Below are 288,358 nucleotides of genomic sequence, written 5' to 3' on the forward strand. Positions count from 1 at the left end.
TATTAAACAAAGAGACGAAATTTCTTAATATGCATATATATTTTTGAAAACAAATAATAATGTCTATATCTTTAATCATATCAATAATCGTATAAACCCGTCACTGTTCCATAGATGTAATTCTTAAGCCTACAAAAACGGTTTGTTTGTGATCACAAATATGTGCATGCATAAGTCTATTTGCATACATATGTTTATAATATTTAATTAAATTAAAGTTAAATGCTTTAAAATTTCTATAGCAATAGTAACTGAGCACCGAGCAACGGACTGAGCACACTGCCTCCGCCATCCATCCAGTGGCACCAAAGGTGCAAGGCACTTCTCCTGGCGCAACTCCATCAACACTATAAAAATCCACATTCACACACTGTTCAATCATATCAGCGAATGTGGAACAATATGAGACACTTTAAAATGTGTAAATGCACGACTTGGTGGACCAATTTAATATGATTTGCAAAATATTTAACATTTTTCCCACCAAAATGAAATTTCTCGCTTTATTTACATTTTTAATTTCCAATTTTTTCTTCTTCTTCTCCTTTCAGCACTCAAATATATGTCCCGCTATTGCAGTGTTGCCTATCTTTGGATATAAAAACGAACTAAAATGCCCATTTAAAGAAAATAAAATACCAAATTTTTATTTAATTACTTAAAAAACTTTGTATGTGTGACAAATTTTCTTTAAATGTGCGTTTTGTTTTAAATAAATGTGTTATGGAAATGTGCAATTTAATTTATGAGTTTTTTTGTTAAAAGAAACTTTTTTGTTAAGGGAACGATTTGTTTCAGGTTATGTAACAAAATAAAGTATTCCTTTTGTAAAACTGTCGTTATGGTTTTTTCAGTATTTTCTGGTATTTTGTTGCTTATTTTTACTGTGAATGCACCTCTTGATGCCCTATGTCCCTCTAAGGATTGAGGCCCGGTCGAAACGATTACATCTCTATGGTTCTAATTCGAAATCAGTAAATTCAAACGCTGTTAAAAAGGTTTTCAGGGTTAAAAAGAGTTGAGAGAAAAAATTTAATATTCTTACTTAACCTCAAAAGGAACAAAAAATTAAATTTTCACTTTCAAAATACTAAATTGTATAAAAATCAACAAATTTTCATTAGCACTAAAATCTTCTCAGAGTGACCTTTTTTGACCTTCCTTTCTTTAATAATACAGTTTTTTTCTAACTTATAGTTTCGGTAGCTTTAAATTAAAAACATAAAGAAACAAACACCAAACTTAAATATTGTAGCATTTTGGGTATACAAGAGCACTACATTTATTGTGAAGAGCAAATGGTTGGCAATACTGCACTACTTGGCAAACGTGACGTCACGCACTCTCTGATGGGCGCAATCTTCTTTCTATCATTCTTGTCGAAATAGGTCATGAATAAATGTTAAATTTGTGACATTTAATTTAATTATTTCCCTATGAAAATATACTAAAATGGAGTTCTATTAACTTTAAACCTACCAAAATTTTCAGCAAAAACCCGACGTGGTCAAAGTCTGTCTATCCGTTCGATAATCGTGCTGTCGATAAATTGTCCAAGGCTCAAATTGGATGGCACCGAAAAAAGTCCCAAACGGATTGTAACTATTCCACCTTCCATATGGCGACATTTTTTTAAACTTTAAATACAGCGATGTTGCAATGATTAAAAAAGTAAGTCAATTAAATTTTTCGCAAGAGATTAAGTTAAAACAAAAAATTGGAAATTTGCCTGCCTCCGTAGGCGAGCTTTTCAAACTCTATCAAAGTTGATACATACATCCATGCATAGGCTGCAATTAGCATTACGTATTAGGAATTTCCAATGAAATAAAATCCACTAGCGACGACGCGCACCTACCATATGAAAAAACTCTACTTCTCTAATAGTATTTTTTTTTTTTTTTTTTATTGACAATTGTATTTATAGTTAACTATAAAATACAAAAAAGCTTATAGCTATGGCTACTGTGGCCTTAAGCTAAACTCTAATAGTATATTTGTCTATGTAACGAATAACTCTTATAAAGATTTTAATGCTCCAATGAAACTTGTCGATTCCGCATGAACTTTAACATTTTTTAGCTTGTTTGTCAAACTATTATTTTTTAAATAAATTCAAAATAGCGTCTGTCTACTGCTAATGCCCTAATTTTAAAGCAAAGTAAATTAGAGCAAATTTTGGGCAAATTTTATTGAGTCGGTTGAGCCATAAGTTGGTTGCAGTACGAAGCACCCGTTGAATACATTAAAATGCTCTGAGTAAGTAACAAACTCGTATACAAAAGCAGAAAAATGGAGAAGAGCACGAAGTGTACAAGGACGCGGGCAACAATGAAAGCCACAATGACCACAAAAGCAATGGGGTAAACGAAAAGGGGAAATGAAGAAGAACGGACCGTAGAACAAAATGAACGAAAAAATATTGACGCAGTCAAAGCACCAAACCGTAAAACCAAAGGCAAAAATAGCAACAGCATTACAGTAAAAGCAGCACAACTCTGCAGTAAAAATACACAAAGTAAAAGTGTGAAACTCCACCCCAAATATTATATTGTGAACGACCATTTTAACCAACACTGACCGACTGACCACCAAACATAAAGTTGCATTTTGCGCTTTCCTATAACAGGTGAGCATTCATGCAGCCTAGAAAAAGCATTTCCCTCTTTCTAAGCTTCACTCAGCCCTATAGGACAGAAACTCGTACATGCATGTCTGTCTCCTGAGTGCCTCGCCATCACTCCAAGTCATATGCAAATTTAATTCAACCTTTTGTGCATCCTTTTATGCTTTATGCACGTACATGTGACCTTTTTTCGTACCGCCTGAGTTAGAACGCTGAGCCACATGCACATACAGATAAACGCAGCCAAACAGATTTACGCGAATGGGAGCGCGCGTGCTATGCAAGCCACAAATGTCACCGGTTCAAAAATGTATATGTGCGCCCTTCTATGTGCATATGTAAATGCATATGTATATGTGTATGTATACAAACGTGAGCGCAAATTCACTGCAAATGTGACTGCTTGCCTTTTCGATGTGTTTGTGGTTTTATGCATGTCGCTTTTGTTAGATATACGAGAATACGTGGTGAAATCCATGTGGGTGTGTGTGAGTGTGTACATATTGGCTGCCCCTTATCCTTTTGTTATATTTACTGCCGCTAATGCATTCCGAATGCATCCAATTACATTAGCTGGACGGTTAAATAGAGTTAGAAAGCTGGGTAGGCAAAGCGGGGGCTACAAGGAAATGCATGTCCCAAGAAACAAAATTCATGTGAGGGATAGAGGAAAATACTAAAATTTTTTAACTTAACAGGGACAAAAGCCTTTTAAATTAAAAAAAAGAAAATTAACTAAACTGTCCTTTGCATGACTGAAGATTTTTCGAATAAAAATATTCAAAGCTTATTAAATTTTTGAAACTAGGAAGTTCAGCTAAGCGGTATGATTACTTGTATAACTATACTGAAATAAACAATTTTAAGTAGTTTTTGGAGTTCACTCCTTAAGAAACGATATATAATATAAGGCCCACGGTATGAAAAAAATATGTGTAGTAAAATCGTGTGAATCACTGGCGTACGCTGACGGAAGTGTACGCTGACGGAAGTGACGCATTGCCCTTTCTCTATGCCCCTTCCCTACTCATCTTATTTCCTGAGTTTTTCCTTCTGGTTCCTAATTTCCAATGAGAAATGGCACTGCCTACCATGTAGCGCTTGGTTGTTGGTGCAAACTTGTAGGAAATATATATTTCCTTGTGGTTGCTAATTTCTAGTCAGAAATAACACTGCCCACATTTTGGTACTTATTTCCGTTTCCTATCTAGTGCTTGTGCGTTCGTTGAGAACCTACATATACCAGTGATATCGTCTGAATCTTTGGAGGAGATTGTCTTCAAAAACCTTTACAATGGTTCGTCTGCCAATTACACGCCAATGAACTACCGCTTAGACATTTGTTTGAATACATTGATTACTCTACGTCTGAAAGCTTTAACGGTGAAATAGAGAAAAAATTGAAGGATTGTGAGAAGCTTTCTTTCGTCAATTATAAACCAATTATATTCACACTACCAGATATATCCAGTGAAAAAGACTTAAGTACGGATCAAAAATACCTATTTGATATTTGTAGTGCTATTATAAGTGGACATTGCAACGACAGCTTAAAAAAGAAAAACCCCAAAAAAAAATTGTTCATTTATTTGTATATTTAAATTTATTTTTTTCCAGTAATATAGAAAAGGTCTTCATTTACTCCTTTTGCATATTAAATATATTTTTAAATATCACAGTAATCGTTCTTAAGGAGTAAACTCCAGTCGCGTGTCGGAGCTGACACACACACCTCTTTTTTTTTGCCTAAGAGACACATTAATTGTCATATAACAAGCCAATAAGAAAATTAGATTTTAATGAAACATATAGCCCTGCTATAAGCATGCCCGATTCGCAAAGTGCCTACGGTCTAAAACCACCCCCACCACTCTTTCCTGTCAGTTCCTCGCGGGATCCACATTGAAGGCTTTCCTTCGCAGGGCAGTTACATTAACTTCTTGCAACGTCATTGGCTCGTGCAGCTTGATCAACCTTGCCGCAGTCTTATCATTACTGATTTTATGTAATTGCTTCTAGTGTCCCACTTTTCAGCTGAAGACAGCATTTGTCGCAGCACAGCCAGTCTCCGCGGTTCCGTGAAACTCACGTATTCTAACTTTGCGTGTTCAGGTCCTTCCACTTAATCAATACAGAATTGTTGGTATGTATCGCCGAAATGTTTAAATTGGTGCAGCTAATCTCTGAAACACCCATGACCAGAAAAGAAATGAGACACATAGATATACAGTTTCCTATGTTTCCGTTTCCTCCAAATTGGCAAGTCTGGAATTATAGAGTGTGCCGATCTTCCCACTCACGTTGCTCTGCATCAATGTATGTACCTTCAAATGAGCCCAACTCTGGTTCAGTTTTGTTCTCCGCTAGTTTAAGTTCGTTGTCTTAAAGCCATGTCTTCACCGTCGCAGTATTTGTGCTTCTGGTTTTGACCACCCCAATTATGGCCATGTCATCGGCATATTCTTCTATATGCACCCCTTTTCGCTTATTTAATCGGAACCTTACGTTTCTCAAAATTTGACCCAACAGGGAAGCCCTGAGGAACCCCTTCTATGATATTGTAGGTAACTAGTCCCTAAGTCTATATTGTTGACTAAGCTTCTGTCTGCGAAGTAGGACGCTATCAGTTTTACATGTAATTCGGTATATGCATATCATTGTGTTTATTAAACAACTGGGCTGTCACTTTTTCGCTTCGCCACTCGTTCGTCGTCGTCATAAAATCCTCTAATCCAAGTCCTGTATTTTGTCTCGTTCCTCCCCCTCTTCTGATCTCCTCCCCTTCCCAAGTATGGCATCTTCTTCTTAATTGACGCGATAACCTCTTACGCGATTTTGGCCTAGTTTGACAAAGCGCCCCAGTCGTTTCTTTCTCGTGCTAACCGGCGCCAATTGGACACACCAAGTGAAGCCAAGTCCTTCTCCACCTAATCTTTCCAAAGTAGAGGAGGCTTTCCGTTTCCTCTGCTACCACCAGCTAGTACCGCATCGAATACCTTCAAAGCCGGAGCGTTTGTCTCCATTCGAACGACATGACCCAGCCAACGTAGCCGCTGGATCTTTATTCGCTGCGCTATGTCTATGTCGTCGTAAAGCTCATACAGCTCATCGTTCTATCGCCTGCGATATTCGCCGTTGCCAACGTGCAAAGGTCCAAAATTCTTGAGGAGAATCTTTCTTTCAAACACTCCAAACGTCGCTTTATCGGATGTTGTCATCGTCCACGCTTCTGCGCCATACGTTAGGACGGACATGATGAGAGTCTTGAAGAGTGCTCGTTTTGTTCATCGAGAGAGGACTTTACTACTCAATTGCCTACTTAGTCCAAAGTAACACATGTTGGCAAGAGATATTCTACGTTAGATATGCGCGATACGCGAGTGCGCCGACTGTTTGTTTGAAGACAGGAGGTACTTCGTTTTGTCCTCTTTCACCACCAGACCCATTCGCTTTGCCTCTTTATCCAGTTTGGAGAAGGCAGAACTAACAGCGCGGTTGTTAAGGCCGATGATGTCAATATCATCGGCATACGCCAACAATTGTACGCTCTTATAAAATATTGTGCCTGAGCGATTAAGTTCTGCGGCTCGTACGATGCTCTCCAACATCAGGTTAAAGAAGTCACACGACAGCGAGTCACCCTGTCTGAAACCTCGTTTGGTATCAAACGGCTCGGAGAGGTCCTTTCCATTTCTGACGGCGCTGCTGATGTTGAGCAACGTCATCTTGCATAGCCGTATTAGTTTTGTGGGGATACCAAATTCAGACATCGCGGCATACAAGTAACTCCTTTCCGTACTGTCGAATGCAGCTTTGAAATCGACGAAAAGATGGTGTGTTTCGATTCTCCTTTCGTGGGTCTTTTCCAAGATTTGGCGTATTGTGAATATTTGGTCGATGGTAGACTTTCCAGGTCTAAAGCCACACTGATAAGGTCCAATCAGTTGGTTGACGGTGAGTTTCAGCCTTTCACATAATACGCTCGCTAGAACCTTATAAGCGATATTTAGAAGACTAATCCCGCGGTAATTGGCACTGATTGCAGGATCGCCCTTCTTATGAATTGGGCAGAGCACACTTAAATTTCAATCAGGCATGCTTTCATCCGACCATATTTTGCATAGGAGCTGATGCATAGACCTTACCAGCTTGTCGCCGCCATGTTTGAATAGCTCAGCCGGCAGTCCGTCAGTCGGGTAGCGGAACGACAATTCCGTCGTCGTCGATTGGAGTATCGGGATCTTCCCATTCTCTGTGACATGCGCATCTAACACTGTTTAACAGGTTCGAGAAGTGTTCCCTCCATAATTTAAGATTGCTCTGGATGTCAGTTCGCCGTCTTTGTTCTTACAGGAAAACGCCCCGTTCTTAAAACCTTCTGTAAGCCGCTGAACTTTCTGATAGAATTTTCGGGCGTTGTTCCTGTTGGCCAGCATCTCAAGCTCCTCGCACTCACTTATTTCGACCTCTAGTTTCTTCTTTCGGATAATACGTCTCTCTTCGTTTTTTAGCTCTCTGTAGCGATCTCACATGGCTCGCGTGAACCATATGCAGAAGAATCGTCCTGGCCACTCCCAAGTGAATGGCGATCAGTAACTTTCCCCACTTGCGTGGACTTCTACACATGGGACCATCCTCTATATTCCTTATTTCGTTTGCAGGGGTCGTCAGCAAGGTTGGAAGTTCTCATCCGAGACTTAGTTGCTGTTTTCATTGGGGGGGCTTATTAAGGGCATTATACTATCTTCACGATTTAAACCTCCTTAAGAGAGTTTGTTTCTGACGTAGTAGCTTGAGGAGAGTCAGGATTAAGAGCGAAATTTGAAGAATTTTTTGGAAGAGAAGAAAGACAAGAGGTGAACTCGTGTGGAATAGAAATCATTTGGGCGAGAAAGTTATCGATTAGCACTCTTTGTTGTGTTTGATTATCATCTGACTTCATTTCAAGTGAGTTGTTGCCTGAAACGATAGTGCTTGGGCTATTTGTTGATATTTTGTTGTGGGAGCATTTAAATTATTTGTTGGATTTTCGTTATTGCTATTGTTAATTTGATCTGATTTTGAGAAATTAGTTTGGTTTGAAATAAAGTTTTGTTGTTGGTTGGTTGCGGATTGCTTTATTATATTGGAGAAAGGAGTCGAGTTATCATTTAATTGAGGTGGAATTTGTTGTTTGTGTAGAGCTATGTGCATTTTTTATCAGTTTTAATTGAGATGATTTGCTTCATTTGGATGAATTTTGGGCAATCTCTGCTTGAGGATGAGTGAGCACCCGAGCAGTTAGCACAAAAAGTGCGGGAGCATGACAAATCGCCGTGAGGGGGAAGTGAGCAGTTTACACATACAGGTGTTTTTATGCATCGTTTGAGTGTATGGCCAAATAGTTGACAACTCTTCCACCGCATGGAATTAGGATAGAACTGACTTACTTTTGTTGTATACCAGGACACTTCAATTTTCTCAGGCAAGTGGTAGAGATCAAAGGTTAATAGAATGACTCCAGAAGGCGCGGATTTGCCGTCAACGAATTTTAGAAACTTGTATACAGAAGTAACTCCTTGATCCTTTAAATGGTCAACTATCTCACTTTCAGAGGCGTTATTTAAACAGGGTGCCAATATAGTGCCTTTAACAACCTTAACTCTACGATTGTTATGAAGTTCAAACTTAACTGGGCAGATGCCAAAAAGGGCTTTAATTTGCAAAAATTTGTTTGCTATATTCATATTTTTAACAAACAGAAATAAATTTCTAAGGGATGGAATTTTTTTTATAATGTCGGTGCTAACATTTTTAAGTGCCTTGTGAACAGCAAAGGAAGAATATTTGCTAAGGGGTTAGGATGTATCATGTGCAACTTGCAATTAAGTGTTGGGGGTTTTCTTTTATAACTGCCGGGAGTGCTGGAAACAACTCCTTACTAATTGTTTGTGCTTTCTTTCTTTTGCGTTGAGGTATTGCCGAAAGCAAGGCAAACCGGTTATCCCCGAGAGAGGGATGCATTATTTCTTACCGAATCCCGCAAGGTGACAAGCAATATACGGTCGTAAACAAAAAAACAAACCGGTGCACGAAAAGAGATGAATAATTAGAAAAAGAAAAAAATAAAAACACTGCGATGAACTCAGATTGTAATCACTAGACGCCAAGAGTGCTAGTTTCTTTATTTGCACAATTTGCTTAACAACATAAAGATTTATGAATTGTGTAAATATTGTTTCTAAATCAACTTACGCAGAATGAAAAGTTTAGGGAAATTGAAATATTATTTTCTTCCAATTTTCTCAAAATAGTTTTTGTCATTTTTAAATGCTCTACGACTTTCGCTTTTAATACACATACATAGATTCGCAAACATACATGCACACATTTGCGAACATTTGGGTCCACAAAGCCAACCAAAAATGGCGACTAAACTAGATTAAAATGTCAGTGCAGTTGTCGTCAGAGAAAACAACGCATCCACAGTGAGAAAAATGCGTAAAAAGAACGATAAACCAAACCTACAAAAATAAACTGAAAAAACGAAATTGGTACGCGAGTCGTGACTGGCATGCGTTGGCAACTTAGCGCCACGCATTGACATAGGTATAGATAACTACATACTTGCCCTGCAGGAAAAGCAACTCATTCTGAAAGAAGCGCATTCCAGTGAATTCAAATTTTCTGTTTTATACACGCCTTCGGCGACCACCGGTGGCGAATAGGTGACTACCATTCGGAATTCGAAGAACGTAGGTTCAAATCTCCGTGAAAAACCAATATGAAAACAGTTGTTTCTAATAGCGGCCGCCTCTCGGCAGGCAATGGCAAACCTCCGAGTATATCTCTGCCATGAAAAAGCTCCTCATAAAAAGCCCTCCATTTGTGACGCACGCCACAAATAGGACGCTGAGCTCGGCCAAACACCCAAAGTGAATTTAAGCGTCAAATATATATATATACCAGGTATATACCTATGAAGTGAGACAGCTGTTAGTCCATAAATATCGCTAGGAGTATTTTTAAACCTTCCCAAATGTCTTGTTTTTTTCGTTTGTCATCTGTCAACAATTTTCAGTTCATTGTTTGTTACGTTTCATACAACAATGCATTTTTGTCGCTCTTAAAAATGTTGAAATTCGTGCCTTCAAACTACGATTTGCTGGCATCGTTGATGTTCTGTTATCAATTCAAGAAAAACGCTTCTCCCGGTTCAAAAGGAAGTCTTTTTTGCATCGAATTGTTACGGGTGATGAAAACTGGGTGTATTTCTAGAATCACAAGCGTAAACGATCGTATGGTCCGCCCGGCCACAAGTCAAAAACAACGGCCAAACCAAATAGCTTCGTCCGCAAGGCAATGCTGTGTGTTTTCTGGGATCAGCGTGGTATGATTTGGGACGAGCTATGAAAACCAGGTGAAACAGTTGACGGTGCACGCTACCAACGACAATAGGCCGATTTGAACAGCGCTATATAGTACACCGAAACCGCCCAGAATATGCCGATCGGCGTCACAAAGTAATTTTTCTTGCTGACAATGCACCGCCGCGACGTACGATTGGGAACCGCTGGTGCATGCGGCTTACTCACCAGACTTGGCGTCTTCCGATTATCATTTGTTTGCATCGATGGGCCACGCAGTTTCCGAGCAGCGCTTCAATTCTCACGAAGAAGCCAAAAAATGGCTCGATGATTGGTTTGCGGCCAAAGACGGCCAATTTTTAAGTCGCGGCATCCACAAATTGCCTGAGAGATGGGAAAAATGTGTGCTTCTACACATTGGGGATTTTGTTTTCGTATCATATCTGTCACTTTTGGTTTTTGTGCCGAATAATCGTCATTTGTGGGAAGTATTGACTTTCCTCTTTCATTCGAAAAAAACGGCAGCTGAAGCGCTTCGAGAGCTACAAAAAGTGGAGATGCTGCTTTAAGTGAAACAACGTGCCGAGATTGGTTCCGTCGCTTCAAAGACGGTAATTTTAATGTTGACGACGGCAATCCAAAGAAAAGAAAGTCATGGGGACTGCACGGTCACGCTTCTACGTCGTCGCCTCAGCCGAATATTCAGGTTATGCTATGTATTTGGTGGTACCAAGTTGGTGTTATTTGTTATGAACTGTTAAAATCAATCGAAACCATCACTGGACATTGGTATCGACTTCAGTTGATGCGACTGAGCCGAGCACCGCGCGAGAAGCGACCGGAATACGCGGAGTGGCGTCACGTTGCCAAACCCGTTAAAACCTAACTGGAAACACTGAAATGGGAGACCCTATCCACCCCGCCATATTCTCCAGGTATTGCGCTGTCCGATTATCACCTGTTCCGATCGATGGCACATGGTCTAGCTGACCAGCAGTACCATTCATATGAAGACATCAAAAAATGGCTTGATCCGTGGATAGCCTCAAAAGAGGAACAGTTTTACCCCGACGGTATACGAGATCTACCAGAAATATGGGAAAAAGTAATAGCCAGCGATGGGCAATACTTTTAATGATTCACTTGTAACCAAAAAACAGCGAGAATTTAGTTGCGCACCTAATAGTTTTTTGTGAGGAGCTTATCCATGGCAGAAATGCACTCGGAATACACACACAATTAAGAAAATAAATTATAATATAAAGTAATAGCTTTTACAAGAAACTACCGAAAAAACTAACCTCTATAGCCTATCATAATTTGTATTATTCTTGTCTCCTTTCAACTAGTGGTAATTTAGGTACTACCAAACTGGTTCACAATGTCCGAAATGAAATTTATTCTGAGCTCCAAATGCATATTTCTCATTGATTCATATTTTTCCTACCTAGTACGCACAAGGTGGATATGATAACCCAATTCTCCCTCATACATATCCATAAATAAAATCGTCATACTTTTGACCCATGCGTCACCACAAAAATAGTAGGTATTTGGGGAACGTAAAGAGCAAAAGTGTTTTTTCACCAAAAGTGAAATTCATGCAACTGGATGAGTTTGTTGGTACGGTGACAAGGTCCCAAACCAGAGCAAACCGAAATGTATGAACAAACAAAGGCACATAAGCGCAATGGATCAAGCGAGTGGATGGGTCGCAACTACATACCATAAAATAACACACAACTGTTGGTGAGACACAGCCACGGGAAATTGTTGGTCAAGCGGGGAAAAGGAAATGTGTAAAAGTTTGTGTTTTACAGCAATGCGTCGTACTCTGACATGTCTGAGTATGAATATACATATTAAGGTAGTACTTATGTATGAGACATTATAGACTTTTCTTGCATATAAAATGGGGTGTACATACATATGTCTCAGAATTTCTCCCATATGTAAGTAGTTATGAAAGTAATGGAAATTGAAAACCTACTGCTGGCACGGCTTCGTGGGAAAAATCAACTTGCCGCATACTCCTGCGTTTTCAAGCTACTCCTACGAGCTACAACTGTGCTGGTGAATTTTCATTTGCATGGCACTCAGATAAGAAAACTTTTGTTAGCTGCTGCCTTTGAACTGTCTATAGATTTCTAATTTAGATACTAAAATCCAAAGTGCTTATTTTTATAATAAACTTTGGAAATTGAACAAAATGAAAAGCAGGGTCCCGACTGAACTATTTAAATCACATATTTTACTATTGTAATAAACACAAATACATCACTATGAAGACATTTTATTATTAACTCGAAGTGAAAACCCAAAGATGCCCCAATGTACAATATATATGTGTACAAACATACATCTATATATATAAAAGAAAGGCATGTTAGTTACACTATTTATAACTCGAGAACAGCTGAACCAATTTGGCTGAAAATTGATGGAGAGGTAGCTTAGAACCAGGAGACGGACATAAGATACTTTGTATCCCATTCGAACGCGTTTCCGTGAAGTCACTATAAAATGTGGTACAACAAAACGCAAATGACAGCTCAACTTTATTTTGTCTATGGTTAAGTAGAAAATTTGATAATATAAATTTTGTCAGAAATACATAATCAGAGTAATTTGTCTTTGAATCTTCATTATAAATGCCGCGACCAAGACGATCGAATTTTTCCCGACAAAGCCGTAATGCAAGAATGATACGAAACATTGCGGATTTGCGTTCTATTAATGCTCTTGGTCGTATGTATACAGTTCATCCAAAGAATGATGAATACTTCTATTTGCCGTTGTTGCTGGTAAATGTGCGTGGGCCAACGCACTCAAATAAGTCACTCCGGACTGTTAATGGTACAATATTCCCAATATTCCCATCCCAACATATCGTGCTGCATGTGAAAAACTCAATTTACTAGAAAACGATACCCATTGGGATACGACAATCGTTGAAGCCATTATCTCTGCATCTCCAAGTCAGATACGCACATTATTTCGACATGCTTTCCATCGAACCCATCGAACCTATGGCATAACTACAAGGAAAATATGTTAGAAGATATTTTACATCAAATTCGTGTCAGTTCCAGAAATCCGGATCTTGAGATGAATGAGGAGATACATAACCGGGCTTTACTCTTGATCGAAGACATGTGTTACCTTATGTGCGGTAGTTTCTTAGTCAGGTTAGGAATGTCAGCGTAAAATCGTGAAATGAACGACGCATTTAATCGAGAGTTGGAACGGGAACGTGAATGTGATCACCAGGAATTATATTTAATATTTCAAACGAATGTACCACTGTTGAATCGCCAACAAAAAGAAGTTTATGATACATTAATGAAGGCAATTGATGATGGGAATGGTAGTTTATATTTCCTTGATGCCCCTGGCGGAACTGGTAAGACATTCCTCATGTCAGTAATTTTAGTCACTGTTCGTGCGAGATCGAACATTGCGCTTGGAGGTGCTTCTTCTGGAATAGCAGCCACATTATTATAAGGATGCCGTACGGCTCATTCAGCATTAAAATTGCCGTTAAATCTTCAAAAAATTGAAGAACCAACATGTAATACTTCAAAAAACTCAGCAATGGCCAAAGTTTTATCAGCATCGAAAATCATCATCTGGGTCGAACGCACAATGGCGGATAAACGTGCATTAGAAGCACTTAACCGAACATTGAAAGATATACGCAATGACTCGAGATGTTTCGGAGGCGCAATGATTTTACTGTCTGGCGACTTCCGCCAAACACTGCCAGTAATTCCAAGATCAACGGCTCCTGGCGAAATAAAAGCTTGCCTCAAATCATCGAATCTATGGCGCTATGTGAAGAAACTTCAGCTGACAACAAACATGAGAGTTGCATTACTTAATGATACATTTACTGAAGATTTCTCTTAGCAATTACTCGTACTGACTATCGGTAATGGTCGAGTACCTGTCGACGAATCGAGCGGATTGATTTCATTTCCTCAGAATTTCTTTAACTTTGTCTCATCGAAAGACGAACTTATCAATAAAGTATTCCCAAACATCATTAATAACTACAAAAATAATGAATGGTTGAGTGAGCGAGCAATTTTAGCGGCTAAGAATGAAGATGTAGATGATGTAAACTAAATAATTCAAAATGATATCATTGGAACAATGCAAATCCATAGACTGTGTAACAAATGAAGATGAAGCCACCAACTATCCAATTGAATTTTTTTTTCTCATTCGGAGGATCCCGATGATCCCAACCGATCTTCCGCTTGAGTTTAAAAGACTTCAATTTCCGATCCGTCCTGCATTCCCCATGACCATTAACAAATCACAAAGGCAATTCTTGAAAGTTTGTGGTCTGAAACTAGAAAATCAATGTTTCTCCTATGGTCAACTATCTTGGCGTTAGTCTTGACAAAACGCTTACGTGGAATTCCCATATTGAGAGAGTTACTTCAAAAGCCACAAGGGCATTCGTTGCCTGTACAAGGCTTTTTGGTAAGACATGGGGACTATACCCTAGAATGACCTTCTGGACATTCACCACAGTTGTAAAACCCATAGTCACTTATGCATCCTTAGCATGGTGGTCCAAGGTCAAGCAAAGAAAGGCGGCAAACGAATTAAGCAAACTGCATCGCCTGGTATGTGTTGGTATTACAGGGGCTATGAAAACATGTCCCACGGATGCATTGGGTGTGCTCCTGAACATACCACCGCTTCCAATTCTAATTGAAAGGGAAGCTCGCTCGAGTGCCTTAAGACTAAAAGGTATATCTGAACTTAAAAGTGGGGATATGAAAGGACATTTAAAGATCTTAGAAGACTTCCTACATAGTCCCATTCTTCATAGGGATGATATACTATCACCCAAACCAATACTCTTCAGGAACTTCCAAGTCATAATCAATGAACGAACAGACTGGAGAACTAACTCTATCACTTTCAAACCTGGCTCCCAGCTATGGTTTACTGATGGGTCCAAATTGGAAAATGGTAGAACAGGGGCAGGAATCAATGGGCCCAAATTCAAAAAATCGATTCCGATGGGATCCTACCCAACAATATTCCAGGCAGAAATACATGCTATTGAAATATGTGTGAGAGAATGCCTTAGAAGGAAAATGAGAGGTACTCGCATCTACATACTGTCAGATAGCCAAGCGGCTCTAAAAGCCCTTCTATCAACAACTATTACCTCTAAATTGGTAAATGATTGCCTAAACCTCCTAAACACGTTAGGAAACCTCAACATAGTAACACTATGTTGGATTCCGGGACATGAAGGACATGAGGGAAATGAAATGGCTGACGACCTTGCAAAACAAGGAGCAAATATGCAACTTACTGGTCCTGAGCCTTTCTGTGGACTCACAAAAGGCCACATTAATGAATTCCTTAGGAAATGGGAAGAAAGAAAACTTGCCACACTCTGGCTAAACTGTGCCGGTCAGCGTCAAGCCAAACTATTCCTAAGTCCCAACAAAGGAATATCTGACAAACTTCTCTCACTAAACAGAGTAGATCTGCGTCTTTTAACCGGATACCTTACCCCCCAAATTGGGGGACATCAGAATTCGTTTTAGAGGTATGGTTCCTTCGGCAAAGTTTCTTATTTTGATCACTAGAATACGATTTTCACAGAGCAATGAGCGATTTTTAAATCGACCCGCCCTAGTAAGCAGTGAGGGTCCCTGTAGCAGGATCTAACTGTGACCGACCAATCTTGTTGTCCAGCTTCGTAGAGTAGTCGTGGTGAGCATTTGGTGGATATAGTATTTCGTACATAAATACTAAAAAAGGATGATGAAATAAAAAAAGTGTCAAAAATTTTTTTGTATTTCATTTATGATCGAAAATCTGCGGTTTTATTGAACCACCTTGTATTTTTGTGTTATTTCCAGGTGCTTCACTCCTATGCTCTGTTTAGTTGCTTTTGCAAAATCGCTTTGCTATTTAGTATTCATTGATGATCCCAAAGTTTGAACCATTTCTGGTTTTTTATATTTTTTTTATTTTTTATTTTTTTCAACCCAGTTCCATTGGAACCACCAGAAAATAGCAGTCAATATTTGTTCCTGTCTTAAAATCTTAGTTTTGCCCTTGAAAAACTTATTAAGCAAATCCCAAATAGCTTTTTTGATATTAAATACTTACCTGCATATATGCGAGCAAGAATTTGTGACAGTATTACCCATAAGTAACCTTGAATCTTGCTATGCAAATCGATTTAAATCCACAGAGTTAATAATTCAGTGGGCAGCAAAACTCAGCCATAGTGTAGCATTTTGAACAATTGAATAATCAATTTTGCAGCAGCAAAGACAATATGTGTGCATGGGAGTATTTATTCACATCTACATATCATACTCGTAGATGCATATGCTTCTATAGACATGTATGTGAACTTACAAGGCAGTGCAATTAAAACGTGAGAACGATAATGCTCGCACATACAAACGCTCGTACATACTTTTGATACAATACATAACATAATGTAGCAGAAGTAAGTAAGTTTTTGCAGGTAATAAACCAATATGATAAATTCCTACACATATTTTATGCATTTCACTCACATAACACAGTATGGGCCCGAGGCAAAAGTGGAAACTGTATTTCATTTTGTGTGGAATCATGAATAAGTATTTATATGTACACTTGTAACGGGTGCTTTTGAAGGCATGGAACTCTTTCCAAATGAATCACAAAACAAACAAAAAATTATTGTATTTTCCTGGAATGCTCATTGTTGGAGTTTACGTTGACCATATATGGGCATTTCCACAGAAATGTCAACCGAAGCCAAAAAATTCAAAGTCTATAAAATTATGTTGTTTTAACATATTTTTATAGGGAATCTATTAAATGTAACTAATGTAAACAAATTTTACATTTGTAACATTTCTGTCGCATGTTTTGTTTTGATTAATGTTCTTGATGAGATATATTATGCTGTGACATTTGCTTTTTTAAATCTCGGTTTATATGTAAAGAATGTAAGAAAAATGTAAAAGGAACGATGCGATTGCCAATTACGGTAAATTTTTTCTTTGATTTACCGTATAACTCGATGTCGCGTGCGACATTGAAGAAGAACATTTGTTATCAGTGAGTCGAAGGTATTTGTACAATTTGCATCAAATATTAGTAGCAAATAGATATTTTTATTACTAATTAAATAAACAAAACTTTGCTGGAAAATAATCAGCGCTTTGCTCTTTTTACTTATTTAAAGCTTGTAGCGTGCGACATCTTAAGTGTAAAATGTACAGATTCAAAATAAATTTTCGTTCGAAAATATCTTTATTAGTATATGTAAATACAATACAAAATATAAAATTTTTGAATGTAGATGAGTAAAAACTGTAAACGGTGGAGAGAAAGGTTAAAGGATGATGAAACAAAATTACAAAACTATAAATTAAGAAACAAGGAAAGAATGCGGAAAGCTAGATAGACGTGGAGAGCACTGGCTGAAGGCAAAGAAGATATAATTCAAGAAAAACGGAAATATAATCGCATACGACAACGAGAGAGGCGCCAAAAACTCTTAGAAAATGGAATGTCATATGCACGTCAAAGCCGAAACTCATCTTACGAATGTAGACAAACCTTGGCGAAAGCTGTTAAAAAAGTGGAGAAAGCGATGCCAAAAGACATGCACAGAAGGCTAAAAGTTCTTGAAGACCTGGTAAAAAAATATAAGCAGTTTGAAGAAAAGAAAAACGTTAACCAATCCAGCAGAACCGTACCAGAAAGCCTAATTAATGCCATCCAGTGTTGCCAATTTAGCGACTTTCTCGCTAGAACTGGCGACTTTTGCTTGAGTCTTGGCGACAAAAAAAAAATTTTGACGACAAAAATGATTTAGCGACTTATCTGGCGACTTTTGGAGAGCAAATCAAAACCGTTTTAGGCAATAGATACTTTCCTGTCAATTTGATTATCCGTGAATGCTCTTTACCTTCCATACTCTAGAGTAACAATTTACTGACTATAGATAAAATAACGCACTACCTATTGGTTAAGAATTTTGATTTTCAATCCGTCGCCATTTTTTTCAAATGAAAATTTTCGAAATTCCGTACGTACAACGATAACTACATTTATACAAATTAACAAACAATTTCAATTTTTAATTCCAGATGATCCGTTTTTGAGTAATGAATGCGACCATGGAGGAGGAAATGCTCCACGAGATTTATAACCTTTTTTTTAATTAATATTTTTCTATAAAAATTTAGGATGACAGTCTTTAATGGACACTTAATAAAATAAAAAAAAAATCCGATCCACAAATTCCTTCATTTTCCCCCTAAAAAAATCACTTATTTCTTTGGCTGTCACAGTGGTGACAGCGTAGCTTTTATATGCCACTTTTTCTTTACTATGCTTAAATATATTTTATAAATCCATTTCAAGACTTTAATTAATAATAATATAGTAAATTGTTGTATGATTTGCCTGGTTTTATTATAAAAGCGTAATAGTTAATATTATTAATTTTATAAATTTTCAAATTTCCATTTGAATCCAGTACTGGATCAACTTCGTAAATAACTTCTTCAACATTTCTTGAATTACTCGTGCTTTCCAATGATATTTTAAAGACACAAATTAACAAAGCGTTAGAAAATTTAGTTGATTTATCGAATCATAATAAATAAACCAGTATTGGAGAGAGATTGAAACTAACTTTCCTTGAACTCAAATTTCAGTAGAGTTGGTATTACTGGTTTAATTATCTAAAAATTTATTTTAATTTATTTTAATTAATTTTTTTTATTTTAATTTATTTATCTAAAAATTTTAAGTCCGTAGCTGGCCTCTTGTGCACCTCTCAAAATGAAATTTAGGATCCGCCCCTGATGGAGTTAGCGACTTTCTAGCGACCTTTGATATTGGCCCTAGCGACTCAGATTTATTGGCGTTGGCAACAGTGATGCCATCAATGCTTTTTATCAGAATGATAATATTAGTGTGCAAGCTTCGGGAAAGAAAGACGCCATTATAATTGAAGGCAAATTAGTAGCTAAGCGCTTTATGTTAATGACTAGTAATGCCAGTTCTCACGTTGATGGAGTTGGAGCCGTCATTAAAAGAAAAGTGTGGCAAATAACAAAATCTAAAAACGTTGTTTTACCAGATGCACTATCGTTTTATCAATGTGCACAAAACAACACAAATGGAATTAAAATGTATTTTATGCCTTCTGCTCAAATTGAAAATTTGTCTCTTCATTATAAGTTGGACGAAAAATGGAAGGAAGTGACGAATAGTCCAGGTATATCCCAGTTGCATTCGTTTTGTTGCGATGGCCAACAGTTGGAAGCAGCTAGGACTGCATATTCCATTAAAAGAACTTTATTTGACATTAGTAATACTAGTAACACCAAGTGAAACCAAGTCCTTCTCCACTTGATATTTCCAACGTAGAGGAGGCTTTCCGTATCCTCTGCTACCTGGATGAGTGCGAGAAAACATCTGCACCGATCCCCGTAAGTGAAGGGAGTGAGACAGAAATATCCAGATCGGTAAAGATTTTCCCCTCGTTCCAATCCGGCTTACTTGGAAAGATGGTCGTGGCTCGATCCCCAAGCTCAGGTTTTCGGATAGAGAGATCTGTACGAAGTTCAGAGAAATGCGGTGTTAACTGCCTGAAAATGCTACCATATACCTTGCGAGATTGTTTGCAGAAGCCAATCTCCTTTAACCTGTTTGCACTTTGAGCAGCGATGGAAGTAAAGGGAAAGGGGATGGGAAGTAAGTGCAAAACGGCATTAAGAGCAACACTGGGACAAGTTCACATGCGTCGGTGATGCCAATACAAGCAATCCAAACCCTCCCGGTTTAGTGATATTAAAGCTCTTCCGAAGAGCTTTTCCCCAAACCAGGCATCCTTCATCACCACCCTTATTTGACTTAGTCAGAACTTCGTCAATAGGAACTAGCCAAAGGAGAGGTGAAAGAACACCACCCTGCGGAATCTTCCTGTGCACAAATCGAGTGACTTGAACCCCTCCTACCACCGCATAAGCTTCCCTACAACCAAGCAAGGACGAGCGACAGATAGGTCTTTCCACCTCAGGCCTATCTAATGCAGTGGCAATTCACTCCGTCCCTACCTCATTAAAAGCACCCTCAATATCTACAATTTAAAGGCCACTAAAGTGCATTGTTTGCCTTCTAGAGATATTTTCGTAATCCCTACCACCTCATGTAAGACTGTTTCCGGGGATTTCCCCTTCAGGTAAGCATGCTTAGGTGGAGATAACTTGGATTCAATGTGTTAATCGATCAGTCTTTCTAACACCTTTAGGATAAATCAGGTAAGACTTGTCGGCCTGAAATCCTTGACCGAGCCCTGATCCCTCCTACATTACAGGGTACGTAAGTTGAGGTAATTCATGTTCATAAAACGTCAGCTCCGCTTCATGAATGGTAGGCATCCAAGGAAAAATCCTATTACTAAAAAGCGCTCAAAATTGCTCAACCCTTACTTAATTACTATTTTTATATTAGTGCCAACGCTACACCAAAATAAGTATGGATCAAAAAATTCTCAAACAGCTTTCATTTGATAGCAATATTGTAGTACCTATTTATTTTTTAACTATCGTATTCAGCTAGTTCTAATTTTTTAGATAGGTGGCAGTCCTACTTAAAATATTTCTGTTTCAGATTGCACTTAAATAGCAAAATATATTCCACATCAAGGGCATACCCACAAAATGGTGTAAGAGTCAATTAGTTTTTTATTTTATTATCCATTTTGTAACATTTTTATTAATTTAGTTCATCTTGAATTTCTAGATAGGTGTTCGCCCTATTCAAAATTTATCATTATAGTTGTTGAATAATCGTTTTTTATATTTGCTAAGAGTTGATAGCCGCAAGAGAATCCGGGATTATTATGAAGTTTTTATTTTCGTTCTTTACTGTGTTTGTAGTAGAACCAGAGAACGTAAATTCATAGAGAAGGCGCAGGAACGAATGGACAGGTTAAATGTCAAAACACATCAAAACGAGGGTAGGAAATTAACATAAGAGAGTTAACATAGCGGAGCGTAGTCAACAGAAATAAATATAGCGTTTGCATTGAAATGTAAAATGCCATGATTTGATGTTAGGGAAAAGAAAATAACAGCAGACTTGTACATTTTTCTTTCATGCTTATTTACCGTCGGCATTTTGCATGCGCAAATGGATTATTCCTTGTGAGATGAATAAATTAATTCTAAGTAACGCAATAGCACCGTAGGCCTAAGCAGCTAGTGTGCTCTATCAATTAGTGTTATATTTCATATTTCTCTAATAAATAATAATAACTCTAAGTATATGCATGCATGAATATGAAATTTTAAGTATCTAACTGACTAAATTGTATTGAATTTAGGTCTATTATCAAAATTATTCAAATATCATAACACAAAAAATAACTTTGTAAGCCATTCATTTACATCAAGGTTTATTATTCAGCAAAATGTTGAATTAATATAACATCTACCATCCATATTCATGTGGGCAGAAAAAAACATGACTTGCCTCAAAACCCAGCTCATACACCTCTCATACACATCTGCATATAAAGAATTCAAAGCAAATAGACAAACGCATGCAAACATATTTCTTATATACATATGTATGCAAAAATCACATTTCTTTTTCATCCTTATTTCCCGTAGGCATTTCGCATGCGCAAATGGATTATTTCTTGTGAGATGAATAAATTAATTCTAAGTGTATGCATGCATGAGTGTGAAATTTTAAGTATGTAATTAACTAAATTGTATTGATATTAAGTGCATTATCAAAATAATTTCAAAATATCCACATAAAAAATTGGCTTTGTAAACCATTCATTTGCATCAACGGTTATTATTCAACAATATGTGTCCTTTTTAAATTTTTATATCCATATGTATGTATATTCATATACTAAATAGATATAACATCTACCATACATATTCAAAACACAGCTCATATGTATCTACATATAAAAAATTGAAAGCAAATAGACAAACGTATGCAAACATATTCCTAACATATGCAAAAAAACTCATCTAAACGATATTCGCGTACATATACATATGTATGTATATATGCATATACATATGAATACATATGTTGGGACAATGTACATATGTACGTAAAAGTTTCTATTCTAAGCAAAATAATGAATATTCGTATATACCTACATACATATAACCGCACATACTTACTTTATGCCTCTACATGTGTATGCTTCCAAAACTAAAATTCTAAGCCTAGCGACTACAAGAACAAAATACATTCCTAGGCGTAGCTGTTGCGGTCATGATTATTTACCCGCGACGGCGCTGAACAGTTTCAAATATTAAAAAGCACAACAAAAACAAATTCATTGATAAGTTCGAGCTCATATTTCTACGAGCAAAGTACTTTCATTCATAAAACGAGCCGCCCATATGCCAATTTTCTCGACAATTCGAAAATAGTCAATATTGGAATATTTCGCGTTGAATTATTTGCCAATATTTGATAAATCTTGAATTTTTGTCAAGTCGAGTGGCCGCGGCTTCGTACATATGTATGCATCAATATATGTATGTAAATATGTGTGCTCGATTCTCGACAGCAATAGCAAATCGAAATATTTTTTCTGTCGCAAGTGCGCGCAGCCTCACATGCATGTATGTGTATGGAAGTTTGTAGGCATGTATTTATGTATATGCGTGTTTGCTTTTGCACGTCCATATGAACGATTTTTCATATGCAGATATTCATTTGATTTAGCTGAACGAATATATTGATTTTGTAAGGAAATCCTGTCGAATTAAATTATTGGTATATGTTCATTTAAGTTCTTCTTAATTTTAATTTTTTATTTTTATTCACAAGTAATTTAAGTACTCTTATATGTATATGTATATATATTACAATACTATAAATAATAGGTATTTACATTTCCTGAAATGAAAAAAAATATACATATATAAAATTGTGAAAGCACGAATTACGAAATTGTTCTCATACTATAACAATTTCTCACACGACTTCGATATTGACATCGATTAAGTCATTGCGATTTACCTGATTTTTAAAACACTACTCTCAATCCATCGTGATTAAGTGAAAATTGCAGTGGTTTAAAAATCTAGGCTTAGGTGCTACCTGAAAAAGAAGATAAAAGGAAAACCTGAAAGATGGAGAAAACCCTGAAAAATAAAAAAATCTGGAAAATAGGAAAAATAAATCCTATCATCCCGCTTCAGGGGAGACCTTAATGGATTTGTTGACTGGAAATGCTTTGCATCGAGTTCATGAAAAAGATCGTTCATTTCTTTAACAAATATCTGCGTGGGCTTGGCAAAATTTATCAAGTTTTCGTCATTACCAAATAAATTTTGACTACACATCATGTCAATACCTGACGCTACCGAATTGCTCAATACTTGTGTTGCGCGTGAAACGCTCATTTTTTCGAAAATGCTTGGATAAATATGAGCCTCCGTCAATTTTGGGCAAATTTTAAAATTGGAATTCTTTTGATCAATATCAAATAACTTCCTAATGACCTTAAAGCTTGCAGTGACATGGGCGGTTGGAATATCATATTTCATAAATACATTACGGATGGACTTTATGAGATGGCAATAGTCAAACATACAAAAAATTTTATTGTTTTCGTGCATGAAAAAAGTGTTAATTTCGGAAATCTTCAATTGATTAAATAAAGTTATATTCGCGGGCCCTTGATCGCAAATCATAAACATAAACAACATTTGTTCCCTATTCTGCTTTGACGTTGGCCTTCCCCATGGTCCACAAACCCATCAATTATATCCCTACTTTTATTATAAGTAAGATCATAAGAGCTTTTCAATATTTGGCGCAATTTTCATATATGTACATATACATATACATTTATCCAATCAAAATCAAATCTAATGCAATCATACATTTTTTCCAATATTTGGTGCAATTTTCATATATGTAAAGCTAATATACATATGTCCTTTGCTAATATATGTATATAAACATGCATACATAAAATTTCGCGCAATTTTCATAACTTAATTACATACATATGTCCTATGCTAATATATGTATATAAACAATCATACATACAATTACGCGCAATTTTCATAAAAAAACCAAAAAGAACAAATCTATAAACATGCATACAAATCATATGGACATATCAAATGAACAAATCTGTTCTGTACGCAAGCAAATGTAAGCTAATGTAAACTACATTTTTTTACATTTGCGTATCACTCTCTCCCTCTCATTTCTCTCCGGCAGCCATATTAATTAATTTCCTACTGTTAACGTGTGCTGATTTCATTTTCCTACCCGTATTTTGTTAGGAGGAACGGGCCGGGACTGCGCCTTCTCTATGAATTTACGTTCTCTGGTAGAACTGCAGGTACCGGGTATCGAACCGTACGACTAGCTCGATATTCGCTCGAAACTCATTAATTGCTCAACCGCTCGAGTGTTTTTTTTCGAGCTTTTGAACAATTTTAGCACTTAAACTTCTATTTACGACCATAAATTTTTCAAAGGTGCACTAGTATAATAACTATATATAATTTATAAAACTGAAATAAAAGACTGATGAAAAATGTAAAGTAATCAATAGTATTACTTGGATTACTTTAAAGATCGATGTACCCGAATTCACGCTTCAAATTTTTCGATTAATGAGCACCCTCAAGGTGGTGCCCTCTCCCCTCTCCTCTGGATTTTGGCGGTAAACTCGCTATTGCTGACCCTGGAGAGAGGAGGTTGCCACGTCACTGTATACGCAGATGTCCTAGCAATTGCTGTTAAAGGACATTCTGCGCTCTAACTTGGCCACGCTTAGGAGGTGGACTGAGAGTAGGGGACTCGCTATAAATCCCGCAAAAATTGAAATAATTCTCTTCACAAGGAAACATAAGCGTCCTATAATCTCCCCGCTGGTCTTCAATGGTGTGGAGATTCCTTTAAGAGAGAATGTTAAGTACTTAGGACTCATATTAGATAGGAAACTCACATGGAAACCTAATATTGAGGAAAGAGTAAAAAAGGTCAACGTTGCATTATATACTTGCAAAAGAGCGGTCGGTATTAAATGGGGGCTAACACCTCGCGTTACTGACTGGCTATATACTTCGGTAGTTAGACCAATCTTAATATATGGAATACTTGTATGATGGTCATCTACTCTAAAGGCGAGTTACGCTAAAATCATGAGTAAGGTCCAAAGAACAGCTCTTTTATGCATCTCTAGTGCTTTAAGAACTACCTCAAACAAAGCGCTGGAAGTGCTACTGAATTTGCCTGCACTAAATCTCGTAGGGAAAAACGTGGCCGCCGCCTCGGCGCTTAGACTCAAAAGTATGGCGCTATGGAAAGAACGGCGGTACGGCCACGCCTGTATTTTGCACACTCTGAACAGTCACAAACAAGAAATGGACTATTCTACTCCTGGACTTACCTTCGACAAGCTCTTCAAGACAAGTATACCGTCAAGAAGGGAGTGGCAAACACCAAGGCCATGGAGAAGGGGGCAATTAAATTTTTATGCAGATGGCTCCAAGCTAGACGATAAAGTTGGCTATGGAGTATTTTCGAAAGAATTAGAACTGGAACTATCCGTTCGACTACCAGACTACTGCAGCGTCTATCAGGCAGAGGTTCTAACTATAAAATAAGTGGCTACATACCTTAATTTGCATGCCGTAACAAAAACGACTATAAACATATTCTCGGATAGTCAAGCGGCTATTAAATCAATGAATGCGGCTATACTAAGATCAAAGGTTGCACAGGAATGCCGAGCAGCCCTAAATGATATTAGCGTCGTATTCAAGGTCAGCCTTATTTGGGTTCCGTGACACAGAGCTATTGAGGGAAACTGTAAAGCTGACGAGCTAGCCAGAAAAGGTACTGCTCTTCAACTGCTCAGTGATAAAAGTACCATTGGAATACCTTTGGCCACGAGCAAATTAATATTGTAGTAAAAAACAATATTATCCAAGAGGCCAATTGGTCATGTGAAGAAGAAGATACATGCGTAACAGCTAGGCTACTATGGCCGCAAATGAACAAGAAAAGAACAAAGGAATTGCTTAGCCTCTCAAGAGAAGATATCTCGAAGGTCGTGGCTTTTGTCACCGGCCACTGGTTATTTGGAAGGCATTCCTTGAGACTAGGAGTATTCTCCCATGCATATTGTAGAAGCTGCATAGATGAGGAAGAGGAAGAAACAGTAGAGCACTTCCTTTGCACTTTCCCTGCAAATCACAGCAGGTTGTCTAGGTAAACACTTTTTCAATTCTCTTACGGAACTATCTGGCGCGGGGATTAGACCAATCCTGCGCTTCATAAGAGCCTCAAAATGGTTTCACGAAAGTAAATAAACAAGGTTCCCGTGTCGCACAATGGTATCACAACGGACCTGTGAGGTCTAAGTGAGTTGGTCATACGGACCGACTGCCACCACAACCTAACCTAACCTAGCACCAAACAGGTACTCGTTGCTCATTCGCCCGAGATGCTCCAAAATGTGCGAACAAGATCGAGAACTTCAATTTATAGTTTCGAATATGGCTATAATTTCTGCGAAGTATATTGATATCGTATATTTCGCAAAGTTTGAAAATTTTATAATTTCATTAAATGTTTTATTATTGTCAACATTGAATCCATCTGTCTACATCTGCGGTTTATTATTTCGCTTTAGTTTTGAAAAACTTTGATTGAAATTTTATTGGGTTGTTGTTGTTCTTACTTAAATTATTTAATGTACTATTTATTGCCTTAGAATTAAATATCCAGGCAGTTGAGTTTTGGGTGTTGTGTGTTGGATGTTCCGCTGGGATATTGTTTTCTGAGTAGAAGTTTCATAATTCATCTACGACTGCTCTAGTTTGGGTATATATTTTATTTTCTTATAGTTTTAACCGATACTATGGAGGGAGTTGCCTTATTCGCTGAAAGTCTTTTAAATAATCATGCCGTGATTAAGTCTCTTTGGCTTGGAAGTGTATGGGCTGCCAAATGTATTTAATGGAAATGCAAACGAATGTGTTTACTTGAGCAGCTGGCTTAGCAGATATTCCTATCAAAATTCTATATGTATGATATTAATAAAAAAACACCCGTTAAATGAATATCTATTATAACTACAGTTACTACACAAAATTTTGTCAACAACTTGTTCTTATTATTGGAAATGAATTCAAGCAATCAGAATCTATTATTCAACACATAACAACAAAAAGAAAAACTTAAACAACACATAAGAGCACGTGTGTTCACACATGTAGAGCACAAAAAAGCAGCAAGTGGCAGGAATGCGGCGGCCACAGAGCACACGTGGCACCAAAGTATCATGCAATCAGTGAATGATTCTGAAATACTGCAAATAATGTGTAGCAGGAAGGAAAAACGGAAGGATATGAATATTTAATTGATTCAGTGGATTATTTTATATTTCTATTAATTTTTAATTTATTCATTACAGAGGAATAATAATTTAGATGTTTTGATTGCAACAGAAAAGCGATCGTATAAGCATGCCACAATGCTTTTTTTTAAGGTTGGTCAGAATTTGGAAATTTTTTCTCATAGTGTGAGGTCTTCATACGTCTCTCGATCGCCGTTGAGCAACCTTACGACATTGCATAACAGAAGAATACACACATTTATCCCTTTGCTTGATGCTTTATATTAAAAATAAATTTAATTATATAATGAACTAATAACAGTTGACAGTTATGATTTCGAGGTTGTAAAGGACTTCGTTTACTTAGGAACCAGCAATTAACACCGATAACAATGTCAGCCTTGAAATCCAACGTAGAATCTCTCTTGCCAACAAGTGCTACTTTGGACTAAGTAGGCAATTGAGTAGTAAAGTCCTCTCTCGACGAACAAAACTAGCACTCTACAAGACTCTCATCATGCCCGTCCTAACGTATGGCGCAGAAGCGTGGACGATGACAACATCCGATGAAGCGACGCTTCGAGTGTTTGAGAGAAAGATTCTGCGTAAGATTTTTGGACCTTTGCACGTTGGCAACGGCGAATATCGCAGACGATGGAACGACGAGCTGTATGAGCTTTACGACGACATAGACATAGCGCAGCGAATAAAGATCCAGCGGCTACATTGGCTGGGTTATGTCGTCCAAATAGATACAAACGCTCCGGCTCTGGAAGTATTCGATGCGGTACCAGCTGGTGGTAGTAAAGGAAGAGGAATGCCTCCTCTGCGTGGAAAGATCACTTGGTGTGTCCAATTGGCGGCGGTTAGCACGAGAAAGAAATGACTGGCGCGCTTTGTTAAACTCGGTCAAAATCGCGTAAGCGGTTATCGCGCCAATTAAGAAGAACAGAATGAACAAGAAAAATTAGCCGGTATACTTATTGAGCATTGACCATTGTAGCGCTCTTGAATTATTGTTAAACACGAACGTGTCTTTTGGAAATAAGCATTATGACCGCATTTAGAAGGGAACGTCCATCAAGCCTCGGCACAAGGCCATTTGACTTTTTAGACAGATACAGCTGAGTTCGAATGTCATTATTTGGTCTGTTTTTTATTCCAAAATTTTGTTTCATCCCTTATGTTCCGAATGACGAAATTAAGGTAAAATACCACTTGTTTTCGTAAAATTTGAAAAAAAAACTTCTAAACGTCTGGCAAGTTTGTTTTGACTAATTGAGGCAATCACTTCTAGTATTTCTTCATATTTCATCATAAAATAGCTGCAGCTATTTACAAATCGATTTTCTCACATCACTGATATTCATATATTTATGAGCCTACATAAAATGTATTGAACTGAAGCCTGAGAGCAATGTGTATTGACGACAGTTATTACAACAAAATTAAATATTCATTTCACATTTAGGTACAGTGTTCAATTTTGGTCATAAAAAATGCATTTTAAAATTTGCAAAGTAGTGTGAACGTTCAATATCTACTCTTAGGTGATTTACAACCGCACGACTAGTAGGGAACACGCTAGCTCAACCGAAAATGGAAGAAGAAATCCCTTTGAATGGTATTCATACATACATGCATACACATGTACATACTGTGGGCAAAAAGTAAGGTGAATTTGGTTGTAAAATGAAAAATCTTTATTTATTCTTGTAAATCAATTTCATCCCCTTCAAAATAATCCCCTTTCGATGAAATACACTTATGCCAACGATTTTTCCAATCCCCGAAACATGTCAAATATTCCAAATATTCCGATATTTACGTTGACATCTCCCCTGAGAATCAATGGAATTTTGTCTTCACCTCTTCCAAGTGTAATTGCACCTGCGTGGCTGTAAACCAGTAGTGAGCGGAGAATGAAATATATTATGTCATCAAGATTTTGGTTCGGTGAGATATAGATGGCGGCTATGACAATAGTTTTTCCATTCAGCGTTTGACATTCTGCAATGCAAACATCGCCAACTGGTGTGACACTGTTGATGAATATGACTGAGACTGCCTTGCAGTCATTTCCATGTTTGGTGTGACGATATTTACGCTATCATCTTGATTGTGGTAGATTGCCACACCGCCAGCTCTAACATTTAGTCGCTTATATTTGATGACGCAATTGAAATTTGGTATACCAATATCCTCGTTATCGTTTAACCAAGTTTCGGACAAAAGTACTATACTCGATTTGCGGATGACAGAGTATGTTAAATCTGCGGAATGTGCTCGTAGACTCTGACAATTAAGAGTACAGGGTTGGCCATATTAAACTGACCCATTGAGTAACCCTATAACTTTTTACTGTAATTTCAGATCAGCTAATGACATACCGCGTTGGAAGCGTCAGTCGAAGGAGATTTATACCATGAAACAGTACACCCCAATAGAACGCGCTGAAATTGTTCAGCTGTACATTCAAAATTCCTTCTCGATTGTAAAAACGCAACGTCATCAAATCATTACGAGTGATGAGGCCCATTTCTCCTTGAACGGAACCGTAAATAAGCAAAATTGCCGTTTCTACGCCACTGAAAACCCTCAAATTATTGAAGAGGTACCTCTCCACGACCAAAAAGTTACAGTCTGGTGTGGCATTTGCGCTGATATGGTCATTGGGCCGTTCTTCTTTGAAAATGGTCAACACCAACCATTGACCGTCAATCAAGAGCGTTATCGGGCCATGATAACCGATTTTGTGATGCCGATTGTTCGTGAAAATGGTATGGAGCACTTCTGGTTTCAGCAAGATGGCGCACCACCACACACAGCACGAGCCACCGTCAACTTATTGAAGACTTTGTTCCCTGGCCGCTTGATATCAAAAAGCGGCGATTTTGACTGGCCGCCACGATCACCGGATTTGACGCCACCGGACTTTTTTCTTTGGGGCTATTTGAAATCTAAGGTTTACGTCAACAAGCCAAAGACACTAGGCGCACTTAAGGCCAATATCCGACGGGAAATAGCCGCCATATCGGCCGAGACGCTGGCCAAAACTATGGAAAACGCCGAAAAACGGGCACATTACGCTATACGAGCTAAGGGCGACCACTTGCGCGATATCATATTCAAAAAGTGATGCAAACGAATCTCCTTGAACTAAATTAAATGTTTTTCACAATGAAACACAAAAAAAATGTTTCTTTTTCCATATTTTTTTAATAATCACATGGGTCAGTTTAATATGGCCAACCCTGTATATACAGATAGCCCTCTTCTCTGAGTCATGAAATCGATTATTTGTTTATCAACAGTTTCCAGTCTATTTAACGATAGTCTCCGGAATTCATCTTGTAAATGAGACATACTGACTGATGCTCGTCGACCATGGTAGAATCTAAAATCATTTCCGTTCGTTATAATCCACAAGCCTTCAATACGAGTGACTCGTGATAAAGCAACGTAAACTAATGATTGCGAATGTTTTTTATCATATTCGTAAACAACTTCAGAATACGTGCTTCCCTGAGACTTGTGAATGGTCACCGCACAAGCACAAACTAATGGTAAATGTGATCGTTTAGCGGTAATCGTTTTGCTGTTGTTAAGCGGGATTGTTGATGTGCATCGTCCGATTGGTACCGCTGTTTTACTGATATTATGCGCTGCAACATGCGCTGTATAGCTCTCCTTCTCTTTCTCTCTATGTTATATATCTGTACACTCTGTCTTACAACGAAGCCTGTCTTTTAGGTATAGAAAATGTATAGCTCTCTTTCTCCTTCTCTCTACGTTGTATCTTTTTTTCTCTCTCGCGTAACGAACTCTCTAAACGTTAAATTTTTTTCCAATTCACTCTCCATTCTCGCTCAAATATCAGACCGCCGCTAAAGAAGTTTCACTTCAATAATAGTATATTTAATTTTCAATATTGCTATAGAATTTTAATTTGCAACTTAAGAAATACCATAAAGTGCTCTCTTAAAATACATATTTTATGACTTAAATACATTTCTGTTAAGTATAAATAAAAAAATAAATACAAATGCAACTAAAATTTTCTTACCCAGCAAATCACCGCCAGCTAACACTGTGCCATGGCAAATAAGGCATGCAACATTGATACATTTAAAAAATAAATTATGCAGCATTATTTTCCGGTATTTTATATGGATCTTTTTTTGCGTATTCAGTTATAAATTACAACCATTTTCTGTTAAGATTTCAGCAGCTGTTATTTATTTCGTTTTTTGCTGCTGTTGCCGTTACCGCTTCTGGCGCTAGTGATTTATCCGAGTTTTATGACGCGTCAGCTGCGTCGACATGGGCATGCATGAAATGCAACAAAATTCAGTTTCAATAAATTCAATAAATGCAAAAGCATTTGCGACAAGTGAACAAAAAATTGACGTACGCAACGTTGACAGCAGCAATCATAAGGAACATCAGCGACAATAAACTGTAAATCGAGGCAAATAAAAAATTGCAATAGGCCATACGAAAAATACAGTTTTGCAAAAACATAACAATATGCGTAACAACTACAACAACAATAACAATATATTTCAGAGTCACTAATTGCAACAACTATAACAGCAAATTACTTCATTGTATGCACGCATTCGCATTTTTCGCTTGCGAGGACTCGTCGATCGCACAAATTTTCTTCTTCACAATAACAGAAAATAGCAACAAAAGCATTATGGGAAAATGATAAACTTAAAATGAAATAATAATACAATGACAATAATTTCCCATTGAGCACAAAAAATGCAATATCCACTACAGCAGCAGTAAGCACTGCCGTACAGCAAGCAATAAAAACATTGAATTATGAAAAATTCAAAAGCCTGCGAAATGTGCGAAATAAGTATGAGACAATTCGCAGCGTATTATTACAAGATCTTTATATGATAATAACAGTGATGCAACATTTCATATGCATAAATAATGCGAGAACCCTCCTCCGCTTTCGCCTGCCACCTCAGAAACGGCAGAAACTGGTATATGGTGTTTTATTGGGTAGGCTGAAGAGTTCGTGTTATAAATTTGAGTGGAGTAAAAATATTTAAAAAAAATCTATTATTGAAGCATCTATGTTTCAGTATAGAAGCTCTGAAATTTCTAAGCTCAAATGCATTTCGCGCGCATCTTTTTAACTCTGCAATAGTCTGAGAGTGCAAAGTCAGCACTAACTGATGGATGCACTAAAGGCTTGCAATAAAACGCTCTCAGTGTCATGCATGACCGTGCAAGGCACTCTATTGACCAACTATATCCGTCTTGACTTGTTTCTTTAATATCATAAACTTTTCAGAGTAAGGGATTAGAAGCAAACTTTTGCTTAGCCGATGTGTATTCATAATACACTCATTCTTTCTCATTGGAAGTTTGCCTTGACGCCAGCCCTGGTTTGCTTTGACCAGAGCAAAATACACCACAACCTGTACATGAGGATGCCAACTTCCTCTTGTATAACGACCGAACAATTTCATCGAATGCAACGAGAGACCATATTAGGTCAGACATATTTCTGATTGATAAATCAAATAAGATTGCTTATATAATTGATGTTGCGGTTCCCCTTAACAAGAACATATGTAGAGAAGATATGAAAATATTCTGAAGTAGGCATCGATGCCAAACGCCAGTAGAAGCTAAAGAAGGGGTACATACTACCAATTATCATCTCAGCCCACGGACTCGTGCATAACAATTTAGCAGGCAACGTTAAAACTCTTCAACTCCCAGAATTATTCATAATAATGAATTTCTTTAATTTTTAGCAGGGTTTCGCACTCAGTCGGTAGACCATTGTACTACACCCGAATAGAAATCACTAGAAAGAATAGAGAAAGGAAAGATAGAAGGTGGATGGTAAAAACGGATAGAATAGTTTGAAGTCACTCTTCCACAAATCTCTTGGATTCATTGATGAATTTTAAGAGATCCGGAAGAGGAAGAGTATGAACTTTGTCCATACTCAGTGTATAGCAACCCAATATCCTAAGTCTGATTCTGGCAAATGCAGGACAGCTACAGAGAAAATGTTCTGCAGTGTCGTTATTCTCAAGACAGGATAGGCATATCGGGCTGTCCACGACCCCCATGGAAGCCATATGCTGACCAGAGACGTTGTGTCCTGTGATTACACCCATCTGTACTCTCAGGTCCTTCCTGCTGAGTTTTAGGAGGAAGGTCGCTGTTCTCCTGTTTGGTTGCACTTGGCTACTCTGCACGAGTTCAACTCAGACCAACGACCTCTGTGAGTAGACCTCATGAAGTCGTCAATCCATAGTTGAACCGATGCGGAATTGACACCTAGAAAGGGTTCAGGGCCTAGTGGCATACTTGCAGAGCCTTCATTTGCCAATTTATCAGCCAACTCGTTCCCTGCAATACCACAATATCCAGGCACTCAAATAAGACTAACTTTGTTGTGTTTTGCAACACTGTTCAGTTTTGTCTTACATTCACAGACCAACTTCGAAGAGCAGCATGGGTTAGCAAGGGCTCTCAGTGCAGCTTGACTGTCACTATAAATTCCAATACTGTTGCCCCGCCACTTTTTCTCAATTAGCCAGCACGCCACATTCAAGATGGCATAGACTTCCGTAAGGAATACCGTGGCCATCTGTCCTGTGGCATAGGAGTACTTAGTGTCTGCGTCTAAGTACCATCCAGATCCGCTTCCACCGCTGGTTTTGGATCCGTCGGTGTAGAAAGTGTGCTGGTATCCTGTTAATAGGTTCTCTGGACTTAACCATTGATCTCTATCTGGAATCAAAACATCGCACTTCCTACCGAAGCTAACGACAGTCACCCGATTGTCCACCGGCATCGAGAACAGTGTGCACCGCTCCGACAACTGGTTGTATATCTGACAGTGACCAGTGCTTACTTCATTTCCCCAGACTCCGTTTAACTTGAGCCTGTACGCCGCCTTAATTGCTTCGAATTTGAAGATCTAGAGGTTGCAAGTTCAGATTGGCATTAAGGGCATCACCAGATGTTGTGCTCATGGCACCTGTGATACCCAAGCACACACTTCTCTGTAGCCTCTTTAGGGGTTTTACTCTGGAATTAACCATTGTGGCTTTCCACCATACTACAGAGGCGTACGTAATAATGGGTCTAATCAGGATGATGTACAGCCAGTGTACTATCGCCGGTCTTAGACCCCATGTCTGGCCAAAGGTTATCTTACACTGCCAGAAGACTTTTAGTGTTCGAGAGACCTTCTGCTCGACGTGCTTCTTCCAGATAAGTTTACTATCTAGGATTACTCCTAGATATTTAACCTCAGAAGACAGTTGCAGTGTTACCCCTTTCAATGTTGGCAGTAACAGGCCTTCCATATTGCGTTTCTTAGTGAAAAGCTCTAAGGTACTTAGTGAGGACATAGATATAGCGCAGCGAATAAAGATCCAGCGGCTACGTTAGCTGGGTCATGTCATCCGAATGGATACAAGCACTCCGGCTCTGAAAGTATTCGTTGCGGTACCAACTGGTCTTTAGTTCTATTGGTGTTTTCAATTGGGCAAAATCGCGTAATCGGTTATCGCGCCAATCAGGAAGAAGAAGAATGGAGCATATTAGTTATAGCTCTTTTCGTAGTGTTTCTGAAAAACATATTTCCTATAATCGAAAGGGATATTACACCATTAATACAATGATCGTAAATAATTTTATATAAAAAAAATGGTTCCTAGATGTTTAAACGTCCATATTTCAATTATATGATAGTAATCAAATTCTTAGATATGTATCGGCGTAATATCCTGGAAGCAGTCATGACCCCCATATATGGGAAGTTAAGTTCCGAAATTGAAGAAATGCTTTGCGTTAAGTAATTTAACATTGAGGCTGATAAAGAATTAAATTAAAGTTCACTTTTTTCCAGGCGATAAGAGATATTCATTACAGCCTTGGCTCTCAACAACATTCGGGGAACCAATAGCTTCTGAGTCGAAAGGAAAGCTTAATGCTGCTCATTCAAAGGGTCGAATCTTCGTTAAGAAAATTATTGGAGTACTAAAAGGGATACTTAGTACTTGGTCTAAACTCAACTAGGTTGCCACTAAAGTTGACAAAATAATAAATATAAGCTACGCTCTTCACAATATTCGTCTTCATTACAAAGTTACAAATAAAGAGTCATTGCTACCGTAATATGAAGAAGACGAAGATGTCAACATTATCTAACATGAGGACGAAATTACGATAATGAAGCAAAGAAAATATGATATTCTTCAATATTTCTAATTGATTGCTTTGTATTTTTATCACATTTGAATTTTTAGAAGTAATTGATTTCGCCATTTCGTCATTACGTCTTGTTCGCTCCTGCTCTTCAAGAATTTTTGTCTGCTTCTCTTCTCGTAGCATAATTTTAAACAAACATAGATAATCACTCAGCAACATCTTGGCATCCTGAAAAGTAATCTTCGAACTCGATTTACAGACCTGGCCGGGCTTCACGTATAATTTCTTGCATATCTGCGGCTCTAAACATAATGGATTTGGTCTCCAGTTTCTACTGAGTTCATAAGTGACTTTCTGGCGAAGTACAAGAAGCATTTGGGACATATAAAGTCGCCTTCGAACATTGCGAGACTTAAATTCGATTTATGAGGTATAAAGTATCCTTTTTTGTACTTATGCCTTCTAGCAACGATTTTGCAAACTCCAGTTCCTCATCTTCGAAGGACACACTGATATATTTTTACTTTTTTCGAATTGAATAAGAATAAAGTAAACTTTGTGGGACATGCTGCCTTTTGTCGCGCAATTCAGCATATTTAGATTAAAATAGGTTGCGGTGGTTGTACACTATCTAATATCTTCATGGAGAACTTGCCGCTTATGCCGCATGGAGAACTTGCATCAAAGTTTTCTGAAAACAGTACGAACTGGTCACAAGCTTTAAGAAATCATTGGCTTCTACAGATCCAAGATCTTCCAACGCGCTGAAGAACTTTCTACCTGGAATGGCGAATCTTTGTCTATCCAGGGATGCTGTGCATTTAACATGAACAGTCGATCACAATCCTCGGGCGATTCTGCAGTTGGGCTTATCAATCCGTCTTTCGTTTGCTATTCTTACAAATTTCTCTAACAGTGTCCATGCAATCGTTGGGAACGTTGATGTCAAGCCTTGATATTTCATCTGACTTGCAGTTCCTGCCGATGTCCTTGGAACCCATGTAATATTTCTACGAAAAATAACTCAGTCATCTCAATAAGATTTGCGTTGCATTTCCTAGCCACCGTAGATGTTATCTGCTTTGTGAGGAATTTATGGTCCCTAGCTGTCAATAAAAAAGTGGATGTTGCCTCCTGGTACCGCACTATACCTGTTCCGCGGCCCCCTAATTGTTGTCATCAGTCCACCTCCGACCACCTTGTCCCCGGGTTTTGGGCCATTCGTGTATATTTAAATGAGCTCGCGCTATTTCTCTTTCCATTCTTCCCTTGAGGGTAGGAGGATCGTAAACATTATGGGGGTAGTTGGAAGCCTACGTTATTGGTAGCATGTCCGGTGACCTCCTCATCGGTTATGCCGGAGATATAATCCCAACCCTTCGTAACGTCAGAGAACTTGTAGTTCTGGTGTAGTAGATGTCGATTTCGTTCTGGTGTAGTAGATGTCGAAGATGCACTCCATACTGGTAGGCCAATCGTCGTAGAGACTGATAAAATCGTTGAAATTATCCAAAGAGACCGGCATGTGAGCATTCGCTCGATTAGTCAGGAACTAGGTGTAGACCACAAAACCGTTTGGAACCATTTGCAGAAGATTAGATTCCAAAAAAAGCGGGATGTTTGGGTGGCACACGTGTTGGCGCAAAAAAATCTCTTGGACCGAATCAACGCTTGCGATTCTCTGCTAAACCGGAACGAACTTGACCCATTTTTGAAGCGGATGGTGACTGGCGATGAAAAGTGGATCACGTACGCCAACAACAGGCGAAAAAGATCTTGGTCGAGAAGCGGCGAGCCAGCCCAAATCATCGCCAAGCTCGGATTGACCGCAAGGAAGGTTTTGCTGTGTGTTTGGTTGGATTGGAAGGGAATTATCCACTATGAGCAGCTCAACTATGGCCAGACCCTTAATTCGGTCCTCTACTGTGAGCAACTTGACCGTTTGAAGCAGGCGATTGACCAGAAACGGCCAGAATCGGTCAAGAGTAATGGTGTTGTGTTCCACCAGGACAACGCTCGTCCTCAAACATCTTTGATGACCCGCCAGAAGCTACGGGAGCACGGATGGGATAACCTATCGTACCCACCATATAGTCCGGACCTGGCACCAAGTGACTATCATCTCTTCCGGTCAATGCAAAACGCCCTTGGTGATACCAAGTTGGCCTCAAAAGAGGCTTGCGAAAGCTGGTTGTCTGAGTTTTTTGCAAATAAGGAGGGTGGTTTTATAAAGGGGGAATAAAGAAGTCGCTTTCTAAATGGCAATAAGTTTGCGAACAAAACGGGGTATATTTGACTTGAATCGGATAATTCTAAGTACGTTAAATAAAGCGTCAAATTTCGATCACAAATACGACATTATCCCAACCCAATATTAAAAATCGAATACTCGAATAAAGCATTGCTGTAAGAGTATTTACAGTACTTAGAACAACTTAGGATATCTCCCGTAAATACCTCATTTTTATATTCAACTTTTAATGAATTGAACAACAAAAGTGTTTATAGCTTCATATAATTTGTTTCGTGCCTCGCGCTTATGTTGGCCACAAATGTCTATTAAGGTATATTTTATTATTTTAAATAGTATTTGTGCGCATACACGAATATGTTCAAGTATGAGACTGCCTGTGAATAAAATACGCAGGAAGAACAATAAAATGCAATTACGCGAAGTACTTTCCACAAACAACATAAGTGTCTTGGTCTCCTTAAATCACTTGCGTGCGTGAACGCTTCTCTCCATATAAAATGTACAAATATACACTTATACTTATGCCAGTATATAAAGTATATATAGTTTCATAAAATTAATTAAAACACCGCACAACTATTCAGCGTTGCTAGAAGAGCAAAGCAATTTGCATTGAGCCAAAGCCAAAATGTCGTGGAGGATTTGTCAGGTTGACTAACTATGCTTATGATAAAAAATATGCACAACTCATGTTTTCAACTGGGGGCGCACATTCCTTGCTGCGTATTTGGCCGAACTTCTACTGCAATTTGGGGCCTTTATATAGATATTTGCCTACAAATTACGAGATTTATAATTTTGTGGTACCTCCAGACGATAGGTGGTTTAAAAGAGAAGCTCATTTCTTTGTAGTAAAAAGCACTAGTAAGTTCGACAAGCCTGGCAAAGGTGACAGCTTAGAATTAACTCTATAATTTTGTGTTTTATATCCAGAGTGAGCAACGAACCCGAAACCAAGCATGGCAGTCATGCACAAACGTTTACGTCTACGCGGACCCATGGAAAAAATTATGAAGAATGTGGCTTTCGGAGGCAGTAACTGACACTTTAGGCTCAAGGCCAACACAAGTGGTCGTAACAGCAGTAGCAGCATAAAATCTCATGGCGGACTCATAAAAGCATTTACTGACGCATATATATCAATACACATACATATACATATATGAATATGAGCTAAATTTTTCGTGTCATGGCTTACTAAGCATTTATTGTTGTTAGCAGCACACATATCACCAAGCAATGTCTAGCAGTGACCAACCCACTAAGCCATGGCAGGCCGGCAGACCATTAGTCGGACCGGCAGCCAGGCAGCCACATCCGCTCATGAGAACTGCCAGCGGAAATGCAATAAAATTGTAATTAAAGCGTGACTAGAGCTCAAAAATATACTTCGCACACACACACACATATATAGTGTATGTGGCATACACACATACATGAAAAATGAAATGTAAGTGCGCAGCCAAGTATGTGAGTGCACGCACATTGCATTGTTGGTGTGCCTTCACACTCTTCACGCTGCCCGCCACTACACATTTACAACATTGTTTTCGTAATGCGGTCGAGCACTCCAGACGCTGAACTTGCGCCTTGATCTGGATGTGTGATGCCGAAGCGCATTTGGGCGAATGCAAAGCTGGAATTAACTTTACCACTGACTTAATGCACTTGGTAATGCATAACTTCATTTTCAATAAGCAGCATTTATAATGGTCCAATGGAAGTGAGAGTAATGCTTTTAAGTTAAGTACATGCACTGGGCAGATACAATTTGGGCATTATATGATTCAACAACAGCAAAAGCGGCTGAATGCGGACGTCTGGCTATGAACAAACGGTTCCTATTTATATATATTTGTTAATATGAAAATCTTATATACAAAAACTTCCAAAGAAAAGGCCAAAGTGTGCGGCGTACGCATCACTCCTGCAAATTATTTATGGAAATGCATCAGGAACAGCCTCTATAGGAGGTGCTACGGGCGGGGAATGTGTGCATGAAGTATGTCTCACGCAACATTTTAAACAGCCAGCAGCGTGCAGAGGATGGGTGCCGATATGATACTCGCATGTTTATTTTCTCCCTTTTTTGGACCAACACTTCTTTATCTACGTATGTTGTTGTTTTCAATATGCTTCATAATATACCAGAGAGTCAAAGTGTTGGAAGATTGCACTCATATAAAAAAGTCAAGGCTACAAAAATTTGGAAGTTTGAAGAAATGGCCAAAAATAAGTTTCACCGAGAAAAATAAAGAAAATAATTATGCACACATCCAAGAAAAAATCAAAATCAAAAACCGCTTACGTAAACGCTGGCAAATACCAAGGCTGCCACTTGACAAAAGGAAGCTAAACGCAGCTACAAAGGAAATCAAGCAAATGCTATTCGACCATAAAAATATGAAACTGAAGAGACGCATCGAAAAACTTGGACCTGGTATAACGACAAACTATTCACTATGGAAAGCTACAAACAAAATCGAAAATAGAATTTTATACAAACCACCTATCAGAAAATTTTATGGCAGCTGGACTAGAACAAATCTTGACAAGGCTGAAGTTCTCTCAAAACACTTCAAAAGAACAATACGCCTAATGTAAATCTTTTCCCGACCCACGCAAAAAAAGATCCATGCAAACCAAAAAATGTTACATTAGAAGAAATAAAACAATGCATATGTAAGAGAACTGATTCTAAGAAGACGCCGGGATACTAATTACTAATAACTGGAACAATTTTAAGAGAACTCCCAGAGAAGGGGCTTATCTATATAAGGAACTTGTTCAATCAAATCTTGAACTTGAAATATTTCCCAAAAGTATGGAAAATTGCTCAAATTATCGCAATACCAAAACCATGCAAAGATCCTACGCAAGTAACTTCGTACAGACCTATAAGCCTACTACCAGTATTATCAAAAATTTTTGAAAAGTTAATTTTTGACAGAATCGATCCCATTATACAAAAGGACAAAATAATACCTTGCCACCAATTCGGCACGCAGGACTTTTACAAATATAACTGGAAGACAATTTTATGTAAAATTCGAAGATAAGTATTCTGATATACTAACAATGGAAGCAGGTGTACCGCAAGGTAGTGTCCTTGGGCCTCTTTACCTTCTTTGCACAGCTGATATCCCTACACTACTAAGGGGCAACTAAGAATTCTCTAATAGCAACATTTGCAGACGACACTGTCTTGTTAGCATCAGACAAAGATCCAAGAACGGCTGCTTATAAACTTCAGGAATTACTTGACAACACCACTCAATGGTTCGAGAAATGGGGAATCAAAATAAACGAAGATAAAATCGCCCACGTCACATACACTAACAAGAGAAAAAAACAATACAATCAAATATTCATAAAGAATAACCAAATCCACCACGACACAAGGGCAAAATACTTGGGTATGATTATAGACAATAAACTTAACTGGAAGTTACACATTGGACAAAAACGACGCGAAATCAAGACTAGGTTTAAATAACTTCATTGGCTTTTGGGAAAAACTTCAACGCTCTCACTAGAAAATAAGATACTAATATACAAAGTAATTATAACACCAATATTAAAATATGGCTCAGAGCTTTGGGGAACTGCGAGCAGTACAAATATAAAAATTATACAACAAACGCAAAATAAGATACTCCGTATAATATCAAAAGCAGAGTGGTATATACTAAATGATAATATCCATCGAGAACTTAAAGTAAAAACAGTCCATGAAGAAATACGCAACAACAGCTTGAGACACACAAACCGACTACTAGAACATTCTAACAGGGAAATTCGGCAACTTCCATTAAAAGAGGAAACCGAGACGAGGAGGAGGTCTTAAGCGCAAACGACCAACTGACCTGCAGATGTAAATGGTGTCACAATTTTATGAATATATTTATTCATTAAATAATTAAATTAATTAAATAACTAGTTAATTTTTTTTTTTCTTAGATAAATGTATATAGTGGTATTGGCTTCTAAATACTGTTGAAACCCAAAAAGAAAGAAAAATTGTAAATATTTTAAGTTGAAATAGAAACAGTAATAAAGGGAAAAAAAAAAAAAGTTTTTGTCATTTATAAGGGAAATTGTTTATTGATGCCCATTACTTCATTTCGTCTCATTTATTTCTAGTCTAAAACATTTTTTACGAACCTCTTGAACTCAAAGTAATAAAGAAAATTAAAGAAAGTAAAAAACAGTGTTTAAAAGTGCATAAAAACTCTGCTTCACTGCATCAGCGATCGTACCACTCGTCACTGATAAATGCACATTTTGTTCTATGACATATGTGAACAAGTGCTAAACGCACTCCTCTCATTCGAACACCGTCAACTGCCCGTAAACTATCGAATTTAACCAAAGATGTAAATTGTAAAAATATAATACATTTTTGAAGTGAAACTTCTTTAGCGGCGGTCTGATATTTGAGCGAGAATATAGAGTGAATTGGAAAAAATGTTACGCTTAGAGATTTCGTTACGCGAGAGAGAAAAAAAGATACAACGTAGAGAGAAGGAGAAAGAGAGCTATACATTTTCTATACCCAAGACATAGGCTTCGTTGTAAGACAGAGTATACAGATATATAACATAGAGAGAAAGAGAAGGAGAATTATACATCATAATGTTACGCGACAGAGAAAAAAAGATATAACGTAGAGAGAAAGAGCGCTACACATTTTCTATGCCCAAAATACAGGCTTTGTTGTAAGACAGAGTATACAGATATATCATGTTGCAGCGCATAATATCAGTAAAACAGCGGTACCAATCGGACGACGCACATCAACAATCCCGCTTAACAACAACAAAACGATTAACGCTAAACGATCACATTTACCATTAGTTTGTGCTTGTGCGACGGCCATTCACAGTCAAGTCTCAGGGAAGCACGTATTCTGAAGTTGTTTACGAATATGATAAAAAACATTCGCAATCATTAGTTTACGTTGCTTAATCACGAGTCACTTGTATTGAAGGCTTGTGGACTATAACGAACGGAAATGATTTTAGATTCTACCATGGTCGACGAGCATCAGTCAGTATGTCTCATTTACAAGATGAATTCCGGAGACTATCGTTAAATAGACTGTGAAACTGTGTGATAAACAAATAATCGATTTCATGACTCAGAGAAGAGGGCTATCTGTATATACTCTTAATTGTCAGAGCCTACGAGCACATTCCGCAGATTTAACAGACTCTGTCATCCGCAAATCGAGTATAGTACGTTTGTCCGAAACTTGGTTAAACGATAAAGAGGATATTAGTATACCAAATTTCAATTGCGTCATCAAATATAAGCGACTAAATGTTAGAGCTGGCGGTGTGGCAATCTACCACAATCAAGATGATAGCGCAAATATCGTCACACCAAACATGGAAATGACTGCAAGGCAGTCTCAGTCATATTCATCAACAGTCACACCAGTTGGCGATGTTTGCATTGCAGAATGTCAAACGCTGAATGGAAAAACTATTGTCATAGCCGCCATCTATATCTCACCGAACCAAAAATATTTCATTCACCGCTCACTACTGGTTTACAGCCACGCAGGTGCAAATGCACTTGGAAGAGGCGAAGATAAAATTCCATTGATTCTCGTGGGAGATTTCAACGTAAATTTCGGATCCAATGATTCTTTGCCGTCGATTCAATTTCTTCGAGAAACATTCGGTTTGCAGATAAACAATAACCCTAAGGAATCAACAACAAAATCCGGAACTACACTAGATGCAATTTTCACACGTTATCTAGAAAATATTGAATCACGTACATATATTTCATATTTCACATATCACAAATCAATTATATCAGTATTACCAATTGAACCACCAACAGATGATAGCATAATGCATATACCTATAGTTAATAAAATCGAATTTTGGTTACACAAATTTTATACTGTTGTATTTCTTTTGAAATTATCCCTGTCTCCTTCTCTTTCTCTCTCGCTCTTTCTCTCTCTCTTTCTCTATCTCTCTTATTCACACTCATTCACACACAGAAGTTTCACTTCTACCACGTGTACGATGCTGCACATGATTTTTTTTTGTAATACATTTATAATAGAACGAATTTTAATAAACTCAAGCCCACCCAAAGAGATGCAATTTTGAATTTTACTTTTAAGTATTTTTATTTCATAAGTATTTATGACTGATGAATGAATTTTCATAATTATTATCTTTTCATTTCACCTTAAGTATGGTGCAAAGGCTTTCCATTTCACTTTAACATTGAAGTAAAATTATTAGCAATACTATAAGATGATTAAACAAATTTTGTGATTTAAATAAAGTATCACGAACAAACGAGCGCATCAGGTTTTTCTAATGGCAAGCAATGGCAAACCTCCGAGTGAATTTCTGCCATGAAAAAACTCCTCATGAAAATATCTGCCGTTCGGAGTCGGCTTGAAACTGTAGGTCACTCCATTTGCGGAACAACATCAAGACGAACGCCACAAATAGGAGGAGGAACACGGCCAATCACTCAATAAAGGGTGTAAGAGCCAACGCGTGGGCAAAAAGTAAGGTGAATTTATTTGTCAAACTTCGCGGGATTAAAATTTCGCTCTAGTTATTTTTTCGTGAGTTGGCAACACTATTAATAACATCTGGGCCAACTTTCATGTGAATGTCATTATCAGTAATATATTTACGCTTGTGTTTACCAAACGACCAAGAGTGCATTTTTCGATTTTTACAATGTCTGATTTGATTGAGCAGAGAAGTGCCATCAAATTTTGTTTGCGGAATGAAATTTCGGCTGCGGAAACGTTTGGCAAGTTGCAGAAGCCATTTGGTGATTCGACCATGTCGCAGAAAAATGTTTATAAGTGGTACAAAGACTTCAAAGAGGGTCGAGGTGTTGATGACTTGGAGCGCTCCGGACGATCATCGACGTCAACAGATGACCAACACGTCTCACAAAGTGAAGGAGTTAGTGCTCAAAAATCGTCGGTTGACTGTTAAAGACCTTACTGATATGATCGGAATATCAGAAGGATCTGTGAAAACCATTTTGAAATACCATTTGGGCCTACGAAAAGTCAAATCTCGTTTGGTACCGAAAACTCTCAATTTCTTGGAAAAAAGTCACCGCGTTGATGTGTGTGAAACAATGCTTTCAGACTATCAGGACAAGCTCAAATGCACATTACGGGAGATGAGACTTGGATTTATACTTACGACCCTGAAACAACCGACCAATCAAGCGAATATCGTGCTAAAGGCGAGGCCAGACCGAAAAGAGCACGCCAAAGTCGTTCAAAAATAAAGATCATGATGACAGTTTTTTTCGATTTTTGTGGTGTGGTACACTATGAATTCCTTCCACCTGGCCAAACTGTTAATAGGGAATATTATTTGAGCGTTATGCGTCGTTTACGTGAAGCAATTCGTCTAAAAAGATCAGAGTTATGGGCCAACAACTCTTGGTTTTTGCATCACGATAATGCACCGTCTCACACTGCACTCGTTCTTCGTGACCATTTCGCCAAAAATTCCACGCATATTGTTCCGCAACCACCGTATTCGCCTGATTTGGCTCCATGTGACTTCAGGCTATTCCCAAAACTCAAGAGACCACTCCGGGGAAGGCGTTTCGAGTCGATTGAGGAGATAAAAGCTGAATCCAAGAAGGTGCTGATGGCTATACCGGAAATGCACTATGTGCATCGAGAAGGGATTATTTCGAAGGGGATGAAATTGATTTACAAGAATAAATAAAGATTTTTCATTTTACAACCAAATTCACCTTACTTTTTGCTCACAGTAGTATTCAGCTCTATTTATTTTTCGCCAGCTTAAATATAATGTTCTTTGAAAAATGTGTCCTTAAATATCTTTGAAGCTACATATATACATTTCTTGTATCCATATTTACATGTACTTTGTTTTTCTTGCTGTTTTATAAAAACTAAAAAAAAAGTGTTTAACTTCCCTGCTATGAAACTAAGTGTTCGCAATATTTGTCACTGTTTAGGTTTTCCCCTTTGATATTTTAAAGATAGTTAAAAAATTAAATTGACGAGAAAATGAATAACTGAGTATGCATCGACATATGAATCAATTTGAAACTTTTTCTGTATGAATTTTACTGTCCCTTGCTAAAACTAATATATCTTGAAAACAACAGGTGCAATCTTTTTAATTAAAAAACATTTAATACTGCTTCAAAATTTTTTTCATAACATTGAAATGTTAATTACTTCAGAAATGTTGAATTTTCCCAGAATTTTTTATTAAATTTGTAAGTAAATCGACCGCTTTTGTTTAAACATTAAATATTTCATTTTGAAATACCGAAATACCGAATAAAGTGGTAAGCTAAAAGTGTGACTTCACTTGCCAACTTCCGCTTGCGACGATTCCAATTTAAAAAGTCTCCCAGACTAACTAAGTGCAGCAATAAAGCAAAGATTGCGCTATCGAAAGGAGAAAGACCATGGCATGCGATACTTTGTCGAAGATTTTAAGAAAGTTTACAACTAATGTTTATGGTGTTTTTGTTGCACATTACTCCTGCTGCTCAAACAGCTTACGTGCAAAGGTGTCCAGCCTTCTTTTTGTGTGGCCAGGTTTACTCTGCTGCTGAGCTAACTAACTTTCTTTGGCAACGAAAGCCGAAGCGGTGTTGGTTGTTTGTGTTAGCTTTATTGCTGTCGCATAAACTTGCAGTGAATCGACAACAATACCTATAGCAACATCATTATATGTATTTATTGTGTGTCATTACTTCCTCTTCACTGTCGGTACTTTTTCTTTTTGTTCGGTGCTCGTTCACTTTCTGCTCGACAACTTTTCACTTGAGTGCAAATGCTCGAATAGACCTGTGTAGCACCATCGAAGAATGACTTCAATGGCACCCTAAATCTACCAAGCTTCTGTGCATAGAGAATAATGAAGAAAAAATTGTCGCAAGTTTTCCCATCGTCTGCGGAGAGACGCTTTTAGGGAAGGCACTTAAAGGAAGTTTTGCTTCTATTTTCTTCCACTTTCACCCCATACAAAACTTCCCATACTGCAGCATTTACAAACACAAATGCATACATTTATGTATTTCCATATGAGCGTAAAATTTCAACCACTTCGGTTTGGTCGAATAGCTTCAGTTAACAAGATACGAGTATGCCAGTCCTCAAAGGTCCAAGAGTGCATGAGTATGCTTAGATGTGCGTATTTATAAATACATATATATGCACTTATATATTCATAAATTCTTCTTTAAAAGCGCAATATAGCTCTGTACGTTTTCGGAAAAATACAGCGCGATGAGATGCATTCGAAAGGAGTGGCTGAATGAGCAAACGCAAAAGTATAGTAGAAAAGTGGGTTGGTGAGTGCTTGCTGCACAAACATACGTACACACAGGCACAACTCTTCGCATGCTCTTGTGAGTGACAAAATAAAAGTCCCATGATACTTTACATGCGAGGAAAAACAAACCTCTCGATGATGGACAGAATGATGGTCCTTTGGCTTCCTTTTTGCGTAACTTAAAGTGTCCCTAGTTTTGGACTTTAAATGAGCTAAATAAATTTCCTAAAGAACCAGTTGATACTCGTATTAATTTATGAACAGAAAATAGAAAAAATATCACTTTCATTTGCTGAAATAGATATGGGTGGGTGTGAGCAATTCATTTGCAAACAACGATAACGGAGTAAAACGTAATTACTTTTTGACAAAAAAAAAATACTTTATGGAGTCATTATACTCATCTTTCTCCTCGGATAATAATTTTTCCGCTTTTTGACAGTTTTCAATACGTTCTTTATGGTTCTGTAAGCGAAAACCAAAATATAAAACTTTCTCACAAATATAACATGTGAAGAATTTATCAACATTTATGAACGCAAAATAGTATAAATGTGTATAAATTAATACTTGAAAGGACAATTTTGGTCTTTTGAACAATACACTACAAAAATATGCGTTCAATTTTATGTCAAACTCAAAGTATCCCAATGTTTCGAAATTTCTACTTTACAGCACTCTGTTGTAGGTGGTTACGGGCCTTGCCCCTCCGGCATCTATACACTGTTGTGCACGATCTAAAAGCTTTTCAAAAGAGTGTTTCAGGTCATTGACCGAAATGTCCTTCAGGATGTCGGTACAATCCTTTTGGATGGCATTTACGGACGCAAAACGTTTTCCTTTCATGGTCAAAGCAATTTTACGAATAGGTAGAAGTCACAGGGAACCATATCAGGCGAATACGGTGAGTGATTGATGGTTAAAATGCGATTTCTAGTCAAAAAATCAGTCACAAGAGTGGATCGGTGAGATGGATCATTATCATGCAATAAGCGCAAGCTTCCTCTTTCGCGGTATTCAGGGCGAATTCGTCAAATGTGAAAATTAGATTGTCGCTTTGGCCCGTTGGCACGAACTCCTTGTGGACAATTCCCTTGAAATCGTAAGAACAAATGAGCATCGACTTGATTTTTGACTTTTCCAAAATGTGGTTTTTTGGGTGGAGGCTCGTTTGGGGCCTTCCATTCGGCACTTTGACGCTTTGTTTCAGAGTCATGTTCTTGAGGTCTTTCGAATGTTGAATTCTGAGCAATTTTTGGTCCTCGTCCTCAGTTAACTTGTACCGAATGAAATGTGCACAGATCTTTTGTAAACCCATATAATCAGTTAGAATGCGATAAATCGATGTTTTGGAGATATTCAACTCCAATTCCATGAATTTCAACGATGATTTCAGTTCATTTTTGATAAATTTACGAACAATTTCGATGGAGTTTTCGGTAATTTACTAATTTTAGGCGGCCCGTATGTTTATTGACATATATGTCCTCACAACCGTCTCGGAAACGTGAAAACCACTCATAAACTCTGGCACGAGATAGACAATCATCGCCATCAACTTTTTTTCTCAATTCAAATGTTTCGGTTAGCGTTTTACCGATTTCAAAACAAAATTCGATATTAGCTCTTGGTTTGAAACTCATTTTTGTGGCGATAACACAAACATACTGACATCTTAGACACAATAACTTCGCTTCCACTGAACCCAATGTCACCAAGCTTTCACTGGAAATCAGCTAGGGATGTAACTTCCAACGCACTAACTCATCAAAAAGATGGCGCCATCAAAAACATAATTAGGACGCCAGTCTTGTTTATTTTGGACTTCCCCTTGTAGAAAGAACCGGACGTTTCATAAAACGGTTTTGTAAAGAACACTCAGAAAATATGTTTAGAATTCAATTCCTGACGACCTTTATCAGCTAGTCTAAAAATTTTCAACGGTATCTTAAACATCAAAGCAGAAATCAGTAATAAAAGTGGAATACAGTAAAATATTAAAGTTCTAAAATGGCTTGGCAAGCTAAAATCAAGCTACCCCTATAACTTCAACCGGTATTCATCATCAATCTAGTCGCCTTTAGTTTTTAACAGCTGACTTTTTTGACAGCGTGAACTCTTCAGGGCAGTGTTTGATGTTCGGCGCGCCATTGGTAGAGTAGCATAGACACAGGCTGGCAATACTTTTAAGAACACCAATGTGAGTATATGACTGCAACTTTATACCGTATGGTTTAATTTTCGTTTATTTTAAATTTCACTTACCAAGATGCACACATAAATCAAATGAAAAAGCACAACATTCATAAGAAAACTTTTGAAGTGAATTACAGTGAATCGGCACATAAAATTTATAACAACAAAAGTAACCTTGCAATGTTTTTTGGCTGTAATTTAAAAAAAAAATGAAAAACTTTGATTCTTCTTGTGGATTATTTTTATTTGGTCTTTTAATTTTTTTTACATCAAGTCGAGAATACGCCGCCACAGTTGATTGCCATTTGAGCCCTTTTTATGGCATTTTCCATTACTTTGGCCAAAACTTCCGGCGATAGGTCCTCACTTTCTTGACGGATATTGTCTTTAAGAACTGCAAGAGTCTGAGGCTTGTTGACATAAACCCATGACTTCAAAAAGCCCCACAAACAGAAGTCTGGAGCGGTCAAATCAGGCGATCTTGCTGGCCAGTGCAAATCGCTAAAACGGGAGATTAGGCGCCCGGGAAATGCATCCTTCAGCATATCGGTTGTGGCACGTGCAGTGTGGGCCGTTGCACCGTCCTGTTGGAACCACATATTTTCCAATCCCAATTCATCAAGTTGCGGCAAAAAGAACTCGTTGATCATTGCTCTGTAGCGCTCACCATTCACAGTAACCGTTTGGCCCGCGACGTCTTCAAAGAAAAAAGGTCCGATGACTCCTCCAGCGAAAACAGCACACCATACAGTGACTTTGAGCAGGTGCAATGGCTCTTCGTGGGTTACACGCGAATTTTCAGTGCCCCAGAAGCGTAAATTTTGCTTATTTACCTACGTACCCGCTAAGATGGAAATGGGCCTCATCACTCATGATTATTTTTGATGAAAAATCATCTTCCTCTTGGTGGTGATTAAGGATGGCTTGAGCGTATGTTAGACGCGATTGGCGGTTAGCAGCTAACAGCTGATGCACCGTCTGGACTTTGGCCGGAAACATCTTCAAATATTGTACCAAAATTCGCTGTAAAGACCATCGACTGATACCCATTTGCGTGGCACGTCGTCTGGTCGATGTCGACGGCGCTTCCATGACATCCTCGACTACAGCAACAATATTCTCTGCAGAACGGCTACTCCGGGGTCTGCCACGCCTGGCAGCATCTCGTCTTGTGCCAGTCTCTTCGAGGCGAGCAGCTAAACGTCGCAGTGTTTCACCAGTAGGCGTTGGACGACGAGGAAATCTGCTACGAAATTCACGCTGTGCCAAAGTCAGCGACCGATTATTGGTCTAATAAATAGTCAGCAATATTTCGCGTTCTGGAGCAGTGTAGCGTAACATTTTTTATTAACGTGTATTTCGCATGTGTTTACTACACAAATGTCAAAACAGAACTGACATTAGGGCATTTTCTGATAGGAGGATTACTTTAGCGCCACCTGTTATATATATTATTGGCGCGTACACCCTTCTCGATGTTGTTCCACAAATTGAATTTAATTTACTTTTAATAAAAAAACTTCTTCAGGTACATGCGAGGAGGGTTTAATAAGTAGCCGGGTTAGAAATGAAGAATGGTCTCTTCAAAAAAAAACTTTTTTTTCAACATAGTCTCCTTTTGGAAAGTTAAACTTCTCCCAACGCTCCGACCATTTTTTAACCCCTCTAAAAAATAGGATTTGTCGAACTCTCCAAAATGCGTATCTGTCTCGCCGATGACTTGCTCGTTTGAGCTACATTTTTTCCCCGCGAGCCATTTCTTCATGTTAGGGAACAAAAGAAAAAAGTTGCAGGGAGTCAGATCGAGTGAATACGGTGGATGCGGCAGCAATTCTTAACGTAATTCATGCACTTTGGCGGCGACAACTCCGGACGAATGTGTTGGTTCGTTATTGTGGTGAATCAGCACCTTCTTTTTCGCTAAATGCGGCCATGTCTCCTTCAATTTTTTGTGGAAACTCACTTTGTTTTTGTTTTTTTGTATCCCCTTTATTTATTACAGTCTGTTATATATTAGCAATATGTAATTTTTGTATACTTTGGATCTATTATATTCTTTTACCAATGTAAGCAGAATCTGTTATTATTATTATTATTTTGTTTTTGTAATTACACTGTAAATCTTATAGTTAGGTCAGTCGGTGTGAGCCGCTTTAATCTTCATTTGATATTTTCTGCCGGTACTATTTTACGCATTTGTTCGTTTTGGTGGACTGACAGTCGCTGGATATGCTTAGTGCTACATTTTGTGATTGTTTCTTGGATTGTGTCTACGCTTAAATCACGATGTATGTCTTCACTGGAAATAAACCAACCAGCATTTGCTATATTTCGTAAAATTTTGGATTGTGCTCGCTCTATGAGCTAAAGATTTGTGTTTTTAGCCGTTCCCCATATTTCTATTCCGTATTTCCAAATAGGAATAATAATTGTCTTGTATATAGTCACCTTATTATAGAGTGATAGTTTTGATGCTCGTCCGATTAACCAACTTAATTGCCGGTACTTATTCTTAATTTGATTTCTTTTGTTAAATGCTGTTTTTTCGTCAATAGTTATTCCAAGATATTTTGCTGTTGGGCAGATTTTTATTTTGTTGTTTTTCAAAGTAAGATTATATTTTGATGTCTTTTTGTTTGTATATATAACTTGTATAGTTTTGTCTTTATTAACTTCTATACCCATTCCTCAAACCAGTTTACTGTATTGTTTATTAATTTTTGAAGTGTAAAGGTCGCCAGTTTTTTGTCATTGTTTGATGTCATTAATACAGTATCATCCGCGAACGTTGCTATCTTTTTTTTTTTTTTTTTAAGTTGATTATTTATTTGGTATTAATAATGTTATGTAGTAAAATAAACAATAGTTTTAAGTATATGATATGATTATACAATGACTCTAGACGAGTTCTCAAGTACATGGCGAGCTTCTTATAGATATATATAGTAACATTTTATTAATTGATGGTATTTTAGATGTGTCTGCTTTAATTTGAAGCTTTTATAATATTTTATGATTATATTGCAGAGAAAAAAACCTGTAAAAAACAGTGCATTCTTAGCTTTTTTAATAGAAGATAAAATGGTTTAAAAGGAAGATATGTCGGGTATTCGGCATGAAATAGTGTTTATGTTTGTGTATTGTTTAGCCACCAGCATTTTTTATTAATATCAAGGGCTTCTATTTTGTCTCTGGGGGAGATGTATGTATCAAAACGTTGGTTTTCTCTGTTAAGGGCTTTTGACGTGACTGTTTTAACGTTGGCTCTTCTATGAATGTGATAAATTATCGGTATATGGTCCTTATTTTGTATAAAACCGTTCTTATCAAGATAGAGGAATGTTTCCGGTGGTGTAAATCCTTTTTTAATGGTTGACAGGAAATATTCATCGCTTTCATGGTAAGGTGCCCTTATTAGAGTGTTATTATTATTGTGAAGACAGCGCATTATGTGTCTCCTAATTAGATTTATTATATGACAGTCGATTCTGGGTACTTTGGCTGTGTTATATACTTTTGCATTCGTTACGTATTTGGTGTAGTTGCTTTTTGCTGTCCTATATAAGAAAGTGCATGATCTTAGAATCCTTCTTTCCAGTTTTCTTATCCTTTCCATGTAAGATGGTGACAAGTTATACCAAATAGGACACCCATATGTGAGTATAGGTCTTACCAATGCCTGATACATAATTGATTTTAGCCTGTTATGCAGAAATTTCGTCGAGAACATTTTCTTATAAACATAATATGCTCTAGTTGTTTTCTTTATTTGGTTGTTAATGTGGTGATTGTAGTACAAGAACTTATCTAAGTATATGCCGAGGTATTTGACTTTATTGGTTTGTTGAATTGTGGTATTTGTGCTCTCAGATTTAATTTTGAAATTTTTCCAGTTTTTTTTTATGTTAGTGTTGCATTTTTTGATAGGGGGACGGAATAGCATATTTTCACATTTGTTGGTGTTTAATTTGAGGTGCCAGTCCGTTGTATATTCTTCTACAGTATTGTATTTAAGTTGGAGATGTGTGTTTATGTTGGCAATTGTATTGTCTGAGTGGTAAATAACAACATCATCGGCGAAGGCTATTATATTGTCAATTTTATGCAGTAGGTCTAGTATGTATATGTTAAAGAGGGTGGGGGCATTTACAGTTCCTTGCTGTAGTCCATTTTTTATATAGTAATCTCGACTGCTTTTTATATTATTTATCCATACCGAGAATGTTCTATTACAGAGCATATTGTAAATTAATATAATCAGATGGAGAGGAAATTTGTATCCGATAAGTTTTGTTATAAGTCCTTCTATCCATACTTGGTCAAACGCTTTTTCGATATCTAGGAAGCAAGCTCCTGTGACGTATTTTTTATTCCAGTTCCAGTTTATTTCCGAGACTAGAAGGTTGATAGCATGAGTAGTCGAATGTCTATATTTAAAGCCAAATTGTTTTTGACTGATCAGGTTGTTATTTTCGAGTATTCTATTGATGTTCATATTTATTACCACTTCGAAGACTTTGCTAATATTTGCTATCATTGCTATCGGAGCTGGCACATCTGCGGTGTATATTAGATATAAAAGAGGGCCTAATACACTGCCTTGCGGTACTCCAGCTGTCATTGGTAGGATATCGGAATATTCGTTTTCATATGTAGCAGTTATGTAGCTCTTCAAAAGTTCAAAGTAGTTTTGTGGAAAGATTCGTTTGAGCTTATGCAATAACTCACTGTTCTTCCCTTTTCTAAAAAATACATGAGGATGACGCCGTTACCATCCCAATAAATCGTCAACATGACCTTTCCGGCCGATGGGACTGTCTTCGCCTTCTTTGGTGCAGATTCACCAGAAGAAATCCATTGTATTGATTGTTGACTAGTTTCTGGTATGTAATGATGAATCCAGGTTTCATCAACGGTGGCAACTTGACGCAAAACTTCCTTCGGATCTCTGCTTTGAAGTTAACAGCCGCATTCGCTTGTTGTTGCGCGTGAGAAATCGCGGCACCCATCGGGCCTACAATTTTTTCATCGCCAATCTATCATGTAAAATATGGCCTCTGTTACTTCGTGCACTTTCGTTCGCCGATGAGCCAGAATCATGGCGGGGACTGTTTGAATGATTTCCTCGGTAACATTTGCCGGGCGTCCTGGTCGCTTCTCAACAAAAACGGATATTCGCCCACGTTTAAATTCGTTCAACCAATATCTAACTGTACAACATAGATGGCCAAACGTCCCCAAAGGCAGCATCCAACTGTGCAAAACACATCTAACAGACGTTGCTAACACCAACTTCCCTCAGGAACATCTTCTGTGATCAAACAAGGGTACTTTATTAAATCGTAAGTAGGCTGTGATATAAAAGCTCGCATTTCCATTAATCCACAAAATTTTGCTGCAACCCTAATCCGAAGACTCCCATGGCAAATAAAAATCGTCGATTTATTTCATAAGAGTGCGCGACAAAAGGACAACAATTTATGTTACGATCTGCACACTTATCACACAGCAAAGAATTTTAAAACCAAGTCCTCGTTCAGAAGCAGCTTCAAACTTAACATTTCCGACACAGATCTTACATTTCATATATTCAGAGATTGCTGCAAACACTGTTAAATAAAATAAAATGCGATACTCAACCGACGGATCCCGCGGAACTGAGATTTCCTCTTGTTCTTTAAGAGTTATCGCCGGGGCACTGAAACTACTTTCATCCGTTTCAGGTGATTTTGGATTAAAAACATTTTTGCGCATTTTTGTTCTCGACTTATGTATATTAAGAAATTTTCTTATTTCTCTAGGAGACTTCATTTTCACGAAAAAATTACGCACATTACTGCTTATACTGACTACCACTCTTAAATATTTTCCAGTTTGATTAGAGAATAATAGAAATTTACCTTTCAGGTATAAAAAAAACAATAACACACTGTTGCCTTACGCATCTAAATACATTAGAAGGGAACATACCTATTTTCAAATCATCAGCATACAGAAGAAAGTTGGCAAATGAAAAGCAGGTAATGTACCATAATAAATAGAACGAAAAGAAGAGGCCCTAAAATAGAATAGAAAGAAAACAGAATGAAAACCAAGCGAGGCAAATTTACGTAGTAGAATTGTAAAATTGTGAAACTCTATAAGATGCTTTAGAAAAGTCCGTGTAAACACAATCGACTTGAAAACCTTCAGCAAAAGGTGGAAAACAATATTCACCAAAAGCAGCTCGATTGGCCCGTGATAAATTCATGCTAATTGGGCGAAATTAAGCTCTTAGTCGCAAAGAACATCTTTTTTTACAATTCCTTCGAAAAGTTTAGATATAATAGAAAGCTTCGAAATCTGCCTATAATTGCACACATAATTATTTGTGACCTGAAAAGGTACCTTACGTGCCAAAAAATCATTTTTCACTTTTTTGTTGATTCGAATAGTGTGTGAAAGGCTCTTGGTGAAATGGTGAAAACCAGAAAGTCATAATTTGTTTAAAAGTTTGTTAAAAGTAAAAAAAAGAAAAGTACAAATACGAAAAAGACTGATTTTTTTGTCATGATACAAATTAAGGGGTTAGGGGTAGTCAGAATTTTCAAAAAATCGATTTTTTTTTTGCATTTTCTTAAAGTATAATGTTTTAAAAATATTGTGTAAAAATTTGAAGTGAATCCAACAAATACTTTTCAAGTTATTCAACAATTAACAAAGGGTGCTCGGCCGCTCCGGAGCCGATAGCAAAACTTTAAATGCGTTTTTCTCAAAACTATGTTTTTCAAACTGGTGAACACTGTAACTTAAAAACCGCTACGTAGATTTCAATAAAATTTATACAGCTTTTGAAAAACATAAAAACCTTGTGCCTGATCGAAGGATTTTTTTTTTTTTCAAAAATTTCGATTTTTTTTTTAACAATTAACTGTTGGTTTTTTTTTCTAAAATCTGGAAAAAATTTTCTGAGGCCGCCATTTTGTTCATTTTGAAAAAAAAAAAAAAAGCTTCGATCAGGCACAAGATTATCTATTAATAAAACTAATTTTTCTTGTCCGATTGGTTTTAGATGAATCTGCAAGGACTTGTGATGTTCACCGCAAGGGACTTCTGGAGAAACGGGCTTCACACAAACAGCGATAACTTTTGCAATTATTAATTTTTTTTTTTTGAAATTTTGGTGAAGTCAAGTTAAAACATGATGTTTTATGCTATGTTTTTATTTTTGTTAAATAAATTAATTAAGTAGCAAAAAAAAATTCGTGAAAATCATCATTTTTTCGGGCCTCTGACTACCCCTAACCCCTTAAAATAACGAAGACAATAATTTGTGCAAATTAGAAACTGAACCATTCCTGGGCAGTCTGAGGTGTAATGAATACGATACTCAAGTCTGTTTTCAAAAAATTTGTTGCAAAAAATGTATTCATTACTTTATAAATGGTGGTTTTTAAGGATTTGTCAAAATTTTTGTCACGAATTGTGGCATTGTTTCAACATCAAAAGTTAATTAAAATATTTAAAAACTGTTATTCGGGGGTTTGCGAGGTCGCTGAATATGAAGTGAGATTATTTAAAATCAAAATGGCGGATCCAATATGTCGGACATGTTTTTTATAATTTAACGGATCCTCTTAAGATTCAATACACGGGGGTTTTTGGCGTTGCTGATTACGAATCCGATATCAGATTTCAGAAGTTCAATATGGCGGATCCAATATGGCGGGCATATTTTTTCATTCATCAGTTCCGCTTGAAACTTTTCACTCGGTGGCTTTGGAGGTCGCTGATTACGAATCTGTTGTGAGATTTAAAAATATCAAAATAGCTGATCCAATATGGGGTTTTTGGTTACTTAGGGGTTTTTGGTGTCACTAATTGCGAATCCAATATCAAATTTAAAAGATTCTAAATGATGGATCCAATATGGTTTTCGAAACTCAAAATTCATGGGACTCGTTTGAACTTTTTTAGTCGGGGATTTTTGGGGTCTTTGATTTTTTGACAAGTTTATTAAAAGGTTTTTCAAAGTGAAGAGAAGAATAGTACAAGTACAAAAAAAACTGATTCTATTTAAAAACTAAAATAATGAAAATATATCGACTTCTAAGGTAAAAAACATTATTATAAAATATTATGCACAAAAATTTACGTTTTTCAAGTTTTTATATTTTTTTTCGTCGCCGTCTTTCTCAGGATTTTTTTACGTATTGGTTGTAAAGAAGATGGACTTTTTTCTGCGTCAGGTTCGAGAACATGTAAACTATCCTTTGCCTTTCGTTTCTTTGGTGCAAATTCTTTTATCGGTAATGGAGCAATGCATTTTTCCGATGACAACTTTTTTTTTGATGATGCAGTGACACGTTTCTTCGATGCAGACTCCTTTTTTGATGTCGTAGCTTCAGATTTCTTCGATACCAACTGCTATTTTGGTAATGGTGCCACAATATCTGCCTTACTTATATCTGAAACTAAGCTGCGAATATTCCGATAAATATACCACTGACGCTCCAGAGATAAACCAACAGGCTCTATAACTTTTGGCATTTGATCAGGTTTTAGTAGAAGATAAAATGACTCAATATCCTCACTGTCTGCGATTTTTTTCGTTTTTACACAGTCATTGCAGATTATAAAGTGATGAAATTGCGTAATGGCGACCAGTGATTTATAGAAGAATTTAAGATGGCTGTCCCATTCATACCAAACAACTGTTTCGGCCGATACAGTTTTATTATAACCACCAGGTGTTGATTCAATAACGCACTGTAATAAATCCTCATATAGATGTCGGTACAAAAGCTAACTTATTTTTTAAAACGATTTCTGTGATTTGCATTAACTCTTTCTTATTTATTTATATATAAAAAAAAACTATTTTTCACTGCTTCTGTGATTTTATTGATACTGGGATCTATGCTGAAGAAAATAAGCCAAACCGGATTGAAAAATATTAATATTTAAAAAAGTTACAAGGGTTTTTAGAAGTTTAAACTTTAACTGCTGTTTTCTCGAAAACTAGTTTTTGCCACTTTTAAAAATAGGGGGGATAGTTGTGATTTTTCAGTCGTTGCAAAACTCCAGAAGATAAACATATATTACAAATTAGTTTGAGAGGAATAACAGTAGCCGGGGCAGTTTTTGAGAAAAAATACGAGCAGCCCAACCTTATCAGTCTGCAAAGAAGTTTTTAAACCTATAATCCCATTCTCAATGTCCAGTCAAGGAAGGTTTCAATAGCCAAAATTCAAAGATGGAAGTTGATTGCCACGGCAAGCAGGAACCGAGTATGCATCGTCTCTAGTGAAATTAGGTTGGAAAAAATCGGCAAACAAATTGGCTCCGTCCGCAGATGTAGTAGCATATTTGTCGTTAAAACGAACCGCAGAAGGGATTCCAGCGCTTGACTTTTTAGATTCAACAAATCGCCATTCTCTTCAATCCGAAGAATAACATATAGTTCCTGAACAAAAATATATTTAAACAGCTGATAGATAAATTCATTCTTGGATTATAAAAGTTATTTATGGAGCTTATTCTGCTTATTTTTAAGTTGTTCCATCGTATACATGATGGAAGCTTAAAAGGTTTTTCTTTAATTTGTGGTACTATTTCATAAAAATTTCGAGCAACTGAGCTTTAAAGGCAGAATAGCACTCAGCAATATCTAACACATAAGGCCAGTATTGCCAGTTTATGTCAAGTAAAATGCTGTTCAACCTAGAAAAGTCACAAGAGGAGAAATTGAAAGCAAGTCTCTCATCTTGTCTACTACTCGCCATTTCGTAAAACTCAGCATTAAAAACTATCAGCAAGCGAGACGAGTGAGAAGCATTCAGAGAAACAAGTATTAATATTAACGATGACGAATATGAGATCAATAATTCGATTGAGCTTATTTTTGAAAGAAATAATTTGTACTAATATAAGTCAAGGCTTAACAGATTATCAATTACATATCATTCAAGTGACGATGCGACATTAGTTGGGATTAGCCCAAGCAACCATCGGAAAATCAAAATCTCCAAAAACGCAAAGATGGTTATCATCAACCTTATTTAGGACAAGATAAACAATATTATCTGTATGTGATTTGTAAAGGTCATAACACAACTGAACAAGGATAGAGTCCTCATTTAAAAGCGAGATATGGAAAGCTTGTACAATGAGAAATACGTTACATACACAGTATGTTCAATAAATAACATAACTTTTCAGATGTAGAATGAAACACGTATCGTACTGTGTTTGAATGTTATTTTTTATTCAAAATAGTCTCCGTTTAACTCGATACACCGTTCAGAACGATCAACCAATTTCTGTATGGGCTTTTTATGTCATTTAAGGAAATGTTCTTTAACACCTGTGTCACGGCTGCTTGAGGTAGTAGTCTGGTAACTTATTTTGAACAATTCGAATTTCGGTTTTTTACATATTTTGAAAGTGCGATATATTGGTAATATTCTGTACAAATTTTAGACCGAGATTCGAAATATTGACCAAATTATAGCACATACATGAGAGCGGCTCGTACTTGCGCCCGCTAAGCCGCTAAAACTTTAAACGCGATTTTCTCAAAACAACGTTTTTCCGGATGGCCGTCGTGAAAACAAATTTTCTATCTAACGGATTGAGCTGAAATTTAAATATGTTTTTCTACACATCAATAGCTCTGGCGGGTCGTAGTTTTAATTTATTTCGTCCCTAACTTTCCATTTTTTAGTCCGATTTCCACTTTAAAAAAGGCAATTTTCTTACGAAGTCCGCCATTTCATTATCATGCAATAAAAACAGCTGTTTCCCCTCTGGATATTCAAGTCTTACACGAACAATTGTTGACCACAAACGATGTAAAACTTGTAAATAGTATTCTCCATTAATATATTAGTTTGACCTTCTGCAACAAATTCCTTGTGTACAATACCCTTGGAATCGTAGAACATGATCAACATTGTTCTGATTCTTGACTTCTGAAAACGCAATTTCTTTGCTTTTGGCTCCCCTTTCTTCTTCCATACTGCAGATTGACGCTTAGTTTCAGGGTCATATTTGAAGCACCATGTTTCGTCGCCAGTTATGATCGAATCAAGAAAATCTGGATCGTTTTCAGCTGTTGAAATGATGTCTTTACAATGCTCTACACGAGCGATTTTTTGATCTTCATTTAATTGGTGTGGAACAAAGCGTGCACAAACCTTTCTTTTACTCCAATCGTCAGTTAAAATTTTCCAAATAGTACCAGTAGATGAATTTAATTCTTCAGCCAACATTCTTACAGTGAAATTTCCCGCAACAGCAATGATTTCGCGGACTTTTTCCACCAATGCAGCACGATTACTTGCTTCCGGACGACCAGGTCTTTCATCTTCATTCCAATCTTCACGACCATTTTTAAATCGTTTAAACCAATCATATACATTTGAACGAGCTAAACAATCATCACCATAAACTTTTTGCATCAATTCGTACGTCTCACTAAATGTTTTTCCAAGTTTAACCCAGAATTTAATATTTGCTCTTTGTTCCATTGTATTTTTATGACACAAGCACGAAACGAAAAGGCGCTTAACTTTTTAAACTGTCAAAGGATTTACATGAAGTTGGATGCGGTTGAAAGCTGGCGCTTGTACCTTTTCAATATGATCAAAGTTTAATAGATAGCTCTACGTGCCCCATGATTTAAATAAAAAGTTCTGTTATTTATTGATACGTATAAGTTCGAGTCGAAGTATTCTTCATCAAAAAAGTTAGCATTCAACTAGGTTTCAATAAATATTACGACGTAAAAATCTACTTGACCAGTACGAATGCCACTCATATTCTAAAAATAAATCCTTAACTGATTTAGTGTTGAATACTACCGAAATTGCCTATACTTTTTTGGTTAATAATAAATGTAAAAACTGCACAGCCTTTCGAGAAATGTTTAAATATTGAATCAAATCATCCTTATATCTGCTAAAATTACAATAATTCATTTAAAATGACGTTCCGTAAATATATATTTTGCAAAGCGAGTCGCAGTAAAAAAAATACCTGAAAATTTAAAGTTCAAATCGAAAATCCAAAGTGCAAATCCAAAGGCAATTTCAACTTAAATTTACAAATTCTTATAATTAAGTTGCAAATATTCACACCTTCAATTTAAAATTAATCGAATTAAAATTTCAAATGATGTTGCAATAAAATATTTAAGCAGACAAACATAATTTATGGCGAATATGTGCATTCCTTTCAAGAAAGTTCCCAAGTAAAATGTATTGTACTTCCAACTTCAACCACAAAACACTCTAATCCAATTTCAGGCGAATTCGACAAACAAGACAACTTTTGAGTTTAGAAGGTGGAAGAGGTGAGCATGCAGCCTAGCACGCGTGAAACTTTTTGCACCGCACCAAGGCGTTTAAAGGAAAAATTATATGCGAATGAGATGATAAAATTTCCGCACACTCGTAAATTACAATAACAGCAGCAACAACAACTACAGCAAAAACAACGAAGAACACATTGTAGCCATATGCAGTGCGAAGTTAAAAGCCCACACGCACACATGTAGGTAGAACTGAACAACTCATGTGGCATAAATTACATTGCCGCATACTGAACTACACGACAAACTGCAGGTACGTAGCTCGAACTTCCTTCTCCCTCTCTCACATACGTACGAGTATATGTATAAATAGTGAGTTTTTTATTGGATTACAGCAGACAAAAGTTGGAACGGCAAAGTGGAGAAGTAGAAAAAACAATAACAAACTTTAGGTCATAAAATTTCAAATGCCTACCAAGCGATTGCCTTGCGTACTTTGTGCTTCGGTCTGTCGATGCTCATGTATGTAGATGCATATTTGCGCGCCCAAAACTATGCAACAGTAAAACTAACCAAGTTAGCCAAGGCGACCAGCGAATATAACGAAACCAAGCAGTAAGTCAGTACGCTTTTGTACTCACAATCCCCCCTAGCTCTCCTCTCGCCCCGTTCTCTGCAAAGGCAATCGCGTGCAAATGCACAACAACACCGAAAGTATGATAAAATACAGAAGGACGATTTCAAACAACGGAAGCAGAGCGCATAAAGTCTATACATATACATATGTGTGTGTGTGTGTGTGTATGCGTAAAATAGATTGTAGCACATAATGGCACAACGCGGCGGCAGTCGAGTTTAGCCGCTATAAATAAGAGTTGGCTCAAGTGTTTCTTAGCGAAAGTTTATATATTTTATTCTTTTTACAGCTCCCACGCGATCTGATGTGAGTTTATGACGTGTTTGTTGTTTTTCTAAAAGCATATGTGGATTGTGAATACCACAGTAATGGCACTACATAAGTCAAAAAATACATATGTATGTATGCTGATGGTAGCAGCCAGCTTAAGCAAACATAACTCTCAACATTTCCATAGCAAACTAAGCAAGCTCTAATTCATTTAATTTAATTTTAAATTCACAAATATTTATAAAAAATAAAAGCGAGGGCTTAAAGGTAACCCCGAAAGAGTAATAAAATAGGGTAAGAGCATTAGTATTGGCACAGTTATTTATTCTACACGAAATTACACAAAATATTTGAATAAGTTTTTGAAATTATGGAATTTTTAATGCTACAGGTGTCGCTTAGTGGCAAATCGGAAAAATAATGCGAACTGTGCTGGAAACTTGCCATGAATTACATAATACAAATTGGCATGCAATAATAGCAGCGCGACATATTGCAAAGTTCTGACTTTGATTTATTGAATTGTTTTTTTTTTATTTTGAGCTCCGATTTATTAATTTTTTTTTACAAAAGATAAATTATGACAAAATCCATGTAACTCATGAGGGATATGACGGCAACGAAAAGGCAGACTTTCAAGCCAAAAAGGGGCAGATGAAAACTTCATCGGACCTAGTCCTATGTTCGGATTCAACAAAAACAACCTGAAACAAAAAGTAAAATACTGGGCCAAAACTCTATTAAAGCAGCATTGGAACAATGTAGAGGGTCTTAGGCACTCCAAAAAGTTCCTAAGTTTCAACGCTAAAAGAGCCAACATGGCCCTCACGTTAAACAAAAAGAGCATTCGCACTCTCACAGGCGCCCTCACGGGTCACTTCACCTGCAACAAACACTTACAGAAATTAGGCATAACTAACATCAGCACCTGCAGATTCTGCTTCGAAGATGAGGAGTCTATAGAACATCTCATTATCGAATGTCCGAGGGTGACGCATAGAAGGAAAAGGTTTTTAAACAAGTTCATGCTTACAGATGAAGACCTTCAATCACTCCCTCAGAAGGAGCTGGTACAATTCATAAACATACTTAACAGTCAATAGACAGCATAGGGCCACACCTTAACCCTTTACAACCATTAACCATTAACCAACTCATAGTTTATATGTACAAAATTTACAAAAATTTCAAAAAATGTTCATGAAAATGTATTAGTCAGTAAAACTCTAGGTATGCAAGTTTGTAGCCCATTTTGTTATTAGAAAGTGTCAGTTTGAGGTGGCTCGATATTCGCCTTGATGTTTGATAATATTTTTCCTTATAACGAATATTCGAAATTTTTTTTATGTAGAGAAAATCATAAAACCGCCAGAAATAATTGTCGAAAATCAACTTGTTTTTCTAACATCATAAACTTAAACTTACACTTTTTACCCAAACGTTCAATAGCACACGCAAACTCGAAATTTTTCTAAAAGTTTTAATGAAAAAGTTTAAAAATTTATTACGAACACAGGTGTATATCCTTATACGAGTATGTAGCTGCATCGAAACAAATATAAATTAAGTGAAGGGAAAGGAGCCTCTCCTATCTCTTCTAACTGCATCCACTATAAAGATGGATTTCTATTGTACTTATAAGTAATTTTATTAATTGCATGCTATAACAACAAAAACAAAAAAATACAAGAGATTTGAAAACTGTATCTGGTTTGTTTTGGCCTCCTGCTTATAAGGATGTTTTCATTTTTCTCAAGTCACGTCGAATAGTTTATTCTTATTTTTCATTGTTTTTTATCGGCTTTAAAGTTATGCACACTAGCCCGGGTCGATTTGTGGGGAGGCAAAAAAATCGCCCATTGCTCTGGGAAAATCATATTCTAGGGATCAAAATAAGAAACTTTGCCGAAGGAACCATACCTCTAAAACGAATTCTGATGTCCCCCAATTTGGGTCGAACTTTTTAGTTTCTTTTCTCATGTAAAGGCCAAAAATGGTGATATTTTAAAAGGATTGTATGGGGAACCCCCCAGGGGAGCTCCAGGGGGTGTGCCACTGGCATGGGTGGATCGGCCGTCCAAAGTTAGTGGGGATCGGTCATACATTTGGACTCCATTGGAACACTCTAAATGGGTCAAAATGGGATTTTTCGTTCGACCCAAATTGGGGGACATCAGAATTCGTTTTAGAGGTATGGTTCCTTCGGCAAAGTTTCTTATTTTGATCCCTAGAATACGATTTTCACAGAGCAATGGGTCATTTTTAAATCGACCCGCCCTAATGCACACGTATGAATGTTGTTTGTAATGAATGTATAAAAAATGCTTATAAAATCCGTAAATTTGTGTGTGTTTTTATAATATTAGATATTAATATATATTTAGACTCGAACATAAAGTGAAACTAATTTTATATATTGGGTAGTCGAAAAAGTCTTTTCGTATTTCTAATCAAACTTTATAATGAACTTTATTAAACCAAATATGTACCATTTTCGTCGACCACCTTTTGCCATTTTTCTTCTAGAGACATTCTTCCATCAGTGTAAAACTTTTGTGGTTTCTCGGCGAAAAACTGCGACAAGTAATTTTCACAGGCTTCTCTTGAAGCCAACTTTACTCCATTAAGGGAGTTCTGCATTGACCGAAACAAATGGTAGTCCGATGGTGCAAGGGCAGGGCTATATGGTGGATGCATCAAAACGTCCCAGCCAAGCTCTCCCAGTTTTTGCCGAGTCATCAAAGATGTGTGTGGCCTAGCGTTGTCCTGATGGAAGACGACGCCCTTTCTGCTGATCAGTTCTGGCCGTTTTTTTCGATTTCTTGCTACAATCTCATCAGTTGTTGACAGCAAAGTGTAGAATCAATTGTTCGAGCAGGCTGGAGCAGCTCATAGTGGTTGATTCCTTTCCAATCCCACCAAGCACACAGCATAACCTTTCGAGGCGTCAATCCTGGCTTTGCGATCATTTGTTGAGCTTCACCACCCTTGCACCATGATCTGTTCGCACATTATTGTCGTATTTGATCCACTTTTCGTCTGCTCTTACCATTCGCTTCAGAAATGGTTCGATTTCATTTCGTTTCAACAAAGAATTGCAGATGTTAATTCGATCCATTAAATTTTTCACACCGAGCTTCTTTTTTTAACCAGCCGTTTTTAAATGGTTCAAAACCTTTTGATGATGAATGTTTAGTGCCTTGGCGATGTCGTGGCAGCTTATGTGACGGTCCTGGTCAATCTTTTCCATGATTTCATCGACTTTTTCAACGATAGGTCGACCGGAGCGAGGTGCATCTTTCACATCGAAATTTCCAGAACGGAAGCGAGCGAACCATTGTTCTGCTATACGAACTGATACAGCATCGTCTCCGTAAACTTCATAAATTTCATTGGTGGCTTGCGTGGCATTCTTCACTTTTTTATACAAAAATTGCAAAATATAGCGAATTTCTTCATTATTTTCACTCATTTTTGAACAGCTATAACTTTTTTTCAACTTCTGCGAATTTAATTTTGTTTTTGGTTAAATGATGCTTAAAATATCACCTTTCTAACACCATATGATATGACACAATGTGATTGGTAGCACTGGAGATAGATGACTCCAACGACATCTATTGACAAGATACGGAAAGACTTTTTCGACTACCCAATATTTATAAGATAAATTGTATGGCCCCATCTGGTGATAAAAGTTTTATTTTCATATTTTGAAGAGACTTCTCTTTAACACTTTTAATACTTAAGACGAAGTCTCGACATGCAAATTCTGAATCACGAAAGTCTAAACCCAGGCACAACCAAACCCCGACCAAACATAATCCAGACGTAGGCAAATATGGAGTAGACGAATTCAGACAAAAACATAAATCGTTTTTTTCTTAGTAATTAGATACTAAACTAGTTGACATAGTCTGCACCAATGTATTCATTCAAAGGCAAATAAACAAGCAAATAAAATATCCTATTATGTCAACTTTGGTCCGGTATTAGGCAAGTCAGCTAATAGCCACATTCTATTTATTTAAGGTAAAAAGAGTTTTGCGAATTTACTTAATGTTTCCCGATTTTCCTTTTGCATTAAAAGTGCGTATTCAGAACATTCATTCAAATTTTTTGTTTAATTTTGCTCAGTATATCTACAATAGAGCGTCGATTATCCGAAAGCCGGTCATCCGAAACGTCGGTTAACCGAAAGGAAACATGACGCCTTTTTCGGATATAAAGAATAAAAAAAAGTATGTACAAATGAAATAGAAACGTTTAATAGAAATGACTCAGAGAGCGACGCAAGGGAACGTCATGATTTTGGCATTTTCCGTGTCTTCATCGATGGCATGTAATATTTAGAACATGATTCATAGGTATTGACAGCGTTCTACATATGTACATACTTGCTATCTGTCACGCGCTTTATGAATTTAAGTTAGTATCGCAGTTCCTAAATATAACAGCGTCGGTGGTGTTATCGTGCCGCGAAACGAACGCGCATCCGACGTCGACAGTTTTGTTTGGGCAATCTCTCATTAATTTCAGGATGGACACTCAAGTATTTATCGAGTGGTATGACGCTGTATTCATTCCAGAGGTTAAAAACATCAGATAGAAACTGGAGACACTGGAAATGTTTTATTAGTGATTGATAATTCTCCAAGTCATCCCTCAAACCTTTCACTTGAGAGAGAAGATGGAAAATTTAAGGTGATTTTTTTGCCACCCAATGTTACCTCAGTCGTTCAACCTATGGAGCAGGGGGTGTTCGAAGCCTTCCAACGTTACTACAGAAAAGCGTTGCTTCGTAATGTCCTAATCGGCCAAGAGGAAGATAAAACAATTTTTGAAATCTACAAAGGTATTAACTTGAAGGATGCTGTTTACATGGCAGCAGAAGCGTGGGCTTATGTCAAAGCGACTACTCTAAAGAAATCCTGGAATAAGCTTTGTCCAGCAGTTGAATCCGAAGCTAGCCTTACATCTGAAGAACCAACAAATGAAAACTTTGTTTCAGAAATGGTTGAGTTGATGAAAGAGGTTTCATGATTTGAAGAATGTGACCAAGAAAACGTGCATGAATGGCTAGAATTTGACGAGGATGATCCTGGCTACGAATTGTTGACAGACGACGATATAATAGCACAGGTTCAAGTTCCTGAAGATGACGACGATGAAGACGAAATTAGTGATGACATCGTCTCAGCTGAAAAATTTGCGTCCAATGAAGAAGCCTTTAAATATTTTGAGACTGCTATTAAATGGTTGGGACACCAAGACGAATGCGATTCTATGCAGTCTTTAAAACGCCTAAGAGATTTGGCGGCAAAAAAACGAGTCTCAAAACTTAAGCAAACAAATATGTTCGACTTTTTTTTTAGATTAGTTTTGTACTAATAAAAAATGTTTAGACACATGTATTTATGTACCGTGTGTGCAATCCCTACTTAAATGTGTATGTGACTATTCATAATATGTACTGTACTCTAGTGTATCATTAAAAAGCATTACATACATAATATGTATTCCTAATCCAATGACATGTTTTATTACCCTACCCTCAACAAAGAACTGGAATTTCGCAAATGTTCGTTTATCCGAAAAATCGATTATCCGAACACCCTCTGCACTAATTGTTTCGGATAATCGGCGCTCTACCGTACTTCACTTTTTATCACACTCGAACTTAAATATATATTTTTTAAAATAAACTACCACATCATTCTTTAGTTATTTTTCCATATTAAAAGCCCTTAAATTTTCATATTGAAAAGGGACTAAATTAGAAATTGCACCAATTGAACCTGAACAAAGCACCCAGTTTCCATTTCCTTCACACATCTTTAAGTCCAGAATGTGTCTTAGCAAATAATAATTATTCATTTTAATGAACAGCACACAAACAAATAAGAAAGTAAAGAGTACGCATAAATCTTTAAACAGAGATATGTAAATAGATATTTCACTCCCACATATATTCACACAAAAATACACACATGTCAATTTTTTTTCATTTCACACAATCACTTAGTCTGTCGTTCCCGGCAGCTGAGAATGACGAATATGCCCCAGTTTACCCACAAAGAAAAATAAGAAGAAAATAGAGAAAATCGCACCATCGCAAACAATAACGCTCGTGCGCTGCGACAGAAAATGAGCGTTAAATTAGCTCCAAGTACTTCAAAATTTATGAAAATGGCATAAAGCACTCACACAAAATCGGTGCACGCACACACATACACACGTGTATGTGTGGACATGGCATGGCAAGTATAAGTACATTTATAGTCAAGTGGCACATATTGCTTATTTCCCGTCGCAGATATTCTTCTAGATACTTAGGAGAATTTGAGGAAATGGGTATGTGGTTTTCGCAGTTTATGGGCAAATGGAGTAGTCCTTAAAAAATCAGCGTACACCGCTGTCACGCGCCTAAAAGCATGCTATGCTGAAAATGTGCGTCACACGCAGCAATGCGAGTATAAGGCGGATCTTATGACAAATGAACTACAAAGCAGTCCAAATCTAGCTAAATAAATGACAAGCATAACGTGGATCGATGGGTACTAGAAGAGTGTAAGGTGTGCTGAGAAAAATATATAAGTAAGCCGAGGCTGAAGGATTGTGTGCATGTGCGCGTGCCATCACTGGGGAAAATGGAAATTGTAAAGGAGTGCAAAAGCCCTCCGGTACTTGGCTAATGAACTAAGTGTAAATGAGGCGTCGTGTGAGAATTTTACAGTCAGAATTTTTTTACAGCGCAGTGCCAGTTGGCGGGGGCATAGTTTTTGTGTATATCAAGTGATTTTGACTAGAACAATATTAGTTAAGAGATATGTATTACTGCGGTATGTTGTTGAAAATGATTTGATAGACATTTGCCGGTTTCTTCATTTACTAAAAATTCTGACGATAAGTCGTAAACATATGTAAATGGAACAGGTTTTGTGGGATATCGAAATAAAATATATTTTATTCGAACTTATAATATTTAAGTGGAACTTTGCGATGTAACCTTGCGATGTTTTTTGGCTGTAATTTAAAAAAAAATTAAAAACTTTGATTCTTCTTGTGGATTATTTTTATTTGGTCTTTTAGTTTTTTTTTACATCAACTCGAGAATATGATATCATTTTGATTGCCATTTGAGCCCTTTTTATGGCATTTTCCATTACTTTGGCCAAAACTTCCGGCGATAGGTCCTCACGTTCTTGACGAATATTGTCTTTAAGAGCTGCAAGAGTCTGAGGCTTGTTGACTCAAACCCGCGACTTCAAAAAGCCCCACAAAAAGAAGTCTGGAGCGGTAAAATCAGGCGGTCTTGCTGGCCAGTGCAAATCGCCAAAACGGGAGATTAGGCGCCCGGGAAATGCATCCTTCAGCATATCGGTTGTGGCACGTGCAGTGTGTGCCGTTGCACCGTCCTGTTGGAACCACATGTTTTCCAATCCCAATTCATCAAGTTGCGGCAAAAAGAACTCGTTGATCATTGCTCTGTAGCGCTCACCATTCACAGTAACCGTTTTGGCCCGCGACGTCTTCGAAGAAAAAAGGTCCGATGACTCCTCCAGCGAAAACAGCACACCATACAGTGACTTTGAGCGGGTGTAATGGCTTTTCGTGAGTTACACACGGATTTTCAGTGTCTCAGAAGCGTAAATTTTGCTTATTTACGTACCCGCTAAGATGGAAAGAAGACGAATCGAAAACATTGCTAAAGAAGCACAGGCCGCAAGCGAGACACACCGCAGCAGGGACCTGTATAAAACAGTGAAGCAGCTAGCGAACCGCCCGTCTACCACTAGTAAGCCAATCCGAGACGAGAATGGTTCGCTTGCCAGCTCAAGTAACGACCAACTCAAAGTCTGGGAAAACTTTTACAAAACTCTACTCTCCAACACTGATGGAAGCAGCAATTTACAATGCAATTGCGATAGACACGCTGATAACGATAGCGTTCGGACGCAATGCTCCTCCATGAAAGAAATTGCAGATGCAATAACAACATTAAAAGCCAATAAGGCGCCTGGCATTGATAGCGTCGCACCAGAACTATTAAAGGCAGACCCAATTACTAGCGCTAAGCTCGTTCAACCTACCATCGAACGCTTCTGGTCAGACGGGCACCTTCCAGGCGAGCTTAAGGAAGGAGTTATAATAAAAATTCCAAAAAAAGGCGATCTCTCGCAATGTACTAATTGGAGAGGAATTACACTTATATGCAGCGTTAATAAAATCATTGCCCATATTATAAACAAACGAACCCACGAAGCTTACTCGACATCAATATTTCGTGAAGAACAAGCGGGTTTCAGGCCACGCCGATCATGTGTCGACCACGTAAACAGCCTTCGGGTAATAGTGGAGCAAAGCGTGGAATATCGGTCACCGCTTTATTTAATATTTATCGACTTTGCTAAGGCATTCGATACTCTTCGTCACGACGCTATTTGGGCCGCGCTCCGATGTAAAGGCATTCCCGAAAGAATGATTAATCTCATTATAAACTTATATACGGACGCGCGCTGCCGAATCCTACATGAAGGACAGCTAAGCGAGCCAATAATTGTTAAAGTTGGAGTAAAACAAGGTTGCCCGCTCTCTCCAACTCTCTTTAACATTGTCCTTGACGCCATTTTAGGTCAGGCTCTTGCTAATCAGAGAGGCATCACATAGGGTTTTCGTGGATCCTTAAACGACCTCGATTACGCCGACGATATTTGCATCCTTGCGCACAACTACGACGACATGGCACGAAAACTCAAATCGATATCGACACTGGCATCGAAAGTGGGACTCAACATCAATGTCTCTAAAACCAAGGCCATGCGCATAAATGCAAACAACACGCGCCCATTCCTACTAAACTCAACACCTTTAGAGGAAGTTCAAAGTTTCTGCTACCTAGGATGCATTATCTCAACCTCTGGCGGCTGTGCGGAAGACATCGAAAACAGAATAAATAAGTCGCTGCAAGCATTCGGTCAATTGAAAAACATCTGGAGCTCCTCATTCTTGTCGCGTGGCACCAAACTAAAAATATTTAATTCCAACGTCATATCCGTTTTACTATACGGATGTGAAACATGGAATGCTGCGCCACGGCTAATACAACGCATGCAATCTTTTACAAATAGTTGCCTTAGGCGTATACTAAAGATAAGGTGGCCAGAAACTATATCCAACGACAGACTGTGGGAGCTGACGAACCATACGCTCATCAAAACCAATATTCTGAGAAGAAAGTGGAACTGGATCGGCCACACGCTCAGAAAACCCGCACAAGATATCACGAGGCAAGCCATTGAATGGAACCCACAGGGATCACGCAGAAGGGGACGCCCAGCGCATACTTGGAGAAGACAACTAGAGAAGGAGATAACATTAAGTGAAATGAACTGGAATGAAATTAAAAGAATGTCATTGGACAGGGACAGATTTAAGAGTTTTGTTGTAGCCCTATGCTTCACTATGGAGTAAAAGGAATAAATATAAGATGGAAATGGGCCTCACCACTCATGATTATTTTTGATGAAAAATCATCTTCCTCTTGGTGGTGATTGAGGATGGGTTGAGCGTATGTTAGACGCGATTGGCGGTCAGCAGCTAACAGCTGATGCACCGTCTGGACTTTGTTCGGAAACATCTTCAAATCTTGTACCAAAATTCGCTGTAAAGACCGTCGACTGATACCCATTTGCGTGGCACGTCGTCTGGTCGATGTCGACGGCGCTTCCATGACATCCTCGGCTACAGCAGCAATATTCTCTGCAGAACGGCTACTCCGGGGTCTGCCACGCCTGGCAGCATCTCGTGTTGTGCCAGTCTCTTCGAGGCGAGCGGCTAAACGTCGCAGTGTTTCACCAGTAGGCGTTGGACGGCGAGGAAATCTGCGACGAAATTCACGTTGTGCCAAAGTCACCGACCGATTATTGGTCAAATAAATAGTCAGCAATATTCCGCGTTCTGGAGCAGTGTAGCGTAACATTGTTTATTAACGTGTATTTCGCATGTTTTTACTACACAAATGTCAAAACTGAACTGACATTAGGGCCCAATCGCAAAATTTATAGCATTTTCTGATAGGAGGATTACTTTAGAGCCACCTGTTAGTTCGAACAAATAATATCTAAATGAGTAGAGAAGTGTTTCATTAAAGCAAAATATTATATTATAATTTTCATTATTTATTAGATAGAAGTATTTAGAGCGTTTTTAAGCGGTTTATTTAAACATCTCCCAATTTAATTTTTACTATTGTATTTTTTTTTTTTACTATTCTTCTTATTCATATTTGGGCGATTCTATATTAAGCAAGGTGCACATTTTTAATGCCAAAATTTGATCAAAATAAAAACTTACGTACTCAGCTGGCAACTACAACCAATGGTTGGTCTTGGCCGCTACCAAAATTTTACACCAATTACCTCTGTATAGTGCGCGTAGACGCCAGTTAGAAAGACATATGGTGGACAGATCGTTATCGACTTTGTTTTTCCCACGTAGATGAGGGTGTCCTTTTTTGCAAGTCCCACCAGTACATATCCAAAAATTCACCTTTTCTGGAGCGTTATTTTCCATTCGCTCAACGTGATCTAGCCAGCGCATCAGTTGAATTTGAATGCGCTTCACTGCGTCGATGTCGGCGTACAGCTCGTGGTCTCATCTTATTCGGTATACATCACTCACGCAAATTGGACCACAGATCTTGCCAAGAATTTTTCTCTCGAAAGCTCCTCATAATCGCCCATCGGTGTTCAACCATATCTAGAACTCAGCGCCATACACTAAGACCCGAAGCTTGAGTGATTGATAGAGCGTTGGCATCGTGCCCCAAGAGAGGGCTCTGCTTTTCAGTTGTCCACGCAGCACAAGGGAGCACGTGTTGACAAGAGTTATTCTTCGCTAGATCTCTTGGCTGGCGTTGTTATTGGTGTTAATTCTGGATCCTACATAGACAAAGTGCTTGACTAGGCCGATCTCGTAATTGTCAATCACAACCTGCTGTCCAATATGCGTAGACGTTTTGGTCGTTGACACAAGGAACTTTGTCTTGCCCTAGTTTACCGCAAGATCCACTCGACGGAATTCTTTTTCAAGACTGGAAAAGTTGCACTGACTGCCCGCTGACTAATGCCAACAATGTCGATATCATCAGCGTAAGCGAACAGTATAACACTATCGCAGAAGTCAATGTTGGTGGTGCGTATAATTTTCTCCATAATGAATAAGTTACATAATAAGGAATCGTCTTGTCTGAAGCCCCGCTGCATTTCAAATGGCTCCGAAAGATCTTTGCCAATTCTCACTGCGCTGGTGGTGTTTGTTAGGGTCATCCTGCAAAGCCGTATGAGCTATGGAGAAATGCCAAACTCAGGCATGGCGTTATACAGGTGATCCCTTATCGCACTGTCAAATGCAGCTTTGTAATCGACGAAAAGACGGTGGATGTGGGTCTGCCTCTCTTGCGTCTTCTCCAAAATTTGACGTAATGTGCATATCTAGTCGATGGCAGATTTTTCAGGCCTGAAACAACATTGATAAAACCTAATCAGTTTGTTGACGAGGGGTTTCAGCTTTTAACAAAGTACGCTTCGTAAGACCTTGTATGCGATACTAAGAAGGCTTATCCCACGGTACTTGGCGCAGTTCATGAGGTCACCTGTTTTGAGAATTGGACAGAGAACGCTGAGATGCCAGGCACAGGCCATCGCCACCCGCAGCTTTGTTGTTCTTAAGCCGAGAAATAACTCTCAAGAGACCCCGTTATAGGCGGGCGTCGACACAGTCATCAGAAACCGCGCTACTCGAATCAACTTCTCCATTGGCGGGTTTTAATTGTAGGTGTGCTGATGATGGGCATTTGTATGATGTCATTTATCACAGTTATATACAGTTAGAAGGCCGAAAAAAAGCGAATTTTTCAGAATTTTTTCTGAGAAAACTTATAAATTTATTGATCTAAAAATTTGCGCACACTTACTGTGGGCAAAAAGTAGGGTGAATTTGGTTGTAAAATGAAAAAATCTTTATTTATTCTTGTAAATCAATTCCAGGCCATTCAAAATAATCCCCTCTCGATGGAATACACTTATGCCAACGATTTTTCCAATCCCCGAAACATGCCAAATAGTTCATTTCCGGTATAGCCATCAGCACCTTCTTCGATTCAGTTTTTATCTCCTCAATCGACTCGAAACGCGTTCCCCAGAGTGGTCTCTTGAGTTTTGGATATAGCCAGAAGTCACACGGAGCCAAATCAGGCAAAATGGTCACGAAGAACGAAGGCAGTGTGAGACGGTGCATTATCGTGATGCAAAAACCAAGAGTTGTGGGCCCATAATTCTAGTCTTTTTAGACGAATTGCTTCCCGTAAACGCCGCATAACGCTCAAATAATATTCCTTATTAACAGTTTGGCCAGGTGGAAGGAATTCATAGTGCACTACACCACGAAAATCGAAAAAAACTGTCATCATGACCTTTATTTTTGAACGACTTTGACGTGCTCTTTTCGGTCTGGCCTCGCCTTTAGCACGATATTCGCTTGATTGGTCGGTTGTTTCAGGGTCGTAAGCATAAATCCAAGTCTCATCTCCCGTAATGATGCATTTGAGCTTGTCCTGATAGTCTGAAAGCATTGTTTCACACACATCAACGCGATGACTTTTTTCCAAAAAATTGAGAGTTTTCGGTACCAAACGAGATTTGACTTTTCGTAGGCCCAAATGGTCTTTCAAAATGGTTTTCACAGATCCTTCTGATATTCCGATCATATCCGTAAGGTCTTTAACAGTCAACCGACGATTTTTGAGCACTATCTCCTTCACTTTATTGACGTGTTGGTCATTTGTTGATGTCGATGGTCGTCCGGAACGCTCCAAGTCATCAACACGTTTTCGACCCTCTTTGAAGTCTTTGTACGACTTATAAACATTTTTCTGTGACATGGTCGAATCACCAAATGCCTTCTGCAACAGGCTAAATGTTTCCGCAGTTTCATGCCGCAAACAAAATTTGATGGCACTTCTCTGCTCAATCAAATCAGACATTGTAAAAATCGAAAAATGCACTCTTGGTCGTTTGGTAAACACAAGCGTAAATATATTACTGATAATGACATTCACATGAAAGTTGGCCCAGATGTTATTAACAGTGCTGCCAACTCATGAAAAAAATAACTAGAGCGAAATTTTAATCCCGCGAAGTTTGACAAATAAATTACCCTTACTTTTTGCCCACAGTATGTTATGTAACTGTAACTGTAACTGTATTCTAAGACTTAGTATTAGTAAAGGAAAGGAGCTACCGCTGATCTCCTGGAGTTCCTCTCAAAACAGACCTTTTGCGGTGACCACTATATCTCTGAACGGGATCCTCTGGAATTAAAAAACCGAACAGATTTCGTTAAAGTAATGTTAAATCTAATAATTAAACGAAGGAATAAGCAAAATAGATTTTTTTGGCAAAATAGTGGTTTCTAAAAAAAAACCAATTTTTGACCGAAATTTCGGCATTCAATTGATTTAAAAAAAAAATATGCATCGATGAGACAAATGTCTTCGATTAATTACTAAAAAATTTAAGAAGCTTGTATTTGAGCCTAATCGATTTAGCCGTTTTCGGGTAATGTTAGTCACCGACTTTGAAAACACCATTTTGAGAAAAACGCTTTCAATGTTTGAAAATCACTTTACAAGCACTCTGGAAAGCCTTTTAAAATTTTCGCGTAACTTCGAAAATATTCATCGGAACGATATTAAATTTTTTGTGTGTATTCTTAAATAAATGTACATTAAGAAAAAAAAAATCGGATAATTGAAAGAATCTAAATTTTTGCATGTTTTATTGTAAAATAACATCTAGGTGTGTCTTTTGAAAGATCCTTTACATATCTTCGAAAAGTCCTTCATTTTTGCAAAGTTCTCAATGAAACCAGAATCCTCATTCCGGTTAGTTTTATTTTATTTTCGCTCTTTGTATAAAACGTCATAATTTCATAATCCTTTATTTAATTGTTAATTAATGACTAATACCTTGTTTTATTCAGAGTAACAAAACAAAACTGAGTATAAATACTTTTTGTAAAATTGTAGAAAAAATGGCTACCAAAATTTAAAACACAAAAAACATTTTGTGCATTTCTGACTGATTGCAAATTTGTTCCAGATATTCAAACTGTTTTTACAAAACCTACCATTGATTTAAAAAATGCAAACATTCGTTTTTCGAAAGATAAAAAAAAAATTACAAAAAAAATTTAAGAAATTATATTGCGTTTTGGGGATTTTAGAGGTGCTGGAAAGTTTTCACACAAGTATTTAAGCAATACTCTAGTAGATAACCTCTATTAGGTCACGCAGCGTTGTGCAATCGTAAGTCAAAATTTTGAGGGGGATTGACAAATTTCGTATTTCTAATCTTGCTTTACTCTACTCTACAAGGAAAAAATATTATTCCAACGTATTTTTAAGTGTTGCATAGTGTATTCTGCACAAAAGGTCAACAAAAAGGATTCAATATACGAGGGGTGCCTTTTATATTTCGGGATTTGGCAACCCTGGTGTTGCAATCTGGCAACTGACAGCTGTATCGCAAAGTTTGGCATTTTTTGGCTTTTATGTACTCAGAACGTTTTGAAATATCAGCGCTATTTGTGTTGTTTACAGTAACTTAAAATATTCATCTCGGTCCAAAAATGGAATTAAATCGTGAACATTTTCGTGCGATTATTTTTTACAACTTTCGACGTGGATTAACTCAGCAACATTGCATGGATGAACTTAATTCATTTTTTGGCGATGAAGCTCCATCAAGGACCAGTGCTTATCGATGGTATGGTGAATTCAATCGTGGTCGTAGTTCACTCCAAGACGAATTTCGTGAAGGTCGTCCAAAATCAGTTGTTGTTCCGAAAACCATTGATGCTGTGCGCGAACTGATATTGCAAGATCGTCATGTGGCCTATCGTGAGATTGAGACAATCTTAGGCATTAGTGGGACCAGCATACATTCAATATTGCATAAACATTTGACTGTCAAAAAAATTTGTTCGCGTTGGATCCCACACAATTTGTCAATCGCTCAAAAAAAGGCTCGCGTCGATTGGTCGAAGGAAATGCTCAAAAAATACGATCGCGGGACAGGTGATGAGTCATGGATTTACGCGTATGAGCCCGAAAGTAAACAGCAGTCGACTGTATGGGTGTTTCAAGATGAGCCAAATCCAACAAAAGTTGTTCGCGCACGAAGCACTTCCAAGCAAATGGTCGCCTGTTTTTTCGGAAAAACTGGTCATGTCGCAACCGTACCACTAAAACAACGCAAAACAGTAAATTCTGAGTGGTACACAACCATTTGTTTGCCAGTTGTCTTCCAAGAAATTAGGAAAACCAATCGCTAAAGACGGATCACTCTTCACCAGCACAATGTGAGCTCTCACACATCGACTCAAACAACTTAATGGGTCATCCGCCGTATAGTCCTGACTTGGCACCGAATGACTTCTTTTTATTCCCGTACGTAAAAAACAAACTGACAGGTCAACGTTTTTCGACACCTGAAGAAGCAGTTGCGGCATTCAGAATGCATGTTTTGGAGGTACCTCATTCAGAGTGGCAGAGTGGCAAAGTGCTTCGACAATTGGTTCAAACGCATGCAAAATTGTATAGATCTTCATGGAGAATATTTTGAAAAAGAATAAAGTGATTTTCGATGACTAAATTTGTTTTTGTTCTCTAATCCCGACATATAAAAGGTACCTTTCGTAGTGTGGCTTTTAAGGTGCATACCGTCTTATGATACGAGTGACAAATTTATATTTTTCCTTTTGTAAAATGAAAAGCTCTGAATGGTAAGCTTTACTTGAAGGTAAAATCTACTGTTATTAGAAAATCAACACAATGCCAGTAACAGATACGCATAATTACTTCAACAGCATTTCGACGATTCCAATAGAAGTCAATCCTGTTGGTGGGAAATCTCAATTTTGCTTCTTTTGCTCACTACTCATAAGCGGCTTTCACTATCACCGATGGTGTGAAAGTGATTACCAGAATAATGCTCAAAAAGTTGGTAAATGCTTTCTGATTAGTAGTGAAACCTCTTTGGGTGGCTGCCAAAAATGCACTTCATTTGGAATATCATACCAAACGAAGCAATGCCCAACTAAAAACCAAAAACGCGTTCGGCTGTACTTTTTATACAGCAAAACCAAAACGAAACCAAGTAAAAACAAAAAGAGCTAAACAAAGCTAGCATAAGAAAATGTAGCAGCATAGAAATGAGAACTCAGAGTGCATTGCACTAAGCTTGTCCAGCACAATGCATCACTGTCACTGTCATTGCAATCATTCATCGCTGTGTTGAGTAGACTGCGCTGCACTACTCTACACAATAGCACCGGCGAGACTCGTCATTTTTTGCTAAATTGTTGTTATTACGCCAGAAACAACCACACACATGCATATCTATGTATGTATACACGTACGTACACATTTACACTCAGTCAAACCCATTCTAACTAAACATTTTGTTAGTAAGAATTTGTCTTGCTGCAACTGTCAGTAATAGAGTAATTATTGCTAGGAGTACAAAGAAATATACAGATATGTTATGCAGTTATTTTCGGTGTCTGTATGTGTAGCTTTACACATTAGCTGTCCATTGTTTGCTCCCAACCTAGTTGTGGCAGCTTTCAACTGAAGCTAAAAAGAAATGCACTCGTTTAGCAACTCAATTTCCAGCCACCAACGCTCAGACGCTCAAGCGGTGAAACCCTTAAAGTGTGTAATGCAAAGTTGACTCACCGCTTATATTTACTTTAAAGCAGTAAGCACCTACAATCTTGAAAAGTAAAAATATGTAAAATAATATCAAAGCGCATACATACATATGTGTGTATGTACAAAAGTACAATGCATAGTCACCCAACAGGAAATCGTATCCATAAAACAGTTACTAAGAGACCTCCATGAAGATCAGAAGAACTCGATCCTGAATATGACAGTCAGGAGGTACAACCAAACAATGATATTTGTTTTGGAGATCGCGTCCGTTTTTTGCATTTTGTGAGTATCTATGAACTGAATAAAAGGCAAACCAAATTGGTCTGGTGGTGAATGAGGACAACACGAAGTAACAGGTGGCGCTAAAGTAATCCTCGTATCAGGAAATGCTATACATTTTGCGATTGGCCACTAATGTCAGTTCTGTTTTGACATTTGTGTAGTAAACACATGCGAAATACACGTTAATAAACAATGTTACGCTACACTGCTCCAGAACGCGGAATATTGCTGACTATTTATTTGACCAATAATCGGTCGGTGACTTTGGCACAACGTGAATTTCGTCGCAGATTTCCTCGCCGTCCAACGCCTACTGGTGAAACACTGCGACTTTTAGCCGCTCGCCACGAAGAGACTGGCACAACACGAGATGCTGCCAGGCACCCGACCCGACCCAGACCCCGGAGTAGCCGTTCTGCAGAGAATATTGCTGCTGTAGCCGAGGATGTCATGGAAGCGCCGTCAACATCAACCAAACGACATGCCACGCAAATGGGTATCAGTCGACGGTCCTTACAGCGAATTTTGGTACAATATTTGCTGCTGACCGCCAATCGCGTCTAACATACGCTCAAGCCATCTTTAATCACCACCAAGAGCAAGATGATTTTTCATCAAAAATAATAGTGAGTGATGAGGCCCATAAATAAGCGAAATTTACGCTTCTGGGGCACTGAAAATCCGCGTGTAACCCACGAAGAGCCATTACACCCGCTCAAAGTCACTGTATGGTGTGCTGTTTTCGCTGAAGGAGTCATCGGACCTTTTTTCTTCGAAGAAGTCGCGGGCCAAACGGTTACTGTGAATGGTGAGCGCTACAGAGCAATGATCAACGAGTTCTTTTTGCCGCAACTTGATGAATTGGGATTGGAAAACATGTGGTTCCAACAGGACGGTGCAACGGCACACACTGCACGTGCTACAACCGATATGCTGAAGGATGCATTTCCCGGGCACCGAATCTCCCGTTTTGGCGATTTGCACTGGCCAGCCATATCGCCTGATTTGACCGCTCCAGACTTCTTTTTGTGGGGCTTTTTGAAGTCGCGGGCTTATGTCAACATGCCTCAGACTCTTGCAGCTCTTAAAGACAATATCCGTCAAGAATGTGAGGACCTTTCGCCGGAAGTTTTGGCCAAAGTGATGGAAAATGCCATAAAAAGGGCTCAAATGGCAATCAACTGTGACGGCGGTCATTTACATGACATCATATTCTCAACTTGATGTAAAAAAAATTAAAAAACCAAATAAAAGTAATCCACAAGAAGAATCAAAGCTTTTCATTTTGACGTGATAACGTCTTATAATTCGATTTAACAGGCTGCACGCACGAAAAAATGTGTCGTTACCTTGCTCATTAGTGTTACCTTGCTCATATGTAGTTACCTTGCTCATTAGTGTTACCTTGCTCTTTAGTGTTACCTTGCTCATATGTAGGTACCTTGCTCATTAGTGTTACCTTGCTCTTTAGTGTTACCTTGCTCTTTAGTGTTACCTTGCTCATTAGTGTTACCTTGCTCTTTAGTGTTACCCTGCTCATATTAGTGTTACCTTGCTCATATGTAGTTACCTTGCCCTTTAGTGTTACCTTGCTCATATGTAGTTACCTTGCTCATTAGTGTTACCTTGCTCTTTAGTGTTACCTTGCTCATTAGTGTTACCTTGCTCTTTAGTGTTACCTTGCTCATTAGTGTTACCTTGCTCATTAGTGTTACCTTGCTCATATGTAGTTACCTTGCTCATTGCATTGAACGAACTGCAAATTCTTTCACCATTCGAAAGCTACATCCTCCACGAGTAACATGGATTATATTTTATTTTGGAAATAGGGCTCGAGATATAGGTCAAAACGTGGACCCGGGTAACCTTCGGATGTGTATGTACAATATGGGTATCAAATGGAAGCCGTTGGTGAATGCTTTAGTCCAGAGTATTTTTCATGCCGCTCCGTGACTAGGGTCTCGAGATAGAGACCAAAACGTGGACCCTAGAATGTGTTTGTACAATATGGATATCAAATTGAAGCTGTTGGTGAATGCTTTAGTACAGAGTATTTTTCATGCCGCTCCGTGACTGGGGTCTCGAGATATAGGTCAAAACCTGGACCCGGGTAACCTTTGGCTGTGTATGTACAATATGGGTACCAAATGAAAGCTGTTGATAAGTGCTTTAATACGGGGTAATTTTCATACCTATTGATGACTAGGGTCTGGAAATATATGCCAAAACGTGGACCCGCCGTGTCTTTGCACCGAATTAAACCAAACTTACACACATTGTTAAGGAGGTATTGAAGATGATTTCCGTATAGTTTGAATACCTATTGGTAGATAGGGTCTCAAGATATAGGTCAAAACGTGGACCCGGGTAACCTTCGGACGTGTATGTACAATATGGGTATCAAATGAAAGCTGTTGGTGAATGCTTTAGTACAGAGTAGTTTTCATGCCGCTCCGTGCCTGGGGTCTTGAGATATAGGTCAAAACGTGGACCCGGGTAACCTTTGGTTGTGCATGTACAATATGGGTATCAAATGAAAGCTGTTGATAAGTGCTTTAATACGGGGTAATTTGTTATGTTATGTTATGTTATGTTATGTTATGTTATGTTATGTTATGTTATGTTATGTTATGTTATGTTATGTTATGTTATGTTATGTTATGTTATGTTATGTTATGTTATGTTATGTTATGTTATGTTATGTTATGTTATGTTATGTTATGTTATGTTATGTTATGTTATGTTATGTTATGTTAAAGTATATTATGTTATGTTAATGTTAACTCATTCTCTATATCCATACAAAATATCTATCAAACAAATAAAATTAAAATTTTCTTTTGAAAAATGCAACCATTCAATCAGTATTTTCTTATGACGTTATCACGTTAAACTATCGTCAGTAAACCGACTTTACAGACAACCTCTTTTTTTTTTTTAAATTACATTACATTACATTACCAAAAAACATCGCAAGGTTACTTTTGCGCCACCTTGATTTTACATGGCATTTGCATGCTCTCTGATGCTGGCAAACTTCTCCAAATATATGTTTGTATGTAGGCGGCCGCCATAGGCGAATGGATTGGTTCGTGACTACCATTCGGAATTCGGAGAACGTAGGTTCGAATCTGCGTGAAACACCAAAGTGAAGAAAAAGTTTTTTCCGCTAGTGGTCGCCCCTCGGCAGGCAATGGTAAACCTCCGAGCGTGTTTCTGTTATAAAAAAGCTTCTCATATAAAATATCTGTCGTTCGGAATCGTCTTAAAACTGTACATCTCTCCATTTGTGGACGCATGCCACAAATAAGAGGAGGAGCTCGGCCAAACACGCCCATTACATATGTATGTATATGTGTATCGGCTTAAGTCGAAGATAATAAAAATCACTAAGTAAAGCACTTCTGTGAAAAGAATCAGCTGTCGTAGGAATGGGTCCATAAAATATCACCTTATTAATATGGGTTTATGCCCCTATCGAAAAGAAACTGTCAGCTTGAAGTCGCAATCAAAGAGCCTCTAGTTGCCTTGCATGGCTCGAACTCATCCCCCTCGATTCATTGCGTTTTACGCGTCCTCGATAAAGTGCGCCTGATTTAAGTAGGGTTTATACAGCTAGAACAACAATAAATATAAAAGTGAAAATTGAGTACTCACTCCGCTGACGCGTTTCCTACTTTCAACATCCCAAGCAAATTGCTTTCATTGGATTTATAAATGTCAAATTTCGCTGTCAATTGTGATGGATGTGCAAAAATCACTTGTTTTGCAGCTGGCAATACTGTTGCATTTGAATCGAAAGCAAATATTGAACAATAAGTAAAAAAAGAATATTTAACATGCCCAGCAAATATGGTCACATGGCAACAACGTCTATACAGTGTATTTTCAGACATTGCATTTTTTCAAAACTCCATCAAAACGAACAAACACTGAGTGCTAATGCGCAAATGAATGGCAATTAACCCATTCACTGCCATGCCTGCTGTAAATACAATTTATTCACAACTCTTAGTTTTCTATTTAAACAAGGTAATGTGTGTGTGCGTGTGTGTTTTTGCGGAAGTGCAAACAGTCATATTTCATAGTAGAAAGGATAACAAAATACTCTGCGTAGCAAAAAGGCAATCAGCATGCAAATACACTCCCTTACATACATACATATGTACATATCCCTTCAACATTCTAAAGTGGCAACACGATTTGGAGCTTCTGATCGAATGCTGGTGCGGATGCACTCAACATTACAAAATTTATTCTGCATACAAGAATATGTACTCGTGTATATGTATGTGTGTAGTGTTTATTTTAAGTTCTGGTATGTATGTAGACATTTACAATTTTCAATGTTTGTTGTTGTTGCACTGTTCTGTCTACAACACCAATGATTGATAAATTGTCTATCGATGTGGCAACAGCGGAACAACAGCAGCGTAACGCTGCTACGTACAGGACACAATAATTCACTGTAATGGACAGTAGACAGCGTTGATCATAAATCATATGAACGCCAAGCAATAGCACAGCAACATTACACAAACCGATATCGCATACTTTTATTTGAAATTCAATGCATAAATAGAAGGGAAAGAGGAAATCACGGCCTTACGCAGTCGATGAATCGATCCAAAGGAGCGTGAACTACTACGTGGAACTGTCTGGCGCCTTTGATTGTTGTTAGGAACACCTCCCTGCAAAATGTCAATCACTGACAGATAAGCGAGAGCAGTTTCGGCACCAATAATATTGTACATTCAAATCAAAATCATTATTGAAAAGGGGGCAGGAAAAGGTTACTGCTAAGGAATCATTTACACAATTTTGAGCTTTTCTTAGTTTCCATGAAAATATTAACAGATTTATGATGAAAGAAAGGCGGCCGCCGTAGCCGAATGGTATGGTGCCTGATTACCGTTCGGAATTCTCAGAGAGAACGTCGGTTCGAATCTCGGTGAAACACCAAAATTAAGAAAAAAAAATTTCTTATAGCGGGCGCCTCTCGGCAGGCAAAAAAGCTCCTCATAAAGATATCTGCCGTTCGGAGTCGACTTGAAACTGTAGGTCCCTCTATTTATGGAACAACATCAAAGACGCACACCACAAAAAGGAAAACAAAAAATGCAAATTTTATAGAAATTACGAGTTTCAAATGAATGGCACTTTAGGAAAAAAACATATAATAGGTTTAGCACCACTTCGAAAGCTTAAGGCTCACTAAGGGAAGACGAAGTTTGACTTGAATTGAAGTTGTCGGCTTCTACTCTGTCAATCATATTCACAATCATGATTCAATTATAGAAGGTTGTGTAAAGGTTAAAAACTATAAGTTTCCCACAAAAAAGTTCTCGCCATTCTCAGAAGACCCATGTTACTTCCTGTACCCAAAATACGTACACCGTTTGCTTGCCATAAAATTTAATTCATCCGGAAAGGATTATATTTATAAACATAAATGACTCTGGTGTGCGTCTTCATGTTGTCCCACAAATGGAGGCACTTATACTTAGTATTAAGCCGACAAATGTTGCGATAATGAAATGTTGCGGGGAGAATCCTGTATCCTTAATGTTGCGGCTATAAAACTGTTGCGGGTTCAGTCCTGTATCCAACCCTTGTCCAATAAGCGGCTATAAAACTATTGCGAGGAGAGTCCTGTATACAATCCAATAGTGAAATCCGTTGCTCCAATTTCGAAATTAGAACTTTTCTCTCATTTTATTTTCCAAAATATTCCCTTTATACAAGAATGATAGAAAGAAGATTGCGCCCATCAGAGCGTACGTGACGTCACGTTTGCTGAGTTGTGCAGTATTGCCAACCATTTGCTCTTCGCAATAAATTTAGTGCTTTTTTAAACCGAAAATGCGAAAATTTTGAAGTTTCGTGTTTGTTTCTTTTTTTAATTTAAAGCTACCGAAACTTTAAGTTAAAAAAAAACTGTATTTTATCCAAAAGATGGTTAAAAAAGGCCACTCCGAGAAGAAGATTTTAGTGCTAATGAAAATTTGTGGGTTCTTATAAAATTTGATATTTTGAAAGTGCAAATTTAATTTTTGGCTCCATTTAAGGTTATGCAAGAATATTAAATCTTCTTCCCTCAACTCTTCTTAAGATAGAAAACCTTTTTACACATTTTAAATAGCGTTTGAACGTATTGAATGCGAATTAAAACCATAGAGGTGTAATCGTTCCTTCCGATCATCAATTCTTAGTGGGACATAGGGCATTAAGCAAAAAAATACCAGAAAATACTAAAGAAACCATAATGGCATTTTTAAAAAAATAGTACCTTATCTAGTTACATAACCTCAAATAAAGCGTTTTTCAGTAAGAGCGCTTCAACTTTTTTTTTTGAATAAAACACAAACGGTTTGACTTTTTTAACTAAGTTTTTTTTTATTATCGAGTTTGAACATATACAGTGGAAAGCAAAACTGTCCGGATGTTTTGCATTAAGAAAGAAAGATAATGAAAACAATACAAATATAGGTATATTATTAAATATATGTATTTTTTTCATTTAATTGAATATTATTTTAAATTATAAAGCACAAAAATTCATATATTTGCTTCAAGAAAAATAGAAAAAATTAAGAAACAACAATTCCATTACTCGGACACTTTTGCACTGATTGCGGGATTTGCTTAAAATCAATTAATGTTGCCAATTCAATATTTCGTCCAAAGGCCTTTATTTTTAATTACGCTTTCAATACGTTTTGGCATACTCTCTACCAACTTTTGGATGATATCATGGTCAAGAGCTCGCCATTCATGCTGTATTCTCCCCCAAAGCTCGTCAACATTTTTCGGAGGGTTTTCATATGCTCCCAGCTTTCTCTTAACAATAGCCCATAAGTTTTCTATGGGATTCAGGTCTGGACTTTGTGCAGGCCATTCCATTGTCCTAAAAGTTTGGTTTTGTAGCCAGGTGGAAACTAATTTAGCCGTGTGCTTCGGATCCCCGTCTTGTTGAAAAAAAAACTTCTTCGGCCGGATAAGCACTCTCATCAACAAAATCCGGTAAATTTGTGTGGAGAATATTCAAATAATCCTCCTTCTTCATTATACCTTGGATTCTCACCAAAGGTCCAATGTTCCACCAGGTAAAACATCCCCACACCATAATACTGCCACCACCATGTTTCATCGTTTCCTTCACATGGTGCTTTTGGATGCGGTCATGCGGCCTACGGCAATAATATTCTTTTCCATCAGACTGGTATCTGTTCACTTTCGTTTCGTCTCTCCAAATAACCCGTTTCCAGACATCTACCGTCCAATTTTTGTGGGCCTTGCAGAAATGAAGGCGTCTTTTCACATTTCTATCGGAAAGTGCTGGATTCTTCTTTTTCACACTGGCTACTAAACCAATTCTCTTTAATGCGCGTCTGGCCGTCCAGGAACTGGCATTCTTGCCAATACTTTTTGCAGCATTTTTTGGTGTCTTGATGGCCTTATCATGTAGCAAACGCTCAATCTGCCGGGCATCACCATCAGAAAGCAGTCTTGGTCGACCACCTTGGTTATTATTGCAAGCTTCATTACATCATTTTTTTATGTCATTTACCGTAGATTTACTTAAATTTAACTTTTCAGCAATTTGCGGCATGAATTATTATTTTTCAACAAATTTATCACATTTAAAAGATTTTTTGTTTTATTGAATTTAAAATCGAGTTAATCACTTCACAGGCCAAACAACAATGCAAAAATACAGGAGTAAAAGATTGGCAACGAGCTAGCAACAAGCAAAAAAAATAACGGAACAAATACCGTTACATTTTAACAAAGTAATATCGAGATAATGTATATAACACAAATCAGTGCAAAAGTGTCCGAGTACTGGAATTGTTGTTTTTTTAATTTTTTCTATTTTTCTTGAAGCAAATATATGAATTTTTGTGCATTATAATTTAAAATAATATTCAATTAAATGAAAAAAATACATATATTTAATAATATACCTATATTTGTATTGTTTTCATTATCTTTCTTTCTTAATGCAAAACATCCGGACAGTTTTGCTTTCCACTGTACATTTAAGTATGAAATTCGATTTCTTTTGCATGACCACCGCGTGCACGTTTTACGAAGTCCAATCGTTGAACCCAATTTTCGACCACTCTTTTGCATAAATCGGCCGAAATTCCAGCAATTTCGAGTTCAATATTGGCTCTGAGCTCACAAATCGTCGCCGGCTTGTTACTGTAGACCAATGACTTCACATAACCCCAAAGAAAATAGTCTAGAGTCGTCAAATACCACGAGCTCGGCGGCCATTCGCCCGGTCCATTTCTGGAAATAATGCGCTCATCGAACTTACTCTTCAACAAATCAATTGTAGCGTGTGCTGTGTGGCTTGTGGCCCCGTCCTGTTGAAACCACATGTCGTCTAAGTCCATACCATTCAATTGCGGCCAAAAATAACACAGGCCAACAACCAAAAAACTTTTTCGATAATTTTAACTAAGGTTTTAAGGTTTTTTTATGCTGAAAACGAATATGACCTTGAAAATGCTCCAGCACGTCAGGATTTTTGGCAATTTGAGGTTAAAAAGTCAAAAAATGCAGATTTTGGCCATTTTTTAAATTTTTTTTTTGGGCAAGGTAAAGTTTTTTTTTTATTTTCCACAACGGCATCGCAAAGTACTAGTCCTCAGCTTTGAAATCCACTCATGAAGAAAGAACTAACCTAAATACCAAAAAAAAAAAAGCTAAATCAAGTTACGGAAACGGTAATCTGGCCATACTGGAGCTAAAATCACGTAACTCGTTGTCAAATTCGCTGAGAGCAAAGTAACGGGACCACGATAGGCGTCATCTTATTATTAACCCAATCGTGTTCAAGATTTAATAGATTCGTAAAGGGTAAATCAGCAGACAAGCTGATTTCCTTTTCTTCTTTCGCTATATACATTAGATGCCTGCATAAAATGAAATGACGAAAAGCCGCTCCATTCGCCCCATCGTCGTATGCTGCTAACGTTGTTGTTGGTCTAGTGCCATCTCCTTTAATAAATGCACCTTGAACTAATTCCAAAAAACCCAAGGCGGGTCTAATCCAGGTGAAGCAATAGTACTAAAATAAAATGTATATGTATTTTTATTTTACTTTTCAGATTGTCAAAGCTAGTTCGTTATTTCTAAGGCGAATGAATTCGCCTTGACAGAAATAATTTATTTTCAAAGCACTGAATTCTTATAGAATTTTCTAAAAACAAAACATAAACAAGTATTTGCCAATCTTGGGGATCAGCCAGACTAGCTGTTTTACCCATATCACATTGAACAAATTCGCTTTAAAAAAACGAAGTGACATTTCAGTACCCAAATTACGTTAGAAAAAACTTGTACTTTTAGAGGAATAAAACTTTAATGATTAGTTACGGCGTGACCAAAGGAAGTACAGTGAAAGTGCGAATTGACCACTGAAACTCCCTTTGCGAAGCAGTAGAACCAGCTAAATTTAGTTTATGTTCTATTTTATAGCATTTCATGTTTAAATTAGTCCCACTGGTATGCTAATTTTGTACTTGGAAGTGAAGCAGTGATAAAACGAGTCCGAGATATCTTCAGATTAAGAACATAATGAGATAATTACCTTGTCTAGAGAGTACTCGTATAATGTCACAATGAAATTTTAGTTAAGAAGTAGATAAGAAAATCTAACCAAACAGGAGGAACAGTACACGCAACTGGCAGTTGATCCATCAACAAATAGCACTCAAGTGTCAGAGCAGTCGTACGCAACAACAACAATGCATAGCAAGCGAATACCACTGATACGCAATTGGAAGCCCCATCAGTTACTTCACTCAACTCCTAACCGCTGAGCATCATTTGAGTTAATCTTTCATTCACCAGTGGCAGTAGGAACGCTTCTGCTTTGCTTAGAGCTCAGTTTGCTGTAGTCAACGGGCGCGCTCAGTACCTCCCAGTGTAATTGGAAGTAGCCACAACCACCTACTATTTGATTAAAGGTGACAAGCAAATTATTTGAGTAAAATCAACACGAAAAAAATACATATTTTTGTGGCTGGAGGTTATTTGTGGTGGTGAGAAGGACGAATGAATGAATACGTTCATGCGATATCGCTCAAGTGTTTATTGAATGGGTCAAAAAAATAGCATACATATGTACAAGTAAATATATAAGAAAATAAAAAAAGTTTGAGGCAAAACATTCAAGTTAATAAATTAAAAAAAAAGAAACCGCACAAGAGTAAAATTAGTATAGCAAAGAAGTGGCAAAACTCCATTATCGCACAACGCCTTCGTGAGTGCAGCTGAAATCGCGGCTCCAAAAGGCGGAAGTAATACTGTGGTAAGAAAATTAAATTTAAAAAAGAGCAAATAAATGACACACACAAACAAAATAGAAACCACCTTTTTCGCAAATTTAATTAAAAATTAAAAACTACAATACAGAGTTCGATGTTAAAAGTTTCTTTTGGATTTAAATTAACAGTTAATTACAATTAATTGATTTAGCATCAATAGCCACGCATTCGCAGAAAATCTCCATTCGCCGAATAATAGTATCGAAAAAATGCAAAATTGTTCAAAAAAAAACTTAAGAATTGCTTACTTTCACGCTGTTTGTCTTAATTCTCTTATTTTTTCGCTGTTATATTTCGTTCATCGTTCATTCTTCCTACATTGAAGTAGAACAAATTACGACTTTTTGGCAGCAGCCTGCAAACAAATACACAAGCAATCAAGAAAGTAGTAAAAAGTGAAAAAGTATTATCAAAAAGTGATAAAAAACCGAAACAACAGAGGCAGCAAAACAGTAGCAGACGAACTTTAAAATGGGTCAGGAGGATCAAGAGGTGTTGATACGGGGCGGCAAGGCCACCAGCACATCGGTCGAAAGTTTGAATAATGTAAGTAACTACTTGTAGGTATGTATGTATCAAAATATAGATGCGTACCTATACATACTTGTATGTATATACTTAGAAGATGTATGTATATATAAATACGTAGAAGTGCAACTGGGTTGTCTCAGAAAACAAGCATGAACTGCAAGCAAATCAAGAGGCAAATGAGAGACAGCTGAATAGAAGGACGAATGGCAGGACAGACAGTTATGCAGACGTACAAGAAACGCAGACAAACTTTTCTAATGGTAAATGACAAGCTGCGGGACAAACAAACACTAGCGGGTGAGTGCGCAGAGACACAAAATGCCAGACAGTAGTAGCCGATATACCAGAAAAGTGGACTTGATGAAGACGAGTTGATTGTAACACCAGCAGTGGCGAAAGACGAACAGAGATAAGTAGAACGATTGCCAGCGGGAGTTGAATGAATGAAAGTCCACGTAATTATATATTTGTACTAGTGAAGCTTTCCGATTGAATGAGATCTGCGTACCCTAAAAAAGAGAGTGTGAATCATCAATTTAAATGCATTATAAATAGGTGCAAATCAGCCTGCTTCGGCTCATTAATTTCTGTGCTTACTTAACAGCCGCAGCTTTGCTATCTGCAAGGATACAGATACCCAGAAAGCAATCAAGGGTCTCAATTCTTTGCAGGTGACATCAAAACTGGTACTGGAACGTTGTCATAAGCTGAATATATTAGGCCTGAACAATCAGGTACCATTCCCCATAGGGCACAGAAGAGTTACTGGAAACGAAATACCAGTTAAATTAACCAGGAGGGGGCAGCCTCGCCATTTATAGGCGCAGAGCTATTTTGAGGCATAGGAAATAGTAACTTGTCCTGTCTTATTCACGAAGTAAAGAAAAAACAAAAATCATACTGGATAATCTACCAGGCTTATTGCAACGAAAATTAATGATAGGAAGCTTTAACCTAAACCGTTTTAAAGATTGTTCGAATTAAAAAAAAGAATAATTTGAGAATCTGGACTGGATAACACCCTTGTTCTCGTGCTTAAAAATAAATAAATAATTGGTGCGTACACTTTTTTTAGGTATTTGACCCAGTTCCTCCTTCTATTTGGGGCGTGCGTCTTGATAAAGTTCCACAAATGGAGGCACCTACAGTTTCAAGCCGAGTCCGAACGGCAAATGGTTTTTTATGAGCAGGTTTTTCATAACAGAAATATACTCGGAGATTTGCCATTGTGTGCCGCCGCTGTTAGAAAAAATTTATTTTGCTGTTTGAGGCACGGAGATTTGAACTTAATCACGGCCGAATGATAGCCACGCACCAACCTATTATGCCACGTACAATTTATACCGGAGATCTCCATAGACAACTCGACAGATAAGAAACATTAAGTTCCCTCTCTAGGATCTTCATTGAGTTTGAGGGGTCCCCGTCAATGATTGCTTGCACTTGTTGAATAAAATTTCCTGATCGGACAGTATCAGAAAGGTTCTCGTGTTTATTTTGTTTTTTACAATAGATTCTGCATAGCCGTCAGATGCTACCAATTCACGGCGAACCTTCGGTAGAAATTAAGAAAATTTGAGATTTCTAAATCGTTGCGATTTGCACATATAGCGCCGATAACTGTTTTTCTCTTAATTTCTTCAGTTTAGTTGTAGTCCCCATTTCTTATCTGAAAAAGAGCAAAAAAGCAAACAATGGTTTCGGGATATTATAGTCACATATACATATGCATTTCCTCGAATATCGTATCCACCTTCGCCCTGTCCTTAGCGTCATTTCTCCCCTTATGATCGTTTGCCTTCAACTGTTTCTTTGGTTGGATATTGAACTCCATCTGGAATCGCTATGGACCAAACCGGTCTATACGCGACTGTAAGTCAACTAGTTCAACCTAACCCAATTCAATGATTCACAAAAATGGTACACTGACGGATCAAAAACACCTTATGGTGTAGGAGCAGGTGTAGTGGGGCCCAGAATCCACAAATCATACACTCTCACCAGGGGCACCACTATCTTCCAAGCGGAACTATACGCAATAATGGAAGCAGTAAACATCATGCAACGTAGAAACCACAGGAGAGTAAGGATTAAAATACTCTCGGACAGCCAATCAGTCCTAAAAGCTTTAGATAGCTATACATACAACTCAAAGACCCTCTTAGAATGCCACAAGGCACTCAATAATCTGGCATCCAAAAACAATGTATAATTAATTTGGGTACCGGGACATGAGGGATATGACGGCAACGAAAAGGCAGACTTTCAAGCCAAAAAAGGGGCAGATGTAAATTTCATCGGACCTAGTCCTATGTTCGGATTCAACAAAAACAACCTAAAACAAAAAATAAAATACTGGGCCAAAACTCTATTAAATCAGCATTGGAACAATGTAGAGGGTCTTAGACACTCCAAAAAGTTCTTAAGTTTCAACGCTAAAAGAGCCAACATGGCCCTCACGTTAAACAAAAAGAGCATTCGCACTCTCACAGGCGCCCTCACGGGTCACTTCACCTGCAACAAACACTTACATAAATTAGGCATAACTAACACCAGCACCTGCAGATTCTGCTGCGAAGATGAGGAGTCTATGGAACATCTCATTATCGAATGTCCGGGGTTGACGCACAGAAGGAAAAGGTTTTTAAACAAGTTCATGCTTACAGATGAAGACCTTCAATCACTCCCTCAGAAGGAGCTGGTACAATTCATAAGCATACTTAACAGTCAATAGACAGCATAGGGTGCACAATAGATCAATATGGTCGCAGTGCTAAAGGGCTACTCCTTAACCCTTTACAACCATTAACCATTAACATTAACCAATTAGTTGGGTCTTGAATGAGCTGAACCAAGGGTAACAAATTTAAATTTTGAAACATTAAATATAGGACTCATGAAATAAGGAAGGCTTGGGTTTGGTAAGTCCAACCTCGAAGCCAATGTGGACATGAAGTATCAAATTTTTCTAATACCGGCTCAATTCCCTTTTTCGAAGTCTTTTTCCCACAAAATTCAATGATTCAGTGGCCTAATAAGTATTAATGCGTTTTCCTTGAGCATTCGACATAAATTTTCAAATTGGCAGTAATATTGGCGACAGTTACAAACTTTCTCTGGTGAATTTTTAATAAAAACTTTTCACATTTGATATGCAGGGCCAATTTGAATCTCATATCCATCAAGGGCTCTTAAAATATAATTATTAGTGCTTACCAAATAAATATACGAATATCATCTCTTGCTAAACGAATGACACTCAGTCATTTTTCGAATTCTACAGTAATTGCAGTTCCTAATTTCATTTACTAAAACTTGCCTCCTACATATTTGCAAAGCTGCTAGGGCAAGGTACCTGTACTGTGTTTATTCTCAACAAAAGTAATATGGAGATAAGTCATCTACTTGAAGGACCCCCAACTATTGTCGGCATAAATTTTGAGAATGTCTGAAGCTGCGATTTATTATAAAAGATGTGCTTACACCATAATTAAATGAAAAAATGTGAATTGTAACAGGAAATCTGGGAATGAAACAAAAACAAAAAGTCATTTTATTTTACTCTATGTAATGTAAAGTAACACATATATGTACAGTTAGTAACAGAAGTAAGTATACACCGGACACGTTTTCAATTTTCCTCCAATCGATTCCTTCAAACAACTTAAGTTATAACAAAATTGTGTTTTATTTACATGAATGAAATACAGAAATCATATTTAATCCAAATAATGAAAAAATTTTAAAAAGGAACAAAATTATAGCTTTTTATATTAAACTTTATAAAAATTCATGTCTCAAAAGTAAGTATACAGTTCATCATATTATTAATTTGTGAAATCAAAAACATAATTAAAATCAAATCCTAGTATTTTGTAGGATAACCATTAGACTTTACAATCGCTTTAAGTCGTGATGGCATTGATTTCACCAAGTTTTCAGTTACAGCTGGTGGTATTTTATTCCATTCCTCTTGAAGGACGTTTTTCAGTTGTTCCTTATTTCTAATCGGATGTTTACGTATTTGCCGCTTTAACTGTTCCCATAAATGTTCAATTGGTATCCAGGAAATGTGGCGGTGTTTTCAGCTGTTTTCGCACATTGTATAACAGCCACTCTCGTACAATGTTGGATGTGTGCTTCTGGTCATTATTATGCTGGAAGATAAACGTTCCTCCAAGGCCTAATTTCGTAGCGTTTTCTTTTAAATTACTTTTCAAAATAGTTAAATAATCATATCGGTCCATAATATTTTCGATAAATACCAAGTTTCCAACCCTGTTCGCAGCCATACATCCCCATACCATCACAGAGCCTCCTCCATGCTTCACAGTGCCGGTCATATTGTTTGGATCCAATTCCACGTTAACTTTTCTCCAAACCGGTCATCAGATCCACAGATACTGAACTTACACTCATCAGAAAATATGACTTGGTTCCAAAACGTTTGGTCATACTTTTCATAATCTTTTACGAATGAAATCCGTTTACTCCGATTGACACTACTCAAGAAGGGCTTTTTCCTAACATTGCGCCCATGATAACCAGCACTATGCAAAACCCGGCGAATAGTTTGGGTGCTTAATTGTTTCCCAGTCTCATTTTCAACTTCAGATCTCAATTTGGGGGCACTTATTTTGGGGTTTGTCCTGATTTTCCGTACGACTAAGCTTTTTTCTCTGGGACTTAAGAACGGCGGACGCCCACAACGCTCTTTATTAGTGGTGCTTCCCGCACTTTTATATTTATTCACAATCTTTTGAACTGTAGTAAAGCTCCTATCTATCAAACGACCGATTTCTCGCAATGATTTATATTCCTTGTGATATATTTATTATAATCAATTTTTTTATTGTAAATCATCGGAAAGCTCTTTTCCTCTTGGTGCCATTACTAAAAATGTCACAAAAATTAATACAAAACGTAGGTACTTCCCTAAATTTGTATACTCACTTTAATTATTTCTTTTTAATAGCTTTAACTTTTTTAATCAATACTTAAAAATAAATATTGTGCTAACTGAACAATTGTTTGCTGTATACTAACTTTTGTGACATGAATTTCGCTGGCATCAAAGACAAAGCAAAGCGTGGATAACGGTACCTAAAACTTACAGATAAATTACGGCGCACATGATAGCTTATCCCAGTACACATTTACCATGTGTAAAATATTTTGATTACATATCAAGGAAAGCGGTAGCGTCAAACAATTCCATAAATCAGGCTCCTGTATACTTATTTATGTTACTAACTGTAAGTATTTCATATTTATATTTTTCCATCTGCTCTATTTATGCATACGCACACGTTTTTTCATAGCAGGTTTATATGTAAAGTACAAGTAACGGTTCTGTGGTTTTATCCGCTCGTCCATACAAGTTACGTACATATTGGAAAAAGTTGCAATCACGTACACAGCTATATTTACTAACAAGATACCCTACAGGGAATCGGATGGATTCTAATTTGTGCTTAATTGAGTTTAAAGTAGAAATAGATTGGGTTATATAAAAAATGTAGAAGAGCATTTGGATGTGTAGTAGGTGCTAAATCTAAGAAACTCAAAAGATCTAAGAAACTGAAAAAGTCCATGCATTGGTAAACGACTCTTAGTATTAGTTGCATAAGTGACAATGCAAATCCTTAAGTATTTCACTCGCGGAAGCTCTACTCTACCAAAGATTAGATACATATGTACAGCAATTCACATACCAAAGCATTCCAAATAAGTCTAAAAGCGTCTATGTTGTATGCAGAATACTCTCTGTATTGATTTTTTTGGATGGTTGGCAACACCATTTTGCCTTATCATTAATTTTGCGATGTTTTGAATGATTTTGCCTGATTAGTGCTGTCAATAAGACTTGCAGCTTCTTCCATTCCATTAATCTCTAAATATTAAACTGTGTTGCCATCACAAGAGCGTCTTTGCAGGTACTTAGTCTCTGTAAAAGGGCCTCACTTGGAAGCTCTGCGCAAAGCTTAACATTTGAATGCTTCATGAAAAATGGGGATTTTAAGGCTTCTGTGGGTATACTCGCATCATTCCGCTACCTGCCCTACCTGTCTGTCAATGGGTATTTACCCATGTCTCATTATGTCTCAGATGAAGATTTTTACAGTTGAAATCTGGGTCACCGAATGTCTTCGTAGAAATACAAATGGAACTAGACTTCATATTGTGCCAGAAAGTAAGGCAGCTTTAAAGGCCTTAGACAGGCTATGCCCAACATCAAAGTATGCAATTTTTGCGAATATGTTGGTAATTTTACACTTTTTGTATAGAAAATATTACTTTATTTATACGTATTTGTTTCATTGTCGTGTGTACCCGTGAAAGCGCATAAGCTGTTTCCGCTCGCGAACTCAAGGGCTGGGCATACCTGCATCACACTCATATAAAAGGACGTTGGAGTTTGTAAATGACTACAAACCACTTATGAACCAATTCAAAAAGAGCCAACTTTATGTTGGGTTCGCCGGTTTCTGCGGAACAGCCAAGGGTCGCACTTTAGAAATGATAAGAAGTTGGGAATAATCAGAGTTTGTTGCCCCCTGGGCAAGTAAAAAGGAAAAGGCAACCAATGAGATTCATGGGCTTCTCGAAGGACATCGGAACGGCTCACGGAACTGCTTTCCTAACAGAACACTATCTCGGCAAGTCCAGAGAAAACCATCTGCAGGTTTGGCGGAGGAAACGTGCGACTGCCGCTATAAGAAATCATAGTTTCATGTGCCTTTAAGAACGACTGTCATCTCCTTGCAAAATATGTATCGTGAAACCCTCTAAACTGCTAATCCGTTTAGATAGCTGGAATGATTATTGGAATTATCATTCAGAATATTGGGAATATGACTCTGTCCGCAGATCTTCATTGACTTATAGTATAGACTTTGAGTGATCTTATTTTCAGGTTAAGTACTAAATCTTTTCATATCGCAACGCGAGTTGTGCTCTTCATGATATTAAAACGAGTCATTTTAACCTCGATAAACCCACTATTCGACAATATACAACTGCATCGTAACCAAGAAGCCACTACTACTTTCTCGTGTGATCCTACAGAGCGCCTAGCATACCTGTACATTTTCCACCTTAAATTCGCTCTCTAAGTCAATAACCAGATTGTAGATCGCTACTAGTTATGCGTTCCTTGCAGGGTACTTTTATAAACATATACTACTATTTTTAATACCTTCATATATAATATATACACATGTGAATGAATTCTGGTTTGTAAGCAGTTACATTCACGCACCCATTTACTTTGCGGTTACCTTTAGGCGCCGTTAGAGAGCGCTCCCTGTTATACATATTATCGTATATGTTATATTATTACTTATACTCAAAATGCTACCTCCGAAGTCAATTGGTCAACTCAAGCGTAAAACTACGCATATGTAGAAAATGACACCTAGACGACATGCACAAATGAGCAATGGGTTGAGTGTCTCAGTATGTCTACTCAGTTTGGTATAACGGACAACAGTTATTTGAAGTATGTAAAATAGATAAATTCTACCTAATTTAACTATGAACCGTTTCTTAGACGTATTTCTTAAAGTCTCACCAGTGCTGATAATTGGTTAGTTAATTTCGATACCAATACTATGTAGCATAAGACGTCTGGCTACTTAACTATTTGCGCTCTAGACTAATCAATTTTCTTGTCTGATGCACAAAGTACTTATAAGTGCCACAGTTGTATACGAGTATATGTATAGTATGTCCTATAAAAATCTGAAAGTTTTTTAACAAAAAGGTGCAAATGGTTTTAATCTCATCATCTACTAGCCCTAAAACCCTTAGCCTGTCGATGGGGCATCATACATAGTTCATATTTTTCCTTCACGTACTAAGCACTTGTAACAGGTGGCGCTAAAGTAATCCTCCTCGAAGAGACTGGCACAACACGAGATGCTGCCAGGCGTAGCAGACCCCGGAGTAGCCGTTCTGCAGAGAATATTGCTGCTGTAGCCGAGCATGTCATGGAAGCGCCGTCGACATCGACCAGACGACGTGCCACGCAAATGGGTATCAGTCGACGGTCTTTACAGCGAATTTTGGTACAAGATTTGAAGATGTTTCCGTACAAAGTCCAGACGGTGCATCAGTTGTTAGCTGCTGACCGCCAATCGCGTCTAACATACGCTCAAGCCATCCTCAATCACCACCACGAGGAAGATGATTTTTCATAAAAAATAATCATGAGTGATGAGGCCCATTTCCATCTTAGCGGGTACGTAAATAAGCAAAATTTACACTTCTGGGGCACTGAAAATCCGCGTGTAACCCACGAAGAGCCCTTACACCCGCTCAAAGTCACTGTATGGTCTGCTGTTTTCGCTGGAGGAGTCATCGGACCTTTTTTCTTCGAAGACGTCGCGGGCCGAACGGTTACTGTGAATGGTGAGCGCTACAGAGCAATGATCAACGAGTTCTTTTTGCCGCAACTTGATGAATTGGGATTGGAAAACATGTGGTTCCAACAGGACGGTGCAACGGCACACACTGCACTTGCCAAAACCGATATGCTGAAGGATGCATTTCCGGGCGCCTAATCTCCCGTTTTGGCGATTTGCACTGGCCAGCAAGATCGCCTGATTTGACCGCTCCAGACTTCTGTTTGTGGAGCTTTTTGAAGTCGCGGGTTTATGTCAACAAGCCTCAGACTCTTGCAGCTCTTAAAGACAATATCCGTCAAGAATGTGAGGACCTATCGCCGGAAGTTTTGGCCAAAGTGACGGAAAATGCCATAAAAAGGGCTCAAATGACAATCAACTGTGGCGGCGGCCATTTATATGACATCATATTCCCGACTTGATGCAAAAAAAAATTAAAAGACCAAATAAAAATAATCCACAAGAAGAATCAAAGTTTTTCATTTTTTTTTTTTTAAATTACAGCCAAAAAACATCGCAAGGTTACTTTTGCGCCACCTTGTATTGTATATAAATATGTACTCCCGCCTCCGAAATGTACATTTTAGCTGAGAAGCATGCTTACATCTAGTCCAAGGACTTCGGGTACAATCATTCCCACCACAGTCGGCCGGATTTATATCTAGCCAAGAAATGTCTCTCCATCAGCATTCTTCTAATATTGCTAGTAAAATTAAGCTGCCAACGATAGTGAAATCCCTTGTCACGCTTTGAAAGCTTTGCTGCACCTGTAAACTCGTAGAGTGTGTCGAAACATCGGTAGTCGTATTTATTTTTTCACGATTATTCACGAAGTCCGTCAAAGTCTTCTTATGTTAGAGTAACGTAACTGAAAAACGCATTGTAGATATAAGAGGTGCTTATGTTAATATGGTAAATGTTGTCAGGGCTGCCGCAACCGAATGAGTTGGTGCGTAACTACCATACGGAAGTGCACAGGTTCGAATCTCCGGACATGACACATCCAGTGATATAAAAAGGTTTCTAAAAGGGTATTTCTACCATGAAAAAGCTCCTCAAAACAAAAAAACTCATCTGCTGTTCGGAGTTGGCATAAAACTGTAGGTGCCTCCATCAAGACGCACCCCACAAATAGCAGGAGGTGTTCAGCCAAATAGTCATTAAAGCGCCAATTATATACTTAATATATATACATTTTTGTCAGTCTTGAAGTCAAACGGGATAAATATTAAGTTAACCAAGGACCCAACAACCTCTTCTCAACGAGAAGTTCGTCTATCTAAGATTAATATTATATCATACTTGGGCTATACATTGAGTAGAAGCAAAACTTTTGCAAGAAATATTCCATTCGAAAAAATTATTGTATTTTTCGGACTTTTTCTTATTAGGTGCCGTAAACTCCACAAAACAGGAACGATGACCTCTGTATTATTTTCGTATTCAATGCAATCTCGCAAGAAATATAGAGAACTGACTTCAACTCCCTCCGTTTTGTAAGAACGAAGAAAGAAGGTACTGCTATGAAGCTCTGCGCAGTCATAACGCTGGATATAAAAAACGCGTTCAACTCGGCAAATTGGTCCAACATACTGCTGTCTCTAGAAAATTTGAAGATACCAAGCTACCTACTGAGCATTATCCGAAGCTATTTAAGCAAACGAATTTTACGGTATGACACTGATGATGGCCCAAAAACATATGAAGTCACAGGGGGAGTTCTACAAGGATCGGTTTTGGGGCCAACTCTTTGGAATATTATGTATGACGGGGTTCTGAAATTAAAACTTCCAGCAAAAACAACAATCGTAGGTTATGCGGACGACATTGCGCTAGTTGTAGTTGACAAGCGACTGTATCATCTAGAAGCAAAATGCAAGGATGCGGCAACGAGAGTACAGCGTTGGCTCAGCAATGCAGGTCTAGAGCTGGCAGCCCAAAAAACGGAGGCAGTGCTGATAAGTGCTCGGAAGAAAAAGGCGACCATGAAACTCTCAGTTGGTGGGCACGAGATACTCTCAAAGGAGGCAATAAAATACCTAGGTGTAATGATCGACTCGAGATTGAGCTTTAAGCAACATTAGCAGCAGTTAATAACAAAGCAGCGGCGGTAATGGACGCTCTCACAAAAATACTACCGAATATAGGTGGTCCACAAGGGGAAAGAAGGAAACTATTATCAACAGTCGTGGACTCAATCATACTCTACGCGGCACCGGTATGGGCAGAAGCAAAGAACATTCACATGCGTGAAGTGGTGCGCACACACAGGCGGAGTGCATTACGGGTTTCATGTGCATATAGAACGGTATCAGACGATGCAATATGTGTTGTAGCCGGAAAATTGCCAGTTGATATTCACGCAAGAGAGCTTCGCCGCCTCTATAGCGAGCAAGGAGCTAAACCAACGGCAACAGAAAAAGCCATCGAACGAGAGCAATCTATGTATGAGTAGCAAAGAAGATGGGAAGAATCACTTAAAGGGCGCTGGACGTACAAGTTAATATCACATCTCGAGCAGTGGGTAAAAAGAAAGCATAGTGAAACTGATTATTACCTTACGCAGATACTCACCGGTCATGGCTGCTTTATGGAATATCTCCACCGCTTTCAGCTGGCAGAAAGCCCACTCTGCCCAAGCTGTCCTAATGCAATAGAAAGCGCGGAACACGTGGCTTTTCATTGTGATCGCTTCGCACGAGAACGTGCAATACTTGAAAGGGTTTTGGGACACTCAGCTAGTCCTAATGACATCGTACAGGACATGTGCTCATCCAGTGCTAAATGGGCGGCGGTTCGAGCGTTTGCTGGCAAAATTATGCTACGACTCCAATTCATCGAATGGGAGCGCAAGACCCAGCAACAGCAACTACAATTGCAATTACGAAATGGAGATGAACTGTTTCCGGGCAGAATGACGACAAACACAGACACTTGAGTGAATCACTCACAATAATATCAGACAGAAGAAGACTGGCGTTTTCAGATAGACAATTTTTTATTGAGTTGGAATACCTCACCACTGAGGAAATCAGGTATCTTAAAAAGTTTTTGAGCAGTTGACATTGATTTTAGGTGAGAGCGGACCAGGTTCACCATGCCCCATGTCTAGACATGAACGAATTTTTAAAGAAAATATACCCATTTAAGATACGTTTCTGTACGAACTACTGTTTAGCGTCATAAAAATCTTGAAGGATTTGGAACTAAAGAGTTTTTGTCTCAAAGTATCACAGATCTAAGAACATAGATATGTGGAGATTACGGACGCATATTGTCTGGAAAGATATACGACACCATTTATGTGAACTAATCTGCATGAACAAACAAATGTTGTCATAACTTATCTTCAAAGTGCAGTGGTGTGCCTTTCGTATGGAATTAAAATATTATATTTGTTTCTTTGAAAAACTTTGGTATTTACTTCATTTGTGGTTTGACAGCTTGTACCCACTTAGTATATATAAAAAAGTATTTTAAAATGTTAACAAATATGTATAAAATCATGTGTATTTATGTATATACTTGGGATTAATGATATTGTTCTCATAAGTAAACGTCGCTTTTTACATTGGCAGCTTTGTGGTTAGTACAGCTCTCGCAACTGTTTAGTGCATAGTTGAACGATGTGCCAGAAATGTATGTAAAGGGTGATTTTTTAATAGCTATAGGAAAGTTTTTCAATAAAACCCGCGTCAAATTCAGAAAAATGCATGCAATTTTTATTTAAATCAATAGTAGAGTCCATATAAATTAATGTTTGAAGATTATTTCATGCAAATATTGACCGAGACTGCGCTTCAAATGGTCCATCCGCTTAGTCCAATTTTGGCATACTCTTTCCAATGTTTCGGCGGGTATCTCACATATAAATGCTTTAATGTTGTCTTCCAATGCGTTAATTGAAGCAGGCTTGTCTGAATAGACATGAGCTTTCACATAGCCCCACCAAAAATAATCTAAAGGCGTTATATCGCACGGTCTGGGTGGCCAATTGACAGGTCCCGAACGTGAAATAAAATGTTCACCGAACTCGCCTCTCAACAAGTCCATTGTTACGCGTGCTGTGTGGCATGTGGCACCGTCTTGCTGAAACCACATTTTATGCATTTTGGGGGAAAAAAGTTGGATATCATTTCTCCGTAGCGCTCACCATTCACAGTTACGTTACGCTTCGCAGCATCTTTGAAGAAGTACGGTCCAATGATACCTCCAGCCCATAAACCGCACCAAACTGTGACCTTTTCTGGATACATTGGTAGCTCTTGCAATACGTACCCATTGATCCAAAAATGAGCTTCGACGCTGAACACAATTTTTGGATAAAAAAGTGGATCTTAAACTTTCTTAACAGAACATGCATTTTTATAATAAAATTCAATGATTGGCAAGCGTTGTTCGTTTTTTAGACGATTTATGGTTAAATGATAGACCAAACTGAAGATGTTTGACAGTGAAACAAAACTCGAAACTTGCGTCAGCTGCTTAAACCAACTGTTTAAAAAAATAATAGCTAAAAAATCACCCTTTATATGTGCCTTATTATTATTATTATTATCATTATTAGGCTACTGCGCACTGCGACCAAAATAGATCTTTTGTACAAAGCCTGCTGAGGCACCCTATATTTTGAAGCCTTTTAAAAATTTTAACACATTCTGGGGTTTATTGTTCCATAGTTTATATTGAGGTGCAGCAATACCACCAAGGTGCTACAGCCGTTTTTTGTCTAGTGCAGGACATTTAAAAGGAATGTGTTGTGAATTTTCAATGTCGATTTCAAAGATTATGGTCTCAGAGAGGCTAATTTTGTTTAAGTGATATCTCATGCTACAGTGGCCTGTGAGGTAACCAGTTAAAAGTTTTAAGTTCACTCTGCCAAGTGAAAGTAGCTCATCGAAAATTCCTCTGTCCGGCGTTAGGAATTGTTTTGCATGTCGCTGACCGATAGATTTTCGCCAGTGTTCAACGAACTTCTTCACTTCCCACCTCTGGAGAAATTTTTTGATGTGGCCTTTTGTAAATCCACAGAAAGGTGGCTTAGTTGGCCCTCAATTTCGTGTCGTTGGCCCTCGCGTCCTTCGTGTCTAGGAACCCAGCCCAATAATATTGTGTTGTAGTTCCTCAGGCAGTCATTTACCATTTTTGAGGTGATTGTAGTTGATAAAAGGGCTTTCAAAGCCGCCTGACTATCTGAAAGTATATAAATGTGAGTTCCTCTCATTTTTCTATGGAGACATTCCCTCACACATATCTCAATGGCATGTATTTCTGCCTGGAAGATAGTTGGGTAGTGACTCATTGGAATCGATTTTTTTAAATTTGAGCCCATTGATTTCCGCCCCTTTTACCATCTTCTAATTTCGATTCATCAGTGTACCGTATCTGGGATGCGGGTTTGAAGGTGATAGAACTATTTGTCCAGGCCGCACGTATCTTAATGGGGATATGGAAGCTCCAGAAGGGAATGGGTTTGGGAGATAATGTATCCACCGTGTGAAGAATAGGAGTGTGTCTGAAGTCTTCTAGGATCTTTAGACGTCCTTTCATATCTCCACACTTTAGGTCGGAGTTACCTTTTAGCCTTAATCCGCTCAAACGTGCTTCTTTTTCAGTTAAGATGGGAAGCGGTGGTATGCACAGGGGCACACCTATTGCGTCAGTTGGGCATGATTTCATTGCTCCTGTTGTTACCGAAGCAGATGAGGCGGTACAATTTGTTGAGATCATTTAGCGCCCTTCGTTGCTTAACTTTGGGCCACCTTACTATGGAAACATAGGTGACTATGGGATTTACAACTGCAGTGAATGTCCAATAAGTCATTCTGGGGCTGAGTCCCCAAGCCTTTTCCAAAAGGCCTTGTTTGGGCATAGAATGCCCTTGTGGCTTTTACAGTAACTTTCACAAGATGAGCATTCCAATAGAGCATTTTGTCAAGGTTGATACCAAGGTAGTTCGGTTCTGTGGAGGGTTCAAGAATTGATTCATTTTGGGCAATGCACTTAATATGATGCTCCTTTTCCTAGCGAACGGCACCGCGTAGTTTTAGATGGGTTAATTGAGAGCCCTTCGTCGGTGCACCATTTGTTTATTACGATGAGGGCTTGGTGCATGCGGCTAGAAATGACCTCCTCATGCCAGCCCACTATATATACTACCAGGTCATCAACATAGCCTTGAGTGCGGAATCCTAGATTGTTCAGTTTGCGGAAAAGTTCGTCTATTACTAGTGTTCACAGAAGAGGTGAGGGTACTCTCCATTGCGGGCAACCTCTTGTGGCCTTGATAGACTTTATTCTTCCTCCTAACTCTACATACATAATTATTCACGCACATGCATTCGGGTTTTATGTAATTTATATTGATCGGTGCATAATTTCGGTATCAACATAGCCACAAAACACAACAACTAAAAACTTTTCGTTCAGGCTATGCCAAAATTACTTTATAAAATCATTACGTCTTAGTGTGCCTAGGAAGCAATGTGCCCTCATACTCATACGCACCGAGCTATATCAAATTTGGGACAAATCGGGTGAAAAGTATATTTAAATCGGGCTATATAAAGAAAGATTGTTTGGCTATCTTCTCTTTAATAATACCCTTAACAATGTTACCAACCATTCAAGTATAAATGCAAAGGGAACTGTTTTATTTAAAACGGTTCAGTTGCTGGCTTACTCGAACGCCATAAATATAATTGCGTCCTCGCTGACACTTGAAAGGAGCCTTCGAAATTATAAAAACAACAGCAAAAATTTGGGCTTAGAAATAATGAAGCCAAAACTAAAGCGCTTTTTTCAACTTCATCGGAGTCCGTCAGACACAATGTGGGTCAAATACTCAAAATCGGTGATTATGATTTCGAACTAGTGAAGAAACTTAAGTACATACCTAGCGCATGAAGCAAAATTTCTGCAAAATTTTATCACAAAATCCCTATAGTGAACCGCTTCTATATCACTTGGTGCAATCTCCAAAGAATGAAGATTTCACTGTAGCGTTCAATTATTATACCCGTCTCGCTCAGCAATGCGGATAAACAGAAGGTGCTGATCTTGAAGATCTGTACGCGCACCCTTCTGTAATAACCACAATAAAGACCAATAGACTACAATGGGCAGGTCACATATTATATCATGGGCTAATACCGATTACCCATCCCAACAAATACTCTTTGGAAAGAGCCGCTTGCCGCTGAGATGGATTGGTGGTGTATATGAAAACGTAGGTTTTTTGCTATTTCGGCATGAAAAACACAGGGATGAAACCGAAACAATTGAAGTATACATACTTTGAACCAACAATGACGATGTTGATAATAAGATTTGTGTAGTTATTTGTTCTCATATCATTAATGCACACTTTAAATGTAAGCCAAATCGTACCATAAATTCTACTCTACGAAACGTAGCAGGCCTTTTCCACGCATGGTCGCAAAAGCTCCTCAAAAATGGTACAGCAATAGGCCAGACATATAAACACATAACGAACGAAATAAAAATGTAGACTCATGGCTTATTTAACTATGCACCGCATTTTATCTCAAGCATCTCAAATCAGTTGCCATATCACCTTCTTTAATAGAAACTTTTATACAACTATGCACGCACATACCTATGTACATACATACATATTGGGGCATATGTACTTAACACACTTCTTGCCTTATCTTTGCCACCAACTTTGAAAATATAAGTATGGGCATATGTATGTATGTGAAAGTGTTTATGTAATATATATGCATAGAATACCGTATAATGTCCCTAATTGCAATAACTCTTTGGTTTTTTACTAAATATTTTAATTTAACTTAAAAGTTAACCGTAAGAAAATCCTTATTGAAATTATTTACTTTCATGCATTAACAATAAATGAAGTTTTCAGATTGATTTTCAAACCTTTTTATCGCACGATATTATTATACTGACTCCTATTGTGAGTGTCGACTGGCAATAGATAAATGACTATTGAATAGTAAAAAATTTGTGAAACTAAACTAAACACAGATGGCGCTATTTATCACTTTATCGCGTTAGCAATACTGAATATATATTCATGACAAAGCCTCATCCAAGGCGAATTTATTAATATTAATAAATCCACCTTGGCCTCATCCCTAGGCTTTGTTTATCAGTATCTGTCATTTCGCTGAAGTATAAACAACGCAGTATTTTCGTGCTCCGAGTATGTCAACTTTCGTGCCGTCGAAACGCAATTTGCGGGAAGCTTTGCTTTTCTGCTTCAATTTGAAAAAAAAATACAGCCCAAGCCCGTGAATTGCTGCAGGAGGCCTACCCAGACCATACTCCGTCGATTTCAACATGTGAGTACTGGTTTCGACGATTCAAAAGGGGTGATTTTCACACCGAAGACAAGGAGCGTCTTGGCCAGCCCAAAAAGTTCGAGGACGCGGAATTGGGGGAATTGGTAAACGAGGGCTCGTGCCAAACCCAAGAAGAGCTTGCTGAATCATTGGGCGTTGATAAATCAACCGTTTGCAAGCGTCTAAAAGCGATGGGAATGATCCAAAAGCAAGGACATTGGGTCCCGTACGAGTTGAAGCTGCGCGACGTCGAACGGCGATTTTTTACGTGCGAATTGCTGATCGAGCGACAAAATCGGAAGGGGTTTTTGCATCGGGTGGTGACTGGCGGCGAAAAATGGATCCACTACGATAACCCAAAACGCAAAAAATCATGGGGTTTGCCCGGCCACGCATCAACGTCGACGGCCAAGCAGAATATTCACGGCAAGAAAATCATGCTCTGCATTTGGTGGGATCAGGTGGGCGTCGTATATTTTGAGCTGCTCCAACCGGGCGAAACAATCACGGGGGATCGTTACCGACTGCAATTGATGCGTTTAAGCCGGGCATTGAAAGAAAAACGGCCGGAAACGGTAAAAAGGCACGACAAAGTTATTTTGCAACATGACAACGCTCGGCCGCATGTTGCTCAACCTGTCAAAAAATACCTTGGAACGCTTGACTGGGAAGTGTTACCCCACCCGCTGTATAGTCCAGACATAGCTCCCTCCGATTATCATTTGTTCCGGCATATGAGTCTCGATTTGGCGGACCAGCGGTTCTCCTCGTATGAGGCTACCAAAATATGGGTTGAGTCATGGATAGCCAAGCAGCGGCCAGAATTTTGGAGAAACGGCATCCGGAAATTGCCCGAAAGATGGGCGAAAGTTGTAGCTAGCGATGGCCAATACTTCGAATAAAATATTTTGTACCGTTTTTTCACAATAAAGCCCCAAATCTTCGAAAAAAACCTTTAAAACTAATTCAACCTCCATAAATTAAATGAATTTGTGTATTACAGAACTAAAATGGTAAGTAATAAAAACAATTTGTGCGTCTGGTCCAGCGGATGCAAGTTCAACAAGACTTAGAAAAAGTGATTTGCGCAAAGGCGCAAGCGAAAGCAAGTAAGGAATCCATACCAACAAACTTAGAATTGTGCAAATTTATGTATTTCTTATAACTGCTATCAAATTTTTGAAATCAAAAACATAATTAAAATCAAATCCTAGTATTTAGTAGGATAACCACCACCAAGTTTTCAATTACAGCTGGTGGTATTTTATTCCATTCCTCTTGAAGGACGTTTTTCACTTGTTCCTTATTTCTAATCGGATGTTTACTTATTTGCCGCTTTAAATATTCCTATAAATGTTCGATTGGGTTTGTATCCGGGGACTGTGGCAGTGTTTTCAGCTGTAACAGCTACTCTCATACAATGTTGGATGTGTGCTTCGGGTCATTATCCTGCTGGAAGATAAACGCTCCTCCAAGGCCCAATTTCGTAGCACTTTCTTTTAAAATATTTGTCAAAAAATTTAAGTAACCATATCGGTCCATAATATTTTCCTTAAATACTAAGTTTCCAACCCCGTTCGCAGACATACATCCCCAAACCATCACAGAGCCTCCTCCATGCTTCACAGTGCCGGTCATATTGTTTTGATTCAATTCCGCGTTAACTTTTCTCCAAATTTGTTCACGCCCATCAGATCCATAGATACTGAACTTACACTCATCAGAAAATATGACTGGGTTCTACAACGTTTGGTCATATTTTTCAAGAACTTTACGAATGAAATCCGTTTACTCCGATTGACACTACTCACGAAGGCCTTTTTCCTAACATTGAGCCCATGATAACCAGCACTATGCAAAATCCGGCGAATTGTTTGGGTGCTAAATTGTTTTCCAGTCTCATTTTCAACTTCAGATTTCAATTTGGGGGCACTTGTTTTGGGGTTTGTCCTGATTTTCCTTACGACTAAGCTTTTTTCTCTGGGACTTAAGAACGGCGGACGCCCACAACGCTCTTTATTAGTGGTGCTTCCCGCACTTTTATATTTATTCACAATCTTTTGAACTGTAGCAAAACTCCTATCTATCAAACGACCGATTTCTCGCAATGATTTATATTCCTTGTGATATATTTATTATAATAAATTTTTTTAAATTATCAGAAAGCTCTTTTCCTCTTGCTGCCATTACTAAAAATGTTGCAAAAATTAATACAAAACGTAATAAGTTCGTGCGGTTTTTTTTCGAAATTTGAAACTTTATTGACGTAAAATGGTTACAAATTTAATATTCAAAATATTGTCCATCGCTTACTACTACTTTTTCCCATCTTTCTGGCAATTCACGGATTCCCTTTGTGAAAAATTCGGTCGGTTTTGCCGCAATCCACGAATCGATCCATTTTTTGACTTCATCATAATTACGGAAGTGCTGGTCAGCCAGGCCATGTTGCATCGATCGGAAGAGATAGTAATCGGATGGCGCAAGGTCTGGACTATACGGCGGGTGGGGTAGGACATCCCATTTGAGCGTTTCTAAGTATGTTTTGACCACTTGTGCAACATGTGGCCGAGCATTGTCATGTTGCAAAATAACTTTGTCGTGTCTATCGGCGTATTGCGGCCGTTTTTCTCGCAGTGCTCGGCTCAAACGCATCAATTGTCATCGGTAGACATCCCCCGTAATCGTTTCATTCGGTTTCAGTAGCTCATAATACACAACACCCAGCTGGTCCCACCAGATACACAGCATAACCTTCAGGCCATGAATATTCTGCGCCGACGTCGATGTTGAAGCATGGCCAGGGTATCCATACGTTGCCCGACGTTTTGGATTGTCGTAATGGACCCACTTTTCATCGCCAGTCACAATTCGATGCAAAAAACCCTTTCTTTTGTGCCGTTGAAGCAGTTGTTCGCATGCCATAAAACGGCGTTCAACGTCTCTTGGCTTCAATTCATACGGCACCCAATGGCCTACCTTTCGGATCATTCCCATGGCTTTTAAACGTTTGGAAATGGTTGATTGATCAACTCCCAAAGTTTTTGCAACCTCTTCTTGCGTTTGAGCCGGATCTTGATCGAGCAATTCCTCCAATTCGGTATCCATGAACTTTGGCGGCGCACCCTCGCGTTCTTCGTCTTCCAAGCCAAAATCACCACTTTTAAAGCGTGCAAACCACTTCTGGCACGTTCGCTCAGATAGAGCATGCTCACCATAAACTTCCACCAAGATACGATGACTTTCGGCTGCTTTTTTCTTCATATTAAAATAATGAAGAAGAATTCCCCGCAAAAACACATTATTTGGCACGAAATTCGACATTTTCAAGTGTGGTAAAAATATTGTTGTTTACGCTTCAAATAAAAAACTTATACTGACGTTTGTGCCTTACGACAGTAGCTCTCCAATGAATGTTTGGAAATGTGGATCGATGGAATAATAATCAAGTTACGCCATCTGTTGTAAAACCGCACGAACTTATTGATAGTCCTATTACTTCCCTAAATTTTTATGCTCACTTTAATTATTTCTTTTTAATAGCTTTAACTTTTTTAATCAATGCGTAAAAATAAGTATTATGCTAACTGAACAATCGTTTGCTGTATACTAACTTTTGTGACATAAATTTCGCTGGCATCAAAGACAAAGCAAAGCGTGGATAAGGGTACCTAAAATTTACAGCTAAATTAAGGCGCATATGAAAGCTTATCCCAGTACACAAATACCATGTGTAAAATATTTCGATTACATATCAAGGAAAGCGGTAGCGTCAAACAATTCCATAAATCAGGCTCCTGTATACCTATTTATGTTACCAACTGTATGTTAATTAAATTTATTAAGTAAAACTTGCAAATCACATACATTTTTTGCTACAAGGATTAGATGCATCTCTGAACTTCCTTCTCTTGACTTCGCCTACTGCGTCAAACCACTTTTATCTTCACTTTTATCACAAAACCTCAGCTCAATAGCATACATTTATTTGGTTTTCGTTAAAAAAATATGTATTTCAAAGTAATAAAAAGAAAATTAAATTCTGTAAAAATCTTGGCAAAGTGACACAGCTGTTAAAATTTAGATGACCATTCACAATAGAGTACATTTTTATCGATTAAGTTACAAAATACAAAATATATAATAGAATTGTGTGAAACAATTGTGTATACGCATATTTAAATAATTTTTTTACTTAATGAAAAACAAAATTATTTTGAGTGATGGAAATTTTTACCTTGACCTTTACGCGCTCATTGCTTATTTTTTTGTATGCTGCAGCTGTCCAGGGTTATTAATTTTATGGCACCTATTCTACATATACTATATTTTTGGAATGATGTATAAGTTAAAACTCAAAACTGGGCAACTCTTTTTGTTCTTATTTGATATTGTAAGTTAAATGGCCTCTCTTTTCATAGGGCAAAGATTCTTAGAATCTATCTTGCTCACTTTTGGTGTGGTCACTCTTACAATCACCGTTATCTGTGAAATATTGAATTTATATTATGGCAATTTTATCCAAAACACCATTTGATAGACGGTCTGATTAATTGCCAGCCCACCTGCTTTGAGGTACGGCTCCGAAATTCATAAAGCATGACCTTTCGCTTAAAGTTTTCCTTATATTTATATCTGACATCAAGAGAACTTGCAGAACATCATTTTTATTGCCAGCCATCTTTTTTGCACTCCCATTATTATCAACCCTAAGTTTTGTTCGCTCGAGGTATTCCTCTATGTCGACTAGCACGACTAACGAGTTAGCACTGAAAAGTTAGCAAAAAAAAATCCCATCATACAGTTCACAGGATGTGACGGCCATTGAGGTGGAAGCTGCTGACGGTGTCAGCATCACACTTGCATCCATCTATATGGCACATGATCGGCCAGCACCGCCCGAGGAGGCTTGTGGGCTTGTGCTTGAAGGAGCCAGGAACAAAACCCTGCTACTCGGATGCGACGCCAACGCGAGGTATGCGTTGTGGGGAAGCTCTGAGACAAACGACCGAGGTGAGTCTTTATATAATTTTATTATTAATACTAACTTATCGGTATGTAACAGGGGTAACACTCCCACTTTCACCTTTCCTAGTACGGAGTACTTCAGAGGATGGGAGGAAGTGATTGATGTTACTCTACTGTCTGAAAACAGCTCAGTAAGGGTAGATAATTGGAGGGTATCCAATAAAAGGTCCTTTTCTGATCATAGTTGGATCCTCTACGATTTAGATCTTAAGGTAGATCCACTCCTACCGTATCGAAATCCTTTAAGAACCAACTGGAAGAGGTTCAAAAATGCAGTAAACAAGAGGATAGGAGAGATTCCTATCCCTCAAATCACTCTCACGGAAAACCTTGAGAGTAGGGTCATAACACTGGAAAAGGCATTTAGTAGGGCCTACAAAACGTCCTGCCCCATAAAATTTAGCAAAAAAACTCACCCTCCTTGGTGGAGCAGTGAGCTCTTAAAACTAAGGGAAAAATCCAGATCAACGTTTAACCTCAGCTACTCGACGGGAAATTGGGAATTGTACAGAGAAAGTCGGAGACAGTACAAGAAGGCAATCAGGGCCGCCAAAAAAGAGAGTTGGAGGAATTGAAAAATCTGTGCGTCTCCATAATACCAGCAGCGTCTTCCAAGCGGAAGTACTAGCAATTGGGGAAGCCTGTAGGTTACTAATCGCAGATTTCTCTTTCAAGGGCAATATCGCTATTCTTTCGGATAGCCAAGCTGGAATCCAGGCGCTGGACGCGACTATAACAACCTCTAAAGTGGTGGAGCAAAGTAGGAGTAGCCTCACCAACTTGAGTGAAAACCACAGAGTAACCTTAATTTGGGTCCCGGGACACCGGAACATAGAAGGTAACGAAAAAGCTGATGAACTGGCAAGAGGGGGATCTGCCATGAATAGCGCTCTTGCAGTACCAGGTCACTCCACTAGTTGCGGTCAAGAATGCAATTTCCCTAAAATACCTTCGAATTGCAGATTGTAGATGGAGAGACCAGACGAAATGCAAAATCAGCAGAACGTTATGGCTCACCTACAACCTCAAGCAATCGTCGACATTAATAAACATGAAACGACGGGACACCTGTAGACTTACGGCTGTCATAACTGGCGTCTGGTATATCGGAGAACAAGCCGCCAAAATGGGCATCCCTCATAACACATACTGTCATAGTTGTAAACAACCGGGGGAAAAAGAAACAATCTTCCATTTCCTCTGTGAATGCCCTGCCCTATGGAAGGACAGAATGTTAACCCTGGGCAAACCGCTGTTCGAGAGTCTCGAGCAACTGTCTGGCGTAGACGTCAACAACCTAATAAGGTTCCAAAACTGCATAGACTGGATATAGTCCTGCTGCAAATAACTGTTAAACAATTTGGTAACGAGGATGTGGCAACAAAATGGTGCGGAAGCGCTAGTTGGATTCTGGATGAATCACCACTCTAACCAACCAACCAACCAGCACTGAAAAACTGGTTCTAAGTTATTAAATAATGAACAACATCTTTGACAGATGCCGTCACTACAACGTGGTCAAAACAGCTTGTCAACATCGAGCTATCTATAGATATTATAAAAAAAATGTGTGTGCATCTATGTATGTACATATGTATGCCAGTTAAAATACAATATATAGCTGAAGTACCCTAATATATATATTAGAACTTTTATCTTTCCTGCTTAAACGTACACTAACGATAACTGCATTATTTTACTTGTACACTAAGCCCACTTTACTGTATCTCGAAGATTTAGAAGCGCAAATACAATACTCGTAAATCATAGCCTCGTTGAGTTTGCTTTAGCACGCATTCAAAGATAAATAAAGCAAATTCAACTTTTATCTTTATTTTATTGCTGGGAGTAGTTGAAAAGTATTTACTTTATGTATATGCAACTTGGCTGGCTGGACGTACTTTTACGTAGTAGATAAACATAAATTTAAAAATTCAATAGTTCACCGTCAGAACCGTTTCCGAAAAAATAAGGCAATGTAAAAATAAAAATAAATGTTTTGCCTTCTGCAAAAAATTCCCACCATTCTCAAAATACAACTGAAGTCTATTACCAAACCATTAATTGCCATTTGGCGGCGCTTTTTATATGGTTTTGCGCCATTGCTAACCAACAAGCCACCAGCTATTGACCAATTACCCATTCTTAGCACACCAAACTCGTACGCCTTCCAGCCAATCCTCTAGCCCATCGAATTGCACTTTAGCGGCATCGGCAAAGAGACACTCAAACCTTTAAAAAGAGTAAATGCGATGACAAAGTGAGCATAAAGCGAATGAAAAAATAAATAAAATAATGCCAGAGGAAAATTACAAAAACATGCATACACATTAAAACCAAGCAAATACCAACCTTTGAGAAATTCTTTGTTTTTATTTAGATGCTACAGATTACCCACGACTCCGCCAGCAAATTTTTTTTTCATTTAACATAACAGACAGAGCCAACAATTCCATTGTACCTATAATAGTGTATTCTTTTCTCGAAAAAAGGTTTTGTCGTATGCCCTGTTAAAATGATTCGTATTTCGTATGAGAATAGAACAAGAAAAATTTAACACTTCCACAAATTACATATTTAAAATAGTTATGTTGAGTATAATCAAAGTTTCCGCACAATTATTTTGAGGACCTTTTTTCGCAGATACTAATAGCAAAAAATCAGCCGAACAATATTCCCCTTAGGCCACACAAACAACTGGTCAGAGTAAAACAGTTTGAGAAAAGAAAGCGAAATTTTACAGCTCAGGTGCAGGACGTAATTCGACATTATTACGAGAAAATAAAACACAAGAGCATACATTTTTCCTCAATTCCAAATGGCATGAATTTAATTAGTTTGAGGATTCATGCACAATTGGATAACTTAATCTCAATTCCCTTAAAAATTAGTCGATTCTTGTTACCCCTGGGGTTGAACTTATGAACAGAATAAATGCCTTCCTCCCTTGCTTTAGAGTTATGTATGTCGGAATACAATTTAAGAAAATTTTGTGTGCTCAGCCCACGTATACCGGATTATATTTATTATGAATCTGAATCCCGGAATTTCCTTTTTATACGGCCTTGGAAATAAAATGAATTTAGAAATTAGAAAAAAGTTACATTAATTTTTTTTATTTTTAACTAACCACCATTTGTTGTTGTCATCACTATGTTATCGTCAACAGAAGGGAGGTTTTATCACTAAAAAGGTGTTTTTAAGCAGCGTGGATTACTGTCAAAATTAGCGGAAAATTTAAAATATGGAACAAAAGCTTAAACATTAAAATAAGGTGGGAAATATGACTCACAGTTAAAGAATCTTACGAGGTAACTCCGGAAGTATCCGTGACCCGAGAGGAACTGAGTTAAGAAGTAGTTCACATCTCCGAAGTTCCTTTGGACCCATTTGTCAATTGATGGAATAAGTTTCGCCGACCATCTGCCACTCGGTTCAGAGTCCCATCGGCTTTGCCACCGCAGCAAGGTTTGGCGTCTCCATTCTGGGAAGCTAGTGATGACGTGTTTCTTCTTGGAGTACCACGCATCCATTCGTTCCCGGACCATAAGGCCGATGGGTATCTGGCCGCTGATCACGAAAATTGCAGGGCCTGAGACAGTGTGGTAGGCCGAGGCAACTCTGAGAGCCGCTGTTCGTTGCCCAGCTTCCAGTGCTTTGCGCTTGGCTTTGCAGTTTAGCACAATTCCCCATACTTCGCTGCCGTACAAGAGAATTGAGCTTGTGGCCGCCATAATTAGCTTTATTTTGCTGTGTGTTGGCCCACCGATGTTTGCCATTAATCTACTTAGCATTTCCGTGAACTTTGCTGCTTTAGTAGCCGCATGCCGTATCTGGACCCAGAAAGTAAGCCTGCAGTCAAGTTGAATACCTAAGTATTTTACTACTTTTTGGGTCACTAAGGGCGTGTCGCCTGTTTGCATGTTGACCGCGAGTGGCATGTGACCTCGTGTTATAAGGATGACTTCGGTTTTATGTTTGGCGAATTCCAGGCCGTGGTCCTCAAGCCATATTTGCGTCCTTATCATGACTTCGTTCAGCTTCCTTCGAGCGCCCTCAGTGTCCCGAGCTGGTATGACCGCCACTATATCGTCCGCGTATCCCACTAAATATGTATCTTCTGGCATTTCTATACTCAATATATCATCATAGCTTAGATTCCAGAGATCGGGGCCGCGAATAGATCCTTGAGCTTCGCCAGACGTTATCGCTTTTGTTTTCTGACCATGTGCTGTGTCGTACAGCAGTTCGCGCTCACTCAGGTAGCTTTGGAGAATCCTTAGCAGGTATGCAGTTATTCGAAACCTTTCTCGTGGTGCCTTTATGATGTCTGTCCATCGTAGGCTGTTAAAGGCGTTTCGTACATCCAGCGTTGCCAGGACGGTGATGCGGTTCGGGTAGTGGCGTCTGCGTTGAGCGCTTACTACCTCCTCTATTGCGCCAAGGGTTGATTTTCCACGTCGGAAACTATATTGCCTTGCTGACAATCCTCCTGCTCTCTCAACAGACTCTGTAAGTCTACGCTGTATGAGTTTCTCAAACAATTTGCCGGCGCTGTCCAGCATGCAAAGCGGACGGCAAGCTGACGGTTGCGCTGGGCTACCCCTACCCTTACTGATCAGCATCAGTTTCTGTATTTTCCACAGCTTAGGGAAGATGTTTTGAGTAATGCATGCATTGTAAACGTCGAGCATTACATGTTGATGGTGGCTTTCAGCCTCAAGTTTGAGTGCTTCAGCTGGAATGCCATCTGGGCCTGGAGCTTTGTTTCTTTCGAGGCTTCTTGCCGCGGTTTTAAGCTCTTCCTTGGTGAAGGGTGGAAACATCTCGTTACCTTGGGGGTCTCGGTCCTCGCACAGTATAGGGTGCGTGGGGGAACAGTCTGTCCACTATTTTGCTGATAGCATCACTGTCTAGATGTACGGCTTTGGAGTTGGCGTTTAGCTTCACCGTTACAATTTTATAGTCCAAACCCCAAGGGTTGCTACTTAGATCCCTTCGAGGTTCCTTCCATTGTGCCTTCTTACTGGTGATGATTGCTTGCTTCAGTGCTTTTTGGGATTGTCTGAAATCAGCAGTTTCCGCCTCTGCTTCTCCGTTTCGTCTGGCTCTGGTGTACCTTCTTCTATTATGGCAGCACGTTCTTCTGAGCTCTGAGATTTCCGACGTCCACCAGTACACAGGTCGTCTTCTTGAGCGTAACTTCGCGCGGGGCCCGATGCGTCACAACTTTTGGCAATGCGCTGCATCATGGTGCTTGGAAGCGAGCCAGCGTCACCCTTATGTGCGGCATGGAATTTGCATCAAAGTGAGCTAGAAACGCTTCAGTGTTCACTTTTCCTATGTTATATTTGCGAACGCCCTTTGTTTTAGGTGTTGCGGTAGGATCTCGCACTGATCCGGAATGTGATATACTCATGGTCTCTTCCAGTATATTCTTTCAGCACTTCCCACCCGTCGATTGCCCCAGCCAGGCTATCAGCCACTAGGGTGATAACCGGCATGGTGTGTTCACATCCTGGTCTCCTAAAAGTAGTGGCGTCTCCTGTGTTGGCCACTGACGTTGAAGCCTCCGGCTTTTTGAAAACACCTCGTATAGCCTTACGCTTGGCAAATATAAATCTATGCTGAGCTTTTTAATGAAAAAAAAAATTCAAATTCCAAAAATATCGGGAATTGTTCATTTAAAAAGCGCGTTACACATATGCTAAATTTATTTTTTTTTTTTGTTGGAATGTTGGTACAACTGTTTTCTATAATGTCACAGAGCTTGAGCGTGATCTGTCAATTAGCTTGTTTTTGGCATTTAATTACATAAGTCAACCGCAAGTGTGCTCTGCGATTTTCACTATGGATAAAAATATCGAACAAAGAATTAGACTTAGATTTTGTGTTTTGAACGGGATTTCGTGTGCCGAATTGTTGAAAATGTTGCAGAAAGCCTATGGCGAGTGTACTTCATCAAAACCACGGGTCTACGAGTGGTATAAGGCTTTTGCAGAGGTCGTGGAAGATTTGCCCCGCTCTGGTCGCCCATTGGCATCTTCAACGGGTGAAAACATCGACAAAGTCAAGAAAATGGTGCTGGAAAACCATCATTTAAGTTTGAGGGAGGTAGTTTGTGACCTTAGCGTGTCTCACGAATCAATTCGCTACATTTTCCACCATCAATTCGGCATGATACGCGTGGTTGCTCAACTCTTGGAGAGAGTTGAATTTCTTTAAACAAATTCATCAGAAGAAGGTGGCTTAAGGCATGCTTGAGCAAGTTAATTCGAGCCCAACGTTTATTCTGCGCATCATAACATGATTGACATGCAAACTAGTCAACAGGCGGCTGAATGGCGCTATCCACATTAGCCGAAATCCAAAAAAACACGTCAAAGTCGGTCGAAAGTGAAAGTCAAGGTACTCGTTTTCTTTGATTATCGTGGTGTTGTGCACTCGAAATTCGTTCCAAATAGTTCTACGGTAAATAAAGAATATTATTTGGAAGAATGTGAGAGAATGTGCGTAAGAAACGGCCCAATTTGTGGAAAGAAAACTCATGGATCTTACACAATGATAAGGCACCGTCTCACAAGGCTCATATTGTAAACACTTTTTTGACCAAAACTCGACAAATATCATCGAATAATCACCGTATTCACCGGACTTAGCCTCCTGTGACTTTTTCCTTTTCCCAAAACTTAAACTGCCACTCCGCGAACGCCGATTTGAGTCGATAGAGGCCATTAAGGAGAATTCGCTGAAGAAGATCTCTTCAAACGCGTTTAAAAGGTGGTTTGACGACTGGACTAATCGTTGGCATGTGTGTATTGCTTCTAATAATTGCCTAATTTGAAGGCGACAAAATAAATTTTGATGATTAAACAATTATTTTGCGTTTTATTGAACAATGCCCGGTACTTTTTTGACAGAATGCATGCTTTACTATAAAAGTGGATGATTTTTGCTGTTCTCGGTAATATCTCTAAGAGACATAATCAAATGTTACTTCTTGCTTGAGGCTGAAAGAGCGCTCACCCGCTGTCTAAGGCATACTAACCAAAGTTGCACATAAGTCCAAACTAAATCTGGTGCTACATTTCGTTTTTTAGACTCTCGCTTTACACGAACGACCTAAAAGTTTTCTCTCCGATTAAGAGTGCTGAAGATGCTTCTAGGACTCAATTAGAGATCAATAGATTGTACTTATGGTGTTGTCGATCTCATCTACATCTTGTATCAAGTGTTATCACGATACGTTCTCAAATCTACGTAACGTTGCACGAACGTCGTACAGTATCTCTGGTAGTCCCCTGCAGTCCGTTGACGAGATGAAAGACATTGGTTTAATCTTCGATGCCTCTTTTTTATTCAGTAACCACTTCAATTTTATCATATCTAAATCATATGCTGCGTGCGTTGGACTTTGTTCGTCGAAATAGTTATAATTTCACAGATCTTTACACTCTGAACTTCGTCCAAGCCCTCAATATACTCAATATTATTCTGGATACCTCATCACAAATTTGCCATTGGTAGACTTGAACGTAATCAAAATGTTTTCCTAAACATGCCCTTTCTTCGCTAAGTCTATCCACTCCCAGCCCTTTTGATTAACCTTAAGACCCCTGAAAGCGGAAGAACTATTCTTTCCTTGTTTTTTTGTGCATGGCTTGGTTAGTGATGCGATCGATTGTCCCGCACTACTGCTAACTATTCAATTTGTTATTCCTTTGAGAGCACTTAGTTTTAATTTTCCTTTTGATCCTAAGACCCTCAGTAGGATTTACTCAAGAAAAGCTCCATTTGTGCGTTCAGTTCGAGAAGCCAACGAGACTTCGAATTATATTTTGCTCGATTTTTCTTTGCCCAAAAATGTGTTTCTCAATTATTGAATTCAATTTTATGTCTGAGCCTTTCACACTTTAGTTTTAAGTTATCATTAAATAATCAAGTAAATAAAGAAATTATTTAAAACTCAAAATTTAAAAATTGTATATTGTAATGTAAAAAAAAAAAATAGGGGAAATTAAGCTGAACTAACGGCACTGGCGCGGCCGCCGTAGCCGAATGGGTTGGTGCGTGATTACCATTCAGAATTCACAGAGAGAACGTAGGTTCGAATCTCGGTGAAACCAAAATTAATAAAAAACAAAAAACATTTTTCTAATAGCGGTCGCCCCTCGGAAGGCAATGGCAAACCTCCGAGTGTATCTCTGCCATGAAAAAGCTCCTCATAAAAATATCTGCCGTTCGGAGTCGGCTTGAAACTGTAGGTCCCTCCATTTGTGGAACAACATCAAGACGCACACCACAAATAAGAGGAGGAGCTCGGCCAAACACCTAACAGAAGTGTACGCGCCAATTATTTATTTTTAACGCCACTGGCTATCGGTAAAGAGCTGACCTGTATATGTTCTTTCCGCTCTTTTTTATTAAAAACAGCTTCTAAAACTATAAGTTTATAAAAGAAAAAGATTTTAGTAAAGATAAAAACAAAGTTTTGCGGCCGAAGCAAAGCAAAGCCAAGTATCGGTAAAAAATTACTTTAATTTATTTGATTTTAAGAACTATCATACAAGGTCCTGAGACCAATTGTACAATCAACTGGAGAAATACAACTACTGCCGTACTAAAAATGCTTTTTCTCCTTCAAAATACCATAACTCTCTCTTGAGGAATTGTGGAAATATGTTGAGCTTTGAAGTAACGTTATTATCAACTAAGCTTCAATTTACAGTCAAACTTAAATATTTATTAGGTGGTGAAGGGCACACTAAAGCTGCAATCTGCAAATGGACATGATTCAAGAACCGCAAATTTAAATCAGGATGTGTCAGGCAGAGATTATTTGAGATTGCCTAATTTCTCTAAACTTATACACACTTAAAATTGTGTACTTAGCAGTTCTTTCTTAATTTTTTCAGCTGGATGTAATAAAGCCACTAAGGAATAGGGCAACAACAATTTCACTGAAACTCTCTTATTTGCCATAAAGCGGCCACATTACATTTTCGGCTGCGGTCACTTCTGCAGTTCGGCGAAACTTAGATGAAAATTGACAGTAATAACCATAAAAAATAACGAAAACACCGTTAAACACAACGGAAACGATGTGAATATGAAGAGCAGAATAATTTAAGCAGAGCAAAGAAATTACAGGTGTGAGTAAATTTGCTTTGCTCGCAATTGCACAGACTCCCCTGAGGCAGGTCGCCATATGGCTGAGATTGTTTGTATTTATGTATGTTTTTAGGTATATGTTTTGCAACACATATACAAATACTTGAACTTGGTGTTGGTCACAAACATAGCTGACTTTGCTGAATTTATGCCACTAAAACAAATAAAATTGAGAATGAAAATTGTATGGACGTTAAGCAATTAATTTCTGAAAAGCATTCCCCGCTGGCGTTAAAAAATAGCGCAATGTGCATTACTAAGTAAAAATTAAATACCCGTAACACAAGCAGACAAACGCCAAAATGTGGTGTTAAGTCGCCGAAAATGCTAAAAATGGACAAAGTCGAATGTGTTGATGACTCAGAGATAGCGGCATATTGTAAGAGAAAGTTAGCTGAGTGGAAACTTTTTCCATTCCGCGGGCACGTTTTAAATTGAACTCGAAATGTTATTGTATTAAAAAACCAACAAGTTTTTCAACAATAGTCGTTTTCGTGCTTAATATTATTAACTGCCAGGAAGTCAGCAAAATACATGTTGGTGGTAGCAACCATAAGGGGTGTTTTTAGAGGTGCATAAATGTAAATTGGTATAAAAAATAGCTGTAATTGGAATTTATTTAAGTCTCTAGTCATTTTATATATATCACTGAGCACCAGAACTACGAGTATATCTGAAGATAATTTTATCACAGCATAATTTTATCGGTCACCATTGCGCGTGACTACCAATAGGGTCCTTTGTGGGCATGAAACACGAAATGATAGAAAAATTTGTTTCTAATAGCGATCGCCCCTTGACAGCAAAGGAAGACCTTCGAGTGTATTTGTGCCATGAAAAAGCATCTCTAAAAGTCATCTGCTGTTCGGAGGTGGTATGGAACTTCTCCACTTGTGGAACAACATTAAGCTGAACGCCATAAATTGGAGGAGGCTCTTGGTCTAATACCTAGAAAAGAATATATATATATGTATACATATACACTTCTTTCTAAAAGTAGTGGGCTCGCGGTCAACGCATCATTGACTGCTGAGTTTTCTTTCGTTTTGCGGATTAGACTCACGCAGGTAATTAATTACTGGTAATTAGTGGCAGTTAATTACTGGTATCTGGAAAATAATGCACAAATTTTCATAGCTCAGTAACGAACTGAAAACCAAAAGGAGGAAGACGGCTGACTTCAATTCTTGCAACAGCTGAGTTCTAGGCATTTTAGCCAGAGCAAAATTTTCCGGAAAGTACGGAAATAAGTGCAAGTCTTGCGCACAATGACGAATCGATGTATTGGCGGTAAAAACGGTGATATTTTATTCAGTATTCATTCCAGGCCTTTTCTATTGAACACTGATTTTGGACAAATACTATGTATTTGTGAACGCTGCTCAGCTGTGAAGCTTCTCACAATAAAATTTCCGAGAATATTATGTACGTATATGTACGTGTTGTCAAGCGAGAGTCTAAAAATAACACTCTGTAGCTTACAGAATAAAAAAATTATGATATTGAACATTTTTTCTTCCGATTGGTCGTTCCAGATAAAAGACAAAACATGTTGCTCTGGAAAAAATTTCAATTTAATTAAATTCAAGTAAACACATGCGTCAATCAGCGTCACTTTCTGCACTGCTGCCTTTACTGTCGGCTTTTCATCTAACTGTGCTTCAACATTCGGTTGCACAAGTTACCACCGCTGTCTACAACCCCTATAGCCAACGGAAATGATACAGCAGCTGGCATTTGCTTTTCACTGTTTACAAATTATATTATCATCTTAGTATAAATCGGAAACTTTTTTAATAACAAAAGGAGTTTTTTAAGAAGCACCAAAAATAAACGATTATAAATTAATATCAACTACCCAGCGAAGGTACTCCAGGCTGTTGGAGCAATAATAACAACACAGACAGGTGTAGCCTCGGAAGAAATTGAAATTAATTTCTAGCATTTGTCCCGTCAAAAATTTAAATAAATTATTTTAACACGTTGGCTGCCAATGTATCACTGGTGATCATTTCAAAAACCTACCCCCAGGTGCCAATGTATCACCGGTGATCATTTCAAAAAACTACCCCCAGGTGCCAATGTATCACCAGTGATACACGCCTAGGCCCCTAGATTTTAGGGGCTGGGACCCTAACGGAAGGAGTTTTGGGAAAAATGAAAGTTTATTTTAAAAGAAAAAATATTTTATTTCATAGTAAAATACAAAGTTTTGAAATAATACGAAATTAAAAATGAGAAAATTCAATTCAATTCTGGAAACAGAAAAAAATATATTTTTTGTTTTTAATTTTAATGTAGTTGTTGAAAATGTTTAAGACATAGGTATGGTCATGATTCAATAATAAAAGGTTTGCTCAGTAAGCAGCTTTCTCATTCCCGATTGACAAATCGGCTCCCTTAGCAAGATACTGGGTTGCTAACTCTAGAATTTTTTAGCAAAAGTGGAAAAAAGTAAAATTTGTAGGAAAAACATTTCGTTTTCAAAAGGGTGTATAAGCACTTGTTCGGTATGCCCATAACCAAAACGATATGGAAAACATTCTAACATACAGCTTAAATCAGAATATCCTAGAGCATATTTTTGGGGCAATGAACGTGAAAGATGGACGTTTTGACAATTTGAATCCGATGCCTTTCAAATACAGGTTGGGGGAGTACTTTCTAGGTTACATTAAAGATACATAAGTTACCAATAAGAGTGCAATTAGCAATATGTAATTAATCACAGCCTCCTGATGGCAGATGGAGAGAGGTTATGAGGAGAGATTATGAGGGTTTTTCCATAGCAGAAGTGCACTCGGAGGTGTGCCATTGTCTGTCGAGGAGCCTCCGCTTTTAAAAACAACATTTTCTATCATTTGGTGTTTTATGCCCGGACTAGTTTTTCAAGTAGTTAGGAATGGGAGAATAATCTCGACTTGGGGGGCACAGCATAGTAAAGCAAGGCGTGAGTATGTTCACTGCTTGTTGTTAGTCAACTACATTTATGATGAGTTTGCTTCTCCTATGAAAGGAAAGGGCCATAATGCTTAGGTAATATAATAGCGTCATATTGGCAAAACTTCCCAACTTCGTGAGCGGTTTTCAATTTAAAAATTAATTCACAAAATTTTTTTTAATATCATTCCCGGCAATTTTCGTTTGTACCATTTATAATTAAAGTAAAAGCAAAACATTTTTGCTACCATTTTTAAAAAAAGGTATTTATTTTTTCCACTTTCTTCGCTCTTCTTAAATGCGACCTTTTGTAAGGGAGTGTCAAAATTCTAATGTCACAAGTGAGCAAACTTTTAATAATTGAATCATGGGTATGGTGACCTCCGACATTGGGACTGACGACGAGTTTGTCGTCTTTACTTCTGAATAGCACATGCCGCAACGATGTCTCTTGCGCCTACCATCCATTGTTGCTTCTGTCGACGTTATTAAAAAGTGTTTTCGAGGAGGTGAGCGCCCTATTGAAGCGCTATCTTTTCCACTCATGAAAAGGATAATGCTTTGACGAAAGTCAGATATTTGCATTTTAGGGTTATTTTCATTGTGTAAGATATACGCATTAATAACCGCCGTATTCAATAGCACGTCAAAAGCTACTTTGTGGAACCAACGAATAGTTTTCCTTAAGGGACTGAAGTAGCTTGCCACTTGATCCGCCAAATCGATTCCTGAAAAAAATAAGAAAAGGAATAAAATTAATAAGTATTTAAGTAGATATGTATTTGAATTTTGAAATTTTAAAAGAGTTTAATTAATAAACCTTGTTTACATTTATTGTATTCCAATATAACGTTAGGTTTCAAAATATCTTGTCGAGTTCTTCTGGACTTGCTTCCAGAGGGTACAAGTGTTCCATTGCTTACTGTGGACAAAACACGAACCTCTTTCTGGTTCCTCCAGTAGCCAACTACCATTCCAGCTTTTTCAAATGTGATGCATTCTCCTTTTTTTAGTTTTTTCGTTAATTTAGGTATGCCTCTTCGGTTTTTTCTTAGAGTTCGTTGTAGATGCGTTTTTCTAATATATTTAAGAGAGCATTGCCCAACTCGATAGAAGTATAATAATTGTCCACCGTGAGTGTTCGGTTCTGTCCAAAATAACCTTCCATCAGTTGAAGACAAATATTTGTTGCAAGAGAAAACCCTGTTGTTGTGTCTGATTTTCCGGTATACAGTCTCAAATTATATATGTAACCGATAGTGTCTGCTAATTTGAACACCTGAATACCATATTTATGGGCCTTACCAGGAAGGTATTGTCGAAAACCCAGACGACCACGGAAAGGTATCATACTTTCATCGATAACTAGCTGGTTTATTTTGTTTAAAGGCCAGAATTAATTCCTGCAAGACCTTGTCAACTTTATAAGTTTTTGACACTGTTTCAGAGGACTGGGCATTATCTGCGAAGTGAATGAATTTGAGCAAGATCTGGAACCGGTTACGAGCCATAACTTGTGGGACGAATGCGTTTTTGAACAATGTGCTTGGTTTCCAATAGTCGTATACATGACTATGGCCAGAAACTCCATGATCTCCTGGCGATCAGTATCTTTCCACATATTCATCCTACTGCTGTTGCTAGTACCGATGCCAGTTACTTGAGAGTTTGCATTCCTATTTGTCTCTTCAACAATAATATCCAATATCTCATCGGTCAAAAACTTTCTGTAATATTGAAATGGCGTACCGGCATCATATTGCAAAACCTGGGGTGGATTGGTAAATTCTTCTAAATTCTTCAAAGTCTCTCCGGTAGCAGGCGAGGTCCATGCTGTCGTAGTTTCCGTCTGTTCTTCATCAGCAGTATTATTAACATTTGTAGCACTAACATCGAGGTCTTCATCAATACTGTCATCACTCCTTGTATCACTGCCTGAATCTGGGATGTACTCATCTTCATCTGGACTAAAATCCTCACCACTAACACTGGAATTTTCCATTGAATTCAACGCGTCACGTATTTCCTCGGAATTTATAACTTCAGAACTTCACTTCACTATTTTTCACTGCAATTTGCAACCAACTGCTCGCTATGAACTCAAGTTTGATACTGATTTATTTTGATTTACTTCTTCGAAATGGGATCACCGGTGATCACATTTCAAAAAAAAAATAATAATATTTAAAAAAAAGGCCAGTGGTCACCGGTGAACAGAGCACAAAAACGTGCTCATACACGTCAGGAGCGTGACTTTTATTCCTGGTAAAAATATCTCGTTAAAATTCAAACGGGAACATGACTTTTTTTGCTTGGCACCTGGGGGTAGATTTTTTTTGTGATCACCGGTGATACGTGGCAGCCAACGTGTTAAAAACAAATAATACTTAAAAAGCGTAATAGAAATTTGCAGCTGCATTGCGTACTTTGAGTGTGAAACGAATTTTGTGTATTTCGTCATTTAATTTGATAAATACGGAGAGTTTCAAAATGATTTTTTCAACATTAATTACAAGCACTGGTTACGTCGAAAAATTTCAAACAAATTTAGAAAAAATATACATATTTTTTATCCAAACAAAAATTTATAAAAATGTTAAAGAAGACCCATGAAGCAATAATTCAAGGTTATGTAGATGCCTAGTTTTCACCCTTTGTCAACCTTGTTGCGCTACTTAATAAGTTCGTGATGTCCTCATAGAAAAGCTACTTTTTATTTATTTATTTTTCTAAAGAAAAAGTCCTCAAAAGTATAAAAATGTAAACTTTTGCTAAAAAATATTGCCGGCTAAATTTTCACGTGCATCACTTTTTGGCAATGGATTCCGAGGTCGAACAAGATCGGAAGAGGACGAGGTTGTCTTGTGATGAATGAATGATGATAAGATTTTGCATTCCATTCGTTAACACATCTGCGCAAACAGAGTAAATCTTTTTTTATTTGAAAAGTTTATTTTTATTTAAATTAATCTTGATTTAGATCACATTCTGGTTGTCTTGGGTTTCACCTGAAAAAATAGTTGCCACATCTTAAGGAACGATAAATTGAAACTGAATAAAATCCCACGTGAGTCAAATACTTTCTGTGGGGCGGGCAGATTAAAAATTTGGAAGACAGACCCAAAACAATGCATTGGGCTTGGGACGATATGGCACATGTAATATCCGAAATTCGTACATGGATTACATAGGTCTGCTGAGAATGGAAAAAATATAATTTTTGTGAGACCCATACGACCTCGAGAAACATACCGAAAGTTGCAGAAATTATTAGAATCCAACTTGAAAATACTAAGTTAAGCAGTGTTTTATTTGGATATGGTTTTGGTTATCACAACTGTTTGTCGAACTACGAGCTTTTAGACAGAATATACAACTTTTATTCATAGAATATACAACTATTATTACCCAATTATTTTAGTAATACCATGAAATAGTTTATAAAAAACTCGGTAGCTTGGCATATATGTATAGATGCCATCATAGGCATTGTTTATATATCTGTGACAAATCCACGGGAATGATTAATAGAGCTGTGATAGTCATGCAAAATAAAAGGCCAAAATATGCATGCAAAAATGCATAAAAAACTCTGGAATATGCACGAAAAAATGCAAAAAAAGACAAAATATTCACGAAATTATGTATGAAAACATGCAAAAAAAGCCAAAATAATATTCGAAAATCTCTCAAAAAATACCGAAAATGCAAAAAGGGTAGTTTTTTCTCCTGGGCTAGTAAACATTTTCATTTCAGTTAGCCAGATACTTATAGTAATTCATTGTTGCAAGTCAAAACAAGATGTTGTTTCAGACTATCGAACGAGAAACACCGCCGTTTTTCAGTTAAAATTGGCTTTTAGCGTGAGAAGGAACGTTCTACATCCACCGATGTACCAACAGCAAATTTAAAAAATGTTATTTCACATGGTGGCAATGCTGTTATATTTATATTCATTTGAAGCGCTAGCTCGTGAATCTGCATTCAAAATATCATTAATTTCAAGCAAAGAATAATATCCAGCATTCTGAGATAACACTTCTTCGAACTTCTTCAAGTAACGGTCGTCGGTCATTGTGCCTAAGATAGAATGAACTTCTTCATACAGCTCTATACACTTTTTCAATTCAAGTCCTTTCGATTCTAATATTTTGATCTTGTCTGCGATGAACATGAAGTTAGCTTCTATGAATGCCAAATCTTGTCGAATATTGGACGCTCTAAACGCTTTTCTTGCATCTCGAATACATTCCGAATCTGCATCATTTAAATAATCAACAACCGATTTTAAAGCGTCAAATTTGTCAGCATAGTAATCACATGTTTGTAGCCAAGTTCCTCATCTAGTGACAATTGGTTCGGGTGGCAGTGGAATGTTCGGATTTGCTTGCTTAAACAGGTGTCGCCGAGCTGCTGGCTGTGAAGGAATTTAATGGTTTTTTCAATATAAGAATTTGAACTATAGATAAAAATAGCAATACGTACTTTGACGAAGGTAGCCCTTACTTTTGATATCAACAAATTTACTTCATGGAACTCTGAACAAATAAATTCTACCAATCGATGCAATCCATGGGCAAAACATGTAACGTGTAGCATTTTTGGGAATAAAACTTGAAGAGACTTCATTGCCGAAATCATATATGTCAGCAATAGCATCGGTAGTAACGAGCATAACATTTTCATATTGAATTCCTTCAATACAAAAGAAACGTAAAAAAACAGTGTTAAGGTAAAGACTTACATATGTGTACCTTTAGGTCATAAAAGTAACAATGATTCAGTAAAAAATGGTGCGATCGTGTTAGCGTTGCATTTGTCTAATTCTTTAACGTTCAACAAATAAGATTTTCCGCGCTCATTTTCATCATCCAATATGCCAAAAACAAAATTCTTTTTTCAATATCCGTTGTTTCATCCAGAGTAACCCAAATATGTTTTCCATCAGCTTTTAAACGCAATTTTTCAATCGATTTTTCATGCAGAAATCATAGTAACCAATAAAAATTTTGAAACAGATGGGCGCATAAAATGTTATAGATCTGTTCTTGAAACGAAAGTTTAGCTGCGAATTGTTTTTCTTTATGTTTTGGTTAAAAGAATGATTTACATTTGGTAAATTCCACCTAAAACGGCCCTATGCAGAAAAAAATTAATTTAGTTGTTTTTAGTTAAATTCAGTCAAATAATGTCTGCCAGAGAATAATATATATGGGAAAATCAAAAACTATATTTTTGCCTTAAGTTTAATAAGTGTGGCAACACTGTGAACTTCGCCTATACTGAAAAGTGAGTTTACATTCTTTTTACGTTGTGTCTTTATTTTACATTTTCTTGTTGTTCCTTTATGACTATTGACAAAACCCCCTTATATTTGAATATAATATGCTATTGTTTCCATTCTTTCAAAGTTTCGACATGGTACATTGTAAAATAAAATTTTTATCGATTTTTTAAAACTTTAAAATTTTCGGTCACACCCGTCCCACTAAAAATTGAAAAAGTTCAATTAAATTGGTACTGTACATTATAATCACTTGATACTTTGCAATGATAACAAAGTATGCGTAGTAAATAGTTTGGTGACATTTTACTAATTTTTTATTCGCGTTTTGGCAATTCAGTAATATAAAATACTTGGTCACACCCGTCACATAAACGCGAAGTGCTTGTTTTTTTAATGGATTCGAAAACCAGAAAGCGAGAACAAAGGAAAAAAATGATTACAAGTGACCCTAAGGAAAAGGTTGATTTGAAAGTTGTACACATTTTTTCAGATTGTTGTGCATCTCAATTTAAAAATAGGTACAACATTTTCAACATATGTCATGCTTCTAAGGATTTTGGGTTAGAAGTGACATGGAATTTTTTCGCTACAGGCCATGGTAAAGGCGCAGTAGATGGTATAGGGGCAACAGTAAAAAGAGCATTTTGGACAGCCATTAAAGCTAGAGAATGTATTATGAAAACACCGCTGGACTGTTTCAAATATCTTGTTGCAAAACACAAATTGAATAAGATCAATGTTTTTTACGCATCAGAAGACGACATCGATCAGAATAGTTCTTTCTTGAACGAAAGATGGGAAAGCGTTAAAATGGTAAAGGACCTTCAAAAAATGCATGCCTTTAAAAGAGCAAATGCGGTCTCTGTATATGTTTCCTATTCATATTTATCTGAATTTAAACAAATTTCCTTGAAAAATACAGGTCTAGAGTATTGTGATGTCAATGATAGCGAATAAAAGAATGAAATGTTATTTTATGTGTTTTTATTCATAACTGGATTCAATAAAAAGTTTTAGTTCAGCAAAATTTTTGAATTTTCATACTAGGTCACACCCGTCACATAGAGTGGTCACACCCGTCCCTTTTTTAAGCTTTTTTTTTTAAGAAAAATATGATTTTTTTAGAAAAGTAAGTATGACATACAACCAGAAAGACTTCAAATAATGTGCTCCTCCAACATTTCTATACGCATTCTTTGGAAAATTTTACAAAAACTTCAATGAAAGTAAAGTTTTGTTGAAAGCTTAAATATGTAAGGGGGCGTCCATAAATTACGTGAGATGTTTAAGGGGGGGGAGGGGGTCGAGTCAAATCTCATCTAATCTTACGTTGGAGAGAGGGGGGGTCTCGGCAAATATCACGCAATTTTTTTTCTGATTGAAACAAAAAAATTGTACATGCTTAAGATTTAATCTCAAGCGTAATCGTAGTATGATTAAGATCATTCACTAACTCGTTCGAAAGAAAATAATTTCATACTTCGACGTTATACATTACTACTGTCAAACCACCATATTTGTTTTATACCAAATAGCTCAATTTAATCTGAATTTGCGGTACAGTGTAGCCCGTCGGTTGTTTTCGCGCCACTACGAGCCGAACGCCCTATCACTCAGGTTGACGTTTGACAATTCCGGACTTTAAAGAACATGGCGGAAAATTATTTGCTCCATTTCTAATACGCGTACCGATTCAACCGCTGAATGCCTTTATCAGCACGCCTATTGATCTCTATTGCCCAAGTATACGTGATGATTTAGAGAAAATATGCTGCAGTACATGCGGTATTTACTTCGCATCTATCACAAGAGCTGCAGAGCATAGGAGAGCAGCTCACATTGCACCAGCTAAGCAAGCGCGTATGTTCCACAAAGTGCGACCCTCACGGATTGTCACAAGACGAGCTAATGAGTTACTGTGCGCAAGCGTCAACGGCTTAGAGTGGCTAGATTAGAACGAAGTTGAAGGAGCACATGATTTTACTGAAAATCATATGGACATGTAGGTCCCAATAGTCTCTCTTTAAACCGCGCATGATTCTCCATGGACTGAATTGGAGTAGATATTCTTTTTTTACGCAGTAGTTACGATTTAAGTCTTCTATTGTTAAATTTTTATTACACTTATAACTCTCAGCAATATTGATTACTAGTCTTAACTAGTCGTAAATAAAAGCACGAAGAAAATTTTTTTTCTTTTTACAATAGAGTAACTGCGGGTATTGTGGTATACCCATTTTATTTTCGTCTATAAAATCGTTAAATTGTATTTGATTTGAATGAAAATTTATCAATAATATGCTACCGTTATTAAGTTCAAATAAACCCAGCTTCAAAAGCCTTAGAGCCGCGAGTTTCAGAAATATTTAAGAAAGTACTGCAAAAGACGGAAACAAGCCCTTGAAGAAATTGGCGGGTAATGTGGTATACCTTATTCTGGTAATGTGGTATAGTATACCACATTACCCGCATATGATGCTTTTAATAATAAGTCAGTTACTTTTGATTGATAACTAAAATTTTATTGCGAACCATTTAAAAAAGGAATATGAACTGAATTAAAACATATTGAACAAAAATATTTTAAGCTTCAATTGACAAAAAACGCAACAATAAAATTCATAGCACTTGTAAGAGTATTACTTACAATATTACTTACAAGAATCGCAAAGAAAAATAGCACTTCGATTGGGAATACACTTTTCGTGGGCCGTTGCAGACAAGAGGTCCAAGGCTTCATTATTATATCCTGCCCATAAATTTTGCCACAGTAGTTGCAAGGCGATTCTTTTGTTGGTGGAACATCTGGAAACTCCTCTTCACTGTCACTTGAATGCGAGTCAACAAACGATTTGGTAGAAATATTTTTTTTATTAGAGGGTTTTGGGGATGGATGCTTTCAATGCTCTGTAACAAATTACACTTATAAGGCGAAGTTGTTAAAACAGTTGCCTTTGTTTTCCGGCCTTTCCGATTAGGTGGTGGATCTCGTAGCTTTGGTGGTGGAGATATTTCCCAGGGAGTACCGAGTCCTCGGCTTGTGCTTGCTTCTATAAATAAATAAATAAATAATTGGCGCGTACACTTCTGTTAGGTGTTTGGCCGAGCTCCTCCTCCTATTTGTGGTGTGCGTCTTGATGTTGTTCCACAAATGGAGGGACCTACAGTTTCAAGCCGACTCCGAACGGCAGATATTTTTATGAGGAGCTTTTTCATGGCAGAAATACACTCGGAGGTTTGCCATTGCCTGCCGAGGGGCGACCGCTATTAGAAAAATGTTTTTATTAATTTTGCTTTCACCGAGATTCGAACCAACGACCTCTCTGTGAATTCCGAATGGTAATCACGCACCAACCCATTCGGCTACGGCGGCCGTGCTTCTATAAACAAATTAAATAGCGTTCCTAAAATTTCCATAGATTTTATTTCGAAACTTACGAATTTCAGGCTCAATTTCCATGGCTGATGCGCTTGGGGTTTCTTCTGTCGTTGAATTTTTAGTTTCAACTGGATCCTCTGAGAAGACAATATATCTAGCAAGATTTTTTTATATTTAAAACTGAATTGTACCTGATGATGATGAGTTCCCAGCTATAAAATCTGCATCTGTGAAAATATGTTTGTCAAACGGATAAATCCCCGTGGCTTTAAAACCATTTATTGCCATTTGTCCAGTTTGAACCCTCAAATAAGCCTTAGTAAATAGTCCTGCGATATCAAAATGTGTAACTTTTCTGCCCTGTTCACGCATAAATCGTCTTATTTCGTCATTATAGTACTTCTTAAAAGGTCCCATAAAAGCCTTATCCAACGGTTGAAGTTTGTGTGTTGAATGGGGTGGCAAAGAAATTATAGTCACATTGTGTTCGCGAGCTAGATCAATAACTTCTATATTGCGTGTGTGGCTATAATGCCCATCTAATATAAGAAGCAGAGGTTCAGACGGAGATGGTTTCGTTACGCTTAAAAAATGCCTGAACCATTTCGTGAAGATGGGAATCTGAACCCATCCAGACAAATGGCACGCCGAGTTGGAGCCAGGAGGAGCGTCTTTCATTAGAAGAGGGTTATGGTTTTTTCGTGGAAAGATGAAAAATGGTGGTACGAAACCACCTCCTGCGCTCATGCAAGTGATGACTGTAACAAGCGATCCTCGCTCAGCTGAAGTCATTGTTCCAATCTGTTTTTTTCCTTTCCGAGCGATTATTTGTGCCTGTTGCGAAGGAACTACTCATATTCCGGTTTCGTCAACGTTCCAGATACGAGTAGGCGGAAAATTATGTTTTCCGTTTTCTTCTTCCAGCAATTTGAAAAATATATCAACATTTTCTCGAGAAAAACCACGGTCGACGCTTGTTCCAGTTGGCTTTCGAAAACTCAGAACATTTCGGTGTCGGTTACAGAAGCCTTTTAGCCAATCCTTGCCAGTGCACTCTTTAATAACGGAGAACTTATTGGGAATGTTGTTTTTTGTGGCAATTTGATAACACAATGACCGCACGTCTGCGCGTGTTAGTCCCCAGTACCTTGACTCCATTTCTAGTAAATATTTAACTAAGTCATTTTCAATTTCCGCTGTTAAAATCGGAGCCCGGCCAAGTTTAGTTGTCAACAGCTCCTCGATGGATTTCTCGCTTCTTGCCATGCGCTGCAGAGTGGTATGGGGGACACTAAATGTCTTGGAAGCCAAGAGAATACCCATTTCACCTTTTCTAACCGCTTGGATAGCTTTTTTCATATCCTCTGCTTTCCATTTTGGTATTTCAATTTTCTTCGGCATTTTTTTGATCGAGAGGGTAATATGGTACACTATACCACTTTAGCCGCCTTTACCTATCCCACAATAGCCGCATTAGAGTTTGAACAAATTAATTTTGAATAATTAAATATCGACCAAATATACAAAAATATTGCTTATATGCTGCACTAGTATTAAACTCACTTATTACTTCCCGATGGATAAATACAGTTTAAAGCACAGGATTTTAATTTGCCAGAAATTTTCCACTGAGCACAAAAAAATGTCAACCACACAACAACGCGATTTTTTTACAACTGACTCATTGTATGCTTTGCAAAACACAAATCAAATCACGCGTTCTTAAGATTCTGAGAATGCCGAAATATCTAACTTGGTCCCGTTATTTCCACGACTTTAGTTTTCGAATAAAGCTGCTATACCACATTACCCGCCTATACCACAATACCCGCAGTTACCCTAACAATCCAACGCGTTTACATAAGAAACCCACATTTTGAAAAATCTCACGTGAGATTGGGGGATGGGGGAGGGGGTTGAATAAAATCTCACGACATCTCACCAGGGGGGGAGGGAGGGTCCAGAAAATTGAAAAAAACACCTCACGTAATTTATGGACGCCCCCTAAGGTCACACCCGTCACAGTCTTCAAATGGCAGCTATGGTCGGAAATGATGCATTTTCAGTATGTACTTGGTATCAAACAACTTTAATATTCACATGGCAGGGATTAGTGTCCTTTAAATTAAGTAACAGTTTTAAATTTTAAAATTATAACGAAAAATGTCAGTAACACGGTCACACCCGTCACAATGGAAATGACCATTTCTTAAAATTACTCAAAAAATATGTAAACATGCATTTTAAATCGAAATATGCTTTTATGGACGAAACATGCAAAATATGCATGCAACATGCATTTGCATGACTATCACAGCTCTAATGATTAAGTTAAAAATATAATTAAGTACCAACCGAAATCAAATGTCAAACTTTACACAATGTTTTAAGACCAAAGATATTTGACTTTTAAAAACTCATACTAAATCTTTCACCATTGAATAAATCTCTAAAGTTGTCACTTGCATCACTAGGCATGGACACGCTTTAGACTCCATCTAGACTGTAGACCGCACCCCTTCTACTTATAATAACTAATTGTATGGAAGGGCCTTATCAGCTGATGAATGTTGTGCCATTGAACTGAAAGAACACTTGCAAGTTTGACTAGTGTTTGCATTACAGCGCGAGATGCTTATGACATTCCGCGGGTAATAGCGTGCTAAAACAGGTACGCAAGTAAGAATTATTTAATATGATACTAAATCTACTAATACTATCTCATACTACTTTAAATATAAAAAATGATATCATGCCACTTTTTCCAAAACCCCTCTTTTCTAGTTTATAGTTCTTTTAGAATATCTAATCTATTGTACTTCAGTCTGCTAGAGAATGTAAACAATTAGGTGTAATTTTTGGCAGTCTTTTTCCATTTAATAGTCACATTAATTTCATGTTATCGAAATCATATTCTGTCTTAAGCTATACACGACGAAATACCTCTAATTTTACGGACCCTTATACTCTGAAATTTCAGGTTACAGTAGTCGTTCGCTGTAGGGCTGAATACCCTGGGTTTTTTTTGGAGGTCATACCATACATTTTTATTCAACAGGATCGAAAGTGTGTAAACGATGTCTCTGAAATTTATACTATTTGAGATCAGTAAAATTTTCCGATCCTATCCCATCTTACACATCACGATAACTATTGATCAGTTTGAGGTCTTTAGAAAGTAGAAGACCGATTCGTGCTTTCTAGTTTGTTTTATTAAAGTTGACATTGATTACCCATTTCCATAGGGAAAAGTTTTTTACAGGGAGTCCAATATCAGACCGTTAACCTGCTCTCAGCGAATTTTAAAAAATCAGCTGGTATGCTGACGTAACAGAGGACGTGTTAAGTCTTCGCCTATAATGCTTTGTTGCCGTCTGAACAACGAATGATTACGCGAGTGTGTGAATATGTATGAAATTTTCGTGCAAATTTCGTCTGGCGATAAAGTTGTGTAGGGAAAAAAATCAGCACAGTTTTCGCTGATATTGCTTCGATGCTATCTGAACAACGACTGATTGGACGAGTGTGTAAATAGATATGAAATGATCGTGCAGCATGATTCAATGATAAAAGGTTTGCTCAGTAAGCAGCTTTCTCATTCTCTCTTGACAAATCGGCTCCCTTAGCAAGGCACTGTGTTGCTAGCTCTAGAAATTTTGAGTAAAAGTGGAGGAAAAGTAAAATTTGTAGTCAAAATATTCAATTTTCAAAATGGTCTGCTTACGAGCAACAACTCGCTCAAGAGTTTTCATCGGTATGTTCAGTACTACGGTAGTATGACGTGGAATACACACCTCTTAAGTCAGGACTTGATAGAGTATTTGACGTAATCCAAGATTTATGAGTGGAGAATTTACAAAGCTTTATTTCTTGTGATGTATTGACTTAGAAGAACTTCATGTTTTGCAAAGAGCTAGCATTTCCCAAAGATTTACGACAAGGAGAATTATTGGATAGTCCTGATGCGACCGATAGCTTTGCATATCTCATTATAAAAAAGTTGGGATTGACGAAACTTGTTTCCAACGAGCCCACCCTTCATGGATGAATTAAATGTCCAGAGGAGGCTTAACAAAACACAGTACCAACATGAAAAAGCTCCTCATTAAAAACCATCTGCCAGAATCGGCTTAAAACTTTAGGTCTTCCCATTTGTGGAACAACATCACGACACGCGCTACAATTAAGAGGAAGATCTCGGCCAAACAACTAACTGAATTGTACGTGCCAATTATTTATTTAAATTTAACAAAATAGTTTCATATTGGCGGAGATTCCCAACTTCGCGATCGGTTTTAAATTTAATAATTAATTCACAAAATAAAATCTTGGATTAAATAAAATAATTTCTTGTTTTAATATTAGACTTGGTAATTTCCGTTAATAACTTCTATTAGTACCTTTCTTTACATTCCAATATTAATTAAAATTAATTTTTTAAACCGTTCGGTGTTTGTTTCCATTTAAGTAAGAAAGTACTTTTTTGCTACCATTTTTACCAAAAAGGATTTAATTTGTTCCACTTTATTTACCTTCTGAAATACAACCTTTTGTAAGGGAGTGTCAAAAATCGAATGTCACTAGTGAGCAAACCTTTAATAATTGAAACATGATCGTGCAGAATCGGCTGCTGAGTTCCCTGTGACGAAGCAACCGAAGTTCCCCTCACTATTTGCTTTCTCACCATACTTAAGGAGCAAACCGTGTAAATCTATCATCCTTGCCAGAAATCGACTGCCGAGGGCCTTCTGACGTGCCAGCCAAAGTTACTCGCACAATTTTGTTTTTCACCATGGACAAACCTTGTAAATCTATCCATGGTGAAATGATATTTACCGGAGTGCTACCGCCGCATACCCAAGTAACATGGCAGCCAAAGTTCCCGCGCAACCGCCTAGGCAAGATTTCCTTGAGAGATACTACTAAAATATTAGGGCAATATTAAGTCGAGCTTTGAAAAACTATACGAACACTCATAAAAAAATAATTATGTGCAAGTATACCGCAACTTTGGTTCTATATAAAAGGGAATTCTCTATAGCTGGGCAAATAATAAATGGAAGAAGCTTTCTTCTGAAAAAATTAATTTGTGTTTAATTGAAATTTCGATATTTAAATACAATAATTATTTTATTTATCTTATACTATGTAGCTGCTCATAGCCTCATCCATGTAAATTTGAACATTGAATGTAAGGATGAATGTAAGAATTTCATTTACATGCCCATGGGTTTTTGACTAGAAGAGATTCCTCCAAACGAAATTTTCTCGAATTTGCGAGAATTTGAATAAAACAATTTTAATGTGATTTGAATTCATTGATATAATTGAAATTTAATTATATTAAAAACATTGATGATAAACTAGATTTCTTGTCTTTCCGTCCGGAGAGAGAAGAAAAAGTGCCGATGCTTTAACGAAATTAATTAATCGTCATTGAATCGCCCGATATTTGGTGACTTATTTTCGGCATGTTCTTTTCAATATTCAAAGAACAGTAAATTCAAAAAAACAAAATCTATTTTACACATCGAACTGGAACTTTGAATTCAAATAATAAAACTTTTAATATTCAATGTACGAGGGGGGGTCAATAAGTCCGTGACTTTTTGTATTTCTAACCTCTTTACTGAAAAAGAAATACTGCTCCTGTCAGCAGGCATCTGTCAGTTGACTCCTGTCAAAATTTGAACGTGTTTTACAGCTACCTTTATCAGACTTCCCAATAATTCACAGTCGACCACAAACGCAATCGTGTAACAACTTCACAGGAAGGTTTGGCGTTGTTTAATCGCAATATGGAGGAGTTTTTGCGCCGTTTTGTAGCCGTGGACGAAACATGGATCCATCACCACACACCAGAGGCCAAACAACAGTCGAAACAGTGGGTTTCTAAGGGTGAATCGGCTTAATAAGCACACGAAATTCAGTTTTTTCCATTTTCTCCTCAAATTACTGGGTAGTCTGATAAAGGTAGCTGTAAAACACAAACTAACTGACGCAGCAGGTTCAAAATTTGACAGGAGTCAACTGACAGATGCCTGTTGACAGGAGCAGTATTTCTTTTTCAATAAAGAGGGCGGAAATACAAAAAGTCACGGACAATTAAAATTAATCCATGACAACGATTTGTAGTAATAGCTCGATTTTTGCGCCACCTAGCGGTAAAATATTGGGTTGAGAAATAAAAAAAACATTTCGAATATGAACCAATTCGCATCATAAATATATTTTTCAGAAGTAGCTCCACTCCTGCGCTACCTGGCGGAAAATGTCGTGCAATCCTTGCTTTTGAAACCACAAATACAACAAAGAGAGAATGAGCCAAATTTGTCAATCCGTTCCAAAGTTCCAAGGTGACGTATTTGTACATGCTAGCCCTGAATATTCTGTCAAAAGTGGACAAATGTCACAATAATAAGACCGTTAAACTGTACAAGTTTTGCTGTGCATTGTAACAGGATTTCCACTACAATCAGAAAATCCATTATTAAGTGGATTCCACTGTACATCTACTTATGGTAAATATATATATTCTTGCAAGCATTTTTACGGATATGTGTTTGGCAACAAAACAAAAAAAACACATCACCTTTACTTAAAACAAAATGTAAAAGCGAAAACAATTTTGAAGTTGAAAGGTTCTAAGCATACATAAATACATGCATACATGTCCCGTTTATACAAGTTTAAAATTAGTACAGTAGGTTCTGTTTTTATGCGGTAGATACGTTCCGCATGAAACAGCATAAAAAAAAAACAGCATAAAAAAAGCTACTAGTTCTATAGTAAAACTATAGATACGTTTCAAATGCTAAAACCGCATAAATCTGAAATAATGTAATAAAATCGCATAAAAAAGGGCACTAGTCCCATATTATAACTATAGATACGTTCCATAGACCGCATGAATCTGTGATGAGTTTTTGCTTAGCTGGTTTAGAATCTTGTTTATATGTACAATTCCCGATAGGTCGACAAGCATTTTGTAATTTAAAAAAAAACCGCACTATTTCAAAACCGCATAAAAAAAAGCCGCATAAAAACAGAACCTACTGTATATAAAATTACTACCGGCGAAACGAAAGTGAGTTGAGAATATAGCAAACACTGGAGCATTAACATACGAGCGCTCGTATTAACCAGCCTTCACTGCTCCATTACCAAGAGCTTAACCACCTTCTCTCAACCTCAACAACTTTCCGTTTTTACCACTTAATTTGTGAAACAATCTGCTAATGTTGGTATACACTTTGGCCCAGTCTACAAGGAGACTTTCAGCGGCGTTATAAGATTTGTTTATGAAAATTATTGTACACTCACAGGCTTACATGTGGCCATTTGTTTCTTTTTATTACATTTTACTTTGAAGTTTTTCCTTTTTTCACTTATAAATTTGCTTAACCCGCAGCCATTCACGCGCCACCTTCACATTTTTACAGATGATTTTGCAACAGTTTGGCCTTTTTGTACTCGAAATTATGCAATGCTTAAAAAATCCAATTTACGCTTTAAACAGTTCCTGGCGTGGTTTATGCGCCCTTTGAGCTGTATAATTTATGTTATTACATTACTGGTATATATACATACGGACAGTGGCTTACGATAATAATGGAACAGTATGAAATCGTGCAGTTCATTACTAATAGATACTAAGCTAACCAAGAAAAACTCTATGAACCGAGATATTTATCTTAAGAAGTATATTTAATCTGCATTAATTATCTGCAAACAAAAAACATATATAACATATATGTATGTACATATATTAAATAAAAAATATATTTTTAGAACAAACCAAATCAGTTCAGACCCAAAGTTAGATAAAACCCCATAAAAGCAGTATAAGTCGTGATGGTGTTAATATTTAGTTGGGAGTTCTTTTTGTTAATGACTACTCTCGACCGAGTTGACAGCGACTCCAGCAACTTTTGGCAGAATGGTGCTGAGATTTTGCTCTATTCATTTTTTTTTTAAACTGGCACCAACTCCGGTTTATCATGTATGTTTGTACTTAAATTTTTGTTACTTCCAGACGTACTCAATGACATTCAAGATCAATTGTGGTGGCGTTTCAATCACACGAGGACAATTGTAAAGCCACGAAGAGTGCTTCGAGCTTCGGATCATTATCTTGGTAAAAAACAAAATCTTTTTCTGTTCCAAGTTTTCTGGCACTTTGCTCCATATTTGTTTTTAGAATGTTTAAATAATAATCTTGTTCATATTGCCCTCGATGATATGAAGGTCACCTGGTCCAGCAGCAGATATTACGCCCAATACCATTACTGAGCCTAAACGGTGCTTAATGGTGGGATATATTGTACATTTTTCTTTTTAAGTTCCTCATTACGTTTTATAATAGGTATGATTGTCGAACATAACGAAAAATATGAAATTTACTTTCGTCGTAAAGACAACTTTTTTCCAGAATGAAAAATCTTTGTTTAAAAAGTTTTTGGCTAATTGCTTATGCTTTAGGATGCTGATCTTGTTCACAAACAGTGTTTTCCTTGCTATTCGTTCATGATAATTATATTTTCTGATCACATTTCTTACCGTTCCAGGGCTAGGTTTTTCCAAGAAATTTCTCTGCTTCTGATGTTATTTTTGGGGTATACAAGTGCTGATTTTTCTGAATTATTTGTAGTATCCGTTCGTGCGACTCAGAAACACTTTGCGACGACACGATTTTGAGTATTTTCAAAGTTCAACGACTTTTTGTACCGCTTAATGGTATTAAAAACTGTAGCCAGTGCTCGATTGACAACCTCACTTGTGTCTCGTATGGATTTACCCAATTTCGACAATCTAATTATTGTCTCTACCTGCTCAACCATGACTGCTTAACGCGCGGCATGGGCAAAAAGTAAGGTGAATTTATTTGTCAAACTTCGCGGGATTAAAATTTCGCTCTAGTTATTTTTTTTATGAATGTCATTATCAGTAATATATTTACGCTTGTGTTTACCAAACGACCAAGAGTGCATTTTTCGATTTTTACAATGTCTGATTTGATTGAGCAGAGAAGTACCATCAAATTTTGTTTGCGCAATGGAATTGCGGCTGCGGAAACGTTTAGTCTGTTGCAGAAGGCATTTGGTGATTCGACCATTTCGCAAAAAATTATTTATAAGTGGTACAAAGACTTCAAAGAGGGTCGAGAACGTGTTGATGACTTGGAACGCTCCGGACGACCATCGACGTCAACAGATGACCAACACGTCAATAAAGTGAAGGAGTTAGTGCTCAAAAATCGTCGGTTGACTGTTAAAGACCTTACTGATATGATCGGAATATCAGAAGGATCTGTGAAAACCATTTTGAAAGACCATTTAGGCCTACGAAAAGTCAAATCTCGTTTGGTACCGAAAACTTTCAATTTCTTGGAAAAAAGTCGTCGCGTTGATGTGTGTGAAACAATGCACCGACCAATCAAGCGAATATCATGCTAAAGGCGAGGCCAGACCGAAAAGAGCACGTCAAAGTCGTTCAAAAATAAAGGTCATGATGACAGTTTATTTCGATTTTCGTGGTGTGGTACACTACGAATTCCTTCCACCTGGCCAAACTGTTAATAAGGAATATTATTTGAGCATTATGCGTCGTTTACGTGAAGCAATTCGTCTAAAAAGACCAGAATTATGGCCCAACAACTCTTGGTTTTTGCATCACGATAATGCACCGTCTCACACTGCACTCGTTCTTGGTGACCATTTCGCCAAAAATTCCACGCATATCGTTCCGCAACCACCGTATTCGCCTGATTTGGCTCCGTGTGACTTCTGGCTATTCCCAAAACTCAAGAGACCACTCCGGGGAACGCGTTTCGAGTCGATTGAGGTGATTGAGGAGATAAAAGCTGAATCGAAGAAGGTGCTGATGGCTATACCGGAAATGGACTATTTGGCATGTTTCGGGGATTGGAAAATCGTTGGCATAAGTGTATTTCATCGAGAGGGGATTATTTTGAAGGGGATGAAATTGATTTACAAGAATAAATAAAGATTAAACCAAATTCACCTTACTTTTTGCCAACAGTAGTAACTAAACTAACCGAAATCAACTTTTTGGGGAATACTACAACTCCAAAGAACGAATTCAAACTGAAAATGAAGTTTGTTGCAATTTGATCGGAAAGCCTGTTCAAATTGTATGAAGTGTTCCATTATTACTTTGGGTCTTAAATCATACGCATGCATATTTGTGTTAACCCGAGCTTAACTTTTTCAAATATTTAAAATTTTGTATAGTTTCTTCGTCATTACTAAGTGTACAAAAAAATTACTTTATAAATCATAAATAATTTTACTTAAATATATTTTTTATTATTTTAGTACTATTTTACAAATTTATAAATCCATTCTGTTCCATTATAACTTTAAGCCACTGTGTATGTATTATGTAGGAATACAAGTACTTCAGCTAGCGTTAGGTAATATTTAAGAAAATACGAAAGATGTGCACAGCTTAGTTCGGACGCCAACAAGTCGAGAGTTTCGCACTTCCACCCTCTTAAGCCGTTTCATAGCTTCCACTATTTTAGTTAAAAGCCGGCTGAGGATTATGCCTGCAAAGGATTCGTGATCTAAAAGCTTAAATAAATGATGCATCTTCTTCTTGTAATTTAAAAAAATTTACCTTCATTTTCTTACACCTCTCACCATCCACAATACAAATATAAATTAGCGCAGTTTAAAAAGTACATAAAACCTAATTTGTTTACTTTGCAGAATAATGTGCAGTCCTTCGAGCAATCTTCAATAAATCAAGGGTTTAGCAAAAATTATGGTACACTCACACCGCTACCGCCCACGCTCACTGAGGATAATCTCACTTACTCTTGGTATAATTTGGATGTTTTTGGTGCGGTTAATCAGCCCGGCTCGGGTTGGAAGCAGCTGTTAAATCGAGTGCGAGGTGTTTTCTGCAATGAGCGTCATATACCCGCGCCACGCAAACATCTCTTAAAAAACGGTAATAGCCCAAAATTGATAATTAAATGTTAAGCTTTTATACATTTACACTTATTCTAGTCTCTGGCGTCGCCTACCCCGGCGAATTGCTTGCAGTCATGGGCAGCTCGGGCGCCGGCAAAACTACACTTCTCAACGCACTCGCTTTTCGTTCATCAAAAGGCGTTCAAATATCGCCATCTAGTGTACGCATGCTGAACGGTCATCCCATTGATGCCAAGGAAATGCAAGCACGTTGTGCTTATGTCCAGCAAGATGATCTATTCATTGGTTCGCTCACTGCACGTGAGCATCTTATTTTCCATGCAATGGTGCGTATGCCACGGCATACGACACAGAAGCAGAAGGTACAACGGGTTGATCAGGTTATACAAGATCTCTCGCTGGGTAAATGCCAGAATACGCTGATTGGTGTGCCAGGCCGTGTGAAAGGTTTATCTGGTGGCGAACGCAAGCGACTAGCGTTTGCATCGGAGGCGTTAACAGATCCACCACTGCTGATTTGTGACGAACCAACTTCGGGCTTAGACTCATTCATGGCTCACAGCGTCGTACAGGTACTCAAGAAGTTATCGCAGAAAGGGAAAACCGTCATATTGACCATACATCAACCATCGTCCGAATTGTTTGAACTGTTCGATAAGATCTTATTGATGGCGGATGGGAGGGTGGCCTTTTTGGGAACGCCTGGTGAAGCGGTGGATTTTTTCTCATAGTAAGTGGAAGAGCGCATATTAAATCGGGACGATTTGTATGGCATAACATTTTTCGGTTCCGCACCGTTAAAATCATGATTTCTTTTATTACGAACAAAATTTTCGTCTACATCAAAGGTCCAAAATTTGACTTTTATGGAACATGTTTGGTTCATATAGAATATTCAAGGCACACTATTTCACAAACAAAAAATAACTTCAGCAATTGACTCATCAAATCCATGTAAAATTTTACGCTGAATCCAAAGGCGAAGTGAGAATACAAAAAAGTAAACGCATTTTTGATATACCTTCTGCTCAAATATGAACGAGACGTTATCAATAAAACGGTCCGCGGATGACATATGGCAAAAATAAATTTTTTGTTTTTTGGTAGGACTGTTGTAAGCGTGCAATGCAAATTTCAGCGTGATATCTCACATAGTTTGTTTTCTGTGCTACTGTAAACAAGTCAAACTCGAGTGTGTTCTTCGAATTTAACGATGGAAATTCAAGTTGAACAAAGAATTTGTTTGAAATTTTGTTATTCCAACAAAATTTCGGCTTCAGACGCCTTAAAAATGTTGCAGACAACCTATGGGGACTCTGCTCTATCGCGTGCACGTGTTTTCCAGTGGTACAAATCGTTCAAAGAGGGCCGTACATCGGTTGAAAACTTGCCTCTTGAACGTCGTCCAGCAACATCAGTAAACGACGAAAACATCGGAAAAGTAAAGGAAATTGTGCTTGAAAATCGCACAAATCGCAAAATCGGTTAACGCTGAATATTATTTAGACGTTTTAAAGCGTTTGCGCGAGAACATTCGTCTTAAAAGGAAGGAATTGTGGGACAACAAGTCATAGTTCTTGCATCACGATAATGCACCAGCTCACACATCACGTCTTGTTCGCGATTATTTGAACAAAAATAATGTTAATATCGTTCCGCAAGCACCGTATTCGCCTGATATGGTTCCATGTGACTTTTTCCTGTTTCCCAAGCTCAAGTTGCCGCTCCGTGGAAAACATTTTGAGACAATTGAAGTCATAAAAGAGAATTCGAAGAACACACTCGAGCTTGACTTGTTTACAGTAGCACAGAAAACAAACTATGTGACATATCACGCTGAAATTTGCCATGTAAGCTTATAAAAGTCCTACCAAAAAACAAAACATTTATTTTTGCCATATGTTATCCGCGTACCGTTTTATTGATAACGTCTCGTTCATATTTGAGCAGAAGGTATGGCCAAGTTGTATAATAGCAAAAGGAAAGATGATTGCGGTAGCGCGGTATCGAAAAAGTTCATGCCATACAAATCGCCCCGGTCTAATCTATAATCTAGGCAACTTTCAATGTTTATTTGCCCGCAAGAAAAGTCTCTTGAAAACCTTTCTAACCATTTGAAAGACTGATTTTTATATATTTGAACAGCTAATTTAAGGTAGTCCACATTTGGTACAAGATAAAAATTATCTTTCATCAAATTGAATTTCATCACCGTTTATGTTTAATTTGTTGCCACTTCCATATTATTTCACAGCATTGGCGCTCAATGTCCCACCAATTACAACCCAGCTGACTTTTACGTACAAGTTTTAGCCGTAGTACCAGGTCGGGAAGCAGAATCAAGGGACCGTATAGCTAAAATTTGTGACAATTTCGCAGTCGGCAAGTAAGTTCTCAAGAGTAAGAGTAATTATAAATGTACGAGTATACCAAAAACTCTATCCTGATCAGGGTGTCTCGCGAAATGGAGCAGAATTTTCAGAAATTGGTGAAATCCAATGGCTTACCCATAGAGGACGATAATGGATTTACGTACAAAGCCTCCTGGTTCATGCAATTTCGTGCGGTACTTTGGCGCTCCTGGCTATCCGTTTTAAAAGAACCGTTATTGGTGAAAGTGCGTTTATTACAAACGACGGTAAGTAAATAACGCGAAGTCTTCGGATCTAACTGCCTCGACGCTAACATTAAATTTTTCACCGCTTTCCAGATGGTTGCTATTCTTATTGGCCTGATCTTTATGGGACAACAACTAACTCAAGTCGGCGTTATGAATATTAACGGTGCAATATTCTTGTTTTTGACTAATATGACTTTTCAGAACGCTTTCGCTACCATAACTGTAAGTCTCATACAGGAATATAAGTACAATTAGATTTATTTACTATAAATTAAACTTCATTGCCACAGGTCTTCACATCTGAGCTGCCGGTCTTCATGCGTGAGACGCGTGGTCGCCTTTACCGCTGCGACACATACTTCCTTGGTAAAACAATTGCCGAACTGCCACTCTTCTTAATTGTCCCGTTACTCTTCACTGCCATCGCATATCCATTGATTGGCCTACGTCCTGGTATTGATCATTTCCTCACTGCGCTGGCTCTTGTCACTTTAGTAGCCAATGTTTCAACATCATTTGGGTATTTGATTTCCTGCGCTTGCTCATCAACATCGATGGCCCTATCGGTGGGTCCACCAGTTATTATTCCGTTTCTTCTTTTCGGTGGCTTCTTTTTAAACTCTGGCTCCGTGCCGGCGTACTTCAAGTGGTTATCATATTTGTCATGGTTCCGTTATGCCAATGAGGGATTACTAATCAATCAGTGGGCGGATGTGAAGCCGGGTGAAATCACTTGCAGTTTGTCCAACACCACTTGCCCGAGCTCGGGCGAAGTTATATTGGAGACGTTGAATTTTTCGGCGAGTGATCTGCCCTTCGATTTCATTGGATTAGCTCTGTTAATTTTGGGCTTCCGAATATCCGCGTATATAGCGTTAACTTTCCGTACGCGACGTAAAGAGTGAGGGGAGCATAGATAAGAATTGTGTTGGGTTAAAACTTTTTTCTGTTTAAATATTTAGTTTTGTATGCATATTTTCTTATAATAAATTAATAATTTGGGAAATTTTTGGTTTTATTTGTTAAAGCTTATGCGCCTGAATAAATTCTGAAGAAGTCAGAAGGGTCTTTCACCATTAGACACCTTCATCACCATCTGCTCAGAGATATTATAAAACTGTAGGTACTTTGATTTGTGGAACCAGCAATAAGAGCAATGCACTCGGAGGTATCCCCTTGCCTACCGTGTAGCAACCGCCTTATAAACAGCTTTTCTATTATTTGGTGTTTCATGTTCGCTATGGGTTTCGAACCTAGGGCTAATCGAATAGTATTCACGCACAAACCAATCAGCTACAATGGCCGACATATGTATGTATGAAGGCGTACGTAGAACATTAGCGCCACTTACCTAATGTATGCGAATGCTGATGCAAATAACTGATGACACTGATGCAAATAAATAACGCGAGAGTGTTTAGGAAGTTTTTAAGCCATTAGCTATACGATGGATGTTTGGCCTTATCTACTGAAGAATGCAAAATGAACTGTCATTTCGCTGTATATCCGATCCAATGGATCAAATTGCCATCATGCGGAACCGATGTTTGTTATAAGCTGATAATTTAGATTCACGTGGAGAAAATAACAGAAAGGACGTGATTGCCACGACAGTTGAGATGTTAATAGAGCTTCCTTCACCGTAAGGCGAAGTTTTCATTTTGGAGGAAAAAAATCTGATCATATTTGTTGATTTCTTAGTGAGAAGAAATCCGCAATTTTATGTTAAATTATTGTACTTAGAGCAAACTGTATCGACATACACTGAGAAAGAGTTTGGTATTCAATGCCGGGTATTAGAAATAAACTTGAAAGTCTTAATAGTTCTTTTATCGCAATCTTCACCATACGCCCAATCCTGGAGAAATTCTTTTTGTCGAGATGAACAACCGCGCCGTATGTTCAGTGCACTCCAGTCTGGAGAAAGAAGCAGAAAAAATGAGTATTGCAGTGAAGGAGAGTAAAACAAAGTACCTGATATCAAAATACAAAGGGTCCTCGCGTCTTGGACGACACGTCACTGTTGGCAACCGCAAATTTGAAGTGGTGAGGACTTTGTTTATCTACATAGGTACCAGTGTTAACAGCCAGAACGGCGTCAGCCTAGAGATTAAACGAAAGATAACTATTGCCAACAGGTGTTACTTTGGACGCAGTAGGAAATCAAGAACTAGAGCCATCTCTCGAAAAACGAAGAGAGATGGAGTGTTCGAAAGAAAAAAATATTTGCGAAATCTTTGGTCCTCTTCGTGTTGTTGATAATGAGCTGTTATGAGTTATACTGAGGTATGGACATAGTGAAGCGTATAGAATACAGCGGCCGCGCTAGAGTGACCAGGTCTCGAGGATGAACGAAAATGCTCCGGAACGGCAGCCCTTGGAGAGGGGCCCACTGATGGATGACGAGGAGACTTAATCTACTTTGGAGAGACAAAGTGAGGTTTAACCTGGCAGCACTCGGTGTCACCAACTGGCGCCAGCAAGCAGCAAAACGAGCTAGATGGCGCAATGTTTCAGATTCGGCCAAAACCGATATACGGGTGCAGTGCCATCTAAGAAGGAGAAAAAGATTTTTGTGCAGCCGCTACAACCTCACCTAACCTAGCAGTTCATTCTGTGAGAATATTATAACAATATGAGATTTGAGAGAAGCATTTGGAGTATACCCTCTTCTTCTTGTTTGTTGAATATGAAGATATAATGCAATTAAAGATATTTAGCTGATCGGTTTAGCCTTAGCAATTCATCAGTTTTCGATGTTATTTATTAGTGCTTAGCCGAAAGATCGACTGATCGGCTGATTTTTTATCTTCGGCTTCAAGTTCGGTCTCCGCCGAAAATACCGAAGCATAAAGCCGAAGATTTTTTTTTTTGTTATTTTAATACTCAGAACGATATACACATGCACGTAAACATTTCAATAAAATTCGATCAATTCACTTCAAATGTCCCAACTCTCGAATACTTATGTTAAGACGTTAATCAGTTATTTATTCGCGGCCCATCTCTTGGAACCGTAGCTTACTTTTATGGGCACAGCGAAATTATTAGTTATTTTTATACTTTAGGAATGCAAAACAAGAAAACCAAGTAAACTTTGGAGTGATTCTTTAGAGAATAAGCGCTTTTAAGAAGAGCTTTCACTGGGAAGTGAAAAGTCAAAAAAACAAAAAAAACAACCTCGAAATATTTATCCCCAACAGATTAGTTCAGCCGAGTATACAAGAATTGATTGACAAAATGGATGTTTAGCCAAATGATCACCCTATATCTAAAGAAATAGATAAAGCTATAATGGATATCATTAGCAGTAGATTTAATGCCCCACAATTTAGCTGAAGGTGGATTTAAGCGTTTACAATTCTCAAATCCTAATAAGCCTTCTAATACAGAGTTAAATTCGAAAAATACTTCCGAACTTCGTAGATGCCGGCTACTTATGACATAAATAAAGACTTTAAACTTTTGGAATCTGCTGAATGGATCAATATAACAACTGATATATGAACCAATGTAAGCGTCACAGTTTTAAGTTTAAAAGAAGTTTTAGCAACTATAGTGCTAAAGAAGAACCATAAAAAAACATAAATAATTGGCGCGTACACTTCTGTTAGGTGCTTGGCCGAGCTCCTTCTCCTATTTGTGGTGTGCGTGTTGATGTTGTTCCACAAATGGAGGGACCTACAGTTTCAAGCTGACTCCGAACGGCAGATATTTTTATGAGGAGCTTTTTCATGGCAGAAATACACTCGGAGGTTTGCCATTGCCTGCCGAGGGGCGACCGCTATTAGAAAAATGTTTTTATTAATTTTGCTTTCACCGAGATTCAAACCAACGATCTCTCTGTGAATTCCGAATGGTAATCACGCACCAACCCATTCGGCTACGGCGGCCGCCAATACCAAACTTTAATTAAAGTTTTCGTAAAAATGGTGTTCTTAGTGATATTGAAAACGGATCACAACGGACATAGGGATATCGGATCCTAGCAATCTCTGTAAATCCCGTGATAAATCTGCAAATGTTCATACTCACAAAGCGAAAACAAAAACTGCTCTTGAAGATGAATTTAACACATAGACCATCTAGACCAAGCACCTGTTCTTCGTAATGTTAATATATTTCGACATTGGAATCTTTCCAATTTTTTTAATTTAAAAAAGTTGCGAACAAATATTTAAGTCCTGAATGTGGCTAGTGAGCAATTATTTAGTACAACGGGTCAACTATAGATAACTTATAGACGTTCAAATAACTTAAACATAGTACCAAGTTCGCGTTTGACGTGAAACGGCTGTCAAAATCTATACTAATTGCAATGCCATGAAATATGCGTGTAATTTCGTACGTATCTCACGGCAAAGTAGAACTCAGTGCATGCCGTAAAAATACCACGCAACATTCAAGCAACATGTTTCCTCACCTATTTAAAATGCACATGTGATTTAAAAACAAGCGAAAACTGACAATTAGTTTGCGAGTGAAGTGCCAGAGTTCGAATACTCCGAAGATATTGCATTTTTAAGCCAAACTTTTTCGCGAAGAGTTTAAGTAAAACTCCTTTATATTTTTTGTATCAGTATATGTGTGTTTGTATTAATTTATTTAAAAATCAAATTTGCCAGTTGGTGGCGATATTCAAAAATTTGAGGATTTTTCTCATTGCTGGCAGAATTTCATGGCTGTGCAGGCTAGCTCCTTTTTTGGCATTTATGTACTATAAAGCTTTTTAGTTTTGAGTGCTGATTTTATGAATGTTATTCGAACTTATTAACGTTAATACAAAACTTTTTTGATTTATTTGACTTCCTTTTCAGATTTTTTTCTTCTATTAAAAAATACTTATAAAATCAATATTTTATGAATAAAAATTCAAACTCTTAAAACTTGTATTTTATTTTTGAAACTTCAAATTTAATTTCAATGTTCCGCTTTGGTTTTGGCTTCGGTGTTTGCCCTAATATTTAATAATAACGATCGAACTCTATCTTGAACGCAGATGTTCAACAAGAAATGTTATTTTTATAAAACAATTTGTATTAGTATCTTTAGATGGGTATGTATTAACACTCAATAGATCCACCAAGAAGAACAAAGGACGACTAAATTGATAATCGCACCAATTTGCCTGAAAGCCAATGTAATAAAACCTATAAATTAATAAAAATGTTCATGGATTTCGACAGTATACCGTACCTACGGTATACCGTAAAATAAATTAACTTCATACTGTGTGGGTAACTTCATACAAAGGTACGAAAAATGGTACGATAAAACAAAAAGTTATATGTAATTCAGTTTTCAATGAGTGTTACATTTCAGGCGATTTAGCAACACAACAAATATTTGGTCACGCCGTAGAGGAATAATGGACATTTGGCACTTGAAAAATGTCAAAAAGTAAAGGGTTTTTCAAGAGTGACACCTATATGGCAGTAATGAATAATTCCTAGACGGGACTTTTTTATGTCATCTTTGACAATTTTGAAGTAAACAGGTGTATAATTTAATACGATTGAATAACGCGTTAAAATTATTGAAACTTATTAAGAAACTGATCGACTTTTAAAAACAAAATAACGAAATAATTCGTGACTTATTGATGGAAATAATCGCCCGAATGAGTAGACAATCACCAAAAATTTCAAGAAAGTGATTCTGTCGAGGCTATAAAAAGAACTTGGCAGACCAAAGCCAGCTTACCAGACTGTGCGTTCTGTTGAGAATGTTGCTGCTCTAGCGCAAAGTGTTGCTGAACAACCTTCAACATCGATATCTCGACGTTCTTAACAATTAGTCATGACGTGCTCATGATGGACATTAAAATTGTATAATTTTTACGTTTAATTGTTAATATCCGTATTTTAAATAAAAATAGTGAGCCCTGAAGGAATCTAAATTTTTACTAGGCGTGTCTTTTGAAATACTCTTTATTTCAATGTGTAATTTAGATCTGATCGTGTCGTCAAATCTCATACTGTTATAATTCTGAAGCAAACATTCCGGAAATTTGATAATTGTAAGTCATTCAGTAAGAGCTTGTGGCGGATTGTATAATAGTTTCCTTCAAATATTGGGCAACGTTGATCTAGATTACTTTTCGAGAACTAACGAACTATTCAAGATATACAACTTCAGCTCAAGTTTAATTCGAATTCATTTATTTGTGTGTCTTTTTTTGTTTGTAAAATTTTAAATAAAAGTTTCTGGCTAATGGAATTTAGTTCAGTTGTAATTAAGTTGTTGGATGGTATGTAACAAATTTATTTAAACAAGTTTATGAACAGCTCCACTATAAATTTAACCATACTGCTCTTCTGCTCTTCATCTCCTTGTGCACAAGTACACTGAGCTGTAATAATAATTTAAATATTTATTGGCACAGTTACCCTTATACCGAACTTGTTTTGGACCTACATTTTATCTTAATTCCCCTTATATAAAATTTTAACAAATTTTTGCTTCCTAGTCAAAGAAATAATGAATTTTTTAAATTACCGGTATACAGAGGAAAGCCATTTCAAATTAACGCAATACTAACTTCCCCCTTAGAGATTAATGGTTAATCGATTGTTGTTACTGACGGGGGTTAAGTGGTTAAAAGTACTACATACTAGTCCACCAATGCGAACTGATATAAAAATCAAATATTTCTATACCATAAATACAGACTATGATTACATAGCTTTAAACAAAATGTGCTTTAAATTAATATGACTTTTTTTACCCTTTTGAGAATTTACGATTTGCTTTTATACTCATAAAAAGCACCGCTAGATAATAGACATAGAGAAGATTACATTATATTCTATAACCTCAAAATTTCTTCCATTTCCATTCAAGCATTACAAGCATTCAAGTTTCGCAGTTGGGTTTTTAATTCACCACGATGGGGCGTACAAGCAAAAAATACACCACGAAACCAGGTGTTGTCAAATGTGTATCTGACAGCAGAACAAGCAACTGAAATAGCAACAGCAACAGCTGTCAACAAAGCAAAGCGAAAACTGAATAGAAACAGAGAAAACGAAAGAAATAGAAAGCGCCGAAATCACCGGTGTGAGCATTTTTCGAAGGAAATTTAGTAAGAAAATCGATTAACCAGAAAAGCAGCGTTAAAAATTTACGTGAATCAAGCGCGCAAACTAATAAATAAATATTTATGCAATTGTGGAAAGTGTAAACAATTCAGTGGATGCGGAGGCAACTAAAAAAGACGCAATAGGAGAATGACTGGTCTTTTTTCTGCTGTCGTGGCTGAGTGTGGGCACGCGTCGTGTGTGTGTAGCGGCTAACAATAGTATACGCCTTGATAGTACAGAAGCTTTTGCTTTAAAAGTTTAAACAATACAAATGCGCTCTGCGTTGCTTTTTTATACAAAAATTAATTCAATCAAAAACCATTTAGTGTCGAGCACGGTGAGTGGCGTGAGTATATGAAGAGGTAGACCATGGCAGTACGAGCGTAATAGCTCCATATGCTTTTATATGCGACCAAAAATTGAGAAAATAATTCAATATCACTATTTCATTCCGCTGAAATATCAATTGTGTTGAAGTATTCAAAGCAAACAGTTAAAGAAGCGGTGCGTCTAAGGCCGAACGCTAGACGCTATCGGAATAGCGAAGTTATTCGGAACTAAACAAAATTTAATTTTTTCATAAAGTCCATGTAAGTTTTTTTTTTGCCTTTATGACAATTTCGTGTGCGGTCCCCCACTGGACAGAAATGAATCGTGCGTAAAAACGTATCGGCGTGTGTTAAATTTAGTGGCGATATAATTGTTTCAGCGTCATATTAGTTGACAGTAGCATATTTGTCCGTATATATTTTGCTCCCCTTTCCCGCGTCCTTTACCATAGCTAACTGCGCGCTATTTTCGTGTGATTGCATGTGTGTCGACATTTTTCTCTCCAGGCAGTTCGTTGACTTCTTTTTAACGGGTTTCAATCATTTCACTATAGTGTTTCTTGTTGTTGATGTTTAATTTTGTTCATGTCCATTTCGTTGTTTTACTACCAAAATTGTTAATGTAAAACCGTGAAAGGTAAATTTAAAGCAAATATTCCCCACTGCTTCACTGGCTGCTAGGTAAATAGCGCCAGCGCTAACCAGCTGATTTTGCTTTACCAATCATCATATCTTTGAACTGTAAACAAATCGTAATTACCAAGGGCACCCACTTCTTATTTTGCTTTATTGCAAAAAGTCATCATCTCTTTCTTTTACACCGTTTCCTGTTTAGTGTCAGTCGAGTCACATTGATTCCAAAGTGGTGGATTAACATAAACGGCGCGTGCAAGGACAACAACAATATGAATATCGACACATTGCGAAACGAGTGGGACGAACTCACCAAAGATTACGTTGAATTGGAGGTAAGTGAGAACTAGAATAAGACAACTGTTGCATTTTGATGAGAAGATAAAGAGTTTCTCCTTATTAATTTTAATTAATTGTGGGCATATGGATTTGTTGACATTCAACCTTAGTGCATACTGAAATATTAAATATTTAATCACAGTATTCAAAATGTTCTTTGACAATGGCAATGCTTGCCATCAAAGGCGTCGTTTCTGATTTTGATACATTTTATTACTATTTTTCATTGTTGCCCTTACCATTTTTCGCTTAAATTGTGTTCCAAAAATGGTATATTATAGTGTATTAAATACGTTCTTAAATAACAGATCTTAATTTAAGACTTGATTGTTCCGTATGAGATTGTTTATGAATTTAACAAACTTTTAATGAATATTAAAGTACTTTAGATCGATGAAATAAAGGGGATACCACTCAGGGTAACTGATCTAAAAATGTGAAAGAACTCAAAAGGCATAAGAACATGGAACTCAGACTTGAATAATGATTTATTGCCTTTGAAAATCAGATTACAAATAACAATCATATGATGGAAATTCCATTTCGGTGGTTTTTGGAAGAATAAACAAAATTTTTTTATGGCGCTGAAATCTCAACATTAGCTTTAAATGCATAGTAGCTGCTTAAAATTGCTAGCTGGATTGCTAAAAATTAAAATGACACAATATTTTTTTTAAGTATATAAAGGGTGTTTTTTTTAGAGGTTAGGTTTTCAAGATGAAATAAAACGTATATAATTTAATGTTATGGCCAAGAATTTAGCTTTATTATAAAGATAAGGGTTTGCCATTATGTTTTAAAAATGATTTCGGGCAAGTGGCCGCCGCGGCTGGCTCGAATAAATTCCAGCCGAGAGGCCCAATTTTCGACCACTTTTTGCAGCAATTGGGGCCGTATGTCAGCAATAACGCGCCGAATATTCTCTTCCAAGACGTCAATCGTCTCGGGCTTATCTGCGTAGACAAGTGACTTCACATAGCCCCACAAGAAATAGTCCAGCGGTGTTATATCGCACGATCTTGGAGGCCACTCCACAGGTCCACGGCGCGAGATAATGCGCTCACCAAAAGTTTCCTTCAATAAATCGATTGTTGCGTTGGTTGTATGGCATGTAGCGCCGTCTTGTTGGAACCAAAGGTCGTCCACATCAACATCGTTCAATTCAAACACGAAAAAGTCATTAATCATGGCTCTATAGCGCTCTCCATTGACTGTAACATTATGGCCGGCTTCATTTTTAAAGAAATATGGACCAATGATTCCCTCTGCCCATAGAGCACACCAAACAGTGACTTTTTGAGGATGTAACGGCGTCTCAGCAATGGCTTGTGGATTATGTTCACTCCAAATGCGACAATTTTGCTTATTGACATACCCATTCAACCAAAAGTGAGCTTCATCGCTGAACAAAATTTTCTTCGATGCGTCGCGCGAACCGAACCATTATTTTCGTAATAAATTTGCACGATTTGCAAACGTTGTTCAGGTGTAAGTCTATTCATTATGAAATGGCAAACCAAACTGAGCATAAATCAAGTGACAGCTGTCAAAAAGACCATCTACGAAAAAAGTAGTGCCAACTTGAAAACCTAACCTCTAAAAAAACACCCTTTAGTAAAATATAACTTCATATAAAGTATGTGCCCGAAAAACTGGCCAATTTTAATATTATTATTTTTTTATAAGCGAAGAGATTTAGTTTTGATCCAATTCCTTATAAAAGCGTACACCGAATATTTACTGGAGACTTTTTGAGTTTTATCAGCTGTGTTATAATAATTTCCTAATAATATAATAGGACAGGGCTTTGAATAATTTTGAGGATTTGCTACTTTAAGGACAAGAGTCATCCTATTGTCGTGGTACCACTTTAAACCCATGTTTATGTTAATCAAATATCGTTGTGACAATTATCGTTTCTATAAACTTTTAGTAAACAAATTGCTTTGTTTATGCTACTAGTGCCCACAAAAGGTTTACTGTTAGTCTTTTTGGCATTTGACCTGCTAAACTAGAATTTGTTTAGGAAATTAGTTGAGCTTTTAGGTTTTACATTTCCAGATTCCAGTTTCTACCACCATCCGCTATTCGTTTCAGTGATAATTGGCGCTTGTACGGTTTAAATACAATATCCACCAAGGAATTTGTCATTTTCAGTTCTTTAGTGATCGTCAAGAGGAAGGTCTGGATTTTCGAGTTTTTTACGCAAAATTAACTCACAATTACGTTTTTTCATTGCTAGCAGAATTAATGGTGGAATAACAGCGACAATAAAAGAGGCACATTGTGTTACTTTCAATTTAGAATTTGTCGAGATACATAAATTTTCGTGCGACCTCTTTTTTTCAACCATATAAATACATCTGTATAAGCATAACAAATAAAATATGTACCTGTATTATAAAAACAAAGATGAAACCAACTCTAAACTAAATAAAGTTGATCTCACAAGTGAGGTTAGCAAAGTCACTTGGTTCGACCAGTGAAAGAAAAAGGCAAAATCTCATTTTCAATTATGCAATTTGCTTCTTATGCTAAGAAAATAAATATGCAAGTAGCGCAAAAAACTTCCGGTTTAGAAAATATGCAAATATTTGATTAAAATATTAAATCAAACGCGGTCTTCACTGATACAAAAACTCGATGAAATATTTAACATAAGCAAAAAATGTTTTCACCTTAAGTATTAAAGAAATAATCATAATTGGTATTGCATGGCCAGAAAAAATGAAGCTTTAATAGAAAGAATTTGCTTAAGGTACTTGACCACCTTGGAAAGCTAAAAAGTACAACATATTCAATAATTTTTTTTTCATGTTCTGTATAATATATTAAAATAAATTTTTTTTTTAATTTTTATTTAGAGCTTATATAATACAAAAAAAAATTGATTTATTAAAATTTCTTTTTTTAACATATATCCAGGAGGCGCCAAAGTCGAGGCCTGAAGAAAATCATGTCTTGCGGCGGACAGTTAATCTTAGAAATGGTAATTCTAAAACAAAAGAGAGAAACAAAATTTTCAAAAGGAAGGTTCCTTGCGTGAGAATTTACCACAAACTGACAAAAAAAAAAAAATAATAAAAAAATGGCGGATGTTTGAAAAAAAGTTAAGAAAACACCCCTGTTTTTCACAATGTTATGCTTAAAAAGCAATACTTTATTAACTTTTTTTTTGCAAAATGTGGTAAATTGGCATACAAAACATCTTAACAAATAAAACAAGACCAAAATCATTAAAATCGGCTAAGCAGTTTCGGAGATAAAGTGTCCGCCATTCGAAAAAAAGTAATTTCTGGAAAAACGCGTTTAAAGTTAAAACTTGCTATTTTCTTTCAGCTGAGTCAGCAAGTAATGAGTGCAGGATGCGCCTGCACATTTTCACTGATTTCACTTTGTAAGAATTCGAATTTAAAAAAACAGTTTCAGGTGATGATTTTTAAAAGTATAAGGATTGAAAAAATGTAAAAAAAAAAATTTAATTTTTTGAAACTTATAAGGTGGTCAAGTACCTTAAACCTAACGATAAACAAAAATGAACCACATTAAAATGAAGTAAATAAAATTCTATTGCGTAACAAAAAAAGTGATTGTAGAGTTTTTAAACTCGATATTCTTAATTTTTATGCTGTTTTTATACCGGTGCGCATTTCTGTTTAAGGGTATTATAATTTTGATCACATTACGGTTGTATATAAATAACAGAATAAAGAAATCAAGATACATATAGGGTATTTCAAAAGATGCGCCTAGATGTTGTTTTCAAATAAAACATGTCAAAATAATATAAAGATTTAAGAATAGTCGGCCGTGAATTGGCCCCCACCTCATTTATGATAGATCCGGCATAAATACTATTAACCTTGCATAAAAACCACGTCCACTTTTTACATTTTAAGATTAAATTTCCGTCCGTCCGTCTGATGTTACAACTTATAACTCTTATAGTCCACGAGTTTGTGTGAATTCAAATATTAACAGCCGTCCAAACAACGTTTTACTAAAATGCGTGCAGATATACAAATAAAGTTCCGTCCGGAACGAATTTAGTTCTTCGTTGAACTGTTGTCCAAAGCTGTTTTGATTAAAGTTTGATAAACTAGTTTTAATAATACACACATTTATGTATTGTACTTGAAAGTTTACGGTGTCTCGGTCATTTTCTATTTTTTCAATAATCGCCTACCCCAATTTTCAATTTATTATCGTTTCTAGTTACTGAAAATTTTAATTTTTAGCATTTTTGAGAATATCGGTATAAGAAAGGTGAGAGTGGTTGTAATCCATTACCAACCTACCTCGAAGACCTTTGTAGGCATGTGACCCATTATAATTGAGGTAATTATATTTTTACTAAATTAATTTCTTAACCGATGCCATCATGCTGTTGCAAAATGCCTTACAAATACAACATTAGGGCTATTAATGGAAGTCGGTTTCTACTTAAGTATTAAAGATTATTTATACATAACTTCATATGGTTCCGCGAGAGAGCAAAGGGCCACTTGAAAAATAAAATACTAACAATTACTTCGAGGTTCACTCTCTGATTTATTGGACAGTTTATTACTGTACGCATACATTGTTGTTGAGGAACTACATCCCTACAAGACAGTACTGAGCACTTTTGACAAAAATTCCAACACATTTACAAGTATTTTATTAGTCTCTAATACATGCTCATTATCAGAATAGCATATACAACATTTTTTAATGGGGAAATCAAATATTTCATTTGATATTCGTTTCCCCTGTTCAGTGTGACTTCTATCTCTCTTTTACCAATAGCAATTTTATATAAGTGAGGCAACTCATTTGTATGCTTATAATGTGGCTGCTCTGAAAACAGTTCTAGTGTGAAATTTAGCTGTCTTCCTTTCATACTTGTTATAGCCGAGCGAGTAGATGATTGGCTAAGGTTTGAAAATTTGTGAGTTCGAATCTCAGTGGATGAAACACTGGTGTGTTCAAGTTTTTTAATGTAAACAAAAACATATTGAAAATTCGTGAGTTCGAATCTCAATGAAAAATATAATTTTTATAATTTCTAAATAAAACAATTTAACGAAACTCCTCAGCCTGATTACTTTTTAACAAAAATGAGGAATTTGTGCTGATTACTTTTTGATGACGAAAATGAGTAGTCTAGAGCATAGTAGATATATTTTTCAGTTATAAGAAATTGCTATTGGTAAAAGAGAGATAGAATATCACACCGACAAGGGGAAACTATCAGAACTTTCCCATGGCTAGAACAAAAATGTGTAGTTGGATGAGGATAGTGATGAAGATAATATGAGAGCTTATATGATAGAGATTCTTGGGAAGTGTATCAATCATCACAGTAGTTTTTGCCACATATGTGGTGGACTGACCTTCAAAAGTTAGCGGCGAAATTTCACTGAACTGATTAAGCAGTGTTATCGTGATCATTTTGGTTTATCTGTGGCTCATCAAGATAAGAATCGGGTACTTCATTATACATGCTGTGCGATGTACGTAAACGATTTTACAGGCTGGGCAAAAAGGACACAATATATGGCCTTACGAAAATCAAAGGTTTGGATGAAGCCTGCAAACCACGTATATGATTGCTACTTTTACTTGACTAATATAAATGGACTGTGAAATATACAAATACACATTCTGCAACACAACCACTGAGGAAGTGGTGATGACTTACCTACCTTTACCTTCATGTAGTGCAACTGGATATTAACTTCATGATTAATGAATACTCCAGAAAATCATAATTTTTAGTTCTACATAAAAAAATATTTTTAAGTTGCGAACATACTTGTAGCTCAAGGGAAGTTCCAGTCACAAAAAACATGAGTGCCCTTTTGGGGTTTGCCGTTGTTTCAGTTCGGCGAATTACGCCTTTTTGACAATAAATGAAATTTAATTGTAATTAGCTTTCTATCAAGTTTGGTTGAGGACAAGATGGGCTTGGCAGAATCTATTTGCTTGTATCGAATTCTTTAAAATTGCGTCTGGTCTAATCAAATACGTCTATTTTGGTATCGTGACCTTACCGGGTTCCATGTCATGCCGAAATTAATATCTCGAATATTATGTTCAGACCAAAACTTAATTCCGTAATTATCGTTGTTAAATGGATTAAAACTTAACCCACATTAAATTGCTATGTGCAGGCTTGAATTAGTGCCCTCTGTTTGTGAAAAAAATCCATAACAGCTGATCTTGGCAATAATCTAATGTCAAAGCGAAAAATTTTGTTGATAATTTGATTTAATGATACACTAGGCAGGCTTTTATTCGGCAGGAATTGGCAACCCTGGTGTTGCAATCTGGCAACTGACAGCAGTATCGCAAAGTTTAACATTTTTTGGCTTTTACGTACTCAGAACGTTTTGAAATACCAGCGCTATTTGTGTTGTTTACAGTAACTTAAAAGATTCATCTCGGTCCAAAAATGGAATTAAATCGTGAACATTTTCGTGCGATTATTTTTTACAACTTTCGACGTGGATTAACTCAGCAACATTGCATGGATGAACTTAATTCATTTTTTGGCGATGAAGCTCCATTAAGGACCAGTGTTTATCGATGGTATGGTGAATTCAATCGTGGTCGTAGTTCACTCCAAGACGAATTTCGTGAAGGTCGTCCAAAATCAGTTGTTGTTCCGAAAACCATAGATGCTGTGCGCGAACTGATATTGCAATGTGACCTATCGTGAGATTGAGACAATCTTAGGCATTAGTGGGACCAGCATACATTCAATATTGCATAAACATTTGACTGTCAAACAAATTTGTTCGCGTTGGATCCCACACAATTTGTCAATCGCTCAAAATAAGGATCGTGTCGATTGGTCGAAGGAAATGTTCAAAAAATTCGATCGCGGGGCTTCGAAACACGTCTATGACATCGTGACAGGTGATTAACCATGGATTTACGCGTATGAGCCCGAAAGTAAGCAGTAGTCGACTGTATGGGTGTTTAAGATGAGCCAAATCCAACAAAAGTTGTTCGCGCACGAAGCACTTCCAAGCAAATGGTCGCCTGTTTTTTCGGAAAAAATGGACATGTCGCAACCGTACCACTAAAACAACGCAGAACAGTAAATTCTGAGTGGTACACAACCATTTGTTTGCCAGTTGTCTTCCAAGAAATTAGGAAAACCAATCGCCAAAGACGGATCACTCTTCACCAGGACAATGCGAGCTCTCACACATCGGCTCAAACAACTGCATTTTTGAGCACCCAAAACATCGAATTAATGGGTCATCCGCCGTATAGTCCTGACTTGGCACCGAATGACTTCTTTTTATTCCCGTACGTAAAAAACAAACTGAGAGGGCAACATATTTCGACACCTGAAGAAGCGGTTGCGGCATTCAGAATGCATATTTTGGAGGTACCTCATTCAGAGTGGCAAAAGTGCTTCGACTATTGGTTCAAACGCATGCAAAAGTGTATAGATCTTCATGGAGAATATTTTGAAAAACAATAAAGTGATTTTCGATGATTAAAATTTGTTTTTGTTTTCTAATCTCCACATATAAAAGGCACCCCTCGTATGCTGCTGGATGAACATCTATGTGGCACCCATCTAGAACCTTCATTAAAAAAAAAAAATCCCTTTTAAAGAACAATATTCTTTACCAATAGATCCTAACTTTTGAGGGAAACCCAGTGACTCAAACCATTTAAATATTCCCTTAATTCGGATATAATTAAGGGTAGGACTGTGCGGTAGATAATTTCGTTTTATTTATGTTTGTGGCCTGCACCGATTTCTTTCCTTCCTTTTCGGGAAATCCCTGCAACTTCATTGCCCTCACTCCTAGGTATTTCCTCAGAGGGCTACCCGTATACCTCAAAAATCGATGAGGTATAATTAAAGTTTTCTATTATGAGATCAGACTCGGATGGACGAAGGAAATATTAAATGGAGATGGAGCCCAAATCGAAGAATGTGTTCTCATTTATGACGCTTGCTTCTGTCCCAGTTTCGAGTGACGTCTTGGCCGCATAAAAAGTACATCTTAGCCCCGATGATCTTAGCGTAAACCACAACACTTTTTAAGCTTCTTCACAAGGGTTTTCCCTGTCAAATAGAAAAATAAAAAGGCTTAGGATGATATAGTAATTCACCGACGAAGCATTTTTTTTGAAAATCTTTATTACCCAATGGCTTAATAAAAGGCTCCTAGTTATTTTTGAATTCAAATTACTGAGGAATAGATTATTGAGTTTAGTCATAGTTATTGCGCTTCCTTCGGTTCAATGTTTTGCTTTGGAACTTTTTCCTCCGGGAAAGATTTTGTAGCTTGGTTTTTGTCGTTTGTTTTTTAAATTTACACAATGCATGCACTTTTTTTGTTAGTATGTATGTATTTGTATACTTATTAAAATCCGTTTATGTACATTGGTGAAAAATTGTGTTTTATTAAATATTTTTTATTATTTTTCGCAGGATTGTAATCGCAGATATATTGAGTTACTGGAACAACTACACAGTCATCAGCAAAAATGTTTCAACGAGATAAAACATCAGCGTTATCGGATGAATCAAATTACCGCTTCACTAAAGCAGTAAGTTTTTCAACACTTCCACAAATGCCTCCATATTTATATAATTTATATAGGTACAGCTATGGTCAACTAATTAACAACGGCAAAGAGGTAGTCACTTCTATTAGCTCTTAGCCCAAAATTTAGAAACTAATATATTTATGGAAAATGGGTATTAATTTACATAGCAAAACTTTTGCATTAATTCTTTTTTATTTGGAAACTCTCAATGCAGGGTCAAAATTTCCAAATTTCACCTTTATAAATCTATATTACGTTTAAAAATTGTTATATCTAAGTCCATTGGTAGAAATATTGTCAATGCTCTGGAAGAGCATTTTTCAAGCATCACTTTTGTTTAATTTTATCCTCCCAGCTTCCCGTTTAACTGTTGAATTCTAATCTGTTTGATAAGAGTAGAAAAATACCTCTTAAAAAGAGCATTTGAAGACTAAAGTGTTCTACGAAAATATTTTTCAGAAAGTTTCGTATTTTTATACTATGAGCTCAAGACCCGTTTAACAAAAAAGAAACATTCTAAATTATTCCTTTTGTATAGTTTTTCGATACTTCCACCTGAATTGAGAGCCATCTTCAGGAACTCTTGGCTGTGCCTGGTTAGAAAATTTCAGTTCAGACTACCGAAAACCCAAAACCCGTCAATATAAGCGTTTCCTCATAACTGACTCAAATCCTACTAGGTATTAGTAAATTTTTTTCGATAACACACGCAAACCCACTTGTCTACTGCAGGCGACGCAGGTAACATACAGTAGTGATTAAGCACCGTAATAATCGGTGTTTGATACATTTCTCCCTTCGTCATAAAACTCATTTACATGCAAGTAGTTCCAGATAGAGCTGGACTCACTCTGATAGATAAGTGAACTTTTTTTTGACGTTAATTAATTAAGCTGATACAAATTCTTTGGCAAGTTTAAATGTTAGATTACTTCCATAGGCAGAGATATAAAAAAAATTTAGTTAGAAATCATGGGGAAAGGACCCTGGTGCTATGAAGGACAGCGACAGTTTCTCAGAACATATTCTGGAAATATTGAAGAATTTGCCATGTTCAAAAAATATGGTTTAAAATACACTTAAACATATTCAGAAACATGGTAACGGACAATGACCCAGAGCGCGAAAAACCACTCCTAGAGACGACGCACAACCTAGAGTAGAATGTTATTAATATATTGCCATTAATATATGTTCCAAAAAATTGGATTGAATGAATCGTCTAAGAGTACATGTCAAAACCGATGAGTTTTCACAAGGCGCATTCATTAATGGTGGTGACACTAGACCAACAACAATGTTTTTGATTGTCAAAGCAAAGTATTGGGAAACTAGACAACAAATAATGAATTCGTTTTGTTTCATTCTGAGCTGACAGCCACATGGACACGGCGAAGGAAAAAAACAAATGAGCTGATTCACCAATGCCACCTTTAATAGATTCGCCTTAAGAAAAACATTTTGTGGAGTGATGAATCGAAGTGCTATTGTTTCATATTCGATGAAAAAAAGGTATGCTCGGCGTCCACCAAACAAGTACCGCCGGCCTGGCGTAGCTCCAGTTCATAAAACAAACACCCACATGAACCAACATCTCTATCTTTAAGCATCCATTATAACAGGCGAAAAATTTGCGGAAGAAAATTTAGTCTTGGGATGATTTTTCACGCGTGAAAACGATATAAAACACACTGCTTGTTCGAACACTGTGCACTTGTTGAACTGCTACTTAGAAAAAACATAATATTGATGTTTCAAAAGATCTTCTCAGTCACCGGATCCTATTCCCATTGAGAACGTTTGGTGTGGTACTGAACCCCGCATTTAAGTAATATAGTAAAATCCAGTAGTAAGTCCACAAATAAAAAACGCCTTGATCGCAATACTCCGGAGACATATGCGGCTCTTGAAAAGAGTTTGTCACGGCGATGTGATGTTGTTACTGAAAACAAGGGATTTCCAACTAAGCATTCCGTTTTTTCCTCTGTAATTGCGCTTATTTTCATTCAGACACAAGCTACGGTTAAAAGTGCTCAATTCGTGCCCTCCACTGTACGTAGTCTAGTATTGAGAAAAATCACAAAGTCAAAATATATTATAAACAAGGTTGAATTAAATTAAGAACCAGCAAACATTTAAAAAAAATAATAATGCATTAATATTGGTAGTATGAGTTCGGAGTTATCTATTATTATTATAAGAATTTTTGCCTCGAGCTGTTTAATATGTATAATTTTACTAACCATAAACTTCAATTTTTGTTTTTGCATTTATTTAAGTATGCACCTATGTACGCCATTTACTTATAAAACGTCTAAATGCTTTTGCTTTCGTTGAATTCAATGTTATTCATCAGCCTGCATTGGCTATCGAAGCGCACAAAAAACAGAATATACAGTCAATACGCTAGTCAAGGCTGCATGTCGTCAGTTACCCGAAACTTATAGCAACAGCAACACCAACACTACTAAGTGCGTAAAGTTAAAAATTGTTTGGCAGTGTCGCAACAAGTTAGTGAGCAGCAAATTGTACTGTCACGCAAGTAGTGAATAGGAGCGTCGTCGAAGAGCCCATTCCCCTTACACGTGACCGTGCTGCGGGTTTTCTAGATATCAGTAAATAAAGCAATCGACTTAAAAATTATATTCCAAATGCTTTGTCAAACAGCATCTTGCACACAGTTGATAAACATATGTACAGTGGTGGCCGAATATATGCAACGATTACCCTATTATAGATTAATTACATTTTATTAATTAGATTTTGGAGAATGTCGATTGAAAGTAAAATTACACTGTGCGACAGTGATATTATACTTTTATGGAGACCTAGTACAACTTGTAGGTATAGTAAAACAAAGAAAAATGGTATAGGAGAAATTTCCAATACACCCCCAAAATCTCATTTTATGGCCATAAAACCGTTTTTCAGTAGGTTGATGTGAACAATCACTCCTAACTTCGCTAATTTCCATCCGATTTCGAATTGGTTTTTTTAGTTCGAAAGAACAAAAACAAACCTTTTTGACAGTGTGTTGACAATTTTTCTGAAATGAGAACTGACGAGACTGTAGACGGAAGTATTTGGATTTTTTTTATTTTTTCTCTATTTTTTCAACTTTGACATAATTTTTACGATATTATCCGTTATTGAGGATTTTTTTAGTACACTACTGTTACAGAAAATTTAATTTTGCGTCGAATGAGCTATATTTGACTGTAATTGTATTAAAATCCATAGAGTTGTGTAAGTTTTAAGATTTTTTTTTTTTTTTTACTAATTTGGTATGTAGGTATAACTTACGCTCACAATAGTTTTGTCACCACTGTACATATGTAAACATACATGTAATGTGTTTGTGTTTTAAGTTTTATCAACAAAAATACCATGCAAAGTCCAAATAAAATGCTTATATGTAAATAAAAATCATTAAGCTTTCGATGACCAAAACTGGTTTTCGCTGAAATAATAATACCTCTTGCCCATGCCAACATACAGTGGCTCAAACGCTGCATCGTACAGACTCAGCGCTCAACTTTAGAACGGATTTTCGAAACGATAAATTAATTTTATTTCGAAAAATGCATGTTTGTTTTTCATTCCCCCTCAATTTAACCGCATATAAAAAATTATATTAACATTCAACAGTTTTGGGAAATAAAAATGAATAAATTTGGCGAATTCATGTCAAGACGAATAGTTGGATGCGACAGGATTCCGTTATATTTCAAGCCGTCGGTCAACTTGCGTACTAAATTTCATTAAAAGCGCTACAGATTCTAATTTGCTACTAGTTTTGAAGTTAATGAACTTAATTCTTGTACATTGCAAACAGAAGACTAAAAAGAAACTCCGGCTGATTGTTAAATTACTACAAAAGTAGCTCTTCAATTCCAAATGAAAGCCTCCTAGGTCAAGGGGAAACAATTAATGATCGCGAAGAGCGTATGCTAGAAAAAGAAATTCTTTGCGTCAGACGTAGGACTTAATGAAATGTTTAAGGAAAATACTAGAAAAGAGGTTTGCGATGATACAGTTCGAAATTTGTTGAAACACCATAGCCTCATCGGGTGAATTGCGCGAAATAAGCTCTTTATTAGTACGATATACATAAAACTAAAAATATAGACTTCTGGAACACTACAAAATGTACATACATAAATAAATCAGTGTTTCCTGTACTTATTCTATGACTTTAAGTTTTTATACACTAATGAGTGTAAGTGTTGTGACTGAAGAAAGTCCCATGTTGAAAAGATTTCAGAGCTGTGTCTCAGATCAGACAGTTAACCGGCTCTCAGCGAATTTGAAATAATCTGCTGATTGGCTGACGTAGCAGAGGCATGAAAACGGTTTGTTGGTTTGTGTTGGTGATATACGAAAAAATCAACACAGAATCCGCTCATGTTACTTCACTGCCGTCTGAGCAACAACTGATTGGACGAATGTGCGAATACGTGTGGAATGAGCAATTTTGTTTTTCACCATTGTGGATGGCCAACCTGGTAATCTATCATCGCTGAGGAAGTCCTATACTGAATTTGAATGCAAATACGCAGGTGGCGGAAAATTAATCTTATAGAAGGCAATATGGATACATTTCAATATCTGAACATTCTTAAAAGTATGTTAGGCAAAGTGCTGAACGATTAGGTATATTGCACAAATTTGCTTTCTATCAGAACAACGACCCGAAGCACACCCTCGATGGTTGCCAGGAGGTGGCTCCACTTCAACTGCCCTAAACTACCCAAATGAACTGAAAATCAACCGAAACCGAATGGTAGAATAATTTATCAGTAATATATAAAAACTTGGTAGAATATGTGCCAAAACATTTAAATGCTGATATAAAGCCAAAGGATTGACCACTAAATACTGATAAGAGAATTTTGTATAATAATTTATAGACAGTTAATTTTGCACGATTATTCGTTTGGACATGAGTTCTATGGTTTTGTTTATTTTTATTTCCCAATATAAAAATTTTTAATATAAATATAATTTATTTATGTAAACAAATGAAATGAACAATTTGCTTCTTTCGAAATTTAGTTATTTTACTGCTCCGAGATTCTGCTTTAATCTTAAGCAGTGAGCATGTACGATTAAGTCTTTGAGACACTGTACATAAATTTGCACATAATGCTATAAAATTCATCGACAACGCTTGGCTGATTTTTGCTTTCTTATCATTACTCGTATCGGCACTGACTCATGACGGCTACTGATAAGCGTTTGGCACCTGAGCGCTGTTGGTTTACACACCTTCTAGTAAACTCAATTTTTTCGATTCGAGGCTACTCAGGCTGGCAGAGTAATCAAAATACTCGGCGCTGTGCTTTATCAGTTGTATGTAAATGTGTTGAGATTTGCGAGCGGCAAATTTGTTCATTTAAAATACTCCCTTTACCAGAGAGCTTAATTAGCACAAATATCAAGAGAATATTCTCTATGAGCACTTCTCTCAACTGTATTTTCGTTTTGTTATTTTTGCACTTGTCGTTTCATCAGTCAATGTTCACATATAATATAAATTATCGAACTTTGTTTTAGACGGTGCACGTGCCGGTTTAACCAAGAAAACATTTTGTTGGACTTAGCCTTTTCTTAACGCTAAATTTAGCAGCGAGTTTTATTTAATTTAGTTAAAAGTTCTTTTTTAAAAGGCTGATCCTACAATTACACCCTTTTCGTGGAGTTATTGAAATACTGCCGAAAATAACGGGAGACTGTCATGCGATTAATCATTACTTTAATTTAGAACGCTAGTATTCGGCCGGCTCCGGTCCGGGCCTAGGGACTGTCGATACACTTTTCGGTGAACCGACAGTATTAAAGTGAAAAGATAAGTGTAATCTGAATAGATGTAGTCAAATACACTTTTTATGAGCTTTATTGAAGCATTCTAAGAAAAAGTTTGTCTGGAATTACACATGTAACAAAATGTAACAACTTGTTTGTTAAATTTTTGGCTTTCTATACCCAAATAATCTTGAATTTTATTATAACAACCAGAACAGTATTTCCGAACTTATGGACGTCTCCTTCCTTTTTCTGTAATTTGTGAACAATTTTTCCTTCACCGATTCGCTGCGTCAATCTATTTATCAATTGTCTCGAAATTCCGTAACTGATATTTTTCACCGGTTACGTCTTGAAAGAGAAACAGGGAATTGACCTGTTGGCTGGCCGAGGGAAAAGGCAAGAAATATCAGCGCCGTGTTCAACGCGTTAATGAAGATTCAATTCAATAAATCTCCATTAATTGGGTTTGGGTTTAAAGAGTATTTCATTGAATAATGAACGCTTTGACACATGCATCAACGTTACACCCACTGGAGACTAATTTAGAGGCTTAATCATAAGCTTTATTTTTGTCTTTACTCTACGTATCCTAAGCGGAGAAAAGGCATTGATAATGCGCGACTATTGCAATAGCCGGCATTAAATTCGAGAAGCTCTACTTGAAACTCAACGTCATGTCTCACCAGAAACTTGTTGTGAATATTTTACTGTATAAGGGATGAACTTCTTAGAAAAGTAGATCGGCATACATAGTTAGCAGCTGTAAGTTATGTATCTTCTAGGGTTCAGTTAACAGAGATTGCACTAACTTCTAGGTGCCACTAATTCTTAAAGTAGTGACAGTTTCAACCATTCCATTACACTAATTCTTCTCTACTATCACTAATTGCATGTGGCGGATGGAGTAGTGATTAATAAAATTTCAACTAAGCACCGAATGGTAGGAGGGCAAAATTTTTATTTAAAGCTCCGTAAAGGCTTGAAAAATATCTGAAGTTAATTAAAGTGTATGTACAGGGTTTGATTGAAATGTAATAAGCCTTCCCGCGTGGAGCGTCTGCCAAGCGATCAACCGAATCGGCTGGTGGGGGAAAATAATCGTTGGACCTTCCCCTTCCACTAGAAACCGGTCCCAGTTCGCTGGCAACAACAGTGCAGTCAGCATCGCTCCGCGCGTGAAAGCTGTTTTAAAAGTGTGTTAGGATTTTGCAGTGGCGAAAATGCAGCGATCATTGGAGCAACGTTACTCGATCAAATTTTGCGTAAAGCTAGACAAAACGAGTACCGAAACCATTGGACCAATCTCTGCCCAGTGCCCAGGTAAAACGGTGGCACAAGTCGTTCAAGGAAGGCCGGGAGGACGTCGAAGACGAAAAGCGATCTGGAAGGCCTTCGACGACGCAAACAGACGATAATGTGAACCGGGTTCGTGAATTTTTGAACATTGACCGTCGTGCTAGTCTACGTGAGATCAGTGAAGAGTTAATTAACTTATTACAATGTGCGGGAAATCGTGACCGGAAAACTTGAAATGCGCAAAGTGTGTGCAAAATTGGTTCTACACCGCCTTCCTCTGCACCTCTTCATTGGCCTAGATGGGGGTTCCGGTGCTTCCCCACCCTCCCTACAGCCCAGACCTATCCCCTCCGGACTTCTTTTTGTTCCCGCGCCTGAAAAGAAAGCTGAACGGGAGGCGTTTCGACTCCATCGAGGCGATCCAAAAAAAATGTGACAGCCGAATTGAACGCGATTCCGGCGGATGAGTTTAAAAAATGTTTCCTGCAGTGGAAGGACCGCTACCAGCGGTGTATTGACGCTCAAGGGTCCTAGTTTGAAGAATATTAGTTATATAAGCCAAAAGGTTTAATAAATCTGCTTAAAAAAAATAAGGCTCATTACTTTTCAGTTAAACCCTGTACGTAATATAATAAACAAATTTCAACGAAATACAAAATTCAAAACAAACGGTCATTCTCATTGCTCTCATTGCTCTTGATAAATACAAATGTGAGATTGGATCGATGTTGATGCAAGGCAATGGACCACAATGAATAAAAGTCAATCCAAAAACAAAGAAAAAAGTGAGAGGCTCGAAAGAGAATTGCTTTAAGGAAACCACTACTCACTATATTTGTAAGCACATCCACATTTCTAAAATTCTTAAAACAAAAAAAATCATCAATTTAGAGCGGCACACCTTTTAACACCTGACGAAATCATCAATTTAGCCGTTTGGGGAGTATCCTGAACTATAAAGGCTGGGTATTGAACCAATCTCGTATGCATATTAAATATTCTATATCCTGTATGCGCAATGCAAAGTTTTCTATGAATTTAACACCAAAAATCAAAGGATGCTAATTTATTTATAAAAGTAATAACAAGTAAGAAAGGCTAAATTTGGACCGGCCCGAACTTTATAGGGAGTCTGTGGTGCGATTCACTAACACATTTTATCGATATTCGCTTTGTTATCTTTCCTTAACCACAATTTTTACGATTTTGCTATTCAGTAACCCTGATTGGTTACGATGTCGATTATCGCAATCTAAACGACAATAATTTTGGTGTTGTTAAATCAAACGATAAAGAAGAATTAGTAATTTTAATCAGAACTGTGAAATTATATGATCAAAAACTTATTTAAAAAGCGCGAGTATGTCCTTTGAGTATTTGGCTTATGATTGGCGTTAGATTGTTGAATGTTTCCGCGGTAGCGCTTAAACCATTCCCCAATACGGCTATTGCCTCCGCCACCATTTTATTCGCCTGGGCACTTGCAGAGCTGCTTTCGGCTAGGATCTATTAAAAAATAGCAAGAACAATTAATAAAATGCCACTTTTATGTGTTGAAAATAAATTACCTTTAAAGCATCTGCTTGTTGTTTCGCGACTTCTACGGTTTCTACACTCGACTGGGCTAGCATCTATTAAAAAACAATCACCAATGGACAAATATAATAAAATTATTTTGCATAAAGTTCAAAAGAAATTACCTTTAGTGCATCTGCCTGTTTTTCTGCTATTTCCAAAAATTTCTTCTGAGCATCACCGTCTTCTTCCATGCGCTTTCTTTTCAAGCTCGCCCGTGGTGTTCTCCTGTCTGAGATGAGCGTGAAATTTTCTGCAAGTGTCGTCCGTAAAGGCGACGGGTCTTCCGAAATCATGCTTTCATCTTCCACTTCGATACCCATTTGGATTACCTAAAAATTTACACACCAGTAAGTTACACTTTAAAACATACACTTTATGCAATTTACCTCCTCTATTGGAATATTTTCAGCTGTTGAATCGTGCCCATCCATATATTCTTCCCCTATAAGAGCAGACACCCGCCTCTCGAATTCCGTTAGGGGCTCCTCACTGATAGGCCTGTTTTCAGTTAAAGCTTGTTGCCTTCGCCGATTACGTGCTTTGATGCTGGTGCGGCTTTTTAAGTCCCGCCATACCTTTTTAGGGAAATGATTAACATCTCTCTACTTTTAAGTAATAACACAATATTTTCTTACCGTGTACCATTGATTGTCTGTCTTCACTGCTCTACCCAGACTATTTAACTTTGTTGCTAGCTCGCTCCATTTTTGTCGCATTCGAACTTACCATGGAGCCTGTGGAACCTAGATCCTGCTAGACCCGGGACTTCCATTAGGTGGTCAAGCATACGATTTAGCTGCTCGGGTGTGGCACGGCTTCTTTTAGTAGCTGGCGATGTCATCCTAAAGCAATATACAAAAAGTATTAATAAAACAATAAATTCAAATAAACAGTTATATTATTGTACTTACTTTATGCAAATATAATTGGTAGAAAACACTGAAAATTGAATCTAACAGCTTGGGTAGTATGTTTCTTTGTTCTTTTTCTTTGTGTTAGTCGCTCATTTTGACATTTAATTTTACAAAGATGCCACTCTCTATCAGCTTGAATAAATAGAAAGCTGATCAGTGTTAGTTAACATAAGTTGGTGAATAGCACAATCGACGGTGCAATCGACATATACTGTCGACAAAGAAACAATTGTCGAATCGATAAGAGTTAGTGAATCGCACTACTGGTGGCTTCGTTTGAAGACCCTCGCCTCATTTGGAACGGTGTTTTTTGGGTGTTTCTTTAAAAGCGTGTAAAACGGAAACAAAAAATATTTTTTATTTTTGTTTTTAATATTTTATTTTTGATCCATTGTTAAAAAGTAAAATAAAATTGTTTGCCCATACATAAAAAATGGTATGTCGCTGGTAACTAAATTGCGCGTTCCTTCTTGAATTCGAATAACTGGTTTTGTAAAGATTTCAACCCCTAAATTTGAGCACATGTATGTACGTGTGTGCATATGCTTATATTTATGTTTGCTAATGTACCTGGAAACTAGTTTTGCGGTTTTGCTTCCACAAACCAAGCTATCATACATTTTTGTGTATAAATATCAATTCATGCTTTGTTTTGCCTGAAAACTAATTTTGAAGTTTTGCTGTTGAGGTTGCACCACTACATTGGCTATATCTCTGTAAATATTCCGAGTTCGAAAAATTGTTTGCGAACGATATTTTTAAGCATAAATAGGCAAAACAAAATCGATTTTTTTTTCAAATGAGGTTTTAAAAATTTAAAAAAATTAACAAAAATTATCGACATATTATTATTGGCTTAATCGAAAGAGCAAATATTCCCATTACACGACTTCATCCATGCGTCTGTCTCGGTTGGCTTCGCAGTAATGCATTTATTTCATTACATGTTCGATGTGCGTCTTAAGAGCGTCTTAAGCTACTCTACAAGAAAATTCTAACGGCGTCAAATCCCAGCTGAGACGTGACCAATTGACCAATTCCGTACCAATATTGCCTACCTTGGTACGGAAAATATCGATTGTGGCATGGCCCACCATCCTGGCTGACATAAGGTCAAAGATTGTTCAATTTCCGGCCACGAAAAATCGTTTATCAAGTCTGCAGAATGGGTTGATGCGCGACAGCCATTCGGTAATGCTCGGACTCGGCGCCGCAGGCATGAAGCATCAAAAGGAGAGAACAACTGTTTTTTAGTAGCGGTCGCTCCTCGGTAGGCAACGGCAACCTTGCGAGTGTATTTCTGAAATGGAAAAGCTCCTCACAACAAACAACTCAACATTTGTAGGCGGCAAAACATCGATTCGCACACCAACAAAGGGTGTACATACGTGCTCATTATTATTGCTATTATTATTACATTGACCACTCATTAATTTTGAGTAGTTGTTAATTTTTGGACTCATTCAAGCTCATGAGTTATGGCTCCTAACAACAGACGGGCGTATGCAAATTCAGTCTTAACATATACAAAGTGGGCGTGGCTTTACCCGATCTCAAGAATATTTATGTCCCTTCTAATTGGGTTGGGGAATAATACGAGTATTAAGTTTAGGCAAGTTTTATTAAGTCGGTATCGATATTCACGCTTATATCCGAAAGTAGGAATGACATTACCTTTTTTTTTTTAATTTTGCTTGTGTCATATTTTTTTTGGTTCATTAATTGTGCCAAATATGAATAATTTTGCTTTATTTATAAATGAGATACCACATTATTTTTTTTTTTTTTTTGAAAATTACCTTTATGTGCTATTTTCAATATCAATCTTAATTTATACTCGAGTTATCGTGCGACGGCCGGAATAAATCCACTCCTCATCATTCTGATGGTTTTGGTATGTATTGCATGTCTATATGTTTATATCTCTATTCCTTTACGTACAAGACGTATACAAACGAACTCTTCGAGAATCATCGCTAATATATCATAATTGCTGATTTAAAACTGCAATCCATGTATACTCTTATAAGAAAGTCAAGCCTCTTGTGACCTTCAACGTGACTCATTCGCAATGCTGATTTCAGGGACGTGGCGTCACATTGCAAAAAATCTGCTTTTTGATAGATACAAATGTGTGTTATTGGCATGTGCTTAGCATTCACGGTTTTTGAATTTAGCTGTATGTATGTATGTGTATGCACACGTGTGTATGTGTGTATGGATGCGTCTATGCAGCTATGTATGATACATTGAACAAAGTTATTGTTTTTTTCCGCTTTGGTCGTGCAATGATTTTGGCTTCGTTTCTCTATAAAAAATTTATGACCGACTAATAGGAAACAAATTAAGAAATAACTAAAAAAGAGAAATTGCAATGTCGCGTGATTTTTTCCGAAATATAAATAAATTGGAAAACAACACATCCAGTGCAAGCCGTGAGTTTAATTACACCCAGGGCACTCGTAGTGCTACCAGAGTGAAGCAAGTATGTAAGAGAGAGAATTCACGTTTACAAAAGAAAAGCGTTGTCGTCGGGAAACGAGAATTCTCGTCGGCACATGTTAACTGTTTACTTCGAATATCTCATTTCGGGTTTTTTCCTATTCCGATCCTAAATAAGCAAAGGTGACTATCTGCTGTTGATATTTAAAGATAAAAGAGACATAAAAATGATAAGTACAATTCATTCTGCTGAAGTAGTACCGACCGGAATGCATAATAGAAAAACCAAAGAGAATATTGTGAAACCACTATGCATCATATGTAGAATACAACAAATTCATGAAACACCACCTGGTAGATTGTCTGGTGACATGAAAAAACACACCCTGGAGACAATAAAGTCAACAAAGAATAAAAAATGTCCCACAAGAATATGTCTAGTATGTAAAACACATGGGGTAAGGAGCGAAACACGATATATATGCAAATTTTGTGAAGTACCGTTACACTAAGGAAGCTGTTTCACCGACTATCATACTAAAAAAAAAAATACTAATACTTCTTATGTACAACTTCTGAAAATTTCTGTAAAATATAATAGTTACAAAAATAATTATCGCAGTTTTTATACTTATATGTTTAAATATCTTTACATTGCAAAATACCCCCATTTCTATCAAAATTTAAGGAAAAACAGTCCGATGCGAATGTGTTAATAAAATTTACGTACTATTTTTTTCGGTATAGTAATACGTCTTTAAGTAGATACGTAATTTATTTTTCAACATTTCCTGAATGTCTTAATCTAACATTGATTTGGTCAACTTGCTCCATAAGTTTCGCATTTGTGGTAACTGATCCACTTCTTGTTTCACCTGATGGCTTTGATACCTTTGTCTGGACCCGTGCCAGGAATGCAACCTGCCTCATTTCTCCCACGCTTAAAGTGTACGCAATTCAGATTTCTTTCTAAAAGCTCTAGGCAACTAGAGACTCGGTGGGACTCATTGACTTATGAATGAATGAAAATAGAGTTAAGAACTTCAACTATAAGATCTATTGTGCCTACCGATCTTAAAAATATCCCATCCCAACTTTTCAGACTTTCAATAAATTTAAGATGGTCGCATCTGGTCGAGATGCATACACCCTCTTCTCGATATGGCATCGAATTCGATAAGCTATGTGATGGTGTTTCTGGGTACAAGTCACTGAGCTGACAGGATCCATTAGATCAGTGCGAGTATTCTCACAGTCTTTATTCTTAGGGAGGTTTATGAAATGTTTTAATCTCTTATGGTTGTATCCAGAAAGGACTTTGCTTGGCGTAGGCCCCACAGTGTCGTACCAACATGAGCTCCGTATACCATGGCTTAAGGGGGTATTCTAGTCTAGAGGCCCGAACTTCCAGCATTTTTTGACGGTGAATAAAAAAAAAGCTATTGATAATTTTACTATCCGTTTTTTTATCATTTATTTATTTATATATTAAGAGCACACAAAATGAATAAAAAATAAAAAAAATTCATGGAATTATGCGTCATTCAAGTGGAAGGGGAAATCAAAAGGCGGTGTCCTCGTCGTCACGATTTCTACCCTTGTGTTCATCTGAAAAAAAAAAAAAACGATGACAAATTCTTAATTAATATGAATGTCATTATCGTATGACGCAGAAAAAAGGGGAACATTTTTTTTTCATAAAATGGCGGCTACTCAAAAATTGAGCTTGATTTTTCCCTAGTTTTTAAGCTTTCTCGAATTGCTTACACATATTAAAAAATTTCCAGTTTTTCGTGCTTCATGCGATAGAGATATATCTAAAGAATATTCATGATAAACTTTAAGCAAATCGGTTGATTAGAACTTGAGATATCGTGCCGACCGTATCGAAAGAAGTAGTTTCGAGAAAAACACGTTTAAAGTTCGCCGTCCGCTCAAACCAGTCTAGCTGTCGCGTCACTAAAATAGTTGTAACTTCGAAAATAATTCGAATTTTGAAAAATCCGTTTTAAAAAAAAAATTCGATATTTTTTAAATTTCTAGACTACAATACCCCCTTAACTCTCGGACTTGCTCTACTGCGAATGCTAACAACTTAGCAGGCCTCTCACCTGGCTTCCCTTGGACCTCACATCCCGCCAGTAACCGAAGTCACTCTGTTTGTAAATGAGTCACTAAAAAGTGCGTAAATCTTTTACTCAGTCAAGACTAAGAAATGTAGAGAAGCACTTGATATTTGAAGATGTGCGATACCAAGTATATACAAAACTCTAAAAAGCAGCAAATAAAAAATCCACTTGCTTCATAAAAAAAGTATCGAGTATTTACTTGCAAGTAGGGGCTTCGAGGTATCATTAGAGGTGCATATAGGAACCATAAAAATATGTTCAACCAGATGCTCCAGAAAAAGGCAATACTTATAAACGTGCACTGGGTATAAAAAGTTATTTATATCTGTTTTTAATTTTTGTGATGACAGTGGATGCTATGTGGCCGGTGCGTCCATAAAATGGCGCTACGTAAAACTGGGGTCAAGTTTCTCATTGCATACGTGTACGTATTATATGGCGTGTAAATATGAAATATGCGTCCTCAGTATGCATAATAAAGCATTTAATATATGCATAAGCAGACATTTGCGTAGATTTCACAATAATACAGCCATGGACAGATAAATAGCACAAATGTGAACCTTATGTGTTAAGTTAAGTTTTTAGTACGAACTCTGCTTTGATCAAATAAATTTGTTTGTTTACATTTATTACCGTTATTAAGCTTACATTTATGGGAGGAATGTACCTTTTTTTCGATGGAATTTTTTGCGTTCTATTTTATTTATGCTTATTGCTGTTTTGAAGTGGATACAAAAATAGCACATTTTGACTTATGCAGCGGAGAGTAAAAGTTTAATATTGTTTCAGCGATTTTTAGTATAATTTTCTGTTTCTTAAATACAATTTTAAAGTAATTACTAAAAATGGGACGTGGAAGACATTGCACGCCGGAGGAAAGAGCTCTTATATACCGTATGGGTCAAAAAGGAAAAAGCTATGCAGAAATAGCTGAAATGATGATGTGCTCTCGGAAAATGGTTTATAATGCTCTTAATTTAGTTAAGAAAGATTCATCCTATCTAAGCTGAAAAACGGAAAGAAAACCAAAGCCCCGAAAAACTGATGTTAATGTGGATAGAGCTATAAGCAAGAGCAAGAGCAAAGCAGATCCTTTTAAGTCGGCACGGCAAATAATGCTTGAAATAAACCAAGAGTTTAGGTGTCCAGAAAGCTTGTAGGAAGGCGACTTAACGAAGCCCAGCGGTTTGGCAGCATAAGCAGAAAACAAACACTCCTCTCAAAAAGACATATCAAACACCGACTTGCCTTTGCAAAAGCCCACAAAGACAAATCTATTCAGTTTTGGAAAAACGTACTTTGGACCGACGAAACCAAAATAAATAGGATGGGACCAGATGGGAAAACTATTGCACGTCGTCCAAAAAATCAAGCGCTAAATCCTAGGTTCACAAAAAAAAAAACGATTAAATACGGCGGTGGAAGCATCTTCGTTTGGGGAGCTATTTCCTGGCATGGTGTTGGGTCGGTTGTTCGCGTGGTTGGTAAAATAGATAGATTTCAGTATCTGGATATACTCCAAAATAAAATTGAGCCATTTGTGTTTAAGTTTATGCCATTAAATTGGACATTTATGCAGGACAATGATCCAAAGCATACTGCAAAGACAGTGAAGCAATGGCTTAGAAGAGAAAAAGTTAATTTACTGAATTGGCCGGCGCAGAGCCCTGACCTCAATGCAATAGAAAATTTATGGAGTATCGTTAGGGTCAAAATCGCTAACAAAAATTTAAAAAATTTTGATGATTTGTGGGCCGCAATTGAGGAGGCTTGGTACTCGATTCCAAAGGAAAGATGCCACAAGCTTGTAGAAAGCATGCAGCGACGGCTTGAAGAAGTAATTAAAAATGGTGGATATAGTACAAAATACTAATCTGGTAAAACAATATTATTACGTAACTATCTGATTTGTTTACTATTTTTGCTTTTATTTAGAATTTTTTAAGATGTGCTACATATTTATGTGTCCAGGAGGTTTCGTGAGTTATCAACATTCTCGTAAATTAAATCAGAACTGAAATTCTTTTTGACCATTTTTTTTGTTTGTTTTAAAGTGGAAGTAAATAAGTTTTTTATGTTGTTGTTGTTGAGGTGGTTGAACATTCCCACTGAAATACTCCTAATTAGTGACCAGCACCGTTTTACTACCACTATCTCGTGTGATGATGTACTTTTTTTTCCAAGTCAGATCCATTTAGTGAGGTCCAAGTATAGCAGCAAATCCTTTATCTTGATGTCTGAGATCTCCTTAATTTACTGTAGAAAGGGCTTACCGAAGGATCGGAGTCGTGCCCTGGCTAGTCCCGGACATTCACATAAATAGTGGAAAAGGATTCGCCAGATAGGATTGAAGGGTAGATTGAGTGTAGCTGCATGATCCCCTACTTTCCAATGACCTGTAAAGGTTGCAGTGATGCGTGAAATGTTTGGCCGAGAACATCCTAGCAGGTCATTCGTCCTTTGGATTTTATATGACGGCAATGTGTTTTTTGTTGTAATACATGTAGGTGTTTGTTTCCATCTTCTTTCGGCTAAAGCAGAAGTGTGAAGCAATGGATGCTTTTAATGTGTTCAGTGGGGTGGAGACCGCCACCGCCTCTGCTATGTCTATTGTCGAACCTTTTCTTGCTAGCTCATCCGCTATCTCATTGCCCCGTATGTTCCTATGACCGGGAACCCATATCAGGATAATTTCAAGCCAATGGCTGAGCAATTTCAGCTCCTCTCTACACTGTAAGACCAGTTTGGATGAAATGTAGTTGGAGTCTAAGGCCTTAATAGCTGCTTGACTGTCTGAGAAGATAGCAACTCTTGCACCAACTTCCTTGTAGAGCTCTAGGGATTTGCATGCTTCTCTGATCGCTAAAAGTTCTGCCTGGAACACTCTGGCATAATCAGGAAGACGAATCGACTGAGATAGGTTGAGTGGCTCCGAATGGAAGCCAGCTCCCACACCACAGTTCATCTTAGAACCATCGGTATAAATTTCGAAAAAAAAAAGTTTTTTATTTTTTATGTTGCTTTTTTCTCAATAAAAAATAATTATTTAAAAACATATTCAACTCTTTGCTTCCAAAGTCTAAATGTGCTATTTATATGACCATGGCTGAATTTTTTGTTTTTGAATACAAGCTAATTTCATTCTCAAATACGTTGGCGGACCCTCACACTAGCTAAATTTTTTTATTGTTTTAAATCATTTGTAATTTGTGTTGATTCAAGTGGCCACTAAGCGCGAATCGCTTTACATACTCGTTCTAAGTCAATTCAGTTTACTTGTGCAATTGCTGCCTCGTTTACTAGACACGTAAGCAAGCAAGCTCCTCCAATTTAATTTAATTCTTAAAATGCACAACTTGCATTTGTTGGTCACCTTAATGACCCACCTTAAGGTTTTTGGGACGGCTTGGCATGCATGCAATATGCCATTAAAATCGCAAATTGCAATGCGAAATCGCGAAAACACGTATGCATGTACACATACACATACACATACATATATGCTTATAAAGTATTATGGCATGCATAGTTTGTGCAGTGAATATAAGCAGTTAGTGACTACTAAATTTAGCCGCAATAAATTATTTCACCTTCCTTATCACAGTTAATATCTTGTTTGTTCCCCTCGCGAATTTTTCTGTATTTTGTTATTTTCTTTATTTCTTGTTACCTGCATACATGTGTGCATGTGTGTGTATGTATTTAAAGCAAGAATTATTGAGTGTTATCCAGATAAAACTGCTTTTGGAAAAGAAATAAAATCAAATAATCAAATAGAAAGGTGGCTTTCTTTATAAATTTTACGAGAGGGCCATCGAGTTAGAGTTTATGTTTTCCTCTAATTAAGCACATAAATATGGATGTGCTGGTTTAGTACGCACTGATATTTTATAAATGATATTTTCTAAATGTCCCAATTCTTTTATAAATTCTTATTATATTTATTCAAAATTGGGCATCTCTCTCGTCAATTTCGCGCCTAATACTACCTTTCAGTGCTTCCGTTGTTTAAACTCCATGTTTACGATGGCCCCACAGAAAATAGTCAAAAGGCATTAAATAATTCGATCTTGACGGCCAAATTACTGCAGACGATTGTAAAATTTTTTGTCCTTAGAATTTCGTTTGGAGTAGGTTGATTGTTTTGTCGGCTGTATGACATGTTGCATACACAGTCCTGTTGAAACTCCATATCGGCAATATCCGTCAAATATCTTAAATATCTCCAAGTATACAAGAAACGTGAATATAAATATCTCGCTAGTGCAATCCGTTGGCGTAAAACGAATTTTTAGCTGCTTATTTTAAAAGATAAACCCCTATACGTACCGCCCTGTATGCAGGTCTCGCTCGTGTGATTAAACATGTGTTGCGCTTTGTTAATGAAAAGCATTTAGATATATTTTTTTAACAAATTATATTAATTATCACTATTGTTTGTAATGTTTGATATATCAATATAAAGGGTAATTTTCTATTTTTTTTTCTATCGCATTTAATATTATTTACCCTTAACTAAATGGTCCGCCATATAACTTTACGAAATTAAAAATGCCATAAAAAAGAAACTACTCAATATTTTTCCAAACTGTTTTTTTATTTTGAAGTACAATCCTTCCGGTTAATGATGGAACACAACTTCATTCATATGGCTGCCTCGGCTAGCCATGCACCATCCCATACGATCGGTCCAATTTTTCAACACATTTTCGATTGTATGCGGCTGTATTTCAGCTATGACATCGCGTATGTTGGTCTTCAGTGCATCAATTGTTGCTGGTTTGTTGGCATAACACTGGTCTTTGACGGCACCCCAAAGATAATAATCCAACGGCGTCAAGTCGCAGCTCCGAGGCGATATCAGAATTTCGGCTGATAATGCGATCTTCGAAGACAGTGCGCAAAAGACTGATCGTAGCATTCGCTGTATGGCAAGTAGCGCCATCTTGTTGGAACCAAATGCCACCAATATCCTCCTCTTCTATTTCTCGGAACAAAAATTCGTTCAACATGGCCCGGTAACGCTCTCCATTGACAGTTACGGCCACTCCTCGCTCATTTTCGAAGAAAAATGGACCAATGATGCCTCTCAACCAAAATCCGCACCAAACAGTGACTCGTTGTGAATGCATCGGCTTTTCTTCGAGTGCGTGCGGGTTTTCTGAGCTCCAAATGCGGCAATTTTGCTTGTTAACATACCCGCCGAGATGGAAATGAGCTTCATCCGAAAAGATGATTTTTCAAGCCCATGAAGGGAAGCGAAAACGCATTGGGTGGTCGGTTTGCTTCAGCGTATACACAACCATTTCCGTTCAGCGGAAGAATAAAACTAATTTTCTGTCAAATCAGATGACAGCTAAGTGTTACCATTCTTCAAATAATACCTAGTTCAAATCCGTAACGATAGATGGCGGGCCCTGTATTTGCGGACTTTATTTCGTATAGCAGAAACGAAAATAAAACGTTTCGAAACATACTTATAAATATAGGATTAGGCCTATTAAGTGTAAAGTGACCCCTGACTATGTAAAGGGTATTTCAAAAGGTGCTCCGAGATGTTGTTTTAAAATAAAGCATGCAAAAATTTAAATTCTCTCAGATTTCACTATGGCATCAAATAAACGCCCACCCTAAGCACGTCTACAGGTAAAATCTACCAAACAGCCGATTTAGGAATGCCTATTTTTGAGAACGGCGAGATGTCGATGTTGAAGGTTGTTCAGCAACACTTTGCGCTTCAGGACTAATCGTCCAGTTTTTGGCCTACCAGCTCTTTTTCTATCCTCGACAAAAGCAGTTTCTTGCATATTTTTCACCAACCTTGGATTGTCGACTCATTTGGAGAATTATTTTCACCAAAAAAATCAGGAATTTTGCGATATGTTGTTCTTAAAGATCGACCATTTTCATTATAAGTTTCAGTAATTTTGACGCGTTGTTCTGTCGTGTAAGTATCTATGGCTATAATTGGCAAATGACCTCTAAGTGTCACTTTTGAAAGCCCTTTTATTAAATTGATCTTCTGCTTAACAACCCTCCTTATATATACATGTATATATATATATGTGTATATGTATATGTATATATATATTAGGGCGGGTCGATTTAAAAATCGCTCATTGTCGAACGAAAACTCCCACTTTGACCCATTTAGAGTGCTCCAATCGAGTCCAAATGTATGACCGACCCCCACTAACTTTGGACGGCCGATCCTCCCATGCCAGTGGCACACCCCCTGGAACTCCCCTGGGGGGGATCATTTCAAAATATCACCATTTTTGGCCTTTACATGAGAAAAGAAACTAAAAAGTTCGACCCAAATTGGGGGACATCAGAATTCGTTTTAGAGGTATGGTTCCTTCCTTATTTTAATGCCTAGAATATGATTTTCACAGAGCAATGGGCGATTTTTTTGCCTCCCCACAAATCGACCCGGCCTAATATATATATATAATTGGCGCGTACACCCTTTTTTGGGTGTTTGGCCGAGCTCATCCACCTATTTGTGGTGTGCGTCTTGATGTTGTTCCACAAATGGAGGGACCTATAGTTTCAAGCCGACTCCGAACGGCAGATATTTTTATGAGGAGCTTTTCCATGGCAGAAATACACTCGGAGGTTTGCCATTGCCTGCCGAGGGGCGACCGCTATTAGAAAAATGTTTTTCTTAATTTTGGTGTTTCATCGAGATTCGAACCTACGTTCTCTCTGTGAATTCCGAATAGTAGTCACGCAATTTGGAATTTAATTTTAGAATTTTCCATTTCTTAAAAATTTTTCGGAGGGTTATACTAATGGGAACTTAAAAGTTCGACACCTTCTGTTTCATTCGATTCGAAATGTAGTATAGCAATCTAAGTATAGCAAATCATTCGAATTAAAACCTTCTAACCGCAATATAAATTTATTGCATATGAAACCTGCGAAAAAAAGCATTACTTTTCATGTAAATTTTGTTACGTTCTTGAACCTGTACCTGGAAAATGTAGAATTTTGTAATTTAATTCAATGGCGACTTTATTTCAATAAGATTTTATTAAAAAAATTTGCCACGCTTTAACTTGAAAAAATTAAAAATATCAGAAATCTGAGATGTACCTATGTATGTATGTTAGTGATCGTTTATTTTTATTGTTGGTTAGGGCAAAGTTGTGCTTTATGTCTTTGAACTACAAGCAATCAAGAGCTATCGACTTCAATCACACTAAGCCCAATTCTAAATCTAATACCGAAAACCGTCAGCTGTTAACTTGCCGCTGCTGCTTATCGCATACGATATCTCTCTTCAAATGATCTCAATAAAAAGTTATTTGCACTTTGGCCGATTTCTACAAATTAGAATTTTATCGTGGACTCAGTGGAATCATTAAAAACCACAAGTAGGTAGATAAGATGTTGTGTAACAACTAATTGAATTGTATCCAACAACAAATATAAATAATTATAGTGAGTATTGACAATTGTAGGCTTTTTTATTGCCTTTTACGATTTCATACTCGAGTTTACACGCTTCGCCGCCGATACAAATTGCTGGCTGTAATTGCTTCCGATATTTATTTTATGCCGTTGTCTTCCAATTTTAATAAATATTATTAATAATATTTCATATTATTTTCCTAATTAAAAAATAAAATTGTCATATAATGTGAATACATTACAATTTAAATGCTTCCGTTATTTTGTTTACAATTTTAGATGCAAAACAGCTCATACCCCAGAAGAGAAGGCGAAAGTGGAAGACTTACAGAAAAACACACTGAAACGAAAAGCGCAGATTCATGAAATCGAACAGTCATTACCTGCTCAATCGGGTCTGTACCTCAAGGTAAGAATTTGGCATATACGATTTGTTAACTGTAGGTATAGTCAAATATTTATCCTCATTTCTTAATGCTTATTGTATATATATATTACACCATATATATATAAGTATATATAGGGTGGGCCATGTAAAATTTGCTTTTTGAATCGGCTATAAAAAAAAAACTAATCAATATTTTTTCAAACTTTTTTTTTTTATTTTGAAGATTGAACATTGCCATTTATGAATGAAAAATAATATCGTTCAAATGACTGCCACGACTGGCTTTACAGTAGGCCATTCGATCTACCCAATTTTTAAGCACATTTTCGATTGTTTGGGCTCCAATTTCATGAATGGCAACTTCGATTTCGTGTTTTAAAGCATCAATCGTCTCTGGATGGTTCGCATAGCATTTGTCCTTAACGGCTCCCCACAAAAAATAGTCCAACGGGCTTAAATCACAGCTCCGAGGCGGCCAATTGATATCGGAATTTCGGCTGATTATTCGGTTTTCAAAAACGGTAGCCAAAAGTTCGAGTGTAACTTTGGCAGTGTGACAAGTTGCACCGTCCTGTTGAAACCAAATGTCGTCCATGTCATCCTCTTCAATTTTTGGAAACAAAAACTCGTTGAGCATATCACGGTAACGCTCGCCATTTACATTTTCGAAGAAAAATGACCCGATGATGCTGCCAGACCTAAGACCGCACCAAACAGTGACTTGTTGTGGATGCATTTGCTTCTCTACAGGAACGTGTGGATTTTCTGAGCCCCAAAACCGACAATTTTGCTTATTGACGTAGCCACCGATGTGAAAATCAGAAGAAGAAGACCACTTTGGAAATAGGTTTTCAATATTTCCCAATTTTGTTCAAGCGTATAGCGTCCCATTTCGTAAATTTCAAACCTTTAAGTAAATTATGAACACATTTGACATGTCATTTGTGTTACCATTCTCAAAAAAATAGGTGGTTCAAAAAGCAAACGCTATATGGCCCACCCTGTATATAATTTTTAATAGTTAGAACGATTTCATTTAAAAAATCTTGAGCTTTGAGGAAAAGAGACGCCGTATGATTTAAACACACACCTCTATTATTCGTTTCATAAGTCTGATGAGAATTTTAGAGTAAGGCAATTCAGCACATTATGCTGCTGATTTACCATTTATTTGCGGCGCAGGGTTCTGGAATGATTGCCTGTTATAATTTGCATGCGAGTAATGTGAATAAAATGCAGGTCTTAGCTCGAACTTGTGCTTTATTCAACAATGACCTTGAGATTAAAATTATAATATTAGCTTAAAACTAAATGAGAGCTTAACATGGTGAGAGAGAAGTAACATAGTTAGAGAGAAATAATAAAGCTGTTAGAGTAACAGAATGTAACTTGCGCGCCCTCTGTCAATAAATAATATCGTAACCGTGTTGAGAATCGCTGATGATTGTGCTGGGGAAATTAAATATCAAATATATTAATGAGCTTATTTGAAAAGGAAAATATCTCTCACTCTCTTACTACTCACATGTTTACCCTCAAGGCCTTAATAGGTGTCAATTTGTACAAATCGAATCTCTAAATTAGTTGTTTTAAGTTTTAGTCAATAACGCTAGGGCAGGTTCATAATATACATACGAACGCAAAAGATGTTGGTCGTTAGATAGCTTGTCTCAAGACCTTTCTATCAAACGCCTCTATTTGTTGGCTGGGCCATAGCGGCCGTTGGAAATAATTTAAATTTATCTTAATTCGGGGTTGTGCCACGGCCACAACGACGGCCAGATTGAAAAATTCTGAAATATTGAATGAAATCAAATAAAAGTATGAACAAAAACACAAACATGCATAGATGATTTAGTGGAAAGGCCACTTAAAAACATAATATAGTTTTTCAACCAGTAGGATTACGAACAATATTATGTCCAAGGCTACGATATTTTGGTGCTAATCTCTGGAATAAATGAATGTGTTAAGTGTGGTCACATATCAATAACTGTTGATAAATGTCGAAATGATTTAGATACAGTTTTTGAAAGGTCACTTCAATGTTGTTTGTTTGATTGAACCACTTCAAAACAAGCAATAAATTAGATATGTACATTAGAATGGCCAAAACAAAAACGTATATATATATTAGGTGCGCAACTAATATCTCGCTGTTTTTTTTTTTTTTTTTATGAAAATACACCTTTATTCTAAAAAAATGGTTGCAAGTGAATCATTGAAAGTAGTGACCGTCACTGGCTATTACTTTTTCCCATCTTTCTGGTAGATCTCGTATACCGTCGCGGTAAAACTCTTCATCTTTTGAGGCTATCCACGGATCAAGCCATTTTTTGATGTCTTCATATAAATGGAACTGCTGGTCTGCTAGACCATGTGCCATCGATCGGAACAAGTGATAATTGGACGGCGCAATATTTGGAGAATATGGCGGGTGGGGTACAATTTCCCATTTCAGTGTTTCCAGATAGGTTTTAACGGGCTTGGCAACGTGAGGCCGAGCGTTGTCATGCTATAGAATCACTTTTTCATGCCTCTCCGCGTATTGCGGCCGCTTCTCGTGCAGTGCTCGGCTCAATCGCATCAATTGAAGTCGATACCGATCCCCAGTGATGGGTTTTAACAGTTCATAATAAATAACACCAACTTGGTCCCACCAAATACATAGCATAACCTTCGCAGCGTGAATATTCGGCCGAGGCGACCACGTAGAAGCATGACGGGTAGTCCCCGTGACTTTCTTTTCTTTGGATTGCTATAATGAATCCATTTTTCATCACCCGTCACGATGCGATGAAGAAACCCCTTCCTGTTTTGCCGCTGGAACAGTTGTTCACAGGCGAAAAAGCGACGTTCAGCATCCCTTGGTTTTAACTCATAAGGAACCCAAGTTCCCTGTTTCCCAAAGCATGCAATCGCTTGAAAATGGATTGGCGGGTAAATGCTAACACTGAAGCAAGCTCTTTTTGCGTTGGACACGGATCCTCATTGATCGCATTGCATTGCAAGTGCATTGAGCAATTCAGCGTCTTCGAAGATTTTTGGCCTTCCTTCACGCGGACGGTCGTCAACATTAAAATCACCGTCTTTGAAGCGACGGAACCAATCGCGGCACGTTGTTTCACTAAGAGCAGCATTTCCATAAACTTTTTGTAGCTCTCGATGCGCTTCACCCGCCGTTTTTTTTTCGAATAAAAGAGGAAAATCAACACTTCCCGCAAATGACGATTATTCGGCGCAAAATCAGACATCATCACAAAACCAAAAGTATATGATACCAAAACAAAATAACTTATGTGTCGAAGCCGTTTGTTTACCATATGTTTAAGCTTGGTTTATGACGTTTAGGTTTTGTTAGAATCGACTAGCACACACTGCTGGCGGCACCTATTGACAAACAGCGGGAACTTAGTTGCTGCGCACCTAGATATTTTGTTTCATCGCTCCAAAGTACGCTATACTATTTTTTCATACCCTCTGTTCCACACCGTGGCAGTTCTCGCTGACACTAAGTTGTTGATTTCAGTTGTAATGGCCTTTGACGACGTCGTTCTGTGATTTTTCGCGCTTAAGGGCATTCACAACAAAATTTTTGGACCGTCCAAGTGACTCAGCGATAAATTTTAACGATTTTTTTTTTCGAACATTAAAAACAAGCCGCCGCTCCTCAACTGTACAGTGTTGCGCACGACCCATTTTTGAACGAAATTCATATTAATTATTTGTTGTTAAATTAACTATCTATTTTGCTACGTTGTCTACGTTACTTAATTAGTTATAAAATGACACTTTAACACAAAATTACACTTTATGAAAGTAAATGACTGTGCAACCAATAACGCAACTTTATATAACAGGTATTTTAAATTTACTACGAAGCAGTGATGCCATGTGTTAAAGCGAAATTTCAATATTAACTTTAAATTTTTCCGAGCGACACAAGGAAATCGATAGATAAAGGCAGCGTACCTATTCTAATGACCGTATGTATATATCTGGTCATGATAAAAAGTAGGTCACAAAAGATTTATTCCACATATTTGATCGTTGTCTTGAAGAATGGAAAACCTTATGCGAATTATAAACCCTTGAATTCAAATAAAAACATCCTCTTCTTTCGATTTACCAACGGTCGATCGATAATATTTTGCTTTGTTTTTTTTTTAAGCAAATTTACTGCAATAACATAACTGAGTTGGATTTATGTTGCGGAGGAAAGTTATGAGCACGCGCACCAGTTTGGGAAAATTTTTATCGAAAATTAAAAAAAAAATACCTAAAATATTCAACATTTTCAAAACTTGTATCAAATACTCTCACAATCGACAATCGCGAACCACTGTATTGCCTTTCAATTCGCTATGTGGACTGTTTGGCATTTGCTCTTGCTGTTTTCTTCGTCTCGCTCAACTTCCGCTGACCTTTTATAGCAATTAACGGCCACAATTTCCTCATTCTTATTTTTTCCATCATTCACACTTTGCCCTTTGAGTCTTGTCTTTTGCCTTTTGTTTGTTTATCGTTCACCAGCGCTTAACTCTGCAGTCACGCTCCGACAGTCATAGCTCTTGTTACTCGTATTCATTGTTTGTTTAACTGGTATCAGCAAGGAATTTAAAAAGACAATTTGGACGCCTTGTTTGCTCTGGAACCCTTTAGACAATGTTGGGCATCTAATGGAGTTGGAGTGGTGCAATGGAGTTTGACTAATCGCTGGATGGCAATTTATTTGCTCCGTTACTATTCTGTATATCCCCAAGTTCCTTTTTTTATTTATTTCAGTTTGCACTCTAATGGGCCATCCTGTTATATTTTATCACTTACCACTTGGCTTATGCATTAATTTTATTAATTTTCCGCTACCAATGCTCTTTTTTTCTTACAGATCATACTTGGCGATGTCAATGTATCAATTTTGAACAGAAACGACAAAGTTCGCTACAAAGATGACTACGAAAAGTTTAAATTAATACTCAACGTAATTGGTCTGTTAATGGCGTTTCTCAATCTGATATTCAACTACAGGTGAGTGGAGGATATGGATTGGTGTAGAAGCCTAACGCGTCATTGCGAACTGCACTTTGTCGTCGTTGGCTGACAGGAAACGCGAAATGATTTCTATACTTTTGACTTTTTGCTTTCTTCTTTGGCTCTTCTTTTCCGTCAATTAATGACTTTTGCCTTAGCTTTGCTGAAACTTTCCCGCTTGTCCTTTTGAGTGGCGTTATTTATTTTGCATTTTTATTCCCGCTCTATTTAATTTTCTCATTCCATTACCACTCAAGATATTTATTTAAGAATTTTCACGCGAAAACGAAATTATTTCAGTATAAATTATTTCGCTGCTATGATTAAGTTTTGCAAATTGTTTTCTAATTGCATTCAAATGGCATTCCAAATACAATATTTGTTCGCCACCGAAGTTCTACAAATTGTTTATAATTTTCTTTCCAGTTAATTTTGGGTGCACTTTATTTATCTCGAAGTGCTAAAAGTTGTTTTGATAACAAGAGGAAAAAATTGTTTTGCTATTTGGGAAGAAAATAAATTTGAGAATGAAGTTTTAATTTGTTTTGCAGTAAACCGTAAGAAAGTCATTAAATAAAAAAAATTACATGAAAATTAAATTATCACTATCAAAATGATGTGATTTAATTATAATTTTTCATATAGTACATAGAATTTTGAGACCTCTGATCTCGATTATATTCCCGTAAATATAAATATGACTTTCAACAATGGACAGGTAAAGTAATCGCCTTTAAAGGGCGCAAATTGCGTATTTGGCTCATAGTTGGATCACATGCTTAGAAACTGCTGAATGTTGCTGCAAATGATGAAAACGTGGCTAATTCCCTATTTATCTCAGCTTTAAATTATTTTACAGTGCCGCTCAAGGGCATAGGTTTGACTTCTTTTTTAGACTTAGAACATAATATCTTCATAACGAGCACTCGGATTTAAACCAAATAAATTTTGTTAACTAAAACGATCAATTATTAATAAAAAACAAATTTTTTTTTTTGATTTGGTTTTTATATTTTTTTTATTATATTTTCAAAATCATCTGAAAATCTACATTATTTTTGGCTCAAGTGAATAGGTTTGACCAACAAAACTATAAAAAAAAAATTATTCACAGCAATATTTCATGGCACTTGGTAACTTAAATAATAAAAGACACTATTTCTGTATTATTTAATATTTGGTATGACCACCCTTATTCCTAATTATTTCAAACATTCGAGTTGATAAGGAATCGTAATATTTTTCAATTTCACTCAGTGAAACAGTTGACAAGGCTTTTTTAATCGCTTCAACCAGGGTCGCCGAGTCTTGAAATTGTCTTCGCCCTTCATACACTCTCCTGGATAAAAGTCCCCAAATGTTCTCGATAATATTTTGGTCTGGGGAGTATGGCGGCCACTCGAGCAAGTTGACATTCTGGTCCTTAATCCACCGTTTTTTTAACCCGGGCTGTATGGATGGGTGCGTTGTCTTGTTGGTACGTCCATTGAATAGGTCCAAAAATTTCGGAAAGCTGGGGAAAAGCCTTTTGGAGCACAGTCTTGTAGACATTTGCATTCATGTTTGATGAAACAAACTGCGCTCGCAAGTTCCATAAAACGATATGGCTCCCAAAACCATTATGCCTGCTGTACAGGAGTGATGACGACTCCAAAAGCATTCCTCTTTTCGCATATCGTGAAAATAATAGTTGTAGCCATCCGGTCCGTCGAGATTGAACTTTTTTTCGTCGAAGAAGACCACAGCCTTCCACTCCTTGTTCCATGTCATGTGATCCCGCGCAAATCGAAGTCGCGATTCCTTCCGTGCATCATTGAGAGGAGGTTTTTATTTATTTTTAATCTCTTCAAGTGTTTAGCACTCCGAATAACTCGTTTTACCGTTGCCAAACTAGCATGTACACCGCATTCATCCCTGATTTTACTGGCAGGGAGGTGGGGATTCGAAGCAGTTCGAAGGAATAGTCGCCTCTCTGAGGCCGTTGTAGCATATTTTTTTCCTCCTTTCATTTTTTTCCCGTAATCGGCTTCATTACGAAGAAAATTGCTTACCTCGTTTTGGCTTCGATCAATCTTCTTTGCTATTTCATTATGTTTTAGGCCAGATTCAATATAGACTTTAATTTGACCTTTTTCAAAATCGGTTAAAGATTTTCCCCTACCCATATTAAAAAAAATGGTAGCAAAGAGAGAAGAAAAAATAGAAGAAATAATTTTCAAACCTATTCAGTTGAGCGGCACTTGTAATAGGCGAAAAAGTAACATTTACTTAACTTTTGCACTTTCTTAGCTAAACCTTGCTCATAGCGCGAGTCCTCTGAAACAACTGAATTTAAAATTTAAATTTTGCCGCATTTTAACCAGGGTTTGTTTTACAAATCAATTTTTGTATATTGGAAAACTAGACTTTAATTAAGTACAGCACAATTATTTAATTCGACCCTACTGTGCGAAAAAGAAAAAAGATTAGTCTAAAATTAAGATTGAGCAATAACAAAAATAAAGCCATTAATTTTATTTATATAAAAACATTTTTCTAATAGCGGTCGCCCCTCGGCAGGCAATGGCAAACCTCCGAGTGTATTTCTGCCATGAAAAAGCTCCTCATAAAAATATCTGCCGTTCGGAGTCGGCTTGAAACTATAGGTCCCTCCATTTGTGGAACAACATCAAGACGCACACCACAAATAGGAGGAGGAGCTCGGCCAAACACCTAACAGAAGCGTACGCGCCAATTATTTATTTTTTTTTTTTAATTTTATTTATACGTCAATGCAAAATGTTGCCAGCTTATTTCTGTATTGTTAGTTGATTTTTCCACTGTGTTAGGTTTACATAGCCGGTAAACTCATTGAAGCAAGCTTTTGTTTTTTGGATGATATCACATGTTGATTTGGGTAGGAATTTCATCACATTACCCTTTGGAGGATTTATTGAATTCAAAACCACTGTAAAAGCAAGAGTGTATGAATAACGCACTAACCAGTGAAAATGTGAGATCTCCGATTGCACGAATCAGATAAATGTAAATATTGCCAATATTGAAAACACTGTAAAATAATAATGAAAATGGCTTTATTGCTTTTCAAAATAGTCTCCTTAGAAGTTAATACATTTCTGCATTCCAACCAATTTTCAAAGCAATTTTTGCCACTCAGAAGTGGCTCACTCCAAAACGGACTGTTTAAAAGCTTATACTGGCGTTCCAAAACGTTGACCTCTTATTTAATTTTAAAGCTCGGGAAAAAAAAGAAATCATTAAGTACCAAATCAGAGCTGTAAGGTGACCCATTACTGTGATCTTTTAAGTGCTCAAAAACTCCTGTGTAAGTCGATACGTGAAAGCTTGCATTGTCTTCGTGAAGGATGTTTCGTCTTCGGCGATTGGTTTTCCTTAATTCACCGAAAATTTCTGCAAACAAATGGTTGTATACCATTTAGAATTGATTGTTTTAAGATTCTCTAGTGGTACAGTTGCGACGCAATCAGATTCGCGCACAACTTTTATTCGATGCAACATTTCCTTACAGCAATCGACACGAGTCCTGTTTTTGAGCATTTTTCAAATTATGCAGTATCCAAGCAGAATAAATCTTCTTGGTGGATTTTTCAACTTACTGAAAAAAGAACAAATCAAGTTTGTAATTAAAAACGTAATATGTAAGTTTATGGTAAAAAATTCCAAACTTTGTCGAAAAACATTGGCGAAAAATATCGAATTACCACTAATCACAATTAGAGTTGCGAATGCGCAAAATATAAAAGGCAACCTTCGTGTTTGTAATAGTAGCAGCAATAGTTGCAACAGCAAAGCTATTATATTTTTTATGAAATGATCAGTGGTCCCCCAAGTATTTGCAGGGCATTCTTCGAAGTACATACATTCAGAGAAGTATAACTCTTCAGCTTGACGAAAGTGAATACAACATCGTGCAAATGTCTTCATTAATATACCTGTTTTTAGTGGCTGCTCTAGCCTTCTTAACTTGTTAGAACAGGAATTTTAGGAACAACGAAAACGACAGCCTACAGATATTTTAGTAATCTGGAAGTCTGTAATTTATCTTAAAAAAAGTTGCCGGGAAAAGACAACAGATACTGTTAAAACACTTTTCTTTAACGTCTTAAAACACACAATTATTTTGTTGCACTTTTGGTCAAAAAAATTAACTTATAAGTCTCTAATTGCCAGACAAAGGCACTTAAACCGTGAATGTTCGCCTAAGGCAGCTTTTATTGTAATAAATATCTATAATCATCCAGTGATCTCAGCTTCTTGGAGTCGTCAAAATTACATATATGTAACTGTTCTAGAAAAAAAATTCAAGAATCACTACTTTGAATTATTTTTAGGAGAAAATTTTAAAAATAATTTTATTTTTGGTTTAAGACATTAGTATTGTGGTTGACAATTTAGTATTGTGGTTAGTAAATACTGCGCCATGATACCGACATTCTTTGAGGGGGAAAATACCGTAATTCGGCTTATGAATATAACTATTTCGGCGAATCATTTAAGTTAATAGTTTTAGCAATCATTAAGAACCAATTTTAAGAGGCAGCCCGTGATTTTGTACTAAAAAAAAGGTCCACTAATAAATCAGTCGGCTTGTAAAGGGCCCGCCATCTATCGTTACGGATTCGAACTAGGTATTATTTGAAGAATGGTAACACTTAGCTGTCATCTGATTTGACAGAAAATTAGTTTTATTGTTCCGCTGAACGAAAATGGTTGTGTATACGCTCAAAGAACGCTGGGAAATATTGCGACATTACTTGAAATCATGTTGCAGAATGTGTACGAAAATTACGTACGGCAATGGGAAGAAGAAAAGCACCGAATGCTAAAAAAGTAAGAGAAACTGGGTTGCTTATTGACAAACCAACGCGTGACCGACCAAAAACCGTGCGTACACCAGAAAATATTGCTGCTGTGGCCGAGAGTGTTCGTGAATCGCCAGGAACATCAGTTCACCGTCGTTCTCAACAATTGGACATTTCGGAGACATCATTGAGACGAAAATGTGTTGAAAAATTGGACCGATCGTATGGGATGGTGCATGGCTAGCCGAGGCAGCCATATGAATGAAGTTGTGTTCCATCATTAACCGGAAGGATTGTACTTCAAAATAAAAAAAAAACAGCTTGGAAAAATATTGAGTAGTTTCTTTTTTATAGCATTTTTAATTCTGTAAAGTTATATGGCGGACCCTGTATTTACATTTTGCAGATTAATTTCATATAGTGAATTTTTCAAATCGGTGCCGAGGATTGAAATCGCCATCATCTAATTGGAATAGGCTGAAACTTTTTTCAAAAATTTTTGGGACGTCTAATTAACGCCATTAAATTTCGAAGGTCACCTTTCGGCAAAATTTTGAGCTTGTGCAGTGGAAATAATTTATGTTCCTGGCTTTGTCCACAGTGTCTTTTGTCTACCATATTTGTTTATGATAGGATAGGGAGAGAATTATATAGTATAATTAAGGTGTTTTCGAACAACAAATGATTACGTGCAAAGTTTTGTCATAATAGAAATGAATTTGAGGATCGTTCCATGTCGTTTTCATGCTCTTTGTAAGGGGTCCGGTCTGGAACGCTGCAGAACTGCAAAATGTTTTGTGACAAGTCCGAACAGAAAACTCTCAAACTTTCTACTAAAACTTAGAAGGAAAGATATTCAGTTGATGGTCGGCATTATTACAGGGCACAACCCATGGGGTCAGCATATGACCACCATTGGAATCATCGAGGACCCGGTATGCCTGTCATGCTTGGAGGAGGCGGATAGCACTGAGCACTTTCTCTGTGAGTGTCCTGCCTTTGCTAGAGCACGGCTACTAGTATTGGGTTCCGGTGTCATGAGAATGAGTAATATTCGTTCTCTAAAACTGGAGGATATTTACAGACTTGCCAAAGAATCTGGAAAATTCTCACAGGACTAACTATCTCTATCTCTGTCTCTATTCTTTCCTATCTCTTTCTCTGATACTTTTCTCCCTCCCTCCTTGACTATCTACCCCCTTTCCAGAGCTTTAAATACAATGGGCTCTTTAGCCTGAGTGTTTTAGGAGCCACCAAATCTCCTGGTGCTCCTTGGCTCGACCTTTTCAAATTCAAATTTTCAAATTCAAGGGGTAAAGATTAAACCTACAATTGAATGTTTTGGTCGGTTGGTTACTAACAAACGCGTTCGCGTGTAGCGACAGCCCTTTTATACTTTTGAGCGTTGCATTTAGTCAAAATATAACAAATTTAATAACTGCTTTCAACTTAATATAAAAAAACATTTTAAAACATAAATATATTTTAATTTTTCTTCAATCATTAGGGCTCTGGAACTTGCCTATATTTTTCTGCTAGTCTGGTATTATTGCACCCTCACTATTCGTGAATCTATACTCAAAGTTAATGGTTCGCGCATTAAAGGCTGGTGGCGAGCGCATCACTTCATATCAACGGTGGCGGCTGGTGTGTTGCTTGTGTGGCCGCAGGGCGAGCATTGGCAGCTGTTCCGCACACAATTCATGTACTTCAATGTCTATATCAGTAAGTAGCCGCGACGGAGGCATATATAAATTTACAAATGCACATATACATTTACATAAATAGTCGGGCCATGTCGGCAGTGCCATTTATTCTGTCCAATCTTATCCTTTATAGTACAATGCGCAGGCGAGTATACACACTTACAAAGCGCTGATTTATTTGTACTGCTATTACCTATTTATAACACACCACCACCATTACCCCTAACATCCTCATCATCAAAAAAAAACAAAAATTGTGTAGTTATGCATCCTTCTTTCTTTCTTCCAGACCTTGTGCAATATTTGCAATTTGGCTACCAGAAGGGTTTGCTATATCGACTGAAGGCGCTCGGTGAACGTCACAACATGGATATCACTATTGAAGGTTTCCACTCGTGGATGTGGCGTGGCCTGAGTTTCCTGCTACCATTCCTATTCGGGGGCTATACATTCCAAGCATACAATGCATGGACGCTGTACAAGTTGACAACGAATCCGCCGGGAGCGCCATGGCATGTAAGTCGTCGGGTGTGGAAAAGAATGAGCGAAGAAGACCAATAGAAACTGGTGTATGTGTAGGTGTCCGTCGGTGCTTGCTTCTGTGTGATTTATTGAGTGGCTGTTTGAGTGACAGCAAGCGGCTGGCGGGCATATCCACACTTTGTGTACGTGGTTGTGGAGCACCTTAAAGTACCTACCTATTTGAGTATCTGCGCATACATACAATATGTATGTGTGTACGCTCATGCCTGTAAGTGTGCTTGGTTGCGTCCTGGGCATAATGCATTGATTGATTGTGCCTGATTTGCTGGCTAATTGATTAATCCATTCGGCTAATTCGCATGCAATCACCCTTTCTGTCTGCCGTGCTCTGTACATATATTTAATCCTTGTTGACTTTCTGCCCTTTGTCTTTACATACACACCTTTTTTGCATTTTAATTTTGCTGACTTAACCACTTTTCTTGCTGTATTCCATGCTGTAGGTGTCGGTAATGTGCAGCCTCTTCCTCCTGCTCTTCAGCGGCAATATTATCACCACATTGTTGGTCGTGCCCGAGAAGATACGAGAACGTGCCAAGGAACGCTATCGCCTACAGTCCATGGGCACATCAATGAAATTGCGCAAAATGATGAGAGTGAGTATGAAATGGTTGAGTGCAAAGGCATTCACTTAAAATTTGTATGTATTGGTGCTTTAATATCGATCACACTACATATTAGCTTTACATGAAAATTTAATTAATCTAAGTTAAAATTTGTATGAATTCATTTTTATTTGCGAAGGAAACTTATGGGCTTGAGGGAACCGAGCACTAACAATTGAATATTTAGTTATCGTAATAATAGCAAGGGCGATCATAACATTTCATTAGCATTTTTTAATCGTACTGCAAGTCATTGTTCTAAAAAAGGCCGTTTTAAAAATCGTTTGTTTTCCAAAAACTGACTAGTTTTCATACCATTTCGGCTTTGATTTTTTCTATTGATAAGTGTGATTAATATCTTTGACATACATAATCGGATGGCATATGCAGAAAAAATATTTTTCTGTAACTGGAATCGAATTTTCCTTGAAATATAATTACGCATTATATTCTTTGAACTTCCATACATGTAAATACTAACATGTGCATAGATATCTGATTTACAAATCCATCCTGCTTTACATATCAATTTAATACAAAAAAACTCATTCTTTCTTTTCATCCCTTTCTACAAGGTGGTGTAAACTTAACCATCCAATTTTGTTTTGGACTAACTTTTTTATTAAAAAACAAAAAAATGATTTTGAGTGATGGAAATCCTTATTTTGGCCTTTACGCGCTCCATTGCTTGTATTCTCCAGCTGTCTAGTCCAAAAACATTAAAGACGATAGACGCACGATGCCATTTTAAAAATGATTAATCTTGTGATAGGGTGATTAATTTTTCGCCACCTTGTATATCCAACCTCCTACAATATATTGTACTATATTACGTCCTACTCACAAATTTCGACTTGCAGTTTGTCTAATAGAAGTGTGACCGTCAAAATTCAAATTTATTTTGTGAAAAATTTAGAACGCGTATTTTGATGATCAATGAACTTCGCGTAAGAAAAACGATTTCAAGCAGTTTTCGTCTGTACATAGCTTAAAAGTCCAAAAATATCACGTCTGCCGCAAAGTATTTGAAGAAGACGTTCATAAATAAGTGGGTGCAACGGTATACATTTATATAATTGGCGCGCACACCCTTTCTGGGTGTTTGGCCGAGCTCCTCCTCCTACTTGTGGCGTGCGTATTGATGTTGTTCCATAAATAGAGGGACCTACAGTTTCAAGCCAACTCCGAACGGCAGATATTTTTTATGAGGAGCTTTTTCATGGCAGAAATACACTCGGAGGTTTGCCATTGCCTGCCGAGGGGCGACCGCTATTAGAAAAAACTTTTTCTTCATTTCGGTGTTTCACCGAGATTCGAACTAACGTTATCTCTGAACTCCGAATGGTAGTCACACACTAACCCATTCGGCGACGGCCGTCGCCATGCAAACGTTATATCGCCATGCAAAAACGATGCAAAAAAAAAATACTTCACCAAAGCAGGCTCAGAAATCATTGATTTGTTTGTGATAAAAGCGAACTTATCATTACGTGAAACTGAAGCAGTTTAAAAGAAAAGTGGTGTTAATGTATCCAAAGACAGGATTCGAGGATGTTTAGTGGCAGAAGACCTCAAATTCCGGAGCATATTGAACAACTCGCCGCTCTCAATATCACACATTAAAAAAAGACTTAAAGTAGCTAAGGAAAATTCAGAATGGAATTGGGGAAACGTAATATTCTCGGGTGAATTTTCCCTTTAGTCGAATAGTCGGTCCTGGTGTACTGCTAATAATCGGCAACTTCAACGAACATCCTCCTTCTGTTAAACATTCAGTTAAAGGGAACTGGTGGTCTAGAAATTTCAAAAAATCGATTTTTTGTTTTTTCGATATTTCGAAAGTATAGTATCTTAAGAATATACAGTGAAATTTTCATGCGGAAATTCCCAATATTATAACTTCTACAGCCCATTAACTAAGTAGAGAGTCCTGTACCTCAAACCCTAAACTCATTTATCTCGAAACGACTTTTTCCGGCACGGCGGGGATGAAAACAAAAAAACTATTCCACCGAATCACTTGAAATTTGGGTATGTTGTTCATAACATGTACCGCTATCGTCGAAACTAGAATCATAATTTTATTTAAATCATTTCCTATTTTTTAAACTAAAAAACTAGTGAAAAAACCCGAACTTGTTTTTCCAAAAGTGCGCCATTTTGTCAATTTTTCATTTTTCGATTTGTTCTAGTTCCGACCATAACTGCACTCTTTCTGATTAAGAATCTTCTTGAATTTTGTGTTTCAAATGAGTAGAAGTCTCGAAATCATCTACGCCGTCCGGGTTCGATTTTTCGAGATGGTCATCTTCACCGGCATTTTTATAAGAATAAATATTGTTTCAAAAGTAAAAAAAAATTTTTTTTGTATGCTCAATAAACTTAAACGTTTTAAGCCCGAAAAGTTGAAACATCGTTTTTTAAATTTTTAATGGCAAAAAAAAATCGTGAAAATAGGTGAAATTTTCGTGCTCTAGACCACCGGGTACCCTTAAGGTTCATGTTTGTGGCTGCTTCTGCGAAAAATGATTTGGCCGTTTATTGTGCTTACCGCCAATTTAAATGCATTTTGATGAACAAAATTAACATTATTAGTTCTCAGCATTAGTAGCATTATTAATGCCAGTTGCGTCGATGTTTGGAAAAACCAACAAACCTTGGATTTAACAAGAAGACAATGATCCAAATGTCGAAGGCGAAGTCGTCTGATGCAAACCATATTGAAAATGTTTAGGCAAAAGTTAATCAAAAACTCAACGGAGAACAAATATGGACGGCCAAACAATTATGGCAAATTCGGTTGATTTAGAGTCGCTTACTCCCACAACTTGCGCAGAAACTAACGCAAAGTAAGAGTCGAAGATGTGAAGCCATTATATCTAATGGTGGTGACCGTGCGTCTTATTGAATATATTGCAACTAATAAATATTATAAGCCCATACAATGCAGTTAGTTCGAATCGAATTTGTCAAATAGTTTCTAAGTTATGATGGTCACGTTTCTTTTAGGCAGACTGTACCTTTGCCCTTGAATCCACATCTCTTCACTCATAACTTACTGATACATAATGTAGAACTTACATTTTGCTTACTACAATCAAATACATTTACTAAAAAAATATGTAACCTCCTCATTTTGGGTATATAACTTGGCCTTATTGAAAGAAAAATTTGAAGCAATAAAATGCTTTTTTTCATTAATTACTTTTTAATGTCAATTTAAAGGTATTCCTGTCAAAAAATTGGTCGACACTTTCTGACTTTGTCCCTTCTTTCGCTCAGGATTACATTTCAGCTCATAACCCAAGAACCCGATAAGTTATACTATTTTGTTAAACATTGTACTTAATATATTTATATAAAATGTTAGGTACTAATTATTGTTAAGTTTTTTAAATTTCTTAAGTTCTAATATTAAAATAATGAATACACGAAATTAGTCATTGAATTGTTCGCATTAAACGTATTAGTATTTACAAATAAAACACTTTATTTTTATTTGAATGTTTATTCAAAAATAAAATTGGTTGCTACACGAAATTCAAAAATTTTCTTTTAACTTTTTTGTTGTTTTTAGTTAAAAAAAAAAAAAAAATATTTATACGTATTGTAGATACTATCTAATATTTGTGTGTGAACCCCAAAGCCATTTTTTCTTTCTACCCATATCCTACTGTGGGCAAAAAGTAAGGTGAATTTGGTTGTAAAATGAAAAATCTTTACTTATTCTTGTAAATCAATTTCATCCCCTTCAAAATAATCCCCTCTCGATGAAATACACTTACGCCAACGATTTTTCCAATCCCCGAAACATGCCAAATAGTCCATTTCCGGTATAGCCATCAGCACCTTCTTCGATTCAGCTTTTATCTCCTCAATCGACTCGAAACGCGTTCCCCGGAGTGGTCTCTTGAGTTCTGGGAATAGCCAGAAGTCTTACGGAACCAAATCAGGCGAATACGGTGGTTGCGGAACGATATGCGTGGTCTGGCCTCGCCTGTAGCACGATATTCGCTTGATTGGTCGGTTGTTTCAGGGTCGTAAGCATAAATCCAAGTCTCATCTCCTGTAGTGATGCATTTGAGCTTGTCCTGATAGTCTGAAAGCATTGTTTCACACACATCAAGGCGACGACTTTTTTCCAAGAAATTGAGAGTTTTCGGTACCAAACGAGGTTTGACTTTTCGTAGGCCCAAATGGTCTTTCAAAATGGTTTTCACAGATCCTTCTGATATTCCGATCAAATTAGTAAGGTCTTTAACAGTCAACCGACGATTTTTGAGCACTAACACCTTCACTTTATTGACGTGTGACGTCCGGAGCGCTCCAAGTCATCCGAAATTTCATTCCACAAACAAAATTTGATGTCACTTCTCTGCTCAATCAAATCAGACATTGTAAAAATCGAAAAATTTACTCTTGGTCGTTTGGTAAACACAAGCGTAATTATATTACTGATAATGATAATCACATGAAAGTTGGCCCAGATGTTATTAACAGTGCTGCCAACTCATGAAAAAAATAACTAGAGCGAAATTTTAATCCCGCGAAGTTTGACAAATAAATTCACCTTACTTTTTGCCCACAGTTTATGTTTATCATAATTTTTTCAAATATTACTTGTTTGCACTAGATAGATTGTTCGATTTTGTAGTTTTATCATCGCAATAGTTTTTGGCTAAGGGTGTTGAAAAAAGGTGAAATCAGGATGTTCTGGGCGTGCAGTCCAGAATGTTCTAGGAAGGCTTAATAACATAGCTAGGAAAGGTTTGAATTGCATGGCTACTGAATTCGTAATTTAGTAAATTCGCAACTATGTATAGGCGAAGGTCGTTTAAAACTTGCCCTCGCAAGGCTTTTAGATCCCACAATAAAACTTGGTGCTACTACCATTAAATTCATACCAATGTTTCCTAACATGTCTTCGCTATTTCTAAGTACACACCGCGCAAAATGGTAGCACATCAGCATTTCGGCGATATTTCTCTTTTTCTGAATGCTAAGTTTTTTTTTTACAAAAATATGTTTTATTGCCCAACAAAACCTATTTGAATCCAATTTTGAAATTGCATCCAAAAACTTGCAAAATTCCCCAAACGTTACATCCCAATCCCTCGGTTTTTAGTAAGAGTTTTTACGAGAGTTGCTGTTTATATATTATTTCCGGTCTTGGGGAGTTCTAGTATTTTCAGACACCATCTGACGTTTCCATTGGTAAGTTTGACATATTTTTGATTATCAATAATGGGAGAATATATTGAAAAACAATACAGCTGTGTTCGCTTATCAGTTGTTAGGCCAGAAATAAAAATAGTAATCCTCGTTTTAAATTTTAGTATAATAAAGTACAAGTTAATTTTCTCCATATGGCGAATGCAGGACATTCTTTTTATGCGTTCTCTAGAAACATACTTCCTGACAAGCCAAATGTTTGATTTTAGGTGACAACTACTCTTTGAAGTCTTCGCATTAATAACACAGGTCTGCAAAAAAATGGGTTCGGAATGTTCTATAAAAGTGTAGGGTCATTTTCGAAGTAATTTTTTGCGTAGAATCCGAATCCGGGGTTTAAATTGCTCTATCACGTCAGAACTTTGAGATATCCTAACCTAAAAGTGCAAAAAACGCTGTTTTTGCCCATTTTTGAGGTTATGTAGCTACGCAGATTTTGACAATTTTCCCAAAATTCATAATCTGATTTGTTGCTTTGCGCACTATTCGTTCGTAAGACGTGAAATTAACAAATTTTTAGACATCGAGTGTGACCTATTTAGCGGCTGGTAATGGAAACTTGCATCGCTTCAAATGAATAATTCATTTTTACTCAGTACCTGAAAGTACAGAGTAATAGATTTCTGGAAATTTTCATTCCAAATCTTTCTCAATTTCGAATTATGTGATTAAGCGATGAAATATTCTTAGAATAAATTTAAGTTGTATTTTTTTTTTAATTTGAAAAGATAAATTTATTTGGCACTCCCACTTTGTAAGTATTTATAGTAAGTTAGTGTATGTAAATGTAATGAATACTTTTTGTTGCTATAATCATTATTAATCACACCAATGTTTTCTTTTTCCCCTCTTTTTGCGTCACGCCCTCTTGTGCACATATAGAGTAGCATCAGTGAAACTGATATTTCCAGCCAACAACTGCTAGCCAATAATAAACTAGAAAACTCTACCTCCATCTATGCCACCGACGCTGCACCAGAAACAACAACGGCTTTGACAACAAAAATAGAGTCAATTATCGGTAATGCAAACCCACCAGCAGATGGCGATGTTATACAAAACCAACTAAATGAAGAAGAAGAGCAGCAAGAACAAGCGGAGACAGAACCAAAGGATAAGAAGACAAATTAAATGGGCAGTGGGTGGGATATATTTCGCAGGGAGATGGCAAAAGAGTAGGAAGGAATGAAGAGAGTTGCTGTTTTACAGTTACTCTTGAACTGATATTTAAAAAAAATGTTTCAGTCACAAATAAAACAAAAACAAAAAAGAAAACTCAAGATGAAAGAGTGAAAAAGTTAAGGGAAAGAATGTGTTGTGAAGGTAGGTAGAAAGGCGAAAGTGTTTAGAAACTTAACATGAAAGCCAAGAACATGAATGGAGATAGAAGCAAATACTACTGAGTAAGATAATAAATTACGATAATGGCATGTGACTATATGGAAGTAAGGAATTCATATAAAAGCGCAGTGGAAATAAAAAGTAAATAAAGTTATGCATGGGCATTAATTCTAGAGTCCTAAATACAAATAACGAACTTTTAAAAATAGAATGAAACTGCTTTTATGTAATGAATTTTTAGCAAATATGAGTGTTTCTTTTATTAAATATGAAATGGTAGCACTAATACTATTAATAGCTCGGAAGGGTTTTGAAAAAGGTATTTATTGAAAGCACCAATAGGTGAAATAGAAAGAGGAGGTAGTCAGCATCGTAGCGGTTTGTTATTTTCTACTTTAATATGATATAGTGAATTCAAATGAAATGCGCCTAGCTGTATATTGAGTTTTTTTCGATGGATTAATGTACGTATTGTACATATAAGTAAATACAATAAATTTTTTGCTCTGAACTTACTCAGATCGCATTTAGTAATGTTAACTCTGTAGGTATGAAAATATCTGCTCACCTAGCACCCCGCAAACAAAATACAGCGCGACTTACACGTAACCGTTTTTATTTTTATTTATTTATTTATTTTTTATATATTTTCTTAGATATATAATTCATAGTGTAACTGTAAATAAGGCAATTCAAAAAGAGCAGAAAAGTGCCAGTTTGCAAGAAATTCAACAGAAAAGCGGAAGTCAAATAAAGCTATGTACATACATACCTACCTACCATACAGAAATACGTATATTTTTAGCATTTACTTACAATTGTAGTTACATACATATATATGTATGTATATGTACCTACCAATATAAAAAACCAAATGGAATGCAAGAAATTTGGAAAGTGAGAAACAGTAGCAGAAATAAAATTCTGTACAATGCATAAAGACAAAGAAACAAAAACAAACAATGGCCAGAAATATGTAACCAAAATATATTTTCCATTCAATTGTGTGTATGTTTGTTTGTATTAGTGTGCAGCGCAAGTGCACTGCGGCGCGGCTTTAATTAAATCAGTGCAACCAATATGCCATAGTAAGAAAAATGCAATATCAATATTACCCAAACTGAATTCCATAAAAGTGTAGTGAAAATTAAAGTAGATACATATTTGTCGAATTTTTCTTGGAATTGAGCCAGCAATAATCGTAATAAAAAATAGTTCGTAGTGCATACTGAAATATGCGATATGATGCAAACTAACTTACTTACAAAGAATATATTGTAAACCATTCGTGTAAACCAGTTAACCAAACTTTGTAAAACTTTTAAACAATAAATGAGGCATTACAATAGTGAATAAACTGTACTATTTAACTGTAATAAAAAAGAAATCTGAATGAGTGTGCAAGAATATGTGAAAAGTGTAATTATTGTGGCAGTTCAAGTATTTTCAGCCAGTCAACGAATTATTGATACATTTATTGGGATTGGCTATTCAAATAGCAGTTCACTGAAACCGGCATAACTGGTTTAATTACCGGCAGCTCTTTAGAATAATTGAGGTATAGTTAAAGTATTTTTTTCTACTAGTATTTAAACAAAATGGAGTTATATGTTGCCCAGGAGATTGTTATTATTGTATATACATTCCCTCATAAAAGTTACAGGATTGCTGCTGAAGTGATATAAATCAGGTTCGTACCGGTAACGCAGAGTCCCTGATCCATATAATATTGGAAAACTATGGCTTTATGAGCCTTAACACATAAAATTTCTATATACTCGTATAATATATAGGGTTTTTCAGTAAGAGCGCTTCAACTTTTGAACTTTTTTGAATAAAACACAAGCGGTTTGACTTTTTTAACTAATATTTTTTTTATTATCGATTTTGAACATATACATTTAAGTATGAAATTCGATTTCTTTTGCATGACCACCGCGTGCACGTTTTACGAAGTCCAATCGTTGAACCCAATTTTCGACCACTCTTGCATAAATCGGCCGAAATTCCAGCAATTTCGCGTTCAATATTGGCTCTGAGCTCACAAATCGTCGCCGGCTTGTTACTGTAGACCAATGACTTCACATAACCCCAAACGGGACGGCTTGTTAAATGGACCGTAATGCTCTTAAAGTAGCAGCAACAGAACGATTATTTTCATAAAAAATTTGCACGATTTGCAATCGTTGCTCAAGTATGTAGCGTTCCATGATGAAATGTATACTAATGAAGTTTACAAGTGACAAGCGAAAAATAAAAAATATTGCGTCGTTCGCCCTCCCTATCGGAAAAAAGTTGAAGCGCACCTATTAAAAACCCCTATATAATGCAATTTTTGAGAAAATATACTCATTTTAAAAGGATGACATGTGTATTTAAAAAACCGGTTTCTGTAAAATTATTGTTTGAGAAATTTTCTCTAGAAAGACAGGACAGCAGGGCATACACATCTAAACTGGATTAGGTTATTTTAATAACAGCCATGAGTAGGGTGCAACCGATTCTGGGGAGCTATTTTTCCTTTCTAAATTAAGCAATATCTATTGGGTTGCAATAAGGCGTAGTCGATGAAGCTATAGGTCTGTTTGCTCTCAGCACTCAGGAATGCAATGGGAAGCAATATTGTATATATATATATATATATATATATATATATATATATATATAATCCAAGCCCCTGCTTCCTTTTTTCCACCTGCCTGGTTTCTTCCCCTCCTTTCCCCTTCCCTTCCCCCTGTATGGTATCACAACAGACACATTTTACAGTTTTGTCCAAGTGGGCCCCTCGTAAGGGCAGCCATTTAACCTAACCTAAGGGTTAAAGGACACCACCCTGCGGAATACCTTGCTTTATCCTCCTCTGTTTAGAGTTTTGGTCTCGGAAAATTACTGACGAATGCTGACATCTCAAGCAATTCGCGGTAATTATTTGCAATTTTGGCTTCGTCGACTCCGTTCAGGCATTTTTGATGTTAAAGAAAATGTCGCTAAAATCACAGAAATAATCGGAGACCGGCATGTTAGTAGTCGTAGCATCGCCCAGGAGCTAAATGTCGACGGTAAAACAGTTTTAAACCATTTGCATAAAAATTTTAAGCAAAAATAATGAGTTTTTTCCAATCTAATATTGAATACCAGCATAAATGTGATTTCACAGTTTATACTAATTCTTCGATTGATAAAAGTTATTGCTGTCAATCCCGCTGCCGAATTTAACGGAAGCACCTCAATTCTTACAGAATACTTAGTATACCTTCTGCTCAAATATGAACGAGAAGTCATCAATAAAACGGTCCGCGAATGACATATGGCAAAAATAAATTTTTTGTTTTTTGGTAGGACTGTTATAAGCTTACATGGCAAATTTCAGCGTGATATGTCACATAGTTTGTTTTCTGTGCTACTGTAAACAAGTCAAGCTCGAGTGTGCCTTCGAATTTAACGATGGAAATTCAAGTTGAACAAAGAATTTGTTTGAAATTTTGTTATTCCAACAAAATTTCGGCTTCAGACGCCTTAAAAATGTTGCAGACAACCTATAGGAACTCTGCTCTATCGCGTGCACGTGTTTTCCAGTGGTACAAAGAGAGATTAAGTAGAAGATTTTCTACTTAATATCTATCAAAAGTGGCAGCAGTTGTCTGAAACAAATAATCCTCAACTGGAAAGACCCTGTACTACAGATTCAAAGGCTTTTATGCATCTTTCGATACTTCTGCCAAGATAGTAACTCCCATGATATACCTGTAGATTGGGAGGCAAGAGTTCAATAGTTAATTTTGTTATTATTATGGAATTTCTGACACACATTCAACGAACAACAAATACATTTTTCGTAAATTTAAGATATCACATTTTCATCGTATAATTGACAATTCATGACTCAAGCACTCCTTTACTTAGTCCTACTCACCGGTCTTAGTGTAAGCAATGAGCTCCACAGTAGAAAGAAATTAGTTTTTATTAAAATCTCGGCATCTACCGAATAGATGACGTATTTATACCCATCCAAATAGTTACAACAACAACGATATGAAATGAGAACGACCGAGCATCGGCTTCCGCTTCGGCCAGGTTCGGCTACAAAACTTGAGTTTGGTTTCGGCCAAAAAAGAGGCAAACTTTGGTCGAGCATTTCTTTACATTTTTTTTGATAAGTTTTTAACAAAGAGTTACAACAACAACGGGGTGCCATATGAAATGAGAACGACCGAGTATCGGCTTCCGCTTCGGCCATGTTCGGCTACAAAACTTGAGTTTGGTTTCGGCCAAAAAATAGTCAAACTTTGGTCGAACATTTCTTTAAACTTTTTGTAAGTTTTTAACAAAGAGTTACAACAACAACGGGATACCATATGAAATGAGAACGACCGAGCATCGGCTTCCGCTCCGGCCATGTTCGGCTACAAAACTTGAGTTTGGTTTCGGCCAAAGAAGAGGCAAAGTTTGGTCGAACATTTCTTTACATTTTTTTGTTAAGTTTTTAATTTTGGAACTTTTTTCAAATAATGATATTTGATTTCTTAAAACCGTGATTGTTTATTAATTGCACCTTTTAAAATGTTCGGTTTACCTTCTGCTGAAATCGGTTCGGCCTTAAAATTCGATCTTCGTTGTGAGAAAGTCGAGGAAGATGAAATGAAGAGAAGCTTAGCAAATGTTTGGGGTTTCATGTTGCCTTATTCATATTGTTTTTTTTATTCTTAGTCACGCCCAACATTTTTTGTTGCATATTTAATTTTTGTTCGCATTAAAGCAATGATTTATTCCTTACAACTTAATATAAATTAGCAATGAATGCAAAAAGGTAGTTTTTATGCGATTGTGATACATGTCGCAACTTTCATATCATAAATAAATGCATCCATTATTATCTCAGCTCCTAAATCATTGGCGCACCAAAAAACGAAATATAAAACTAAGGAGAACTTTACATATTGCGCGAATTTGGTAGCACGGCACGACAATAATAAGCAAATGAAATTCAGTTGCGCTGTTGGCATCCGAAATGTGAAAAGTTTGTACCCACAACACGAAAACTGACAACGCGCCCCACTGTACTCATACCATTTACATACACACGTAGTGAAGGGTCCTTCAAAAGCGACGCCTAGATGCCAGTGGTGAATAATTCCTTGAGGGTACCATTTTATGTCATCTTTGACATTTGCCAAGTAGACAGATGAACAATTTTACACGACAGAATAACGCATTAAAATTATTGAAATTTATTATGAAAATGGTCGATCTTTAACAACAACATATCGCAAAATTCGTCTTTTTTTTGTAGAAATAATCGTCCGAATGAGTCGACAATTAAAAGGTTGGCGGAAAATTTCATGTAACTGGTTCTGTCAAGGATAGAAAAATTACTAGCCGACCAAAAACTAGATGTTCTATTAGTAATATTGGTACTGTGGCGTAAAGTGTTACTGAACAACATTCAACAGCGATATCTCGACGCACAGTGCGGCCGATTCCCGAAAAGCTGGCCAAAACTCAAAAAATTAAGTAATTGATTCAAAATTTCTTACTCGGGGGTTGTCGGGGTCGCTGATTACGAATTTGATCTTAAAATTTTGAAAATCCACCTCCTTCCACCCCTATTGGCCACCCCCTCACGTGAAATAGCGTATATTCAAGAACATAATCAAGATGCATGTAAATTTATATGTTTTCGGGGTCGCAAGGTAGCAAGTGGTAGCAGCTGAATCTTGTTTTATTCAGTAACCATTACTTTTTTGAGTAACCTTTAATAGGTTTCAAAGCAGCACATGACGGCGTTGTATTACTATACAGTTTGAAAACTCAAATTTTATAAAAAAAATTGCAAAAAATGTATCTACGTATTGCTGCAGCTAAAAATTTTGTGTCGAGGTATGGATATGTACTAAAGATTTCTCGTATTTTACTAACCTTCCGAAGATGATTCCATTTGGTTTTGTTCAATTTACTCCATTACAAAATCTTTCAAATGTGTACAACTTTCACTATTCATCGACAGTAATACGATGCTCAAACGAAGGCCACGTTGCGACTGAAAATACAGAGGATACTTCGGGTACAGGACGTTGCTATGAACGGTTTTCACTACTCAAGGCATTACTGTAGCCAACCCAAAGACAAAAAAACTCTATCTAGAAACTTTTTTTTTCGACTTTTGGCCAGCTTTTTGGGAATCGGCCGCACTGTGCGACGTTATCAACATTCTTAAATCGACTGTTTGGTAGATTTTTCCTGTAGACGTGCTCATGGTGGACATTTATAAAATGCCATTTCTCACATATTATATAATTGTTAAGGGCCGTATTTTGAATACCTGAAAAAATCTAAATTTGTACATGTCTTATTTTAAAACAACATCTAGCCGTGACCTTTGAACGACCCTTTATAAGTGCTTGCAGAAGCTTGTATGGTATGATTTATTGTGTTCTTTTTGTTTTCCAACTCCAGCAACTGCCAGCAGTTTACTGATATGGGGCGTCTTATTGTTGGAGTAGAGTGCAGGCAACAAAGTTATGTTGTTTAGAATGCGCGCGAAATTATTTCTATATCTTGAAGATACCAACATGACCGGCTAAGAATGTGTGTATGTGTGCAAGACACAGTGCTCGCAAGGCATTGTGAATTTGAAAAGATTTCCAGGTCGCTCGTTATCTGGCATATTTTCTCGTCATGTAGTTCCTTTAGCGATTAGCCGAAATTATTATCACTGCATTTGTTGAAAAAGGTGGAAAAAGTTTTCCTTTAACATTTAAGTATGTAAATTTTATAAAATGCGCCGGTGATAAGCATAGGGGGCAGAATTTCTTTTGTTCTTAACTGCCAAATATTTTCTTGTTTGCGGTTGTGAGAAAGGAGAAATATATTGTATAATTTCCTTTGGAAAAGTTTTCTAAACTTTTATCGTAAGCAAAAATGCTACATTGCTGATTTTCAGAGATAGCGAGAAAGAATGTTTTATAAGGCGTCCTGTATGTATTCACATACATACAAACGAGCATGTATGTATATGCGTATCTACGCTATGTGCTTCCAGGGAAGCTTATCGCTGCCGAAGTTCGGCCATTTTAATGCCAGTTCAAACTTACATATCCACACACATACGTAAGTACATATATGTGAGTGTATATGTATATGTAATCCTTGGATGATACTTTTAATAAAAAAAATACTACTCGGAAAAGGATGGCTATAAAACTATATTTTTTAACAAAAACTTAAGCCGAACTTAAAGAAAACTATCTTTAATTTAACACCAGCTTTTAAGAGTTTTACATTACTTCAGGTTCGTTTATAGTGGAAGAAGAGAGGTCACGTGGACGAGCCAATTTTACTTCCTTATAGCATGTCCTTACTGAAAATTCCGAATGCCTGCGGAGTCCACGTCAGCTAGATAGTTACATAGTGATGACGTGTTTTAGTCAGAGCAGAAGAATGGCATATTTAGTGATCGACGCTCTCCGCCTGCTCTACATCTCTACACATGCCCGTTCACTTATGAGTTATTATTATACTCGTACAATAACATTATTACTTTTATGGAGTTGCAATCTGGCAACTGACAGCTGTATCGCAAAGTTTGACATTTTTTGGCTTTTACGTACTCAGAACGTTTTGAAATACCAGCGCTATTTGTGTTGTTTACAGTAACTTAAAAGATTCATCTCGGTCCAAAAATGGAATTAAATCGTGAATATTTTCGTGCGATTATTTTTTACAACTTTCGACGTGGATCAACTCAGCAACATTGCATGGATGAACTTAATTCATTTTTTGGCGATGAAGCTCCATCAAGGACCAGTGTTTATCGATGGTATGGTGAATTCAATCGTGGTCGTAGTTCACTCCAATACGAATTTCGTGAAGGTCGTCCAAAATCAGTTGTTGTTCCGAAAACCATAGATGCTGTGCGCGAACTGATATTGCAATAAGACCTATCGTGAGATTGAGACAATCTTAGGCATTAGTGGGACCAGCATACATTCAATATTGCATAAACATTTGACTGTCAAAAAAATTTGTTCGCGTTGGATCCCACACAATTTGTCAATCGCTCAAAAAAAGGCTCGTGTCGATTGGTCGGAGGAAATGCTCAAAAAATACGATCGCGGGGCTTCGAAACACGTCTATGACATCGTGACAGGTGATGAATCATGGATTTACGCGTATGAGCCCGAAAGTAAACAGCAGTCGACTGTATGGGTGTTTCAAGATGAGCCAAATCCAAAAAAAGTAGTTCGCGCACGAAGCACTTCCAAGCAAATGGTCGCCTGTTTTTTCGGAAAAACTGGACATGTCGCAACCGTATCACTAGAACAACGCAGAACAGTAAATTCTGAGTGGTACACAACCATTTGCTCTCACACATCGGCTCAAACAACTGCATTTTTGAGCACCCAAAACATCGAATTAATGGGTCATCCGCCGTATAGTCCTGACTTGGCACCGAATGACTTCTCTTTATTCCCGTACGTAAAAAACAAACTGAGAGGGCAACATATTTCGACACCTGAAGAAGCGGTTGCGGCATTCAGAATGCATATTTTGGAGGTACCTCATTCAGAGTGGCAAAAGTGCTTCGACAATTGGTTCAAACGCATGCAAAAGTGTATAGATCTTCATGGAGAATATTTTGAAAAACAATAAAGTGATTTTCGATGATTAAAATTCGTTTTTGTCCTCTAATCCCGACATATAAAAGGCACCCCTCGTATGAGGGGATGTAGCACTGCAGCCTGAAAGATCTGTTGTGTTCGCTTCATGGGCTTAGACTATTTCTCTGAATCCAACTTCCTCCATAAATTTTAGTATCTGTCTCATGTGATTGAGTTTCATATCCTTCTCTGGTAAAATATGTGTACCCAGGTGTTTGTGCCGCTTATGCATCATAGCTAGGCACGAAGTCAGCAGATATTTGTTCCATTCTAGTACAATTCCAAGCTAGTAAGATGATAATTCAATCTACAAAGTTAGACCTTCTGTACTTAACCCTGAATAGGAGAGGAGAAGTTATCCTTTCCCAGGCCATAAAATGACTTTGAGCTTATAAATGAGAGGCCGTTTCTTTCTTTGCTAATTTTTCTTCCAGTAATTTCCTGGAACCTATAGACCGCATTCTGACCAGCGAACCTAATTTAAATGAAGTTCAAAATCAGACTCCTGCATGTTCCTGTAGAACTTATTTGAGCTTCATTTTGAAAAATTATTAATGAATCTTTGAACTCTAAATTTTCCAATTGCACTTTTTGGAAATTTTCATGTTATATTCAAAATAGTTTTCAAAAGGGGTCAAGACTCCCTCTTTTGCCATCATCACTAAATTTCGTTCGCGAGAATGTGAAAATGCTGGAATTCGGATATTTATGTAGTGATGCGGCTGTCATGATGTGTTGCCGCAATGCAGCAGTGATTTTGGATCTAAATTACACAGCTCAGCTTTTTGTATTACCAATGGTAAACAACAACAACAACAACAGCAACAATAACAAACACAAATTTGACAGCAACAAGATAAGCGACGTCAAAGCTCAAAATGATCCACAATTGTTCGGTTCCCGCCACTGACCGCAATTTATTTAATTTCCCATCGGGCACTTTGAGGTTATTTAATTTGTTGCTACAGTAGCTGCCCAGAGCAGCGTCGGTTGACACGCAACGCGGCTATTTAAAACGAATTTTACGCATGCAATGACGCCGCTGAGGCTAGTAGGCGCTAAAAGTTGTGGTTGTGATGTAAAATACGTGTATATACGCGTATGTGTGGGTTTGATTCAATATGTGTTTGTGAATTGATGCGCATTGATTTATCTATGATGATGCTGATGCTGCAATGAAATAAAAGCTGCGGTGGTGCACCGCCAACCCAATAGTGGTCACTAAATAGCACTGCTTTACTGAAATACTGACGTGGGCCTGGATTGAATACGAAAGGCAGGTAGGGAGTAAATACCAATGGAGGCAATGATTGCACAAGACTTAGTGAAACTTTTTTAGCTCTTCACATAAGTGTGAATGTGGATGTGAATAAGTTACATACAGTCTGTCTAATAGAAACGTGACCGGCAAAAATCAAATTTAGAGTTCCGTTAAAAAAAAACTTAAATGTTGCTAAATAAGTGCATCCTTTTCGCAATACGCATTGGTCCATTTGCCAATTTTATGAGATCCTTAGAAAGCGTTAGTTGCTTTTACAAAATGATTTGAAGCAGAGTTTCTCTGTACGCTCCCTAAAGGTCTAAAAATGCCACGTGCATTCGCAGCAAAGTATTTGAAGAGGTCGAAGACGTTCATAAATATGTGGGTGTAACGGTACACTGACTTTAAAAACGTTGATAACTTCACGATCGAGGCCTAAGAATATCTCCCCAAAGCAAGATCAGAAGATCATTGATTTATCTGTGAAAAAGACGAACTTATGGTTACGTGAAGCTGAAGCAATTTTAAGGAAAAGTGGTGTTAATGTATCCAAAGAAGCAACAGTTAAGCAAAAACTCAAAGGAAAACAAATATGGTGCGACCACACAATTATCAAGGCAAATTCAGTTGATTTGGAGTCGCTTACTTACACAACTTGCGCAAAAATTAACTCAAAATAAGACTCGAAGATGTGAAGCCATTATATCATAGCATTATAGATTTCATTGAATATATTTCATTGAATAATAGATTAAATATTATAAGTCCATAGAACGCAGTTTGTTAGAATAGAATTGGTCACATATCCTCCAAGTTACGGAGGGCACGCTTGTATTAAACAGACAATAACGTTCTAAACGACTATTTTGTTTACCAGTGTATATTGAGGATTACATAAGAATACACTACTTTCAATTTTATAAGTTGTGAAAATCTACTCAAGTTCTTCTTCTTCTTAATTAGCGCGATAACAGCTTACGCGATTTTGACCGAGTTTAACAAACCGCGCCATTCGTTTCTTTCTCGTGCTAACCGCCGCCAATTGGACACACCAAGTGAAGCCAAGTCTTTCTCCACCTGATCTTTCCCACACAGAGGAGGCCTTCCTCTTCCTCTACTACCACCAACTGGTACCGCATCGAATACTTTCAAAGCCGGAGCGTTTGTATCCATTCGGACGAAATGACCCAGCCAACGAAGCCGCTGGCTCTTTATTCGCTGCGCTATGTCTATTTCGTCGTAAAGCTCATACAGCTCATCGTTCCATCGTCTGCGATATTCGCCGTTGCCAACGTGCAAAGATCCAAAAATCTTACGCAGAATCTTTCTCTCGAACACTCCAAGCGTCGCTTCATCGGATGTTGTCATCGTCCAAGCTTCTGCGCCATACGTTAGGACGGGCACGATGAGAGTCTTGTAGAGTGTTAGTTTTGTTCGTCGAGAGAGGACTTTACTGCTCAGTTGCCTACTCAGTCCAAAGTAGCACTTGTTGGCAAGAGAGATTCTACGTTAGATTTCAAGGCTGACATTGTTATCGGTGTTAATGCTGGTTCCTAAATAAACGAAGTCTACTCAGGTTACCCGCAGTTATTTCACTGTTATATTTTATCATCAAAAAATTAACCAAACCAGAGTTTGCGGGTCAATCCAAAATTCTGAGTATGCAGGTTTTTCTACTTGACTAAACCTGTAATGTGTCCAATTCTGTGAAACTCACACTGTGTGTGAATCAGAATAACTTTTTTTCTGATGGTGTTATTAATCATTACATATTTATCAACCTGGGTTATTCAACATTTTTCACCAAGAGAACTATTTTCAATTCCCATTTTTATTTATAAGTAATACAATCAGCGTTCTTTGTCAGTTATTTCCTGGAGTGGGTCAATTTTTTTTTCCTTTTGGTTGTAGTTTATTCCGCAGATTCCTGATAGATTACACTGTAAATAAAATTTAACCGATGAAACTTGGTGAAAAATTAGGTATGTAGGTAGGTAGGAAGGGGTGGTTCTCATAAAGACACACTTAGACCTCTCGCAAGTCCAATGTGATACCACTGGAGCTTATCCTTACCCCACGTGTTCCTTTTCAAACCATCTGGTAGCAGAGCTTCGTCAGTTTTAGATGGGCTATGCCCGCTAAATCGGTTAAAAATGCTGTATCAAGAGTGCGCAGCCTTCTCATAGCTAAGCTTTCACACTCCCATAAAAGGTGTGTGACTGTTTCCTCTTCTCCTGTATTAAGACAGCTTCTACAGAAATCGAAGTACGGGAGTCCTAACCTTCTAGCGTGGCTGCCTATTAAACAATGACCAGTTAATACGCCTATCATTTTTTTTATAGCTTCTCTGTTAAATCTTAGCAAGATCTTCGATCGACCGCTGTTCCAGTTCGGCCATGTCTGTCTGCTTAGTTCGCATGTTGTGAGGTTTTGCCAGCTTGTATTTACCTTTTTGATGGTTTCCCTGTCTATAAGTAATTTATAAGTGGCTATAGGGATGGGTATCAGCGCCTTATCCGGTTTGAGATCGAGCGGGCCTGGGCCTGGCACCCAGACAAGGTGCACTTTGTAGCACTTAGATGCGTCATTTAGTAGTTTAAAACATTCTAGAACTGTTTTTGACGAGTGCGTTTTTGATTCAAGCGCTTTTATTGCCGCTTGACTGTCCGAGTAAATGAAGACTTCATTTGTGGGTAATACTCTCGTTTTTATTACCGTAAGCACCTCTTTTATGGCAGTGACTTCCGCCTGAAATACACTGCAATGATCAGGTAGGCGAAATGATTGGCATACTCCGAGTTTATCGGAGTAAACCCCTCCACCTACTTTGTTGTCCAGTTTTGAGCCATCTGTGTAGATGTTTAAATCATTTTTCTTAACAATAAGCCCGTTATACCATTCCTCTTTGGAAGGAAATACTGTGACAAACGATTTATTTAAATTGATGTCCTTGGTCTTACAGAAATCCTTTGTGCCAGGAATGCAGGGGAATTTTTCTAAAATTGAAGAGTATCCTCTTTGGTTCGATCTGAGTAGGCCGATTTCGCTTAGTCTGAGAGCTGCTTTGGCAGCTGTTTGCTTACCGAATTGCTCTATTGGTAAAAGGTTAAGCATAATATGGTGGGTGTGGTCGTAAGGGCCCCGCAGATGCAAAGACTGGCCATTCTTTGTACATGTGTGAAAAAATTAAATCAAATATTTATTTCTTTTTAACGAGAATTGAGTACTCGCCTTAGGGCAAAGCTTACCTGAGCTGAGTTTTATAGTACCTGTTGCCTGTTAGTGCAGACCAATGCTGTGTAGCTAACTTTTTTAAAAATGTCTAGGCCATGTGGATCGATAAATAGTCGCTTTGATTTAATCTTTCAAAGCAAATACTTACAGGCGAGGTAAGAGTTGGATGCAACTTGCTCAAACAAAAATTATTTTAATGCATGGAAATTTTCAATTTCAAGCTCATTAGCTGAAAATTAGCAAAACCAATCATCGATGCAATGATTTGTTGAATAATGCGTCATTAGCGCTCATCTGCCTTTTAGAGCGTATGTGTGTACTTTGTATGTACATATATACTCGTACATACAAGAGCATACATATTTCCCTACATGCTTCATGGCTGCATTTGCAGTTGATTGACGTGAGTCAATTAAATTCGGAAAATCTCATATTTGCGAGCATGAAACTGGAATTCTATACTCCAACCATTTGGGTATGTACAGTGTGGTTATTTAAGTGTTGCCTGGCTGTAAAAACTGCTTTACGCGAATCGCGAAAGGTTACGTATACGCCCAGCATGTGGCAAAAGTGGAATGGGATGCCTCAAGATAAGTTGGCTATTTGTTAAACAGGAATTAGTTTTTTATGAAAGAATATTTCGAACAATCCACTAAATATATGAGCTAGCCGATGGTAGCTAGTAGAAAATCTGACTTTGCTCGGATAAAAAAATGTACACATGGAATTATTGCAAACTAATGCCAACGCGTGTTTTGAAAAACGCCATGATAAGCTACTAATGCAAATCATACTACTTTTAAAATTTTACCATTGATTGACCTATTTTCATATTGATCAAATTTGCAAGCCTCATTACTTGGAATCCTTTATTTATTGGAATTAAATTTATATAAAATACCTTCTGCTCAAATATGAACGAGACGTTATCAATAAAACGGTCCGCGGATGACATACGGCAAAAATAATTTTTTTGTTTTTTGGTAGGACTGTTATAAGCTTACATGGCAAATTTCAGCGTGATATGTCACATAGTTTGTTTTCGGTGCTACTGTAAACAAGTCAAGCTCGAGTGTGTTCTTCGAATTTAACGATGGAAATTCAAGTTGAACAAAGAATTTGTTTGAAATTTTGTTATTCCAACAAAATTTCGGCTTCAGACGCCTTAAAAATGTTGCACACAACCTATGGGGACTCTGCTCTATCGCGTGCACGTGTTTTCCAGTGGTACAAATCGTTCAAAGAGGGCCGTGCATCGGTTGAAAACTTGCCTCATGAACGTCGTCCAGCAACATCAGTCAACGACGAAAACATCGGAAAAGTAAAGGAAATTGTGCTTGAAAATCGCACAAATCGCAAAATCGGTTAACGCTGAATATTATTTAGACGTTTTAAAGCGTTTGCGCGAGAACATTCGTCTTAAAAGGAGGGAATTGTGGGACAACAAGTCATGGTTCTTGCATCACGATAATGCACCAGCTCACACATCACGTCTTGTTAGCGATTATTTGAACAAAAATAATGTTAATATCGTTCCGCAAGCACCGTATTCGCCTGATATGGCTCCATGTGACTTTTTCCTGTTTCCGAAGCTCAAGTTGCCGCTCCGTGGAAAACATTTTGAGACAATTGAAGTCATAAAAGAGAATACGAAGAACACACTCGAGCTTGACTGGTTTACAGTAGCACAGAAAACAAACTATGTGACATATCACGCTGAAATTTGCCATGTGAGCTTATAACAGTCCTACCAAAAAACAAAAAAATTATTTTTGCCGTATGTCATCCGCGGACCGTTTTATTGATAACGTCTCCTTCATATTTGAGCAGAAGGTATACTTGTATGTATGGCCAAACTCTAGTCCAATTTATTTTGATATTGAGCGATCTAAATTTGATATTGCCTACGAACGGCTGTAGTTTTCCTGACAATTTTTCTCATGGCAAAAATATGGCTCGACAGTTATTAAACGAAAACTTTTCCTATTATTTGTTATTTCATATCTTCAGTGGATCTCATATCTGGGATCTACCGAATAAAGGTCACGCACAAACTCACTTTGCAAAGGAGAAGAAACAAGGAGATGCGGATATTAAAATGTCTAAAAAATTGTACGGTTCTAATCCCATTATTTTATACCTATGCCCATATGAGCTTACTGAACGATAAACAATGAATTGGAGCAATTATTGGCATCAGAGATGGGCAAAATTTGTTCGAATAAAGAATGACAAATAAAGAAATGTTTTTTCGTTATCCCTAAATAATAAATAATTCAGTTTACTCCAATAAAAAATAAACGAATCTCAAAAAAATTGTTTTATTTAATTATTATTAAAATAATGAATTAAAATAAATGTAAGAAATATTCGTCTAAAACTGAGTATTTCATTTTTTTGTTCAAGTAGTAGATACTTAGAAAGTAAGTAAGCTACATAATTATTTTCAAATTCTTTGGGCGAATTTGGTTTGATTGAGAACTATCAGTGTCCAAAGTCTCTTTCTCCAAGTCCACAACGAATTAAACGGATTGCTTATTTTCAATGAACATACCACCTTGATTAAAAAGTTCCCAGAACCGCCAGGGGACGCTTAAAGTCAAATGATTTGAGTTATGTTTTTTTTTGCGTTGGGTTGCCACATTTATCATTAACATTCGTACCAAAATTTCATTGCCATTGCTTGACATTTCTCGTCAAGGCGACGTAACTTTAATTCTGTGTTTTACATTTTTTAGAGTTTTAAAAATGGATTTGAATTTGGAGCAGTGATTTTGAATTAAATTTTGCGTTCAAAATGGTATCTAATGCAGCTCGAAAAATTGTTTTAAAGCATTAGAATGCGGAAATGGTGGTCAGAATTTGAAAAAAACTAACTGGCAATATTTTTATAGAACATTTTCAGCCTCTAACCTCTCAAATAAAGGGTTTTTTTTGTAGCTTATGTGGGAAGAAGCAAAAAATAATCATAGCAGAGGAATATAACTAACGGTAAAAATGTAATACCAAAATATTTGCCATAAAATTCTATTATAAGTCCCTTTATACACCAAAGCTCAAAATTTAACATAAACGACCGAAAAAAGAGAAAACAGAAAATGTGCAACGGCTGGGCTCGTTAGTATGTATAAAATATACCGTGAGTTACCGTAAAGCCCAACTTAGCTGAAGCCGAATTTCGGCCGATCTGTAGTCATGATAAAACAGTTGGAGTTAAGCGATAAAATGCTTTTATTTGAAAAATAATTGAACTTTACTAGTATATAGTTTAAAGCTTGTCTATAGCATTAGTTACTATTATTAATAAACAACGGGTAGTACAATTTTGGTAACATAAGGACTATTTTGTGAAGAGATTTTCATAGTCCCTTCCTTAAGTTAACAGCCATAGTGCCAGATCATGTGGGTTGATTTTGTAGAGTCTTCGGTTTGGGCCTGTGGTAAAAACTAATTCAAAACACATCTAACGGTTTCAAAGAACCCAAAGAAATATCGACGTCATTTAAGATCCACCTAGAAGAGCAGTAAGGGCATTTCAGGAGTCGCCAGAAATCGCCACTCAAATATTTTTGTAAAATTAAAAACTTACTAAAACTTAAAAATATTCCCAGGGCAGGCGCTCCTTTGGGCATGACATATTCAGGTAGGACTTCACTCATTTAAAACGATTTGAATCGTACAAGCGCTTAACCCCACGATTACAATTTGAGTGAACATTTTTGAGATTTTGAACATTGTTGGAGCGGTTTCGTATGGTAGGCCCTATCTTTTGAAGTAGTGAAATCCATTTTCAATGCATTTAAGTGTGAATAAGCGAAATTGTCATTATTGATCTCTTAAAGGACTGAACCCACTATTAAAATATCCACAGCCACTTTGCAGTCCCAAAGTGACGGTTTGGTGTGCGTTGTCAAGCAATTAAATATTCAGTTCATTTTTTTGGAAATCGTCGAGGGCAAGACATCTCTGTGGACGGAGTCTCTTATCGGTGCATACTGAACGACTATTTCACATATTTAATATTTTATAGGTACGTCAGCCAAGATCCTTACGTGAAAGTTTTCACGTAGTCGAAGGATAAAGGCCAACCAGCTCAGAACGAGTGTCTTCTTTGGTGTCTTCTTCGACACTTCGGTCTATGAACTTCGCGAATATTTTTTCTTCAAATTTCCACAATTTGGGAGCGCTGTTCTGGCATTAAACGATTCATAGTGACTTGCCATACCGTGCTAAAGAGAAATGTAGACACATTTGACTATTCTCAACTGCCAAACCAAAGCTATCGATATCGATAGTTCTCAGGCAAACGTTTTCCAACGAATAACAAAGCAAATTGTCAAAACGGAAACAGTGTTTTCAACCATATAATTTGCAACGAAAGTTCCATTTCCACTACAAATTAAAAGTATTTTTTATAAAACGTGTACGTGCATATACATTTTTGTAAAGAAACAACATGATTTCAAATTAAAGAGCCGATTTGTCAAGAGGTAATGAGAAAGCTTTTTACAATGCTGGAGATCTTCAGGAATGACTTCAATACACAAATATGGCAATAAGTGTCAGGAGAAACATTTTTACTTACCATTTTTCAATGATTTTTTATAAAATCATTTAGCACTTGACGGCACATTTAAATTTTCTGCCACCACAATTAGCAGAAGCATCTCGAAAGACTCTTTGGATAGTCTATACACGTGGTACCTCGTCTATATTTTCCCCTTAATATTTTTTCTTCGTTTTCTAAGTACAATAAATTACTATTGTTCAAATTACGATAACTTTCCATTAATAGCAAAATCACTGGAAGAAGCACACGTTTTTAATACCACGTAACTCAAATAATACCACGAAAATGCCCGCAATGTAGTGATTAACTCTTTATTCCACACAAATGCTCGCTTTCTCACTTTAAATAAACAAAGAAAATTTAACGCACTTTTTTTTCCTTTTCTCTTTTTGTACACAAGTGTTTTAGTTGATACTGAAAATTGTGAAAATCTGCAGTTCAGTGCATGAATTTGAAACCAATTAAAAGTTAGCCTTAATAAGTAGGCCAAAAGTAAGCTATTTTAGAAGTCGACTACAGAATTCCTGACAGGGTAGGAGTATGCTTTAACGTACTAATTTTGAATATTCCCTAATATTTAGCGAGTAATGGCAATGATATTGGAAAAAGCTTTTGGTGCTTGCATAAAATTTTCTACCTCAACGTTTATGATGATTATGGCATTATTCGGTTAGGTGACCAGCTGAGCCACTTTGATAGATACTGCATATTAAGCAGCCTAAATGCCGCGGTAATTGTCCGCCATTAAAGCAGGCTGTCTAATTTATCAATCTTGCCGCTTAAGCCGAGGATGAGCCACGTGCAAAAAGTTGCATAGCTAATGGGATTTTTCGTAAATTTTGCATCCTCTTTTAACACTACAGTCGCGTTGTATTGTATTTGCGTTTGTGTGTATGAGTATAGTGTTTTGTATATAGCTCTGAGGCTGTGTAAAATAAAACACAGTACCTAGCAAACGTTGTCATGCAATTTTATATAGGTAGGAAGTATGGAATAATAAAATGAACGAAATTTTACCAACATGACTAGAAAAGCACGAACAGAGGCATGCTGAAAATGAATTAATGTACGGGCAGAATTACTGAATTTGTTTTCCGGAAATGCTCACAAAATTTGATGGGTAGAGCAAAGATATGCGGAAGGGTATTAAAAAATAGTTCTTTCTATGTGCGAACAACTTGTGAGAAAATGCGAAAATATCCCTCAATGCTTATAAAGGGGTTTTCAATTGGCGCGGGTCGATTTTGGCGACCTGGGCAGCCATTTTGTTTTGGTGACATCCGTCAAATCTTTTGTTTATTATTCAGTTGTTTATGCCAAATCATCATGGCAAGTTACACGATTGAACAGCACGTTCAAATGATAAAACTTTATCATCAAAATGAGTGTTCATTAACGCAAACGTTGCGCGCATTGCGCACATTTTTCGGTTCTTCAACGTTTGGTGGCCAAATTTGAGACGACCGGGTCAGTAAACAATCAGCCAACACCCGTACGTTCAAGGAACGCAAGATCAGCCGAGAATATTGCCGCGGTCCGTGAAAGTGTACAGCAGAACCCGAGGCAGTCTATTCCTCGCCGTGCACAAGAACTTGGCCTTTCGCAGACTTAATTTTGCATCGGGACTTGGGCCTACACCCGTACAAGATCCAACTGACCCAGGAGCTCAAAGTTGATGACCATAGACAACGCCGTTTGTTCGCTGACTGGGCTTCGAATCGTTTGGAAGAGAACCCCAGTTTTGGGCGAAAAATCATCTTTAGTGACGAGGCGCATTTTTGGATGAATGGCTGTGTTAACAAACAAAATTGCCGTATATGTGGGACGACACCAATCCACTCGAGGTTCACCAGGTGATAATGCATCCTCAAAAAGTTACCGTTTGGTGTGGATTTTGGGCCGGCGGCGTCATTGGCCCGTACTTTTTTGAAAACGACGTTGGTGAGGCGGCCACCGTCAACAACGAGCGCTACACAACGATGATAACCAATTTCTTATGGCCCATATTGAACCATATAGACCTAGACGACATGTGGTTCCAGCAGGACGGCGCTACGTGCCACACAGCAAACGCCACGATTGACATTCTGCATGAACGATTTGAGGGTAAGGGTATCTCTCGCAGGCGTGATGTGGGCTTTCTTGAAGTCTCAGGTCTATGCAAATAAATCACAATCGAGCGATGCTCTAAAGGTGAACATAACACAGGCCATCGCTCAAATTCAGCCGGATCTATACGGAAGAGTCATTGAAAATTGGATCACTCGGATCCGTTCCACTGTAAGAAGCCGAGGCGGGCATTTGAATGATGTCATATTCCACACTTAATGGCATATATGCACCTTTCAAATAAAGAAATAATTTTGTCAATAACTCACACACAGCTTGTTTTATTCCATTTCAACATCTACCCGCCCTTATTGAAAAACCCTTTACTTGCATTTGTGATTGTGAAACTTTTTCACGACTTAGCCGATTGAAGTCGCACTCATACAATAAATACATATTTCTGTCGGGGCGGTGGTTAAAAGCAATGCTAGCCTGCAAAAGGTAGTTAAAGGAACTTGCTATACTTATAAATAGTGAATAAAAGTACTGGTGAAGTGATAATGGAGAATTTTCCAAAAGCTGGAATCTATAGATAGCGCAGGGTTCGAGAAGCTCAAAATTTGGCTCGGATTCCTATTAAAGAGAGCATGTAGAAATAATATTGGAAATATAATCAAATAAGAAGTTGCCAGCAAATACGGCTTTGCCAGCATATCCCACTTTTATTCTTACCTTGAACCCTGGCTATTACTCTTTTCAAGTCTACGCATTTAAACAAACGTACCCCTGTTTTTTATTATAAATATTTTTACTTAGCCCTACCAATATGCAATAGGCAGCTTGAGCTTGTTCTTTCCATTAAAGGCAAGACCATTCTCAACTTCTAGCGCCTAATCATGCGTCTACATAAATAGACACTAGCGAAGCATGTAGGCCCATCTAGTCATTCTGCTTGATTATCCCATAATTATAACCATGCCGGACTGGTAACCTGAAGGTTAAGACCTTATCCTTCCTTTTTTAAATACAATAGATTTAATTTGAAAAAGAATATCGCTTCTTGAAATCACCTCATTTATAAATATCAAAGTTTAAGTGCTCTTTATCTGCAAATCGCCTGTAAAAAATCATTCCAATTCATTGCACTCGGTACTCAGGAAACGCGGTTATAAAACCAAAATTGGTAAATCAATCACTGTGGGCCCTCGCTGACAGCATCATATTGCACAAAAACTAAATTGAGCAATCAAATGCCGATGATAACTTAATCAACTAAAGCCATGCATGGCACCACAACCAACAAATCCTCCTTTTACACCACATCATAACAAATTTTTTTGGGCATCAAAAAAAAAAAGAACTAAAAACTTTGCCAAAGTTTAGTCAACAGACGAATCGGCACCAAAGCAACGAATAAATATTCCGAAACGTCAATGACCTAAATTTTGTGCAATTAGGTCACGTTATTTTTCTGTTTGTAGTCATGCGTTTGAGAGGAGTAAATATTTGGCAGTGACAGGGAGTGAGGCAAAATTCATTGAAGCAAATGATTTGCTCCCAACAGTAAAAACCGTCAACCCACAAGTACCTACTCCCACACAGCAAATCGTTCACTCTTTCTCACGCGACCAGCTAGCCATCCATCGATCCATTCGCACTCAGTTACGCCGAGTCGAGGCACATTTCCGCTTCACTTTCACTTTGATGGCCGATTGACTGTCAGTGAAATCGAACGTTTTGTCATTGGCATCAAATGTTCCGGGAGGAAACAGAAATTATATGTATGTATAGTATGTGGATAAGTATGTGTGCGGATACACGTTTGTGAAATTATATCCGTGCATATCGCCTTTATTGCTGCGAAGTAAATATGGGTCAGTGGATATGCAGCTACAGTAAATGATTGTTCTGAAAGTAAACGAAATGAGGCGGAAATGGCAATGGAATGACGCAAAATAGGCACAAACGCTTTTGGAAAAAGGGCAAATCGGGAAACAAAAGAAGAAACAAAAACAAAAGCAGAAGTCAAACAGTGAAGCAGTGAAATGATACACTTTGAAACAAAGCGGGTTGAAGATTGAAGTAGTTGAATGAGACACACACGCAACCACACTTGTGAACTGCCGCATCATACAGGTCGTATGAGTAACTTTTGTATACACATTTTTGGCAATTTACTTATTTCAGCTTCACTAGACCTCGGCTACGCAAAAGGCACGATGGGAAATATGTGGCGAAGTGAAATTTCTTTACATTGTATTTCTCTTCCTCCTTGATAATTTTATTGTTTTTTGGTGAAGAGTCTATTTATTAGTAATGCTGGTTTGCGGTATAGGAAATGGTGCAGGCATAAATATTAAAGCTACCATTTCAGTTGGGAAAAGGATATCCGGAGGACCATAAAACGTTTTTCCTTCAGATGTGATCTGCATTTCGTACTATTTTTCATATATTCTGTCTATTTCTGCTTCGATTATTATTTTTGGGTCATTTCTTATTAGATACTTACTAAATATGTAGATCATCTATATAAAGCACTTCGACTCAATAAACTTTTTGTTTTATTTATTAACTCGAAGAACTATTATGCACTTTATGCGCAAATATATAAATATGAATTTATGTTCTAAAACTATTGATACAGTCATTTAGTTTTTGTCTACTAATATTCCAGTAATTGAGTGTTTACTTATTTGCTAAAAATAATTTAGAAATATATTTAGCATTTTTTACAAATAAAGCATTTCTTTCCCAAGTCAACACAATTAATTTCTATTTAAACAATTATTTGAAAAGTAATTTAAATTTAAACTTAGAAAGAGAAAAGTCTGAATCCAAAGGCAAATTAGGTTTTAATTTTCCTAGCATATTTAAAATTAAAAACATACAAACACGGAATTCACCATATCATCAAGGCATAATGTAAGGTCACCAAAATTAATGGGTGAATCAGCGAACGAGATCTGAGCAGCAACTTCTTCCGAGTCTGGTTCGCAATTAGAATGGAAAAAGTCGGCATAGAGTGTTCGATCTATATGTTTTATATATAACCAGCTAACTAATTTACACGGCAGTGTCGTACTAAATGTTTAATATACCTTAATGCAACCATTTCCTATAGTTTGAATGAATTACAAAATATTAACAACAGACAACCCTAGATGTTTTTATATGTAATTCCTTAGTAAAAATAAAACTAAACTTTAAATAAAACTCTCACTGATGCGGCTATCGCCATAGTCACAAGGAGAACGTTGTCACGACATTAAGGTCCTGTATTCGATTTGTCTGAAATGCAAACAAATTTTAAGTTTGGTTAAAACAATGGTGCTAAATATGCAAAACATTACAATGCACACACAGAGGTAACAATACAGCTGAAAATCGATGAGCGCACCACCGGCGCTATGTTTGCACCAGCGCATACAAGGAAAGCAACGCGGCTGAAAACACTGCAACTCCATCCGCAAAAAGAGAAAGAACTGAAACTAGTCCTAATGCAGCTCATGGAACAGAAATATCGCCAGACACCAAGAGGAGAAGAAGAGAATCATAAAGAAAAATGGCAGGAAATGCAAAGTAGAAAGAAGCCGGAAATAAAAGGAAGACCCGCGGCTCACTTTCCCGTGTTCCGATGTGAAAGACAGGACATGCTTCGCGCTATCAAATCGAACGCTATGCTAAGCGGATTCGGCGATAAAGTTAGGACAATGAGACCTACGCAAAAGGGAGGGATAGAGCTCAAAAGAAACAAGGACAGCGAATCATCTAGTTGTCAATCAGTTTTCACACTGGATGGTGTTGCAACAGTCCACCTAAAGACCCATTGCATCACACTGCAATGCAAGGGCCTGATAACAGTACTGAATTCAGAGGAAAAGTTGCTGGACACGATGGCAGATTAAGCTCAGATAAATCCGCCATCAAAAGTATGCATGCCACTTGCGGCGGTACCCAATCAGCCTACATTTCGTTGCACGCTGTGGAAGCCAAAAAGGTTATGGCGCTCGGTTCTCCTAAGGTGAGATGGGTACGCTGCCGGCTATCAGAGCTCATATCTCCAAAAAAATGTTATAGATGCTGGTCATACGATCATGTAGCGACAGTATGTAAATCACCTGATCGCACGAAACACTGCCGTCGTTGTGGTGAGGACTGCCACATGGCAGCGAGCTGTAGAAATGCAGAAAAATGCGCACTATGCGATGGAGCACACAAGACTGACAACACAAAATGCCCGCACTACCAAGAAGCGGTACGTAAAGTCGCGATGAGAATCCTGCAACTCAACACCCACCACTGCAGAGTTGCGCAGGACTTACTCAGGCAAACAGTCATCGAAGAGAAAGTAGACATCGCAATGCTTTCGGAACCCTTCGGAAGGGGGAAAATTGTAGAAGAAACGGTTGCAGCAATGGACCTCGTATTGCTCAACACTCCGGAGGTATATACGTTTGATTGCACTAGAGGGCGCTCTATAATTGACCTAGCATTTGCTGGTCGTACCAAAGCGAATCGAACAAAATGGAAATTGGACGAGTTAATTTATACTCATAGCGACCACCTGCCCATTGTAATGGACGCACCCACTGTAATGCCGAGGACTGCATCTAAGACAGCAAAACGATTTTAACGCAGTTGGGAAACCGGGGAAACCGAAAGTCAGCCTATTGGTGGACAGATGATATAGCTAAACTACGTAAGGACAGCAACTGTGCTAGAAGAAAAGCTCAAAGAGCGCGAGGTCGTACAAACTACGATGAAGGAGGAATATAAATGCCGAAAATTGTGGCTTAAAAACGCAATTCAAAAAAGCAAAAATCGTTGCTTTAAAAAGCTGCGAGAGCAAGCCGACAACGATCCTTGGGGATTAGCAAAAGGACTAAGAGCGCCACAGCTGACCTGTCGGGTGCTAATGGAAGAAACAGTTTCAGTACTCTTTCCCCTGCAGGAAGCAGGGGACTCACAAAATGGTGTAATAACAGAAATTGCAATGATTAAGGAGGATAAAGGATAGCAAAGCCCCCGGGTCTGACCGGATTCCCAATATAGCGGTAAAAGAAGCAATACGGTAAACTCCGAAAGTTCTCAGCAAGATGGAAAATACAACGTCTGGTTCTCCTGCTTAAACCGGGTAAACAACCCGATCCACCTCTGTCATACAGACCCCTACGTCTGCTGGACACAGTGAGAAAGCTATTGGAACGCATTATCTGCGAACGACTTCAGGAGTATCTGAAAGGCTCGACAGGTCTCTCAGATAACCAATTCGGCTTCCGGAAAGCTAGATCTACGGTGGACGCAATAAAAACGGTGGTGGAAATAGCACGCAGAGCTATAAGTGCGGGCAAATCGGCAAGATAGTTCTGCGCTGGGATCACCCTAGATGTTACAAATGCTTTTAACTTGGCAAACTGGCCTAGCATCATCACGGCTCTCAAAGGTTTCAATGTACCAGCCTACCCCTACCTTGTCCGCATTATCAGCAGTTAACAAAGTGACCGCATTCTGCGATATGAAACTGAAAATGGCCAAAAAACGTACAAGGTCCCCGTTGGTGTACCACAAGGATCAGTGCTGGGACCAACTTTGTAGAACATCATGTACGATGCAGTCCTGGAGGTGAAGCTTTCGCCAAACGCTGAAATTGTGGGATCCGCCGATGATATTGCCCTGGTAGTTGATAGGAAACTTGACCACTTATAGGAAAAGTGCAGCGAGAGTGGAACGATGGATTAACGAGGCTAAGTTAGATTTAGCCGGTCACAAAACCGAAGCAGTTCTAATAAGTGATGTAGGGCGAAAATCGTTTGAGGTGAACATAGGTACACACCGTATAATCTCGAAAAAGGCGATCAAATATCTTGGGGTCTGGATCGACACAAGACGTTGTGACGCGACATCTCCCTAATATAGGAGGGCCCCAGGGAAATCGCAGACGACTACTGTCATTGGTTGCTGACTCTATAATTCTTTATGCAGCACCTATCTGGGCGGGGATCAAAAGTCTAATCTACGGGAAATCACCCAGACATACAGGCAAGGCGCAGCGTGTAGCTGATGACGGTGTCTGATGATGCAATATGCGTAATAGCTAGAAAGATACCTCTAAACCTCTTAACAGATGAAACGTTTCGGCTCTATAACGGAAAAGGAGCGCGGCTCACCCAGGAAAAAAACCAGCGGAGCTACTGCTGACAATAGGCCGGTGGCAGCGGCGGTGGGATGAGTCACAAAGCGGACGTTGGACCTACAAACTCATACCACGTGTTGATGAGTGGTTGATGAGAAAACATGGAGACACCGACTATCACCTTTCGCAGTTGCTCAGCGGACATGGCTGTTTTCAGGAATACCTGCACCGTTTTAAGCTGGCAGTCAGCTCTTTCTGTCCAACCTGCCCGAATTCTGACGAAAACGCAGAGCACGTCATGTTTTATTGCGACCGAGGAGCGAGGAGCGAGCTATCCTGGAGCAAGCCCTGGGCCATCAACCGTCCTCCAGTACCCTCATACGAGATATGTGCGTAACCAACGGTAAGTGGGATGCAGCGCAAACGTTCGCAGGTAAGATTATGACGCGACTTCGCCATATTGATTGGGAACGCAAAGCGTTTCAGCAACAGAGAAGGCGGACAGTTTCTGACGAACCGACAACAAGCACAGACGTTTGAGGGAAACACTCAATACAATATCGTACAAGATCACAAGACGGTAGTGAGTTAAGATAACACTACTGCAAGTTTTCCGATGTCTCCTTTACTTTGGAACCACCTATAAACATAGTGGGAGTAATTGGGACTATCGACGGTGTATAGCCTTCATATGCCTACAGGAGAGGAACCTGGACGTAGGTTCCTGTTATGACTTCGGACATGAACGCGGCTCTACCCAGAAGTTATACTTTTGTGGTCCCAGGGTAGAATTAGCCGAGTTGAAGAATTGTTATAGTATTAGTGGGAGCGTGCCCCACATACTATTGGTGTGGCGGCACCTTTGAGATGTTTCTGACATTGTGATTTCAACCTCGTTATAAAAAAAAAAAAATTACAAGGACAATGTTTTTGATCAAAATTCGTTGACGCTAATCAAATTCCATGTGACTTACTTAACATAAAATGATAAAAATGTATGCTAAACTTAAGGCTGTAAAATTATATATCCAGCCGAAAAAGAAAATTCAATTCATAATTATTTTTAAAACAGGGAGGGTACATCCATGAAACGAGGATGTACCAGGCGGTAGTGAAATCCCTCACAAAGCAGTCGATCACCTCAAAGGTATACATAACATTAGCACATCTCTAAACGGGACTGAATCATTTCGCCCAACTGTACATTTGTGTTCCGGATGAACTAGCAATACCTGCCCCCAAATGAATAAACATACCGTGACAAAGATATAAGCCTAGAGACATCTACGCTACTTATTTTTGAGAAATTTGTACGAAAAGGGAACAAAACAAGTCTTGTGAATGGTTCACATCGGCTTTAGGAGGACAAGTTTTCCAAGCGACATCACAATTGGTTTTCAACCTGGGCGTATACCAGAGGGGATAGCTACTGCAACTCTCTACAATTATGATGTGCTATGAAGAGAGTGTCTTAACCGCGTAGGACCGTCGGTAGGGCTTGGAATCGAAACCTAAAAAACACCAAATAATGGAAACGAATTCTCCTAGTAGCAGTCGCCCTACAGCAGACTATAGTGAGTGTATTTGACATGAAGAAACTCATAAAAAACATCTACCATTCGGAGGAGACACTTAACTGTAGGTCACTCCAATTGTGGAACAACATCAATTCGAGCGCCAGAAATTGTAAAAGGATATCAACAAAATACTAAACAAAAGGATCAACGTGGCAAATAGAAATATATAATCGTAAAATGTGCAAACTTGGCTTTCATTGAGTTGCTACTGCCATCTTAGTATAATTTTTTATGCTGGGCCTAAAGGCAAAACCAAATGGAGACAAACAAAACAAGCCATATTTCCAGCATAGATATTGCTTGGGTGCCACAAAGCAAGTAACAATTAGTAATGATAAGTCGAGTAGATAAAGTTTAGTTTCGTTCGGATATAGATGTTGTTTATTTGTTGAAATTTTTGTCGTCTGGAGCCTTAAATGTATATAGTATGTGCATAATGGGCGCTTACACCCCTTTTGGGTGTTTGACCGAATACTTCCGCTTATTTGCGGTATGCGTATTGATATTATTCCACAAATGAAGGAACCGACACTTTCAAGCTGACTCCGAACGGCAGATATTTTTTATGACACAACAAACAGTTTTTTTCTAAAAGCGGTCGCCCCGCGGCAGGCAATGGCAAACTTCCGAGTGTATTTCTGCCATAAAAAAGCTCCTCAAAAAAAATATCTGCCGTTCGGAGTCGGCTTGAAACTGTAGGTCACTCCATTTGTGGAACAACATCAAGACGAACGCCACAAATAGGAGGAGGAGCTCGGCCAAATACCCAAAAAGTGTGTACCGCCAATTATATATATATATATTATATATAGATATAGGTATGTATATATTATTCACAGATTCATTGTTCTTACTTATAAGCTTCTATATGGTACATAATTGTTGTACGTATTCACCTGCAGACAAGCACTTTAGCTTCACGTGTCTTGTGTCGAAATATACTGATAATATGAACAAAAAATTAAAAAGGTTTCATCAGTTAATTATCACCGTCTCTAGTCCAGCTGTTATTCCGCCATTATTTGCAGAAAAAGTCTGCAATAAATGCATCAAAAGCCGTACAAAGTCATTTCTGAGACACCACGGTAAATTATATGGAAAAATCACACACTGACTTAAAAGGTATAAGTAAAATTTCAAAACTGTGAATTATACTGATCTTCTTCTGTTTAGATATGTATATGAAAGTATTTTCTGTACAAAAACTTGCAATTGTTTTTTATTTAATTTGTCAATTTTCATCAGACACTTCACTTTGACGATATTAAATTGACAGAAAGATGTAATGGGATACCCGAAGGTGGTATCAAAAATTCCACTGATAGCCAAGCGAATATTAAAAATATCGCACACCCTGGGACGAGGTGGTATGGGATTATTACGACATAGCGGAGAATTCAAAGATTGATGAGCTTGTGTGACTCAGACAAAACTTCACTATCGGCACTAGGAAAGCATTTTTAGCTCTCAGAAATGTGAGTATTTTCCGGTATTAATCGCGGGATCCCGAAATGAATGAAGTAAAACTTGTTTCCGACAAAAATTTAATGCTCGAAGAAATAAAGGGTAATAAATTTGTTTAAAAAGTTTTTGAAAAAGTTAAACAGGGTTGAACAATTCAGTCCGACGTTTCCTCTTTTCTAAATCTTTTTTGTGAAAAAGACTTAAATGGATGTACTCAAAGCGTTGCTAATGTGGACGAAAGAGAAAATTTAAGGAAAAGTTGCATAATTTATTAAATCAACCTACGCAAACATCACTTAATCGAAGAAATTATAATTTATTATGCCACAAAGGAGTTGAAATTGTTTTTGGTGGAGATCGATGTCAATATCTTCAAATGGTATAGGCAGTTAGGCCGACAAGTGTTGATGCTGAAAGATGTTTTTTATCAGTAAGATTTCTATGTTGCCAATTCGGTTCAAGGTTAGAAGGTCCCGCATTAGTGGCTTTCCTGTTCTTGCCTACACATTTAAATGAAATAATAATAACTATTTTTTGCTGGGATATTCTAACTTTTGAGGAATTCAACAGCTTCATCTCTCTCCTATAAAGCCATTAAGGTACATATTTATAAATACGAGACTCGATAAAATTAAAATTTTACTCTCTTTAAGTATAATTTTTAAAATTCATTATAGCCAAAGGCGCTCTAAACTTTAACGTGGCTAGCTCGCTGGGCGTAAGGGATAGAAGACATGCCTCCTTATCACCGCGGACGCTAATATAACAGAGAGGCTGTGACTGCCTTTAAAAATCGTACTTGGGTGTAAATTTAATTTCAACTTCGCCGTAGGAAGCTCCTGGAGTCCAATATCGTTCCATACATTGTCGGTTTTGCAATCTTCTCGTAGCGCTCATTATCATTATTTATGAAATTCCTTCAAGTGATTTAATCTGACTCAGTACGAGTATAAGTAAAACTGCCTTATATGAAGTCAGTTCAAAACTATTTTTTTATGCGGAATTTGGCATTTCCGTTGCCTCCCACTACTCAATAATCTTTTTTTTTTCAAAATCGTTAACTAATTGTCTATAGAAAGTCTGCCCACAAAACCACAACTTATTTGACTCTTTAATCCGAATTTAAAGACTCTTAATAAACAAAAACAATGCCAACAAAATTATGTATTTCCAAAACTCTGGCAATTAAGTTGCATCAGACAGTTCGAGGATTAGCTTACTAACTACTAAATTCAGTTTATCTGCAGATTGGGCGAACAAATAAATGCGAGTGCAAAAGTGTGCGGCTGACACACAAATTAGTTCAGTTCAAAAAACCACAAATGGCTTAAATTTTGTACAACGCAAAGACCACAGCAAAAGCACAGTAAAATATTTCGAAAGCTCATAAGTGGCAGAAAACTTGCAAATGTGCCAAACGACGAAATCTCTTTCCCGCGCAAAATACCAATGCGACAATATTACTGCTGCCAACTTCTAATCAACTGAAGACCACTAAAAATTTAGCTAATTTCGAGCACTGAAATATTAAGTATTTGTGTTTGTTTTTAAGTGTGAACTTTCTAAGCGAATTTCTACGCAGTTTGCCACCACAATTGCCTCGTGCTTTATTTATGTATGTGCAGAAGGGAACATCCCAGCAGAGATATCCGCGGGTTTGAAATTAATACTTTGCTAGAGAATCCACAGTCAACGATGCCTAAGGAAACACCAACGCTCTCTCAAGTTTAAAAAACGAAAGAGGTAAGAAAGGTAAGCATTTTACACACCATCTACTATATAGTTCATGCATAAAAATATGAGTTAAAATCCCCTATGCATATTGTAAAGTTCTTTCTGACTCTTTTTCTTTATAACTAACACCATAACACTGCTTTTCTCAAGGCAGCTGATGCCAAGTGCTTCCCTGTTTCATCTTCTAACATAGAGGAGTATTCCTTTACCGCTGCCAACCCTTACAGAATGATGTTTGATGAACGGTGTCATCATTAGGATTAACATATTTTATGCATTAATTACTAATTGCTTCTCAAAATATTACACTATTCTACTCTACCTTACTGAAGAATAGAGCTTATACAACTACAGTGTAAAAGTCCATCTCATAGCCGGGAATGATCGTCAGTGATGGTTTCAGATGGTTCAAAGAGTTCATAATAGATGACACCCTGATTTTTATTATGACAACAGCAACTGCAACTACAACGAGAAGCTACCAACGCGAAAATATCTGCTTTCCAAAGATGTCGGACTTCCAGCTGAAATTATTAGTCAAAATTCTTGATTGAGTGTTTAGAAAATTGGATTCGCAAATTTTGAGTCGACTTGTTGCACTTTGGCAAGTAAATAAACAGAAAATCGTTTACCACGAATCTGTATCGATCTCCCTTGACCAAAATAGCGTTTCCTGCAGCATTTTCGAAGAAAAATGTTCTTATGATTCCACCTCTCCAAAACATGTGCTAAACTGGTACTCTTTGAGGATGAATTAGCTTCTCGTCGATGTGCGGGGTTTCCGATTCCCATCGAATTAAAAATAAGCTTCCCCTGAAAATATTATTTCGACTTCTATTCAATAAATCCACTGTTTCGACTATACAACAATACTTTCCGATTGTATTTAATCGCAGCAGTTACTGCAAAATAAATAATTAAAAAAAAAACACCATGTAGGCACCCCTGAAAACTGTCTTGTCATTACTTAAAAAATCTTTTGAACCTTGCCCCATGCCCATATGTATATCAAAACTCTTACTTGTAACATTTTAATTAAACATGTGAGTAGAAGCACATCAATATTTACCTTATATGGAGAATAAGACTGCTTATTATACGATTTCTCTAGTTTTTAAAATTCAGCTTAATATCCAAGTTCAATGTGTCTATAATTTTTGGTAGATATTCTCATATAAAGGGTTGTCACTTTGTAGATGTCACTTTTGAAGCTGTCATTTTTTGATATTTGACAAGTAGAAACTACGCCATTAATAAAAATGAAAAATGGAACGATACACGCTTAAACAACGAATTATTGAAATTCACTATAAAAATGGTGAAAATTTGGCAGAGACGGGTCTGACATTTTTGGGTCAGCGTGAAGCACATTGTCGGACCGCAATACAGAAATTCGTGAAAAAATTCGAGCTGTTGGGACAAGTTAGTGATGTGAAGAATAAAACCCGTGCACGTCGCTCAAGAACTGTCGAAAATATTGTTGTTGTAGCCGAAAATGTTGTAAAAAACCCAGGTTTAATGTGTACATACTGTTAAATCTAATGCCATAGGGACCGACGGCATTTGTCTTAAATTTCTTAAAATTATTCTACCATTTGTAAAACCATCACTTACGCACATAATTAACTTTTCAATCACCTCATCTACATTTCCATATCTTTGGAAAATAGCAAATATAATACCTGTTCCAAAAATAAAATGCTCTACCGCTCCTCAGACCAATAAGCATTTTACCGGCCCTATCGAAAGTATTTGAAAAATTTTTGGCGCGACAAATTACCTGTTACTTGGACAAGAATAATCTGCTGAGTAATTCCCAGTCGGGTTTCAGAAGTCTGCATAGTTGCTCCACAGCTATGCTTAAAATTTTTGAAGATGTTCGCTCTGCTTATGATAAAAACTACCTAACAGTGCTAGTATTACTCGATTTTTCAACAGCATTTGATACTATTGATCACAACATTTTACTGCAAAAATTGTGCTATCACTATAAGTTTGGAGCATTTTCTCTGCAACTAATAAAAAGTTACCTTTCGAATCGGCTACAACAAGTTAAGTGTGGCGATGACTACTCAAGTCTAAAACCAATTACGTCAGGTGTGCCGCAGGGCTCTATTTTAGGTCCAATTTTATTTTGCATTTTCATTAATGATATTGCTGAGTGTTGCCAAAATTCGTCGACTCATCTCTATGCTGATGACACCCAGATCTACCTGTCAAGGCCAATAGGTCTTATTGAAGATTTGATAGCAAGGCTTAATGAAGACCTCACTAGTATTTCTAAATGGTCCAAATCTAACAACTTGAAATTAAATGAGTCAAAGACGAAGTCGATTGCTATTTCTCATTTAAAGTATGACCTTAGCTCTTTGCCGCCAATATTACTTAATGAAGTAAATATTAACTTTGATGGCATAGTAACTAACCTGGTTTTCAGAATAAATTCAAGATTATCATGCGTTGACCATGTAAACTTTGTTGTAAACAAGGTATATAATATTCTTAGAAAGCTATATTGTACTGCCTACTTACTGCCACGGCAAACTAAATTAAAACTTGTTAGATCACTTATTGTTCCTCATGTATCATACGCTGAATTAGTATATTGCAGGCTTGATAATAATTCGAAATAAAAATTGCAAACCGCTTTATATAATGCAGTGCGATTCGTGTTTGAAAAAAGGAAATATGACCATATATCTATCTACTCAAAACAGATTCTCGGTCATAACCTCGACTCGTATCTCAAAATACGCTCTCTTTTGTTCCTGCATAAATTAATATACACACAAAAACCATTGTACCTGTATAAAAACATTAAACAATGCCAGTGCACCCGAACATTGAATCTAATTGTTCCGGCTTACACTTACTTGGAATCAGAACGCATGTTCTTTGTTAGTGCTATAAAACTATGGAATTTATACCAACTACAATAAAACTTATAAAACAAGCAAGGTGTTTTAAAACTGCAGTTTCTAACTACTTCTAACCTTAAAACCCCCTTTCCTTCTCCCATTCCCACCATCTTTCTCTTCTTCTCACTTACTACTCTAAGTTTTAGTCTATAAGTTTAATAGTTAAAATAGTTTTAAATCTAAGTAATAATTAGCATTTCTATGTATACCATCCTCGTATTCTAGAATTATAAGAAGATGTACTACCACAAGACTCTGTCTTACTATGTACGAATCAAATCAAATAAATTCAATTGAATTGAATTGAATTTATCCATTCCTCATCGTTCTTTGGAATTAGGCATTGAAAATTACCCGGAATTCCATCGAAAAATCATCTTGAGTGATGAGGCCTATTTCCACCTCGCTGGCTTGGTCAACAAGCACAATTGTCGAATCTGGGGCTCAGAAAATCCAAGAGTTATGTTGAAAAGCCTCTCTATCCTGATTATATATTAACAAAAAAAAATTATTACAATAAAAACAACCAATATATTTGAAGCTGTTCTACGATATCTGGAGTATTTTAATTTTTCATTGAGAATTTTGAAATAATTATTATTTTCGGTTCCTGCCTTAGACCAAAAGTGGTTTAAGTACCAAGTTTTGATTAGATATTTCAATTTGCACTCGGAGTACTTTGTACTTACTTTATTTTCTTACACATTCTTTGTGGCCATTAAAAACAAAACCGGCTTACTAGGAATTGGGCTTACTATCGTTCACTTTCTACAACTTAGAATATTTTGAAAGTGGGAATTTACTTCAGCTTTTTTTCCTACAAGTGTTTACTTCTTCTTCAGATGGAGTTCATACCATTGAGCGATCCTAAAGGGATATTTTCCTCCTTCAAACACATCCAAGTATATATACAGACATATTACCACAAGCGAACTCATTAGAAACATTTTGAATGCGCGAAAACTTTAAAATACTTCAAACCAAACCGAAAAATATGTACAACAATAAAAAATTGTCATACCATCCGTTTTTATGTGAATGATAACAGAAATAATAGAATTAAGTTACTCGTGCGCTGGCAAATACAATTTCACAACTATAAATTGTTGGCGTAATTTAGAAAATATACCAAATGGCATCCACCACCGACTTTAACAATAAAATGTGAAAATTAAAAGCTGCACATACACATTTGAAAATGTACACAAAAAGCAAAATATTTCATTTTTGATACTAGTTTGAGTGGCTTGTAGAATTTTACCCCCGAAACTGAGTGAAATTAAAATGTTTAGTTTGAATTCAGAGTAAAAAGTTTACACCTAAAATGTTTGTGGTCTAACGCAGTCGAACATAAAATCTGGGTAGACCTTCTACGTGCAGATGTGCATACAAGTTATATGTACCAGTTTCGTAGGAAATTAAAAATAAGCAGCACTGTTTAATAATGAACTAATAGCATGGAAACTCGAAAAGTATTGCGCTAGCTTTCAGTGACTTTTATATCGAATTTCTGTAAAGCAGAAATACACTGCATAACTGAGACATAACTGTTTTAAGAAATATCTAAAAAACTGGTCCTAGATCTTGTACTGAAGAAATAAAGTGTTTTTCAACTAATAGTTATTTTCAAGGAGAAAAAGTTTTGATTTTTTAAAGGGTTGTTCTTTCTAAAAATAAAACATAAAAATTAGTAACGCATCCTGTTAACACAATTATCCCAGAGCTTGGTGACCGTTTCTGACCCTATCTCACGAATTACTGGTTGGATATTGGCCTGAAAAGCATGAATCGCTAATGAATTCGCTCTCAAAAAAGCCTAGTGAAATCAAATCGCAACTCCGTACTACATTGTCGCTCTCTACGGACGCATTGACTTTTCGACGATCATGTGCAACTCTTCTCCGCTGATGAGATGGTTTTACTTGTTAATACGAGGGGTGCCTTTTATATGTCGGGATTAGAGAACAAAAACAAATTTTAATCATCGAAAATCATTTATTGTTTTTCAAATTATTCTCCATGAAGATCTATACACTTTTGCATGCGTTTGAACCAATTTTCGAAGCACTTTTGCCACTCTGAATGAGGTACCTGCAAAACAAGCATTCTGAATGCCGCAACCGCTTCTTCAGGTGTCGAAAAACGATGACCTCTAAGTTTGTTTTTTACGTACGGGAATAAAAAGAAGTCATTCGGTGCCAAGTCAGAACTATACGGCGGATGACCCATTAATTCGATGTTTTGGGTGCTCAAAAATGCAGTTGTTTGAGCCGATGTGTGAGAGCTCGCATTGTCCTGGTGAAGAGTGATCCGTCTTTGGCGATTGGTTTTCCTAATTTCTTGGAAGACAACTGGCAAACAAATGGTTGTGTACCACTGATAATTTACTGTTCTGCGTTGTTCTGGTGGTACGGTTGCGACATGTCCAGTTTTTCCGAAAAAACAGGCGACCATTTGCTTGGAAGTGCTTCGTGCGCGAACTACTTTTGTTGGATTTGGCTCATCTTGAAACACCCATACAGTCGACTGCTGTTTACTTTCGGGCTCATACGCGTGAATCCATGATTCATCACCTGTCACGATGTCATAGACGTGTTTCGAAGGCCCGCGATCGTATTTTTTGAGCATTTCCTTCGACCAATCGACACGAGCCTTTTTTTGAGCGATTGACAAATTGTGTGTAATTCAACGCGAACAAATTGTTTTGACAGTCAAATGTTTATGCAATATGAATCTTTTAAGTTACTGTAAACAACACAAATAGCGCTGGTATTTCAAAACGTTCTGAGTACGTAAAAGCCAAAAAATGTCAAACTTTGCGATACAGCTGTCAGTTCCCAGATTGCAACACCAGGGTTGCCAAATCCCGACATATAAAAGGCACCCCTCGTATAGCCACCGATTTAACGATGTGCTTGGCCAGAAAAGAAGATTTTTTGAACACAATTGCTGTCGATTTCACGCTGAGAAACGTTAACGAATTGAATGGCCGGGTTTCTTCAATTGCTCAGTCAATTAAATCTTGCTGTTGGAGAATTCTTATATATTCTCAAAAGCAAATAATTCGGTTGCACTTACTCATTACCAAAGTCAAATACGTCATGGTAACTATGGTGGATTCTTCTTCTTCTTAATTGGCACGATAACCGCTTACGCGATTTTGGCCGAGTTCAACAAAGCGCGCCACTCGTTTCTTTCTCGTGTTAACCGGCGACAATAGGACAAACCAAGGGAAGCCAAGTCCTTCTCCACCTGATTTTTCCAACGCAGAGAAGGCCTTCCTTTTCCTCTGCTACCACCAGCTGGTACCGCATCGAATACTTTCAAAGCCGGAGCGTTTGTATCCATTCGGACGATATAACCCAGCCAACGTAGCCGCTGGATCTTTATTCGCTGCGCTATGTCTATGTCGTCGTAAAGCTCATACAGCTCATCGTTCCATCGCCTGTGATATTCGCCGTTGCCAACGTGCAAAGGTCCAAAAATCTTACGCACAATCTTTCTGTCAAACACTCCAAGCGTCGCTTCATCGGATGTAGTCATCGTCCAAGCTTCTGCGCCATGAAAAGGCTGCTCATAACAAATATCTGCCATTCGGAGTCGGCTTATGGTAACAGGTATCATATAAACAGCTTTCTAATTATCCCCGGGGCGTATGCGTAATGTGAAATTTGAAACGTGAAAAGTAAAATTGCTGCACATGCACGGCAACGGAAATGCTGGTAGAGTAAAGTGAAGTTCAGGCACAATAATTAAAAATGCAACCCACTCTAAATTAATTTATGACCAAACTTATTGTTTTCACTAATTTGCACTCAGGACCGGAGAAGCCATACACCTTCCACCTCACCTCTGTGCGATTTCATGTGTGCAGGCAGCCATAACTTTTCGGTCCATTGCCCATTTTCGTTTTTATAAATGTTCGCTTTACGTCGGTGTTGTACAATGAATATAGTATTTTTCATTCTTCTATACTCTTCTCACATATGTAAATAGCTCCCAGCGCGAAACCAGTGCACCAAAGGCAGCAGCGCAAAAACTTCTATTTAAAAAATAAAGGTCAGCCATAAAAGCGCTTCAGTTGAAAATTATAAGGCTACGCTGCATGCACTTCAACGCGCCACTTTAATGGCACTGTTTTATTTTTACACATTTGAACATTTTTATTGTGCGAGTGAGTACTGGCTAGTGCACACTACTACTCCTTATTTTTGGTTTAATAGTTTCGTTCGTAATTTATTTCACGTAGTTTTCTTCGCCTTGTTTATGGCTTCACCTCAGTTGCGCAGCTTCTCAGCTGTCCGAGTGCTCAACACATCTACAAGTCGCTCGAGTTCAGCTTTCAACTTATGCTCCTGTAGTTCAAAAGCCCGCGAGCGTGTAAACTGTCATTGCAAATTTAATTGTCACATGCAGCTTATGAGTACAACACCCAGCCGTCTCTTGTCATAATATTTTTGCTTGTCATCAGGCAGTCCAGGGGTGAACTATAGCTATTCACAGTAACATCCGGTCATTGCTATGCTCAAAAACTGTTCTCACACCCAACTAGGCACAATTCGAAATAACGGAAATGTGGAAAAAAGAAAATTTTACTGTGGAAAGTTAGTGGCATTTGCCACACCAATGTCTGCAACAACTATTTTTCATATGTTCGTAAAAGCGAGTGTGCTGTGTATTTGTGGGCATCATCAAGTAAATGACCAATGGGCATTTGTAAGGTGTCAACACGGACTGGCAAAAGTTTGCAATAAAACAACAAGTAGGTGTGCCTGAGGAGTGGATAAAACAAGTTAGGGGACAAATATTTAAATGTTTTGTTGAATTTGAATTTGAATTTGAATTTCATTTATTTGCGTATGTATTTTAATATTTTGGGAAACTGGATATAAGTGTCTTGCAGGATGAGGAAAAAACAACACTATGAAAACGTAAGCGAAACAAGATCATTTGCCATCTGTACTTTCCTTTGTATGTGAAACTTGTCGGCCAACATGGATGAATCTTCTGAGCCGGTGGCCTTCGTAGAATCAACCACATGCATGTAGGTATGTATATACGAGCATATAACACAGCATTACTCTAGTCGGGAAACAATGCTTCTTCGCTGGAAGTTTCTCTGGATCACTCTACCAGCCGCTTTATCAAATACTAGCAAACCCGGCCCCCTTCGCTGGGCACACTAAAATAGAATAGATATGGTTTAGAACAGAAAATATATGATTTTCATATTATTTATTTCTTTATTCTTTATTCAAGCGCTTTGGCATAAACAATATTTTTTGTTTTTCTATTTGTTTTTGAGTAAATATAAAATATAAATTGAAAATCAGGAAAAAAGAAGATTGTTTTTAAATTTCAAATCAACGCATATGAATAAACAATCGTCTTTTTTCCTGATCATCCATGAATTTTTCGATTCAATTTATATGTTTTATTAAACATTAGAGCTTTTTTAACCATTATCCATTTATATTTTTCAAAAAAAAAAAAACGAAAAAAATTGTTTTTTCCACGAACACATAATTTCATTCGGATTTCACATTAAATTCTCAAATTTCGTAAGAAATTATTCACTGTTCCAAAATCCACTCCAAAAAACTTCACAAACAATTTTTACATGTTGCACTTACGTTTTTTCCTTATGGCATCCAAATCAGAAAGAAATATTGACACATTGTAACTCACACTGTCAATTTGACAGTTCAGTTCCGCCCCAAGCGTTAAAAAAGTAAGCGACATTATGGCTGGTTCAAAAGAACACTGTACCCGTTGCCAGTGCTCCGAATTACAACCAAACTTTACGAAACCCATTTTCAATACTTACTTAACAATGTGCGTAAGTTTGGTTTAATTCGGTTTAAAGACATGGCGGGTCCACGTTATGGCATATATTTCGAGAGCCTAGTCATCAATAGGTATGAAAATTACCCCGTATTAAAGCACTTATCAACAGCTTTCATTTGATACCCATATTGTACATACACAACCAAAGGTTACCCGGGTCCACGTTTTGACCTATATCTCGAGACCCCAGTCACGGAGCGGCATGAAAAATACTCTGTACTAAAGCATTCACCAACAGCTTGAATTTGATATCCATATTGTACAAACACATTCTAGGGTCCACGTTTTGGTCTCTATCTCGAGACCCTAGTCACGGAGCGGCATGAAAAATACCCTGGACTAAAGCATTCACCAACAGCTTCCATTTGATACCCATATTGTACATACACATCCGAAGGTTACCCGGGTCCACGTGTTGACCTATATCTCGAGCCCTATTTCCAAAATAAAATATAATCCATGTTACTCGTGGATGATGCAGCTTTCGAATGGTGAAAGAATTTTTAAAATCGGTCCAGTAGTTTTTGAGCCTATTCATTACAACCAAACAAACAAAGTTTTCCTCTTTATAATATTAGTATAGATTATAGTTACTCGAACTTAATAAGAACGGTATGATGAAATTCCGAAAGTTTAGGCGCGATTACAGGTCGTCGTTAATTTCACAGTAAATGGTGGTTTCCCTGAATATGAGGTTCTCTGCTACCTCGATTTTAGAAATCGTAAACTGTGCCGTCGGGACCACAGCACTGGAGCAAATCAAATGATATAAGGTCAAACTTATGGTCAGGAAATAAATAATTTATTTTTAACTTGATTATTTTTTAAATTAATAAATAAGTACACTCTAAAGCTTACTTGACTGTCTGACTCAGTGACATATAAGTGCATTATACGCAACGTGATCACAACTTTAAAAATAAAGAAATGCTAAATAATTAAACCGAATGGGTTGATGCGTAACTACCAACTTCGTAGGTTCGAATATCCGTGCATGAAGCACCAAAATGATAGGAAAAGTGTTTTTTTTTACTAGCGATCAGCCCATGACAGGCAGTGGCGAAAATCATAATAAATATCTGCCGTTCGGAGTCAGTTTAAACTGTAGATGTCTCCATTTCGTCATATGAATTCAAAAAAATCCTAAGTTACAAAAAATTCAAAATCGACTTTTTAGTTGATTATCATGTACCGTATCATAATACATGTTCCTTTAAAATTTTATAATCCAACAACCAATAATGACGTTGGTATAAACAAAATTCGAAAACCCAAGCGTAACAAATTTGCCAACCAAAACTGTAACCTACGCCTTTAGAGAAATAATAAACAACTAACACAAGAAGGCATAGCATGCCATGCCATTGTGTATGTTCTTATTTATCAGTTTTTTATTTATCAGTTACTGACGAAAAATATTGAGATAAGGTTTTTTGCATCTCTGTATTAAGAGTTAGTTTTCTTTTGTATGTTTCTAAGAAGCTTTACTGAGTTGGAGTTTATTTAATTAAAACTAAAAATCTCTAAAAATGATTAACGAAACTAATTTTAATAAGTCAGTGTTAAAAAAAACGGTGAAAAAAACGTATTTAATTTACAATAACCGAATGGCCGGCAAAATTTATAAAGGTCTTAATAAGGGAATTGTGTGTGAAAAGAATTCTAGAAAAATGGGCTTAAGATGTCAGTCTAAATATTGTGAAAAAAGCACATTGCGTCATTGCTCCCAATATGATGAAAATATACGCCAAGATATATTTGATGGATTTTGGAACATGTCGTTGAAAGAAAAAAAGATTTATGTAATAAGTCAAGTAGAATTGGAAGAAAAAGCACGAAACCGTACCACATTTTCGAGGCGATCGCTATCTGAACGATATTATTTGAAAGCAAAAGCAACTCGTATCCAGGTTTGCCGGCAAATGTTTATGTCAACTGTTGGAATAAATGAAAAAATGATAAGAAATTGGGTAGATTCGAACATTTTAAAACACACGCAATTGGATATTGCTCCGCCAAAAGGATCGTCGAAAAATGCTAAAAAATATGAAAAGCGCCTTAACTTATTAAAGAAATGGTTAAACAGTATTCCAAAACTTGAATCCCATTACCGAAGACAATACAGTACAAAAAATTATTTACAAACAGATATTAAATCATACAACCAACTTTATAAACTATATTGTGAAGAATGCGATGGTAATAATGACGATGAAATTTTACCAGTATCGTATCCAAAATTTATGCTTACCATAAAACCACAAAATATTCCATTGTTTAAACCAAGGAACGATATGTGTGATATTTGTGTATCATTTGAGGCAAAAGACATAACTGAGGATCAATATAATAGTCATAGATCACAAATCAATGAAATGAGAAAAGAAAATGAAAACGATATCGAAAGAGCCAAGTCTGGACTGTGCTTATTATTATGCATAGATATGCAAGCAGTGAAACTGATTCCCCAAACAAATGCTAGTGCCTCATATTATAAAATGAAATTACAGGTGCATAATTTCACTATTTATAATATAATATCATTACTCACTAGTCTGATAATTACATTTGGGATGAGTCTGAAGGGAATCTTGTAGCGTCTACTACCGCCACATGTATTTATTTATTTATTTATTTATTTATTTATTTATTTATTGTCTTTGAATGGATACATTCTTACAGACTATATTAAGCTAATGTACAATAGTTTATTAGTTACTAAGAAAAGAACGATTTAAGATGATTGACTAAGATGCCATGCGGCCATGTAAAATCAGCACCAGAAGAATTGAAAAACATATTTAAATCTGAACATGCCCTAGGAATCGGAGCATTCATCCCATAGTTGGTTCTCGAGAAGCCAATTTTAAAGGTTTCGTACTGTCGGAGCCTCATATTGGGTATATTAAATTGAATTTTACTTAAGAGGGAAGGACAATCAATAGGTCCAGAAATAATACGAATAATAAATGAGCACGATAGAATAGACCGTCTGCTATCAAGTGGTTTTAAGTCAATTAGTAAACATCGAGAGCGGTACGATGGTACAGGTTCAGAAAAGTTTAAAGATCGGAGCGCAAAACGAAGAAAGACTTTCTGCACTCTCTCAATCCGATTAGACAGACCTATTTGGTACGGTCTCCAAATAATAGCGGCATACTCTAATCTTGATCTAACAAAAGCACAATACAATGTTTTGAGAGTGTGTGGGTTGGTAAATGCAGAACAATTTCGGCGAACGAATGCTAGCATCGCATATGATCGTCTTATGACGTGGTTAACATGGCTGGTGAAATTCAGCTTAGAGTCGAAAATAACGCCTAAGTCTTTAATTTCCTCAACGGATTGCAAGGGTAAGCCAGCAATATTATACGAAGTATGCAAAGTGTTGTTTGATTTAGCATATTTTACGTGAAAGCATTTGCTAATATTTAGTGACAGATGGTTTCAATAGCACCACTTCCGGACATTGTGCAAGTCGGTTTGCAACTTTTCAGAGTCCCTAACACTGTTAATCACCGCAAATATTTTAAGATCATCAGCATACAACAAGTGTTCTGCAAATGAAAAGCAAGAACCAATATCGTATTGTTAAATACTTAGAGAAGTGTTTACTTCAGTCACCAGATACGAGTATTAACCATGTCATAATATATTCTGATGGCTGCTTTTATCAAAACCGCCGTGTCATATTGTCAAGCGCATTGCCATCTTTATGCATTGAAAAAAAACATAACGATAGAGCATAAATATTTAATAGTTGGACACACTCAAATGGAGTGCGATTCAACACATTCGCTTATCCAAAGAAAAATTAACAATAAAAAAATTAATCTTCCGTCTGAATTTGTTCAGTATATTAAGGATTCTCGAAAGACTCCCTTTCCACTGAACACTCATCACCTTACTCATTCATATTTTCTTAATTACGACTCTCTTCCTAAGCGATACTCTTCTATTCGTCCAGGTAACATCATCAAAATCAACTTTCACGATCTACTTTTACAATAAAATGCGTTTTACAGGCTAACAAATTGGTGATCCTACCGTTAACAAAATTCGAGTACTGGCATATGATTCGCTTGGAATTATTTATTTTAAAACAAACATCAAAGACGAATATACTCTTCTTCCACACCGATGTGCCAAAAATTTTCATGACTCCCAACTTGCTCCATTACATACCAACAGATTAAACATTTCTAAAAAAAAAGTGAGAACATCTTAACGATCTTAAGTCCTTTATACCAGCAGATTGTCATAATTTTTATACTAATTTGCCCTATGAAAATGAATAGCAAGATTTATGTAAAGTTTTCATCTTTTTACGAATTTAATTTCTTTTTGAGAATTATTTTTTGTTTTGTTGGTTTGTTATCAAAATAAAAAATATATAATAATAAATTGGATAATATCCATTATAATATATTATGATATTATAATCAATTTAATGCAAGATATAAGGAAAATATTTTGAGAAAATTACCAAAAAACAAACTTTCTATTTGAGTTACGCCCTTTTCGATTTCAGAAAAAACTAATTGTAGAAGGAGTAAGTTTCATATATCTAAGTAATACGAAAAGTAATATTTTTTCTTCAAATACTGATTCTTTTATGAAAAATAATCTTAACTTGAGAAAATATTGAAAAATTTTGCCTTATTTTTCAATTTAAAAGGTTTTTTGCTTCTCCTGTAAAATTTTTAAAATGTAACTTAGGGCTTTTTTGATTTCATGTGACGATTTGTAGAACAACATCAAGACGTACACCACAAATAGGAGGAAGAGCTCGCCCAAAAACTCAAGAAGGGTTTAAGCGCCAATTATAGAAATAAAATAAAAAGAATGAGTAAAAATCCTAATGGATAGTCTTAATTTGATCGAAAAACTAATGCAGATCACCTTCGACTGCAGATCAATTCGTCTGATAAACGCACTAAATCATCTTCTAAAAGCATGCCTTTAACTCCCGGATAGAAAACCCCTTCTTTGGGTCAATTGAAATACCTTTTCAAAATTTTCCGGTTTTGAAGTTTTTCGGCTAAAACATTCACGATAAATTGTGAAATCCTTATTGCCATTTCGGTTAATTGTCCAACTGATAAAAGACAATTAGGAAAAATTTCATTGACATGAGCTAAATCTTGTGCACTCCTGTTTTTATCGAATACCTCAAATAAAGTGTTGCATATAACTCCGCAGTGTGAAGAGAGGATTTTTTAAATTTCTATTTTAAATTCCTTTGAAATTCTTTATGAAAAAGTATATGTTGAGTATTTTTTTTTTTTTGATAATAGAAAGTTTTGCACCGTTACATATTGGCCTACGAAATGTGTCCATGCACTTTATTAGAAAAAACTTTCTATTATTTGATATTTCATGCTCTGAGATTCGAACCCCTGCACTTCCGAATGGTAGTAATGGACCAACGCAGCTGTGCAGCTCTTTAGCTTATACAAATATAGGGCCCGCCATCTATCATTACGGATTTGAACTAGGTATTATTTGAAGAATGGTAACACTTAGCTGTCATCTGATTTGACAGAAAATTAGTTTTATTCTTTCGCTGATCGAAAATGATTGTGTATACGCTCAAAGAACGCTGGGAAATATTGCGACATTACATTGAAAATCATGGTAATGTTGCAGAATGTGTACGAAAATTACGTACGGCAATGGGAAGAAGAAAAGCACCGAATAAAGCGTATGTGCGTTACTTTGCTAAACAAGTAAGAGAAACTGGGTTGCTTATTGACAAATCAACGCGTGACCGACCAAAAACCGTGCGTACACCAGAAAATATTGCTGCTGTGGCCGAGAGTGTTCGTGAATCACCAGGAACATCAGTTCACCGTCGTTCTCAACAACAAAACGCGATGTCATAGCGGAAATACAGCCGCATACAATCGAAAATGTGTTGAAAAATTGGACCGATCGTATGGGACGGTGCATGGCTAGCCGAGGCAGCCATATGAATGAAGTTGTGTTCCATCATTAACCGAAAGGATTGTACTTCAAAATAAAAAAAACAGTTTGGAAAAATATTGAGTAGTTTCTTTTTTATAGCATTTTTAATTCTGTAAAGTTATATGGCGGACCCTGTATATGGTATGATTGACCAAAAATCCGCCACTTTGTTTTCTTTTACATCAACATTTTTATAAAAGACAAAATCGATTTTTGATAACTTCTTTATTTAGTATTTCGATTCATATTTTCACTGACCCACAGCTTCACATCAGAACAAATTGTACAGTTTAGTAATAAAACTATAACTTTTTACATGCTAACCGGCTTAAAGTTACAGAAAAAAGGAATATTTAATAGTTGGACTACTATTCGCAACAGTTAACAGTAACATAAGTCAAAGGTCTCAACAGCAATGTTGCAAAAGAAAGAAATTTAATGAAGCTGTAACACAATGCCTAAAATAAATTAATACTGCAGTAATTTTACAACTGAAAAGACAACTGGCACACCTACTGGACTGGTATTCCTATTAAACCTATTGCCACTTTGTCGCACTGCGACAATTGCCAACTTTTTAGATTTAAGGCCGGAACTAATGAGAAAAGTTTACGTAATTAAATTATCTCCTTACTGCAAGTATGCATCTGAGAATGATCTGAGACTGAAGCCACAAAGGCACTGCTTCGAAGTTGAATTTCACAGCAAAAATTGGAATCAGATAAATACAGAAATCAGTAAAGTTGAACTTTCTTTGCCGCAGTTTTAAATTTTTATATAATATATTTTTCTTAATTTGTGATCACAAATAACTACAACACATACCTAAATCTTGCATTAGTCTAATTTTAATCAAAAGTTAACCAAAGCAATAACTGGTATATTTAGCGATGCCAAACAATCAGTTTTGCTTTGCGAAACTCAGCTCTCGAAGTTTTGATACTGATAATGAAAATATTTCATCATAAGGGTAATAGAAATGCTTCATTTGCAAATAAAAAATTTAAATTTGGCACAGATAATTGTCGAAAAAAAATGATTTTTAAGAACATACACTCGCCTATCCGCTCAATAATAATATGCATACTTTATAAAGTACTTGCCACATTATTATTTTCTAACGTAAGCTTAAAAGCAATGCTATGAAATATTTTGTTCTTGAAGCTCACATAAATGTTTTCTTGTTATTTGCCATTTCTTGTATATTAAACAGGGATTTTACTTATACGAGTATAACATCTACTGTGGGCAAAAAGTAAGGTGAATTTATTTGTCAAACTTCGCGGGATTAAAATTTCGCTCTAGTTATTTTTTTCATGAGTTAGCAGCACTGTTAATAACGTCTGGGCCAACTTTCATATGAATGTCATTATCCGTAATATATTTACGCTTGTGTTTACCAAACGATCAAGAGTGCATTTTTCGGTTTTTACAATGTCTGATTTGATTGAGCAGAGAAGTACCATCAAATTTTGTTTACGGAATGAAATTTCGGCTGCGGAAACGTTTAGCATGTTGCAGAAGGCATTTGGTGATTCGACCATGTCGCAGAAAATTATTTATAAGTGGTACAAAGACTTCAAAGAGGGTCGAGAACGTGTTGATGACTTGGAGCGCTCCGGACGACCATCGACGTCAACAGATGACCAACACGTCAATAAAGTGAAGGAGTTAGTGCTCAAAAATCGTCGGTTGACTGTTAAAGACCTTACTGATATGATCGGAATATCAGAAGGATTTGTGAAAACCATTTTGAAAGACCATTTAGGCCTACGAAAAGTCAAATCTCGTTTGGTACCGAAAACTTTCAATTTCTTGGAAAAAAGTCGTCGCGTTGATGTGTGTGAAACAATGCTTTCAAACTATCAGGACAAGCTCAAATGCATCATTACGGGAGATGAGATTTGGATTTATGCTTACGACCCTGAACCAACCGACCTATCAAGCGAATATCGTGCTAAAGGCGAGGCCAGACCGAAAAGAGCACGTCAAAGTCGTTCAAAAATAAAGGTCATGATGACAGTTTTTTTCGATTTTCGAGGTGTCGTGCACTATGAATTCCTTCCACCTGGCCAAACTGTTAATAAGAAATATTATTTGAGCGCTATGCGTCGTTTACATGAAGCAATTCGTCTAAAAAGACCAGAATTATGGGCCAACAACTCTTAGTTTTTGCATCACGATAATGCACGGTCTCACATTGCACTCGTTCTTCGTGACCATTTCGCCAAAAATTCCATGCATATCGTTCCGCAACCACCGTATTCGCCTGATTTGGCTCCGGCTGATGGCTATACCGGAAATGGACTATTTGGCATGTTTCAGGGATTGGAAAAATCGTTGGCATAAGTGTATTTCATCGAGAGGGGATTATTTTGAAGTGAATGAAATTGATTTACAAGAATAAATAAAGATGTTTCATTTTACAACCAAATTCACCTTACTTTTTGCCCACAGTACGTTATCTCAAAATGCGTTCCATCTTGTTTGCAGATGCAAGTTGTAAAAAACTCGTTAAACACAGTGGCTCTTACCAACGAAAAAGTTAATTAAACTTAAAACTTAGAGAATATACTAACATATAATAAGATTAAATTATAAACCCTGGTAGATGACACTTTTTGTATCTATTGGCTATAAGGATTTTTGATATACCTGTATAAATAATAATACTAAAATAAAACTGAGCTTTTTAGTTCAGAAAAGTATTTGCCTGGCTTAGCCCTGTGTTCCTTCCGTCTATTCAATGAGATTAATAGCGAGCAAATGGTGTCACAGAACATATCTGAGAGATATGCAAATAAGTGAAGAACTAAACAATTTTAAAATTATAAGTAAAGTCATTTGATAATACGAGGGTTGCCTTTTGTATGTTGCATCTTTGTTTACATATTACATTTTCAGTAACGAGCTTTATTTGTTCTTATTGCAGTGAATTCAAAAACTCATCAACATTTAGTCGTCAAGAAGATTTGTCCTCGTTAGATACCGCATCATTTTCCAAGGCGAGCTTATTCCAAAAAAAGTTGTTTTTCGATGAATTACCTCAAAGCAAATGGTCGCTTGTTTTTTCGTAAAATCTGTTGTTTTTGGAGAATAAAGAAAAACCAACCGTCGAAGAATGAAAGAAGATAAAATGGGAACTCCTTTTATATTAGGTTAGTAAGTAGTTTTTCTTCTAGTGTATTAGATGTACGTACGATCCGAGGACCCAACATCGACTCGGATTACTACCTTGTTGCGGCCAAACTGCGCACACGCCTCTGTGCAGCAAAAAACGTGCATCTACCTACGCAAAGAATGTTCGACATCGAAAAGCTGCAATCACAACAGACAGCCAGAAGATTCGCCACTCGACTCTCACTCCTGCTATCAGAGAGTACTGCCCAACAAACCGGCATCCACGAACAATGGAGCAACATTTCTCGTTCTCTACGTACCGCCGCCGAAGAAGAAATCGGATTCCGGCGAGCCCGAAAAAACAATTGGTACGACGAGGAATGTCATGCTGCCGCAGAAAGAAAGGATGCCGCCTATAGAGCCACGCTGCGATCGGGCGCAACGCGAGCCATGTGGGATCGCTACAGAGAGCTGAAAAAGGAAGAGAGACGTATTATCCGAAAGAAGAAACGAGAGGCCGAAATACGTGAGTGCGAAGAGCTTGAGATGCTGGCCAACAGGAACAACGCCCGAAAATTCTATCAGAAAGTTCGGCGGCTTACAGAAGGTTTTAAGACCGGGGCGTTTTCCTGTAAGAACAAAGACGGCGAACTGGTGACTGACGTACAGAGCAATCTTAAATTTTGGAAGGAACACTTCTCGAACTTATTAAACAGTGACAGCTGCGCATGTCACCGAGAAAGTGAAGATCCCGATACCCCAATCGTTGACGATGGAATTGTCGTCCCGCTGCCCGATCATGACGAGGTGAGAATAGCGATAACGCGGCTAAAGAACAACAAAGCCGCGGGCGCCGACGGACTGCCGGCTGAGCTATTCAAACATGGCGGCGAGGAGCTGGTAAGGTGCATGCATCAGCTTCTATGCAAAATATGGTCGGATGAAAGCATGCCTGCCGATTGGAATTTAAGTGTACTCTGCCCAATCCATAAGAAGGGCGATCCTGCAATTTGTGCCAATTACCGCGGGATTAGTCTTCTAAATATCGCATATAAGGTTCTAGCGAGCGTATTGTGTGAAAGGCTGAAGCCCACCGTCAACCAACTGATTGGGCCTTATCAGTGTGGCTTCAGACCTGGAAGGTCTACCATCGACCAAATATTCTCAATACGCCAAATCTTGGAAAAGACCCATGAAAGGAGAATCGACACACACCATCTTTTCGTGGACTTCAAAGCTGCATTCGACAGTACGGAAAGGAGTTACCTGTATGCCGCGATGTCTGAATTTGGTATCCCCGCAAAACTAATACGGCTATGTAAGATAACGTTGCTCAACACCAGCAGCGCCGTCAGAATTGGGAAGGACCTCTCCGAGCCGTTTGATACCAAACGAGTTTTCAGACAGGGTGACTCGCTGTCGTGTGACTTCTTTAACCTGATGTTGGAGAGCATCGTGCGAGCCGCAGAACTTAATCGCTCAGGCACAATATTTTATAAGAGCGTACAATTGTTAGCGTATGCCGATGATATTGACATCATCGGCCTTAACAACCGCGCTGTTAGTTCTGGCTTCTCCAAACTGGATAAAGAGGCAAAGGGAATGGGTCTGGTGGTGACCGAAGACAAAACGAAGTACCTCCTGTCTTCAAACAAACAGTCGGCGCACTCGCGCATCGGCACCCACGTCACTGTTGACAGTTATAATGTCGAGGTTGTAAAAGATAACAACGTCAGCCTTGAAATCCAACGCAGAATCTCTCTTGCCCACAAGTGCTACTTTAGACTAAGTAGGCAACTGAGCAGTAAAGTCCTCTCTCGACGAACAAAACTAACACTCTACAAGACTCTCATCATGCCCGTCCTAACGTAAGGCGCAGAAGCTTGGACGATGACAACATCCGATGAAGCGACGCTTGGAGTGTTCGAGAGAAAGATTCTGCGTAAGATTTTTGGACCTTTGCACGTTGGCAATGGCGAATATCGCAGACGATGGAACGATGAGCTGTATGAGCTTTACGACGACATAGACATAGCGCAGCGAATAAAGATCCAGCGGCTACGTTGGCTGGGTCATGTCGTCCGAATGGATACAAACGCTCCGGCTTTGAAAGTATTCGATGCGGTACCAGCTGGTGGTAGCAGAGGAAGGGGGCGGCCTCCTCTGCGTTGGAAAGATCAGGTGGAGAAGGACTTGGCTTCACTTGGTGTGTCCAACTGGCGCCGGTTAGCACGGGAAAGAAACGACTGGCGCGCTTTGCTAAACTCGGCCAAAATCGCGTAAGCGGTTATAGCGCCAATTAGGAAGAGAGAAGTAGTTTTTCTTATAAGCATTGCAATTTTACTTTAGGTTTCGTATATAAGAAGCAGCGTTCAATCATTTTTTCTTTGCGAATTTCAGAAATTATCTAAATTCCTAACTTGAAAATTTTCCAAACTTTTTCGCGTACAAGGAAGGAATATGGTTTTTTTTCAATACAGCACTGCTAAAAATAGTTTCCCACACAGCTAATATTTACGAAGTGTTATATACACATGCATACCTATGTGTGTTTTTTGCGTGCATAACAAACAAACAACAATGCATTTAAACCACGCGTGAAATATTTACCACTAAAATCCGATTGTATTATTTCCCGAACTCTGGCTCCTACTGAACTTCCTATCAACTGCGGTCACAATCGATGTTGCGTATTGCTACACACCAGTGTAGCACCATAAATATACACATACCGTATCGTGAACATACAGTTGTGTAAATGTGTTCAATGCGCATCAAAAAATTTTTGAATTTGTGGAAATTGAGCTCACTTTTTATTAAAACTCCAACTCAACACATTGCCATTCGTTGCAATACTCGTATATTATTAAAAACTTATGTAGCAAGCAAATTTTCACATGTCAACCTCAACTTGAATGAATTAAATCGGATTTCACACCTGTATCGCTTTTGCTTAATCACAAACAGTCATTCACAGGAAATAAGTAACAAAAAAGGCTTGAAATATTACACCACTCTTCTCTGTTCATGAAGTATACTCGTACATACATACACATATGTGCGTAGGTGCTATGTACATACAAATCCATGTCGACATGCACGTGTGTGCACAAACGCTCTTCTGGCAATTAATGACACTGCAGGGATAGTACATAACGTGGTGGCTTACCATGTACCAGCGTTGAAAGCTTCAATGCTGTCAATTAATTATGAAAACGCACAGTTTGATGGAGAAAAAAGTAAAAACTAAAAGCAGAGCGTAATTGGAGAAAGGGATAATATTTGCTCTTTAATGTAATATTTCTTCTGCGCATGTGGTGTATTATATTTCCTACCGACAGTTGCGGCCATGCCAGAATGCTCTGGGTAAGTGGGATGCTTCATACCGTGTGACACCTTATATTAATTCGAGAGAATAAAAAGTACACCTAGTGTGCCGAAACACTATTCGTTTGTAATGGGTGCAAAGGTCCACTTGAGTGATCCTCATCAATCAGTCGAAAGCAGCAGAGACCAACAAATTTCAGTTAACCGTTAAAAATCTAGTTATACATATTTATGATATATAGGTATGATTGGCCCCTTACATTGTTCGTGGGGGCTTGGTCGAGCTCCTGCTCGAATTCGTGGCGTTCCACAACTGAAGGGGTCTACAGTTTACATTTCCTCCAAGTGACGAGAGTGTTTTTATCGGCAGCTTTTTCAAGGCAGAACTACGTTTAAAATTTGTTTTCATAATCTATCAGTGAATTCCAGATTAGATGGCATTTTATCGATGCTTTGCAAGCCGTACGCTACATTTTACAGTATCAACAGCTCTGGCTGACTCTACATAGATATGTGCTTGTGAGAGGTCTCATAATGGTATCGAAACGGCGCTTTAGTGATACTTAGGGAGTGATACCAGGGTGGTACTTCAATTTCACCTGCCTATCTACTGGAGGTAAGGAACATTATTTTTCTGACCATTGTCCACTTGCAAATAGGAACGGTTAGTAAATAATAGGTATCATGTCCGGACTACATGGGGAAAGCATTGGAGCCTCCCTATAGAATGTCCCGAGTTTCTGATTAGTCTCTATCAATGTTCTGGAGATGATATCTTTCACTGATAGCCAGGCGTCGATGAAATCCCTCACAAAGCAGTCGACAACTTCCAAGGTAGCAATAAAATACCGTAAATCTCTTAAAGAGTTGGCTAAGTCATTTTACTTAAAAGTAACATGGGTTCCTGACCATTGTGACATTGAGGGTAACTGTAGAGCCGACGAACTAGCGACGCTCACCACCAATTTGGCCGATAAAGGCAAAGACAATTCCATAGGCATACCCTTTGTAAGATACTTACCTTTGAGGAAATCTTAAGAGCAGCAGAGTGTTTCTACAATTGTGGCCGACTCTCAATGCTTAAGCACAGAACCTCTGCTAAGTCAAAAAAGGCACAGTCTTAGCACACGGATTTCAGTTATTACGGAGCACTGCTTAATAGGTAGGCACGCCCTGAGGATGAGTGTGCAAGCACATGACTTCTGCAGAAGAGGAAGCGACGATCTGGCAGCTTCTGTGACGTTGTTCTGATCTATCCAGATATAGGTTTACCATTTTAGGTAGACAATTTTTTAATGAATTGCGAAATTTCAGTTCTGCGGAAATCAGAGATCTTCTAAAATTTTTGAAAAGTACACACTGGTTTTAGGAGAACCTGAGCGTATACCACAGGACAATCCCTCCAACCTAACATTACCTAGCCTCTATCAGTGATTTTGATGTGGATTTCTTTTAATCAATTACAATTCCCCTACTAAAGACCAAAGCTTGCTACTTCTGAGAGACTGCTTGTTCCAAACGGAACAAATCTGCTTGTTGCAGATAATATCGGGCGTTTTTTAGCTGTTTGAGAACTATCAGCCAGATTCATTAAAAAAAGTTTTCAAAAATTGGACTACCATTGGATCAAATGGACCACGTAACTCGTAGCCGCGGCGGATATATGTCGGATATCATATTTCAAAAAAAAAATGCCATGGAATTATTTACAAAATTATAATAAAAAAATCGTTCCAATAATATTTATTAATAATATATTTAATAATAATATTATCATTTCAATTTCTCAAGCTCTTCAAAAAACACCTGACATAATTATGAATTCGGAATTTAGCTGTAAAGGAATAGCTCAACTTACTGACCGTCAACGTTTTCGCTTGATGTTACCGTAGGGGACTCATTTTCTATTACCAGGGACAATCCATGGTATCTCTTTGGCATCGAAATTGCCGAAATAGAATCATGGAAACTAAAATGGCCTGATGCCATACTCAGGATCATAAAAACTATTCACAACACTGTCAGCCGCCTGCCTTCAGTTGTCGACTTCATCGAAAAAAACTGGAACTAATGGTATATTTTGTCTTTGTGTGATGTCCATTCTGGAAGTGTCCTCAAACAATACGGAAGTATTCTCAATCAATCACAAAACTGTCACAAATATTGCTTAAAGCAAAGGCGTATTTTTACAAAGCGTACTACGCTTCACATTTGTTTCACTTGTAATTCTATGTTAAATCCGCGCGATAGCCTATTGCCAAATCATCTCATCTCACCCACACGTCAGGTACAAGGATTAACTAATGTGGAACATGTTCAGCCCTATCATAGAATCCGTTGTAGACTGTTTTTCGTAGAAACTAAGAAATTCTAATCATACAATTCGAATAGCTCCGAACGCACACTCGAAATTCGTAGAGTAGCATTCACTGAATACACTCGTAACGTCAAATCTTACCGTTTCGTAAAAAAATTAGAAGTAGTAATAAAAAGAAAATTTAAAAGGAGAAAAATAAGAAAGCTGTGAAATGTAAGTACTATATTAACTAAACTATAAACAAAAAGGAATTTTTTAAGCATATGTACTTTTATTTGATTTTTACAGGTATAAAGTTGTAACAACACGTCAGCAGTATGCCAGTTTGTTGGAGCTAATAAAGGAGAAGCCAGAAATTGCTCAGGGGTTCTCCAAATGCTCGAAGGAAGAGGTAACCGTGTTTTGGCAAAATGTTGCGAAACAGCTTAACAGTATAGGCCCACCAACCAAAGATGTATCAAACTGGAAAAAGGTAATAAAGGGCTGTATATAAGAACATTAACCGTTTGCACAACATATTTTTATTTCAGGTGTGGTTAGATTGGAAGGCTTATATAAAGCGAAAATTGTCCGAAAACAAGAGGGAGCAAACAACAACTGGCGGTGCCCGATATAAGCAGCACCACTTTAATGAGATGAAAGAAGAAGTCATCAGACTGACCACTTTAGAGACCAGCACGCACGGTATCACAGGCACAGTAAGTGTAGGACTACCTGCTACTGTCGAGGCAGAGAATAGTGGACCCGATCCGGACGTATCCATGCTGTCGGATAACTGCCTAAGTCCTTCTTTCACGAGACGCGCATCAACTGTCCAAAAGCGAGTCGGTACAAGTACTGCAGATCTTATTAAAGAGCAGCCAGCGCTTCAAAACGACTTCCAAGCGAAGAGTCTGCAGCATTTTGAACAGCAAGATATGAAGCTAGACAATCTCGCTTCGACTATGCAGAGAATGTGTTCGGCACTGGAAAAAATGTGCGACCTGAAAGCAGCCGACTTGGAAGAAACGCGTAGGCACCATGAAAACATGGAGTGCTTGAATGCGGCCAAAAATCAAATAAAACAACAAATGTTAGAAGTAGAAAATAAGAGCCTCGAAGCGTTGTCAAAAAAAAAAAAATTAATACACATTTTTTATTGAAAACTACAAATGTTTACTGTGCCTTACTTGTGTGTATATATGTATATATATCGTATTTACTAGGTATGGCTAGACTGGAAGGCGTATATTAAAAGGAAGCTAGCGGAAAACAAAAAATAACAGACATACATATAATACATAATACATATAAGTCTTGCTATTTTTTAATTGAATATTATAGTCGTGTTAACACTAGAACTACGAACCGGTCAAAATGACCGGTTGGAACATTTATTTCCCATTTCCTCTTAAATATTCCAATTACATTTTTTCCGATAATGTCATGATTTTTATTAAATTTGTGTATAGAATAATATTATAGATTATTTGGTTCTTACGCTTCCAATTTTCGGAGTTAACTATGTGTTATACCTAAATATACGAACCGGTCATTTTGATCGGTCATAAAAATATCATGAATACTTTTTGTATATTCTTGAAATATTCTTTTTGAATATGGACAATTCCCGGAATTCAAAGATTTTGCGTTTTCCATATATTATGCCAAAATTTGTATAACTGTAATATGGTATATACAGTTATACTAAATCCGTAATATGAATACAATTTCTACAGTCAGTCTGTAACCCCTATACTGATAAGTTATAAATCGTAGCATATAAACATTTCAATTTAGTATTCTTACTTACCGTGTATAGTTGCAAATGACAATAAATTGAATATTTTTTATATTTCTTTATAATCTCACATTATTCTTGCATACATTGTAAGTGGTTTCTGATTGAATATTTTTTTCATTATTAGAAAGGGAAATAAAATTATAGTTTTCAGTTAGAAGTTATTACCCTGAAAATGGCGTCACATTCGAAAAAAACAAAATTTCTTGAAGATATAACAAATATATGCGAAGATATATCCGAAGTTGTCTGCAAATCAACAAATATTTCAGCGGTCCAGTATGATAAAGAGAAAGTCTATGTATCCAGAGATAGTGAAGAGGAGAACATACTCAAGGTATGTAAAAGAAAAAGTGTAAGATTTCCGTCCTATTCCGATGAGAGTGAAGATCAGCAAACTGAAATTGCTAATGGAACTATTTGGAATGAAATCAAAGCTGGATCCTATCCAGGGAGAAAACCAAAACATACCATTTTCAAACAAAAAGTAGGACCTACAGGATATGCAAAAAAAAAAATTGTAAAGAATGTTGTGAGTAGTGCTTTCTCATTACTAATTAATCGAGATATTATACATCATATCATAACATGCACAAAACAAGAAGGTTTACGAGTTACTGCTGAAGAATTGGATTTATCAGAAGAAAAATTCAACGCTTTTCTGGCCATTTTATTTGCGCGTGGCGCTTATGAAGCCAAGAACTTAAAATTATTTTATTTATGGTCCCAGAAATTGGGGCCTGCCTTTTTTTCAAAAACTATGCCAAGGGATGACTTCACTAATATTTTACGTTTTATCCGATTTGATAAAAAGATGAAAGATGAAAGAAGTCAGCGATTACAAACAAATAAATTTGCATGAAGACTCATCGGAACTGGAATACTTGAACAACCCCTTGAAGAGTCCTGAAAATTTGAGCATACGAAAAACTTGTCAAATAGGTTTATGCAATGAGAATAAATCCGCAAATATCTGTGCTCGTTGCCAAAAGTATGTTTGTGGCAAATGTACTTTTAAAAAACTTTTAATATGTAAAAATTGTAGTACATAGAATCTCTATGTTATGTAATTTTGTTTTTTATGTTATGTAATTACAATAAATGAATAAAATATGTTTCGTTTGCTTGAAAATTTAATTATCTTATGCATTTTTAGTTTTATTTCTAAATTTCTACTGTTTTGTGTAGTTAAACAAAAAAACCGGTCAAAATGACCGGTTAGTTGAAATAGGTATATGGTAAATCTTCGTAGTTCTAGTGTTAATGTTGAAAATATAGATTCCCTTATCCGAATAGCTGCATCAGTATACGTTGAAGGAGAAGGTTCATACGTTTGATTAAAATGGTTTTCTTCAACATTTTCTGAAAAATCATCAACCACGCGATAATGGATACAAATATTGTGCAATGCTGCGGCAACGTTCACTATTTGGCAAACCTTCATGGGTTCATAATAAAGCTCACGAGCACCCAGAAAGCATATGAATCGGTTCTTAAATACACCTATGGTCCTTTCTATAGTATTTCTGTATTTTATTGTAGTTTCCTTTGGCGCTTCCTGTTGTAGGTGAACGAAAAGGTGTCATTAACCATGGCTCTGGAGCATATCCAGCGTCTCCTGTGGAATAAATAAAATCATTTTAGCAAAAAATTATTCAAACGGTCTGTATGTGTATGCACATACCCAAAAGCCAAGAGCTTCGTTCGCCGTTAAGGTATTTATTTTCAAAAAAATTTCGCGCGCTGCTTACGTTCCAAATATGAGCATCGTGGTTGCTGCCAGGATACTGCGCATTCACGTAACGAATTCTCATTTTATTATCGCATATCTGCAATAAATAAAAAATTAGAAAGATATTTGAAATATTAGTTTTTGCAAGACTTACAATCATAGCATTGATGCTATAGTACCCTTTACGATTAAAATACAGGAATTTGTCTTTAGCTGGCGCAACAATTTTAATGTGTGTTCTGTCTACACATAAAATCACACCAGGAAATCCATACTTTTGATAAAAGTCCATCTTTGCTTGTCTTTTTTCTTCGTTGCTTAAATCAAGATTCACCCACACGTATTTTAATACGCCACAAAATGTGGATTGAGCCATGGGAATGTCAAAGTCCTTTCCCACTTCGTGCTGGTACCCACCCTCCGCAAGAAAACGTAATACGGAAGACAAACGCTGGAGCGAAGAGACGGAGCACGACCTCATTGAGCGTGCATTTCCATCTAGGACACTTAAGACGTACAAAAACGCCGCCTCATTCAAGCGGTAATTTTTAGTAAACCTGTTTCATAAAATAAAGTTAATCTATGAAGTTATGAAGTTATTCCTATACTTACATTGTGTCCTCGACATCGAGCGGATTGCTTGCGTCCCTTAATATTTTTCGTTCAGTTTTCATATTCGATCTACTTCTTTCACCTTCCGCCTCCACCAACATTATAGAAAATATCAACGAATAATCCATAACACTTAAAAGCTTTGTTTTTCCAATATATATTTCAGTCTAATAAAATTTATTTACGCTTGTCTTTATTGAAATTTCAATTTATTGCAAAACATTTGATTTCGAAACGTCAAAATTTAAAATATGCTTATGGCAACAACTTTTTCGAATTCACATGGGTTGCATGATAAAAAATTGCTCCGATTCGGAGCGGACATTTACATTCGGAGATTTGCTTCGATGGATTATGTGATAGTGTGATATCAGAGGAGCGAAAAATATCCTAAACCTAGACTTTTACTCTGGCTTTTATTTAAAACAGAAGTCTTGAAGGTCATTCTGAAAATAATATCTTTCTTGAAAACTGTTTTCGCCGGGCTGTTGCTCCCCAAAGCTGCTCTAATACGAGTAGTATGGAAATAATAAAATCATTGAGTAAAAAACATAGATCTCCAATTACTAAGCTTCACTGGCAACTCACTCTGGGATCCTCTAACAATCTGGTACACGTTGATTTTGGAAATGTAGTTCAAAAATTCTAAACTAATAATTGCATTCACGCATACCAAAGCCCAAAGGTGATTTGGCTTTTCCCATTCTTTCCCTCCATATTTGTCGACTCCCCTATCTTGCAAAAGTGGCAAACCTTAAAATAAAATCGCACTTTCGCGCCAAAGGCAATTTCATTCACATCCAGTGCGCTTCACATTTGTGTTTTGAAGAAAGTTCCACGAAATTGCCTACGCTTAAATTACAATGCCACACAGCCATAAACACACACACACCTTAATTGTAGTGAAATTCCACTTCAACTTTCAGCTCCCACCGGCGAAGCATTTTGACTCGCGCGATAAAATGCCAAAAGCTTAACGCTTCACTGCACTCAGTGAAATAACAGCTTTAGCAAAAGCAACAGCAATAGTGCTTTAGCTGGAGCTTATGGGAAGAGAAACGCGGAGAATTTGCATAAGAGTGTCTGCAAGCAAATTGAGCATGCGTTCCGTAGGGTTTAGCATACCAAAAAGGCACAGTGCTGTACAAAAATTCGAAGCAAAAGTAGAAAAATAATGCCGTAGAAAAATGCAGCGATGCTCAAGTAGATGTAGGCATGAGTATATATATTTAGAGGTATTTGGGAGACTAAACGTACTTGGTGTGGATGTGTTTGCAGAATCATGAAACTACGTTCACATATGCACGTTTATATTTGTGTGAACTAAATACACATCCACTGCATCGCGATCAACACAAATTCTCAAAGGTAGCACCATGAAATTCCCACAATTAATTTAATGGCACATAAAATTTTCGCCTTTTCAAAACGGATTAAGGCCAAGTGAAAATTAAAAAAGAAAGTTCTTTTGGAAGGAAGGCTTGAATAAGGACACTCATTTATTGTGATGGTAAAGCGCAGAAAACAAATAGAGGTCGAGTCGAAGCATCAGCTTACTGATTAATATTAATTTTCATATGTCGTATCTAAAACTGTTAAAAGAAATGCTAGAAAATAAACGTTCATTAAAAAGAGTTTCCACATTTCTTTGTTGAATTTGGAATGAATTCATAAAAAAATATATTAACAGAATGCAGGTTTTGTACGGACTCCTCTTTTAAAAACAGGCAATGCATTTGAATTTTGAAATTAAATAAAGCAAGTTATTTAAATGGCATTGACTCATGTATTTCCTTTATTTCAAAATGGACGACGCAACTCCATTTTTTGATGACATCTTCACATAAATGCGGTTTAATTTGATTAAAAACGTCGGTTATATTGGTGTTAAAGGCGGCAATCACTGATGTTTTCCCTACGTAGACCAACGATTCCGCGTAGTTCCACACAAATCGGTCTGACTACGTTAAGGCGCACGAGCTTGGTGGCCAGCGACTAACGCCACCACGCGACTTAAGCAAACTTAAACTTCTCCTTCAATAAACTCACGGCTTCCCGTGCAGTGTGGCGAGCGGTGTCATTCTCTGGAAACCACACGTTTCTGAGATCGATATCACCCATCCTAGGCTTAGGAATGTATAAAGTTTGTTATGATCTTTCAGTGTCACACACGATTGACATAAAGCGAAAGAAATAAGAAAACAGTAATGTAATGAATGTTTCGTGTACTATATTATTGCTTTACGAACGCAACTTACCTGAAGATACAATGAAGATGCAATAATTTTTTCTCCAAAATGATATTCGAACCACCTCTGCAAAATTCCCAACATTTGGGTAGTATATTTTGACATTATTTGTTATCTTAACAGAGAGAGAGAGAGAGAAAAGCAATACTAAGTTTTAGACCTTGCAATAAATATTTGTAGATAAAAGCATTTTTTTAGATGTAATTACGAGATATATTGTAAACACTAGACCTTTCAAATCAAGTTCTGTGTTTTTCTTAATCATGTTTCCTTTATATGGAGCAATTTCCTAGATAAGAAGCGGACCCTTAAAGATTCCATGTTGCTTAAAGATTCTATACTCATTAGCATATCGTCAATCATCTTAGAAACTTTAGAAACGCTGTTTGAGATGCATGCTCGCTGGGGAGTCTGATGGTTTGAACCATACAGCATACGCATATCACAGGTCGCTCCACAAAGTCTATAACATGTCAGATCGTTCGATGTGCTGCTTTCTTGGATATGAGAAAAGTTTTCAACATTTTTTCTTAGAAGTAATGGAACTGTCTTTTATCAATTTCTCGTTTAAACGTTTAATTATTGACTGGATCTCATTCGCTTTGAGACTACAATCATTGGTGCAAAGGTAGTTAATGGCGATGATATCACACGTCCATGCAGAGGGACCTTAAAAGGAAGTGCCTTATAGCGCCTGTTACGGCTCTACGTAATGAAAAACATTATTTTAATGCTCAATAAGGTTGGATTTATATACTATTATGCTCCGCCGATCCTACAAAAAGCACTAAAAGAGTTGAGTTCATGACCAGGAGTTTTTTGTATTGACGTAAATCACATAAAGATTGAAGCACTTCTTTTTCCTGGTAAGAGAAATATTCATAACTTCAATGTTCTTCTATAAATATTCAGTGACTTTTTCTCTAGACTCTTGCTAAATGGAAACAAAAACTATGGTGTTCTTTAATTTTGTAAAATAATGTTCGAGAAGAAACCAGCAATTATTTCATACGGCTCATGGGCTTATTGACATTGGGAAGGAATTCGTAATATAATATATCTCTGAAATGATAGGAGGGTGCAAAAATCTGCTGCATTGCGGCTAGGTTGATTGTACCACCGGTATATCTGTTTATCAAATCTATGAGGCTAAGAAAACTGGGATTTTGGAAGGGTCGGCTGCATAGGCATAGACATATTATATCTTCTTTCAAAGAGCGGAGAGTTCGAAGAGAATAGATGTCCTTCGATAAAAACTTTTAGAGTGTAGTAATATAGCAATGCTAAGCCTATTTATCGGATTCAAACATTTCCCGAAAGATAGCGCCAGAAGGTAGAAACATATCTGAAAAGCTTTCAATCAGTCATTTATACAATTTTTCAATTTTACAAAACTAAAGGCTTCAAGTAATTTTAAAAGTAAAATTTATTGCAAATGCATACTTATAAGCATACATACATAGCAAATGACTTAAACTACACAGGAAGTCTTCTTCAATGTAAATGAAAAATAATTCAGCATTCCCATATGAATTTCTATACTTAAATTAAGAATAAATATTGCGCAGTTTGCTGAAAAAAGGTTTCAAAAAGTTTCTATACCACTATACATACATCTCCACATGTACAAATGAGTACGGGAGAGTGTATGGTTGTGCTGTTGTTGCTCATACGCTCCGGTCCATGCTTTTATCTGATTAACAACGAACTAGCAAAAGTGGCAAAGTTTTCTACTTTACCTTCATAAATCATAACATAAAATAACGTAATAACTAAAATTTGCAAGTACAAAAATCGGAAATGAAAAAAATGTATTAAAAAATATAAGCAAACTGTAAAATCCGTATTAGAGTATATTGCTAGAAAAAATATTTTTATTAAATATAGTTTTACGAGTTAAGCTTTTATTGCATGGGAGTATCTGAAAGATAGCAAATATTGTTCATCCATTACTCTTTAAAAATAGTTTTTAGCAAATTTATAATGTGCTTTTTCCACTATTGAAAAAATATTTACACCCACACTGAGGTTAAGTTAACTTACGGTGGTGGCCATTCTCCGTGAGGTTGACAAAGGGTCCACTTAGACCTGGATGCCGATTGTGATATCACCATGGGTGCAAGGGTAATAGATTACCAGATTTCTCTATCAGCTGTGGTGAAAAACGAAATTGAGCCACGTCATCGGTGGCTCGGCAGCAGACTTCTGCCAGCTCATTTCACTCGTTGTTTAGACGGCAACGAAATAAGGCTGTCGTTCCCACGACAGTCGCTTCTACGTTACCGGAGCGACCCAGATTTATATCCGGCCAAGGACTGTCACTTCAGCAACATTCCCAATATATGTATGGGGAATGCTTATGCTGCTACAACAACAACAACAACCAGCGTAGACTGTGTTTTTCCTTTATCACCAACACAATCTCAGTGTTTCCGTAAACAAACCATTGTCATTATGTCAGCCAATTTGCCGATTCCTTCAATTGAAAATTCGTAAAGGCGTTATTAATTAGCTTGTTTAATTAATTTGACGAGACCTAATAATAACAATCAGAGGTAAATTCACCATTTATATAAAATGACGATAACACTGCGTTACAAAAACGAACTTTTTTTCTGTCCCATGAACCAAATATACTTTTTCGGAAAGGGGAGAAAAAATAAAAATACACGTGTATCGACGATTTTCATGTACACGTCAGAATTTTTGAAGTGAAAACTTCTTTAGAATCGTTGGGAGTGATTTGAGACTCGATGAAACGAAAAAGCGACACTACGAAGCGTTATATGTTGATATACGTATATGTGTGTGGCTGCGTACTGCTGAGCCACACTAGTATAGTGGGTATTGTAGTATGTATACTACACTGCCTATTACTTGCTTTGGCGTCATACGTATGTATGTTTGTATGTATGCTAGTACGTATGTGTGCGCGCCTGCGTATTACGGAGCCACGGTGAGCGAGAAGGCATTATGTATACCTATACTACACTACCTAATACTTGCTTAGACCAAGCGTCCTACGGGTGTATGTTAGTACGTCTGTGTAATATACGCCTTACGACGCTCATAATAGCAACCGTATTTTTATATTCGTAAATATTTTCATTTTAAAATATTTACCGCAATTGCAGGCGGTGTTGCAATATACCACAATCAAAATGACGGTGCTCGTATTGTAACTCCACAGATAGATCTGAATGCACAGCAACTAGAATCACTGTCTGTTCAGCTCTCTAAAGTGGGAGAAATATGTGCATGCGAAACCAGATTGCGCAATGGAAAAACAGTTTTAATTGTGGCAATTTATATTTCACCGAATCAATCAATAAATAGCATCACGGAATTCATTCACGAAAATTTAATAAAGTATACACCAGAAGTATCGCGGATACTTAGAAAAGATTATGATAAAGTTCCAATGATTTTAAGTGGCGATTTTAACGTAAATTTTGCATTGGACACAGCGGTTCCTCTAATTGACTTTCTCAATACAACATTCAATTTAAAAATGTGTAACACTCGCACTGAATCGACAACACGATCAAAAACAACAATTGACGCGGTATTTCAAAGATATGTTGACCACATCGAAACCAAAGCATTTGTATCATATTTTAGCTATCATAAGCCACTCGTATCATTTGTTGAAATTGAAAACATTGAGGATGAATAATAATAAAATGAAGAAAATAAAATATGAATTTTATAGCAATATAAATGAACCTATAATTATCGCGCTCCTAATGCTGCTTTCGTCTCATTCTCTCTCAGTTTGTTTTACGGAAGGTTTCGCTTCTATCGCGTCTAACCGTTAGACTGGTATTTTTGTTTTTTTATGTATAAAATATAGGCGGACGACGAGGCCTGTGTGAAAAACTTTGGATCAATTTTTAACCCTTTTTCCGTGATCCAATCGCGCTGAATTTCTGCAGGCAGACTCGTGGAAATGTTTTTATTTTGTAAAATTAAAAGAAAAAAAATTTATCAATTCTCAGATTTTCATGAATTTTTTTTTCTAAAAAAAAAAATTTTTTCTAAATTTTCGGCATAACTTGAAGGGACTCCAAATTTTTAAACAACTTATTAACCTTTAATTTATTGTTTCATACAATACACTCTGTGCCGTTTGTGTGTTTGTTACAGTTCCGGAAGTTCCGATCATCTGACAGTTGCGCTACTAGGAGACGTATACTTTGACAATCGTTTTAAGTTCTGTTGCGCAAAACGTCTTTCTGTATAAAATGCGAAAAATGCAGTGGCCGACTCGAAATAACTTTTGTTACGTTTGTGGCTTATTCGCATCAAGTAAAAATTTTAAAAATATTACAAAAGCAGTGGTTAATTCGTTTCAGAAAATATTCAAGACTGATTATGTTCCTTACTTGTGGTATACTCCGGAAGTCGTGTGCGACTATTGCTATAGAAATTTACGATGGAAGGTCAACAATAAAGTACTCTGTACCAACAATTTGGCTACTTGATTGGCGAATACTGTTGGTCTATTTGTCGCGATACTGACACAAATGCTTACAAACGCAAAAATAAAAGGTCTAAGTTTCTTTAAAAGCATTAAAATTTTTAATGCAACAATTTTTAATTTTAATATAATAAAATTAATAAAAAAATTTGGGGTTTTATAATATATCTCTGTTGTAATGCGGAGTGAAATACCTTTCTTTTGATACCCACATCGGCATATCTCATGCAATTTTTTTTTTTCGAACAGGTGGCAACCCTGTGAAACATTGTCCGTGGCAACACCTAGGTGAAAAGTCTAGAAATGTGATACACTATCTGTGTACCCAATTTCATTCAAATCCGTTAAGTTAATCCTGAGATCGTGTGGCTATACAGATATGCATACAAGAATTGCTCGTTTAAAGTTATAAAATACAAAAAAAAAAAAATTGTGACGTGTACATGAAAATCGCCGATACACGTGATTTTTATTTTTTATCCCCTTTCCGAAAAAGTATATTTGGTTCATAGGACAGAATGTGTGTAACGCGGTGTAATGGTTGTATGAAAGTTTTACGAGAGGAAAATTTCCTATTTATATTCTAACCCACTCGTGGTGTTTCGAAACCCCAGCACCTTCAGTGAATAAACGCTGTTCTGTCCTGTCAAGTTCGCAAACTGTTTATCCTAGTTCTGCGCAGTACAGTTAAAAGTCATTTGGTGCAATGAGATGCTCCTGCAAATTTTGCGCGACTGAGCCTCCAAATGAAATTTCGTAAATTTAGAAACCGTTGAGAGATACGACCCTTAATAAAACAGGAATCTCGTTTGCCCATCAATCGCTTCATTAGCATGTATGTTTTGGACCATACCGCATATCATGGTAATGCAATACCGACCAGATACACAGCTCGACGAAAATATTACATAGCCAGTAGAACGATTCCGTGTTAAGTAATAATTTTGGATGTTTGTTTGGATATAATATTAAATATTTCGGAAAATTGATTTATTTGTGAATTTGAGTATAATAAGAAGAAAACTGAAGCAATTTAAAAAAAATAGAATTTTGAGAGTCGTTTTCAGTGAAATATCTTCGGTTCTTTTTAACATCTTTATAACTTTTTTTTTTATTTTTCAGGAAAAAATGTTCCAAAAAATTTGTTTTGGCTGAACATTTTTGAGAAACACTTGGTTTTTTAACATTTGTGAAAAACTTGTTAGACAAAAAATAGTCAAGAGTTTTTTTTTTTTGTTTTTTGGGAAACACTTTTTACAAAGCATGTTTCTGAAGTCTGCTATTTGATCTCTAAAATCTTCTGATCCCATGCCTTTCTACAACACGCGACTACTTCTAACTGGCCTTCTACTTTTTGAAACGAGAAGTTTAATTCTTGCTTTCTTTCGTGTTTGGTACTACTATTGGAGCAATTGATTGTTCGTATTTACTTGAATGCATTATTTTTCTCTTGTCGCTGCGGACCTGGCGTTATCGCAATCCTTTATATGCGAAGAAGATATACACTTAGAGTCGATAAGTCTACGCTGCGTTTGAAAAAGCCACAGGAACAAAATTGATAAGTTTTTGAAATTTTTTTTTTTATTTTGACTATTAGACGACATTTAACTTATTAAGGGGGGAAGCTGGTCTAGAATTTTGAAAAAATCGAAAAATTTTTTTTTGTCTTAAAAGGTGCTTTAGGGTCTTAGAAATAATATACCAAATGAGGGATGCCAGCAAAAATGTCTAAATGCCCAAATTTTTCATTCGACGGCAGTGCCTCGCAGGTATGCCCCGAACGCTACTTACAACTTTAAACGCGTTTTTCTCGAAATCACTTTTTTTAAACTGGCCGAAGACATAACTCGAACAAATCTTTACCGATTCTTACGAAATTTTGACAATACATTCGAAATACCTTTCTCCGGAGACGTAAGTGGGATTTTTTATTTATATTACATAGTTTTTTTTTTAATCAACAATTTTATGTCGTTCTTTATAGTGAAAATTGTAACTTTTTGTTCAAACGTGCACCATTTCGCGAAAAAACAAAATATCGAAAAAATCCTACGTACGTCTCTTTCTGTTGTTATATAGAAACTAAAAAAAATTTATTTTTTGATCCAGGACAAAAATTAAGGAGTTTACGTCTTCGGCAATGGACCCACTAGAAAAAAAGGCGCCTTAGGAGAACTGCTGGACAGCGGCCATTTTGAAATTAATTCAGACGAAAAATTTTGTATTTGTACCATGAAAGCTATATTATTAAACCTATTTCACAGATTTTCGATTGATTCCTTTGTTGAGTCAAAATAAATTCATAAAATATGCCCATTTTTTGCGCTCTAGACCAGCTTCCCCCCTTAAATAAAGTGCATAACCTATGTCTTTTGGAGTGTGTCATTTTTGTGTGATCACACCATTTAATAAATAAATAACTGATTTTATTTGAAACGCAAAAATGACAAACTCCAAAAGCCTACATTCCATTATAAAAAAATTGAAGTATTCAAAAATATGCATTTTTTCAGTAGCTTGTCCGCTATCCACGGTGTTTCAGCACTTCCTTATATCTTTCAAGACCTCTTTGCTTGTAATTTGGTATTTTCTATATTTCTTTCCAGAAGCACCTATAAGTGTCCAGAAGTGTTTAAACCTTGCGATTAGAGCTGCTGCCAACAGCTTGGGACCTTTATAGAGAACCAGTACTCGTTTGACAGCCACAGCATCTCGGTGCTCAGATTTTCTTAACACAATTTTTTTCTTTTGATATGAACTTGCTTTCATCCAAAAAAATAACTTTGTTCCAAAATTCTGTAGGCGAAAGCAATGGTTCTTTGTAAATTTATTAGGAAAAAATGCATGGCTTTTTCCTAGCAATTCTTGCCCTCTAGCCGGCTTTTCTTAAGGCTATTTTCGCAGTTGAAGCACTAATAAATTTTTTAAACTTATTTCTTACTTCATCTTTCATTTTTGAAGCAGTTATCTTTAATTCTGGTATTTTTATTGTTTTGAATTACTGTCTGAACTGATGTTCATGCCCTGTCTGCTGTTCTTTCTTTTTTTCGATAGTTTTGGTACTCTTTCCACATATTCTGGTTTTCATATCGCCAGTGTAAATTTCTTTTAATTTCGTGTCCATAGTAAGAATGCACACAGAATTCTATTGAATACCGATAAACTAAAACCTTATTACATAAAAATAACACTTTTTCTCACTAAAAAATCGTCTAACAATATAAAAAGTCTATATGGAAATACTGAGCGTACACTTTTGACACTCACCTTACTGCGTATTACCGGAAATAAGTACCGCTAGAATCGGAGATGGCGAATTCCGCAGATACTTTTTAGACGCCAGCATGACTACTACGATAGTAAGCAACGAAGATGACTAATTTGATCTTTGACCTTTTCACAAATAGGAGGATCGTAGAATTATGGCACCTAGTGTATAGGCAATAGTGTATATACAAGGTGAAGTCCAAAATAAACAAGACTGAGCTAAAATAGAAACAACAGAAGCTTTGTTCAGATAATTTCAAGTTTATATATTCAAAATAATCCCCTCTGGCTTCTATACACTGTTTTGCGCGATCTAAAAGCTTTCCGAAAGACTGTTTCAGGTCTTTGACCGGAATGTCCTTCAGGATGTCGGTACAAGCTTCTTGGATGGTCTCTACGGACGAAAAATGTTTTCCTTTCATGGCCAAATGCAATTTTCCGAATAGATAGAAGTCACAGGGAGCCATATCAGGTGAATACGGTGAGTGATTGAAGGTTAAAATGCGATTTCTAGTCAAAAAATCAGTCACAAGAGTGGACCGATGAGATGGTGCATTATCATGCAAAAAGCGTCAGCTTTCTCCTTCGCGGTATTCAGGGCGAATTCGACGAGTGGAAGAGTTACGTAAAGTTCAAAACACCGAGATAGAAAATTGCGTTGGCGGTTTGGGCTGTTGGCACGAACTCCAATTCCCTTGGAATAGTAAAAAAAAATGAGCATCGACTTGATTTTTCACTTCTCCAAACGCGATTTTTTGGGTGGTAGCTCGTCTGAGGCCTTCCATTCCACACTTTGATGCTTAATTTCAGGCTCGTGTTGGAAACACCACGTTTCATCACCAGTTACAATGTTGTAAAAGAAGTTTTCGTATTTTCTCGCCTCTTTAATGAGGTCTTTCGAGTGTTGAATTCTTAGCAATTTTTGGTCCTCAGTTAACTTGTGCGGAATGAAACGTGCACAGACCTTTCGTAAGCCCAAATGATCAGTTTAAATGCGATAAATCAATGTTTTGGAGATATTCAACTCCGTTTCCATGAATTTCAATGATGCTTTCGGTTCATTTTTGATAAATTTACGAAAAATTTCGATGGAGTTTTCGGTGATTACACACTAATTTTGTTCATTGTAGTTTATATCCTCACAACTATCTCTGAAACGTATAAACCACTCATGAACTCTGGCACGAGATAGACAATCACCGCCATACACTTTTTTCATCAATTCAAATGTTTCGGTAAACGTTTTACCGATTTTAACACAAAATTCGATATTAGCTCTTTGTTCGAAACTCATTTTTGTACCGATGACGGGGAACCGAATGTTACCAAGCTTTCACTGAAAGTCAGCTAGAGATGAAACTTACAACGCACTAACTCACTAAAAAGATGGCGTCATCAAAAACATTTTTATGACGCCAATCTTCTTTATTTTGGACTTCACTTTGTATAATTGGCGCTATCACCCTTTGTTGGGTGCAAATTGATGTTTTTCCAAAAATGGGAGCTTAGAGTTTTGTGCCGGCTCCAAACGGCAGATGGTTTTTGATGAGTAGTTTTTTCATGACAGAAATACACTCGAAAGTTTTGCCATTGCCTGGCGGGCGGCGACCGCTATTAGCAAATACTTTTTCTATCATTTGGTGTTTGTCCGAGGTTTCGAACTTGACCGATATCGAATGGCCATCACGGTGGCCGATATGCAGCCAAGCCAGGCCTATTATTTTACGCTCCTTCCACGCAAGCATTTCGGCTGTTCAATGAGTTCTCGTTTTGTTTAAGAAATTGTTGGTTTTTATCAAAAGAACCGTCGCATGAACATAGTTTAGGAGCTGTTGAGCTAATGACTTATCTGACTATTTAAATTTGCCCAAAAGCGCAATAACTTGTGACTAAAAGTTGAAACAAAAGCCTACTAATCATCAAAATCATCAGAGACATAGGAAGCTGGACAACAAGGTCGTACGGTCACGGTAAGATCCTCCTACAGGGACCCACGCTGCTCAAAAACGGATCAGACTACACAATCCCCGACCTAAACTTCAAGAAAGGCTTTACGGTACGTTTTCCACCAAGAGCCGAGTGGAGCAAAGGAGAGGTGATTGGAAGATACGATATGGAAATTTATACCGATGGTTCTCAGATGAACTGTGGTGTGGGAGCTGGCTTCCATTCGGAGCCACTCAACCTCTCTCAATCAATTCGTCTTCCTGATTATGCCACCGTGTTCCAGGCAGAACTTTTAGCGATCAGAGAAGCATGCAAATCCCTAGAACTCTACAAAGAAGTTGGTGCAAGAGTAGCTATCTTCTCAGACAGTCAAGCAGCTATTAAGGCCTTAGACTCCAACTACATTTCATCCAAACTGGTTCTACAGTGTAGAGAGAAGCTGAAACTGCTCAGCCATTGGCTTGAAATTACCCTGATATGGGTTCCCGGTCATAGGAACATACGGGGCAATGAGATAGTGGGTGAGCTAGCAAGAAAGGGCTCGACACTAGACATAGCAGAGGCCGTGACAGTCTCCACCCCACTGAACACACTAAAAGCATCCATTGCTTCACACTATCATGTTTTAGCCGAAAGAAGATGGAAGCAAATACCTACATGTATTACAACAAAAAACACATGACCGTCATATAAAATCCAAAGGACGAATGACCTGCTAGGATGTTCTCGGCCAAACATTTCACGCATCACTGCAACCCTTACAGGTCGTTGGAAAGTAGGGGATCATGCAGCTACACTCAATCTACCCTTCAATCCTATCTGTAGAAGCTGTCAAGCGGAAGGGGCGAAGCCTTTTCCACTATTTATGTGAATGTCCGGGACTAGCCGAAAAAAAAAAAAAACATCATCATCACACGAGATAGTGGTAGTAAAACGGTGCTGGTCACTAATTAGGAGCATTTCAGCTCAGAAATGTTCAACCACCTCAACAACAACAACAACAATCATCAAAATTAAAGCGGTCGGAAGAACCAAAACCAAAAGAGCGCACCCAGCTCATTAAGTATTTCTTTCGACTATATTGGTTTATAAATAAATTGAGGTCATGCGACGTTTGCTTGAAGCAATACCAGAAGAATGTGCAGAGCTGTAGGAATCCAATGTTGGATATTACAATACTATAATGCAAAAACTCAGCTGCCGTTTTCACCTGACTAGGACTACAACGACTTATTCATGTTTCCAAAGCTGAAAAGACAAATGAAAGGATGGAAATTTATAGAGATGGAAGAGCCCAAGCTCATACCAAAAAGCGCCCATACTGGAAGTGTTTCGAGGATTGGCAAAAGCACAGAGAGATATAAAAACATTTATATACAGAAAATATACAAATATTTTTTCGAAAAATTAAACTTTAATATATTTATTTATTTACTCAATTAGGATGACTGATATCTGTTAATTGTGTAGTAAGATGTAACAAAAAAACCTAACAATTTTTATTTTTTTGATATTTTATACTACTTCTGAGTCACTATAAAATGAATATTCTGGTATGCGAATTATGCAAGAATAATACTTTAGCACTGGAAGTCAATAACTGCCAAGTGCAACTCAGCTCATTTTAACTTTTACCTGTATTCTCTTTAGCATCATCACATAAAACATTTCAAAACAACCAAAAAAACTCAACTTTCAACAAAAAATGCTGCTCATTATAAAAATTCATAAAAATCACATTAAAAAATCACAGCCAAAGCCAAAGTCCACGGACAAAAGAAAGCGCTTAAGAAATCATAAATGTGTGCAGAGATGATCACTGCCGCGTGCGATGCACAAACAAAGCGACTTACGTACGAGTACATACCTATTTATATACATACATCCATGCATACATACACATAAGTAGAATGCACCAATGCATAGTAACTCATGCAGCAAATGTCCTTCTTCAGTCATCTTAACTCAAGCAGCACAGCAAAAAAGGCAACAAGCGCTAACTGTTTAGTTAAAACCAAAAAAACAAAAACCAAAAAAACACTCAAGCCCATACCTTTTGCGTTTAATTTTCTCCTTTTTTATTCTTCGTCATTTTTTCTGCACTAAAGCTTTTTTGCACACGCTTGCATGCCGATGCGCAAATGTGTGCGTTAGGAGTTTGCAGCTTTTTTGCATATTTTTTCCCTGTTCTCTTTAGCGCTTGCATTTATATTTCATTTTCTTTTGTACGAGGAAGTTTCCTTTGTTTATTTTTAAATTCTGGTTTTTCGCCTCTGCTAACTATTACAGCTGTACATCATTTTGTATGCATTAAACTGGTTTAGCATTATCCTTCCTGAACGCTCACCTAAGCTGCCTTCACTCTCGGCCAGTCAGCAAACTCCACAACCCTGCCCACCGATTTTCACTGCATTTCACATCGTGGTGTCTGTTGCTTAATTTTTTTCCTAGATGCTTTTATTTTTTGTTGTAATTTCCTGTGCGGCATGTTGCATGCTAAACAATGCAGGAAAATGCTTTGAAAAAATTCCTTGTTTTGAATTATTATTACTGCTTTTGCTTTAAAACACTATCGTATTGGGTTTTTTTCCTTTTCACGCTGACGAGATTAAAAGTTGGAGCTCGTTTGCTATGTGCTGTGATACTCTATGCGCATTTAAATTACTGATTTATTTCTCTTACTCTTATTTGCGCAGCGATAGAATTTTTCCTCCCACAAATTCAAACAATATTTATGCAGAATTTGACTAAATTATTTCAAATTGGATTTTCGGTGCATATCACCATTTCAGTCGTGAAATATTTTAATTTGGTAAATTAGTTAATTTGATCTATTTGCGGTCATTATCAATGTAACTATCAACACTTAATCTCATACTTATGTATACATATATGTTCGGGAACTAATTAAATTTACTTTTAACCGCCTTGATATGCTTTGTACATATAGCACATACATACATACACGGTGCACAGAGTACAGAAGATGGTACCTTCCGAAAACCGCTACTTTATTTTTCGCGGTTTTGACAACCAATGACGGCAACACTGCAAATAAGCAAACCTTGGATATCTTTTTACTGAATAGTCAGTGAATGGCTTGGTGACCTGAGTAGCTGGGGCCACTGTTGTAATAGTCGGTGGGGTACATACGTACATATGTAAAGGGTCTCCATGTACTTTGCCCATAGAAAGTGGCCCGCCATCTGTGCCATGTGGCAGTGGTCCCTCTACTTAGTGACAGGAGGAACTTCGACAGTCGGTTGGACATGACAGGTAACATCAGTTTTGTTCGTCTGCAGCCTCCCCCAACCTGCCAAGCTCGCTTGTGGGTTAGAGTAACCTGTTTGCTAACCGTTTCTTTGATGGCTGCATAAGGGAGTGCCAGTACGGGCTCCGGCCAAAAAAGTTGGCCTCAAAGCCCAGTTTGGCTAAAGAGTCAGATATCTCATTTTCCGCGATACCCCCGTGTCACGGGACCCATGTTAGCATCAGGCTACTATGTCTACCGACATAGTTCAGCCTGGATTTACAGGACTCGACTACCTTTGAAGTGGTTGGGGGGCTATCTAAGGCTATGAGCGCAGCTTGGCTGTCGCTGCAGACACATATAGATTTGTCTCTCCATCTGTTTTCCACAACAAAGTTCATCGCTTCTTGAACAGCATACACCTCCGCTTAAAACACAGATGCAGGCATTCCAAGAGCAAAGTGCAGCTCTCTCTCGCTGGATTCCACGTATACCCCAAATCCGGAGCCGTGCTCGGTCCTGGAGCTATCCGTGATAATGCGAAAACTTTGTTTTCCGTGCTCATTTTCTGAGTTTGACCACAGTTGAGCCTCTGGCAGCACCACACTGTATCTCTTGTCAAGCACGACTCTGGATGGCATGGTGTAAAGGGGCATGGCAAGGACCGTTGAGTCGAAGTCCATGTCTACTTTGTTGTCCAGTGCCGTACAGGGGCCGTACCAATTCCCATTGTGTTTCAGCCTACAGATGGCCTTCAAGGCTTCTCAATGGATGAAAACATTAAGTGGTGGTAGACTAATCAGAACATCTAATGCCGGGCCTGAAGTAGTCGGAAAAGCTCCGGTGCAACAGTTGGACACAGTGCGTTGTAGTCTCGATAAGGTCCTCCTGACTCCCACAAGAGAGAGTCTACTCATCGAGACCACTGATGCATAGGCGATAATAGGTCTTCTCATAGCAGTGTAGATCCATAGAACCTTGCTAGGAGAAAGACCCCACGTTGCCAGAAAGCTGTCAGTGCTTTGGATGTCTTTGTTTCAACGTGTGATTTCCAAAGAAGTTTACTATCGAGGATTACTCCATGATATGGATTGTGACTCCCTTTAGCTTAGGCAGAACGAGTCCATCAAGCTTCCTCCTTCTAGAGGACAATACCAGTTTTGGGGGGGTTTGCAGATAGCCCATTCGCACAGCACCAAATGTCAATCATATCCAGAGTTTTCTGCACTTTTCTACGGATGTTCACTAGCGAAGGGCCCAGAGCAATAGAGATAGCACACCACCTTGGGGACAGCCTCTATTAGCCCCGGACGACACCAGCAGATCCTCCTCCGCCCGCACCGTGTCGATTCTTTGGGCTAGCATTGAACGAATCTAATTCACCAGCACCCGGTCAACACCATGTCTACTGGCAGAGCTGCACATACTGTCGAAAGTGGCATTATCAAAAGCCCCCTCCATATCCAAGAAGATGCCCATAGCGTAGTCCCTCCTGTCGATGGCCCGCTCTATCGGAGCAACAGACTTCGAGACTTTTCTGCATGAAAGAGGTCAAGGCAGTAAACTCATTCGGCCTGTGTAAATTAAATTTAATCAAGTAATATCACCAAATTTTAGTTACTTTAATATGAGGTTTAAAGCTAACCAAGGAGCTGACTTCATTGTAGCGAAACTGGTATCTCAAAACATCTCTTGAGAAAGAACATACGGAATACAAGTGATAAAAGAATTTATTATACTTCAGTGATAGATAAACAGCCTTTCTTTTCAGCTTTTCTAATTCAAAGTCTGACTTAACTGTTTACGATTAAAAGACACATTCAGTAGAACTTTGATGGTATAACTTCACGGATAAGAAAGAGATTTGAATTATTATTGGATGTTAGTTTTGGATGGTATTTATTAGGAACAGGCATCGCAGGTACACACATTGACACAAATTGGAGAGCATATGACCTTATAATATTTGTAAATCTTTCCGAAAGGGTGCCCGGTAGCTAGTTGCTTTGGAAGTGAATAGCTAATTGAAACAAGGAAATATACACATTTCCCGTAAATGTTTTGGTAAATGGTAATGTTGCTGCAGTGACAATCGTTGTCCTAAAAGAAAACTGTCTTAATGTTGAGCTTCGAGGTTGTTCGATAGAAGGATTCGACAGCGTCGGGCTCAGTTGCAGTCACAGGTACTGCAGGAATAGGCATTGACAATATAAGGCGTTTTTCAATAGATGCGCTTCAACTTTTTTCCGACGCAATATTTTTTATTTTTCGCATGTCATTTGTAAACTTCATTAGTATACATTTCATCATGGAACGCTACACACTTGAGCAACGCTTGCAAATCATTGAATTTTATTATAAAAATGCGTGTTCTGTTAAGAAAGTTTAAAGTCGAAAAATCATCTTCAGTGATGTGAGCTTCATGGCTCAATGGCTTTGTCAACAAGCAAAATATGCGTTACTGGGCAGAAAGCAATACACACGTGATTCATGAGGTACCGTTGCATCCCGAAAAAATCACTGTTTGGTGCGGTTTACATGCCGGCGGCGTATTTGGCCCATATTTTTTCGTTGACGAGAACGATCGCCACGTTACTGTGAATGGAAATCGATACCGCGACATGATAAACGATTATTTTTGGCCGCAATTGAATGGTATGGACTTAGACGACATGTGGTTTCAACAGGACGGGACCACAAGCCACACAGCACACGCTACAATTGATTTGTTGAAGAGTAAGTTCGATGAGCGCATTATTTCCAGAAATGGTCAGGTCGAATGGCCGCCGCGCTCGTGTGATTTGACGCCTCTAGACTATTTTCTTTGGGGTTATGTGAAGTGAGGGGGCTCATATCGTCGTAGTATAGTCGGTTAACTACAACTCTTCGAATCTACCGATGTACCTACCTACCTACATATGGTACTTCATGTATGGATACTATCTCTCACATAAAAAAGTATACCTATAATTTCCTTCTCACAACTAAACCTTTCCTTCTCTGTACTTAGTCCTGCCATAAGTTCTGTTACAAGTTAAGTTATGATATGAAATTATAATACTTTTTTCAATGAAGTCAGTTTTATTTAATCATGTAAATATTAAAAAACAGATTAAAATTTTCATTCAAAATGGCTGTCCTTTGCTTTTAAGCAAGCCATCACACGATGAGGCCATTCAGCTATTGCAGCACGCACGGTTCCCATAGATATTGACGTCGCTCCTCGAACCAAAGATTGTTTGAGCCGCTCCAAATTTCTGTTAGGCCTTCGGCAGGCCATGTTCTCCATTTCTGATCACAGCCTGTAGTCCAATGGATTCAGATCTGATCTTCCAGACGACCAATCTTTTGCGGCTATGAAACCAGGAATATTGTTTTTTAACCACTGCTAGGTGGTTTTGGCCTTATGGGCTGGAGTGGAATCTTGCTGGAACATCCAACGCTCTCCATTGAAGAGAGTACTATTTAGCTGATTCACCACGCCTTCTTAGACATCCTCTTGGTACACTTTTGCCCCGGTCTTAACCCCATTTTTACTGAAATGGAGAGATTTAACGTCTTTGCAAGACAGTACCCGCAAAACCATTACGGTGAGTGAATGGTGGCCACGCTGAACCCTTGGAACAACATTTTTTGCGTTTTTAAAAGTTTTAGCATAGATTTTATCGTTTTACTGGTTAACAACTTTTTCAACAGTGAAATTTTTCTCATCTGTGAAAATAATATTTTCATGGCTGTTGGAGTATAATTTATGAGTAGACAATGCACATGAACAAAGGCAAAAATAACGTAACTTTTTTCGGCCAATTTGTTTTCGCCGTATGCATTGTAAAATTTGTCACAGAATTTATGGCAAGACTAAGTATATACCTACCAAATGCAAACTACCAAAGTGGAATTGTAGCATCCTGTCGCTCCTGTAGCTCATTCCACGTACTTTTCACTGTTTACACTTCCTTCCACTATTCGCCATCTCTTCCCCATGAAAGCGAGAAGAGTCCAACTGCCATTTTTTCACTTTATCCACGTAGCAGCATATTTACGCAACGCAAGCACTTAAATTAATTTTATTAAATAATATGAAAAATATTTCATTTGCCCAGAATCTTTTTCTGTATTGCGCATTTTCTATCCCCCAACTTCTGGAACTGGTTGATGGTATTCCATTCTGGCGATGATTTATTTCATTACTTACTGTCCCCTAAAAACTTTTGCCAGTTCTCCGTACATCATATTTCAGGTAACGCGATGTGCAAGGTATGCACATTTAAATGTGTGTATATATTACGTACAATTACACTAATGAAATATGCATCGAAAGATAAAACGTCACATGTTCTGCAAAATTCGAGTAGGCGAATGAAATGTAGACTTTTAAGAAGATGAGTGGGATGACTAACTTTTACTGCTATAAATAGATTAAACTACATTTTTGTATTTAATATAAGTGGCTCTTTACTTTTTTAATCTGTCAAAAAACCAAACTTTATTAAGTTCAACTTGCTTATGCCCATACAATGTAGACACAAAGCAGTCGGACTTTAAATGCTCCAAACGCCCCTTATTTTCCACCTCCTTCAACAAAGACTTCAAAACTTTGTATTCACAGCTCATTGCACATCGCTGCACAGCTCAGTTTTTATACATGTGCCTGTATGACGTGCCTCCCCTGCTTCCGCCTTTTATTTCTCGTGTCATTATCATAAATTATTTAATTGATTTTTTCTGCCAAAGTAATTCATTTGACTTGCATATTATTGTTTGACTTCTAAATTTCACTCCACATCCCACGTCCGCCTTCGCCTGTTGTACTTTTTTACTTGCTCATCTTCTTCCTCTTAATTGGCGCGATAACCACTTACGCGATTTTGGCCGAGTTTGACAAACCGCGCATGTCGTTTCTTTTTCGTGCTAACTGACGCCAATTGGACACACCAAGTGAAGCCAAGTCCTTCTCCACCTCATCTTTCCAACGCAGAGGAGGCCCTCCTCTTCCTCTGCTACCACACGCTTGTACCGCATCGAATACTTTCAAAGCCGGAGCGTTTGTATCCATTCGGACGACATGACCCAGCCAACGTAGCCGCTGGATCTTTATTCGCTGCGCTATATCTATGTCGTCGTAAAGCTCATACAGCTCATCGTTCCATCGCCCGCAATATTTGCCGTTGCCATCGTGCAAAGATCCAAAAATCTTATGCAGAATCTTTCTCTCAAACACTCCAAGCGTCACTTCATCGGATGGTGTCATCGTCCAAGCTTCTGCACCATACGTTAGGACGGGCATGATGAGAGCCTTGTAGAGTGTTAGTTTTGTTCGTCGAGAGAGGACTTTATTACTCAATTGCCTAGTTTGTCCAAAGTAGCACTTGTCGGCAAGAGTGATTCTACGTTGGATTTCCAGGCTGACATTGTTATCGGTGTTAATGCTGGTTCCTAAATAAAATAAGTCTTTTACAACCTCGAAATCATAACTGTCAAACAATGACGTGAATGCAGACTGTTTGTTTTCATGACAGTAGGTTTTGTCTTCGTTCACCACCAGACCCATTCACTTTGCCTCTTTATCCAGTTTGGAGAAGGCAGAACAAACAGCGCGGTTGTTAAGGCCGATGTTGGCATACGCCAACAATTGTATGCTCTTATAAAATATTGTGCCTGAGCGGCTCGCACAACCTTTTCCAACATCAGGTTAAAGAAGTCACACGACAGCGAGTCACCTTGTCTGAAACCTCATTTGGTATCAAAAGGCTCGGGGAGGTCCTTCCCAGTTCTGACGGAGCTACTGGTGTTGAGCAACGTCATCTTGCATAGCCGTATTAGTTTTTCTGAGATACTAAATTCAGACATCGCGGCATACAGGTAACTCCTTTTCGTACTGTCGAATGCAGCTTTGAAGTCGACGAAAAGATGGTGTGTGTCGATTCTCCTTTCATGGGTATTTTCCAAGATTTGGCGTATTGTGAATATTTAGTCGATGGTAGACTTTCCAGCTCTAAAGCCACACTGATAAGGTCCAATCAGTTGGTTGACGGTGGGCTTCAGCCTTTCACACAATACGCTCGCTAGAACCTTATAGGCGATATTTAGAAGACTAATCCCGCCGTAATTGGCACAGATTGCAGGATCGCCCTTCTTATGGATTGGACAGAGCACACTTTAATTCCAATCGGCAGGCATGCTTTCATCCGACCATATTTTGCATAGGTGCTGGTGCATGCACCTTACCAGCTCCTCGCCGCCATGTTATAGCTCAGCCGGCAGTCAGCCGGAACCCGCGGCTTTGTTATTCTTTAACCGTGTTATTGCTATTCTTACCTCGTCATGGTCGGCTAGCGGAACGACAGTTCCGTCGTAGGCGATTGGAGTATCGGTATCTTCACATTCTCTGTGACATGCGCAGCTGTCACTATTTAATAGGTTCGAGAAGTGTTCCCTCCATAATTTAAGTATGCTCTGGATGTCAGTCACCAGATCGCCGACTTTGTTCTTACAAGAAAACACCCCGGTCTTGAAACCTTCTGTAAGCCGCCGAACTTTCTGATAAAATTTTCGGGAGTTGTTCCTATTGGCCAGCATCTCAAGCTCCTCGCACTCACGTATTTCGGCCTATCGTTTTTACTGACTGATAATACGTATCTCTTTTTTTCTTAGCTCTCGGTAGCGATCCCATATGGCTCGCGTTGTGCCCGATCGCAACGTGGCTCTATATGCAGTATCTTTTCTTCCTGCGGCAGCATGACAGTCCCCGTCTGTTTTCGACTGTTTTTTCGGGCTCGTCGGAAACCGATTTCTTCTTAGGCAGCGGTACTTAGAGAACAAAAAATATTGCTGAGTTTTCCGACTGTGGGACCAAAAATTCCCTCCTTGCCCACTCTGGCGTTGAAATAGCCAAGCACGATTTTTATGCGCTTATAGGAACGTTCCACGCGCTTATAGAAGGAATCTTTGGTCACATCATCCTTCTCTTCCGTCGGGGCGTGGGCGCAAATAAGCGAGATGTTAAAAAAACGGGCTTTGATATTTGAAGGGATTATTGAGAGACTCTCGTCCATCGGACGTTTTAAGTGGCGGGTCCCTAACCCAGCGCACAGAAAAAATGCTGCTTTTCTAATATTTTATATCCGAAAAATTGTAATCTTATCAACGACCATTATACAAAAATTAGCAGGTGCTCGCATAAGCAAACTTCAGCACAGTGGTCACCAGAAAAATATATATGGAGGGACCTACAGCCTTATGCCGACTTTTTCATGTCAGAAACACACTCGAAGTTTTGCCATTGCCTGCCGAGGGGTGACCACTAATAGAAAACATGTTTCCTTAATTTTGGTATTTCACCGAGATTCGAATCTTCGTTCTCTCTGTGAATTCCGAATGGTAGTCACGCACCAACCCATTCGCCTGCGACAGCCATCAGCAGCGAAATAAATTTCTCAAATTGTGGTTTCATGATAAACCCTTCTATGTTTGCCCTGAATATCGACCTACTGTATCGCGCACATAAAAATCATTAAACGCCAAGGAGCAAATATCATCCAGCTATACGTTTACTAAAACAGCTTTCGAATTGCCCTTAGCAAACACAAATTCAAACCAGAACATTCAGGACCGTTCGGCTACGATTTTGTGTACGTTTGTGTTAACTAATATAAACTGGCATAACCTTCTCCACATCTATTATTGTATTGAACTGCACTTTATCGCATTGGTTCTGCTTCTTCCGCCCCCGTTCCCTTTACCATTCAATTATGCGAATATCAAATGTGGTTGTTGTTCTTCAGCATAGCTCGTAATTTCGCGCAGAATACCTTTTCCAGCGCCATTGAAAGCAATCATTTCAGATGGGAATCCACTGAGTTGCATATTACAAGTAGCAGTATCTAGCAAGTGTGTGTTACTCGCACATGCCACATGCCACATGCCACATGCGACATGCCACGAATACATACATGCCACGTATCCATCGCTAACGTGATAACGTTTTACGCATTTTCTCATACTCACAGCCGTGCAAGGGCAAACGAAGAAAATAAGAATGGGTGAAAAGTAGAAAATGAAAGAAAATTGTTATTTCTACCATTGGCTATGCCAATTTTTCTTTGCTATTGTTGTTGTTTCAGCAGTTGCTTCTGCTGCTCAGCCTACTGCTGAATGCGTTTTAAATTATTTGATTACCGTTTTTCTCCCCAAGCGTCAGGCATTGAGCTGATTGCTATAGAATATTCCTTGCTAGGAATTTCACACAACCACACAACTCGTGGGAATATTTCACCTATTTTATCGCCCTGCAGCTTGGCAACTTTGTCTGTCATGATGATTTCCCATACCCAGAATTTCTGTGAAGCTGAAGCTCAGGAGTTCGCGCCAGCACTTGGCATTCGTTAACACTGCGAATTGGAGTCTACCCTGTTTCCCTTTATGTTTTCTACTGCAACAGTTGTCTGTAACAAGCAGTAGGTATCAGGCGATGCTGACAGTTCCATTTGAATGGCTACTTTGGCGTGGTACGTGCAGAAATGGCAATTAGTCACAGCTGGGAGAAGAGTGCGCTGAGGGCGCCTGTCTGCGAAATTAAGCCTCCTCGAATGAATTTAAGTATTCTACTAAGAGTTGCATTCACGTGTGAAAGGGTGGAAAAGAAAGAAATTTGTTGACGTGTTGGCTCTGACTTGTGTTTGAATCGCTCTGATCTAAAGAATTTGCTGGTATTTTCATTGTCTTCACGACATCATAAATTGGTAAGTTTATTAGTGCAATTTCTTTAGGCTAATTAATTCCAAGGGATGCCAAAGGCATGTGGACTCTAACTGTGGAATTGGTTGGCTTTAACTTTTGCGTTACTTTGTTATCCTAAGCGTCTGTTGGAAGTAGCAATGACTGTGTTACTCCATTTTCATCGATTTAAAGATTCAATTGTTTGGTCTTTCTGTACGAGTAGGTATTTATACTATAGTATAGCGCGAGAGTACTCCTCATACAATAAATAAAAAATAAATAATTGGCGCATACACTTCTGTTAGGTGTTTGGCCGAGCTCCTCCTCCTATTTGTGGTGTGCGTCTTGATGTTGTTCCACAAATGGAGGGACTTACAGTTTCAAGCCGACTCCGAACGGCAGATATTTTTATGAGGAGCTTTTTCATGGCAGAAATACACTCGGAGGTTTGCCATTGCCTGCCGAGGGGCGACCGCTATTAGAAAAATGTTTTTATTAATTTTGTTTTGAGCGAGATTCGAACCAACGACCTCTCTGTGAATTCCGAATGATAATCACGCCAACCCATTCGGCTACGGCGGCCGCCTCATACAACTCCGAGAAAGTTGATGTGTATGCGATACTTTAGCTCAACTATAGTAAATCACTACGTCAGGACCAAAAAGTTGCAGTACTACCCAAGATTTGAGAAATTATTATAAATCTATAAGGGTATTTGATGATAAAACAATGTGAACGGGACATAATAAAGGTTTTTAATTGCAATTATCATTACAAAGAACTAGGCAAAAAAACCGTTACAATTTGTATAAGTCAATATTCTAAAAAAATTTAAAAAAAAATATTCAATTTGCATCGATTTTAAAAATTCTACATATGGTCGATGCTATGTATGCCATTGGATATGCTACAATTTTACGGCAAATTTCAAAGCACAATTTCCAACTTCATCAACCAAGCGCTGATCCTCATATCATATTGGTGTCGTGCTGAAGCATTATCTAAAATCCTAGGAAGACAATCACTGTTCCTTTCGCCCACAAATTAAAATTGGGCCTTGGTGCAAGGGGCTGCTATAAGCTTTTCCATCGAAGAAAAATATCTTTTTTTTTTTGTCAAACGCCTAAGTTGGAACCGGTAATAGAAAACCATTAGAGCCATGTGGGCTTATCGAATGGCAGAACATGGAGTGTAGGCTCCAAAATTATTCATTGGATGCGTACCATGATGATTAGATCGATCATCACCTACCTATGCCCTGTTTGGGAGCCAATTTCAATCTGTGTGGGAATAAATCATATGCGGGGCAACAAGGGC

General features: G+C 37.5%; 5 protein-coding genes across 13 annotated transcripts; 3 read left to right on the plus strand and 2 right to left on the minus strand.

Moving 5' to 3' along the window:
• The first annotated feature begins 89,308 nt into the window (after positions 1–89,308).
• Positions 89,309–147,626, plus strand: LOC128858475 (protein white). Of its 4 annotated transcripts, none has more exons than XM_054094778.1 (8): positions 89,309–89,963; positions 90,305–90,525; positions 143,781–144,024; positions 144,084–144,738; positions 146,263–146,394; positions 146,460–146,646; positions 146,719–146,850; positions 146,919–147,626. In XM_054094778.1, the coding sequence occupies exons 2-8, from the start codon at positions 90,451–90,453 to the stop codon at positions 147,531–147,533; spliced, it is 2,040 nt and encodes a 679-aa protein (XP_053950753.1). In that variant the 5' UTR covers positions 89,309–89,963; positions 90,305–90,450; the 3' UTR covers positions 147,534–147,626. The 4 variants fall into 4 exon arrangements, with proteins under 4 accessions (XP_053950753.1, XP_053950754.1, XP_053950757.1 ...); XM_054094779.1 differs by having other exon boundaries at positions 89,309–89,782; XM_054094782.1 differs by having other exon boundaries at positions 89,309–89,694.
• Positions 147,627–153,603: 5,977 nt separating this feature from the next.
• Positions 153,604–206,240, plus strand: LOC128858476 (transmembrane protein 120 homolog). 6 transcript variants are annotated; one of them, XM_054094789.1, is made up of 9 exons: positions 153,604–154,300; positions 154,875–155,007; positions 163,458–163,576; positions 185,442–185,571; positions 190,439–190,578; positions 196,912–197,129; positions 197,400–197,626; positions 198,097–198,249; positions 201,484–201,796. In XM_054094789.1, the coding sequence occupies exons 2-9, from the start codon at positions 154,945–154,947 to the stop codon at positions 201,574–201,576; spliced, it is 1,143 nt and encodes a 380-aa protein (XP_053950764.1). In that variant the 5' UTR covers positions 153,604–154,300; positions 154,875–154,944; the 3' UTR covers positions 201,577–201,796. The 6 variants fall into 6 exon arrangements, with proteins under 6 accessions (XP_053950764.1, XP_053950763.1, XP_053950759.1 ...); XM_054094784.1 differs by lacking the exon at positions 201,484–201,796 and adding an exon at positions 204,373–206,240 and having other exon boundaries at positions 153,607–154,300; XM_054094786.1 differs by lacking the exon at positions 201,484–201,796 and adding an exon at positions 204,373–206,240 and having other exon boundaries at positions 153,607–154,056.
• On the minus strand, positions 171,923–172,675 carry LOC128858477 (uncharacterized). The gene is made up of 3 exons (XM_054094790.1): positions 172,381–172,675; positions 172,249–172,311; positions 171,923–172,186 (listed from the first exon to the last, which is right to left on the minus strand). The coding sequence occupies exons 1-3, from the start codon at positions 172,576–172,578 to the stop codon at positions 172,028–172,030; spliced, it is 420 nt and encodes a 139-aa protein (XP_053950765.1). The 5' UTR covers positions 172,579–172,675; the 3' UTR covers positions 171,923–172,027.
• A 37,182-nt stretch (positions 206,241–243,422) lies between the features above and the next one.
• Positions 243,423–260,221, plus strand: LOC128857605 (uncharacterized). Its single transcript, XM_054093356.1, has 4 exons — positions 243,423–243,472; positions 259,295–259,478; positions 259,537–260,078; positions 260,212–260,221. The coding sequence occupies exons 1-4, from the start codon at positions 243,423–243,425 to the stop codon at positions 260,219–260,221; spliced, it is 786 nt and encodes a 261-aa protein (XP_053949331.1).
• A 2,150-nt stretch (positions 260,222–262,371) lies between these two features.
• LOC128857606 (putative nuclease HARBI1) lies at positions 262,372–263,231 on the minus strand. Its single transcript, XM_054093357.1, has 4 exons — positions 263,131–263,231; positions 262,673–263,075; positions 262,538–262,615; positions 262,372–262,404 (listed from the first exon to the last, which is right to left on the minus strand). Exons 1-4 carry the CDS (start codon positions 263,229–263,231, stop codon positions 262,372–262,374), a joined length of 615 nt encoding a protein of 204 aa, XP_053949332.1.
• Positions 263,232–288,358: the final 25,127 nt, after the last annotated feature.

Source organism: Anastrepha ludens, chromosome 3 (genome assembly GCF_028408465.1).
Source record: "Anastrepha ludens isolate Willacy chromosome 3, idAnaLude1.1, whole genome shotgun sequence".
Classification (NCBI taxonomy): Eukaryota; Metazoa; Arthropoda; class Insecta; order Diptera; family Tephritidae; genus Anastrepha; species Anastrepha ludens.

Coding starts and splice junctions, on each gene's coding strand:
- LOC128858476 (XM_054094784.1), top strand. CDS start 154,945: ATGAATATCGACACATTGCGAAACGAGTGGGACGAACTCACCAAAGAT. Junction 155,008..163,457: donor AAGATTACGTTGAATTGGAG/GTAAGTGAGAAC, acceptor TATTTTTCGCAG/GATTGTAATCGCAGATATAT. Junction 197,130..197,399: donor GTACTTCAATGTCTATATCA/GTAAGTAGCCGC, acceptor TCTTTCTTCCAG/ACCTTGTGCAATATTTGCAA.
- LOC128857605 (XM_054093356.1), top strand. CDS start 243,423: ATGGATGAATCTTCTGAGCCGGTGGCCTTCGTAGAATCAACCACATGC. Junction 243,473..259,294: donor GTAGAATCAACCACATGCAT/GTAGGTATGTAT, acceptor TGATTTTTACAG/GTATAAAGTTGTAACAACAC. Junction 259,479..259,536: donor ATGTATCAAACTGGAAAAAG/GTAATAAAGGGC, acceptor TTTTTATTTCAG/GTGTGGTTAGATTGGAAGGC.
- LOC128857606 (XM_054093357.1), bottom strand. CDS start 263,231: ATGTTGGTGGAGGCGGAAGGTGAAAGAAGTAGATCGAATATGAAAACT. Junction 263,076..263,130: donor CTCGATGTCGAGGACACAAT/GTAAGTATAGGA, acceptor TTTATGAAACAG/GTTTACTAAAAATTACCGCT. Junction 262,405..262,537: donor ACGATGCTCATATTTGGAAC/GTAAGCAGCGCG, acceptor TTTATTCCACAG/GAGACGCTGGATATGCTCCA.
- LOC128858477 (XM_054094790.1), bottom strand. CDS start 172,578: ATGGGTATCGAAGTGGAAGATGAAAGCATGATTTCGGAAGACCCGTCG. Junction 172,312..172,380: donor AACAGGCAGATGCACTAAAG/GTAATTTCTTTT, acceptor GTTTTTTAATAG/ATGCTAGCCCAGTCGAGTGT. Junction 172,187..172,248: donor AACAAGCAGATGCTTTAAAG/GTAATTTATTTT, acceptor ATTTTTTAATAG/ATCCTAGCCGAAAGCAGCTC.
- LOC128858475 (XM_054094778.1), top strand. CDS start 90,451: ATGGGTCAGGAGGATCAAGAGGTGTTGATACGGGGCGGCAAGGCCACC. Junction 144,025..144,083: donor CAAACATCTCTTAAAAAACG/GTAATAGCCCAA, acceptor CACTTATTCTAG/TCTCTGGCGTCGCCTACCCC. Junction 146,647..146,718: donor TGCGTTTATTACAAACGACG/GTAAGTAAATAA, acceptor ACCGCTTTCCAG/ATGGTTGCTATTCTTATTGG.